General features: G+C 50.3%; 5 protein-coding genes and 1 long non-coding RNA gene across 16 annotated transcripts; 3 read left to right on the top strand and 3 right to left on the bottom strand.

The window, feature by feature from the left end:
- Positions 1–12,045: 12,045 nt before the first annotated feature.
- Positions 12,046–20,266, bottom strand: LOC116955626 (oligodendrocyte transcription factor 3-like). The gene has a single exon (XM_076053320.1). The coding sequence runs from the start codon at positions 19,235–19,237 to the stop codon at positions 18,155–18,157; it is 1,083 nt and encodes a 360-aa protein (XP_075909435.1). The 5' UTR covers positions 19,238–20,266; the 3' UTR covers positions 12,046–18,154.
- Positions 20,267–30,481: 10,215 nt separating this feature from the next.
- Positions 30,482–39,208, top strand: LOC142905985 (uncharacterized). The gene is made up of 2 exons (XR_012930015.1): positions 30,482–32,132; positions 36,984–39,208. It is a non-coding gene; the product is annotated as an uncharacterized LOC142905985 (long non-coding RNA).
- A 58,339-nt stretch (positions 39,209–97,547) lies between these two features.
- On the bottom strand, positions 97,548–163,125 carry LOC116955621 (connector enhancer of kinase suppressor of ras 2-like). Of its 4 annotated transcripts, none has more exons than XM_076053316.1 (25): positions 162,534–163,125; positions 160,564–160,727; positions 156,047–156,234; positions 153,218–153,350; positions 150,357–150,398; positions 141,586–141,705; positions 138,018–138,077; positions 135,763–135,831; positions 132,628–132,870; positions 129,317–129,447; positions 128,128–128,879; positions 127,539–127,604; positions 124,144–124,250; positions 122,496–122,530; positions 121,151–121,196; positions 112,122–112,172; positions 110,854–110,902; positions 107,405–107,571; positions 106,217–106,290; positions 104,153–104,224; positions 102,654–102,715; positions 101,204–101,295; positions 99,979–100,695; positions 98,779–98,963; positions 97,548–97,658 (listed from the first exon to the last, which is right to left on the bottom strand). In XM_076053316.1, the coding sequence occupies exons 1-24, from the start codon at positions 162,583–162,585 to the stop codon at positions 98,808–98,810; spliced, it is 3,648 nt and encodes a 1,215-aa protein (XP_075909431.1). In that variant the 5' UTR covers positions 162,586–163,125; the 3' UTR covers positions 97,548–97,658; positions 98,779–98,807. The 4 variants fall into 4 exon arrangements, with proteins under 4 accessions (XP_075909431.1, XP_075909432.1, XP_075909434.1 ...); XM_076053317.1 differs by having other exon boundaries at positions 153,269–153,350; XM_076053319.1 differs by lacking the exons at positions 150,357–150,398; positions 153,218–153,350; positions 156,047–156,234; positions 160,564–160,727; positions 162,534–163,125 and adding an exon at positions 143,226–143,309.
- A 79-nt stretch (positions 163,126–163,204) lies between these two features.
- On the top strand, positions 163,205–208,105 carry HDX (highly divergent homeobox). 3 transcript variants are annotated; one of them, XM_032976789.2, is made up of 15 exons: positions 163,205–163,505; positions 166,343–166,448; positions 173,378–173,524; positions 173,957–174,400; positions 176,621–176,784; positions 178,768–178,985; positions 182,987–183,442; positions 184,101–184,204; positions 189,100–189,162; positions 192,677–192,823; positions 193,797–194,597; positions 195,221–195,316; positions 198,482–198,571; positions 201,467–201,547; positions 202,805–208,105. In XM_032976789.2, the coding sequence occupies exons 2-15, from the start codon at positions 166,431–166,433 to the stop codon at positions 202,886–202,888; spliced, it is 2,913 nt and encodes a 970-aa protein (XP_032832680.2). In that variant the 5' UTR covers positions 163,205–163,505; positions 166,343–166,430; the 3' UTR covers positions 202,889–208,105. The 3 variants fall into 3 exon arrangements, with proteins under 3 accessions (XP_032832680.2, XP_032832681.2, XP_032832682.2); XM_032976790.2 differs by lacking the exon at positions 163,205–163,505 and adding an exon at positions 163,572–164,320; XM_032976791.2 differs by lacking the exon at positions 163,205–163,505 and adding an exon at positions 164,487–164,544.
- LOC116955624 (uncharacterized) lies at positions 207,379–231,565 on the bottom strand. 5 transcript variants are annotated; one of them, XM_032976806.2, is made up of 9 exons: positions 230,951–231,549; positions 229,441–229,755; positions 226,534–226,815; positions 224,970–225,029; positions 220,192–220,301; positions 218,398–218,526; positions 215,391–215,529; positions 211,775–211,821; positions 207,379–209,038 (listed from the first exon to the last, which is right to left on the bottom strand). In XM_032976806.2, exons 1-9 carry the CDS (start codon positions 231,012–231,014, stop codon positions 208,970–208,972), a joined length of 1,215 nt encoding a protein of 404 aa, XP_032832697.2. In that variant the 5' UTR covers positions 231,015–231,549; the 3' UTR covers positions 207,379–208,969. The 5 variants fall into 5 exon arrangements, with proteins under 5 accessions (XP_032832697.2, XP_032832692.2, XP_032832700.2 ...); XM_032976801.2 differs by lacking the exon at positions 211,775–211,821 and having other exon boundaries at positions 230,951–231,556; XM_032976809.2 differs by lacking the exons at positions 211,775–211,821; positions 230,951–231,549 and adding an exon at positions 229,876–230,088.
- Positions 228,844–286,992, top strand: LOC116955623 (guanylate-binding protein 1-like). Of its 2 annotated transcripts, XM_032976798.2 has the most exons (12): positions 228,844–229,153; positions 247,722–248,611; positions 261,592–261,719; positions 265,070–265,188; positions 269,873–270,125; positions 272,318–272,495; positions 272,649–272,809; positions 272,985–273,104; positions 273,806–274,018; positions 276,284–276,386; positions 281,910–282,013; positions 282,523–286,992. In XM_032976798.2, the coding sequence occupies exons 2-12, from the start codon at positions 248,416–248,418 to the stop codon at positions 282,694–282,696; spliced, it is 1,749 nt and encodes a 582-aa protein (XP_032832689.1). In that variant the 5' UTR covers positions 228,844–229,153; positions 247,722–248,415; the 3' UTR covers positions 282,697–286,992. The 2 variants fall into 2 exon arrangements, with proteins under 2 accessions (XP_032832689.1, XP_032832691.1); XM_032976800.2 differs by lacking the exon at positions 247,722–248,611.
- Positions 286,993–288,358: the final 1,366 nt, after the last annotated feature.

Below are 288,358 nucleotides of genomic sequence, written 5' to 3'. Positions count from 1 at the left end.
GTTAAACCCGCCACCACCCGACACAGCCAATTAGTAAGGTTCGTTACATAAACAGAACGTGCCAAATCGTTACTAGTACAGCACACCGGGCGTGTTGGAGAGTAAATCACCGACATTACAAATCGAGTACTACGTTTCGCCAGTAATTACAACCAGCATCATCAGGAGACAGCCAGATTTGTGCAGACATCCTCCTGTTTCGTTCTTAAAAAGGCACGTTTATATTTACGACACATTTAACGATTTAACAGTTTAGCGACACATTTATATTTACACGATCTTACCCCAAAAACCGCTATTGTTGATAATACTGGTCGCGAAAGTCTACGTGTTAAACTGATCATCACTATTATTTCAGAGACGAAAATCAAGCGAATAGTTTAAAAGCAATGTCCATCTTCATTAATACCAATAATTCATTTGAGACCGCTGCCGCAATGGTGTTACGAGGTCAATGACGCTGGACTTGCGATACAGCAATCGCTGGCTCGACCTCCGTGCGCGGCAATGTCTTAAACCCCACACGCCCGCCGTCGATGTCCAACCAGCGGTGCGATCGCTCACACGCCACAGCAAGGCCGTAATTATAATATATATTTGGGGGGGCACCCCCCCCCTCCCAATATTCAAACATGCTCAAAATGTCCCCCCCCCCAATATATTGCTACAAAATAGATTTCTGTTTATATGATTGTGGTTATGGTTGTTACTTTATTAATCCCTAATCCCTGCCATTACATACAATGAAACAAGAAAATGTAAACAAGAAAAAACGGAGCAATGTAAATACAATACCACTATTAGACATTATTGGTTAAAAATAAATTAAAAAGTCAATCCTATGTGTTAGTGAATTTTTTAATATTTTAGGCAGGAAATTCATTTTCAAATTTAGATTTTTTTTCTGGAAAATTTGGTCCCCCCCCCCCCCCCAATGTTTACTCCATGACTTCGGCCTTGCGCCGCAGTAAGCCTATCGGCAGATCGCGCGTGTGGAAGGGGTCAAGTGTCGGTACTCCCACCTCTACCGAGACGTCTGTGTCCAGTGTGGAAGAGCAGGCCAAGTTTGCACCCTCCTCTGGAGGGCCTCTCCGGAGATCTCAAAACAGATCTCGATCCCCGCTCTCATCGAGGCCCTATCACTGGCAGTGGCGTGAGCAGGCAATTGCAGGGCTGCGCCTTCGTCCAACACATGGGATCCCTCGCGTGAGTGTGAATCTTCGTCAATCACAAGAGGAAGGTAACATTGTAAACACTTCATCTGTTAACTAACTCGAGTGACGCTCACGAACAACTCACGTGGACTAAGCGGTAGCGAGGCAGAGGTTCATGGTTCGTATTCAGCGGCAGCCCTGATGAACACTTTGGTGGTGTGCACCGACCGTAATGATATTGCGACTTCTATACGCAGTCCCTGCGTCGGAGTGTTCTTTAAAGATTCCCCCTGAAGTCATTCGCAAGGGCAGGCCATTGTGTGTGCGCCTGTGTGCCGATGTCAGGGCTCACATTTTGCGAGATTGCAGAATTGACACCGCAAATGACTGACCCGTGGAACTCCACTGGAACCAACTTCTCATAATAAGACGCATTATTTTTTCATTGGTGCCGCCTTAGGCAAAGAGCCGCCTTAGGCAAACATTAAGGATGCCATGCTGGATAGGCGACAGGACTCTCAATATGAAAGAGCACCTAAACGGGACACTTTTTTGATTGTTATCATTTTGCCCATTTTTTTTTGTTTGTTATGTTATCAACCTATCAAGATAAATCACCATTTTCCCCAAAAGAAAATAATTTATATGATAGCAATAACAGTGGAACAATCGCCCGCTATCAATTATACATATCCATTGGATGTTGCGTATTGTTATACATATAGAATTGAAACAACTGGCTGTCGCCAACCCTTCATTCTTGAAAGGCCACGGGTTTTTCTGTTGTTGTTAGGGTTTTTTTTACTATTACGCGTGGCCTGCAGAAGAGAACGGAGAGCAACGAAAGGCGCCCTTTGTGCAACGGAGGGTCACACGTGTTGGGGACGGCACGACAACAACCACAACCCCCCTCCCCCGCCCAAAAAAAAAAAGAAGAGAGAAAAGGGGAGTGGAAAAGCGAGAAGAAAGAGCGCCCCGAATGAATGAAAGAGCGAAGCAGCAACAAAAAAAGAAAATGAAATGAATTATGACAATGGTCCCAGCGTGGAAGTCATTGCTCGTGCAGCGTCCGCTGGATGCCAATAGTTCGCCGACGATTGTCGAGAGGCGGGTTAGGGGGGTTGGGGCTTGACGGTGCGGGGAGGATTCGGGGTGTAACTGGGCTGGGGTCGGGTGAGGGGGAGCTCGCGCGCGTGGGTTTCGGGGTTGGGGGGTCTGGGTTGGGGGGGGGGTGTGTTGGACAGACATTTAAGCCGCGGTGGTTTCTAGGACAGGTCCAATCATCCGGAAGGGAAGGCTCTGGGAATAAAAGCAAGGGGGACCCCCACTCGAGAAGGTGGTGGGGGTGGGTTAGGTGGCGGGGGGGGGAGTAAGTCGGGGGGTGGGGGAGGCAGGAGAAAGGGTGCTTTATTTATTTATTCAAGATATTATGGACGTATTTGCTTACTCGGGGAAAGGTACTTTTGCAATTTATTGGGGCATTTCCGGATAATCGCCCTCCTCTCTCCCCTCCCCACTCCACCGCTGGGCTCAGGCCCCTTTGGATGGAGAGTGTGTCGACTTCCTTCGACCATTCGTGTGCTCAGGAGGGAGTGCGAGGAGACTCGCTACTTTTTATTTCATGGTCTTTAACGTCAACGTTCGTTTTGATTGCCTTCGCAAGTTTATTCTCGCGTGCAATGATTCGGTGCCCACCGTTCCGCCCTTCCCGCGCCCGTTGAGTGGCGGTGTTGTCACATTGAAACTAAATACCGTCCACGGCGTACTCGCCCACTGGCCACGGATTGCGTTTAACGCGCGGCCACTGATGGGCAGCCGCGCTGTCAGCTTGTGTCGTGAGCGTGGCAGCGATCGGTCACTTTCGTCTGTCGCCTTCGTCGTCATCTCGCGACGCAGCGTTGCCGCAGAGTCGCCGTTCCATGCTGTATTTGTGCGGTTTTAGCAAAAAAAAAGTGTGTTAAAGTCGAAGCATTCTACTGCTACATTGAGGGTTTAACAGAAAACTTCGTGCAAATGTGTTCATAAGCGATCACTGAAGAAGGAAAGAAAACGAGGAGCGATTGCTTTATTTGTCGCGATATTTACCCGCGATGCACTCGCAATCGATGCACCAGTTTCGCCGGCCCGATTGATAAACTAATTAAACAATAAGTTGCTTCCCCGCCCCCGCCGATATTTTATCGCGCAAACAAACGTTACATTGTTCCAATAAAGACAACGCTTGTCAAAGATTCATCGATGTATATATTAATATGTATTTTTATGTATATATACACAACATTTTAAAACGACTAAAGAGATCCTCGCGCGCGGCAGCTGGACGCGTCGCTGGAAAGGGGACGGCGGCGATGGAGCTGGGAGGGCGCTGGGGTTTCTGGGGGGGCTGGGGGGGGGCTGGGGGCGGCTGGGGGGGGCTGGGGGGTCTAGAATAACGGGCCACGGAGTAGTGGGGTCAGGAGACGGAACGCGTCCAGCCGAAATTGATTAATCAGCGTTGATAAAAAAAAAATATATATGTACCTTATATAAACTTAGCCAGCGGCGGTATAAGTCGTGGTTGGCACGGTGCCCCTGGGTGCGAGGGATATCATTTAAATGAGGGTATGGGGTGTGGGTGGGGCCTTCTGGCTCCGTGGGACCCGGTGCAGTTGCACCGCCTGCACACTCGACGGCCACGTCACTGAACTTGCCGCGGCCACGGAGCGCTAACGATGCATCACGCGTACACGGCTACTTAGTTGAGTTGATATCCCCTTGGCTTGCGTGACGATACATCCACACACGGATGAAGGCGCAGCTCTGCAAATTGCCTTGCTCGCTACACTGCTGGAGGGAGGTGAGAGTGTCCACGCTTTACCCCACCACACGCGCCCTGCCGATCGATAGACCCTGATGCGTCGGGTGGTGGAGGGTGCACGACACAGATTTTATTATCCCAAATGTTGTTCCACTCCACTTGAAACGCACTTTAATTTTGATGACAAAAAGAAGAATAACTTATTGCCCCTTTCCAAAATAAAGTTTTTTTTGGGTTAGATCGTGTAGATATAAATGTGTCGTTAAACCCGCCACCACGTGACAAAGCCAATTCGATTGTCACGAAAACAAAATGTGACAATTCGTTGCGAGTTCAGCACACTGGTGTGTTGGCTGTGTCGGGTGGTGGCGGGTTTACCGACACATTTGTATTTATCTGAACCCCCCCAAAAATCCTCTATTACAGATAGTTACGGTCGCGAAAGTCTACGTGTTAAATCCACTCGCTCACTCAACCATTCACCCTCTCATTAACCCACCCACTCACTCATACGTTGACTTGGAGAGTAAACCAACGACATTTACAACTCGAGTCCCGTGACGTGTCGCTGGTGATTCCAAACAACCAGCATCATCAGGCGATTAGCCAGAATTGTGAAGACGTCATCCTGATTGGCCTCCCGTTTTGCAGCCTTCGCTATGGGAGTTGCTTCACCAATCACCGAACCACGTCGGTCAATGCGAGTTTGCGAAGCGATGTCATCCGTGACCAGGACTCGAACCCATCTTGCCGGTTGCATACAAGCACTTGCCCCGACAGTCTGTTAAAACAAAAAACAAAAAGGCTATACGGGGGGATCTTTGTCTTTGGTGTCAGAGGGCGGTCGATCATCTGCTACCCGCCGCCTCAGCTGCTGTCCCTCTCCTCCAGCCACCAAAGACAAAGGTCTCCCGTATAGCCTTGAACAGACTGCTGGGCCAGGTGCGAAGGTCGGCACCGCACACGAGGCAGTGGGTCGCCGGCACCACACTCCCGGAAGGCCTTTGTCTCGCACGTGGCGATGCTTACACAACAGGTACTCATTGAAGGGTAAGTTGACCTGTATGAGAGGCCCAGGACCGGTTCAGTTAATCTTCGTGCACCTCCCGTTAGCACGATTGGCTACGTACGGTGCAAAATAAGTTCAACATCCATGGGTACGTACAAGTGTGGGTCTCTATGGGTCTCTGTGGGTCTCTGTGGGTCTTCATGGTTCTATATTAGTCTCTGCATCTCTGTTGGTCTGTACGCGTCTCTTTTTTCTAATATTAGGAGGCCATTGGGAGCTATGAACTTTTAAATATTAAAAACTAATTTCTTTAAATCTGCTTCTTGTGTTTAGTTTCTTGTCATCCCCACCCACCACCACCCACATCTGATTAGCACGGTTAGCTACGCATGGCACAAAATAAGTTCAACATACGTGCGAAATGCGTGCACATTGGCCGTGAGCAGGAATCGAACTCGGCACGTCCGGGTTTGTAGCGCAGTGCGCTCACCACTGCGCCTGCCGATCTCCTCTTCCACCTGCCACCACCACCACCAACACCACCACCCTCCCCACCCTCCCGCCCTCCCCACCCACCCACCCAGCCCCTCTTCCCAGCGGTGCCAGATTGAGTTATGACAGTCCATTTAGTGCTAAATCATCCTGAAAATGGCGAGCGGTCCTCCGGGTGCATCGCCTGCGCCGTCGCCACCACATGGGCCACAATCAGGGGGCCAGATGCGTCCGCTTAATCTGTGTTTAAGGGATGTCAATAACGCACCCGAGTCAAGCTATTATTGTTGTTGTTGTTGTTTGTTTGTCTGTTGTTGTATGAAATGTAGAGGAGGAGGAGGGTGGTGGTAGGTGGAGGAGGGGCGGGAGCGGTGGTGCAGTGGTTCGCGCACTGCGCTGGCAAACTCGGTGAGCTGAGTTCGATTCCCGCTCACGACCGATTTTGCAGCGACGATGATATGAACCGGTCCTGGGCCTCCCCTAGGTCGACTCAGCCTCAAATGAGTAGCTGTTGCGGTGTGTAAACATCGTAGCGAGGAAGACGAGGGCGGCCGATAACGATGTCTAACATCGCTAATATCTACACCTATCCTGCTGTCAACTTCATTATGGTCATGTGTCATCACGGATGATGACACAATGACTTTCATTGTATTAATTATTACCATCGAAATGCTATCTATTATCGTCATATCAATCATCAGCATAATCATTGTAATCACCATCATTATGGTAATCTCATAGGCGTCTTACTAAACACACCGTGCAGGATATCTACACACGCCTCATCTCTTACTCAAGCAATATAATTATACATGGTGGTCCATATGTATTGTAACCCCTATTTAATACTTTACAGCTGAATAATTACTTTTTAAAGTAAGGTTTACTTAAAACAGCAATGATTATGCAAAGTGTAAAAACATGTTAGGGGTCAATTATTTGGGGGGGGGGGGGAGGGTCACAACACATCTGGACCACTACCCTGTACCTGTACAATATTTGGTGATGATGATGGTGGCAGTGGTGCATAAGCGTAATTAAAGAAAAAAATAAACCTCACCACATTCATATTCTAGGTTCTTTCGGTAAAGTCACGTAGAAGGGATACAATAAAATAATAAAATATAAATCAATAACATTTTCACGACGTTTCGACTGCAAAACAAGCAATCATCATCAGGTGTGAAAACCACAGCAAGAAAATTTGAAAAAAGTGGCGTTTTTTAATATATATTGTTATTATTTTATTGTTTCCTTTCTACGTGACTTTACCGAAATAACCAAGAATATGAATCCCTGCAGTCACGAAAGCGTTCAATCAAAATCTCACCACATTCGTCAATAATATCCTGTAACCGTACAAAGAAAACGATATAATAGGCGACGTTTCAGTCAATGTCCCTTCTTCATAGCACATAAAATCCGGCTTTACGTGAACAGACAATCACCACATTTCTCGAGAGCCTTCGGGGCGTGGCTCGAAACGTCGCATTCCATACGTTTATTTCCTTTTTTTGGAGTACATATGCTTGCTTTAAAATTGATTAAGGATGCGCATGTGGGTTCAATGCTTTGGAGAAGGAGAATCTGTTTCTCGGATCGCCTTACCACCCACCCCACCGCCTCCCCGTCGACACGAGGTCAAGGTGGGTCCCATCAACCTTCGGCGCTGGAATAAAACACGCCTAGGATACGCGCGGCCACTTGCATATTCGAGATGTGCGTGCGTAACTAACAAAACAGATGACATATTTACTTTTTAAAAGCCACAAAAGTATACGCAGTCACTTTGAAAGCGCTTCCCAACGTTTGGATTGCTTTAGGATCAGCATTTTTTTAGTAAGTGATAATCTTTAAGCGATTACCGCAATTAACGGCGAAACGAGCGGTAATTAATGAAGTCGACTGCTCGCAGGCGACCACGTGCGCGCGATAGAGATGTCACGTGCAGGCGCCTCCAGCTCTCATCGGACACTGTGGTTTTAATTTGGGTTAGCTCTCAGGGTTTACCAAACTCTCCACCGCCACGCGTTTACCAGTTTACCCCCCTCCCCACCTATTCAAATACAAATTAACTCGTTCCACGCTGCACGCGCCCGATGATTGTTACACACGTCCCACGTGACGCGAGCTTCAGCAATTCACGCTGTCTGCGTGAAGGGCCGATTCGAATTGAGATAACAGCTTGTGTGTGTGTTCACGTGTTCCGTGTGTGTGTGTGTGTGGGGAGCGGTAGTGTAGCGGTTCGATTTCCGCTCACGGTGAACACCAGTGATGATTATCTGAAACGGGTCCTGGGCCTCCCATAGGTCGACTCAGTCTCAAATGAGTACCTGGTGAGATGTGTAAGCATCGCTGCTGGGGAGACAGAGGCGGTCGAGAGTGATGCTGACCACCAATCACCTCGTGTTTCGGCGTCTCGCTAACAGCACTTGCCCCAACAGTCTGTTACAGGCTACACGGGGGATCTTTGTCTTTGTTTTTGTACACGTGTTCTGATACCATTGGCCACTGATGTTAGCCGTGTCCGAGATTGGAAATCTGGTTCTCGGATGAATAGCGTAGCGCCCTAACCACTGAGCCACCTCTTAGGAAATATGAGTGATTCAATAAGAAAAATTGTAGTCGGCTGAAACGTCGAAATGTTTCTTCCCTCTCAAAAATAATAATAAAATAAGCAAACTCTGTAAGAAGCTTCGTCTTTATTCACCTGCTATGTTTGGATTTGCACAAAGCCGCACTGACCAGCGTGGTGAAGTATGGCCAAATATCCCCCCCACTTACCATCCCCGCAAATTTATTCACAATGTGATGAGAGATCACTCATTCAGCAGTGGACTGTGAAACAATGACGGTGTAGGTAACACACATCAGAGACTCGTATAGATGCACACGTACCTGGAGTTGCAACTCGGTGCAATCGTAATGCGTGCAATAGTTAATGTGTAAACTTAGATCGTGTTAACACCCTACCCGATGCTTATATTTGCCAATAACACACTCACGCAACTCTCTCTATACATACACACGTTATATTAGCGTGAAGCTGTATGAAGTTGTCTGTATCGTCTGTATTAAGTTGCCTGCAGCCGTATTACGCTGTCTGTATATGTATGAAGTTGTCTCTCTCCGTATTAAGTTGTCTATAATCCGTATTAAGTTGTCGCTATGATCCGTATTAAGTCGTCTTTCTCCGTATTAAGTCGCCAGCATCATTTCGATTTAAGTAGCTGCAATGATTAAATGTGCTCTTTGGTTCTGGAGGTAAAGTCACGTAGGTAGAAATAAAATAACATAAAATAAAATAAGATAATATAAAATGAAACAAATATTTTATTTTTCTACCTACGTGACTTTACCGAAAGAACCAAAGAGTATGGATTCCTGCAGTCACGAAAGCTTCAAATCAAGAATGATTAAATGCGTCCACTTTGTATACAATTCACGCAACGCAACAACAACAACAAAAACCCCGCTGTAAATATCCACGAATAAAATGAACGCAACAAAGTACACGGGAATCGTGGGCGTTGTATCACGAAGGGTGTGTGGCGGTGAGCATGAGCTGGTGGTGCTCGCTAGCAGAACTTGCCCCAACAGTCTGTTACAGGCAACACGGGGGAGGGGGGGGGGTCTTTGATATGTGTACACAAGTTCTCTGTGTGTGCGTGTGTGTGGAGCGGTGTTGCTGCGGTTAGCACACCGCGCTAAAAACCCGGCGGTGACCTGAGTTCGAGTCCCGCCCACGACCAACACCAGTGAACGATTATCTGAAACGGCTGCTGGTCGGCTCAGCCTCAAATGAGTACCTGTTGCGGAGAGTAAGCAGCGCGACTGGGAAGACAAAGGCGGCCGGGCGTGGTGCTGGCCACCCAACCCCTCGTGTGCCGTGTCGGCCTTCGTAGGCGCTACTCGCCAACAGCATTCGCCCCAACAGTCTGTTACAGGCGACACGGGGGGTCTTTTGTCATTTCTCTTGCACGGAGGGTTAAATTTCGTGCCCACAAAAGACGCAATCTAATCAGCCGCAATAACTTAAAATGAGATTGCAATTCTAGACCAATCAAGAATGCTGTCGGTCAAAACACCCATATGGTACTGCTACCCATGCTTATCCGCAATCATGCTAACAGTCCGCGAAATAATGAATTGAAATGTTTTTTTTATTATTCAGGGCGCAGTTGTGTTATCCCGGAACACCACATCGAGTATGCATGCATCTCCGGCTACGGATGTGGCTTTACTCCGGTCTATCAACGACAACATTCCGTGGGACACATTAAGCCGCGATTAACGTGCGATAAATTAACTACTGCCCACGCATGAATAGTATTTTATTGTTGTTGTTGTTTACGTGGCAGCGATGGTGACTGACTCGAGTGAACTCGAACGGTATTCCAGCTGTAATTTGGCAAAACAAATATATAGTCACGTTTACGCGTAGATGTATCTTGGCATTTACCCCACATACACGCGCAAAACAAAACCCCCACACATCGAACTGCTTTCTAACTTTCAATATTGACCCACAAACAATGTGACGGGGCGGCGAAGGGTCTATACGCTTTAAGATGTGCTGCTCTCCGAGTCTCGCTTTGCCCCCAACACGTGCGCGAACGTGCGATCAATTGGCCCAAGTACTTTGCCCGCGGCAGGAGTGCAACGCTAAAGGCCAGCGAGAGTAAGCGAGGGCGCGCATGTTACGGCGGTCGGATTTATATAGATTATATAGATCATGTCCCGTAGATATTCCGATCTCCGACTTCTCAGCGCTCTCCCGGGTCTAGGTAGCGCTTTTGTTGGTGACCGGACTTTGGATCGCGTGGCACCGCAAAGCGATGGGAAACGCCTTGCCACTGGAAATCAGGGCCATCGGAGTCGGTAGATTATACATATATTTAAGTCCGTATTCTTTGAATCTTTCGGTAAAGTCACGTAGAAAGGTTTGAATATTTCGGTAAAGTCACGTAGATTGGTTTACGTGACTTTACCGACCCAAAGAATATGAATTGCTGCAGTCACGAAAGGTTTGTCAAAATTTATTTAAGTCCGCTTTGAAAAACTCGCCTCTTTAAAGTGGCCTTCCCTCTTTAGTTTTGGACGGTTGGCCCTGATTCTGTTTTTGTCGTTTCACTGCTTTTCATGTATTGCGTATTGGGATCCTGTGATGGAATGCGCGTTATACATTTGAATTATTATTGCTGTTAGAGCTGCTCCGTGCGGTGTCGTGTCGCGGGATTTTTCGTGCGGAAGTTTTTTGGGAAGTCCCTGCACGTATCACGGACGCTGTCGTGTTGGCGATTTGAGTCCTGTTTAGAGTTTTGTAATGAAACTAAACAAAAAACTTGTTTTTATTCTACCAGGCTAAGGGCCACTGAGTTGTATGGCTCTTTATCGGAAGCGACCCGACTATCACAAATGATAGCTCAACGAAGTGGCTTATCGACACTCGAGACGCTTGCTGATTCTAAATGCGGCGGGGAAAATCGGAGGACCCGGAGAAAAAAAATCCACGCGACCACGGGGAGAGAGACGCGCAAACTCAAATATACATCAGGCGTCAGGGTCATGGTTGAAACCAACGACCTCCTGCATACTAGGCGAGGTAGTTCACATATTGCTACCAATCGTCTCCATGTGATTGCTCATTGGCCCGACGAATTGTCAAAACGTTGACTTGAACGTTCATACATATATATGGGTTTTTTTTACGAATACTTAAAATTCATGGATAGATCTTTTTTCATCTGGAATAATGTAATCGTGTTTTATATATATAATATATATACGAAGATTGGTGCTTTAATTGCAAGAATCTAAACTTGGAGCGACGTTCGTTGTGATTTCACAACGACCGTTCGTTTTTGGCGCAACACATTTTATATATCGTATTTTATAAATACAGTATATATGGAGGACATCGCCATATCATGTAAAAATTCTAATAAAGTTACAAAAGGAACGAGAAGATATAATAGGTTGAGCCTTGTTGCATCTTGCATGATCGAGAGATATGGATTGCTGCCGCTTCTCAAAGGAGGGTATTCTACCAGCAGTGGATTGCCCATGTCCGATTCAAAATATGATGATGATGATTATGGTTCTTGCTGTCATCATTCGATCAACTTTTGTTCAACTGTTGAATTTAACTAATTTGAATGCAATGTTGGTCAATTTGAATTCCGAGAAAGCAAAGACAAAGATCCCCCGTATAGCCTCAACAGGCTGTCGGGGGCCGAGTGCTGCGAGCGGAGCAGCGCCTTAAGACGGCCGGCACGACGCACGATCCGCGGCTTGGCCAACCACCCACGCCGTTGCCGTCATTTGCGTCTCCCAAGTCGCGATGTTCACAACGCGACACGTCATTCGCGGCTGAGCCGACCTACGGGAATAGCCCCAGGGCACAGGTTTCATTCGTTCAGACACCCGCACAGTGGCCGTCGGTGGCCGTGAGCGTGAATCGAACTCGGCTCGGGGTTTGTGGCGGGTTCCTAGCGCAGCGCGCTCACCGCAGCAAATCACCGCGAATGATTCTCCCAGCACCCCACCACTCTCCCTCCGCGCACAGACGCGCCAACACGAGGCGGGCATTCGATCGGCGACGGCTTTTATTCTCATTATATTAATCTGTAGCTTCTCGCGCAAACCAAAAAAACCCGTAAAAAACAAACGTATAAGCTCATCGCGCGCAAGCTGAAATTAAATTACGAACGCTCCCCTTGCCCGACGACGCCGCCTCCCGTGTGTCGCGGATCTCAACGGCGACAGCGCTAACACGACGACGAGCATGGAAAGGGGGGTCGGAGGGGGGACGGGGGAGTCGATCGTGGGGGGGGGGGGGTCCCGCTTCCAAAACACCATCACAACGCGCGCACGCACACTAAGATTGCAGATTCCCGCAGCCTTGATATCTGCTGATTCTGCTGATGCTGCTGATGATGCTGCACGGATCCACGCTGCTGATGCTGCTGCTGCTGCTGCACTCGTTTGCTGCTGCTGGGCAATGTTGATGCTGCCGGTGGTATGCTGCTGCTGCTGCATGGTCCGCTGCTGTTTTGGAAAGTTTCTGCTGTTCTGCTGTTGCTTCGTGGTCCGCTGCTGCTGCGCAAAGTTGCTGGTGTTATGCTGCTGCTGCTGCTCAGTCCTCTGCTGGTGTGCAATGTTGCTTGTGTTATGCTGCTGCATTGGTCCGCTACTGGTGTGCAATGTTGCTGGTGATATTCTGATGCTGCACAATCCGCTGATGTACAATGTTGCTCGTGTTATGCTGCTGGTCTGTCCGCTGATGTACAATGTTGCCCGTGTTATGCTGCTGCTGCTGGTCTGTCCGCTGATGTACAATGTTGCTCGTGTTATGCTGCTGCTGCTGGTCTGTCCGCTGATGTACAATGTTGCTGGCGTTCTGCTGATGAACAGTCCACTGCTGTTGTGCAGGCCACCTGTGCTAACAGTCGCGATCGGTGAGCACCACGAGCAACCACCAGCACCACATCAACGTCACAACTCGCACGGCGTGACATCCTGCGTCTCGCGTCCCATCTCCCACCGCTGTGTGACTGTGACCTCTGTGACCTCTGTGACCTCCGTGGGAGAGGTGAGCCACGTGCGTCAACAAGCGGGGCCGTGAGCCTCAGCGCACGAGGTCACAGGCCCCCGGATTAACGTTTATCGAAATTAAGGTCGAGGACCAATTCTATCTGTTGGGATGAATTTTTTGTGTTTGCTTGCCAGTGCAGTGTCGAGCTGATGAATGTATACGCGAATACAGGCGTTTACTCTTTTCTGGGATGAATGCAACAAGTGTGAAGATGCCCAGACACCAAATGGTCACCTTATCACACGGCAACACAAAGTCTGCATTTACCACACACACTTGAGATTATAATCGATACAAACAGACATGTCTCTGGTGCAGGCCAATCAATTTTAAGGACAGCGCAACGCACCTCCGATTAGCACGGCTGGCTAGGTACGGTGCGAAAGAAGTTCAACATACATACACCAAAGCACATTTGTTTGCGTGATTTACCACGACTACGCGTGGTCAATGCAGACTTGATGATGCTTTGTAATAATAGCGATCTGTTGGTGTCTGAACCTCTTACCACAGCCTGTGTTTATGGCAGAAAGGGTAACTTACACCTTTTGTGGAAGAAAAAAAAACATTCAATGAGCAACGAACAACGTTTGTGTCATTTGAAAAGTGATATGTGCATCGCGACTCCGCGTGAGCCGCGCGTGAGCTTCGTGTGAGCCTCGCGTGAGCCTCGCGTGAGCCTCGCGTGAGCCTCGGGTGAACCGAACCCCGCTTCATATCTCGAAGGACATAACGATAGGAACGCGCTGCCCTAACTCCGTTAGGTTTCCGCCAGCGTTGTTGTTTTCTCTCTCCTCTCTCTCTCTGCACGAAATCCATCCGACAGTGTACATCTGTATTTGTGTGTGTACGTGCGTGCGTGTGTGCGTGTGTCGACTCAACCTCAAATGAGTCCCTGGTACGATGTGTAAACATCGCCATTGGGGAGGCAAAGGCGGCCGGGCGTGGTGTTGGCCACTCACCCCCTCGTGTGCCGTGCCGGCCTTTATAGGTGCTCGCTCACAGCACTTGCCCCTACAGTTTGTTAAGGCTACACGGGGGATCTTTGTATTTGTATGTGTTAGTTTGTGTGTATATATGTGTTCGTGTGTTAGTTTGTCTGTGTGTGTTTGTGTGTGAGTTTGTCTGTGTGTGTGCTTGTGTGTCTGTGTGTGTGCTTGTGTGTCTGTGTGTGTTGTGTGTTAGTTTGTCTGTGTGTATGTATCTGTGTGTGTTTGTGTGTTAGTTTGGGTGTGTATGTGCGTGTGTTTGTGTGTGTGTGTTAGTTTGTGTGTGTGTTTGTGTGTGTTAGTTTGTGTGTGTGTTTGTGTTTGTTAGTTTGTGTGTTAGTTTGGGTGTGTATGTGTGTGTTTGTGTGTGTGTTAGTTTGTGTGTGTGTTTGTGTGTGTTGTGTGTTAGTTTGTCTGTGTGTATGTGTGTGTGTTTGTGTGTGTTAGTTTGTCTGTGTGTATGTGTTTGTGTGTGTTTGTGTGTTAGTTTGGGTGTGTATGTGTGTGTGTGTTTGTGTGTGTTGTGTGTTAGTTTGTCTGTGTGTATGTGTGTGTGTGTTAGTTTGGGTGTGTGTTTGTGTGTTTGTGTGTGTTAGTTTGTGTGTGTGTTTGTGTGTGTTAGTTTGTGTGTGTGTTTGTGTGTGTGTATGTGTGTGTTTGTGTGTGTGTGTGTTAGTTTGTGTGTGTGTTAGTTTGTGTGTGTTTGTGTTTGTGTGTGTTTGTGTGTTAGTTTGGGTGTGTGTGTATGTGTGTGTTTGTGTGTTAGTTTGGGTGTGTATGTGTGTGTGTTAGTTTGTGTGTGTGTTTGTGTGTGTGTGTGTTTGTGTGTGTGTGTGTTTGTGTGTGTGTGTGTATGGGGCAGTAGTGTAACGGTTAGCGCGCTCCACTAAGAGCCCTGCGACACAAGTTCGATTCCCGCTCACGGCCAACATCAGTGACTATTATCTGAATATCTGATACCGGTCCTCTCCCTGGGTTGACTCAGATGAGTACCTGGTGCGGTGTATCAACACTCGCTACAAAGGAGACAAAGGTGGTCGGGCGTGGTACTGGCCACCCACACTCTCTCGTACCGTGCCATCCTTCATCGGTGCTGCTCGCTAACAGCACTTGCCCCAAAAGTCTATTAAGGCTACACGGGGAATGTGTGTTTTTGTTTGTAAGTGCGTGTTTATGTCGGTATATTTTCGCGTGTGTTTATGTGTGCGTGCGTTTGCTCGTATGTTTTTTTTTCCGTACGTGTGAGTCGGTATGTGCGTTCGTCTGTGTATATGTGTGTATATGTTCAACCCGTGTTGTTTTGTGTTGGTGTGTGTGCGTATGTTTGTGCGTGTTTCCGTAATGTTAGTCTACGTGTCTACACACATATATAGACTTCTTATGTGCGTGTATATGTGTGTATATGTACGTGGTAGTGTGGCGGTAAGCGCGTTGCGCTCCAAACCCAGCGACCCGGGTTCAATTCCCGTTCACGGCCAACACCAGTGACGATTATCTTAATCGATCCTGGGCCTCCCCAAAGTCGACTCAGCCTCAAATGAGAACCTGGTGCGGTGTGTAAACATCGCCACTGGGGAGACAAAAGCGGCCGGGGGTGGTGCTGGCCACCCACCCCCTCGTGTACCGTTCCGGCCTTCAGAGGTGCTCGCTAACAGCACTTGCCCCCAAAAGTCTGTTAAAGTCGAAACGGGGGCCGATCTTTGCCTTTATTATGGTACGTGTGTCTCTTTGCGTGTCTGTATGTTTGTATATATATGTGTGTGCGTGTGCGTGACCAATTGCATTAAGCTAAGACAGTTTCGCGTGACACTCGCTGACATTACCGTGTAAACGGAGCAGTTCAATGTGACACGAAGCGGGTTAGTCGCGAGCGAGCGGGGCCAAAATGCTTCAGATACGGTCCCGAGGTTTTCGTCACGGAACTTACTTCTCCAGCAAGTCGTGTTTGTGTTATCGCTCTCTCCACTCCAATCAACGTCCGAAAGTCGTTCGCCAATTGTACTCACTTCATTGCCTTTTGAATTATTATTTGCGTTATTTATATATTGTGTAAAGTATATACAACGTGTTCCGTACAAGCCAGTGGTTGACAGGTGTCTTGAGAAAGTCCGAGCGGAGAGAACGTTGGTGGGGGGGGGAGGGATTTCTCTTCCGATTGAGAGATCACAGATCGTGTGATGGGTAGTTTGAGCGCAAAAGTCGAATGCATCGATCCATCAGTGTTCCAAAACCAAACAAAAATCTCCGTTTGGAATCCCGAGCCACGGTCAAATTAACCCCAGCCATGAGCAGTGTGTGTGTGTGTGGGGAGCGGTAGTGTGGTGGTTAGCGCTGTGCTGCGCTACGAACCTAGCGACCCGAGTTCGATTCCCGCTTACGGGACAATACTGGTGACGATTATCTGAACCGGTCCTGGGCCTCTCCTTAGGTCGACTTAGCATCAAATGAGTACCTGGTGTGATGTGTGAGCATCGCCACTAGAGAGACAAAGGCGGCCGGGCGTGGTGCTGACCACCCACCCCCTCGTGTGCCGTGCCGGCCTTCATAGGTACTACTCGCTAACAGCACTTGCCCAAACAGTCTAAGGCTATACGGGGATCTTTATATTTGCATGTGTGTGCCGGCCTTCATAGGTGCTCGCTAACAGCACTTGCCACAACAGTATTTCAAAGCTATACGGGGATCTTTGTTTTTGTGTGTACGAGTGAGTGAGTGCGAGCGAGTTTTCCACTCGGTCGATTTAGCTAAAAAAAAACATTGAATGTCAGCACTTGGGGATACAAAGGCGGAAGTGCGTGGCTTCTCTTAACACCCAGACCTGTGTACAAGGTGGTACTTACCCCCCCCCTCCCCAAACACTCATCCGATAGTTAATACAACTATGCAACTGTTATGTTCGCGTGTATGACTGTGTTCGTAGGCATACATGTGTATTTAATAATAATGATTATTAGTGTGACAATTGTCAACATTATTTAAATCCCTTTGTCAATCGACTGCTAGACGAAGGGGAAATAACCGTGGGGGGGGGGAGGTGGTGAATCGTTTGAGCGCTTCTCAGCAATCCTGCTCAGTACGAGCTCAACAACGGAAGGGGACACCGGGCCGTTTAAGAAATCACTCGCCGTGGCCAGGTGTCGAACTCACGTTGCCAGATGCATAGCGCAGGGCGCTAACCACTGCAGCAACGACGACAACAACAACGTAGCGGTGACGGCTTGTGCCATTCTAGGTGCAATACAAAGGCAAAGATTCCCCGTATAGCCTGAACAGACTGTTGGGAGCAAGTGCTGTTAGCGAGCACCTCATGAAAGTCGGCACGGCACACGAAGGCGGTGAGTGGCCAGCACCACGCCCGGCCGCCTTTGTCTCCCTCCCCCCCCCTCACCGTGGCGATATTTACACACCGCACCACGTACTCATGTGACCTAGGGGAGGTCAATGACCGGTTTGGATAATCTTCTCTGGTTGTTGGCCCTGAGCGGGTATCAAACTCGAGACGTCGGGTTCGTCGCGCAGCGCTAACCGCTGCGCCACCGCTCCCCACGCACACTCCACGCGCACACCACTGCTGCGCTCCGCGTATGTCTGTGTACGTGAGTACACAGGCGAGCAAAGTTCCGCTGCAACAAGACGACTCTCGCCTGCGAGCACCGACAAACGCGCGCGCTTGTTGTAAAAGTCACATCGCGACAGTCTATATAGACTGCACGCTGCTCCACGTGCTCAGCGTAGTTTTGCGAGCATCGTGCAGACTGTTTGCGCATCTACAGCACAAGAATCGTTCACTCCGTCTCTCTCTCTCTCTCGTCTCTCTCTCTGCGTCTCTCTTGCTATGTACATCTGACACACACACACACACGCATATAACCACCAAGATCCAGTGGGGGAGGGGGGGGGGATAAGTTAGCAACTCGCTGCTCCTGTGCTACTACCGCGACCATCTCGTCCCATCAGCCAGCGGTGGTCGATGCCCGCCCGCGTGTCACTGCGCATCTTCCGGAGCGCATTGCCTTGCACGGGGTACGGCGATGGTCGAACCAGACGAGAGCCGTGGATGCCAGGAGACTGTGGTGGCGGTGGCGGCGGCGGTGGTGGTGGTGGTGGTGCATCTCACTTAGCGTCGGTCGACAGCCGCGGCAGTACAGCGGTGGAGACGCTGATGGGGAGGTGGTGAGTCGGCAGCTGGCACATCGCGCACGGACACGGCACGGCTCCCCACTGATGGAAAGCCGCGGCAGCCGCAGCCGCTGCCGTTCCGAGCGCGACCGGAGGGCTGGAGTGCTGCTGCTGCTGCTGGGACGCTTTGCTCGCGGCGGGATGAGCGGCAGATCTCCCGACCGGCGACCCCGCGGAGTGAAGCGATGCGCCCAGCACGGCCTGGTGATGGTGTGGGTGCAGCGGGTGGTGGCTGCTGCTGCTGCTGTTGTTGTGGTGGTGATGATGGTGGTGGTGCGCGGCTAGAGACGGAGGAGCTCCGGCGGCTGCGGCCGCGGCTGCCGCCGCGTGGCCGAGCGGCGCGGCGGCTGCGGCAGCCGCGGCAGCAGCGGCTGCGCACGCGTGCGCGCTGGGGTGGAACGCCGAGTGGTGGCTGCCGTATATCTCGCCCACGAGCCTCTTCATCTCCTCGAGGGAGCTGCTCAGCATGAGGATGTAGTTTCTGGCGAGTAGCAGCGTGGCGATCTTGGAGAGCTTCCTCACCGAGGGTCCGTGCGCGTAGGGCATCACCTCTCGCAGGCCGTCCATGGCCAGGTTGAGGTCGTGCATGCGCTTGCGCTCGCGGCTGTTGATCTTGAGACGCAGCGACTGGAGGTCGTGCTCGCTCAGGTTCTTCTTGTCCTTGTGCATCTTGGCTAGGGCGGCCGCGTGGGCTCGATCCTCGCTGCTGCTGCTGCTACTGCCGCTGCTCATGAGCAGCATCGCCGCTGTTCCGGCCGCCGACGCCGCTGTCATCCCTGCAGCGCCAAGGCCGCCGCTCCCCACTCCGACTCCGACGCCGATTCCATGCATCTGCTGCAGCAGAAGCTCCCGTTCGCTGAGCGAGCCCGGGAAAGAGTCGGCCCCGCACGGGCCAGACGAGGTGGTGGAGCTGACTCGGCCGCCCAGTCCCAGCATCTGGCCCGAGGCTCGCAGGTAGACGTCCACCTCCGGGGAGGAAGCGCGACTCGACGTGAGGGAGCTCGCGTCTGAATCCATGCGGCGATGGCGAGCAGCCGGCTTCGTCTTCCGTCACCAAACGTCGCCGGAGACAGACGCGCCGGATCTCGGCAACGTTGGTGCGGCTGCTGAGACTTCTCTGCCGCTGCTGCTGCTGATGATGATACGACTGCTTGTGATGATGATGATTATGATGATGATAGTTCTTAGAATTGTATCTGCGTGGTGTGTTTTTTTTTTCGTGGCGAGGGGGGTGGGTGGGGAGGACCTTATATGCGGCGCGCAACTTTGCCAAATCGTATTGCGAATTCTCGCACGTGTCTGTCTGTGTGTGTTGTGTGTGTGTGTGAGAGAGATGTGTGGTGTGCTCGCAGTGGTGAGTATTACAATATCTCGCTATGAACACAACGCGGTCTCTTACGCTGTCGCTTCCTCTGTGTGGACTAAGCAGGTGCGTGTACATGCAGAGTGTGTGTACAGCTGCCTATCTGCGCGCGCGTGTGTGTGTGCATGTGCCTATCGTTTGTGATAAGTTAGAGAAAACCCCCTTGTCACTGACCACCACAACACACACCCTGTTACACTTCTTGCTGGTTTTGTCTTTAATTAATGAGAAGGGTCCAACACCACCCGGTCCTATATATACGCGTTTATGACCTTGCGCGTATGTAACAATGGACCGTGTGTGTATGTGTGTGCGCGCGCGTGTGTGTGTGTGCGCGCGTGGGGTGGGGTCAATCACACACGCACACACCCACCCACACGCACATGCACATCCACACACACACGCACACACCCACACACACATGCACACACACCTACACACACATGCACACATCCACACACACATGCACACCCACACACACACATGCACACACCCACACACACACACATGCACGCAGAGCGGAGCTTGGGGATAATGGTAAGGTATGAGGTGTAACGGGTGAGTGCCTGTGTGTGTGTGTCCGTGGGGAGCGGTAGTGTAGTTGGTAGCGCTACGCTGCGCTACGAACCCGGCGTCCCGAGTTCGATTCCCACTCACGGCCGACATCGCTCAGTGACGATTATCTAAACCGGTCCTGGGCCTCCCCTAGTTCGACTCAGCCTCAAATGAGTACCTGGTGCGATGCGTAAATATCCCGACTAGGAAAACAAAGGCGGCCGGACGTGGTGTTGGCCACCCAACCTCCTCGTGTACCGTACCGGCCTTCATAGGTGCTCGCTAACAGCACTTGCCCCAACAGTCTGTTAAAGGCAACACGGGGGGAGCTTTGTTTAGTCTCGTGCGCGTGTGTGGAGTCGACTTGGATGCGCGTCGTGATTCTCGCAACTGCGCCAACCTGAGTTCGAGTCCCTGAGTGCGGCTGCTGAATCACATCATCGTTCCTGTCTGTATGTTGAACGCCTTTCGGCAACCGCGTTCATCGGAGGTGGTCGTCGTGGCTGTAGTTAGGCGCCGCGGTGGCGCAATGCAATCCCTCCCTCTCGCCTGGTTCGCCGGGGGGCATGGGTTCGAATCCGGACCCTGGCAATGCCAGGGTCCGCGTGTTTCTCTCCCTCTCTCTCCCCGTGGTGGTGATGGCGGCGTGATTTGTTCTCTGGGTGCCATCGGTTTTCGCCCTCCTCCGCATCGAGAATCAACAAGCGTCGTTTCGATCATTTGGCTGCTGCTATCAATTGCACCGTGTGGTGACGACGATGATGGCGATGATGATGATGGCTATCAGCCACTGAAGATGGGCTATCATAACGTGTGGCCAGGTCGCCTCTGGTTAAACGGCTACGAGCTCAGTGGGCTTCATCCGGTAAATAAATCAAAGTAGTTACGGTTGTAGGAGATTCGTGTTCGCATGCGTTGGCAGTGATGCATTTTTAAAACGAGCTCACGTTAACATCGTCTTGTATTAAAATATATACACGCGATTCGTTAAAGCAATTCTAATTCTCGTTCCTATCATTAGCAGCAGCGAGTATCAGCATCAGCAGCAGCGGCAGCCATGATCAGTCCACTGCTGGATGAAGGCTTCCGCAAGCCGCCACCATCTATCACAATTCCCGCGCGTGTAACAATCCACCCGGGGACTTCAGGACACACACGAGAGCTGATTTCATCGCTCCGTCTCCGCTGTGGGTCGTCCCCTTGGCTGCCCCACTCCGTGACCAATGTCGACCAGCGGTCAGATAAGTTCCCTGCAGGCCGCGACGCGTCCTAACCTACAAATAGTCCCACTCGCGTTTTTATTTTCTGCCGAACGGTCGACGTTCCGTGACGTTAGAGAGAAAGTGCGAAACGCACGGAGCCTTGCGCAGAGAGACGAAGCGAGTGACGGCGCGCACGTGGGGGAGCGCACGCAGAGGAGCGGTGCGCTCTGCGATGCGCACGTGCGGGGAGCGCACGCAGGGGAGCGGTGCGCTCTTCGATGCGCGCGCGCCGTCGCTCTCGCTCCGTCTCTCGGCACAAAAGTTCTCAGCTTATTCGCTTTCGCTCGAACGCTTCCATCGCGCGCCGCGTTGGCGGCGCAACGCTGCCGGTAGATTTGCAGAATGCCGCACGGGCTGACGACGAGGATCAGTGGCACGCAAATGTCATTTTAGTTCGCGCGTTATCCGCAATGCTGCAACCACGGCGCTCGGTGATATATTTTTGTGATGATAATAATAATTTGCTTCATTAAAATAATGTATGAAACATATACTTATTCTTAGTTTTTTCGGTAAAGTCACGTTGAAGAGAAACAACAAAATAACAAAATATATATAAAACAATATATATTTTGTTATTTTGTTGTTTCTCTTCAACGTGACTTTACCGAAAAAACTAAGAATATGAATTACTGCAGTCACGAAAGCTTTAAATCAAAACATATACTTGTTAACGCGATACGATTCTGCCCACCCGAGTTGATTTCCGAAGCCACGTCTAACATCAGTGGCGGAAATAGATCCAAATCTGAGCGGTTTTGGAGGTATGCCTTGTAGGTCGACTCAGCCTTAAATGAGCACGTGTTGCGGAATGCAACATGTCCGTGGCCTGCTGGAAAGACAAAGGCGGGCGAGGATGGTGCTTGTTACACCTACTCATTCGTGCCGGGTTTTTAATAGGTGCTCGGTAACAACACTTGTCCCCAACAGTATATGCAGGCTATACGGGGGTCTTTGTATTTATTAATGGTTACATGTGTGTGCGTTCTGGTGTGTGTGTGTTAGCGTCAAAGACAAAGATTGCCCGTATAGCCTTCAACAGACTGTGTGGGCAAGTGCTGTTAGCGACAACCTATAAAGGCCGGCACGGCACACGTGGCGGTGGGTGACCAACACCACGCCCGTACGCCTTTGTCTCCCTAGTGGCGATGTTTACACACTCCACCAGGTATACTCATTTGAGGCCGAGTCGGCCTTCATAGGTGCTCGCTAACAGCACTTGCCCGGACAGTCTGTTAAGGCTATACCGGGGGATCTTTGTCTTTAGTGTGGTAGTGCATGCATTTGCGTATGGGGAGCGGTGGTGTAGCAGTTAGCGCGCTGCGCTATGAACCCGGCGACACGGATTCGATTCCCGCTCACGGCCAACACCCAGTGACGATTATCTGAACCGGTCCTGGGCCTCCCCTAGGTCGATTCATTCTGAAATGAGTACCTGGTGCGGTGTGTAAACATCGCCACTGGGGAGACAAAGGCGGTCAGGCGCGGCGCTGGCCACCCACCCCCTCGTGTACCGTTCCGGCCTTCATAGGTGCTCGCTAACAGCACTTGCCCCGACAGTCTGTTAAGGCTATACGGGGGATCTTTGTGTGTACGCGTAAGTGGTCGCTACCAGGGCTTACCCCGAAGTCTGTACGCCTATATGCGCGTGTTTGTGTGTATCAAGAGGAGCGGTGGTGCAGTGGTTATCACACAGCGCGACAAACCCGGCCCCCAGAGTTCGATTCTCGTTCACGAGAAATAACAGTGGCGAACATTTGAACGGGTCCTGGTGTATCCCCAAGGTTGACTTAGCCTAAAATAAGAACTTGCAGCGGTGTGTAAACATCAACATTGGGGAGACAAAGGCGGCCGGGAGTGATTTTGGCCACCCATCCCGCTCGTGCACCGTTCCGGCCTTCATGCGTGCTCGCTAACTGCACTTGCCCCGACAGTCTGTTCACGGCTGTATGGGGGATCTTTGTCTGTGTACGAGTGTGTTTATATGTATACGCATGTGAATGGCAGAATGATCTCCTCGATAATGTGTACGTACACACGAATAGATTCGTCTGGTTGCGCGCGGGAAGGTAATTCAATTAGAGTTAATGAGTGCAGCCGCCCTAATCGAGGACATTTCCAATGCATGGGAGAATTCACACTCAGTGTCGGATAATTAATTAGTTTTGAGAGCGGTATTGTATAAACCGGAGTGTTCGCAAACTCCAGTCTTCGCAGCACACTACCACACATCGTCTTTATACGTTCATCAATTTACTCTGCCTCCCCCCCACCCCCCTTTCGAACACAATTTAATTTGTTCCACGTTGCACGCGCCCGATGATTGTTAAACACGTCCAACTTGACGCGCAAAGCAATTAACGCCGCCGTCTGCGCTAATAGAGCCGATTCCAATTAACATTGAGATCTCAGCGTGCGCTTGTAGGTGCACGTGTTCCATGTGTGTGTGTGCACATGTTCTGCGTGCGTGTGTACACGTGTTCCACGTGTACGTGTGTGCGCACGTGTTTCGTGTGTGTGTGTGTGCGTACACGTATTCCACGTGTGTGTACTCGTGTTCCATGTGTGTGTGTACACATGTTCTGCTTGCGTGTGTACACGTGTTCCACGTGTGTGTGTGTGCGCACGTGTTTCGTGTGTGTGTGTGCGTACACGTGTTCCACGTGTGTGTACTCGTGTTCCATGTGTGTGTGTGTGCACATGTTCTGCGTGCGTGTGTACACGTGTTCCACGTGTACGTGTGTGCGCACGTGTTTCGTGTGTGTGTGTGTGTGCACGTTTTCCACGTGTATGTCTACACGTATTCCACGTGTTCTTGTGCTTCACGTGTTCCACGTGTGTGTGTACACGTGTACTGTGTAAGAGTGTGTGTGTACGTGCACACGTATTCCACGTGTGTGTGTACACGTGTACTGTGTGAGAGTGTGTGTACGTGCACACGTATTCTACGTGTGTGTGTACACGTGTACTTTGTGAGAGTGTGTGTGTACGTGCACACGTATTCCACGTGTGTGTGTACACGTGTACTGTGCGAGAGTGTGTGTGTGTACGTGCACACGTATTCCACGTGCAGCAGACACGGTTAATTGCTTGGCTCGCCACGTGGGACGTGCTTAACAATCATCGGACGCGTGCAGCGTGCGTGGATCCAGTTAATTTGTATTCGAATGGGGGAGGAGTACATTGGTAAACGCGGAAAGAGATGCGGCTTTGAGGTGTTGGGTGGTCTGCGAGAACTGGAGTTTAAGATTTCGTGGACTATTAACAGCGAATCTATGATAGGGCTAATGCGTCTGGCAGAGCAATCATTAGCACTGCTATTTAAGCAATTATAAATTGACACTAACAGACATTTAGTGGAATCAAAGTTGCGTTAAGAATAAGTTGGACTCGTTTCAAGGATGTTGCGATGACGATGGTGATAATGTTTACGATTATATAAAATCATAATAAAAATATTATGTATTGATTTATTTGCCGGAACGACTCACATTTCGTTTGAATAGAAACCATTTACAAAGACATCTGAACCAACTTACGGCGATTTTGTCAAATTCGACTGCTGGATGGATTGAGCGACCTCGCAGGGGTGTCATTTGACCATACTTCCCCACGTTGGTCCATGCGGGTTGGTGAAGAAACAACATGCAACGCGTTTATAAAACGAATCCCCAATAAAATATATATAAATATCGATTTCTATAATTCAACTCGCACTGAATATCGATAGTTTAGCAATGTTGTTGTTTGCACAATTTAATTTGCAATATAGCGTTCGTAAAAAAAAATACGGTAAGAAAATGAGACAAACTTAGCTCGTTTCGAGGCGGTATTTGTTTAGTTATTGCATTACTTTCTATCAACTCAAATTGCGTATTTTTAAAACGCCAACATTTACCAGTATAGACGATTCGAGCACACACCGTCTCGAAGGACCCACGTGTTGTTGCCTCGTCGAGTGGGAATTTAACTCATCTGTGAAAAAGGGCTTTATAGCTCATCGGGTTCCTCCAGTATAAATTAACATCCAAATTCTGCAAATACGCAGTGTGCACACACAGATTGAAACGTGTACAGATATCTATACAAGTACACACGTACACATGTGTGTACAGGATGTATGTACAAGTACAAAAACGCACATAGGTGCATCTATACAAGTGCACACACGGATATATGTATATGTTTGCACACGTGTACACACGTGTGTACGTGTGTGTGTGTGTGTGTACGTGTGTTGTGGCGTAAATGATGACTCCGAGGCAGATCTTCGTGTAGGGGCTCACGCCAGTTTTATTAAGGGCTTACGCCAGTTGTTTTATTAAAGACCTCTCTTTGCACACGACTCCGTGTACTGCACACTCACTGCCTACACTCCACACCCCAGGGGAAAGGTACTGGGGAGGTCCCTAGCACACTCGCAGGCTAGCCTAGCCTGGTGTCAATTTCCCCCTACCCCGAGGTCCCATCGCTCTCTCAGGGGAAGGGTACTGGGGAGGTCCCTAGCACACTCGCAGGCTAGCCTAGCCTGGTGCCAATTTCCCCCTACCCCGGGGTCCCATCGCTCCCTCAGGGGAAGGGTACTGGGGAGGTCCCTAGCACACCCACAGGCTACCCGAGCCTGGTGCCAATTACCCCCTACCCCGGGTCCCGACTGTGCAGTACACGTTCCCGAACTCTCCAGACGACCCTGAACCCGTGACGGGTTCCGGCTTAAATCCCCCAGGGGGACATGACGTCACCATCCGTGACGTCATAGTACCAGAGGGCGAGCGTGACATGACGTCACTAACTCCTACTCTACACGTGTATTGTCGAGGGCAAAACAACCCCCTACCTCCTCGCGGTGCCGGACGGGCAACTCTGTCGTGGACAGTGCTGTGGGGGGAGGGCCAATTCCGATTGGCTCCTCCCCTCATGACGTCTGTGACCACTACAGGGGCTAAACGGGGGCTCTGGACGGGTGCGAGGGACTGGTAACCCCTCCATCTTCAAAAATTTACCACTAAACCACATCTAAAATATCTAACTAATAAGATTGTGCCAGAGGCCCCGGGGGGACAGGCGTCTATGACGTCTCCTGGCCAAACCCCAATTGGCGGAGCCAGGAGATTGAATTTCTACCCTCGGGGCTCCTCCAGAAACAACGAAAAGCCACTTCGTGTGGCCGCGTGGAATGTTCAAATGCTCACTGTGGAGGAGAGGCTGCCACTCCTCTGTCGGGAGCTGGACCGGTACTGCCTGGATCTCTGTGGCATCCAGGAGGTCCGGTGGACCGGTTCGGGCTCCTGCCACTATGATGGGTGGACAGTCCTCTACTCGGGGCAGCAGACTGCCAAACAACAGGTTGTGGCTCTTCTTTTGAACAAAAGAATGAAGGGGGCGTGGGAGCGTGGCGGTGAGGTGTGGGAAGCTGTAAGCCCCAGGCTTACAGCTTACAGCTTCACAAGGAAACCCACCCACACAGATTCCTACTTGAAGCCTGATTCTCACCACCACCCAGCTCAAAAAATTATCTCATCAAACGTTATACCACAGGGCTCATTGCATTTCGGACCAACACCACCTGACCAGTGAATTAAAACATATACACCTGGCCCTCAAGAGAAACGGATACTCTGACCGTACCATCCGCCAAGCTGTTTCTCCCTCCATACAGAAACAACCACTTGATACTCCGTCAAAATCATCACACTACCATATATAGCAGGCGTTACTAAAAAGATCTCCAAAATTCTAAACAAACACAAGATCCTTGTCCAGTTCAATACAGTACACAAAATCCGTGACCTGATCCCATCCGTGATGGATGTCATCCCTGACTTACAGTACCCCGGAGTTTACAAATTGAGTTGTACCTGCGGTGATTGCTATATCGGGGAGACGAAACGACATATCTCTGACCGAATTTGCGAGCATAAATCAGATCTGAAACACGGCAGAACGAATTCAGCTGCTGTGGCTGATCATTGCTACAACGCTATGGGTGATCATGAGATTGTCTTCTCCGATACCAAGGTTCTCTGTAAACCTACAGCTTATCACCAGAGATTTGTCCACGAAGCCATTCAGATATACAAACACAGACATAACTTCAACCGAGAGGATGGTTTCAAATTAAGCAACCATTGGAAAGACGTTTTACATCATACCAAACGTCAACTAATTTCTAACAGAAATGTAAAGTAATGGTATACCAAGCATATTCCTTCCGAAATTTCAATTAAACCCTTTTTTCTACTCTCCCCTCACAGCACATTCTTGCCGATATTTAATTTTTCCGTTTCTATTGCACACACACAGTGACCCATCCTCCGCACCCTCTACACAACAAAAACATGCTAATCCCCCAGTTACATGCTAATTTTCTGACTTTGACACCCTGCTGTTTCAACACTTTAACACAGCTATTTTTGATATGTAAACTCCTTTGTCATGCGCCCTGCTCCTCCCACCGAGCTTAAAAGACGCTGTGAATCTTAGCAGCGGTCATTGAAGTGCTGTCGTCCCGACAGTTCTGTTCCTTCACCTGAAAAAGGCCACTTGTGTTGTGGCCGAAACGTCGTGATTTTTGTTATTTTTTTACCTACGTGACTTTACCCAATAGAACCAAAGAGTATGAGTAAGCCCCAGGCTACTTTGGGCACGCCTTCCCATCAACCGGAGGCGAGGAGTGGTGGTCATGGTTACTTATGCCCCCACTGAAGACGAACATCCGTGGAGGGATGCAGGCAAATCGATGACTCAGATGCCTTCTATGACCTCCTGTCACAAGTACTGGCTAAAGTGGCCCCTCGGGATAGAGTCATCTTGTTGGGTGACTTCAATGCCCGAGTTGGTCATGATGCTGGCACCTGGTCTGGAGTGATTGGAGGGCATGGGCCAGATCAGCTCAATAACAACGGTAGGAGGCTGCTAGATTTGTGTGCAGCCCATGGGCTTGTAATTACCAGCACGCTGTTCCGGCATCGGCGCATCCACACAACATCATGGATGCATGCCGGGTCCAAGCAAGAACATCTGCTGGACCACATAGTGACGGACCAGCGGATGCGAGCCCACGTCCTTGATACCAGGACCTACCGTGGAGCTGATCTGCCCTCTGACCATCGACTTGTCATCTGTAAGATGCGCCTGCCATTCTTCCGCTCCAGTGGTGGGTGTACACCCAGGACCCCATTCCAACCTAAAGTGGCCTGGTCTCAGTTATCTGATGAAAGTTGCAAGCGAGAATTTCATCATCGCTTGCGGCTGGCGTTGGCATCGTCCCCCACTCCTCCTGATGTCGAGGGTAAATGGGCGAGGTTTAGGACTGTCACTCATGCAGCTGCATTGGCTGCTTTGGGTACGCGGTCCAGACCTCCCCAGAGACCCTGGCTGACAGAAGAGGTGTTTCCCTTCAACGTGACTTTACCGAAAGAACCAAGAATATGAATCACTGCAGTCACGAAAGCTTTAAATCAAAAGTGTTCAGGATAGTTGAGAAAAAGCGACAGGCCCACAGTCATTGGCTACAGAATCCCACGTCAGAGAATGAGGAGGCTTACCGCAGCCTTCGCTCGGAGGTTCGGAGAGCCGTGAGGCGCTGCAAGGATGGGTGGTGGTCGCGGGTTGCTGAGGAGATGGAGTCTGCCTCAGTAGCCCGCGATCACAAAACTCTATTAAACGCCATCAAAAAAGTAACCTGCAGCACCACACATTAACATCATTAGGGGAAAAACGGTCATCCAATCTCCGACCCCCAGGAACAGATTTGCTGAGCATTTCTGTAAGGTCCTGGGGGAGGGAAAATCCCTCAGCCAGGAAAACATCGTGGCACAAAGTGGGGATGACCCTGCTGAGGCTGAGGTGCCTCAAAATATTGGAAGAAGTCACCCCCTGTGAGTGGCTGGCTGAGGTGCCATCTGTTGATGAAGTACTGAAGGCGATCCGGAGTCTGAGACCAGGAAAGGCAGGGGCAGAGATGATCTCCCAAGCGAAATGCTGAGGGAGGGTGGCGGTTGTGCACAGACTGCCCTATATGACATCATAACAACAGTCTGGACCACTGGACGGGTTCCACAGGATTGGAAGGATGCCCTGGTGGTCCCCCTCTTTAAGAAGGGCGACCGCACAGACTGTAAAACTACAGGGGCATCTCACTCCTCAGTCTACCGGGAAAGGACCTGTCAAGGATTATTCAACATCGCCTTGCCAGGCACGCTGAGGAGAGGCTTGCGGAGCCCCAATGTGGTTTCAGGAAAGGGCGGTCCTCCACAGATGCCATATTTTCTGTCCGTCTGCTACAGCATAGGTGTAGGGAATTCCAACAAGACCTACATCTCTGCTTTATTGACCTGGTCAAGGCCTATGATATCATCAGTATGCCTGGGCTCTGGGTTGTTCTTCGTGCTTTTGGAGTCCATGACCCCCTGCTCACGATCATTAAGGACCTTCATCATGGTGAGCGGGCCCTGGTAAAACTACGTGGCCGGGAGCCAGAGCCATTCCCTGTACACCTTGGGGTGCGACAGGGATGTCCTCTGGTTCCCACATTATTTAACATCTATTTTGACCACGTAGTTCGTGAAGCCTTCAATAGCTGTACCGGGGAAATCTCCATTTGGTACAGATATAATGGGAGGCTGATTGATGCCCGGGTGCTGTCAAGGGATGGCTCCCTATTGCTCAACCACGTTATGTATGCCGATGATTTGGTAATAGCTGCTCATTCAGAGGAGGAGTTGAAGACGCTGCTGCTGAGACTGGAGCGTGCCACTAAGAGATGGGGCCTTACCATCAGCCCCACCAAAACTAAGCACCTGCCTGGGTATTTTGTACCATCGAACACTCCACCCCCACAACTCCCAATCGGTGATGGGGCAGTTGTGGAGAGAGTGGAGAGTTTCCCATACCTGGGCAGTGTGCTTATTACCGGCTCCAGTTTAACAGCAGATGTCTCACTCCGAATCAGTCGAGCGGCAATATCTTTTCATCGGTTGTGTAACGCTGTGTGGAAGCTACCTGGTCTGTCGCTCCGCACTAAGCTTCAAGTCTTCTCGGCCACGGTCATTCCCTCCCTTCTCTACGCTTGCGAAACGTGGACCCCCTTAATGGAGCATCTTCGCCGGTTGGAAACATTTAGGCTGGCCTGCCTACGATCCATCCTGGGTTTAACCAGGCTGGATTGTGTGAGGAGCTCACAAATCGTTGAAAGATCTGGGCAAGGTCCCATCGGTGAGCTCCTCCAGCAGGCAAGGCTGCGTTGGCTGTTTCATGTAGCCCGTATGGCCAGCCACCGCATGCCGAAACAGCTTTTGTTCGGCCGGATCGAGGGGGCTAAACGGGCGCGGCATGGGCTAGAGAAGAGATGGAGTGATGTGGTACAGGAGGACGTGGAGCTGAGTGGACTTGCCGATGACTGGTACCAGCGGTGTCAAGATGGGCCTCTGTGGAGGAGGCTCGTGAAGGACGCTACTGGGCAGTTGGAAGCAGTCGCCCTCCAACAACAACGGATGGCGGAGGAGCGACGCTTACAACAACGAGCGGAGCGCCGGGTGACTAAAGCACAGCAGGTTGGCACAGTAGAGGGCACAGGTGGTGCATCAGTCAGTCATCTCAGTCAGTCGACCCGTGGCACCTGGGTCTGCCCCGTAACCTCCTGCCAGCGGGCGTTCGACACTTCACGTGGCCTCAAGGTGCACATGGCCTGGCACAAGCGTCGTGGTGACGTCACCGCCACTTAGTGGCGAATGGCGGTTGTTGTTGTTGTACGTGTATTTGTGTAGATATCACGAATTTCCGATTTAAAACTTTTTTTCGATGTATCATGTGGCGCACAGTTGTTTTTGTTGTTATTTCTTTAAAATTCATTACTCTCCAGTGCTTTTTTTTGCTTTCGAATATTTGATGATCCAGGTCACGAGAATCGATCCCAAATCCCTCTTAAGTTTTCGCCTGGTCAAAGAGATAAACTTACTTTCTATACAAGTCCACACAAATGCAAAGATGCCCCCCGTATAGCCTTTGAACACACTGTCAGGGCAAGTGCTGTTAGCGAGCACCACGCACTGAGTCGACCTATGGGAGGCCCCCAGGACCGGTTCATATATTCGCCACTGCTCTTGGTCGTGAGCGGGAATCGAACTCGGATGGCCGGGTTCGTAGCGCAGTGCCGCTGACAAACGCGACCCCGCTCCCCGCAATCTTACGAAATGCAAAGACAAAGATGCCCCGGGTAGCCTTGACAGGCTTGTGGTGCAGGTGCCGTTAGCGAGTAGCACATTCGAAGCCCGGCGCGGACGCCAGCACCACGCCAGGCCCGCCTACGTTTGTCCTCGAGTGGCGATGTTTACACACCGTCCCACCAGGGTTTCCCACTTGAGGCTGAGTCGACCTAGGAGAGACCCAGGACCGGTTCAGAGATTCGTCGCCGACGTTGATGTGGCTGTTATCGGGAATCGAACTCGGGGATCGCCTGGTTCGTAGCGCAGCGCGCTAACCACTGCACAGCGCTAACCCCTGCACCACCGCTCCAACCCCCCCCCCCCCCATGCGCCACGTGTGGAGTGCCACAAACTGCGCGCGTCTCGCCCGAGTTTTGTGGAGAGAGCGCGCGGTGGTGTTGGTGGTCGTGGTGGCGGTCGTGATCGTGGTGGTGATGGGGAGCGGTGGCGTGGCGGTTAGCGCGCTTCGCTACGAACCCAGCGGCGACCCGAGTTCGGTTCGCGCTCACGGCCACCAACAGCACCAGGTGACGATTATCTGAACCGGTCGGCGACCTCCCCTCGGTCGACTCAGCCTTAAATGAGCACCTCGTGTGGTGTGTAAACTCATCGGCGTTGGGGAGACAAAGGCGACCGGGCCTGGTGCTGGCCACCCAACCCCTTCGCGTGCCGTGCCGGCCTTCATAGGCGCACACTAACAGAACTTGCTCCAACAGCCTGTTCAAGGGCTATACGGGGAACCTTTGTCTTTGGTGTCACCAGGCGCGTCGACAGCTACCGACAGCATGAAGACCCCGCGTACAACGTTGCCTGCCTTGTGCGTGCGCTCGCTGCGGCGGCGGGGAATGGCAGCGTGGCCGCGTTTCGCTCGGCTTCGCGAGGACACATGTTCTCTCAGATCGCGGCTCGCGTTGCCGAGGTGGCGAATGCATCCACTCTACCGACCGGACATTGAATCTCGACGCCGTTGTTGCACCGAGGCATTCGGCTATGTGGCCGGTGGGGATGTGTAAAAATAAATCAATTAAACCCACGTGTTAATGGAAATTAGAATTCAATATTTATAAACGCGCAAAAGTAAACAGGCGCGGTGTTACCTCAAGTCCGACCGCATAGCTGCGTGTGAGTGAATTCAAACCGCGTGATATGGATGATGGACGCTTGTGTTGCGCCCGAAACGTCGTGATTTTTATTTTTATTTTAGATCTACGTGACTTTACCGAAAGAACCAAAGAGTATAGAAATATCTATCGCCGCATATACTGCGCAACGTCGCCCGAAACGAACCCGCATAAAGCGAGGGAAACCTGCGCATTACAATGACTCTCTATATTTGTTCTGCTGTGCGCTCTGCCGACCACTACGTAGACTTGCAACAGCCTACTCAAACTTCTCCAGCTGCCTCCCACAAAGCAACGGTCCAAGGACAAACGAACAACACGAGCTGGTCAAACATTCCGCTGCAGGACCCCCCCTGACAAATTTTCTCGAGACTCAGTGAGATTTTTACTCGATTATTTAAAGGATACGTATCGTAATTACTATCATCATCATCATCACAGCTTCATCACTTGTCTCCAAAAGTTCACATGATCCAACATCATTATCACCACCAAAACAAAGATCCCCGTATAGCCTCATTATCACCACGACAACCACCATCATCATCATCACTGCTCTCATCACGACCATCAAGATAATCAATCTTCTTTCATATACCGTACAGATTCATTCACCGAGCAAAGGCGCGTTCAACGCATTCGAAGCTGGGAGAGAGGGTAGCAGAGAATCAGGGAAGAAGGGAGGCAGGAAAGCCGGGATTCAGGAACGCAGCGATGCCGAGAGGAGGGAAGAAGGGAAGTAGTGAGGCATGGAGTCAGGGAACCAGGCACGCAGGAAGGTAGGAATACGAGGAAGCAGGGAAGCATGGAGGCAGTGAGGAAGGAGGCAGGGAGGTTGGAAAGCAGTGAAGCAGAGATGCGGGCGAGGGGGGGGGGGTGCAGAGAAGAGAGGGAGAGAGAGACGAAGTCTGTCCGAGATGGGCTGCACACAAAAAAATATAAACAAATGTCCATAATAATCCGGCGTGAATGGCGCATGTGTTTGGTGCCGCTGGGTAGAACAAAGATGATCTGCCTATTTATTGGCCGGTGGTAGACTTGAGAAGTGACTCGCACAGCTGTGCGCTGGGGGCCCGGCAGCTCGCCCGTGATCGCTGCCACCACGCGTTCGCGAATCGCGAACGCGCTTAGCGGGGCCCTAATCCGACTTCAAACGGCGCGGCCTCAAAGTGCTCCTCGGCGCCGAATCTTTTCCATTCGCCGCGCGCGCGCGCACACACACACAAACATACACACAGACATACACACACGCATACACACACGCGTACATGCACAAAGATCCCCCGTATAACCTTAACAGACTGTAGGGGCAAGTGCTGTTAGCGAGCACCTGTGAAGACCGGTACGGCACACGAGGGAGTGGGCGGCCAACAACACGCCCGGCCGCCTTTGTCTCCCCAGTGGCGAAGTTTACACACCGCACCAGGTACTCATTTTATGCTGAGCCGACCCAGACGAGGCTCAGGACCGGTTCGGATAATCGCCGACGGTGTTGGTGGCCGTGAGCGGGAATCGAACTCGGCTCGCCGGATTCGTAGCGCAGCGTAGCGCAAACCGCTCACGCACGCGCACGCACGCACACACACTCACACACGTGCGTACGCGTGTGTATGTGTGTGTGTCGGAGCGTCGCACCCGTTTGCCCCATTATATGAACCGATGCCACCCGAACGCAGGGTAGGGGATTTAGGGAGGGAGGGATTGGGGACGGGATGGGAGGATAGGGATGCAGGCTGCGTGGGTGGGTGGACGGAGCAGCAGAGGGAATTAATGAGGAGTAGATGGGCGCCTGAGACAAAGAGGGGGCAGAGGATGAATCTTAAAACTTTCACTGTGACGAAGCAGCAGCCATGGTCAATCCACTGCTGGATGAAGCCGCCTACCCCCCCACCCCCCCCCCCCCATCTCTCGCGAATATTTCAATGCAAAGACCCACCAAACCGGCCGAAGATCTTGTGCACGAGCTGGTCCTATCGCTCCATCTCCTCCACGGTCGAGGGACCTCGAAAACGCGTTCCATTGCGTGGTAGTTGATGAGCAGCTCCCATTAGCACGGTTGGCTAAGTACGGTGCGAAAGAAGTTCAACATACGTGCGTGCATGGCCCATAGACTCAACACTGCTCACAGACTCAACACTGTCCACTGACTCAACACTGCCCATAGACTCAACACTGCCCAAAGACTCAACACTGCCCATAAACTCAACACTGCCCATAGACTCAACACTCAACACCTCCGATTAGCACGATTGGCTACGTACGGTGCGAAAGAAGTGCAACATACTTTACGTACTCCGCAGGGACGTGCGGTCAGGGGAGGCAGAGCCTAACCTGTCAAACTCCAATGAAAATAGCTGTTACGAAAAGTAAAAAATATATATATTTATTTCCACTGATCTGTGTTATAAATGCCACTTCTGTATGATTCCAATCATTACAGAGAGATGGTAACAGGCACGCGCTTGTTGAGGGGTTGCGCAATCAGAGGGGAGGCTGAACCCGTCATCTGCCTCCTCGCCTCTCGTCTCTCCCTGCATTTGCAGCGGAGCTCCGCAAATTTGGCGATTTTGACCATGAAAATGATTGTAATCGTACAGAAATGACATAACACAGATCATTGAATTTTGTTTAACTTTTTATTGTATAATTCTTTGCTGCTTTTCGTCACAGCTATTTTCATTGGAGTGTGACAGGTGAGGCTCAGCCTCCCCTTCCGCCCCTAACCACACGTCCCTGCTACTACTCTGCGCCAGCTGTATCCCAATTCATTTCTCACCATTCTGCGTCGCGACCACAGCGTGGTGTGTTGCGCGCTTCGCGAGTGCACGCACAGGGAGAGTGGATTGACTCAATCTCATCGTGCGTTAGGGGGCGACAACATTTTCCAGCACTTTCGTGCGAAAGTCAACAACAGAGGTTGCCCGATTTTAAAGATTCGCCGACCCTGCCATGTGAACATTAATAAATGAAAGAAATTGTACCGGGTATGGCTCACTGAGCTCCGTAGTTCTTTTTAATAAGCGACCTGACTGTCACAAATCATATCTCGACGAAGTGGCTTATCAATGTGATCATTTAGAGCAGCCAAAGTACTCTAAGCATGTGATGTTGATTCTAAATGTGGAGGGAAAAACCGGAGGACCCGGAGAAAAAAATATACGCGACCTCGGGGAGAGAGACACGCAAACTCCAAATATACAGCAGGCGTCAAGGTCGAGATCGAACCCACGACCTCCTGTATACCAGGCGAGGTAGTTAACATCTCCCAGCCACCGTGATGTTGATGAGAGAGAGACACGCAAACTCCAAATATACAGCAGGCGTCAAGGTCGAGATCGAACCCACGACCTCCTGTATACCAGGCGAGGTAGTTAACATCTCCTACCCACCGTGATGTTGATGATGAGAGAGAGACACGCAAACTCCAAATATACAGCAGCAGGCGTCAGGGCCGGGATCGAACCCACGACTTCCTGTATACCAGGCGAGGTAGTTAACATCTCGCCACCGGTACAACCTTGGAGATGGAGTTCCAACCACCACGTGAGGACTGCTCACATGAGACGAGGGCCAATGGCTCACTAAGAGCCAGGGAGGCGAGCACACTGTGATGTCGAAGGTTAGGATGGTGGTGGCGGCGGTCACGCACAACCTGGGCCGCGTGCCCACAGTCACCAGGGCCCCCCCCCCCCCGCCTCAACCACTCCGTGTCCCACGCAGAGCCACGTGGAGTGGTTGCCGAGTGCCCATCGCACCGATAAGGATCTGTACAAGGGCGCGCGGCATTGTGCCACTCGCCGTGAAATACAGGGGTGGCGGGGTGGGGTTGTGGGAGGGAGCTTGTGTGCTCATTCACCGCCAGATTTTAACGACTCAATGAAGGGCGCGCATTGCGTTGCGCGCAGAAAGCCTCTTTGGCCTTGTCCAGACCACCGAGCTCGAAGGAACTGCACGTGTGCCGGGCCGTCGAATGTCGCTGAGAACGGTGGCCAGACCTCAATGAGTTGTTGCAAAGGAGCAGCAACAAAATAATAAAATACGGACAGGTGTCACGTGGCACGTGCCACTTGGAGCCAGAGAGGTAGAACTCGCTAGGTCATGTTGACCAGGTCTCACTTTTCGCTCCGGATCGGCCTTCAACGTTGAGCAGGTGACTAACACGAAGTGCTGAGACTGTTATCCTGGTTGGTTTGGTCCTGGAAATTATTATTTTTTTCGTTTGACACGTTGCGTTTGGGCTGCTTTGTCGCTTTGCAGACCTGGAGGCGATTTGTCGGGCGCGTTCGGACGTCATCTCGGTGACATCGGCTGGCAATTTATCAGCGGACAAGCACCCACAGGGAGACCACGTGCTGGTTGTCATCATCTCCCCTCTACGTGCCATGAAGAAGGGCCATTACCCGAAACGTCGCCTATCATGTATTGGTTTTCTTTCAAGGCCACAGTGATGTTATTGTACCCATGTATGTTTTATGCACGTTTAACTTCTGTCGCACCGTTCGCAGGCAACCGCGCTAATCCAAGTTGCGCGGGGGAAGGACAACAAGCTAAACACAGAAAGCAATTCTAACGAAATTCGTTTTCCACATAGATGGTTTAAAAGTGCCGCAGCTCCCAGTGGCTTCCTAATATTGGAAGGAAGAGAGCGTTCCAGACGGCCGCAGAAGCGCATCTGAAAGAGCCCAAAAGCCGTCGCTGCTGCTGCGAGGATGAGCGGAGTTCACGTGATGGTGTATGTCCCTTGATGAATGTGTTGAGTATTGTTTTCTAATAATAATTGTTATATATTTGTTAATTAATTGTGCTTGTGCACGACTTCCAAGGCCGCAGCAGCAGCATTCCCGAGTGATTTGATTTAAACTAAAATTTGAAACATTTTTTTTTATAATACCAGGTAAGGCCCACTGAGCTGTACATCTCTTTTTCAGAAGCGACCTGGCTATCTCAAATGATATCAAAACGAAGTGGCTTATCATCGTGTGGGCATTTCTAGCAGCAGCAGCAGCAGCAGCATACTCTTAACGCGTGTTTGTAAATCTGGAGGGAAAAACCTGAGGACCACGGAGAGAGAGAGAGAGAGACATGCACACTGCAAGTATACAGGCGTCAGGGTCGGGACCGCGCCCCACGACCACACGTATACCAGGCGACGGAGTTAACATCTCGCCGCCGCGGCGGCTGATGAACGCCGCGTGCGTGCAACAGCGAGGGCGATCGCCGTGCGACAAGAAGAGGAAGCGGGAGAAGAAGGAGTGGACAAAGGAATGAAAAGAGAATGAAAAATAGGGAAAAGTGGGAGAACGGTAGGATAAAGAAAAGAAGGGAAAATTAAATGAAGGAAATCATGCAAAATACCTCTTCCGGCAATAAAACAGGATTTCTTAAGATGTTCAAACAACCGAATAGACTCCCATCGCAAGGCATCAAGTCTGCAAAAAGTGGTCCCAGTGAAGAAATGACTGTCTGATTGAAAATGCTCGGTGAAATGTAATCGTTTTGCCTCCCACCTATTCCCCCCCCTCTCCTCCTACCCTACCCAAATCCAATGATTCAATATATCACCATCTCCCCCCCCCCCCCCCCCCCCAATATATAAATTTGCACTTGGACATGCATAAGCGTTCGGTCGTGTGGCTGTTGTTCCGCACCTCCGGTTAGCATGGTTGGCTACGTACGGTGCGAAAGAAGTTCAACATATATACACTGTCCAGACTCAACACTCCCCAGACTCAACACTGCACCATCGACTCAACACTACCCATAGACTCAACACTGCCCATAGACTCAAGACTGCACCATAGACTCAACACTTCCCATAGACTCAACACTGCACCATCGACTCAACACTTCGCAAGGACTCAACACTGCACCATAGACTCAACACTGCCCATAGACTCAACACTGCCCATAGACTCAACACTGCACCATCGACTCAACACTGCACCATAGACTCACCACTGCCCATAGACTCAACACTGCACCATAGACTCAACACTGCCCATAGACTCAACACTACACCATAGACTCAATACCGCACCATAGACTAAACACTGCACCATAGACTTAACACTGCACCATAGACTCAACACTGCACCATAGACTCAATACTGCACCATAGACTCAATACTGCACCATAGACTCAACACTGCACCATAGACTCAACACTACACCATAGACTCAACACTACACCATAGACTCAACATTGCACCATAGACTCAACACTGCACCATAGACTCAACACTGCACCATAGACTCAACACTACACCATAGAATCAACACTACACCATAGACTCAACATTGCACCATAGACTAAACACTGCACCATAGACTCAACACTGTCCATAGACTCAAGACTGCCCACAGACTCAACGCTACACCACTGACAACACTCAGCACCTCCGATTAGCACGGTTGGCTACGTACGATGCGATCGAAGTTCAACATACCATACATACATTAAACATGTCTCGAGAATCACATCATCTTGGTGATGCTGGTGCTGCGTTGGTTGGTTAATCGTGCACGAGCACAATGAATGGGACATTCACAGCACTCAACACACTCGACCACACCGACACCGTGGCCTTAAAATAAGTATTTAATCGGCGACGATTCTTCATAACTTCAGCTCAGCGCGCACTCGATGAGCGTATAGCCCCTCGTGTGTCAATCTACTGCTGGATGACAGCCACCCCCCCCACCCCCCCCCCCCACGATGTGTGAGTCTTGTAAGGTTGTGGACCATACTTCGCCACACTAATGTGCATGTGTGGGTAGCAGCGGTAGTGTAGCGGTTAGCGCACTGCGCTACGAACCTGGCCACCCGGGTTCGATTCCCGCTCACCGACAACACCGATGACGATTATCTGAACCGGTCCCTGGGCCTCCCCGAGGTCGACTCAGCCTCAAATGAGTACCTCGTGCGGTGTGTAAACATCGCGGCTGGGGATACAAAGGCGGTCGGACGTGGTGTTGGCCACCCACCCCCTCGTGTGCCGTGCCGGCCTTCATAGGTGCTCGTTAACAGCACTTGCCCCAACAGTCTGTTAATGCTACACGTGTGGGGGGGGGGGGGTCTTTGTTTTTCGTAATATTTTTTGGGAGCACTGCACCACGAACCGGGCCGCCCGAGTTCGATTCCCGCTAACGACCAATTTGAACCGGTCCCAGGGCCTCCCCTAGGTCCACTCAGCCTTACGAAAGAGCGCACGACGCGGTGCGCATAACATCGGCAACTGAGGTGGTGGGGTGGATGGGTGGTTGGTTGGGTGGAGGTGGAGGTGGTGGTGGTGGCACGAATTGCGGACGTGCTGGGTTGTTGACTTCGGCAGGGCACCTCTAAGACGCGTCCAGCAACAGCCCTGCGTGCCCGCCCACTGCAGCGGCACATTGTGGGTGAGTTCAATGGGGTTCTTCGAACGAACTTCACCAAAAGGTGACCAGTGTGTCCAGCCAGTGCCGGATTATCGTAGTAGCACAAGTAGCTGCAATATAATGCTACGGGCCCCGCACTTTCAAGGGCCTCGCGCTAAATGCTTTCAAGCTATCAATTTCCGGTCACGATAGTTTTAAGTCGAGATCTATCGATTCCGGTTCAGTGATTCTGCACTTGCTCTATTACAACAGTACTATACTGCCTTCAACTTTTATGAACGACCGGGTGTTTAAGGTTAGCGATTTGTCTTATTATCTGGCTGCATAGCAAATGAAAAAGTTAAATAACTTAACTATGCGAGTAAAAAAATGTGTTTGAATAATCACGTGGGGTTTTTTTTTTAATGTAGGGCCCCTTTAAAACGTATGCTACAGACCCCGCACCGGCTTAATCCGGCACTGCGTCCAGCACCCGTTCGGATATCGCTCGCTCGTCGCTCAGTGTCTGAACCAGGCGCTGTCCGCCACAAACGGGAATGGCAAACGAGGAGGGACCGCCGGGGTTTACAAACGCGAGCGGTGCGACTATCCACTGCGCCACCGCTCACGCCCGGAGTGCACGCGCGTCTTTATAAGTTTCAAAGTTGAGACTTCCCAGGAGATTTTAATTTTGGCCACCCAAGCATCCATTTACTCTCCACCACCCCCCCCCCCCCCCCCATAGTCCCGGGGTGATGGGATTTATTCTGGGAGAGAGGGACAGGGGGAGGGAGGGAAGGAGGAGAGAGGAGGCAGTGTGGGGGAAATCGGTGGTAAAAATGATCCTTTGGGGGTGTTTGTGTGTGTTGCAGTGATTGTTGGAGTGTGTGTGGTAGTGGTTGTTGGTGTGTGTTGTACTGGATGTTGGTGTGTATGTTATAGTAGTTAGTGGTGTGTGTGTGTTATAGTAGTTAGTGGTGTGTGTATGTTATAGTAGTTAGTGGTGTGTGTATGTTATAGTAGTTAGTGGTGTGTGTATGTTATAGTAGTTAGTGGTGTGTGTATGTTATAGTAGTTAGTGGTGTGTGTGTTATAGTAGTTAGTGGTGTGTGTATGTTATAGTAGTTAGTGGTGTGTGTATGTTATAGTAGTTAGTGGTGTGTGTGTTATAGTAGTTAGTGGTGTGTGTATGTTATAGTAGTTAGTGATGTGTGTATGTTGTAGTAGTTAGTGGTGTGTATGTTATAGTAGTTAGTGGTGTGTATGTTATAGTAGTTAGTGGTGTGTGTGTGTTATAGTACTTAGTGGTGTGTGTATGTTATAGTAGTTAGTGGTGTGTGTATGTTATAGTAGTTAGTGGTGTGTGTATGTTATAGTAGTTAGTGGTGTGTGTATGTTATAGTAGTTAGTGGTGTGTGTATGTTATAGAAGTTAGTGGTGTGTATGTTATAGTAGTTAGTGGTGTGTGTATGTTATAGTAGTTAGTGGTGTGTATGTTATAGCAGTTAGTGGTGTGTGTATGTTATAGAAGTTAGTGGTGTGTGTTATAGTAGTTAGTGGTGTGTATGTTATAGTAGTTAGTGGTGTGTGTATGTTATAGTAGTTAGTGGTGTGTGTATGTTATAGAAGTTAGTGGTGTGTGTGTTATAGTAGTTAGTGGTGTGTGTATGTTATAGAAGTTAGTGGTGTGTGTATTTTGCGCGTGAGTGGGTGGTTGGGAGAGATGGGGAGTGCAGTGCGTTGGTGGTGGCGGTGGTGGTGGTGTTGCTGCTGCTGCTGAGAAATAAAGAAGGGAGCGTGGTGGTGGTGGTTGTGGTGGTGGTGTTGGGGGTAGTGGTTGTGGTGGTGGTGGGGGTGTCGAAGAAGGTGGAGGAGGGGGGGGGGTGGAGGGGTGAGGGGGAGAAAGAAAGAATGGATTGAGAGCAATATATCTGTTAGAGTAGAATCGAAAGGGCTTTATGCGCGCCACACAATCCAACGCTGCCATTGAGATTTATGACGCGACCTGCTGGAATCTCTCGCGAATCCCATTCACATTCTCAGGGCGACTCGCGTAGCAGGGATCTCCCGGGGGGGGGGGGTAGGGGGGGTGGAGAGATCTCAATTCCACTTAAACAGCCACCGCCGCCACACCACGCGAGACGTTTGGCAGACCCCCCCCCCTCAGCCCCCCATTCGCCCCCCAGCCCCCCTCGACTGTAGTTCAATTCTCCACCGCCTCAGCCAACCACCTTGCCAGGAGTAAAGGATAATCCACGTCTCGCCATCGGTGACTCCGGCACTCAGCGATTCACTCCAGCGACTCGACTCGCTCCTCCGGCGGGCTGGTCAGGCATCCCCTTATCACGCTACTACCGCTACTACAGTCGACGTCAACCTCACTCGTTGACTCCTCCACCCATGTTGAGGACTCGGTCTACCAGACTGACTGCACCGTATTAAACCACCACCACTACAATACATGCCAACAGCAAGGCTCTCACTCACCCACCCGCTCAGCTACTCACCCACCCATTCACCCAGCTACTCATTTCCTTACCCACCCACCCAACTCATCCACCCTCTCACCCAGCTTCTCACTCACCCACCCGCTCACCCACCTATCCACTCACCCACCCATCCACTAGCTCACCCACTCACTAATTTACCGATACGCCCAATCAATCACTCACTCACTAACTCGACTGCAGACCCCAACACTTATCTTACCTCCCACTGCGCCCATTTAGTAAATTCCCTTCCCCTCGTCCATATTCCAAAACTATTATCAGACTGGAGGAATCCGATAAGCTAGGAAGCTCTTTTTCACTGATGTCCACAGATGTCACAATAACCTCGCTCAAATAAAGAAGTTCGTGTTGACTCTTATCGATCGCAACTTTCAAACAAATTACTAATACTTATCGTCGTTATGGAGAACATTTTATATATATCTTGGCTTAAAATATTCTCCAAACCACCGTAATTATCATGTTGTTTTGCGTATTGTATCATTTAGCGACGAACCTGTACCCGCATCTTGAAAACGAGAGGGAGGTAATCCTTGCCTCTTCCATCCGGCAGGTCGCCAGCGTTGATTCAAGCAAGCCTGGCACTGCTGATGACACACCGTGAGTCGAAACCCGACGCACACTTTTGCTTTGCGCTGAACCAATTGCTGCTGGAATGCGCGCGCTCCCAGAAGGCCGTGGGTGCAGACGACACGTGCAGCGACGCGTTTGTGTGTTCGCGTTGGAGAGGCGGACATATGAAGGTTGCCGTATTGCGTGCTTCGATGAGCACGGTTGGCAACGTACGGTGCGAAAGAAGTCCAGCGTACGTATCATTACAACTTTAGTTGTGCCGCTAGTGGCTGGCCCCTTGTCGTTTGGGTTCCACATTAAGTCCAAATCAACACATCATATTGATACCGAAAATAAAGGGTCCCATAGTTTCATCAACTTATTTTGAAATAGGGGCATGGATAGTTACAGACAAGCGCCTTCAAATTTGGCCTCATGACCTAACAATGACCCTGAACGCACCGCCCCATCTCCTAAAACCTTTTGGAAGCTAAGCTGGTGTCGAGCCCGAATATAATGAAACTCAACTATTTTATATTTTGATTTTACCAGGTAAGAAGGCCCCACTGAGCGACGCAGCTCGTTTGCAGAAGCGGCCTGGCCACAAATGATAGCTCAACGAAGTGGCTTATGATCACGTGGAAATCTAGAGCAGACACATACTCGAAACACACGTTGATTCTAAATGTGGAGGGAAACCCCGCAGACGTCAGGGTCGGGATCGAACCCACGACCTCGTGCATACCAGGCGAGGTAGTTAACATCTCCTGGCCACCGTGATGATTAGAGAGAGAGAGAGAGAGACGCAAGCTCCAAATATACAGCAGCAGACGTCAGGGTCGGAATCAAACCCACGACCCCCTGCATACCAGGCGATGTAGTTAACATCTCCTAGCCACCGTGATGATGATTAGAGAGAGAGAGAGACGCAAGCTCCAAATATACAGCAGCAGGCGTCAGGGTCGAGATCGAACCCACGACCTCCTGCATACCAGGCGAGGGAGTTAACATCTCCTAGCCACCGTGAAAAGCGCTTGGATCCACTGCTTACACACGCGGTGATCCGTCACGCTGTGCACAACGATATTCGAAAGTCATACACGTGCAGCGAGAGCATGCCGGTTGTGGGGCAGTGCGTGTTTATTTAAAAACTCAACTCAACTCAACCTTGTTTCATTTAACACGGAATAGCAGGAGGCTTTCGGCGACCAACATTATCCACAATATAGGTATTTTGATTAGATCACGTGGATATGAATGTGCCGTTAAACCGCAACTCTCACTGTCGCCTAATGATGATAGTTGTAATTTCTGGCGAAACGTCGTACTCGAATTGTAAATGTCGTGGGTTTTATTCTCCAACACACCGGTGTGCTGTACTAGTAACGAATTGGCCACGTTTTGTTTACGTGGCAACCCTCACCAATTATTGGCCATGTCGGGTGGTGGCGGGTTTAACGACACATTGATGCTCACGCGACCTAACCCAAAAGCCTCTATTATGGATCTCAATCTTACTAGCTGAGGCTCATCCAAGCTATGCAGCTCTTTTTCAGAAGCGACGTATCACAAATGATAGCCCAATGAAGTGGCTTGTAGCGTGGACATTTATAGCAGACAAAGAGAGTCTCTTCAAGTCTCACCGTTTGACCAGAATGACGTCTGAGAAGATCACCACAATTTGCGATGGCATTACGTTTCCTCGTACACATTTTAAGTGAATGCGTCGCGCTATTGTTGTTCCAACAACTGGTCACCGCTTCTTTGATGTTGTCCACAGCTGTACCATCTGGACCAGGAGCTCTCCCCACCCCGTCTCGTGCTGTGCAGCTCAGAGGTTGCTCCTTCGAGTGTGACGTCTAAAACCTCCTTCCTCCTTCCTCCTCCTCCTCCTCTTCATCTGAAAAACGCTTTGATTCCTGGGCTCCCCTTGGCACTCTCTCCTACCTCTCCCCTCTCACCTCACTCTACTCCCCTCCACGCACTCTCCTACCTCTCCCCTCTCACCTCACTCTACTCCCCTCCACTCACTCTCCTACCTCTCATCTCACTCTACTCCCCTCCACTCACTCTCCTACCTCTCATCTCACTCGACTCCCCTCCACTCACTCTCCTACCTCTCATCTCACTCCATTCCCCTCCACTCACTCTCCTACCTCTCATCTCACTCTACTCCCCTCCACTCACTCTCCTACCTCTCATCCCACTCGACTCCCCTCCACGCACTCTCCTACATCTCCCCTCTCACCGCACTCCCCTCTCCCATTCCATAGACTCTCTGCAGCAGCAACCACGGCTTTAAAGGTGGTCGCTTCCTTCTCTTGTGCTGCTCGCACTGTCTGGAAGTGACTTCCCATGACCATCTCCACTGCTCGCTTCCGGTCCTTCGTATGCAATGGTAGGTCCAATACCGACCTTCACGCGACCTTCACGCGACCTTCACACGACCTACACACTGCAGCAGGCCTAAGTCACCGCGTGGAAATCTTGCCCGCGTAGCTCAGCCAAACGATACAAAAGCGCGGCCCTGCAAGTGCATCCTAACGCCACCGCTGGCGCCTCCAGCAGAGGGTTGCTCTAGACTCTAGAGGGTGCCTTTGGTCTACTCTTCCACGCTGACCAGCAGTGGCGTGAGAGTGTCGGGAGTAAACCCACACATCTTCCCCCCACCACACGCGGACCTGCCGGCCATAGGCTGACTGCGGTGAACCTGCGAACACTGCGGAGTGGAGAGAGGGGGCCAAGGGAGAAGGTGGGGGCGAACTTAAGGAGCTGGAACCCATCGTCTGCGACTGCCGTGCCGGGAGATCGAGTCGAACCGACCGTTAGGGCGCTGCGGTGGCGCCGCTTTCGGTTCGTAGCGGCAGAGTGCGCTAACCGCTGCGCCACCGCTCCTCCGCCGAGGACCCTTTAGCGTGAAAACGAACGAAATCTCGCGGGGGGTTGGGGGGGTAAAAAAAAATATTTTTCTAATTATTTTTTATTTATTTCTTTCGCGAACGGCGGCGTCCGTCAGGAAACGCTACGGCGCATTTTAAGTGGAAACAATCAAACTGCCGCACTGGGCAATAATTGCCGTCGCCACAAAGGATGGGCGGGGGTGGTGGATGAACGACGTCGCGATTCATTTCGCTTCTCAACGGAAGCGGCTCATCGCGAGTTTGTCGCGACACTTGGGTTTCCGTGAGCAACTCCCAAACCCCCACACCCCTCCACCATCCCTCCTCCCCCTCCACCATCCCCCCCCCCCCACCTCAGCCCACATCACCCCCCCCCCCGCTGCCCCCCACACTCAGCTACTACCAACAACGCGCACATCCTTAGGACGCGTTCGTCTGTCCGTCCAGCCAGCCAGTCAGCCAGCAAAGATTTGTTGTTGTTGTTGTTGTTGTTGCAGGATAATAGTGCGCCTGATAGAGTAGCTTCACGTGGCTCATGAACAAAATGGTCATCAGAAAAGACAAACGAAGTTTTATTTCGACAGCACACACAACCCCTCCCTCCTACCCCACACATCAACGTGTAAGCGAGAACAGACTCCTGCCCGTGTGACTTTTTCTACCGAATGTGCTGTTTATGTACCGTATGTTGAACTTCTTTCGCACCGTACATCGCCAACCGTGCTAAATCGGAGGCGCCGGGCGAAGGGCACCAAACCAAAGGCAAAAAATAAGTTCGAAAGAAATGAGCTTTCGATCTAGAATTGAAAGTGCCGTAGCTCCAGTGGGCATCCCAATGTCGGAAGGAAGAGCGTTCCAGACGGCCGCAGAGGCGCATCTGGAAGCGGTGATCACCGTCTTTGCTCGATGACCATGGCCAAAAGCCGCCACTGCTGCTGCTGCTGCGATGGTGACCTGAAGAAGGCTTCGGTCCATCAGGACCAAAACCTCACGCCATAAAAACAGTTTCTTCCCATCTGCTGCTGGCCTGTTAAACAAGGCCAAGGGCTTACACTGATTTTAACATTTTATCTACATAATGACACCTTGCCGATATTAACTATGTTAACCTATTTGTATTTTTTTTATTATATCTTAAAGCTATTTTACATTCGATATGTATTCAATTTTATATACTTCAGCCCCTTGGTGTTAGTTAGACTTTTAACCCTTATTATTATAGTAAGAATTGTTTAAAACTTATTTAAGATTTTAGATTCCTATATGTTGAATGTATGCACGATCCTGCCAAAGTAAATTACGTGTCGGTGTGAACTTTCATGGCGAATAAAACCCTTTCTGATTCTGATTCTTACGTGATGATGGTTTACGTGCTCGTTGACGAGATAGTCGATGTATACAAGGTGGCCCGAAAGTCAGGACACGTAGGCTTATTTCATTTATCTGAACACTGGCCTGAAAACAGTTTAATTGTTTTTCTTAAAGTTTTTATTTCGTCGATTCTTATAGTTAATATCCATTTGACTTCTTCTTTTCAAATTACTGAATTGAGACGAAATATAATTGATGAATGTTCAACGATTACACATGTAATCTTAAGACAAAATATAATAGTCCTTAATTAATTCACTTCAAAAGTGAATTGATCCGGCCGTGGTGAAGACCACCCCCGAACCTCGTGACGCCGTATCAGCGTCAATAATTCTCGCTGCTCACAGCACTTTCCCCAACAGTCTGTTAAGCCTGTACGGGAGACCTTTGTCTTTGTACAACGCGGGGTGCGGTAGTGTAGCGGTTAGCGCGCTGCGCTACAAACCTTGCTGGCCCGAGTTCCATTCCCGCTCACGGTCACCACCAGTGACGATTATCCGAACCGATCATGGGCCTCCCCTAGGTCGACTCAGCCTCAAATTAGTCCCTGGTACGGTGTGTAAAAAGCATCGCCACTGGGGAGACAAAGGCGGTCGGGCGTGGTGCTGGCCACCCAGCCCTTCATGTTCCGTCCCGGCCTTCATACGTGCTCGCTAACAGCACTTGCCCCAACGGTCTGTCACGACTATGCGGGGGATGTTTGTTTGCATAACCCTCTTCGTGTAGGACTACCGATACATGAGATATATATATACAAATATCATTAAATAATGACTGATTTACTAAGATAGCCACGGTGAGTCTGGGCCCTGGTTTCCAGGAGGGTCCTGGTACTGCATCGGGATGTTTGTCCAACACCGGTGACATTGTAAGGTTGTTTTTAGCCATGGGAAGAAAACCCGAAGCACCCAGAGGTAAGTTATGCAGAGGGGGGATAGAATATACAGACGAGAGAGGAGCCCGAATCGGGAGTCGAACTCAGGTGCTTCGTGCTGTGAGGCCACGCGAATATCACCACTGCACTGCCTGGTGATGGTGATTGATTTACTCTGCAGCTGATATCGACAACAATGACAATACGTGGCATGTCTGCTGCTGGTGATGACAATGATGATGACAATGATGATGACAATGATGATGACAATGATGATGACAATGATGATGATAGTGATGATAGACATGATGATGATTGTGACGATGATGATGATGAAAGTGATGATAGTAATGATGATGATAGTGATGATGATGATCGTGATGATGAGAGTGATAATGACAGTGATGATGATAGTGATGATAGGCATCATGATGATGATTGTGACGATGATGATGATAGTGATGATAATGATTATCATGAAAGTGATGATAGTAATGATGATGATCGTGATGATGATAGTGATGATGACAGTGATGATGATTGTGATGATAGCCACGATGATGACGGATTGTGATGATAATGATGGTAGTGAGGATGATGAGTGTGATGGTGACAATGATACTATTGTAATGATGACAGTGACGATACCCATGACTATAATGACCACTGAGGAGGGAGGGGCTCTATCCGTAAAGTAGTGGGGGTTGGGGGGGAGGAGTTTGGGGAGGGGGGTACAGGCGGAGGGGTGAAAGTGGGGCAATGAGGAGGAGATGGTCTGGAGATGCGAGAGAGAGAAGGAGGGGGGAGGTGGGTGGGAGGGGTGGGGGTTTGTGTAGGGGAGCGCGCGGAGGGGGTGAGTGTGTGTGGGGGGCGAGGGGGGTGGGGGTGTGGGGGGTGGGGGCGGGGCTGTTATCAGAGCATCTGCCGGACGTTTTGTCAGCATCGCCGTAGAGTCCGGACGACAGCTGTAGTGAGATTAGCGCCGGCCACTCGGAGCTCCGCCTGTGCGTGGCGTCGACCGTGTGGCGTTTGGCCCAGCCTGGGTGACAGACAGCCTGGGTGAGAGAGAGAGAGACAGAGAGAGACAGAGAGAGGGAGAGAGACAGAGAGAGAGAGGGCGGGCGAATCTCAGTTGCTGCTCCACTCTTTTTTTTACAATCAGAGGAAACAAGAAGATGCTCGGTGTAGTCGGCACTTTGATTCGTTTATCATTTCGTTTTATGTCCCCCCCCCCCTTGTTTAAATTAAATATTTCACTTTTTTTAGTCGCCACTGCTGCCGCTGAATGTTGTTAATCGAGCGAGTTTGAGACGACACCTCGCTGCAGCTGGCCGCTTTGCGGAGATGTTTACTACCTCGTCTGGTGTACAAGAGGTCGTGGGTTCGATCCCGATCTTGACGCCTGCTGTATGTTTGGAGTTTGCGTGTCTCTCTCCCCGCGGTCGCGTGGACTTTTCTCGCCGGCCCCCCGATTATTTTTTTCCCCCTCCACATGTTTTGAGTCAACATCCACGCGTTTAGAGTAATCATCGCAGCCGCTATACATTTCCGGGCGATAAGCCACTTCGTTGAGCGATCATTTGCGAAAGCAAGCTCGCTTCTGAAAAATAGAGCGACGTAACTCAGTGGGGCATTAAACCTGGTAAAATAAAAACAAATTATTTATACTACCCTGGGCCCCAGTGTCCTCTACAACAGAAGCCCCTGCCGCAAGCAGCAGGTGGCGTGAGCGGGACACTGCAGGGCTGCACCTTTGTTAGAGCGTGCGGGCATAGAGAGAGAGAGAGAAATGTGTGCGGGGGAAGGACAACCATCTGAAACACACACACAAAGCCGTTCAAACAGAAATGAGTTTGTCAATCTAGGATGATGATGATGATTTAAAAGTGCATAGCTCCAGCGGGTTCCGAATGTCGGCAGGAAGAACGTTCCAGACGGCCGCAGAAGCGCGTCTGAAAGCGCCGCGCGATGCATTTGACGACGACGATGTTTGTGGACTCCACAGTGGAGCGGGTACGAGGGAAGAAGCCGACAGGAGCGGTGTTGTGACCTGGTGTGTTGAGTGCGTGAGTCGGTGAGTAAGTGGGCGAGTGAGCAGCAAGTCAATGGTCGAGGTGGGTGAGTGAGTCTATGGATTATTTGGTGGGTGAGTGAGCTGGTGGGGGAGTGAGTGTGTCGTTGTGTCCTGCAGTGTGGTGATTGAATGGGTGAGTTTGCGAGTGAGTGAGATGATCTCAACCCAGCAGTTGAAATCGCTGATAGCAGCAGCAGCAACAGTGACGGCATCAGCTTCGCCACCACCCAGCAACTTCGTAAAATATTAAGCGCGCAACGCAAAGCGAAAATTTTGTGAATGGAATCGTTTTCTCCATAGGCGCTCTTGTTATGTGGAGTATTTTCAGAGGTTTGATTCCAGGGCGGAGGTGGGGGGAGGGGCGGTGGGGGCTGTGGGGGAGGGGGGGGAGCGGGGGGGAGGGCGGTTTGTTTTGCTTTGTTTTCACTACGAGACTCCATCATATTGGGCTCACCTAATCTGCGGACAATGAGCGGCTTTACCGGCATGCGATCATCTGGGATATGGGCGATAAAGCGCTAACTTTCATTAACTCTTCCACAAAAGATGCTGTCGGCTTGGCTTGGCCAATCGGGCCTTGATGCCGGGGATTAAAGAGGCCCTATTGCGAGAGCGTGGTTTTGTGCGGTGCTGAGAGAGGGAGAGAGAGAGAGCGAGCGAGAGAGGGCGAGCGAGAGAGAGAGAGCAAAGTGTCGGGGTTCTTTAAGCGGGACCCTCTCGCTGTGCCGGGCATACAGACGGAGTGGAAGAGCAACGTGGGTCAGAGAGATTAGAGTGCAAATCGGAGCAGGCTTTATCTCAAACCCGAGCATCATCATCATCGTGCCTATCGTCATCATCATCGTCGTCGCTTTCGCTATCACAATTTGCATGAACAGGAGGGGAAATTCCACCTAAACGCACAGAAGTCTGCATCATCACAATCATCGTTGTCGTCGCTATGACTATCATTATCATGACTCTAATCATCATTATCAACATCATCGTTCAGGGCTATCATCATCACAGCTATCATCATCATGAATGTCATCATGGTCACCATCGCTAGGACTATCATCATCATGGTGACTTTCATCATCATCATCATCAAGACTATCATCACCATGACTATCATCATCATCATGGCTTTCATCGTCATCATCATCAGGACTTTCATCATCGTGACTATCATCATCATCATCCTTGGTTGTTGTTATCGTCATCCTCCATCGTTGGAGTAATATCAGCCACCACTTCACTCGCCACTGACGTTAGCCGCGACCGACAATCGAACTAATCTTGCCGGAATCAGAACGCAGTGAAGTGCTAATCACTGCGCCACCGCTCCATATTTTTTTGCGTTTTCACAGGCCTGGCACAAGAAATTATAATCAAATAATTTACCAAGCAAAGCCTCACGGAATCTATAGACTCTTATTCAGGAGGGTCAAGCATCAGTGATGTTTGGCGAATTCCATGAATCGCTCGTTTTGACAAGGGCGTCACGGTGGTGAGATGTTAACTACCTCGCCTGGTGTACAGGAGGTCGTGGGTTCGATGCCTACCCTGACTCCTGCTGTACATTTGGAGTTTGTGTGCTCTCCCCGTGGTCGCGTGGATTTATTTCCCGGTCCTCCGGATTCTCCCTCCACATTTAGAAACACGCGTTTCGAGAGTATTTGGCTGCAATGAATGTCCACGTGATGAGCTATCACTTGTACCGCTCAGTGGGCCTCACTTGGTAAAATACAAAAATGATTTGAATTAGTTTAGACCCTGACTCATCAAAAGGCAGTGATTAAACTAGTTTCGAAGCTTTTCAAATTAGATTCGAAACTTTTCAAACTAGATTCGAAGCTTTAGTAACCGCAGGAATTGCTCTTTGCTTCTGTCGGTAAAGCCACGTAGAAAGAAAATAAATGAAATAATAATAGAATACGACGTTTCGATTGCAACACAAGCAACCATCGTCAGGTACGAATGAATGAGTAAAAAAAACCCATAGTAAACTCAGAAACACAATGCAATCCAACCAGAGAGTGGGCCAACACAACAGTCAACACACCATTTGTTAAACAATCACCGATGATTGTTTAACAAGTCGCTCCGTCATCATCATCATCAATAATTGGCGTGCAAGAAAGAAGGGCCCTTTGCCCCCTTTAAAGGTCACGCACGCACAGCCATGGGTGTTGAGTTTCCTTCGTTTCGTTCTTAGATCACTGAGAGCTACGTTGGCACAACTCTCGCGTGCGGATTCACAACCTCGTCGATGGCGAACCGTTCGCGAGTCCTCACCGCGCAGCTTCCACCGACTGCTCACGAAGCCACGGGGGGTAGGGAGAGATGGGGGAGGGGGTCTCATTCTCCCGGTGATATGAATGTTCCAATAGTCATCCAAACTATACAATCAACAAGCTGTGCCAAAGCACTCTACACGTGTGTGTGTGTGTGTAGGTAGTGTAGCCGTTAGCACCCTGCGCTTCGAACCCCTTGCGACCTGAGTCCGATTCCCGCTCACACCCAGTGACGATTATCTGAAACGGGTCCTGGGCCTCCTACCCCAGGTCGACTTAACCTCCAATGAGTACCTGGTGCGGTGTGTAAACGTCATCACTGGGGAGGCAAAGGCGGCCGGCGTGGTGTTGGCCACGCATTCGCTCGTGTGCCGTGCCGGCCTTGACAGATGCTCGCTAACAGTACTTGCCCCGACAGTCCATTAAGGCTACGCGGGGGATCTTTGTATTTGTCTTGTGAAGGAGGACAAATGCCCGAAACGTCGCCTATTACACAGTTGTCATTTTAATCCGCCCCCCTCCTCCACGGACACCCCACACAGAGTGAGTGTTATCGACAAGGAACGCGTTAATCTGATTATTATTCGTCCTTATCGCCCCGCCAATGCCAACACGCAGTAGCCACCACCAAATCATTTGTCCGATAATGGAAACATCATCTGCGGCGTCTCCTCCGCCCTCGTGTGCCCCCCCCCCCCCATTGCTGCGTCGTCGTCCCCCCCCCCCACCAACTGCCCCCCCTCTTCCTCCCCCCTCCAGCTTTCAAATCCTTCACGGTTGCCGCTTTCCCTTAGCATCGGCTCTCATCTCGTCGCGCGAGTCGGACTTTGAGCAACCGGGCGTAGTGGACGGGCGGAGAGTTGCTGACCCACCGCCCCATCTGTTCCTCCTGCTCCACTTGCTCCTTCTGATCAACCGCGTCTCCCCCCCCACCCCACCCACCCACCTCCTTCAACCTCACCACCACCCATCCACCCACCTCACCACCATCCACCTCACCATCTCCTGGCAGCAGCAGCAGCAGCGACAGTTACGGACCTGGCGGTAGCGTGGATATTAACTCACAGCGGTGGCGACTCTTCAGGGTGAGCGTCTGGCTCACGGGTCACAGCGCTGAGCCGGCACCACTGCGAAAGCTGCTTCGGTTCGAATCCGGGTTGTGATTTTATTCGCCGGTGATTAAACCGGGGGGGGGGGGGGGGGGCTCTCTAACGTGGTGAGTTGATGCGGGGCTCGAGGACAAGTCACCACCGCCGACTGCACACAACAACAACAACTACAGCAACATGTTCACCCGCATGTACACCACCTCTACACCGTTCATCATGCTAAGTCGGCCAATCAAATGCTAATTTTTATGCGAATTCCTTTGTCAAGGCACCTTGTTTCCTCGCACACAGCTTAAAGGTCGCGGTCTGAGCGTGGCTGTGTTCACTCCAGCGCTGTCCTCGAGACAGTCTGGTCCCTTCACCTGATGAAGGCCGCTTGTGTTGCGGCCGAAACGTCGTGATTTTTGTTGTTTTATTTTTTACCTACGTGACTTTACCGAATAGAACCAAAGAGTATGGATCCTTGCAGTCACGAAAGCTTTAAATCTAGAATTAAAATTGCGTTGTAGAATTTTGGCCAAAGTCCAGCGATGTCAATGACACTCAGGGATCGTCCTCCCCGGCCGGTCTCTCTGCGTGCTGTGGAGAAGGTGCCATTACCCAAAAGGTCGCCTATATTAGTTGACTTTCCCTCTCTCTCTTTTGAAGGCAGTGCTGCTCACGAATGTGCCGCCGCAAATGTCCCTTTGACTGCCGTGCGACGATAAATATTTCCCGACAGTGAGGTCTACGGGAACGCACACCGCTCCTAGCGTGTCGATAACAAGAGGTCCCCTGAAGGGATCCCAGAAGTAGATCTGTGATAACCGCTTCCACGGACTCTGCTCAGACGCGCGTGATGGATGCACTGCCCTGAGATAAAAGTTTAAAATCTGGCGGCGTCGCTGCCTTCACAAGGAAAAGTAAATATTCACGTGACCTTTTTGCCAGTTATTAAAAAAATGATGAAAAATAAAAAAATAGGTTTTAACCTTGCTGGCAATAAAACAGAGGTTGTGTTAATATGATCGAACACCAAATATGCACCGATGCAAGGCATCAAGTCTGCATTAACCACACGTTGCTTGCGACAAAACATGCAAACAAACGCGCTCTGATAATAACGTATTGCATTGTCTTTGAGACTGGTTGGCCGACACCAGAGAAAGTTTAACGCGTAGGCTTTCACGACCAATGTCATCCATAATACCAGAGACAGCGTTCTCTATGGCCTCGTCTCTCCACCAGTGTTAGAGGCCGTCCATAAATGACGTCACGCGCCTAGGGGGAGGGGGGGGTGGTCAGACATTTGTGACGATGTGTGACGAGGGGGGGCGGGGGTGTTTGAGAAATGTGACGTCACATCAAAATTGCGCAACTAAAAATAAACATAGAATTGTTATAACAACACTCCTACAACATCAGAGTGCAACGCCACATTAAATACGCACTACAATGACAATAGTTTGAAGCGATTTGAAGCATGTTTTATTTTCAAAATGAAAATATGTTTTTTTTTGGGGGGGGGGTCTGACTTTTTGTGACGCCGTGTGACGAGGGAGGGGGGGGGGTCAAAAATCGTCCAAAATCGCGTGACGTCATTTAAGGACAGCCCCTTAAGCCAGAGAATGCCAAAAGGCGACCAATACAAAGACAATGCACGTGTCAGATCATTCATAGCTCGTGTCCGAGCAGTTATAACTATGGAAACTTTTTGTTCCAGCATAAAAAATTATGAAAAATAAAAATAGGTTTAACCATATCTGCTAATAAAACAACAGGCGTTCAGATGTTCAAACACCAACTAGACTTGGTACCTTACAAAAGTCTATCTAATTGGTGTTTCAACATCTAAACACCTTGTTGTTTTATTGCCAGAAAGTAAAAACACCTATTTTTTTTATTTGTTCATCAAAACGTCAATAGGAGACGTTTCGGGCAATGGCTCATCTTCATATGCATTATCCTTCTTCGTTGGTGTGCTGCCGACATCGTTGTACAGAAAATCCAAAGAGAATTTTGTTTTTCCGCTGAATGCCATTTTACGTGGAAATTAACCAAATACAGCGACCACGCATAACGAATGCCAAAGATAAATCATTGATCATCAGCATCATCAGCCACGATCAATCTACTGCTGGATGAAGGCCTTTCACCCGCGCGGCCGCCGCCATCGCCACTTCTCACAGTCCCTCGACGCAACGATCCACCCACGGCGCGCCTCCCTCCGCACGCGAGCGGCCGACGTCATAATCGGGGATGCGTTGTGACGTCACGGCGGGATGACGTCATCGCGGTAGTGGATTTAGAGATGCAGTGACGAGACGCAAAGGAAATGGACAACACGTGCATCTGTGGATTCGGACGCTTATCCCCATTATCCCCACAGCGCCAGCTGTTTTCCCACTTAATACTATTACGACGATACTAACTATATATAGATGTGTAACCCAGCCAAAAGGCCGGGCACTAAGACGTCTGAGCGCTCTACGTCGCGAGATCAATGCACGCTGGTCGTCAATAAAGGCCGCCGCAGGACTCGTAACCATGGGCCTCGTCTGGGTGACGGGGGAGGATGAAGGAGGGTGAAGGAGGAGAGTGAAGGAGGAGAGTGAACGAGGAGGGTGAACGAGGAGGAGAGTGAAGGAGGAGGGTGAAGGAGGAGGAGAGTGAAGGAGGAGAGTGAAGGAGGAGGGTGAAGGAGGAGGAGAGTGAAGGAGGAGAGTGAAGGAGGAGAGTGAAGGAGGAGGAGAGTGAAGGAGGAGAGTGAAGGAGGAGGGTGAAGGAGGAGGAGAGTGAAGGAGGAGGAGAGTGAAGGAGGGGGAGAGTGAAAGAGGAGAGTGAAGGAGGAGAGTGAAGGAGGAGGATGTAACGAATGCGTTCCCCATCACGGGTCGTTGGCTATAGGGAAAGCATCGCCCTTGCGTTTGAGTGCCAATGTGAGAGTGTGAGTGCGTTGTGCGCGCTTGCGGAGAGGTAGTGTACCTGTTAGCGCGAGGCACTACGAACCCGGCCACCCCAGTTCAACTCCTAGGTCGACTCAGCCTCAAGTGAGTACCTGCTGAGACGTGTTAACACATCGAGGTGTTGGCCACCCAACCCCTGGTTTGCTGTGCCGGCCTTCATCGGTGTTACTCGCGAACAGCACTTGCCTCAACAGTCTACTGAAGGCTATACGGTGGAGCTTTGTCTTTGTTTCGTGAGTTAGTTGCAAGGTTGCGATAGCCCAGGAGGAGGAGGCCTTGGAGCGGCTGTGTGGCCACGCTCCACCAACCCGGGTGTGGTCGCGAACAGCACTTGCCCCAACAGCCTTTCGAAGGCTATACGGGGGAGCTTTGTCTCTGTCTCACGAGCTCGTTGCAAGGGTGCGATGGTCCAGGAAGTAGGAGGAGGTTTTAGAGTCGCTGTGTGACCCCGTTTCTCATCGCGGGTGTGGTCGCGAAACAGCACTTGCCCCAAAAACCTGTCGAAGGCTATACGGGGGGCGCTTTGCCTTTGCTAGGGTGGCGAGGGCTCAGGAGGAGGGGGCTTTAGAGTCGCTGTGTGGCCCCGTTCCCCATCGCGGGTGTGGTCGCAAAACAGCACTTGCCCCAAAACCCTGTCGAAGGCTATACGGGGGAGCTTTGCCTTTGTTAGAGTCGCTGTGCCCCCCCCTGCCCCCCCCCTCGTTCCCGCCGCCCGTTTTGTCGGAGCTCCGCCCGAGTGGCGAGGCCGCTTTGTGCCGCCCTCCGTGGCCTCGCACGGAGCTCGCTTCACCTCGCGAGCCCAGCGGGGCTCACGCGGCCACAGATTACACGCTCGCCCGGCGGACCTCCCCTGAGATGTGTGCGCCTGTGTGTGTGTGGGATACGTGCGTGTGTGTGTGTACATGTGTGTGTGTACATGTGTGTGTGTGTGTGGGATACGTGCGTGTGTGGGTACGTGCATGTCTGCCTGTGTGTGTGGGTACGTGCGTACGTGCCTGTGTGTGTGTATACATGTGTGTGTGTGTACATGTGTGTGTGTGGGATACGTGCGTGTGTGTGCCTGTGTGTGTGTGTGCCTGTGTGTGTGTGTGCCTGTGTGTGTGTGTGCCTGTGTGGGCAGCGGTGGTGTAGCGGTTAGCGCGCTGCGTCACGAACCCGGCGACACCCGAGTTCCATTCCCGCTCACGGCCAACACCAAGTGACGATTATTTGAACCGGTCCTGGGCCTCCCCTAGGTCGACTCAGCCTCAAATTATTACCTGGTGCGGTGCGTTTAAAACATGGTCACTGGGGAGACAAATGCGGTCGGGCGTGGTGCTGGCCACCCACCCCCTCGTGTGCCGTTTCTGGCCTTCATAGGTACTCGCTCACAGTACTTGCCCCTACAGTCTGTTAAGTCTATATAGGGGATCTTTGTATTTGTGCGTGTGTGTGTGGGAGCGGAGGGCGTAGCGTGTTAGCGCACTGCGCTACGAACTCGTGCAAAGAAATCTTCGGGCCCCTTTTGTCGATCCACCGCTGGATGACCGCCTCCGCAACGCCGTGACGTGTCACGGGGGGATGTGCGACCATACTTCACCTCGCTGGTCAGTGCGGGTTTGGTGGAACGGGACGCTACGTGGCCCGGAGACATAACCACGTGGCCACTGACGGTCATAGTCCTGGCCGGGAGTCGAACTCAGGGACGGCCAGATTCACAGCGCGGTCCCCTATAGCCACTGTGGTCACCTACTTGATGTCTACGATAATCACCTGTCGTGCTCTATCCACTGCTGGATGAAGCCCCCCCCCCTCCACCCTCCCCCACCCACGAGACCGCCATGTACGTGCTCGTGACGCAACAACGCATCTGTGGAAAAGAGCTTCATAGCTCATCGGATTCCTCGACTACGACTAACATATCATGTGTCCTGATACAGCTCCTGCGCGTGGTCCACGTCCTCTGCCGAACGCGCTCTCTAGTTCGGCTGCCACTCCGCTGTTAGTCTCGTATCATCGGCCGTCATCGTCGTCATCATCGTCGTCATCGTCGTCATCATCGTCGTCGTCATCATCCCCTCTGTCCGAGCCAACTTTGGAATTTCTTGACGGTGAAGACGACAGCGGGAGAGCCACATGGCTCGCGATCGATCGGAAGCTCAAATCCTGGTTGCGGTGGGGGTGTTTACTCGGCCCATCATCCCCTCTGTGGGTCGGTAAAATAGTTACCAACTTGTGGGGAACTCAACAGTGGTCGTCGCATGGAATGACTCGACCCCACCATGGGAATGTGGAGTTTGACACCACTTGCTCAGGTCTGTGAACGGAAGATGAGCGTCGCGCCAAACTGCTCACCAGGTTCAGAAAAATCGATTGGTCGTGCGCAGTGCGCCGGTCGTGTTGCTGATGAACGCTCCCGTGGCGGCTACGGCGGAGGATTCTGCTCGTTCCACGGAGGCAGAGCGCGTGGGGAGCCCCTCTATTCTCGCGGCGTGACGGCGAGTTGCCAGGTAGCTGAATCCCGATGTCGAAGTCTGCTCGCCACGACGAGGGAGACAGAGACAGAGAGAGAGAGAGATCGTGTACGTCAGGGGTCCTCAACCCCGTGGCCGCGGACCGGTACCGGTCCGTGGCCTGTTAGGAACCGGGCCGCACAGCAGGAGGTGAGAGCGGTGAGTCCGCACGTGGCCCGCCCATTATTTTATTATTTACCACTTCCGTCCGCGCCTCTTTCCCGCACTGCGCACTAGTCTCAGTCACATTGCTGGTAAGCCCACGAGCTCTAACCCCTAGTAGCCACAATGAGTAAGCCCACGAGCTCTAACCCCTAGTAGCCACAATGAGTAAGCCCACAAGCTCTAACCCCTAGTAGCCACAATGAGTAAGCCCACAAGCTAACCCCTAGTAGCCACAATGAGTAAGCCCACAAGCTAACCCCTAGTAGCCACAATGAGTAAGCCCACAAGCTAACCCCTAGTAGCCACAATGAGTAAGCCCACAAGCTAACCCCTAGTAGCCACAATGAGTAAGCCCACGAGCTCTAACCCCCTAGTAGCCACAATGAGTAAGCCCACAAGCTAACCCCTAGTAGCCACAATGAGTAAGCCCACGAGCTCTAACCCCCTAGTAGCCACAATGAGTAAGCCCACAAGCTCTAACCCCCTAGTAGCCACAATGAGTAAGCCCACAAGCTCTAACCCCTAGTAGCCACAATGAGTAAGCCCACAAGCTCTAACCCCTAGTAGCCACAATGAGTAAGCCCACAAGCTCTAACCCCTAGTAGCCACAATGAGTAAGCCCACAAGCTAACCCCTAGTAGCCACAATGAGTAAGCCCACAAGCTAACCCCTAGTAGCCACAATGAGTAAGCCCACAAGCTAACCCCTAGTAGCCACAATGAGTAAGCCCACAAGCTCTAACCCCTAGTAGCCACAAGGAGTAAGCCCACAATGAGTAAGCCCACGAGCTAACCCCTAGTAGCCACAATGAGTAAGCCCACAAGCTAACCCCTAGTAGCCACAATGAGTAAGCCCACGAGCTCTAACCCCCTAGTAGCCACAATGAGTAAGCCCACAAGCTCTAACCCCTAGTAGCCACAATGAGTAAGCCCACAAGCTCTAACCCCTAGTAGCCACAATGAGTAAGCCCACAAGCTAACCCCTAGTAGCCACAATGAGTAAGCCCACAAGCTAACCCCTAGTAGCCACAATGAGTAAGCCCACAAGCTAACCCCTAGTAGCCACAATGAGTAAGCCCACAAGCTCTAACCCCTAGTAGCCACAAGGAGTAAGCCCACAATGAGTAAGCCCACGAGCTAACCCCTAGTAGCCACAATGAGTAAGCCCACAAGCTAACCCCTAGTAGCCACAATGAGTAAGCCCACGAGCTCTAACCCCCTAGTAGCCACAATGAGTAAGTCCACAAGCTAACCCCTAGTAGCCACAATGGTAAGCCCACAAGCTAACCCCTAGTAGCCACAATGAGTAAGCCCACGAGCTAACCCCTAGTAGCCACAATGAGTAAGCCCACGAGCTAACCCCTAGTAGCCACAATGAGTAAGCCCACAAGCTCTAACCCCAAGTAGCCACAATGAGTAAGCCCACAAGCTCTAACCCCTAGTAGCCACAATGAGTAAGCCCACAAGCTAACCCCTAGTAGCCACAATGAGTAAGCCCACAAGCTAACCCCTAGTAGCCACAATGAGTAAGCCCACAAGCTCTAACCCCTAGTAGCCACAATGAGTAAGCCCACAAGCTCTAACCCCTAGTAGCCACAATGAGTAAGCCCACAAGCTCTAACCCCTAGTAGCCACAATGAGTCAAAAACAAACGTCGCTGGAGAGCTTCTTTGAAAAGGGGAAAAGACCCAAAGATGAACCACCCCCACCCCCCCGGTCCGTGAAAAAAATTGTCTTCCACGAAACCGGTCCCTGGTGCCCAAAACGTTGGGGGCCGCTGGTGTACGTAGATGTGTCGCTCCAGCCCCCTCCGTTGAAGGACACAGCGGTGGTACTGCGGGTTCCGGAGCTTTGGTTGCATGGCTGGTGGTGGGGACCTCGCGCGCTTAACCTGCAACGGTGCGAGTTCAATCCCCGCTCGATGAAGCTTGGAGAGAGCAGCTGCTCATGGTCCCCCACCTCTACGTGGCATCCACCGCGAAAACCAATGACGGCAGCAGATGCGGATACCTGATGATGCACAAATGTAAAATGTAAAAAAAAAAAAACCTCTCCAGCAGCAGCGGTGCGACTGTGGCCATCCCGAGCAGAGCCGTCAGACGGCGCAGCGACGCAATGCCCCGATGCGCAAATACGAAGGAGCGAGACATCGCCGCGGCGATACAAACTTCGCCGCGGTGAGCTGGGCTTGACCACGCCAACGTGAAACTGCAGCCGTGCTGCATCGGACCGCGACGTCGCTCGACAGCTGTGACGTCATGGCGATGACGACGAAAACGACGATGACGACGGTGACGAAGGCAACCCTAGACGCAAAGCACGCGGCCGAGACGAGAATTGCTGCTGGCAGATCCGACTGCCTCGGACCGTCGGTGCAGCCACGCCGAAGTTTATCGCTTAAGTCCGCGCGCAGCTAGGAGCACTCCCCTTAAGAGTGTGCTCCTAATCTCAGCTCCTTACCTGTATAAAAGACACCTGGGAGCCAGAAATCTTTCTTATTGAGAGGGGCACAAATACTTCTTTCCTTCGTTAAAATGCAAATCAACTTATAACATTTTTGACATGCGTTTTTCTGGATTTTTTGTTGTTGTTATTCCGTCTCTCACTGTTCAAATAAACCTACCATTAAAATTATAGACTGATCATTTCTTTGTCAGTGGGCAAACGTACAAAATCAGCAGGGGATCAAATACTTTTTTTCCCTCACTGTACCTGGACTGTCCTGAAATAACAAAGGCAAAGATCCCCCGTATAGCCTTAATTGATTTTTGGGGCAAGTGCTATTAGCGAACACCTATGAAGGTTGGCACGGCACGCGTGGGTGACCAGCACCACGCCCGGCCGCCTTTGTCTCCCCAGTGGCGATGTTTATACGAACAGCGCCAGGTGCTCCTTTGAGGCTGAGTCGACGTAGGAGATGCTCAAGGCCGGTTCAGATAATCGTCACTGGTATTGGCCGTGAGAAGCAATCGAACCCGGGTTACTGGGTTCGTAGTGCAGCGCTACGAACCGAGTAAGACAAAGATCCCCCGTATAGCCTTAACAGACTACTGAGGCAAGTGCCGTTAGCAGCGAGCATTATTGAGACTGGCACGGCCGCATGCGGTGAGGGTGGGGGTGATCTTCACCACGCCCGGATTAATTAACTTTTGAAGTTAATTAAGGACTATTTTTGTATTCTTATTATTATTAAGGTTACAGGTGTAATAATTGAACGTTAATCAATTACCTTATATACATTTTCTGTATCTTGATATATACAAAAGATAAAGATCCCCCTTAAAGCCTTAACATAATGTTGGGGCAAGTGCTGTTCGCGAGCACCTATGAAGGCCGGAACAGTACACGAGGGGGTGGGTGTGCAGCACCACGCCCGACCGCCTTTGTCTCCCTAGTGGCGATGTTTACACACCGCACCAGGTACTAATTTAAGGCTGAGTCGACCTAGGGGGAGGCCAAGGACCGGTTGAGATAATCGCCACTGGTGCTGGTGGCCGTGAGCGGGAATCGAACTCGGGTCGCCGGGTTCGAAGCGCAGCGCGCTGACCGCTACACTACCGACACCCACACCCACTCACCCACACACCCACGCACAGCCGCACGCGCCTATCCATTGCCGCACGGCCCCACCGATGCACTCACCGATTTTTGGCAGTAAGTTTTTGTTTGTTGCGCTAACCGCTGGCGAACATTGGCTTGTGACGCGCTCTCCCTATTTGTTCTATTAGAGAACGCGTAATGCCCGCTCTGGACTCAGACCTCTGTGTCTCGCCATCTGCCAGCCTTCTGTCCGCTCCGCACCGCCAAGCAAATGCCAACTCGCCGTGGCTGCAGTATGCTGCCCCTGCGATTTGCATGGGGCATTACGAGCCGGCGGGGGGGGGGGGGGGGGGTGGACTGCGATGCCAACACGGGCAGTCCGGCTTCCCAGTTGGAAACTTTCTGGTTAACAACAACACAATTATAAAAATATGAGAAAGAGATGTTTGGCTTGTTGGCACGCATAGAAATTAAGCAAAACTACATCATCATCATCGTCGGTCAATCGAAGGCTTCCCCCAAACGGATACCATCTGTCACGGCACCGTGACGCAATAGACCGCCCAGCACCTCTGCGCACGAGCTAATTTCATCGCTCCATCTCCTCCGCAGGATGTCTCTGTCGGGCACATTCCGCTCTTCGGATGCCACTCTGTAACTAAATATTGTGACCATCTGACATCGTCCCTTGTAGCCGCGACCGTGCCCTGCCCAAGCCCCACTTACTCTTTCCCAACAGTTGGAACGCTGTCATTCACCTTTTTACTTGAATCCACGTGTTCCTGTTGTCTGTCTCTCTATATATGTGTTTGTATTTGTGTGTATCATTCCGACCGCGTGTAACCCGTGCTCACCCGTGCCTCGCTCTCGTGGCTGTGAACTTCACCGCGAACGCATCGGGGGGGGGGGGGGGGAGGTGTTTATTATTCATTAGAACCGGCGCTGCCCGCTCATTTGCGGAGGATACACGGCCAGGGGTGCAGGATGGGCGGGCGGGTGGGTGGCTGGGTGGGTGGGTGGCTGGGTGGCTGGGTGGGTGGCTGGGTGACTGGGTGGGTGGCTGGGTGGGTGGCTGGGTGGGTGGCTGGGTTGCTGGCTGGCTGGGTGGGTGGGTGGCTGGGTGGGTGGCTGGGTGGGTGGCTGGGTGGTTGGGTGGGTGGCTGGCTGGCTGGGTGGGTGGCTGGGTGGGTGGCTGGGTGTGGAGGCGTGACGTAAGGACGCACGAACCCGGCTCGACGCTCTGGGATGCGGGCCATGTCATCACGCAGATGTGCGCGGTGACGTCTCCCTGCACGCCAGCCGGCAAAACTTCCCCCCCCCCCCATAAATATATATATATCTCACAGCGTAGCGCTAACCGCTACACCACTTCTCTGCGATGTATCTTTGCGCACAACGTTTTTCTGCCCGCTTTTGTTTGCTAACAAACGTGTCGCTTGCCAAGTATGTCATGACGGCAGCGTAGTTTGTGCACCGCTTACAATCTTCCTGCCATGGCAACACTCGTGATATTCTACTTTTTTCATCCACCAGTTCGGCTTTCGCAGAAGCACCCCAACCTGATCTCGTCCGCCTCTCTTCAACAATCGCTGTCCCAACGCACGCGCTTCTTCCGATGTGTTCCCCGATATTCCTGCGGCCTGACGGCGAGACGTTCAGGAGCTGAATTCCAATGTCGAGGTCTGCTCGCCAAGACGAAGAGGCCCTTCAGCAGAGGGAGACAGAGAGAGCGAGCGAGAGAGATCGTGTACGTAGATGTGCCGTTCCACCCCCTCCGTAGAAGGACACAGCGGTGGTACTGTGGGTTCCGTAGGTTGGCTTGCATGGCTAAAGTCCGCCTGTGGGTTGTCTTTAATCCAGCTCTGTGCGTCTCCGTGGGCAGTGTTGGTTGCACCGGCTACTGCCTTCAACACAGAATTGCGTACGAATAACGCCCCGCTAGTCTTAAAGGGTTTCCATCGATCCGCTCCGTCCTATCTCGCCGATCGGCGCGTGCCGGCTCCGACAGACGATCAAATGGACTCCGACTTGACGATCCGCGACTCGCGGCTACTTGCTGCTCTAAACCCGCCGCGTGCACGGGTCGCGCGCAAGCTACGGCCCGGAGCGAGGCACGCTGGAACACGCTACCGGCTACATGGTAGGGGATTCATCTCTGAGCCCGAGCCTGTTCTGCAACAGACTCGGAACGGCGTTGTTCAAAATAAAAATAAATAAATAACGCGATCTAACGTAAAAAAAAACACCTGTATTATGAAGATCGCGTAAATATTTAGGCGATCTAAGCCCCCCAAAAATAGAGAACATATATTTACGCGATCTAACCCAAAAAAACAACTGTTTATGGATTATATTGTTCGCGACAGCCTACGTGTTAAATGGTGTGATGGTTGTTGTTGTTGTTTCAGAGAGCCTACTTCAACGTGTGATCAATGCCCATTCGTAAGGGACCTGACTCATATAAGAGTGCACAATAACAATAGTTCTTGCTTACCCTTACTTACAGTGGCACTGCGACATGTATTCAATGTATCTCTATGTATCTCTATGTATCTCTGTGCGTGTCTCGATGGGTTTGCGCTGGGGAGCGGTGGTGTAGCGGTCATCGCACCGCGCTGTGAATTCGAGGACCCGGGATCGATTCCCGCTCACGGCCAACACCAAGTGACGATTATCTGAATCGGTCCTGGGCCTCCCCTAGGTCGGCTCAGCCTCAAATGAGTACCCGGTGCGGTGTGTTAAACGTCGCCATTGGGGAGGCAAAGGCGGTCGGGCGTGGTGCTGGCCACCCAAACCTCCTCGTGTGCCGTTCCGTCCGGCCTTCGTGGGTGTTCGCTAACAGCACTTGCCCCTACAGTCTGTTAAGGCTATACGGGGGGTCTCTTTCTTTGTTTTCTCTGCGGTCCAAGGTGTGGGTCGCTTGGCCACGTGAGCGCTACCGTGGCGCGTCTCTCATTTGTGTTTCTTTCCCATTCGCGACGGAGCCGTGCCGTGCCGTGCCCATCGGCCTGGTGTCGATGTTCTGACGCGGTTTGGCGGTGGCACCAGGTGCCTTCGGGGAATTTCGCCTTCCAAGAAGAAGAATGAGAAGGAGAGGGAAGAGTTTTGACACCGCTCGCTCACTGCGGGCGGTGTCAAAACTGAAACGAAGGAAAGGGAAACTTTGTATATGACCAGGTAAGGCTGCCACTGAGCTGCGTGAGTTAGTTAGTGAACCCTCGTCATCCCTGGACGGGACACGAGGCCGCATTGAGCTCCCTCCGCTTCTTCCTGTCCTTGGCAACACGTTGAGCCCTCGCCCCCGAGAGAGGTCGCTGCCAACTCCCCCATTGCGGTCTCACGGCAGGTGGCCTCGGGTCTCCCAGACCTTGCTTGGGGTCGAGAGTGGGGTAATCCCTCGCCATTTGCCACAGTTACTGAGCTGTGTATCGTTATGTTTTTTTTTTGTTTTCGAGAAGCGACCCTGGCTATCACGCATAACAGCTCAACGAAAGTGGCTTGTTATTATTATTATTATCACGTGGAAAATTGATAGCGGTCAAATTTTCGATACGCGTGATGTTGATTCAAAATATGGAGGGGGGGGGGGGCTGGTGAACCGGAGGAAAATCCACGCGACCACAGAGATAGAGACACACACAAACTCTGAATATACAAGGGTCGGAGTCGATCGCAAGACCTCCTGTATACCAGGCGAGGGAGATAACATCTCGCCACCGCGGCGTATTGCCACGTACACCGCGACTGCTGTCAGCATCGTTCGTCCCAACCTCGCCTCGCCTGTCCTGTTCTGCCGCGTCCACCTCGTCGCTGTTGTCATCCTCATCATCATTGCCATCATTGTCACTATCCTTCAATGTAGCTATCATCATTGTTGGCATCATCATTGTTGTCATCATTGTAATCGTCATCCTCATTGTTATCATCATTGTTATCATTGTTGTCATCATTGTTGTCATCCTAATTGTTATCATCATCCTCATTGTTGTCATCATCAAACTGGTTGTCGTCATCATCATCATGATTATTTTCATCATCATTATCATTCTTGTCATTCTCATAATTTCCATTATCATAATCGTTGGTATCTTCATTGTCATCATCATCCTTGTCACAGGTCATGATCATCCTCATGTTCATCATCATCACAATGATCATCATTATAGTACTCACCATTGTAGTGGCAAGTGCTGTTAGCGAGTAGCCCCTATGAAGGCAGGAACGGCACACGAGAGGGTGGGTGGCCAGCACCTCGCCCGGTCGCCTTTGTCTCCCCAGTGGCGATGTTTACACATCGCACCAGGTACTAATTTTGAGGCTGAGTTGACCTAGGGGAGGTCCAGCTTCCGCGATCTGACCCTGTGACCTTGTGGGTCACTGGGCAGCCGGGCGGCGCTCTGTGCTCATAGCGCTTCTTGACTCGCCATGGTAAAGGTCAATAGTTCAAATGTCGTCTGGGGGATTCCACTCAGAACATTATCATTCCACCAGTTGTGGGATCAACCTCTCCTGGCATACGAACATGGAATTTCCACCGCTGGCCTCTGCTATTTTTTTAGTGTGCAGTAGCGCAGCCCCGATGACACTTTGTAGCCAACCCCAATTCAAACCAAAATGACTTATAATTTCTTGCCAATATTTTACAATTATTTGCTCCGTAAGCAATCATCATCATCATTACCCAGCAGTGGAATTATCATCGGCAATTATCATTCCACTGCTAAATGAATGCCTCCCCAAACAGCCACGCTTTCTCGTGGCCCTGCGAGGGAGCAGCGAGGGAGCAGCTTTGTCAATGATTACGCTGTCTGTTTAGTGGCTGTTGTGGTGAGACCGCAGACCATGGAAGCGTCTCTCGGTCCTCGCCAGAGCTACCCACCGGGCCGCGTGATCACCATCATCATGAGACTCGGTCTATCCACTGCTGGCCACATCGTCATCATCATTACTGTATGTCCTCCCGGCACCTCCGATTTTGTCCTTCCGATTAGCACGGTCGGCATCTCCGATTAGCACGGTCGGCTACGTACGGTGCGACAGAAGTTCGTCATGTACGCGCAGACATCGACATCATCATGATCACGTGCCCGATGCAGGATGATCACGTGATCGGGGTGGAAGCACAGACGCGGCGGAGAAGAATAGAAGATTGAATCACCTGGCAATGCCTCACCGCTAACTGTCACTGGCCCCTTGCTTTTCACCAGTAGACCAAGCCCTTCTCATATTTTGACCACTGCTTTTTTTTATTTACCTCGTCGTTTTGCTTCGTGTGGGCTGGAAAACCAAAGTATTCACACACGCGCGCACAGAAAAAACCCACCCTCGGCCAAACAATTACAAAAAAAATTAAACGTGGGGCGGTGTGGGGAGGTGGAGGCGAGAGGCTGGGGGGGGGGTAACAACTCAAAAGTCCGTGCGGACGTGTCTCGTAAAACCCATATTCTTTGGTTCTTTCGGTAAAGTCACGTGGATAGAAAAATAATAAGGATAAAGCGATTAAATAATAAAATAAATATCGGAATCGCCTACAGTGCTGTTGCTGCTGGCGGCAATAAAAGTTGTTTAAAAGTCAAAAACCTCTCGCGACGAAATCTCCGCAAGCCGCTAACGTCACGGCCGCATCCACGTGGCGTGCGTCGACTTCAGCTCTGTCACCGGAAGGAATGTCTGCGTCTCATCTCGTCTCCGCCCCATCCTCCTGCTCCCCCTCTTCCTACCTCTCTCGTTCCCCTACCTCCCTGCGGTCCCTCCCTGCCCTCCCTCCCCACCCTCCCTCCGTTGCCTGCCTGACTCTCAGCACGCTGTGAGACCCCAGGCTCACACTGCACGCGGCTGGGGTGAAATCGAGGGCAGCACCCGGGGCAAAGGGAGGGAATTTGCCAAAAACAAAAAAAGCGACATCAATTGATCGAGATGATGAAGAAGAGGTGTCAGAGGCGGAAGAGGCTGGCGGCTCCCCCTCTCTCTCGCAAACTCACTCTCCCTCGTCCAGAAACTCACCTTAATGGTGCAACAACAATATCAGCAATGCGTACAGCCGCTGATTTATCCACTGCTAGAAGAAGGCCCCTCCCCCCACGCGTGGCGGTGGTTGGCGATGCAGGGGGGGGGGGTGTTTGGCCATACTTCACCGGGTTCTGTGATGAGTAACGGGTAGGTGAAGGAGCTTAGTCGGGGCCGGTGCAAGTAGGGTTCGGCCTAAGTAGCATATTGAGTCCGTGCCGGCTTCATGGTGCAGTGTGCTAACCACTGCGCCACCGCTCCACACCCGTCCAGAAGAGGAAAAAAATGCAACGACGATTATGCATCAATTTGACACTCGATAATGTCATAGCCGTTTATAACCATCGTCGTCATGGGTAACCGTCATCTCTCCACTGCTGGATTGAGTTCACAAATGACAAAAGCGACGCTTAAATCTGGTCATTGCAATCAATGTATCGTAATCATCAGCCGTTGTCCATCCACTGCTGGATGAAAGTCGCAGTTGTTGAAAGTCAAAGGTCATTCGGGCCTTGCCTGGCCGTTGTCCACTCACTCTGTCTCTCTCTCTCTGAGCGCGCTCGGGGGAGGCTGCATCCAGGTGGAGCTCCGCGCTGCTCACCTGTAACAATGGGGGCCTAATCATTCAATCAATTAGGCCAAGCCTGAGAGAGGACACAATGGGGAGTTTAAACATCGCTCTTCCCCTCGTTTTGTAATGGCTTATTCCCTTTTGATTTTCTTCTTTATTTTTTGCTCACTGAGCCGCGCGAGAAAAAAATCACCTTTTCGAGCGGGCTCGTGGGCTGCACAGAAGACAACGCTAACGAGCAGCGGCGACTACAACGAACGCGCGCACAGGTGTAGCTGCGGTTAGCAGCTTCATCATCATGGCGCAGCGCATCGCGCTGGAGAGCCTCACGAGGAGGAACGGTCTCGCCGTTTTTCCGCCGTCGGAGATCGCCGTCGACTCCGTCGCCGCCGCGGTGGCCGCGTGCGTCGGCTACGCCGGCGTCGTCGCGGCCCAGCGGCAGAGCGGAGGGGTCACGGTGTACGTGGCGGAGGAGGCGATGGCGGCGCGCCTGGTGGAGACGGGGCTCACCGTGGGTGAGCTTCACCTGCGGTGCGCCCCGCTCTCTACGCCCGCCGTCAGGGTGGCGCTCTCGGGCGCGCCGCCCTTTCTGAGCAGCGCCGACATCCTGCGGGACCTCCATCGCTACGGGACGGCGGTGTCGAAGATCACGCTGCTGCCTCTACGAACGAGGGACCCTAGGTTGGCGCACGTGTTATCGCTCCAGCGCCAGGTTTTTATGGTCCTGAAGGACGACAACGTGGACCTGGACGTGAACTTCAAATATACGGTGCAGGGCCATGTGTACACGGTCCGTGCATCCACGGCTGGCAAGCGTTGTTACGTTTGTGGAGGCAAGGGCCACGCCCGGAGGAACTGCCCGAGTAGTGCAAACGGGTTTGCCGTGCCGCCTGCGACGGCACGGGTGGAGCAGCCGGAGCAGCAGCGGAAACCGCGGCTGCAGCCGGAGCAGCAGCAGCATCAGCAGCGGCAACATCGGCAGCAGCGGCAACATCAGCAGCGGCAACATCAGCAGCTGCTGCAGGGGCGGCGGGAGGATCCCGTTGCCTCGGCAGCTGGCTGCGTGGCACCGACGCTCGAGGGCGAGCACGACGGTGCCACCTGTGGGCAGCCGACAAGACGCAAGGTTACGAGCGGTCCCGCGGCAGAGGGAGGGGTCGGGCCCCCCTCGAAGCGGACGGTGGTCGCCGGCGACGACGGTGCGCCGGAGGACCGCACGGCCGCGGCGACGGAGGGCGACGGCGACGACGACGGCGGCGAACTCCGCTCGTCGGACGACGCCGCGGTGGCGGAGCGGCCAGCGAACCCGGGCTCGGCCTCGGCCGACCCGGAGTCGAGGGCCACCACCGCCACCGTCACCGCCGCCGCCGCACCTGACGGTGCCGCGGCGGCGGTGGACGCCGAGCAGCCCGCCTCCTCGCCAGACGGGGCGGGAGCTGCCAAGCCAGGGGAGAGGACCCGCCCCGAGCCGAAGGGGGAGACCCCGGCCCCGGGGGTTTCGGCGGAGGAAGAGGCCGCCGGGCCCCAGGAGGGCACGCGCGAGGACCCCGACGACGGGGAACCGGAGTCGGGGTCGGACTCTCTGTCAGAGTCGGGCGGCGGCGGCGTCGTCGTGAGCAGTGCGAGCGGCGTGGGTGGAGCGAGCCTCCCGAAAGAGTGGGGGGACGAGGGGTACGGCTCGGATAAGACCCGCAAGCAGGATTGCGATCGTTTTGTCGATTTCGATTGCGTTCACGACCCCGTTTCCGTTCTCGATTCCGGCTTCAATTTCGGTGAATGTGACTGTTCGGACAAGTTCGGGAATGGGGATCGCGTCTTGGGCGCCCTCCCAGACGTGTTCCGCTTTGCGGGAGTCGCGCAACGGCTCTGCCACGAGCCTCAAAAGTACCGCGTCAGTCGGCGGCAGTCCTCTAAACTGAGGGCTCTTGCGCAAAAGGCAAGGAGGAGGAAGAAGAAGAAGGAGGAGGAGAGAGATAAGAAAGGGAAGAGGAAGGAAGAGGAGACGAAGCGCCTCTCGTATTTAAAGCCCTCCCCGGTAGCCGCCGCCGCCGCCAAGCACCGGCTTGGTGTGTGTGGGTCGCAGGCATCGGGGAGTTAAGAGTGGCAAGGTGCGTGATGACGTCGCGCGCTCGCTCGCCCGCGCTGTCGGTGACCATCGGCGGCGCGCGGACCCGCTTCGTTTCGCTTGCAGCTGCGCTGCGAGGCGGTTGTGTTGTGGATGTCTCCATTTGGGTCGACGGTGACCACGTGCCGCCTGGCGGCGCGCGGTTCGCACTGTGATGTGTCGTCGCCTCTCTTTGGCTGCGCGCGCGATGACGCGCGCAGACCTGTTTGTCCGGCGTTTCACGCACGACCCAAACGCTGAAATCACCCCGGCGCAATTTTTTGCGGCCTAGGTCGCGGCAGCTTCATTTTTCGCACGTGTGCACTCGGCTGTGCTGGCAGGGGACTCGCCCCCCCCCCCCCCCCCCCCCCTGTGCAGCGCGTGTGTTGCGTTCTGGACCCGGGGCATTTTTTTTCCCCCCCACATCTTTTGTTATGAAGCGGGTTTGTTATTAAACCTTCCTGTGTTGGTGACGATCGGCTGTGTCGTTTGGCTGTGCGTACGATGACGCGCGCGGCGGACCTGTTTTGGTTGGTGGCTGGAGGATCGCCCGTGTCTTGTGAGCGGTGCGTGTTTCGCACCTTGCACCCGGGTTTTTCCCCGCTTCGGTTTAATTGTGGAACGGTCTTCGATGATATGTAGTACGTCTGTGTTGACTGTGATGACGGGGGGTTCGACTGTGGTTGGTGTCGCTGGCTTTGAGCGCGATGACGCGCACGGTTTTTTAAGTATTGGTTTTTGTTTATTGGCGATTCTTGCAATGGAACACCGAAACCGTCCCAGAGCATTTGCTGCTGGGCAATAAAGGTTTTTCAAAGGTCTCTCTCTCTCTGTCTTCCTGTCTCTCTCTGTCTGTCTCTCTCTGTCTCTCTCTCTCTGTCTCTCTCTCTCTGTCTCTCTGTCTTTCTCTCTGTCTCTCTCTGTCTCTCTCTGTTTCTCTGTCTCTCTCTGTCTCTCCCTCTCTGTCTTTCTCTCTGTCTCTCTCTGTCTCTCTCTATCTTTCTCTCTGTCTCTCTGTTTCTTTGTCTCTCTGTCTCTGTGTCTCTCTGCACACGAGACTAACAGCACAAGGTGGCAGTCAATGGACTTCCTCTCGGGCGCGGCGTTCCATCCCTTGACTGCCGTTCCGTCCCTCGTCTCGACCACCGGTCCCCGTGCCTTCGAGCGACGCTGGCCAGGTCCTAACACGTTAACATTACGTCGGTAGCCTACGTGTCTCGTGTGTGTGTGTGTACGCTGAACTTCTGTCGCACCGTACGTAGCCAACCGTGCTAATCGCAGGTGCGGCGGGGGGGGGGGGGGCACAACAAACTGAACACATAAAGAAGTTCTAAATCAATTCTTTTCAATCTAGAGCCGTCATACCTCCTCTATACCTTTCCTATACCTTGCACTCCTTTGCTGTTGTTGTAACTTTCTTTCCCACGCCTGGTGAACATCTGTGAAAAAGAGCTTCATAGCTTATCGGATTTTTTTTTCCAGGATAAATAAAGATTACGATTCTCAAGGAATACACGTGCTCTTTATTTTCTGTCTTTGGTTTAACTTACAAGCGCGCATTATCTCCAAGCTGCCACGGGGCGATTTTGAGTTTTTCGCTCCATCCTCTGCGCCGGCGTCGTCCAATGTGATTCGCGTGCCATGAATTGTACGGTGAACTTCTTTCGCACCGCACGTAGCCAACCGTGTTAGTCGGAGGTGCGGCTCGGGGCGGGGGATGGGAAGGATAACAAACTAAACACACGGTAAACACAGTTCTAGATAGACAAACACGTGTTGGAAAAAGTAACAGAGAATCCACGAATCCATGCCTAAGCGTGGTTCTTCTTGTTTCGGGCAGACCGTCAATGGGTGACCTCCTCCTGCTGCTGCTGCTGCTGCTGCTCATCTCACCATTGAACCACCGTTGGCCATATCTCGTGTACAGTCTTGAGATGGGAGTGGACATTCCACATTCATATTGGTCGGGGACAAGTCTGCCTTATATGACAACCACTAAGAATAGGAGTTGAACTTTACGGCAATAAAACAGGAGGCGTTAAGATGCTCAGACACCATAGAGGCATCAGGTCTGCATTAACCACACATACTTGAGGGCAACACAAAATGCAAACCAAAACAAGCTCTGATGACATACGCGTTGTGTTTGCAACTGATTGGCATACACGAGAGAACAGCCTTGTCTCTCGACCAGTGTCAGAGCAGAGAACGCCTGCAGGCGAACGGTACGAAGACAAGGCGAGCATCGGAACATTTGCAGCTCGTGTTGAGCAGATGTATCTACGGTCTCACACATAGGACAACCACTGTTGACGTCCCGGCAAAGTGGTACCTATTTTATCGACCCCCCCCCCCCGGAGGGAGGTATGATGGGTTAGGTTAAATCTTGACTTAAAAGCAGCTCTCGTGACTGCGGGAATTTATATTCTTTAGGTCTTTCGGTAAAGTCGCGTAGATAGGTTCAAGGAAAATAACAAAAAAAACTTCGACATTTCAATCGCAACGCAAGCGTCCGTCATCGGGAAGTTGAGTTAACTCTTCTCCACCCCCCCCGGACCCCAACCCATCAGGATTTCAGCTCCCAACCAATCCATGCCAGGCGAGGAGTCGCCGTGCCTCTACTGCCGCTGAGCCACCTGGCCCAGAGTGCACGCGCGCGGGATGCTCGCGCGGAGCCGATGACCGGCGCCTGTTGACCGTGACCTTTGGGGGTTACGGTTCAACACGGCACACTGTGGGGGGGGGGGGGCTTACAATCTGTGGCTCTGTCGTCCTCGTGGTGTCCCCTTGCCAGTTCGCTATATCACCGCTGGCTCCTACTCACACACACACACCCACACACCAACACACCCACACACACCCACACACCAACACACCCACACACACCCACACACCAACACACCCACACACACCAACACACCCACACACACCAACACACCCACACACACCAACACACCCACCCACACACACCAACACACCCACACACACCCACACACACCAACACACACCCACACACACACCCACACACACCCACACACACACACCCACCCACACACACTCACACCCCCACCACAATCATTCGTCTCCTGCTGGTTGTAGGGAGCAGCTTTAATCGGATTGGCAGTGCTAAAACCACCCCCCCACACACACATTTGGGGGGGGGGGGGGTACCAGCGGTACATGCGGAATAATGAGCGACCTCTCTCATCTCTCGCTCGCTCGCTCGCTAAGCTTTTATTGTCATCCCAACCCTGGCAGAGATAATGTGCAGATTGTTTGCCGCTGAGCCGGATGCCGGCATAGATGATTTGGAATTAATAATGATGCGCTTTTGTTACGCGCCGTGACGCAGCGACAACGCGCGTGGTTCGGAGGCCACTCGCGGACACGCACAAAGACAAAGGTGCATACTCATTGTTTTTTTTCGGTAAGTCACATAGAAGCCGTCCACCTGAAGACGGAAGCTTGTGTTGCCTCCGAAACGTCGTGATTTAATTTAGTTGTTTTCATTTATTTTATTTTATTGATTTTTTTTCTACCTACGTGACTTTACCGAAAAAAACAAAGAGTATGAATCCTTCAAGTCACGAAAGCTTGAAATCTAGAAAGACAAAGGTGCCCCGAATAGCATCAACAGACTGTCGTCCCTGTGGTGTCCCCCTAATGCTATACGCCCCCCCCCCCCACCCCCTTGATAGCTACCGCATGTGTCACAGACAAAGCCAGCCGAGTGGGAAAGTATCCGAGCACGTGTCGATCTATCCCTCTATCCAGGAGTGTCACCACTTCCTTCCGATATTCGGAAGCCACTGGAGCTATATGCACTTTTAAGTAATCTCGATTGAAAACTCAATTCTTTAGAACTGTCATTTGCGTTCAATTCGTTGTCCCCCCCCCCCCCCGCAACTCCGATTAGCGCGGTTGACTACGTACGGTGCGAAAGAAGTCCAACAAACTCACATAAAGTCATGTAGAATGAGAATAAAATAATAAATTTATAAAATAAAATACACAATAAAATTCTCACGACGTTTCGGCCACAACACAAGTGGCCTTCATCAGGTGAAGGGACGAGCGCTGTCCTCCAGACAGTCTCGTCCCTTCACCTGATGAAGGCCGCTTGTGTTGTGGCCGAAACGTCGTGAGAATATTATTGTGTTATTTTATTTTATAAATGTATTATTTTATTCTCATTCTACGTGACTTTACCGAAAGAACCAAAGAAGATGGATCCTTGCAGTCACGAAAGCTTTAAATCGAATTTTAAACGCACATAAACCGAGTGGAATGGCTCTTTCTCAGTAGGCTCCTGCCGCTACGTTGCGCAATTAGTTCCGAGATGTTTTTCAGCCGATGAATGAGCGGCAGAAAGCAACCTGATAAGGTGCCACAAAGACAAAGATCCACCCCCCCACACCCCACCCTATAGCTTGCATAGCCTGCAGGAGCAAGTTCTGTCAGAGAGCGCCTTCTGAAGGTGCGACACGGTACACTCACGAGCAAGCGGGAACAAAGACAAAGGTGCAATGATTCTCGGACAAGACGAACTGCAGGGGGTGCCTTCAGTTCTTGTTCACGGCGCTCCACGCAGGTAACTTTGGCCAGGGGTGACGCGCAATCGGTGATAGCGTGCAGACAGCTGATCGTCGTCCGTCGCTAACACCACCACCACCACCACCGCCACCGAACTCCATCGATCATTCATTCGTCATCGCAAGAGCGTCGCTGCTGCCGCCGTTACCATCGACCCGTCATCATTCCGCCTGCTGGACATCTGTGGGAAGAACACGGGCGCTTCGTAGCTCATCGGATTTAGTGACTTGCGAACCGTTTTGGTCTTTTTTTTTCTCTTCTCCGTATTGCACTCGCGTCGTCCCAGTTGTTGTGTATTGATTCCTGCTGCGACTCGCTGACCCGCCCCATACCGGACTTCCGTGTGATCAAGAGCTTCGTAGCTGTTCGGATTTCCTCCTCCAAGTCTAAAGAAACGTTCTGAAGCTGATCGGTTTGCGGGGGTCTCGGGCGAGTCCGTGGAGGCTCGAGGCTGCCGAGCGTCCATCGGCATTGCTCACAAGGTCTTCGTCTTCTCCCGTCGATTGCTTCGCTGCTATGAAAATGTCCAAATGATGAGGGCCAACATCGTTGAGATATCATTTGGTGGCGGCCAGGTCGCTTCTGAGAAATAAATCTCGCTACATCCATGGTAGAGGTGTGTGTTTTTGGTGGGGGCGGGGGGTTAGATGGCGTACATATGTGTCGTTAAACCCTCCGCCACCCGACACGGCCAATTAGCAAGACGTGTCACGTAACACTTCGTTGAGCTCTCATTTGTGGGCAGGTCGCTTCTGAAAAAGACCTATATAGCTCAGCGGGCTTTTGCCTGGTAGGATGGGGATGGTTTAGTTTTATTTTAGTAAGTGTCTGGGTGATTTGTTTACCTTTCGTGTACTATGCACTCCTATCGCGTTTCTGTACTGTTTGTTGTTGTAACGTTCTTACTCCGTGCCACTACTGAACATCTGTGAACAAAGAGCTTCATAGCTCATCGGATTCCTCCAGTATAGATACACATTCCGTATCAGATTATTTTCAATATTTACAGTCAGGCTGGCCAGGCCGAGATAAAAACCGCGTCGGGAGTGAGCGGAACGCAATCACCGTGATTGATGTCCCGCTCGTGTGGATGCGAGGGCACTTGCGCCGTTCCACGCCGTTGTGTCGTGGATGACCGCAGTCGCACCACTGAAGACCGACCGGGGAGAGTGCTCGCGCGCCCAAGTAGCCGAGCACTCAGCGGCACTAGGACATGGATCTCGGAGGCATCCCACTGCCGTTCAAAAACCTGTCTCTACCCCCCCCCCCCACCATCACAACCACCCCGCCCACATCCCCCGTCTCCCCCCCCACCCTAGACTCCAAACCCTCCCGTGTCCCCCCCACTCATGCTGTTGTATATGAACCTTTTCCAAAATTGATATTAACAATAATATTTGCCGTTATATATATCATATTTTTTTTTTTACAAACGAAACAAAATAATTAATAAAACCCGTAAGCCCGGCACACAAAAAACCAGGTGTCGGTCATAAACAGGCCATTAATAAATAAAGAAATAATAAAACTCTCGAGGCGAGGATGTTAGCAGCTATCTGCGAAGATCTCCAGATGAACAAGAGTTTGATGTGCCCTAAGGGAGGTCAAGCAGAGGGAAGCCCTCCCGCAAGCCAGAAATGAGGACGCCCACGGGTTAAACTATTTTTTTTTAAACAACGGTTCAAATTTAAAATGCAATAACAAGAATGAACTAAAGTTAGCGGTCCTCGCGCTCACTCCAATCAAGACCAGGCCACCAGATACATCAGTGAATTATTATCCAATAATTAATTCGCTATCAAATGATTTTCACCTTTAATACTTTTACTGTTAAAACAAAGCTTGGAGACAAAATACCGAGTCACATCAAAGGTTATCGAGAAGGAATGAGGCGAACGGGCAAACTTACGAAAGAGTTTAAACAATATCCCAAGCAACCCCGACCACCTTTGTCTCTCTCACAGCGCGGAGAAGCAGGAATTAAACCTTATCACAAGGGGCCATCTGGAAAAGCCAGCCGGATTTGATGAGGAGACACACCCCACCCCACACACGGCAACCAGACAAACAAGTTTTAAAGAAATTGCAAAATAACATTAATAATAATGTGTTAACCTTAAACGATATTCCATTATAGAACCTTACAGAACCAAGGGATATGGATTCCAACAATCTGGAAACGGACCTCTTAAACTCAGGATGAAAATTATTTTTCTTTTTAATAATTCCATCATAACATTTCGAACCTCGGTAAACCGAGAGGTGTCGGGAGGACGTAGTTACAAACACGAGTCGTGGCGAACATGGGACCAAATGGTATTTGAGAAATATAAGTCGAAAGTATAAAGAGATAGGTGCTCCCGACCACCTTTGTCTCTCCCGAAGAGCGCGAGAGAGGAATTTCACGCCAGGGCAAACAGATCGTTGTCGCAGGAGCCATCTGTACACACACACGAACTCACACACACAGACCCCGCCCCCCTTTTTCCACTGCGCAGAGAGAATTGTCTTTGAATATAACGGTCAGCCGCATTTTTCAAAGTCAGTGAAGTTAAGTCAAGAGTCAAGACAGATCAGCGAGTCAAGACGTCCACAGGACGAACAGTCGCATGGAGCGGCTGGCTCCGAGCCTCGCTGAGTAGCGAGGATCGCTGAGTCGCGATGTATCAACAAAAGTGAGTCATACAGCAGTGGAGGAAACCTGCTGTCAGCGAACCATCACGGGCGCGTTCGCGCACTTCAACAGAGAGAGCACGTGCGACTCAACTCACTCAACTGAAGAAAAAGCTTGGCCAGCCGCCAACAAAGTATCAGCGAATCAGCGCTGAGAGCGCTCGAGCATCTCCACAAAGAAAGCACGTGCAACGTGGCTCAACCAGCAGCGGAAAAGCACGAGCAGCCCCCAACAACTTCAGCAAACCAGTGACCAAGCGCGTGCGACTTGAGTCATACAGCAGTGGAGGAAACCTGCTGTCAGAGAGCCGCCAACAACCTCAACAAGCAAGAGCGTGCAACAGCTCAGCCAGCAGTGGAGAGAAACTGCTATCAGCGAACCAGCACGGGCGCGTTCGCGCATCTTCAAGGAGAAAGAGCGCAGCCAGCAACGCCAAGCAAGAGCGTGCAGCAGCTCAGCCAGCAGTGGAGAGAAACTGCTATCAGCGAACCAGCACGGGCGCGTTCGCGCATCTTCAAGGAGAGGGAGCGCGCGCCACCAGCGTGCCACCAGCACCAGCAACAGCGCGCCACCAGCGTGCCACCAGCGTGCTACAGCGCGCAACTTCGCGTCACCAGGGCTGAGAGGGAAGCGGCCCCGCACTCAACACCCATCGGCGCGACGACGGCGAGCGTCGTGCTGACTCATCCAGCCAGCGGTGGACAGAAACTGGCAGTCGTTCGTATGCCCCCCCACACTCTCCCCCCTCCTCACTCCCCCACCGCTACACAACGAACAAACAATTTTTTTTGACAAGGAAATCATCCTAGGCGTTTGCTCAACGCAAGAAATCAACAACCCTCCCATTAAACATACAAGACTCATGATAACTGCGTCAACTATTAGCTGATAACGAAAAACATCGCCACCCATTGAGTTACGTTGATGAGGCAATCAGAATTATTTCAGTCGAACGCTTTAATTGCATAATCGTTGATGAATCAATGAACGAACATCGCCGTGGTACTGTGCTGACGATTTCAAGCATAATAATTTCGCATATCAGAATGTGTTAAGGATTGGATACGAATCAAAGACCGAGTGCCGTGTTGTGTAATCATTCAAGAATACGAGTTTGCATATTATAAGGTTAAGGTTTTGATAGAATAGTTCGCATGTTTTTAATCTCTCTCTCAACAACCGATCGATTGCGTTACGCGTCGGGAATTAACCACAGGTGCCGCTATCGAGGTGAAACAACGTAATCGTGATGGTATCATGTTCACGCTGTGTTGAAATTCCAAAATCCCGAGATTGAGTTTTCATATTATCCAAAAATTAAAGTTAGCTAGAAATAAAATTGATTAAAGCAGAAGGTTTGTGTGTGATTCTTCCTGAAATTCTGCATAATATTGTTCTGCGTATGAGATCTGAATCCTGGGGACCTATCATAAGCACACTATCACCACACATAATCCATAACACACATAATTCGTAATGTTCAATCGAGAGTAATCGTATCCTTATCGATAATACGGAATTAAAGAACAGAGTCGAATCGACTCTCTCTCATTCACGCTCACAACGCCTGCGTCACTGCATACGATTAATTGCGTTATTCCAATTCATAACACAATCCTCGTCACCGAGGCTCGACCTGATAATCCATAACGACCTGCATTATCATAACCACGCCCACTCGCATAAATTAATACGATTATCTCTCGAATCAGTATAATTTATGCGCATAATTACACCAATTAACATAATTTCGGATAAATTATGCAAATTTCATTTAATTTTCATTATTTTCATCAATTTTCATAACACCTATATATACAACAATGCCCCCCACGTGAGTGGAACGAATTAGAAAAACAAACTCGGGTTCGAGAGGGAGAGAGAGTGACACTGCGAGCAGACAGCCGCGGGGACTCGATGGGTGCCGCGTCTGGCCCCAAAATCCCAACTCCACCTCCTGCTCATCCTCCTGCTCCTCCTCCTGCTCATCCTCCCGCTGCTCATCTTCCTGCTGCTCCTCCTGCTCCTCCTCCTGCTCATCCCAGCTCCACCATCGAATTGCCCAAACAACCCCCAGACTGTGGTTGGTTTAGGGAAATAGTGGCCCTCGCCTCGATTAATAAGGACCACGATTGACCAGCCTTTGATGTACGGTTTTGGTTATTTTAAGTCCACAAACAGCGGTGGTGTTGACGAGTGTGTTGAGTTGTATTTATTGGCTGTGCGTATTCACCACTAGCTCCAAGGCTGTTGCAGTAGTTGCTGATGCTGCTGCTGATGCTACTGCTGCTGATGCTGCTACTGCTGCTGACGCTGCTACTGCTGATGATGCTAATGCTTCTACTGCTGTTCCTGTTGCTACTGCTGCTGATGTTGCTGCTGCTGATGCTATTGCTGCTGATGCATCTCCTGCGGTAACAGCATCGCCAACATAGTTTGTTTCGGGTCCGGGTGGCTCAGTGGTACCTTCCCACAGATCTGTGTCCTCCAGATTTTCTGGAGTCCTCAAGTGAGCTCGTTGACACGCGACTTTTGATTCGTGCCAAATTTGTGCTGAGGCCCCACTCAGCAGCCTTCTGTATGAGTGGGAAGGGAAGCGGCAGCCACGTGGGTGAACCGGCGCTACCAACAGTTGCCCAAGCGCTGCGGTCCTCTACATATGAAGGTGTTATCGGACAATTACTGAGTGATTTGAAGCTTTCGTGACCGCAGGAATCCATACTCTTTGGTTCTCTCGGTAAAGTCACGTGGGTATAAAATAAAAATGTATACCTACGTGACAATACCGAAAGAACCAAAGAGTGTACAATTACTTAGTGTTTATAGTCGGGGGGGGGGGGACCGAAGCACCAGAGTGCGAGGGAGCAATACTCTATCCCGTACAGACGGAGCCAGGTGAGATCCACGATGTTTGGTGTACCGCCTTCTCCTGGCGAGCCAGGGTAACGGGTCGTCCTCCGAGTAGCGCCGGTTCGCTGTGTGCGGTGCCGGTATAAGTCCGACGCAGCGCGTGCGTTCGGCGCGTCGTCGACGTCCACGGGGAAAGGGAGATTCACACAAATTATTACACGAATTGATTTTTTTTTATAATTTGGCGATGCCGCCGCTGTGGCTGCCTCTTGGCAGTGGTGCTCAAGCACAGCCAATATATTTATATATATTTAAAAAAACTCAACACACTCGTCAATAACTCTGCGTGGCCTTAAAAGGGAAAGAATATCGTCCTAATAGGCGACGTTTGGAGCAATGACCCCCCTCCTACCACCACCACCAGTGATTCCCAATGTGACACGAGGCCTTCAACTAGCAGTGGATTGAGCATAGCGTATGATGATGATAATGATTGCTATGAACATTCAACACGGGACCTCCTCGTGTTATTAAGAGCCTTGCAAAAATGTAAATAAAACCACACGTCCATCCTTGCTGGGCTTTGGGTCTTTCTCGTTGCAAAGGCAACGCGTGCAAGGGCAGGTCCGGTCTGGTCAGGATGGTGAGGATGGTGGTGATGATGATGATGACACTTTGTCTGCATTATTTTTGCCTTTAAACAAGCGTGACTTTCATCCAGCAGTCGACTTCATATCGTTGAAGACCCTCGCTAAATGCAAGCCCAAAGTCTTCCTCGTTAGCACAGCAGCATGTACAAGCGGAGACACTGTTATGATGATGATGATAACACAGTGTGTCAATTTTATCTTATCCCTTCAAAACTCATTCACCGTATTCCGAACTTATTTATCTGTCAATATATATAGGACGTGCATCTTTTTGTGCATAACCTGACAATGCTTTTCCGAATAACCTCCAACTACATCATGGGACCTCCTTTGCCAGTACCAACATATGAGAATAGGTTTTCCCCTTTTCTGGCAACAAACAGGTGTTAAGATTTTGATTTAAAGCTTTCGTGACTGCAGGGATTGATATTCTTGGTTCTTTCGGTAAAGTCACGTAGAAGGGAAACAATAAATAATAAAAATATAAAACAATCACATTATCACGACGTTTAGACTGCAACACAAGCAATCATCATCAGGTGTGAAAACCACGGCAAGAAAATTTGAAAAAAGTGGCGGGTTTTTTTTTTACGTTAAAAAAGTGACGGTTTTTTTAACGTTAGCACCACGGAGAGCGATTTGGCAGTTTGTTCAGATGGACGAGTCCATCTATGTTCGGAAAAGAGGAGGGGGGAGACGAAGAGATTGGAATTCGGTCTGAAAGCCACCGTAAGCGTGAACAATCAATTAAGAACCGAAATGGTTTATCAAATCCTTCCAATGATTGCTAAGCCATAATCCATCTTCTCGGTTGAAATTGTCTCTGTGTTTGTATATATTTTTTATTATTATTTTATTGTTTAAAATTCTACGTGACTCAAACCGAAAGAACCAAGAATACAGGTGTTAAGATGTTAAAACACCAAATATATGAATCGATTGGCGGTGACCCGGGTCACCATCGTGACCCGTCGTGACCGGGGGGTGCCAAAACCTCCATAACTCTGAAACCAGAAGGGCTATCAAGAAGGGAGATGTCACTGAGCCCGATACGCACGCCAAATATGGAAATAAAAAACACACGCAAAACACCCGTAAACAAGGTGGGCTGCTGGGGTATTTGTGCGTGGCAACGGCTGTTTTATTGCTTGTTTTGAAAGTACATCGGGATGCTGGTCTGGTCATTCCCCGGCACGTTCTGCTTCTTACGGTGGGCGGTCACCCCCCCTTGTCTTTGTGAGCGAGACCACTTGGAGGCAATGGCGCACCGGGCGCTCTCTTCGTGCGGCCGGTGGTCATGGTCGTGCTGGCGGGATCGACAGCGTCGTCGTCATCATCATCGCTCCCAGCGTCGCCCTCCGGCAGGACAGGCTGGTAGTACCAGCGATGCTGCTAGAAAGAAAAAAAACCTTAAACTATGCCCGGCCCACCAATATTTTGCGGTGACCCGGGCTACCGCCAATCGATTCATATACCTTCTTAAAGGAATCAAGTACTGCACTAACCACATGTACTTTAACGTGAAAATACAAACAGACAATCCCATAATAAACGCACTGTGTTTGAAACTGATTGGCCCACACCTTGGCCTAGCAATGTGAGGCCAGAGAACGCGAATAATATCAGTTTCAAAGACAATGCATCATATATTATTACAGCACCTTTTATTTCGCATGTTCACCACAAGTACGTGTTGTTAATGCAGTAACTTTATTCCTTGCAAAATGTTTCCATTTGGCGTTTAAACATCTTAACACCACCTGTTGTATTGGAAGTATAGGGTAAAATGTATTCTTAGTTTTTCATACATTGATGCTGGCAAAAAAAAATCTGCCATAATAACAACAACAACACAAATTTCACGAGCATATATAAAATGTTAATCAAAAAATGTCCTTTAGTGCGCAAGTCATCTCGGGCAAGATTACGGCATACTTCGACTGATCAGAGCTTACAAATTGCAATTTAGCTACCGGGAACATGGAACAGGAATTGTGTGCCAGCTGCGTAGGGCACGAGGCTACCTGTCGAACGCGATTCAAAAGCTCCGTAATGGATTTTCGGGTCGAACCGCATCACCACAAACAATCGGTGCGGTGAGCCACGTCGGTCACATGCCATTGCTGTAGAACAGACTGCGTCTTAGTCGCGCGTCTAGCGTCCCCCCCCCCCCCCCACACACACACACAAAGCTACCGCAGGTGTCACAGACAGAGCATCCGTGTACGTATTGATCTATCCCTCTATCCAAGAGTGTCACCACTTCCTTCCAATATTCGGAAGCCACAGGAGCTATATGCACTTTGAAATAATCTCGATTGAAAACTTATTTCTTTAGAACTGTCATTTGCGTTCAATTCGTTGTCCTTCCGATTAGCGCGGTTGGCTACGTACGGTGCGAAAGAAGTCCAACAAACGCACATACACCGAGGGGAATGGCTCTTTCTCAGTAGGCTCCTGCCGCTACGTTGCCTATTTTGTTTCGAGATGTTTTCAGCCGCTGAATGAGCGGCAGGAAACCGGAGCACCCGGAGTGAGCGCACGCCTTGCGCGAAGCGCGGCTGCAACAACAACAACAACACAATGCCCGTACAGATGGAAACAGATGGCGATTCGTCCACGTGCTGCACCGCCGTCTCGTGGCGAAACCAGGGTACTGCACCTCCTCGACGCTCCGCTCATGGGGGAGGGAGTTTCGCAAACATCTGACTGCTGCTGCTGACTGCTACTGGCTGCTGCTGTTGGCTGCTGCTGCTGACTGCTGCTGCTGGCTACTGCTGCTGGCTACTGCTGACTGCTGATGACTGCTGCTCGCTGCTGCTGACTGCTGACTGCTGCTGCTGACTGCTGTTGACTGCTGCTGGCTGCTGCTGTTGACTGCTGCTACTGACTGCTTCTGCTGACTGCTGACTGCTACTGGCTGCTGCTGACTGCTGCTGCTGGCTACTGCTGGCTGCTGCTGCTGCTCGCTGCTGCTGTTGCTGATGCTCATTGCTGCAGGCTGCTGCTGACTGCTGCTGGTTGCTGATGCGGACTGCTGCTGCTGGCTGCTGCTGACTGCTGCTGGTTGCTGATGCTGATTGCTACTGGCTGCTGCTGACTGCTGCTACTGGCTGCTGCTGACTGCTGCTGCTGCGGCCGCCACAGTGCTGGATGATTCCAATGCGGCCCACGTGCAGCGCAGGGTGCCCGCCAACCGCTGCGTAACGTCGTCCACTCATTCGGGGTGGGGGGGGGGGGGGTGACACGGGTGGAGGGTGACACGGGTTGGGGTGACACGGGTGGGGGGTGACACGGGTGGGGGATGGCACGGTTGGGGGGTGACACGGGTGGGGGGTGACACGGGTGGGGGTGACACGGGTGGGGGGTGACACGGGTGGAGGGTGACACGGGTAGAGGGTGACACGGGTGAGAGGTGACACGGGTAGAGGGTGACACGGGTGAGAGGTGACACGGGTGGAGGGTGACACGAGTAGAGGGTGACACGGGTGAGAGGTGACACGGGTGAAGGGTGACACGGGTGGAGGGTGACACGGGTGGAGGGTGACACGGGTGAGAGGTGGCGATCGCGCGTGTGGTGGGGGGGGACGTCGCGAGAGGAAAGAGAAGAGAGGCGATGTCACCGCTCGGTTTGCCAACACTTGCCCCTCGACCTCCCGGGCACGGCTCCTCGATCCCGCGATTCGTATTCCGCGATGGATACCCACGAGCGCGGGCAGACAATGGCGAAGGGTGAAGGGGACACTCACGGTGCCATTCCTCCGGTTAAAATCTCTCCGGGACACAACAACAACATCAAACAAACAAAGGAACCAGCCAGCCAAAACAAACAGGGGGTTGGGTGGATCTTTAAGTGGACTGCGAGGAGCAAAGGGGAGAGATTTGAAGAGCAAACATCGTCGGGCGAACGTCCGTCTTACGTTGGACGAAGCGCCCCTGCGAACGCTTTAGGGCGCTTTATACATTTTAATCATGATTAATCATCATTATTAATCATGATTAATCATGAATGATTATTAACTGCTTCCCACCTCCCTCCCTTTGGTTGCCCAGTTGTTTTTTGCCGCAGCCGCCCCACGGGCGTGTGACTGTCTCAGTCGGCTCCTGCCGCCGCTACGTCGCGGGTTCTATTCGCAGAAGTTTTCAGCCGCTTGGATGAGCGGCGGATCTTACAGGAGCACCCAGAGGGAGCCCACGCCTTGCGCGCGAGGTCCGGCTGCAACAACAGCAACAACAACACCACTATCCCCGTACAGATGGGAACAGATGGCGATTCGTCCACGCGCTGCACCGGCGTGGCACGACGCCGGCCCACGGGAAATCCTCGACGCTTCGCAGGCGAGGATGAACGGGTTGGCTACGCACGGTGCGAAAGAAGTTCAACATACACGCGTGCACATTAACATCTTGAACATCTCGCTACATCCATAATAGGTGTTTTTTTTCTTATTTTGGGGGTGATATTGCGTAAATCTCAAGTGTGTCGTTAAACCCGCCGCCACCCGACACGGCCAATTAGCAAGGCGTGTCATGTAACACTTCGTTGAGATCTCATTTGTGGCCAGGTCGCTTCTAAAAAAGACCTACAGTGAGGGAAAAAAAGTATTTGATCCCCTGCTGATTTTGTACGTTTGCCCACTGACAAAGAAATGATCAGTCGATAATATTAATGATAGGTTTATTTGAACAGTGAGAGACAGAATAACAAAATCCAGAAAAACGCATGTCAAAAATGTTATACATTGATTTGCATTTTAATGAGGGAAATAAGTATTTGACCCCCTCTCAATCAGAAAGATTTCTGGCTCCCAAGTGTCTTTAATACAGGTAACGAGCTGAGATTAGGAGCACACTCTTAAAGGGAGTGCTCCTAATCTCACCTTGTTACCTGTATTAAAGACACCTGTCCACAGAATCAGATTCCAAACTCTCCACCATGGCCAAGACCAAAGAGCTCTCCAAGGATGTCAGGGACAAGATTGTAGACCTACACAAGGCTGGAATGGGCTACAAGACCATTGCCAAGCAGCTTGGTGAGAAGGTGATAACAGTTGGTGCGGGGTGGCGGCGGGGGGAGGGGCAGAGGCCACATCAAAGGAGCCGTCCGGTGCGAGTGTGTGTGCGAGTGTGTGTTATGTGTGTGTGCGAGTGTGTGTTGTGTGTGCGAGTGTGCGTTGTGTGTGTGTGTGCGAGTGTGTGTTGTGTGTGTGTGTGTTGTGTGTGCGAGTGTGTGTTGTGTGTGTGCGAGTGTGTGTCGTGTTTGTGTGCGAGTGTGTGTTGCGTGTGCGAGTGTGTGTTGTGTGTGTGTGCGCGAGTGTGTGTGCGAGTGTGTGTTGTGTGTGTGTGCGAGTGTGTGTTGTGTGTGTACTCCACCCCCACAACTCCCAATCGGTGATGGAGCAGTTGTGGAGAGAGTTTCCCATACCTGGGCAGTGTGCTTATGACTGGCTCCAGTTTAACAGCAGAGGTCTCACTCCGAATCAGTCGAGCGGCAATATCTTTTCATCGGTTGCGTAACGCTGTGTGGAAGCTACCTGGTCTGTCGCTCCGCACTAAGCTTCAGGCCTTCTCGGCCACGGTCATTCCCTCCCTTCTCTACGCTTGCGAAACGTGGACCCCCCTAATGGAACATCTTCGCCGGTTAGAAACATTTAGGCTGGCCTGCCTACGATCCATCCTGGGTTTAACCAGACTGGATTGTGTGAGGAGCTCACAAATCCTTGAAAGATCTGGGCAAGGTCCCATCGGTGAGCTCCTCCGGCAGGCATGTAGTCATGTAGCCCGCATGCCCAGCCACTGCATGCCTAAACAGCTTTTGTTCGGCCGGATTGAGGGGGCTAAGCGGGCGCGGCACGGGCTAGAGAAGAGATGGAGTGATGTGGTACAGGAGGACGTGGAGCTGAGTGGACTTGCCGATGAGTGGTACCAGCGGTGTCAAGATCGGCATCTGTGGAGGAGGCTAGTGAAGGACGCTGCTACTGGGTAGTTGGAGGCAGTCGCCCTCCAACAACAACGAAGGGCGGAGGAGCGACGCTCAGAACAACGAGCGGAGCGCCGGGTGGCTAAATCACAGCAGGTTAGCACAGTAGGGGGCACAGGTGGTGCATCAGCCAGTCATCTCAGTCAGTCGACCCGTGGCACCTGGGTCTGCCCCGTGACCTGCCAGCGGGCGTTCGCCACTTCACGCGGCCTCAGGGTGCACATAGCCTGGCACAAGCGTCGTGGTGACGTCACCGCCACTTAGTGGCGAATGGCGGTTGTTGTTGTTGTGTGTGTGTGCGAGGGTGTGTTGTGTGTGCGAGTGTGTGTTGTGTGTGTGCGAGTGTGTGTTGTGTGTGTGTGTGCGAGTGTGTGTGTGCGAGTGTGTGTTGTGTGTGTGTCGTGTGTGTGTGCGAGTGTGTGTTGTGTGTGTGTGCGAGTGTGTGTTGTGTGTGTGTGCGCGAGTGTGTGTTGTGTGTGTGCGAGTGTGTGTTGTGTGTGTGCGAGTGTGTGTTGTGTGTGTGTGCGAGTGTGTGTTGTGTGTGTGCGAGTGTGTTGTGTGCGAGTGTGTGTTGTGTGTGTGTGTGCGTGCGAGTGTGTGTGCGAGTGAGTTAGCGCGCGCACGCGTGTGTGTGTTGAGTGCTAGCTAACAGCACTTGCCCCAACAGTCTGTGAAAGGCTACACGGGGGATCTTTATCTTTGTTGGGGAGCGGTAGTGTAGCGGTTAGTGCGCTGCGCTACGAACCCGGCGGCCCGAGTTCGATTCCCGCTCACGGACACCAACACCCAGCGACGATTATCTGAACCGGTCCTGGGCCTCCCCGAGGTCGACTCAGCCTCAAATGAGTACCTGGTGCCATGTGAACAAACATCGCCACTGGAGAGACAAAGACGGCCGGGTGTGGTGGCTGCCCCCACCCCATTCCTCGTATGCCATGTCATAGTTCATAATGAGAATATTTCATTGACACGCAGTCGGAATCCGATGAGCTATAAAGCTCTTTTTTCACAGATGTCCAGTAGGGGCACGGAGTAAGAAGGTCACAACAACAAACAGAACAGAGGGCACGACAGTCGTGCAAAGCACACGAAAGTTAAACAAATCACCCAGACACTTTGGTTCTTTCGGCAAAGTCACGTAGGTATAAAATAAAATAAATCACGACGTTTCGATCGCAACACAAGCGGTAGTGATTTTTTTTAAAAAAAAAATTCTAACTAGGTGACTTTACCGAACGAACCAGAGTGTGGATTCCTGCAGTAACGAAAGCTTCAAATGAAGACTAAATCACCCAGACACTTGCCAAAATACAAAACTAAAACTCATCCCCATCCTACCAGGCAAAGTTTGCTGCTACTCGCTGACAGCACTTGCCCCCAGCACACTGTTGAAGGCTATACGGGTGATCTTTGTCTTTGTTGGTTCCACGCGTGCCAACAAAAGGTGGGATGGGGTGGGTGTGTGGGGGGGGGGGGGGCAGTGCCCCCCGCAAGCGCGATGTCAGCAAATGCTGGGGGGTTAAGTTGACCCTGGCTGATGAATTGTCACCGTGGAACGAATCGATCTTTACGGGGGGGGGGGCACGCGGGGTAGCGGGGGGGGGTAGAGCTCGCGGCGCCCTCTGTTGGCGGAGCGATGACTTCACTAGTCAATACGCCCGACTAGTCACTAGTACCAGTCACTAGTACTAGTCACTAGTACTAGTACCAGTCACTAGCACTAGTCACTAGTACTAGTCACTAGTACTAGCCTCGCCTAGTACTAGTGACCACCACCAGTCACTAGTACTAGCCTAGCCCTACTAGTCACTACTAACAGTCACTAGTACTAGCCTAGCCCTACTAGTCACTACCACTAGTCACTAGTACCTAGTACTAGTCACTAGTACTAGTGACTAGTACTAGGTACTCAGCTAGTTAGTAAGCCAGTCATTCGGTCAACTGGTCACTCAGTCAGTCTGCCGGCTGATCAGCTAGCCAGCCAGCCAGTTGATCGGTCAATCATCCGCGCCCAGGCAGTCGTTCAGCGAGTCAATGAACCTCTTGAACACCCCGTTCGCTCGCCGAGGGGGGGGGGGGGGGGTAAACGGACGAGTTTCAGTGGCATGGGCAACAGGCGCTCAGAGTCGGGGCCTCCTCCTGCTCCTCCTCGTCGTCATTCACGGCGAGGCGTCGCTCTCGCCTCTCAGCGGCCCGGGCACTCCGCGCCACAATGCCGGGGATTTTGTCGCAATGTCTCGCGGCGAGCTCGATCCAGGGCACCGGACCTTGCAGTTTAATTAACTGCGGTACAATGACGCTGTCAGATTGGGGCGAAGGGGGGTGGGTGGTGAGGGGTGGGGATCGCCCGCCTCTTGATGGGCTAATACGGGGGGGTTGGTGTGGTGGGATGGAGGTGGGGTGTGAATGGTGGTGGGGGGGGGATTACGAAATCCCCCGAGTCGCAGCGGACAATCGTTCCTGCGCGCAGAGCCTTCTGGCCACCAAAATCCGTTGGATGCCCTCGGCATTAACAGCAACAACGACAACAACAAAAACAACCCCACACTTTCACCATCGTCATCATCACCGCCGCCGTCGTCGGGCATGCTCGATCCACTGCTGACTGAACGCCTCACCGAGTCGTCACCCTCAAAAATGTCCTCTAATTCCCGTGTTTGGGGAGCATCTTCACGGCCCTCCTGTTCCATTGCCAGAAAGGTGTGAACAACATTTTTTTTTTTAAATCATACTTTGATACTAACAACACAACTTGGTCCCGTGTCGTCACCATCCGTCTCCATCTCCGCGAGCCTCCGTCCGTGCGTCGTGTGCATTGTGCGGGGATTTGTGTGACGAGTGGCGACGTTGGGTGGGAGGCGAGGGGCTGAGGGAGGCGACGGGGGGTAAGAGACAGGACGCCGAGGTGATAGAAGCCATGCGGCCGTCTGGAACGCTTCTTCCCTCCGATGTCGGGAAGCCTACTGGAAGCTGTGCACGTTTGTCAGTCATCGTTCAGTGTGGCGTCCTCTTCCCCCCGACCCCCCCGACCCACGTGGACCCCCCCCCTACTTTCGAACGAGCACGGTTGGCTACGTACGGTGCGACAGAAGCTCAACGTACACACACACACACACGAGATACGTAGGCTACCGACGTAATATTGACGTGCTAGGACCTGGCCAGCGTCGCTCCGAGGCGCGGTGGCCGGTGGTCGAGACGAGGGACGGAGCGGCAGTCAAGGGGTGGAACGCGCGCCCGAGAGGAAGTCCATTCATTGCCACCTTGTGCTGTTAGCCGTACAAACAAAGACACAGATCCCCTGTGTAGCCTTAACAGACTGTTGGGCCAATTGCTGTTAGCGAGCACCTATGAAGGCCGGTACGGCACACGAGGGGGTGGGTGGCCAACACCACGCCCGGCCGCCTTTGTACAAAAAGACATACACATACATACATATACACATACGTACACACACAACAACCGCTATTCGCCACTAAGTGGCGGTGACGGCGCTTGTGCCAGGCTGTGTACACGTTAAGACCACGTGAAGTGTCGAACGCTCGCTGGCAGGTCACAGGACAGACCCAGGTGCCATGGGTTGACTGGCTGAGATGACTGGCCGATGCACCACCTGTGCCCCGACTGTGTTTTAGTCACCCGGCGCTCCGCTCGTTGTTGTGAGCGTCGCTCCTCTGCCCTCCGTTGTTGTTGGAGGGCGACTGCCTCCAACTTGCCCAGCAGCGTCCTTCACGAGCCTCCTCCGCATACACACAAAGACCCCCTCCCCGTACAACCTGAACAGGCTGTTGGGTCAAGTGCTGTTAGCGAGCACCTATGAAGGCCATCACGGCACACGAGGGAGTGGGTGGCTTACACCACGCCCGGCCGCCTTTGTCTCCCCAGTGGCGATGTTGTACACACACATCATTTGAGGCTGAGTTGACCTAAGGGAGGCCCAAGACCGGTTCATATAATCGTCACTGCTGTTAGCCGTGAACGGAATCGAAATCGGGTGGACAGGTTCGGAGCACAGCGCGCTAACCGCTACACTACCGCTCCCCGCTCAGACAAACATCCTCCTTCCTTATGGCCTTAACAGACTTGGGGCAAGTGCTGTTAGCGAACACCATGAAGACCATCACGGCACAACGAGGGGGTGGGTGGCCGCATACACACTACGTACATACCTCCACATGGACAATTCCCACAAATAGGACATTCATATCTGCTTTGTAATTATATTTTTGGGGAGATGGAGGGGGGGGGGGGTGACTGAATTTGGGAGTTCCCGGTCCAGTTTGTACGTCCCCAGCCCCCGCCGACCCATCCTCTCGACACGCCGGCTGGCACCCCCCCGCCCCCGACATCACGACCGGCGAACCACACTGAAGGAAAACCCGAGGGTGGCACAACCTCATAGCGCCCGTAGAATCAGTCCCAGCGCCCACGTAAAAGAAAAAAAAACACACAAATTCGCCACCGCCACCACACAAGAACGTGGGTGGGCCGCGCAGTGCCATGAATTCATCTGCTTCCCAGGGGAAGAGTCTGATGTTTTGTGTCTGTGTTCATAGCCGCCGCTTGGGAACATATGTCTCACTAACCCTAATCCCAACACAAACCCTTTACACTCAGACGCCTACTTCTTGGCAGAGTTCTCCACCCCCACGCCCCACCCCCCACACAGCCCCCCCCCCGCCCCCCCCAAAAAGCGAGAGATCGTTTTAAAACTCCAATAGCTGGATTTGCCGCTGCTTAGCATCTCAATGGCACAAAACAGAAAGTAGTAGTTGCTTTTATTCAAACGTTTCTGCCGTTTTGTGTGCGGCCAAATAATCGCAAGCGAATGGGCGCAGTGCGGCCGACGGGCTGGGAGGGCCTGTGGGCTGGGAGGGCCCTTTGGGCTGGCTGTATAAAAAAAAAATAAACAAATTAAATATTCAGAGCTCCTTACATTTTACGGAGATTTCCCTTCGCGCTCGCTCGGCCGCGTTGTGCGGGATGAGCGTTGTACCTGCTCGCTTAAAATCGCGGCGTCCTTTCGATGCGCCGGTAATTTTGTTACGCCGTTTTTCCCCCAGAATCGGAATCCCATTTGCGCCCGCGCCAAACGAACCCGACAAGGCTCGCGAAAGTTCTCGCGCGTCTCACAGACGCGCCAGACGCTGCGCTCTCGGGCCTCGCGGGAGCGGCGAATCCGCGCGACCCGGCAAAACGCTAGAAAAAAAAAACACACACCCCCCCCCCCGATGTGTGTTGAAATCAAACCCCGCGCCTTCCCTGCCTACCCGAGCTGTATGGTGATGATGATGATTATTATTATTAACACGCTGTGTAAACCAGGAAAGCCTGAGGAACGGACGTTTTTTTTCAGGAGGACCTCCCAGCCAAGGTTTTTGTTGTTGCTGCTTGCAGTCTGGGGAGGAGGGGGGGGGGCGACATTTGTTATGTTTCTACACTCGTGCGTGCGTTGAACTTCTCTCGCACCGTACACGCAGCCAACCCCCTTTGCTAATCGGAGTGAGCCGGAGGAAAATCGGCGGCTATCGGCTCGGCCGTCGAACGAAGACGGCCGCGCCGTGGCACGCTTCTGCGGCCGTCTGGCACGCTCTGCCCTTCCGATATTAGGAAGCCACTGGAGCTGTGCCCTTTCACGTCATCAGCGTTGACAGCGAATTTCTTCAGAGCTGCTTTGACTTTTTTTTTTAGTTTGCTCTCCTTCCCCGCAACCTACGATTAGCACGGTTGGTTGCGTACGGTACGAAAGAAGAAGTTCAACATACATATATACAAGTGTAGATTTAAAGCTTTCGTGACTGCTAGGATCCATACTCTTTGGTTCTATTGGGTAAAGTCACGTAGGTGAAAATAAAATAACAAAAAATCACGACGTTTCGGCCACAACACAAGCGGCCTTCATCAGCTGAAGGGACGAGACTGTCTGGAGGACACTCCAGCGCTGTCCTACCAGACAGTCTCGTCCCTTCACCTGATGAAGGCCACTTGTGTTGTGGCCGAAACGTCGTGATTTTTTGTTATTTTATTTTCACCTACGTGACTTTACCCAATAGAACCAAAGAGTATATATACAAGTGGTTTGTGGTATTTTTTTTCTTACAAATTTCGACCACGACGCCATCACACAGCGGCCTCCTCTTCTGCAAATGACGTCGCATCCGATTCAAGAGCCGAATGGCTCACAGGGCTATACCAAAATAAACTGAACTGAACGTCGCGGTATCTTTAACGTCCACCGTGACGGGTATTCACCAGGACAGTCGAACGGCGAACTTCTGCAACGAGCGGCTGCTGAGCTTCGACAGGGCCGTGTCAACGCCCAAACATAAATGGCTGTGGATAGTTTCCAGTGGCGGGGTAAATCGTGGGTACTCCCAGCTCTTCCGAGACGGACGTCAGGGCCAGCGTGTAAGAGTGGGCCAAATAACGCCGGAGGGGGGGGGGGGGTACAGCTCCTTCCACTTTCACGAGTAGCTGCGTGAGCAATGTGTGTGGGGCTGCACCTTCAGCTTACAAAGTAACGGCCCTGCCTCGGCTCTAATCCACGAGTTTGCCATTGAGATTACACACGCCGATCGCACAGTTAAACCCCTTTATTCAAGGACCAGTTGAGAGCTCGCGGGCGGTGATGACGACCAAATCTTTTTTTACGAAACAGATTGTCCCCCTCACCCGCCCCCTCCCCGCAACCCCACGGGGCCGAAGCATCGAGCAGGATTCTCGTCTTCATTGGCTTCACGAGATTCATCAGCTGCTGGGGGGGGGGGGGGGGGGGGGGCGGAAACGTTTCGGAGCAACACGACATTTCATAAATAAAACCCACGGAGAGGTTCGTTACGTCACCCACCCGCGGATTTCGAAAGAACAGCGTGACATTCTGCACTCCTCCTCAAGTGGAAGACGCTTGGACCTTATTGCAGCACGATTGAGCACCTAAGGTGAGAGGGACGGCCATGCCGCAGGTCCTGCAAGGCGCTGCGTGCGTTTGTAGAGTGCACGGTGAGATTTGTCCAGTGGAAGAGAGGCGGCCGGGTGGATCGGAGGTCAGAGGTCAGAGCGCCGAGCCGCCTTTACCCGCCGGGATTCTGGGTTTGAACCCCAGGCGGTCGGCCGCGGTCGGGCGTAGCGAGCCAATGGCAGCCTTTTAGCCTGGTCACCGATGAGGGCACGAGAAATAAAATCAACCGAATAGAATTTTCGTTACAATAGTAACACTTGGTAAATGGCAGCTCTAAAAAAATGTATATACACAAATAAACCTAAATATCGGTTTGACCATCGTGTGGTGAACATTTCACTGCTCAGTGGCACAGTTGGAAGGTGCTGCCCTCTGCTGCACGGACCAGACGTCGACTTGAAGGGACATCGAGAGGTAGCTCCTTGACATCCGCTTCAGCGGGGCCCCGTTCTCGAACACGGCCCCGCGAGAGAGGTCCGAATGTTTTCTTTGTCACGTGGCGCGGTGCCGACAGCACAATTGGCGATAAAATCAATGGGGGGATTGAAAAAAAAATTGTAATAAAACATTTGCCACGACATCGTCGAGATGGATGGAGTCTTATTTTTTTTTTACGTTCTAAGAACGACTTCTTGGAGGCGGGGAACCAAGTCACCAACGCGCATCAAAAAAACCTCGGCACGCAAACAGCAAAAAAAAACATATCAGTGCAGTCTCTCCAAAGAACAAAAAAATAAACAAAACAAAAAACAACGGTACATCGTGCACGAGGCTTGAATTTATCAGTGGCGACGTCAACCTGAATACGGAAGATCCAATGGTAAATATTAATAATACAATAAAAACATTTTCAAAAGGCTTCACAGCAAACAACAGCTCGGGAGCTGTCCCCCCCACCCTTCCTTCAGCCCACAGCGGCGAGGCGACGTCGCCTTGAGACGACGTCGCCAGTCATCGTAGAGCGGCGCCGGCAGTGGTGCGTCGTCATCGTCGTCATCGTCGTCATCGTCGTCATCGTCATCATCGTCGTCGTCGTCATCATCGTCGTCATCGTTGTCAACGTCGTCGTCATCGTCGTCGTCAACGTCGTCGTCATGTCATCGTCGTCATCGTCGTCGTCATCGTCATCGTCATCATCGTCGTCGTCGTCGTCGTCATCGTCGTCAACGTCGTCGTCATCGTCGTCGTCATCGTCGTCGTCATCGTCGTCGTCATCGTCGTCGTCATCATCATCGTCATCGTCCCCCCCCCCGCCCCTCCATCCCACCGCCCAGTCCGTGATTTGAGACGGACAACGGCATCCGTCGCGCGTCGCCACGCCAGCGAGTCGCCGCGTCGAGTCCGGGAGTTCCGCCGCTCCTCGATCGTTGCTGCGGTGACGAGGCTCGAATCCGGCGGGCCGCCCCGGTTAACCGCGCGTGTGTGTGTGTGTGTGTTGACCGTACAGACCGACGCTAAAGGTCGCGCTACGTCATTCGTCGAGTGTCCCGGTCCAAATTTGGCAAATGCTTCCCCCCCCCCCCCCAACCAAAAAAAAAAGATGACACTGCAAATGACTCCACCGGGACCGCACACACGCGGCAGCAGCAGCAGCAGCAGCAGCAGCATCGCTCCGTCTCCGCTACTGCAGCCTACGTCTGTTAAACGTACGTACGTAGGTTGGACTTCTTTCACACCGTACATGGCCAACCAACCGTGCTATTGGGAGGTGCGGAAACACGGCAGCGGCCTGCTTTTGCGAGAGCCCCGCGCGGCAAACAGGGCCAGGTGTGAACACCGGACGGACTGAGTTGTTCGCGACTTTCATTTAAAAATTGAAAAAACTAAAAAAAAAGAGCTCGACCCTTTTTCCCAGCATAAAATACGGGAGGTGTTTAAGATGTCCAGACTCCAAATGGGCACATTACGGGGGGGGGCATTGTCCGTTAGTCACCTGGATGCCGCACATCCGCCGAGCCGCTTCGAGGAGAGGGTTCTATTCATACAGCACAACGCCACTTATCCGACCGCCCCTCTCTCCCCCCTCCCAGTAGAAGCTGTCCCTGCGCGGTACGACGCGTACGCACGGACAAACAAATATATACACGCACACGTGTCGCAAAAACCGCAGCATCGGACGGGAGGGCGCTCGCGGGTGGCGCTCGGCACGCGGCCGACGGGGCAGTCTAGATGTCTAGATTTCCGTCTCGGTGATGGTCCGTGAAGGCCCGGAGGAGGCAGGCTGCGTCTGGCCCTCGATGACGCGGAGCCAGTCGGCCGTCTCGGCGGGCTCCGGCGACAGGATGTGCTCCCCGTGCTGCTCCTTCCACTCGCGGAAGCCGTCGGCGCTCATCTCCGCGCCGGCGCTCAGCAGCGTCTCGATCGTGCGCAGCTCCGCCTCCCGGGCCTGCGCCGACGCCGCAGCAGGAGCAGCGGGAGCAGCGGGAGCAGCGGGAGCAGCGGGAGCAGCAGGAGCAGCGGGAGCAGCGGGAGCAGCGGGAGCAGCGGGAGCAGCGGGAGCAGCAGGAGCAGCGGGAGCAGCAGGAGCAGCAGGAGCAGCGGGAGCAGCGGGAGCAGCAGGAGCAGCGGGAGCAGCGGGAGCAGCGGGAGCAGCGGGAGCAGCGGAGCAGCGGAGCAGCGGGGCAGCGGGAGCAGCGGGGAGCAGCAGGAGCAGCGGGAGCAGCGGGAGCAGCAGGAGCAGCGGGAGCAGCAGGAGCAGCAGGAGCAGCGGGCAGCGGGAGCAGCGGGAGCAGCAGGAGCAGCAGGAGCAGCAGGAGCAGCGGGAGCAGCGGGAGCAGCGGGAGCAGCAGGAGCAGCGGGAGCAGCAGGAGCAGCGGGAGCAGCAGGAGCAGCGGGAGCAGCGGCAGCAGCGGGAGCAGCGGGAGCAGCGGGAGCAGCGGCAGCAGCGGACGCAACGACCGCCGCAGTCAATCTCAACCGCGAGCATCACCGCCACCATCACAAACGCCACCATTACCGCCACCACCGCCCACCGCCACCCACAACCACAAGCGTCAGCACCACCGCACGAGCATCAGGAACCGACACGACCACCACGACGGCCGCCGTCACCACGGCAACAATCCGAGGCGCTTTACCGGTCACAATCCGGTGCGACGCATCGGCACGCAGCAAGGACATCCGTGTGCGAACGCACCAACCTCGTCGCGCAGTGGAGGGGCTTAACGACAAACAGGGGGGCTGGCAACCAAAATAACAAAAAGAGCCATTTTTTTTCAAACAATACAATATCTCAAGAGCCGCAGTGCCCACGTGGTGAAGACGAGATGGTGCCGCAAAGTTGCCAACCGCCGACCGGCCCAACATAAAATCCGGCTCACGGCATCGGCTGGCAAAGCCCGCGATTTGATTGACGAGCAGGCACAGGACGTGGGCACGGACGTGGGCACGGGACGTGGGCACGGGACGTGGGCACGGGGGACACGGAACGCGGGGGCACAGGATGCGAGCATGAGACGCTTGATGTGGGACGCGGGCACGGGATGCGGGCCACCCCCCCCTCTGACCTGCAGCGTGCGGTGCAGCGCCTGCAGCTTCAGCAGCCTCTGGTTGATGTCGGGGTTGCGGCAGCGGCGAGTGAAGGACTGCCGCAGCTGGCTGGCGCTCCGCTCCTTGCGCTCGGCGCCGTGCGGGAAGAGTCGCGCCCGCGACAGCGAGTGGTACAGCTCATCCCAGCTGTCGTCGCCCGCCACTGGTGGGGGGCACGCGGCGGAGGGGGGGGGGGGGGGTGGATGGGGGCGGGAGGGGGGGCGGGGCGGGGGGTGGGTCGGGTAAGGCCCCACTGAACTTCGTGGAACTTTCTAGCGCTCTGTCTACGAGTGGCTCGCATTACGACATTATTGATTGAAGTTTGATTGAAAACTAGAAAACATTTCTTTTACCATTTTCATTTTAGCGGTGAAGGCCAACTGAGCTACGCAGCTCTTTTTCAGAAGCGACCTGGCTATCGCTAATGGTATCTCAAGGAAGTGCTTTATTATCACATGGAAATTTATAGTGGCCAATACTCTGAACGCGCGTTGTTGATAATAAATGTGGAGGGGAAAACCAGGGGACCCGGAGAAAGTCGACGCTACCACGGGAAGAGAGAGCATGCAAACTCGAAATATACAACAGGCGTCGGGGGGAGTTGGGGTCAAACCCACGACCTCCCGTATACCAGGCGAGGTAGCTAACATCTCCTAGCCACCGTGGCACGAGTACCGGCGGGGACCGCAGCGAGAGGGGGAGGGAGGGGGGGCCCTGGGTTCGACTCCGGTGCCGTTTTCCGCGCAGCCTCGCCGAGGAAATCCTCGAGATTCTGCTCCTGGGGCCCTGCTGCCGAGTTTTCCGCGAGGAATTTGCCACGGGCGGCGAACGAGCTACCGGCACCGGGCTACCCGCTCGTCAGCTCACGTGCGGTGGAGCACAGAGTGGGCACAACCAGCCGTTCCAATCGCAGGGCTGGGACACCCTTCATGCTGTTGTAGCTTGCCGACCCACTCGCGCTGGGCGCCTGCGAAAAAGAGCTTCGGGGAGCTTGTCGGATCCCTCCTGCAGTCTAAATAAAGATCCCGATTCTGACCGTCCATTGCCGAGCGGGTCGCGGTGAGCCTGTCACCGAGGCTATGCTCACCAGGGGGCTCCACCACCCCACCACTCCGAACCTCCTCTCGCCGTGCCACTCCATCGCGGCGCCACTCACGCCCGCCCGGGGCTCCGCTCACCTTCGTCCCCGACCGGCGACGCGCGCGCGGCGCGGCGCACGGTCGGCGTCCTCCGTCGCGCGACGCGGGAAGCCGCGACGCGAGGTCCGGCAGCGAGCCCACCCTCCGGCCTCCCCCGCCCGCCGCAGCGTCGATCTCCGGCCGCCCGCGGGCGACCCCGGCCCCGCGGCCGCCCCGGCCCGTGCCCCTGCCAGGAATTCCGGCGGGCGCCGCTCGGCCTCTCTCCGCATTCGTCGTCGTCCGTCCGCCCGGCGCCGCCTTCGGCGTCGGCTCCGCGTCGCTCGTCGACCGCACGTGGCCCTGCTGCTGCTGCTGCTGCTGCTGCTGTTGCTGCTTCCGCTTCCGCTCGTCGTCGCCGAGGCGGCCGCCGGCGTCGCCGCCGCCGCCGCCGCCGCGGTCGTTCTCCGCGGCGCCGGCCCCTACGCCGGCGAGCTCCAGTTCACAGTGGCCGCCGAAGAGCGCCTGCCAGGAGCGGCGGAGGAACGACGGCGTCGGGGAAACGGCGAGCGAGCGGCGGTCGGCGGCCGGGGAACGCAGGGACACGGCGGTGCCGGCGGTGGCGGTGGCGGTGACGTTGCCGGCTGGGGCGGCTGGCGGCGAATCCCACTGCAGCTGCTGGCAGGAGAGGCTGGGCGCCGGGGATGCTAGGGGGCACAGCCTCTCGCACGACGGGTGCCGGTACTTGAGGGGGCCCGTGGGCATATTGAGCACGGGCAGCTGTGCGGGCAAGAGGGGGGCAGTGGGGGAGGAGTGGGGCAACGTGGGGGTGGGGGGGGGGGAGGGGGCAGTACACGTTTGTGTTTTAATCGCACATTTCCGCACCTGGTTGGCTCGATGGGAATTGTCGCTCCTCCTCCCCCCCCCCCGGCCCCACACTGCAGTGAGGGAGAGGTTCCCAGCCCAGGGCTCAACGTTACAGGCATAACATAACAACCGGCGTTCACCACCAAGTGGCGGTGACGTAACCACGGCGCTTGTGCCATGGCGCGTGGTTTACTCTCCAACACACCGGGGTGCTGTACCGGTAACGAATTGGCACGTTTTGTGTTTCGTGACAAACCTTACCAATTGCCCGTGTCGGGTGGTGGCGGGTTTAACGACACGTTTATATTTACGCGTTCTAACCCAACAACCTCGATTAACGCACGCACACAGACGGACGGACAGACGGACGGAGGGACGGACGGACGGACGGACGGACGGACGTGTACGTGCGTCTACGTACTGAGGGGGCGCGCAGGACGGAGGAGGAGCTGCGGAGGGAGCCGTAGGCAGAGCCCTCCTCGGAGTCATCCTCGCTCTCGCTCACGTCCGCAGCTGTGTGCACGGGTCATTGGGAGAGGACGCGCCGGGCCATTTGGACACAGCGCAGCAACGCCATGAGAGCCTGTCCCAAGGCTCGAACCCAGGCCCTCCGAAGGCACTGGCTTCAAGCCACAAGATACACCCAGGCGCTGGATCGATGAGCCGCCATTTCAAGAGATGACCTGTCCCAGGGCTTGAACCCAGGCTATCAAAAATATTTATTTAACGTCCTGAGGGATATCCAGGTGCAGGACTCAAATTCAGGCTTGCGAAGGTGTTGGCTCCATAACCCAACCATGTAAATGACACCCTACCCCAGGGTTCGAACCAAGGATGTCAAAGGTACTTAAAGTTCAAGGTTACACCCAGGGTGTAGAGCTCCAAGCCCACGCTTGCAATGGAGCTACTGCCACGATCCAGACTTTTTTTAAGATGCCCTTTCCAGGGGGTTCAACCCAGGAACCAAGGATGCTGGTTGAATGTATCTTACACAGGCACGCCCCCCCTCCCGCAACTGATGGAGACCCTCACTGCCACCCACCCATCCACCCACCCACCCACCCACTCACTCACCCACCCACCCACTCACTCACTCACCCACCCACCCACTCACTCACTCATCCACTCACTCACTCACACACACACCCACCCACCACCCACTCACCCACCCCACCACACACCCACCCACCAATCACTCACCCACCCACCCCATCCACTCACCCACCCACCCATCCACTCACCCACCCACCCATCCACTCACCCACCCACCCATCCACTCACCCACCCACCCATCCACTCACCCACCCACCCACCCATCCACCCACCCACCCATCCACTTACCCACCCACTCACCCACCCACCCATCCACTCACCCACCCACCCATCCACCCACCCACTCACTCACTCACCCACCCACCACTCACCCCACCCACCCACCTCACCCACCCACCCACCCACTCACCCACCCACCCACCCACTCACCCACCCACCCACCACTCACCACCCACCCACCCACTCACCCACCCACCCACCCACTCACCCACCCACCCACCCACTCACCCACCCACCACCCACCACCCACCCACCCATCCACCCACCCACCCACTCACCCACCCATCCACCAACCAACCCACCCACACACCCACCCACCACCCACTCACCCACCCACCACCCACCCACTCACTCACCCACTCACCCACCCACCCACCCGACCCACTAACCCAGCCACCTACCCACCCACTCGCCCATCCACCAACCAACTCCACCCACCCACCCACCCACCACCCACCCACCCACCCACTCACTCACCCATCTCCACCCACCCTACCTCGCACCCTTCCACCCCCCCGCCCACGTGATCCCGCGCTCACCTTGGTCCTCCTTCTCCGTGGACGCGCTGGCGATGGCCACGACGCGGAGCTTCTCAATCCACCTGGGGAACGGGCACAGCGTCCGTTACTGCCGAGCCTACCGGGGCAGCGGTGCTCAGGTTGGTTGGTGTTGTAACCAAGGTGTGGGGGGCCAGAGGATAGAGTCTCATGTTGCAGGAGAGGCCTGGGTTGTCACCGAAAATGGTCACAAGGGCCGTACAAGGTTGCGCTGATCTTGGACGCGTCCGTCTGCATGTCGTGGGTGGCTCTCCGGTAGTGGGAGGACCACAATGGCTCTCGTAAAAAACAATACAAACTAAACAAAAACTGGACGAGCACGGTTGGATGCGTACGGTGCGAAAGAAGTTCAACACACTGTACATACATACACACACGGCATGATGGTCTGCTACGTACGGTGGGAAAGAGGTTCAACATACACAGCACGGTTTGCTAGGTACGCTGTGAAAGAAGTTCAACACACACAGCACGGTTTGCTACGTACTGTGCGAAAGACGTTCAACACGTACACAGCACGGTTGGCTACGTACGGTGCGAAAGACGTTCAACACGTACAAGTCGTTGCAATTTGAAGGGAACTTTAGCGGAGCGCCGCTGTTGCCGCAACAGAGGGGCAAAGGACGAGTCTGAAAATCCCTGACAGCTGCCCCCGCCGGCTTGCGTTCCGCTCATCAAATAACGACGGAAGGACAGGGGGAAGGAGCGCCACGCGTTTCGTGCGCACGCAGGATTTTTTCCCCCCCCCCGACTTGTTTCAGAAACACTCGTTTTGCAGGCACCGATGCATTGTCTGTAAAATGCTCAGGGTTAATATTTTTTCCCCTCCAAATATAGACTCGAGTGCAACCAAACGAACCCATCGTCACCAGAAGAGAGAGGGGAGAAGCTGCATGCGAAGGCATCGTCTCGAGTGGATTATCAACAATAGTGTTCCGCAACTGACAAAACATTTGACTTTTTATACATCTCAACCACTCACAACTTGCCCACCCAACGACTGACCCACTCACTCGCTCACTCGTGCATTCACTCACAAAATCGTTCATTCAGCCGTCCTCTCAACCATCCTCTCACCCATCCACAAACCCACTCACGCATCCACTCAACCATCCTTCCACCCACTCACTCACCCCTCCATCCACTGACCCACTCATCTCACCCATCCACCTGACCCACTCGCTCACCCATCCACTAAACCACTCACCCCTCCATCCACTGACTCGCTCACCCACCCACTGACCCACTAACCCACTCACCCAGACACTACATGTCGATACATTGTCTCGGGTGAGTGTCGTGCCATTACTACTGCTACTCTTCTGCAAATGGAAAAAAAACAGGGGCGTTTAACGCCACTGGGGAAGACCTCAAAGCTTTTGCCAGGGAGAGCAGCTGCTGCCGAATGGGGGCGGGGGGGGGGAGGATCCTGGGCAAATCCAGGACAGGTGGCGACCTCCAACGACTCCACCCGACTTCACCTGTACATATCCTCGGCGCTGTCGGTGGCGAAGTACAGGGGCTTGATGCTCGGGTGGGTGGCCTTGAATGCACTGCACGCACGGGGGAAGGAGCACAGTCGCGGTCAATCCGCTGCTGGACGAGGGCCTCCCTCCCTCCCTCCCCAAGCCACCGTCCACCTCTCGCGGCTCCCGCGACGGAGCAATCCGCGCGACGCGATGCAGGTGGCACCGCTCCGTCTCCGCGGGCGGACGCGCTCCATCCGGCGCGTTTCCCTCATTTACAGCTGCCGCGGGCGGCGAGATGTTAACGACCTCGCCTTGTATGCAGGAGGTCGTGGGTTCGATCCTGACCCTGACGACTGTTGTATATTTGGAGTTGGCGTGTCTCTCTCCCTCTCTCTCTCCCTGTGGCCGCGTGGATTTGCCTTTGGTTTTCCCCTCCACATGTAGAATCGACGTGCGCTTAGAGTGTTTAGCTGCTGTAAATTTACACGTGGTCAGCCACTTCGTTGCGCTATCATTCACGGCCGGGTCGTTTCTTTAAAAAAAAAAAGCTTAATTTTTACCAGCTTAAGTGGGGCCCTTAAGCTGGTAAAATGAAAAACTATTTAAAATAGCAGTCGAGTCTTGACCGCCGGTCACTTGCGCCGATTGCCGCGCCGACCGGCCGTTGCCGTGTTTTCCGTTTGTATCCAACTCCCGATCGCACCGCTCGCGCTCTCTCTCTCTCTCTCCGCTTCCTCCGGACGCGGGAAAAACCTCACGGCTATCTGATGCAGCCGCCGCTGCCGCCGCCGCCACCGCCGCCGCCGCTCGAGCTCGTCGAGTGCGGCCCCCGCGAGCGAACCCGTCGCGAAACATCGGACGGCTGCATCGGCGTTACGAGTGTAAGGTGGGGGGGGGGGGGGGGGGGCCGAGGTATCGGCGCGACGGTACGGGGCCCTCGCTTCTTACAGCGCGGGCGCCGTTCGCACTACGCCGGGTTTCCGCGGCAATGCGGATCTCCCCGTTCGGGGAAAACTTTTGCGCACAACGCGAAACGCGAGCGCCGTTACAACGTGGAGAGCGTGCGGGCCACTGCAACGCGGCCTCTGAGCGAACGACGACGAACCACTTCCTTGAGCCGCGTGGCTGAGCGGGGCGATACGGCAAATCAGCAGCGGCGTACCCCCAAAGTCTCTTGTCCCACCACCTCACCGCGCGGCGTGTCCGTCGTAGCGGCAATACATCTCATCTCAGTTGAACACGTAGTAGGCTTTCGCGACCAATATTATTAATAATAAAGGTTTTTGGGTTAGATCGCGTTTATTTATAAATGTGTCGCAACCCTCCACCACCCGACACGGCCAATCAGCAAAAAAAGTGTCACGTTGACAAAAGACAAATAATTCACTACTTTAGCCCACCGGTGTGTTGAAGAGTGAATCCACATTTACAGTTTGAGTACGACGTTTCGCTGGTAAATACATCCAGCATCATCGGGCAATTCGCCAGAATGGTAAAGCCCTCGCTTGCTCCCGGTTTTATATAGAGCAGCAGGGTGACGTGATCACTTAACTCATATCAGGTGCAGTGATTAGAGGCGGAGGGGGTATTGTAATTATATAATCGATTAGTAATCAGTCATTGGTTATGATTAGTAATGAGCTGTAGATTAGTAATTCTTTAAATCAAAATGTAATGTGTATTAGTGAATTATTTGTCTTTTGTCAACGTGACACTTTTTTTGCTGATTGGCCGTGTCGGGTGGTGGAGGGTTGCGACACATCTCATCTCGCCGAACTTGACTACATCGTTCGCGGGGAAATAGTTTCTCGCCTGACGCGGCACCTTCCGCCAACACGCTGAACGAGGACTCGCTGGAAACAACTCCACGCCCCGGACGGGACTATCGGCTGCGTGAGAAGAGCTGGGCACTGCTCGTTACACCACGGGGGCACCGGTGAGATGACACCGGCTTTGTTTTCTTTTGTGATTTTTCTCCCTGCGATTTTGGCGTTTTCCAGCGAGAAGCGCGACCGGGTCCACCCGAATTGTGCGTCGCCCGACCCCGGCGCGCGGACTCTCGCTCGGGGCACTCACAACTTCCTGCGGCTCTCCAACGCCCGGTCGACCTTGAAGCCCTGCAGGTTGATGTACCCGTCGGCCTTCAGGTCCTGCCAAGACAAGAGCGCGTGACGCGACGGCGGTTCACTCGTCACACACCGAGAGCGCTCGCCACGCGCTAACGTCGAGGGGCGTAAAACCGCCGCGCCAACTCCGGTCGCCCCCGCAGCGAGCAAAGACCCGCCCCGCCGCGTCGCGAGCGCCATCAGACGCCGTCTGGAACGCTCTTCCAATCGATGTGAGGAAGCCGACTGGGAGCTAAGCACTTCTAAATAATTCAAGATTGAAAAAACTCATTTCTGTGAAGCTGCTTGTCGTGTTTCGTTCATTGTCCCCCCACCACCACCACCCGCACCTCCGATTGACACGGTTGGCTACGCACGTCGTGCAGAAGACGTTCAACGTACGTAGCGCACAGGTACGCTAACCGCCCTCCTGCCGAGAAACGCAATCCGGGGTTTTGGTCAACAGTGGGTCAGGTGGCCTGGTTAACAACTACCTCGCCTGGTCAACAACTACCTCGTCTTGATCAACAACTACCTCGCCTGGTCAACAACTACCTCGCCTGGTCAACAACTACCTCGCTCGGTCAACAACTACCTCGCCTGGTCAACAACTACCTCGCATGGTCAACAACTACCTCGCTCGGTCAACAACTACCTCGCCTGGTCAACAACTACCTCGCCTAGTCAACAACTACCTCGCATGGTCAACAACTACCTCGCATGGTCAACAACTACCTTGCTCGGTCAACAACTACCTCGCTCGGTCAACAACTACCTCGCCTGGTCAACAACTACCTCGCTCGGTCAACAACTACCTCGCCTGGTCAACAACTACCTCGCCTGGTCAACAACTACCTCGCTCGGTCAACAACTACCTCGCCTGGTCAACAACTACCTCGCATGGTCAACGACTACCTCGCATGGTCAACGACTACCTCGCTCGGTCAACAACTACCTCGCATGGTCAACAACTACATCGCCTGGTCAACAACTACCTCGCATGGTCAACAACTACCTCGCTCCGTCAACTACCTCACCTGGTCAACAACTACCTCGCTCGATCAACAACTACCTCGCCTGGTCAACAACTACCTCGCTCGGTCAACAACTACCTCGCCTGGCACGGTTGCCCACGCGCACGGACTCGCGGGCGACTCACGTTGCGGTGCGTGTACCAGTAGACGGACGACCGCTGCAGGACGAACCAGAACCTGTTCCAGGACGGCTTGAAGAAGCTCTTGATCTGCTTTTTTTTCCACACCCAGCCCTCCAGGTCGCCCGCCCCGAGGTCCTTGCAGGAAATGCGACGCCTGCTCATCTTGGTGGCTGGCCGGTGTACATGATGACGGCAAACAGCGAACACCGCACGCGCGTGCGGGGTCAGAATTGGTCTAACGCGCGGTAGGCTGGCGAGACCAATATCCATCACGGAGGGGGTTGATTGTTTTTTTTGTGAACGAAAAGTGCCAGCCAGTTGATACTTCAGCACGGCGGCCGCGCGAGCGTCGGAGAGAAAACCCACGGCATTTACAAGCCGAGTGCCGCGACGTTTCGCCGGTGATTGCAACAACAACAACCACCTGCATCAGGCGATGTCATCACTGTGAGCCTATCAAGTGCGAAGACCAGAGGGGGGGGGGGTGGTTAATGTAATCACGTAAATTACACTGCGTCATGTTAATATGAGACGATGCGGTTCCTATTTGCCTGCTGGGTTAGTCACAGTGAACATACCTGTCAACCCATGCCGGTCACCGCGTTCTCCTACGGGGGAAATTGAGTTCAGGTCCACACGGCGTACGGCCGTTTCAATGCGGGCAAAAATTTGTTTGTGTTTCTCCCTTGTGATGGGACTTTGCAGGACGAACGTTGAGATTTATAAGGGGCACGGGGGTGACCAATCAGATCTGAATTGGGCTGCAATAATGTAGCGACTGATACGAGGTTGACAGGTATGCACAGATAATCAACACGCAAAGGATCATGTTAATGTGAGAATATGCAGTACCTATTACCGGTGGGGGTTAGTCACAGTTAACCGACACAGCGTGCATCATGTTAATCTGAACATATTGCAAAATCAGAATCTTTATTTATACTGCAGAAGGAATTCGATCCACAGATGTCCAGTATGTGCACAGGGGTCAGCAAGTTCACAACAACAACAACAACGCACAGCTCGTTATTCTTTTCTTTATAGCTAAACAAAACCAAGAAAAGGAAACAAAACCGGCCTAAACAAATATTACCGTCACGTTACTTTGCGGCCCGGGCGACCGAGACAACCTGGGACCGTGCCCCCGGTTCGACTCCCCATCTCACGGCTCGCTTGTTGGAAACAACGGGGCGGATTTTCTTCACACCGCCGCCCCCCCCCCCCCACTCCCTGCCCACACCACCCCTACCCCCGGACCCCACCGCAGCTTTCTGTCCACCCAGCAGCATCCAAGCGTGAACACCGCAGCCGGTCAATCGGCAGGTCGCGCGGGTCACTCCCACCTCGTCCAAGGACCGACCGCCTGCCCAACGTTGGGAAGAGGAACAACCTCAGCGGGGGCTTTGCCGCCAGAGCCCCCTCTGGCCGGCGGTGGCCGCGAGCCGGGGAAATTGCAGGGGCTGCGCCTTCGCCTCCTTGCGCGACGGAAGGCGCGAGCAGCCAGCTCGACGCGAAACGTTGAGCTGGCAGCTCGCGAGGGCTTGTCGACAAGCGAGGAGGAGGAGGAGGATGATGTTTTTTGCGCACAGGAAGGTGTGTTGGGGAAATGATGGGGAAGGAGGGGGCGCTACGGGGGGGTGGAGGGGGTGGTCGTGGTCATGGGGGGATGGGGAGTTGTGCTTTCTAAAAGTCGCATCCGTCGCACGCGATGTTGACCTGTCCACCGGGGCACCGTCGCTGGTGGCAGCCGAACGCTCTGAAACGCGTGACGCCGATCCTACACGTGGCGGGGAGAAACAAACCGCAGGACCCGGAGAAAAACCCACACGGCCATGGGGCGAGAGAGAGAGAACGCGCAAGCTCCACGCGGAAATGTACAGCAGCGAAACACTCCAAACGCACGTCGATCCTAAATGTGGAGGGGAAAACCGAAGGCAAATCCACACGGCCACAGGGAGAGAGAGAGAGACGCAAACTCCAAATATACAGCAGCAGCAGGCGTCAGGGTCGGGATCGAACCCACGGCCTCCTGTATACCAGGCGAGGTAGTTAACATCTCCTAGCCACCGTGATGATGATGAGAGAGAGAGAGACACGCAAACTCCAAATATACAGCAGCAGCAGGCGTCAGGGTCGGGATCGAACCCACGACCTCCTGTACACCAGGCGAGGTGGTTAACATCTCGCACACCATGGCGCCCCAATCCACCCTGGCTGTAACTCCGGCGCGTTATTTCCGAACATCGGCCACCGACCGTCCCTGCCAGCCATGATGCGCGTCCTGCCGATGTCATTCACCGACGCGTCACGCCCTCCGACCCCCTCGTTCCTCTCTCGGTCACTTGGCAACATTCTCTGCAGACCCACGGGTTTTTATCAGAGATTTGTTCACGAGGCAATTCAGATTTACGGGCGCAGACACAATTTCAACCGAGAGGATGGTTTCAAATTAAGCAACCATTGGAAATATGTTCTGAATCAAACCAAACATTAAACTAATTTTCAATAGTACAGTATATTTTTTTCAAGTAGTGGTATCGCAAACTTTCGCAGCTGCTCAAATTCCCTTTTCACACCATCAATATGTAAACTCCCCCCTCCCCCCCTCGCCGGTCTGCACATGCTCCCCCCTGTACATCGTTCATCATGCTAAGTCCGCCAATTAAATGCTAATTTTTATGCTAATTCCTTTGTCAAGGCGCTCTGCTTCCTCTCACACAGCTTAAAGGTCGCGGTCTGAGCTTGGCTGTGTTCGCTCCAGCGCTGTCCTCTGGACAGTCTGGTCCCTTCACCTGATGAAGGCCACTTGTGTTGTGGCCGAAACGTCGTGAATTTTTTTGTTGTTGTTTTTTTTACGTGACTTTACCGAATAGAACCAAAGAGTATGCAAAGCGTGCGTTAACCTCCACGCCCCTCTACCCCCACCCCGGCGCACTTCTCAAAGTGTGGACGTTCAACGCGGGCGATCAACATGGCACCTCCGATTAGCACGGTCGGCTACGTTTAGCGGCGGAGGAAGTGCAACGTACAGGGACTCCTCTACTTACGAACGTTTCCACTTACGAACTTTCAGAGATACGAACAAACCTGTCCGTATGTCAAGGTTGCCTGTTCGGACCGAGAGTCGTAAGTTCAACCGCCGTGCAATCGACGGCGGTGGTGGCATCTACATCTTCAGAACGTGAAGAACCAGTGGCATCTACATCTGCAAAATGTGAAGAACCAGTGGCATCTACATCTGCAGAACGTGAAGAACCAGTGGCGTCTACATCTACAGGAGATTATACAACTTTTAAAGCCATTAGTGCACACGCGTGCACACCGTATTTGCAATCGACAGGAGTAAAGTTGGACTTAAGCACAAATCGACTTACGAACAGACCTCTGGAACCTAACTCGTTCGTAAGTTGAGGAGTCCGTGTACATACGTACGTACATACATCCACGCTCACCTTTTCCCTTGATGTGGTTCTTGTTCCTCATGCGGACATTGTTGGCCGCCTGCGACACAACAACAAAAACAAAAAAGGTTATGAACCACGACGCGCCTTCACCGACAGCAGAGAGGTCGCGTTTTTGGCTAAAATCTACCGGGCGGTATTTTCGCAACAGCAGCAATAGCAGCAACAACAACAGCCGCAGCAACAACAATAGCAGCAACAACAACAATAGCAGCAACAACAACAATAGCAGCAACAACAATAGCAGCAACAACAACAATAGCAGCAACAACAACAATAGCAGCAACAACAACAGCCGCAGCAACGACAGCCGCAGCAACAACAATAGCAGCAACAACAATAGCAGCAACAACAACAATAGCAGCAACAACAACAGCCGCAGCAACAACAGCCGCAGCAACAACAACAGCAGCAACAATAGTAGCAACAACAACAATAGCAGCAACAACAACATTTTCACGTGGCTTTCATTGCCGTGTAATTTCAGCTCGCGCAATGTTACTCTTAACGATCACTGAAGATCCTGAATCACATTCGGTCGCATTCCAATCCGAGGCCTTGGCCGTGAATAATAATAATGACTATGACGATGATGACGATGATGACGATGATGACGACAACGATGATGATGATGAAGAACGACGATGATGACGACGATGATGATGATGATGGCGAGGACGATGACGACGATAAAGAACGACGATGATGACGACGATGATGATGATGATTATGATGACGATGTACGATGATGATGACGACGACGATGATGGCGACGATGATGGCGACGACGATGATGATGATGATGATGGCGACGATGATGAAGAACGACGATGATGACAATGATGACGACGTACGATGACGATGGTGATGACGACGTACGATGGTGATGACGACGATGATGACGATGATGGCGACGATGATGATGGCAACGACGATGATGATGGCGACGATGATGACGATGATGATGAAGAACGACGACGATGATGACGACGATGATGATGATGGCGACGATGAGGATGGTAACGATGATGACGACGATGAAGAACGATGATGATGACGATGATGGCGACGATGATGATGGCAACGATGATGATGATGACGACGATGATGACGACGATGATGAAGAACGACGGCGATGATGACGACGACGATGATGATGATGACGACGATGACGACGATGATGATGACGATGATGATAAAGAACGACGATGATGATGACGATGACCACGACGACGACTTATGGCGGCGAGGTTTCTTACAAAGGCTTCGGCGGTTCCAGAGAGAGGTCGCAGGACCGAGGGCAAGATTTCCTGCGGAAGAAAGCGCAACAACAACAACAACGATGACGATGACAAAAAGTAGACGATCTGCAATCGCAACCGACCATCGCCGCGTTGAGCCGGCACTAAGGCCAGCTGGGGGTGGGGAGAGATTACCAGCACAGCCAAACGGTAATCAGACTTTACACAGCGTTCCATCCGCGTTTGGCTGGTAATAACACAGCAGCTCTGCATTTGGCTTTGCACGTCTGTATGCTGAACTTCTATCGCACAGTACGTGGCCAGCCGTGCTAATCGGAGGTGCGGGACTGTTGCTCTGCACGCTACGAGGCGGGCTGACTGTGCTCAGCAAGGTGAGAACAACTCTCAAAGACACCAGGACAGAGGAGGAGCCTCATTTGCAAGAGTGCAGCACCCAAGCAAAGAGCCACCAGCGCCAACAACTCATACCGTGACGCAACGAGCGGAAATGTACAAACACTGCACGGGCGCGTTGCGACGCTCTGCTGCCGCATACTCACGCGAAACGGGCATGGGGCACGGCCAGACACAAGCGCTCCCCGGCGCTCGCACCCCTCTGCCGTTCCACCGAAACCTGCGGCGGCGGCGGCGACGACTCCCGAGGCGGAACGGCACATCGGCACATCGGCACACGTCGCGGGGCCCCGCACGGCGCCGCTTGCAGCGCAGCGTCAACGGGCGGCGGCAGCGGTCAGATCACCGCGACAATATCCGGCTCTCTCGCCCGCCCCCATGGTTGTGTGTATGTGTGGGTGGGTGTGTGTGTGTGTGGGTCGGCATGTGGGTGTGTGGGTGGGTGGTGTGTGGGTGGATGTGTGGGTGGGTGGTGTGTGGGTGGTGTGTGGGTGGGTGTGTGGTGTGTGGGTGGGTGTGTGTGTGGGTGGTGTGGGTGGTTTGGTGGTTGGGTGGGCGGGTGTTCCGAGCGCGTGGCTCCCCCCGCCCCACAGAGCGAGCAAACCGTGGTGGATTGCCGCGTGTGAAAGTAACGATGGCCCGGCCCACGAGCAGGGCGCGGGGAAAGCCACTGGGAGGCTGTGGCACTTGTAAATCATCCGGATTGAAAGCTCATTTCTTTAGAACTGCTTGTTGTTGTGTTTAGTTTGTTGTCCTTAACCCACCACCCGCCCCACCGCACTTCCCGATAAGCACGGTTGGCGGTGCGGAAGAAGCTCAACACATGCACGCATACAAAGCGGGGTTCGCGAGAGAGGTCACGTTTATATTTGACTTGCTTGCGTGGACGGCGCGCGTTCCCGTTTAGCCGGTCGGTCGGCCGTTACCACGCGGGGAGATTTGCGGTGGCGGTGGCCACCGCCGCCGCAGCAGCAGCAGCAGCACCAAGCGAAGACGGACGACAAAACAAAGACGTGAATTCTGCAGAGAACGAGTGGATCGAGAGTCCTTTAAAAGGGACGTCGCGCAGACTAACGGACGAGGCATGGGACCTTTCTTGCCTGTATCAAAATAAAAGAATAGGTTTGACCTTCTCTGGCAATGAAACAAATGTTCAGACGTTAAAACTCCAAACAGAAACCTGTTTCACGGAATCCTGTCTGCGTTAACCACACACGGTACTTGCGGTGAACACGCAAACAAACGAAAAACATGCTCTGATAATATATGCATTCTTTATTGATTTCAAACTTTCGTGACTGCAGGAATCCATACTTTCGGTGAAGTAAAATAAATGACGGACCCTTGTGTTGCGCCCGAAACGTCGTGGAAGCAACAAAAACAAAGATCACCCGTATAGCCTTCAACAGTGTGTTGGGGGCAAGTGCTGTCAGCGAGTAGCAGCAAACTTTGCCTGGTAGGATGGGGATTAGTTTTAGTTTTGTATTTTGGCAAGTGTCCGGGTGATTTAATCTTCATTTGAAGCTTTCGTGACTGCAGGAATCCACACTCTGGTCCGTTCGGTAAAGTCACCTAGTTATAAAAAAAATCACGACCGCTTGTGTTGCGATCGAAAGGTCGTGATTTATTTTATTTTATACCTACGTGACTTTACCGAAAGAACCAAAGAGTATGGATTCTCCGCGGTCTCTGGTGTGGACCGATCCGTTTAAAAGACAATGCACCGAATATTATCAGAGCACGTCTTTTTTTGTTTTGTTTGCATGTTCACCAAAAGTACCGTGCGTGGTCAACGCAGACAGGATTCCTTGAGAAACGTTTCACCGGTCTGGTGTTTTGACATCTTAGCACTTTGTCTTATTGCCAGATAAAGCAAAACCTATTCGTGTAACAGACGAGGTGTTTGACCGTCTTGAGAAGCGCGCGTAAAAAAAAAAACCGCAGGCGTAACGTGAAGAGGGTTACGGGTGAACGCACGTTCCGCGTTGTAGCCTACGGCAGCGGCATGGATATGAACACACGCGGATCGGGGGAAGGGGGGGGGGAATAAAACGACAGCACAAACCGTAATGTGGGAGGCAACAAGAGGGGCCGGCAGAAGAGGTTAGGGTAAGGTGTAAAGTAAGCTCCGTGTTTTTTTTGGTTGAACCGAGAAGTGAAGAGACAGAGAGAGAGAATTTGGATTTGCCAAGTGGTGACGACGGTGACGCTGAGCGATCATTTGTGGCCAGGTCGCGGCGGAAAAAAAAAAGAGCGCCACAGCTCCGTGAGGCCTTCGCGTCGTAGAATGTTTGGTTTTTTTTAAACTAGAAAAATAGTTAGGGTGGTTGAAGGTAGGGAAGCGAGCTGCAGATTCACGCCGTCCGCGGTTGCCAGTGGTGGGAGAGAGGGGGGTAGGAGGGACGTGGGACTACGCGCAAACGGAGGCCCCTCGACAGCGGAGAGGTCACACGGCCTTGCGCCGCAGGCTGTGTACAAACGGCGATGGCACAGAGCGCGCCGACCCGAGTTCGATCGCCGCTGAAGCGGTCCCGTGCCTCCCCTAGGTTGGCTCGGCCGTAGTGCAGCTAACCGCTATGCTCCCGCTCCCCACATGAAAGCAAAGACAAAGGTCCCCCGCATAGCCCTAACAGAGTGTTGGGGTAAGTGACATTAGCGAGCTCCTTTGAAAGCTGGAACGGTGCACGATGGGGGTGGGTGGCCAGCACCATGCCCGGCCGCCTTTGTCTCTCTAGTGGCGAGGAGGCCCGAGGACCGTTTCAGATAATCGTCACTGGTGCTGGCCGTGAGCTGGAATGGAACTCGGGTCGCCGGGTTGGTAGCGCGGCGCGATAACCGCTACACTACCGCTCCCCACACACACACAGACACACACACACACAATCACACACAGACACACACACAGACACACACACAGACACACACACACACCCACAATCACACACACAATCACAAAACAAAGATCCCCCATATAGCCTTAACAGACTGTAGGGGCAAGTGCTGTTAGCGAGCACCTATGAAGGCCGGAACGGTACACGAGGGGGTGGGTGGCCAGCACCACGCCCGACCGTCTTTGTCTCCCTAGTGGCAATGTTTACACACCGCACCAGGTACTCATTTGAGGCTGAGTCGACCTAGGGGAGGCCCGGGACCGGTTCAGATAATCGTCACTGGTGTTGGCCATGAGCGGGAATCGAACCCAGGTCGCCAGGTTCATAGCGCAGCGCGCTAACCGCTACACTATCGCTCCCCACACAAACACAATCACACACAGACACACACACAATCACACACACAGACACAATCACACACAAAGACACACACAGCAAAGGTCACGGCCTGGCCTCCTTCCTCTTTGGAGTGGGGTGACAACCCCCCCCCCCCCCCAAGGAGAACCCCCAAAGGTGCACTGCGGGAGAGCTTCCTGCCATTCTGTGAGCCCTGGGGTTTTCGTGTTGCTCAATGGCCTTCCTTTTACTGCAGAGCACTGCCAGAGTTCAAAGTTCAGTCCGGCCGGCGGCTCCGGGGGAGGAGGCGGCCAAGGGGAGTGGTGGGGGCCGATGTGGGTGATCGCCCCTTGCCCCCCCAACTTCAAAACCCCCCCACAAATTGCACAGCGGAACCCCTCGACGGTATTTGGTTCCACGAAACCGAGTATAGCAAATGCACGTGAAAGGCTTAATGCGTTCGGATAGCATCGACAGTTACCCTTTTTCACCCGAAAAAACGTACTTAATAATATATTATTAAATAAAGATAACAACAACATTATAAACACGTAATATTAAAAGAAACGCGATTAATCGATGCGTTAGTTCATATTTACCGTACCTACAACAGCCCGTCTTTAACAGGGGAATGGTCGGTAAGAGAACACATTAGACTCTATGGAGGCACTACACGACTATACACTACACTATACACTACACTATGCACTACACTATACACATTGTGCTTCGTGGAGGCCCACTGTTAAGCGATTATTCGTTAACAGGTGTGGTCGTTAAGAGGCGTTCTACTGTATGCCTTATTAATATACTGAATATTTTGTTGCTGTAACTAACGTAGGGCTTTATTTTGAAAGTCTGAAATGTTGGGTTCACCGCCCTGCCCGCACCATCCCTTGGGAGGTGCATGGATCCCGTCGTTCCTGGCCCGGCCGTCACGGCCGCCCCGGGTCACGCCCCGCGCCCTCTGCGATCGCATCTGTCCGGGGCCCGCTCCCGTTCTAACGGCCGGCGAGCGGCTGGGTCCGCCACCTTTCCCCGCAAACCAAACCCCAGACATAGCTCTGCTCCAGCCTAGGCCTATCGACACAGTGCAGTTTACCGCGATAAAGTCCAACGCTATAAACCACCAGGTCCCAGTTACAGCTCGATTCCTGCTGCTGCCACCGGAACACCGATAACTCCACCGATTGCCGGACTGGACCGACCCGGTTAACCCCGGGCAGGTGGCAACTGTGGGCTACGACCAAGATAAAGTTCTCCCCCGTGCAGCCTTAACAGACTCTTGGGGAAAGTGCCGTTAGCGAGCAGCACCTACGAAGGCCGGCACGGCACACGAGGGCAGTGGGATGACCAAGCACCACGCCCGTCCGCCTTTGTCTCCCTCGTGGCTACGTTTACACACGCCACAACAAGTGCTCATTCGATGGCGATGGCAGGCAACGTTTACGCGGCCATTACGCGCGAAAAACCGCACAGGCGTAGCGCTGCACGTGAACGCTCACGCAGCGCGCCTTGGACTCGGAAGCCCGAGTTCGATTCCTGGCCACGATTAACGTCGGTGGCGAGCGATATCTGGACCAGGCCGGCCCCCATCCCCAACCCGCCCACCCACCACTTCCCCTTCCTTCAACAACCAACAGCGCCCAATGTGGTGAAGTATGGTCAGACAAACACCACAACCGATGCGGCACGGGGGGGGGGGCATGCCTTCATCCAGCAGTGGATCAATAAAGGGAGCGTTCATTGCGAACGCTCTTTAATTGTAACGATTATGGACCCAAACAAAAATTGGGCGTGTTTATTTATTTATTTTGTTCATCCGGGGGGCGGGGCCCGCATTGAGCTCGAGCTCTTAGGCAACGGTGACCCCGGTGGCGGGGGGTGGGGGGGTTGGGGAGGGGTGGAGGGGGTTGAAGGAGGACGCAGAGCTATGAAATATTGAAAAACGATAAAATTACGGCGAAACTACTTCAAGAGGAAACATGCATTGCAGCAGCTCCCGAGTGCAGCGCGGGTCCCCGCTTTCACGACGTCACGTACGAATGTTGAACTTCTTTCGCACCATACATAGCCAGCCGTGCGAATGCGTTCCTGGAAATCCCGTCGTTGTACAAATCGGACCATCGGCCGTATCGAACAGGGTGTAAATAGGCAAACATCCACGCAAACACTCGAAAAATAGCAAAAACGCTCCACCCCAAGTCACGTCGTAAATCGATCCACGGCGGCATGATAGCAAACGTCATAAAACGTGTGTCGTCGTAAGCTGGAGACTGCCTGCACTTATCCTAAACATCCGTTCAGTCAGCAGCATCGCACGGGAAATGAAACTGGCGAAAACAAACGGAGGAGGAGGGGGGGGGAGGCACCAGCGCCACACGACGACAACAACAGCCGCCATTCGCCACTAAGTAGCGGTGATGCCACCACGGCGGTTGTGCCAGGCCAGGTGCACTTTGAGGCCACATCAATTGTTCAAGGCTCACTGCTGATAAGGTCACGGGACAGACCCAGCAGGTGCCATGGGTTGACTAAGATGACTGGCAGACGCACCAGCTGTGCCCCCTACTGTGCCAACTTGCCGCATGTTAGCCGCCCTGCGCTCGGCTCGTTGTTGTGAGCGTCGCTCCTCTACCCACCGCTGTTGTTAAAGGCCGACTGTCTCCAACTGCTCAGGAGCGTCCTTCATGAGCCTCCTCCAAAGAGGTCCGATTTTGACACCGCCGGTACCGGCCATCGGAAAGTCCACTCAGCTCCGCATCCTCCCGTACAACCTCAGTCCATCTCTTCTCTAGCCTGTGCCGCACCCATTTAGCACCCTCGATCCAGCTCAACAGAAGCTGCTGGGGTATGCGGTGGTTGGGCATGTGGGGGCTACATGAGCCAGCCAACGCAGCGCCACACAGACACGCACGCACCTGGCCGGGTCGGGCGGTCGCGAAAGGCAACACAAACCTGGCTGCCGAAGACGTGATGTTCGCGGAGGCTGTACATTCTGAACCCGAGTCGACTTCTTATTCTTCAACCAAGGCAACGACGACGACGATGACGATGACGACGTCGCGTTCGCACCCCCGGCCGCGGAGCCTCGTCACGAGATCGCGGACCGGGTGACCGCGCTCGCCGCTCGCCCACGACGGGCCGGGGAACGTTGCAGCGGAGGTCGAGCGTTTGCTCACAAGCCCCTGGGGCTCGCCGCGGTACATCGTAGTGGTGGGGGGGGGGGGGGGTAAGGTGTGGCAGCTTCCCTACCCTGGGAGTTCTCTCGCTCGGTGGTCAAGAGGTGGACTTTGCCCGGTCGTTGGGCTGCGGTGATATTTTCGTCAGACAGGTATTTGGCCCCCGGCTTTCAATCGAATAGCTACGCACGAGGCCTCCTGAACTCTGGACGCCGCTGGCTGATATGTGTCTCTGCACCTTGCCGCCGCAATAAACGCCCCGGGGACAACACCCGGTCTGCGGGTCTCACAGCGCTCTTTTACAGCCGAGCCCTGCAGTTCCACGCCCACCCTCCCCCACACACCACAACCCCCACACCTCCTGCATCCTCTCTTTGTAATGCCAACACGGCTATCAGGTGTGCTGCCTCGCGGTGTCTGGAGGGTGGGAGGTACCACTGTGTCGGGTGTCACGGTGGCTAGGAGATGTTAGCTAGCTCGCCTGGTATGCAGGAGGTCGTGGGTTCGATCACGACCCTGACGCATGCTGCTGTATATTGTGAGTTTGCGTGTCTCTCTCTCTCTAATCGTCCACATCACGGTGGCTAGGCGAGGTTAACTAGCTCGCCTGGTCTACAGGAGGTCGTGGGTTCGATCACGACCCTGACGCATGGTGCTGTATATTGGGAGTCTGTGTGTCTCTCTCTCTCATCATCAACATCACGGTGGCTAGGAGATGTTAACTAGCTCGCCTGGTATGCAGGAGGTCGTGGGTTCGATCACGACCCTGACGCATGCTGCTGTATATTGGGAGTTTGCGTGTCTCTCTCTGCCCGTGGTAGCGTGGGTTTTTCTCCGGGTCCTCCGGTTTTTTTCCCTCCACACTTAGGTACACGCGTTTTAGAGTATTTGGCTGCTGTACATTTCCACTCGATGATAAGCCACTTTAATTGGGCTATCATTTGTGGCCAGCTGGCTTTAACAAAAAAAAAACAGCTATATCGTTTTTTTTACAGCGGTAGTCTACAAGTGTTTACTTGCACATAATGTGACCAATAAAAGAGTTATATGAGCAATATACAGTGATCCGTTTATAGATATCCCACTGCTCCTCTGACTCTCTCAGCAAGGGGGAGGGTGACAGCGAGCGTTGTTAAAGCGATCGCTCCGCGTCTCTACGGGATCCAGATTCTTCTAAATGGACTGGAGGGGTGAATCCGATGAGCAACGAAGCTCTTTTTCCCACGTGTCCAAGAGTATGGGCGGATCTCACAGAGCAGCAGAGAAAGGGGAAGGTGGTAGGTGGGTGGCGGCATCGGTGGCGATTTAAGGACCAGTGTCTCTCACACGCGCTCACAAAGACAAAGACCCCCCCCCCCCCCGTCTAGCCTCAACAGATTGTTTGGGGCAAGTGCCGTAAGCGAGTAGCAGCACCTATGAAGGCCGGTACGGCACACGAGGGGATAGGTGGCCAGCACCACGGCCGGCCGCCTTTACCTCCCCTAATGGCGATGTTTACTACACACCGCACCAGGTACTCATTTGAGGTTGAGTCCGCCTAGGGGAAGCCCAGGGGAAGCCCGGGACCGGTTCAGATAATCGCCGCCGTTGCGTTGGCCGCGAGCGGGAACCGAGGTCGCGTGGCCGGGTTCCTAGCGCAGCGTAGCGCTGATCGTGACGCTAACGCTCTGCTGACGCGCACGCTCTCACAAACACGCACACACACAAACACGCACACACACAAACACGCACACACACAAACACGCACACACACAAACACGCACACACACAAACACGCACACACACAAACACGCACACACACAAACACGCACACACACAAACACGCACACACACAAACAGGCACACACACAAACACGCACACACACAAACACGCACACACACAAACACGCACACACACAAACACGCACACACACAAACACGCACACACACAAACACGCACACACACAAACACGCACACACACAAACACGCTCACACACAAACACGCTCACACACAAACGCGCGCACACGAAAAAAGGGAAAAGATTGGCCCAATGGTGTCGCGCAAGCCAACGGAGAGGCAACCGCGGCGAACGCCGCTAGCACGGTGCGGCGTACCGCTGAGCCGTCTGCCAGCCAGTTTCCACCAAAGGAAATACGTGCATTTTATTTCACAAACGAAAAAGTGCGTCATCATTACTTCTTATTTTCGATCACACTCCTTCACGAAAGATTGGCCCGACTCACCGCTGCCGCCGGTGTCTTCGATGTTCTATCCGCGTTTTGCCGTGACCTGTAAAACAAACAAACAAACGAAGACAAGCCGCTATTCAGGTTGTTCGAGCCAAGACAGGAAGCCATCAAGCCTTTATGTTTGCCATGCGTGCGAGTGCGCGCGTTGTGTGCGTGGTGTAGCGGTTAGCGCTCACGGCCAACTGGTGTTGGCCGTGAGCGGTGGTGTAGCGGTTAGCGTGCTGTGCCGCGCCACAAACCCGGCGAGCCGAATTCCATTCCCGCTCACGGCCAACACCAGTGGCTATTGCATGAACCGGACCTGGGCCTCCTCCCAGGTAGACTTGACCTCAAAATGAGAATTTGGTACGGTGTGTAAACGTCGCCACTCGGGAAGGAGGCCAGGCCACGCCGGCCTTCGTGAGTGAGACCATCACCTCGTCATAGTGTGGGCCACTACGGTGGCGAGATGAATAAGAAGGTGCTCGCTAACAGCACTTGCCCCGAAAGTATGTTGAGGCTATACGGGGGGGGGGGGATCTTTGTCTTTGTTGGGAAGGGGCTTTGGGGGCAAACTCACACGAGCCATGTCAAGGCAGCGCATTCGCTCGCAACGAGTAGCACCCAACAGCAGTTCCCCCTAAGTATAAAAAGCACGGTACTGTAAAATAATAACAAATGTAATCATAAAGGGATCTATTTTATTCTGCAAAAAAATGTGGGTTTTACAGTAATTCGACACCCCATCGGTTCTCGTTTCCTCCCCGGCCAAGAATGCGGGAACTTCCACGTTGCCGTCGCCACCGCCGCACAGACAGCGATGACGACTCCACCACCACCACCACCACCACCGCACACTCGTCGCAGAAACCGCAAAGGAAAGGCCACGCGCTTGGCCACAGCCGTTGAGTGCGACACGACAACGAGCTCCATCCCATCCCCTGTGGAGTTTGCGGTGTCTCTCTCTCTCTCTCTCTCCCCCCCACCGTGGTCGCGTGGATTTTTCTCCGGGTCCTGCGTTTTTTGTTTTTCCCCTCCCACGTTTAGAATCGACGCCGCGCGTTTAGGGAGTAATTTTGCCTGCTACAGATGTCCACGCGATAAGCCACTTCTCGTCGGGCTGTCACTCGCGACAGCCAGGTCCGCTCCTGAGCTCAATGGGCCTTACCTGGTCAAATAAAACATTGCTTGAGTTTAGTGTATTGTTGGTAGCTACCACGTGTCATGTAAACGTGAATGGGGGCAATCTACGGAGAAAGGAAAAGCAATGTTTGATGTCTGTCCTCCGCACCTCCGATTGCTACAATGCGGTACACACACACGGGATGTCTGGCACGATGGCATCATGTGGTTTACTCACACTGAACGATAGTTGTCAGCTCCGGCATTTTCATCCTGCCACACACGAAACAGGAAACATTGCATTTAAAAAAATATAATTATATATTTTTTATGTACAGTTTCTCAACCACGGGTGCATTAACAACCATTTACGGCGTTCGGCCAGGAATGTCACGAAAAAAATTGCACACGAACGACGCATTCACGCAAGCACCCGATGCTCCGTTTAGAAGTTTAAAAATGAAATATGTTTTGAATTAGATAATTTAATTTCTTCATTAAAAGCTTATATCATTTTACATCTGAAATACTTAATTGAAAACGACATTTCGTGTGAATTTCCTCTCGTCGTTAAGTAGATGGCATTGCTGGGGGTTTGGTTCGATGCGGACTTTCACCCGCCCCTCTATAGCCCCGCCAAGCATTGGTTGGCTGGTTGGTCCCGGTCACGTGACGCACTTCAACCAATCTGTGCCGCGTTAGTCACAGAATGACAGAATCACAGACCTGGGTGTTTATATATTAGGATATATATATACAAATAAAACGATACTATTTTATTTCGCAAGAGTCGGCCGATGTGTGCCGGCCACCACCGATTTTTCAAGTTTGAAGAACCCCACCGCAAGTCACTCAATCGCAAGCGACATGGTAATTGTCGCCCCACGTCCCCAGTGCAAAAAAGACTTGGCAGAACCCTGCTGAAAAAAGAGTCTACGAGGCTCACTGTGGCCTTCTTGGGTAAACGAGCTGAATAATAATCCTAGTGATAGGGTAAACAAGCCCAACAATAGTGATAGATAGGCACGAAGGCCCAAAACCAGCAACAAACGGCACGATAAAAGCTTGTGAAAGATAAGAGTGATTGCGCGTTTCTTGAATCGAATGAAGGTTAGTATTATGATTACTTTAAGAATCTTGACTTAAAGCTTTCGTGACTGCAGGAATTCATATGCTTTGGGTCTTTCGGTAAAGCCACGTAGATAGAAAAAAAAAATATCACAACGTTTCGATCGCAACACCTGATGACGATTGCTTCTGTTGCGATCGAAACGTCGTGATATTTTTATTATTTTTCTATCTACGTGGCTTTACCGAAAGACTCAAAGAATACTTTAAGAATAATAAGCGCTCCAGCGGAAAGAGATGACGACAGCGATGGGAAGAGGGAATTGAAAAGTGGAGCAGTGGAACAAGAGAATAATCAGAGAGAGAGAGAAGTGTTTAAAATTTTCAAATACAAGGTGCAAACCTCCCCATGGCACCAGCTGTACACTCCAGAACAAATAGCAACAACCGCCGCTCACCACTAAGTGGCGGTGACATCACCACGTCGCTTGTGCAATGCTTGTGGTGCATGCACATACAAGCAGAGGCATTTGTCAATCCACTGCTGGATGAGGACCTCCCCACGCCTTACGGCTCGTGGGGATGAACTCGAAAACTAATTTCGAAACACTCATTTCTGTAGAACTGCTTTTTGCGTTTCGTTCATTGTCCTTCCCCTCCGGCATCTCCGATTCGCACGGCTGGCCACGTGCGGCGCAGAAGAAGAAGCCAAACGTACGTACGTGCGCACGTGACCAAACATCGCCACGCCGGTCAGTGCGGCGTCGGTGAAAAACCCACGACTGTCAAGTTTTGGATTCGGTCCTGAAAGTACCCACCGCCGCTCCTCGCCCTTCAGGGCCGACGGACGCCTCCGACGCTAGGCCCGGGGCGACCGCACCGTGGCGTTCCGCCGGCCCGGGTGGTCTCGTTCCGTCTGAAGCTCCTGGCATCAGAAGGCATCAAGCGCTGTCAGTGCGCGCTGGGGCATTACGTCATCGGCGAGATCTCCCCCCCGTCTTAGTTTAAATTCACACCGCGCCTTCGCCGAGGCTAACTGAGCTGGGCTGGGGGGCGGAGGTGCAGACGGTGGCGCGGTTTGCAGATGCTCCCCCCTGCCCCCCAGTGAATTCCACGTTGCACGACCACCAAAGGCCGGCCGTGACTTAATGTTCAACGTTCCGGAAGAAGCGACGCCCCGCAGACAGCTACGGATGCAGACGAATTTTTTGCCCTTCCATTTAACCTGAAAGTATTTGAAACAATAACAACAGTTATAACATGTAGGCTTTCGCCGACCAATGTCATTCATGATGGGTTCACAGTGATGACGTAGTCCTGCTCTATTTAAAAGCGGAAGCAGATGGATGGCTTCACTATTCTGACAAATTGCCCGATGATGCTGGATGTAATTACCAGCAAAACGTCGTATTACTCAAATTGTAAATGTTGTGGATTTACTCTCCAACACACCGGTGGGCTGTAGTAGTAACTAATCGGCGCGTTGTTTACGTGACAAACCTTACTGGCCGTGTCGGATGGTGGAGGGTTACGACACATTTATACTTACCCGATCTAACCTAAAAACCTTCATTATGAAAAATAGTTATCATAATAATACTAATAATGGCAACTTACAGCCCTTTTTATTTAAAGCTTTTGTGACTGCAGGGATTCATATTCTTGGTTCTTTCGGTAAAGTCACGTAGAAGGGACACAATAAAATAATTAAAATATAAAATAATAAAATTCTCACGACGTTTCGACTGCAACACAAGCAATCATCATCAGGCGTGAAAACCACAGCAAGAACATTTGAAAAAAGTGGCGTTTTTTTTTACGTTAGCACCACGGAGAGCGATTTGGCAGTTTGTTCAGATGGACAAGTCTATCTATGTTCGGAAAACAGGAGGGGGGAGACGAAAATAATGGATGCGGTCTGAAAGCCACCGTAATCGTGAACAATCAATTAAGACCCGAAATGGTTTATCAAATCCTTCCAATGATTGCTAAGCCAGAATCCATCTTCTCGGTTGAAATTGTCTCTGTGTTTTGTATATGTGGATAGCCTCATGAACGAATCTTTCATGGTAGCCAGATGGCGTGCAAAGAACCTCTGTCTTGGAAAAGTCAATGTCATGTGAGCCTACTGAATTATAACAGTGATCTGCCACGGCCGAGGTGTTGGTCCTACCGTATTTTAGGTCTGCTTTGTGTTCACGAATGCGGTCCGAGACATGGCGTTTGGTTTCTCCAATGTAACTACTACCACAGAGGCAACTTAGTTTGTAGACGCCAGGGTACTGTATGTCCGGAATCACATCTTTTACAGACGGAACCAGATGACGGATTTTATGTAATGTGTTGAATCGGTCATGGATCTTGTGTTTATTCAAGATTTTGGAGATCTTTTTTGTGATCCCCGCAATGTAGGGTAAAGTGATGGTTTTGAAAGGCTCCTCAAGAGGGTCCTTCTTCATGGTTGGAGTGATAGCTTTGCGGATTGTGTAGTCGGAGTAACCATTAGCTTTAAGAGCTTGGTGTACGTGCTTGAGTTCACTGGCTATGTGTTCCTGGTCGGATATGCATTGGGCTCTATGGTGCAGAGTCTTGATGAGGGAATTCTTCTGGGATGGATGGTGGTGGGAATCCGGTCTCAGGTAAGCATCCGTATGGGTAGCTTTCCTGTAGACAGAGTGGCTCATTGAACCATCAGGTCACTTTTTTATTAGGACATCCAAAAAAGGTAGCTTGCCATCTTTTTCGACTTCCATGGTAAATCTGATGGCTTGGTGTATGGAATTGATGTGGTCGAGGAATTGGTCTAGAGCAGGCCGGCCATGTGGCCAGATGACAAAAGTGTCATCCACGTACCTCTTCCATAAGGTTGGGCGCAGAGTGGCAGTCTGGATGGCGTCAGTCTCAAATTTCTCCATGAAAATGTTGGTTACAACCGGAGATAGGGGGAGTCCATTGGGGTGCCCTCAGTTTGCTTGCAGAAAGTTCCATTCCAAGTGAAGTATGTATTGGTTAAGCAGTGTCTCACCAGGGGGGGTACCTCAGTATATTTCGTCCTTGATGAACCACGTCTTCAATGATTGCGATGGTGTCAGGCACAGGAGCTTTGGTGAATAAGGAAACCATATCAAAACTGACAAGTAGGTCATCTGGGGACAGGAAAATACCCATGATTGTCGATACCAGGCGAGTAGAATTTTGTACCGCAGAGGTGGTTTTTCCAGTGAAAGGCCGCAGGATTTCAGACAGAAAACGAGCCAGTTTGTAGGTGGGGGAGTTGATAGTAGAGATGATGGAAGAAGGGATGTATCTACTTAATCTATTTTTGGTAAGCTGTATAATTTCAACCGAGAAGATGGATTCTGGCTTAGCAATCATTGGAAAGATTTGATAAACCATTTCGGGTCTTAATTGATTGTTCACGCTTAAGGTGGCTTTCAGACCGCATCCATTATTTTCGTCTTCCCCCTCCTATTTTCCGAACATAGATGGACTTGTCCATCTGAACAAACTGCCAAATCGCTCTCCGTGGTGCTAACGTTAAAAAAACGCCACTTTTTTCAAATTTTCTTGCTGTGGTTTTCACACCTGATTATGATTGCTTGTGTTGCAGTCGAAACGTCGTGAGAATTTTATTGTTTTATATTTTTATTATTTTATTGTTTCCCTTCTACGTGACTTTACCGAAAGAACCTTAGAATATTTACAGCCCTTTGTCAATGAACTGCTGGATGAATGCCCTCTGTGTGTCGTGTCAGTCGTGGAGATGGTTTGTCCGTACTGTAAGCTTTGTCAAGCGCCTTGATAAATTAGTTAAGATTAAACTAAACGCTATTTTTTTCATTTTATCAGGTAAAGCCCAACTGAGCTGTATAGCTCTTTTTCAGAAGCAACCTGGCCACAAGCGATAACCCAATGAAGTGGCTTATCATAATTTGAAAATTTATAGCAGCCAAAAATACTCTAAACGCACGTTGATTCTTAATGTGGGGGGGAAAAACCGGAGGAACCGGAGAAAAATCAACACGACCACGGGGAAAACATGCAAACTCCAAATATACAGCAGGCATCGTCAGGGTTGGGATACCCCCCACGATCTCCTGTATACCAGCCGAGGTAGCTAACATCTCGGCATGCTATTCCTTTGCTCTGCATGTACCATGGTCTTGGAGAGTGGGTGCTGCTGCTGGTGCGACCACTCTGTCAGAAGACGTACCTTCATGTTTGAGAATGTTCTCTGGCATCCTGAAGTCAGCTGGCAGTGACTGGTGGTGGCTGAGGCCTGAATAGACACGGGGACACGCGTTTTAGATTGCATCTCTGATAAACTGTACCTCGCTCGACATGGAAATTGATTTTATTCCAAGTGGTATGTTTCCCAAAGCCATTTCAGCCTGCGTAGTCCACATTGCAACCAGAAGCTCCAAAATTATTGTCGAATAATACAGTTCACTCGCGATTGCATGGGCTGCCTTGTTTACGCTAGCTTGCCCAGGAATGCTTCATTTAAACTTTATTATCTCAGCTGGTTAGGCCCAATGAGCTAGGCAGCTCTTGCACAAGGGCTAATCGAGCCTCATGTCTCAGTTTCAGGAGGGTCCTCGCAAGTTGTCACAGTAGGGCAGCGATCATCGCCAATTAGATAATTCAAGAAAACACCGTCGTTCACCATCATACACCATCGTTCTACCGAACCATCATTCACCATCGTTCACCGTACCAGTTCACAAAACCACCATTCGCCACCATTCACCACCATTCACCAGCCTTCACCAGCCTTCACCATTCACCGCCGTTCACTGTACCGTGATCACGGGCACTACCGCCACCGCCGCCGCCTCCGCAGCCGACGCCCCCTCCCCGGTCTCCATCCCGGGCCCCGGTAGACGCTCCGTCCGGCGCAGCGCCGCGGCTAAACGAGCGACTCCGGCCGCGCTTGTGCCGGCACCGCTTTCGGTCGGCCCTCGGCGGACTTGGCGGGTGAGCAGGAACCCCCGCGGTGGCGGTGGCGGTGACGGTGGGGGTGAGGTTGGCGGTGGGGGAGAGGGTGGTGGTGGGGATGACAGTGACGGTGGCGGTGGGGGTGGCGGTGGCGGTGGCAGTGTTGGTGGAGGTGGCAGCAACAGTGGCGGTGGCAGTGACGGTGGCGGTGGGGGTGGCGGTGGCGGTGGGGATGGCAGCGACGATGGCGGTGGGGGTGGCGGTGGGGATGGCAGCGACGATGGCGGTGGGGGTGGCGGTGGGGGTGACGGTGGGGATGGCAGCGACGATGGCGGTGGAGATAGGAGTGACGATGGCGGTGGGGGTGGTGGTGGGGATGGCTGCGACGATGGCGGTGGGGATGGCTGCGACGATGGCGGTGGGGGTGGCGGTGACGGTGGGGATGGGGGTGACGGTGGGGATGGCAGCGACGATGGCGGTGGGGATAGCAGTGACGATGGCGGTGGGGGTGGCGGTAGCGGTGGGGATGGCTGCGACGATGGCGGTCACTGCCACGTTGCCGTCCCGCACTGCCATCTCCACCCGTGGGTCTCCGTCTCCGTCAGCGCCATTGCTCCTGCGCCCGCCATTCGTAACTGGGCTCAGATCATTGATTCACTATAAAACTATAAAGTATTTTTCATTGTACCAGGTCCCACTGAGCTATAGAGCTTTTTTTTCAGAAGCAACATGGCTATCGCAAATGGAAGTTCAACGACAGTGGCTTATCATCATCGTCGCGTGCAAATTTACAGCAGCAGCTGCAAAATAGCCTTAACGAGTGACGCTGATTCTAAACGTGGGAGGGGAAAAACCCGGAGAAAAATCCACGTGACCACGGGGGAGAGACATGCAAGCTCCGAATATATACGGCAAGCGTTGCTAAGTTTTACTACAGGCAAATGGCCCGCATTTGAACCCACAAACTCTAAGCGTCTGTTTAACTATTCATTTTAAAACCGTTCCCAAACGCACTTTTTACTTGGTTGCCGCAGGGGAGGCGCTCGCACTTACGAGCACGGAGGGAGACGCGGCAGCGGCGGCGGGAGAGCGGCCACGGGTGTGGCGTCGCCGTCCCGCCCCCCTCCGCCCCCCACCTCGGGCTGCGCGTGGTGAGCGGGATCGACCACGACCTTCACCTTGGCCTGCGGGGACACAGCAACGTGGCAGCGGACACACGCCAGCCGGGGCCGGCCGGCCGACAAGCGACACGCTCGTGATCCACAATTTTACTCGAGGGCTTCCGCGACCAATGTTGTTCACGCTAAGTTTTTTTGTTTTTGGGGGGGGGTGTGTGTCGTAAACCAACCTCCACCCGACAAGGCGAATTAGCGCAGGTTTTTGTCACGTGAACAGAACGTGAAAATTTCGCCACCCGTGTGTCTGTGACCTGTGCTTGTCGCGCGACAGTCGGCGTCGAGATCGTGGGTCGGCTGTGTCGGGTGGAGGTGCGTTTACGGCACGTTATTGTTCATGCGATCTGACCCAAGCAGCCCAAGACAAAAAAAAACAAAACATCGTGGACAAGAAAACACAGCGCGGTGCTGAGGTGGCCGGGTGGCTGAGGTCAGAGCTCTGGGAGCCGGCACCGCTGAGATCCTGGGTTCGAATCCAGGCCTCAGCCAGCAAACTGCGATTACACCGGGTTCTCAAGCATAGCATGCTGATGGTCTCAGCCCAGACACCAGCAACTTACATAGATTCACACAGAAACCATTGGACTTACCTGGAGACCCACAGACTTACAGAGACCCCTCTAATTACATAGACTGCGTCGCGACTAAAGAGCGCTCCCAAGTGTAGCGGTTTCCTTGCACTCAATAAAAACCGCAGCTAAATTAATTAAAACATCAGTTTGACCGCCGCTCGTGTGATGATCAACGACTCCCGACGGCAGACCAGGGGTGTAAATTGCCTCGACTTTGCGTCGCAGAGGGCACTTGAAGAGGGCATCTCAGAGCTTGCTCCGCGTTGTCCGCTTCCGCGAGCCGTTCCCGTCTCACACGGAGTGTCGCGCCGCTCCGACAGCGCCACAGGCGGACTTCATCGTCACGTGGACGCGCGGCAACGATGAGCACAGAGGAATTTTTTAATATATATTAAAAACACAAAAATTTAAGGTTTAAGAAGGGGCGACTTATTTAAAGAGGTTAACGGTGGCGCCGTGGTTGGGTGGCCCTGTCTAGGCGCGTGGACTCGTGCTATCGCTTATTTATAAACAACGGCTCACATGGTACGAGAAAGCAGGATCGCTGAACGTATACAGGAGTGTAAAAACAACGCACACATCCCAGCCCACCCCAGCCCCCATTCCTTCCTTACAGGGGTGTGTGCATCTCGTTCCGATCTCCCTTCCCATCTGTTGGTGGAAAATACACACGTCGTAAATCATACCAACCCTGAAAAACGTAACGCACTCAAGACGAGAGCAAGTACTTGCACATCCGTATTCATTTTTTTACCAAGCGGGTGCAGTTGAAATATTATGAATGGGAAGTGAGCAATTGCTTCCTCCTTATATTTGCCAACATAAAGCAGCCACCCCCCTTTTTTCACGACAATTATTCTCCCCCAAATTTTATCCAAACCAGCACTTATCGGCGATCACGTCAACGACAAAAAAAAAAGATTATCCCATCGCGACACCCTCCAAGGGCAGCGCGCTCGTTTCGTGTTACAGAATGGCCCACGGGGTAAGCGGATACCACAAAGCTACTTCTGAGATCCAGTCCAGTGACCTCTGGTCCACATAGGAGAGAGCAGCGAGTACCTTCCGGCCTGCTCGGCCACCGAGAGTCAAGTTCACCGCATGACAGTAAAAACGATATATTTCATAATTGAAATTAAGGCAAACTAAGCAGAGAACACCATTTATACGTAGGCTTTCACGACCGATATTATCCATTAGAGGTTTTTGGGTTGGAACACGTTAATATAAAGGTGTCGTTAAACCCGCCACCACCACCACCACCCGACACAGCCAATCAGTAAGGTTTGTCACGTAAACGAAGCGTGCCAATTAGTTACTTGTACAGGACACCGGTGTGTTGGAGAGTGGACCCCAACATTTACAAATGACACAATTATACTTACACTCCCTGAACTTCTTTCACACTGCACGTCGCCAACCGTGCTAATTGGAGGTGCGGGGGAAGGACAACAAACTTAACACCGCTGCTGCGATCACGTGCCGTGGCTCTCCCTTGTTAATGAGCTGGGGAAACTGGCTACACGGGAGAGTCATCCGTGCAACAAGTCTAAACTTAAACACAAAACCGGGACGAAACTGTTAACACGCTGCATTTAGAAACGATGGTTTTTAATCACCTGGAGTCGAACCCAGGATCCAGGCAGTGCCAGATCATGTGATCTGACCTCTGACCCACCCAGCCACTTCAGAAAGACTGTACACGCAGACACCCACACAGCGGGTAGTGGAAATGTCTAAGTCGTGACATGGAAAGAAACGAGTGGCCTTGATGGTTATTTGTCTACGTGGTCCACTGGATGTTCGGGTATAGTTGGTCTATCATCATCGTCGTCACCATTGTTATTACCATCATTATCACCATCGTTAGCTCCATCATTATTATCGTCACCATCATCGTGATTATCTTCATCATCATCACTACCATCATCATCATCGATGTCCCAAGGTTTTAATCCGCGCCCCGGGAGATGCCGTTGTCTCAATCCTCCTCAATCCACTCTAGCAGCTCCACAGATGTCGTCGCTTTATTGTCACCGGACCTCTGAGCCACAACAACAGCGATCCTCCAGTCAACGGCTGAAATGTCTGCGCCATAAACCGCTAGGACTGTCGCACTGACGCACGTCTTTGCCTGACCACCGGACACTGGCCTTTGTCTTTTCGACGATACGAGCACGGGGATCGGCTTGCATCGTGTCAACAACCTTCTGCGTGTGGCTGTCCGGAATGGGTGGGTCACGGTGGCCCTTGGAAAACAAAAACAAAAAAAACCCTAAAAACCGGACTAGCACGGTTGGCTACGTACGGCGCAAAAAGAAGTTCAGCATAAATGCTTGCATATGTCAAAACGTGTGTGGTTAATGCAGACTTCATGACTTGTTCTCGGCGACTGGTCACGTGTATCATTGTTCATCATCTTAACACTGACAGAAAAGGGCCCCATAGAGATGCCGCTTATCAACTACTCCACACGCGTAAAGAATAAGGAGACGACTCCATCCCCACCACCACCACCACCACCCCCACCCAATCCATCGACAGAATGCACGCAGCCACCCCCACGGCGCACGAAGACACACACCCCACATCAACGAGCGGGAACAACGGTACGTGCATGGCGATCCAACGGCTTTTGTCTTCTGATCCTCTGGCCCTTGTGTGGACACGCCGCCGGGTCGGAGGTCACGGCGGCGGGGGCGGCCGGGTCGGAGGTCGCGTGCTGTTGATCGGCGGTGGCGGTTGCCGGTTGCGGCGGTTGCGGCTCGCCGGCGAAGGGAGGGTGAGTCTTGAGGGTGACCTCCACGCCACTCGGGTCCTGCTTCAAGACCCTCACCACGTTCTGCATCTCCCAGCCGACCTGCGTCACACCACGAGGCCAGGATAGTACGATTCGGTCATCGATTTTTTTTTTCTTTCGAGTTGATGTCACGTAATGATCCGACCTACAATTTGATTTTTTTGGGGTCCGATCCAGCGCAACAATCTAACCCTTTACCATTCCGGCGACGTACTGACGTGTGCACGTCAACGGTTTTTTCTTCCCGTTCCGTTCCGATGACGTATAAGCTTCTCAACGCTTTCGCTTTTCCCTCCCGCTATACGAAATTTTTTTAATAATAACAAGAAAAAGAACCGTGCTGTGCTTAGTTTGTTTGTCCTTGCCCGCACCTCCGATTAACACGGTTGGCTACGTATGGTGCAAAAGAAGTTCAACATACATATGAGTATGTGTCTCTATGGGTTTCTGTGGGTCTATATGAGTCTCTGCATCTCTGTGGGTCTGTATGGGTCTCTTCCTTCCGATATTAGGAAGACACTGGAGGTCTGCACTTTTGAATCATCTAGATTGAAAACTCATTTCTGTAGAATTTATTTCTAACAGCTTTCTGGCTACGTACGGAGCCACATAAGTTTCAACGTGCTGTACCCACACTGGGGCCGTAGGGAAACAGACAGAGAACCTCGAAGCGGATCGCCATGTACCGACCGCGGGAGGCGTTTTCGGCGCGGCTAGTGCCGGGTGCCGCCCTGCGGGTGGAGTCAGAGGGCTACCTCTCGGGGAGCGCTCGGTAATAATCACCGAGCCACCGTGGCTCGGTGCGGCCGCGGTGACCGCGTCAGCGTCAGTTATCTAACAGACAGGCCAAACAATGAGGGTGAAGTCTGAAGCAGTCCAGAGTGCGGCGCCCCCCCCCCCCCCACACACCCCAACCCCCCACCCACCTCCTCACCCACCTCAACATCACAAATCCGCAGGCAGGGGATTAATAATGGGGCGAAGGTTGTAGATCCCACCACCTCGCGCTCACCCAATCGGGACAAGCCGAGCGCAAAGGGAATTTTATACGGGGGGGCAGGGGGGGGGGGGGCGGGGTAAAGGGGGGGCGGCCGACTTCACCGTCGGCGTCGTGAACACGGCAGGATAAATAAACAACGGGCGTCACATTTATATTTCCGAAGCGCTGCGAGTAGACGTCACGTAGCGTCGCAATCGGCGTTCAAAAAGCGGAGCGATCAGTCGGGCCGATGCCGTCGCCATGCCGGGCCGGCTTGAATGTTTGGCACCCCCCACCCCGGGCCCCCCCCCTCTCTGCGTTCGCTTGCCTCGACGGCCTACCGGTCACAGCCAGCCGAAACCGAACCGGCGTGGAAGAGTAGACCAAGTACCCTCTAGAGGGGCTCCATATGGAGCCTCCTCTACATAGATATAATGACCCCAAATTATGGATATTACCCAATAAGGGATATTACCCAATATAATGACCCTAAATAAGGGATATTGCCCAATAAGGGATATTAACCAATATAATGACCATAAATAAGGGATATCACCCAATAAGGGATATTACCCAATATAATGACCCTAAATAAGGGATATTACCCAATAAGGGATATTACCCAATATAATGACCCTAAATAAGGGATATTACCCAATAAGGGATATTACCCAATATAATGACCCTAAATAAGGGATATTACCCAATAAGGGCTATTACCCAATATAATGACCCTAAATAAGGGATATCACCCAATAAGGGATATTACCCAATATAATGACCCTAAATAAGGGATATTACCCAATAAATTTTGATTTAAAGCTTTCGTGACTGCAGTAATTCATATTCTTAGTTCTTTCGGTAAAGTCACGTTGAAGGGAAACAATAAAATAATAAAATATATATAAAACAATAAAAATTCTCACGACGTTTCGACCATAACACAAACGGTCGTCATCAGGTGTGTCGGTTTGCATAAATTTATTTATTTTCAAACGGTGTATTTATTTATTTATTTGAAAAAACGTTTGCGCCACGCGCAGCGATTTGGCAGTTTATTAAGAAGGACTAGTCCATCTATGTTCTGAAAAGAGGAGGGGGGAGACGAAAAATTTAATGTATGCTGTCTGAAAGCCACTGTAAGCGTGAACAATCAATTAAGACCTGAAATGGTTTATCAAATCTTTCCAATGATTGCTAAGCCAGAATCCATCTTCTCGGTTGAAATTGTCTCTGTGCTTGTATATGTGGATAGCCTCATGAACGAATCTCTCATGGCCATCTGGCTATCATGAGTGTTCCCCGAGCCCTACCTTACCCCTAGTCACCGCCCCTAACACCTTTGTCCCTGCAACTTCAATATACTCTCATCTACGCTCAGCCTAGCAACCCACCGACCCTATCGAACCGTGCGCTCACTTCATACCAAACCCATCTACCTTCACGCGCCACGCCCGTTCTTACCAGCCTCATCCACCATCACGCTCCACCCATTCCTCCTTCAACCCCCCCCTCCACCTGCCCGTCGCCTCCTTCCCCTGCTGCCCACGTCTCAATCCTTCTCCAAACCCGACCGCTAAACGGCCGTGCTATCCCACCCGCCGTCCTTCACCTTACTTTTGCCATTTCGTACCGCGGTCGGCAAGCATCGTCAAGCGCCTTGGCGAAAGGCGCTTAAAAAAAAATAGAAGAGGATTGTTCGTCAAGAACTGCTGATGGTTTCAGCGTGATGCCCCGAGTGCTCTTCATACACCTGCTTCTGTCGCGAGGCCTCCTGACCGCGTCGCACGGCCTGCCCCGACACTTTTTCACGTCGCTGCGGGAGGACCTTTGGTTGCCGTATCGTCACCGTGCCGTTCGAATATTATCACCGCGGCAACCCCCCCCCCCCCCCCCCCACCTACCGATCACGATCGTCGTGGTGACGCGAACGCGAGGAGCGGGAAGTTTGGCGTGCGTGGTTACTCACTCACCACCGTCTGCCGGTCGACCGCGATTAATTCATCGCCGTCGTGAATGTCGCCGGAGAGGTCGGCTGGGGACTGGGCACAGGGGCAAGGTGTGGGAGAGGAACAGCGCAGAGAGACGAGTTCATTCTTGATTTGAAGCTTTCGCGACTGCAGGAATCCATACTCTTTGGTTCTTTCGGTAAAGTCACGTAAGGTAGAAATAAAATAATGGATCACGACGTCTCGATCGCGACGCAAGCAATAGTCACCAGGCGGGACAACCACGGCAAGAAACAACTGCTGAAGTAGTCGAGAGATCTGCCGTGGCACGAGTCAATTCTGGCAGTTTGCCCGATGAAGCCGGCCGTGATCACCGCCAGCGTGACGTCACGGTACTCTGAACTGTGAATGTTGCGGTTTTACTCTCCAACACACAACCGGTGCGCTCAAGTAACCGACTGGCACGTCTCGCTTACGCGACGAGCCTCACAAGCTGGGCTGCGTCGGGTCGGCGGCGGGTTTAACGACAAGTTCATATTCACGCGATCGAACCTGAAAAGAAGAAGAAAAAAAAAACCCTTTACCGTCGTTAATATCGGTCGTGAAAGCCCACTACTGCGACGTGCTAAACTGAACATTAGCGGCTCTCCCGTATGGAGCGGCGGGCGCGCAAACGGACGACGACGAGCGTACACGCAGACACACTCCTCGTGATGAACAACCATTTGTTTTCTCGGCCATGAGAGTCGCAGCGGAGGCCTGCGGCCCTCCCAAACAGGACACACGACACACCGCGGGCGGGTGGGCGGGCGGGCGGGCGGGCGGGCGGGCGGGCGGGCGTACTCGCGCGCGACGAATTATTGCACGCGGGATGCACACAACGCGGAGCGGCTGCGCGTAGCACGACAAATTATACGCAGGGCGTACGCCGCACACGTGCGCAACACAGGCACACACCAAATCATATACGGGACATACGCAACACGGAGCAACATACATAGCGCAACAAATTATAGACAGAACATACACAGCAAAGAGCAACGTACGTAACACCACATAACACAAGACACGCAGGACATACAGTACACAGCACTGCGCAACAAAATACAATTAATCCCGTGTAGCCTATTCACAGACTGTCGGGCAAGTGCTGTTAGCGACCACCTTTGAAGGCCGGCACAACACGTGAAGGGGTTGGTGACCAGCGCCACGCCCTGCCGCCTTTGTCTCCCCAGTGGTGATGTTCACACGCCGCACCAGGTAATCATTTGAGGCTGACCTAGGGGAGGCCCAGGCCCGGTTCAGATAATCGCCACTGGGTGTTGGCCGTGAGCGGGAATTGAACTCGGGTCGCCAAGGTTCTCAGCGCAGCGTAGCGCTAACCGCTGCACCACCGCTCCCCAGGCAGAGCCATTCGCGGAACAAACCGTGAGCCTGCGAAAGAGAGAGCTTCACATCGCATCGATATTTCTCCGGGCCAAATAAAGAGCCGTGGAAACCCCAAGGCAATCGGAGGTGGGCAAAGTCCAGACGAGTGTTGACAAAGAGCGTGGACTTCTAGACAATGACGAGGGTCAGAGTCTGCAGCGTGGTACCAACGAGGGCACCACGAACCACAACGCTCCCAGACAGGTTCCTAAAATGGTCAGCGGGGGAAGGGCTTCCCAAAGTTCAGGTGAATCTTGATGCTAAAAAAGAAATGCTCAAAATCTGGCCCAGAGGTGCACGATTCGAACGTTTAATTGTGTGTGTGTGCGCGTGAGTGTATGAGCGCATGTCTGTGCGTGGTCTACGAGTGTATGTTTTGGTGTTCGTGTGTGTGTGTGCATGCGTTTATGAGCGAGTGTATGGGTCCATAAATGTGTGCTCGTGTGTATGAGCTTTAATCTTTGTTTGCGTGAGTGTATGAGTGTATTTATGTGTGTGTGGGCGTGTACGAGTGAGTGAGTGCGCGTATGAGTGTGTCGGGAGTGGCAGTGAAGTGGTTAGCATGCTGCTCGATGAACCCAGCAACCCCTCAGTACAATGCCCGCTCAAGGCCAAAACCGGTGACGGTTATCTGAACCGGTCCTGGGCCTTCCCTAGGTCGACTCGGCCTCAAATGAACACCCTGCTGCGGTGTGTAAACATCGGCGCTCGGGAGATAAAGGTGGTGCTGGCCACCCACCAGCGTCGAGTGCCACGCCGGCCTTCGTAGGCGCCACTCGCGAACAGCGCCTGTCCCAACACGCCTGCTAAGGCGAGCGCGCGTGTGTCGTCGGCTGTTTTTGTCTACTCACATTCTCCACCACCCCCGTGACCACGTGCATGCCTTCCGGGGTTGTTTTCAGGTAGAGGCCCTGGGAGGGGACAGAACAGGGTGAGCAACCACGGTGGGCGAATGCTGGCACCGAGCCGCGGTTGTTGTCGACAAAACGTAAACCGGTGGCAATTTTAAAATGAAAAACTCAACTTAACTATCGACTCAGCCTAAACCATTGGCTCTTTATCAGAGGTGACGTGGCCACACATGATAGCTCATCGAAGTGGCTGATATCACCACCATCATCACCACACGTGGAGATTTATAGGAAGCAGCGGCCGAATAATCTAAATGCCGCGTGGCGTTTATAAGTGTCGAGGAGGGGGATGGCAAAACCGGAAAGAGGGAACAACGGGAGAACAATCCACGCGAGTGAACCACCGCGGGACAGACAGAGAGAGAGAGAGAGACGCGTGACAACGTTAGTCGCTGAGCACAGTCGCCCAGAGTCCCAGGCACACGTCAAGGGGCCGGCGACAAAGCGGCACTGTTCCTAAAGTGCGCGACGGATAAAGAGTGGGACACACGAATCCCGTGAACTGAGCAGCAAGGTTATTATTGAACGCCGACACAGGCAGGGGTTGGGTATGGGTACACGATGACGACGACGACGACGATGGGGAAGATACAGTGACCTCCGCGTAAAGGTCACCCACGGTACGGGGCAGGCGGGGCCGCGCTGCCGATTATAGAGCGGCTGGCGGACACCCGACACGCTCCGCTCGCATTGCCACCGACGTCGACACGGCCGCAAGCCCCGGACAGCCTCGCCGGCCCGCCAGGAAGAGCAAACCCGGGCGTGAATGCGCTTGCTCGTGCTGCAGCGGCTTACGAGCGCCAACAACAAAAACAACGACAGCAACAATAATAACAACGTCCAATTCATAAGGTGCCACAAAATCCATGCAGCGAGTCGTCAATACAAAAGTTGGGAAGCGGTGGGGGGGGGGGGGTGTGGGGATGAGGGGGGGAGGGTACGCGGGTGTGGGGGGGGGCAGTAAAGCACGAGAAGCGTCACTCGCGTGCCGTTCCGCGTGGCCACGTCTTCAGCTCAGCAGCTGCCGCCCGAGGGCCGCTGTGGACCGACCGCTCTCGTTGCGTACGAACCCGCGGGCAGCTCGCTCCGCCCGCGGGCAGCTCGCTCCGCCCGCGGGCAGCTCGCTCTGCCCGCGGGCAGCTCGCTCCGCCCGCGGGCAGCTCGCTCCGCCCGCGGGCAGCTCGCTCCGCCCGCGGGCAGCTCGCTCCGCCCGCGGGCAGCTCGCTCCGCCCGCGGGCAGCTCGCTCCGCCCGCGGGCAGCTCGCTCCGCCCGCGGGCAGCTCGCTCCGCCCGCGGGCAGCTCGCTCCGCCCGCGGGCAGCTCGCTCCGCCCGTGGGCAGCTCGCTCCGCGCGCGCCACGTTCTTCCGCACCAGCGTCGGGATCAGATTGTTTTTTTGTAACGTCGCCCGTGCGTGACGCTCCCGTGCGTGACGCTCCCGTGTGTGTGGCCCGTGTTTGTGACGCTCCCGTGTGTGTGGCACCGTCTGGGTCCGGTGATCGTTGATGAGGAGTGCTGCAGCGGCTTGGTTCCTGCTGGCAGCGGGGATGTGGGAATTGCCACACGGGGACCGCCCTACCCCCAAAAATGTTACTGTCAAACAAACTCACCAGGCTTTGTTCAAACTTTAAAAACCTACGATTGAAACGTGGTACGGTGCCAACAAACCAATGGCACGCCGCTGGTCATGCCACGCCACTGCGGCATGGGGAAAATAACTTGTCGCTTTCCGTCGGTGTAGAAATAATAACAAATATTAAACAATCGCTCACGATGGACTCTGCTGACGAGACACTGTCACGTTGAAACCGGTCCAGAGGTGTTGCTTGTCCGTGGATCAATGCTGCCAAAATTACGTACTCCCAGAAGGCCGTGGGGCTGTCACGGGTAGTGTAAGAAATACCGTCATGTTTTTTTACACGGCGAGACGGATATATATACGAAGGACACATGCATTTGTCAGATTATCTGTTTTATCGCTCTTGTCACGATCATGGCCGGATTAAGTTTGATGAGAGCCTGGGGGCTGTTGTAATATTGGGGGGAGGGGGGCCTCTTTGTACATTCAATTCCTTCCCTTGACTGTGTCACCACCGATGCACAATATCATAAACTCCATCGTTAGTCGCCTGATTTTACGATCTAACCCAAAAAAAAAACCTCCATTGTGGATAATATTGGTCGCGAAGGCCTACTACTGTATTTCAGTTCTAGTTTTTAAATGTGCTATATGAATTCTCCCTCTGTGGGAGCCCCGTGTCCTTTCTGAAAGACGTTGGCAAATCATCGCCTTTCTTCCATTCAGCTCTGTCCATGACATTTACTCAGAACTCGCCGTTAGATACTCTTCCAAGTTGCATGCAACAGTGGCTACGAGATGTTAACTACCTCGCCTGATATGGAGGAGGTCGTGGGTTCGATTCCGTCCCAGTGACCTGTCTATTTAGAGTTTTCATGTCTCTCTCCCTGTGGTCAAGTGGATTTTTTCTCCGGGACCTCCGGTTTTTCTCTCCACATTTAGAATTGAGATGCGTTTAGAGTATTTGGCTGCTATACGTTTCCACATAATAAGCCACTTCATTGAGCTATCATTTGTGGCCAGGTCGTTTCTTAAAGATATATAGTTTAGTGGGCCTTACCTGGTAAAAGAAAAAAAAAACGTTTAGTTTAGTTTCATCTTCCTCGACTTCTTGCTGTACCTCCGATTAGCACGGTTGACTACGCACATATACGAGCTTGACATACAAGCTCAATCAAAATCAAAACAAACATGACTCTATTGTTATTCCTACCCACCAGTCCACGTGGCCACCGCGCCACCCGTACAGCCGCTGGTACCTTTGCCCGCAGGCGCCGAGCGCCGGCTCCGTGAAGCGCACGAGCGGCGCCCGGGCTCACGGGACGGCCTCCGTGTCCACCCACCGAACGACGTCCCTAGTCATCGCTCGAAGTCACGCCAAGCACCCCCCCCACCCTCTCTTTGGACCCATGCGCTTGGCCCTCAACGTCGCGAGTTCAACCCAACCGCCGATTGATGAAGCTTGGAGAGCGCCGAATGGAGTTCAAGAGAACTCGCAAGCGAGCACCGACATTGTTGTGAAAGACCCAACGCAGAAGCAAACTGGGGTTTGATCTTCCACAAAGGAGCTCATGGTCCATCCCTAAAACCGCATGCGCCGCACAAACCACGGCAGATGCAGATACCCGATGCGCACGTGAAAAATAAAAAATAAACTCTCAAGTAGTGGTGCGACCGCGGTCATCCGGGAAGAGACCGGTACAACGGCGGAGACATCACGACGATACACTACTCCGCTTACTCCTGACGCGGCTATCCGGCTTGACCACCTCACCGTCCCGCTTAACCTACTCCGTGCCCCAACGGCGGTGAAGGGGTGGCGGAGGAGGAGGGGGGTTGGAATGAGATGAACTCTGGGCGATTGGCGGACGGCGTGCGAGCGTGAAACGGGACGACGCACGGCGACCGGTCGGCCCCGGTTGGCAATTACCAGGCCCTCCTCGGGGCTTCGCACGTCCAGCCTGGCGGCGACGAGCTGGGCTCCCCTCTGCAGGTCGCGGTGCGATGACTGCAGGATCGTCTTCTCGCAAACCTGCTGCAGCCTGGAGCCCTGCGGACAGGACGCACAATGCACACGGAGGACACGTGCGTGTGCGTGCGCGCGTGTGTGTGTGTGTAAGCGGGCCTAGTCGTTGTTCTGAGAAACCCAAAAACGTCAAACTAAACTGTTGACTATTTATTTTCTGGATATTTTTTTTTTATTTGACCAGGTTAGGTAAGGGGCCACTGGATAGCTGCTTTTGTTTTTCCAAGTGACCTGGGCACGAGTGACATGCCCAAATTAAGCGGCTTATCACATGGAAACTTACAGTAGCCAATCTGTGCGGGTTGCGCGGGGCCGCTTGAGAATACTTCGCGCCCCGAAGATGGGCGGCGCAGACGTAAACATCGAAGTACGGCACAACAATGTACTCCCAAGTTGCCCGCAGCATAGCCCCGCAGCAGCCTATAACACCCGATTATGCGTGGTGATAACACTTTTTTAAAAGCCACGAACCTCGACCTGTCACCTCGTCACTCGACACGGTTGTTTAACCCACAAACACCCTCACAGTCACCAACACAACTCACGAAACAATCGTCAATAATAGAGCGCGCGCGTGTGTGTGTGTGTGACGCAGTGTAGTGGGGGAGCGGTGGTGCAGTGGTTAGCGCGCCGCTGCGCTACGAACCCGGACGATCCGAGTTGGATTCCCCGCTCACGGCCACCAACACCGGTGACGATTAACCTGAACCGGTCTTGCGCCTCGCCTAGGTCGAATCAGCCTCAAACGAGTGCAGTACCTGGTGCGGGTGTGTGCCAACATCGCCACTCGGAAGACAAAGGCGGCCGGGCGTGCTGCTGGCCACCAAACCCCATCGTGTGCCGTGCCGGCCTTCATAGGCGCTCGCTAACTGCACTTGGACGCAACAGCCTGTTAAGGCTACACGGCGGTGACGTGAGGGGGGGGGGTTGTTGAATCCTTGTCTTTGTAACAGCGTGTGCGTGACATTAGCAGCGCGACGTTTCGGGCAACGGCCCTGCTTCCACGGTACGCGAGTATGAACCTACCCTTAAGCAAGCGTCATCCGCCGCGGCACGGAGGCGTTGGGCTCAAGCGCGAGCGCCTTCTCGTCTCGTGAGAGAGACGGCGCGACTTGCTTGACTACTGCCCAGGGGTCGTCATTCGCTCCGCGTTGCCCTGGCGCTAGCGAACAGTGCGCACACCGCACCCAGCCCTCCCGACCCATTCATAGTCGTATCAAACGAGTTTGTCCACTCTTCCCTTTTCCCACTGGCGCCATCCAACTCCCCCGTCTCGTCTTAATAACAACAGCGGGAGAGCGAGTGAAAATCCCTCTCGCGTTCACCGCATCACACCAGCACCACCAAACCACCAGACGCATTTGCTAAAACAGTACGCCGGCAAGTTTTACATTTCATGGGGGAAGGAAAACTGCAACAATAACAACAAACGAGAATGTCCTTTAGCTTAATTCACGAATGACCCACACACAGACACACCGATCTGCGTGTGTGTTGTGGTGTTGAACCGCCGCCACCACCCGGTTACAAACGAAAAGCCCTACCGTATCATTTGCCGATCTGGAGTGGCACGGCGTGGTGCTGGTGGTGGGTGGGGGAGAGCTGGCTCACAAAAAGCACGCGTGGAATGCATGCACACCCCTGCCTCTGCGCACTGTCTGCTACTTTAATGGCAATGGGCCAATTTTTCACTTGGAAAGCACGGAATGGATCGTGTTACGGGAACCGGTGCTACAATAATTAGTATTACCACTCCAACATGAACGCCACGCACAATCTTGTTTATTTTTCTCACAAGAGGGACCACGCTTCCGTTGGGATGTCTGACCAACACGTCGTACGGCTGGGCTGGCGAAGATGCAGAAGGCCACGACTACAATTCCCCAATTCGGGTGGGTACAAGCCCAGATAGTCGCGCCAGGAGTAAGCGGAGTCGTTAGTCGGCGCTGCGATGATGTCTCCTCCTTCGAATTTGTGGATCGGCGAATTGCGTCGTTGCACGGTGTTACGGGTCTGTTCTAGATAACCACAGTCGCACCGCTACTCCTGGAAAAAAAATACATTTCAGGTTATCCGCATCTGCTGCTGCTATGGTTTGTGCGGTGGACGCGGTTTAGGGGTGGACCATGAGCATCTGCATGGGAGATCAAAGCCCCGGGGGTTCTTGTGCGTTCGGGACTTTCACAGCGATGTGTTTGTTCGAGAGTTCTCTAAGAACTCCACTCAGTTCTTCGGCCTTCGTCGGGGTTGGGTTGAACTCGCGTCGTTCGAGGTGAAGCCCGTGGGTCCCCCCCAAAAAAGGGGCCTTGGCGTGACTTCAAGCGACGACCAGGGACGTTGGCGCTTTGTGGATCGGGGGCATCGCGTCCGTCATACGTCGTACGCTCTTGTTCTGTATTATCACAGTCGCGACCGGATAATTTTTTTCCTTTTTAATATCCATTTGTGGAATGTGGTAGCAGCCTTCGCGCGTAACCCATCCTGTCAAGTGAGAAAATCGCCAAGGATGTCACCAACGGGGCGACCGATCATCGATCGTCGATCTATCCCGCGGTCTTCAAAGGCGGGGGGAAAGAAAACAAACACATCAACGTCATCGATGATGTGTTTCAAGCGACAGTCAAACACGTGCACGCAAAGAACACCAGCGCCGTTGAGAAGCGTTTCACAACAACACCCCCCCCCCTCCACCATCAGCGGTTCCTGAAGAACTGCTTTCTCTAAGGTCACCGTCAAAATGACGTCGAGCAAATGCGACTCGCAGGCGGACCACAATGCAGTTCATCGGGAACTTTTTAATGTTCTTCTTTTGCACGACGCGCAACGACACGAGTGCTTTTGTGTTTACGGTTTTTTTTTGCGTGGCCGTTTGAGACTTGCGGTCTTCTCCCGTGATGAGTTCTCTAAACAGTCACCGACATGGTCAATGGCACTGCGCACGGTTTTTAGCAGAACCATGAGGATTCCCGTGCAGCACAAGGGGGGGGGGGGGTGGAGGCGAAAATACTCGAGACACTACGCACTGGGGGTGAGGAATCAAACCGAGGTGCTCCTTGCCGTGAGGCACCGCTGCACGCCACCACCATTGGCCGTCCACACTGTTGTTTCTCTCTCGGAGGAGGAGGACTAAAACAGCTGTGTGTCAAACTGGCGGCGTGTGAAAATGGCCTTGAATGGAAGGCGGTTAACACGCACATAGGCAACCGCTTCCAATTTCATGGCTTTTTAAGCACACAAGGTGACACCATCGTGATCATCATCGTGATCATCATCGTCGTCGTCTGCAGGCATGAACAATCCACTGGCGGATGAAGTCTTCCTCCAATCCAATCTTGTATCTGCGCACAAGCTGATTTCATTGCTCCGTCTCCACGGTGATCACCCTCTTTGAGCACGTGTGGCTTCGCTGTTGGCTGCCACGATCATTAATTAGCCTGGACCCCAAGTCCACCGACTTTGAGTCCACGTGATGCCTCTAACTCGACGATGTTATCTCCCTCGCCTGGTATGCAGGAGGTCGTGGGTTCGATCCCGACCCTGACACCTGCTGCTGTATATTTGGAGTTTGCGTGTCTCTCTTTCTCATCATCATCATCACGGTGGCTATGAGATGTTAACTACCTCGCTTGGTGTACAGGAGGTCGCGGGTTCGATCCCGACCCTGACACCTGCTGCTGTATATTTGGAGTTTGCGTGTCTCTCTCTCTCTCCCCATGGTCACGTGGATTTTTCTTCCAGGTCCTCTGGTTTTTCCCCTCCACATTTATAAGTGTATTTGACTGCTGCAATAAATGTCCAAATGATGATAAGCCACACTTTGATGAGCTATAATTTGTGGCCAGGTCCCTTCTGAAAAAGAGCTGTAGAGCTCGGTGGGCTTTATCTGGTAAAATAGAAATAGTATTAAAAAAAATTGCATGTTCTCCAATTCACGTTGCTCTCTCCGTTCCTCGACGACTTTTTTTCCCGAGCGTGCCTTACTTTGTTGCTGCTTTGGACGCTTTTCATCTTTTGTTCCACGTGTTCGCATAGCCTATATATAGAGAGATATACTGTGTTCGCGATTTAGTAATGGCCATTTAAAGTTTTTCGATGAATCGGTAACCTTTATTTTGAGTGCTCGGTGCGACACTGGGTCCACCTTTCAAGCAGAGCCGGCGGGAAATGAAAGGTCAAAGTGGTTTGCAGCTCAAACAAGACTGGTGGTCAGTGATGGAAATTCCACATTGCATTGGTGAGGGCGGTGAGGGCAGCACGACGCTATGCACATGGCGAGCAGAGTTCAATTCCCGGTCACGGCCAACAGTGGCGGATGATATCTGAACCGATTCTAGGCTAGCCCATCCCCCCCCCCCCCAACCCTTCACTAACCCTGCACTGACCAGCGCGGTGAAGTATGACCAAACAATACCCATGACTTGCACGGCACGGGGAGGCCTTCATCCAGCAGTGGATGGCCAAAGGGCTGAGTGCTCAGAATTTCGCACTCTGAAGGGCGATCTGAGCAGTGGGTGGTGCTACATGAGCAGTGTGGGTGGGGCTGAGCAGAGGGTGGGGCTACTGAGCAGTGGATGGGGTTACCTAAGCAGTGGGCGGGGTAACCTGAGCAGTGGGCGGGGGGGATACATGAACAGATGGCAGGATTACCTGAGCAGTGGGTGGGGCTACCTGAGCAGTGGACGGGGCTACTGACCAGTGGGCGGGGCTACTGAGCAGCGGCCAGAGCTACTAAGCAGCGGGCGGAGCGACTGAGCAGTGGGTGGGGCATCCGTCATAAAAGAGCCAATCACTGTGGGGGCCAGTGGTTGAGTGGGCGTGGTTATCAAAAAGTGGGCAGGGCTGAGGGAGGGAGGGGCTGTGTTCCGGGTTGAACCTCCAAGACATTTGGGAGCTGTGCACTTCTATGCGAATTCTTTGCACAGCCGTTAAATACATTTTGACATAAAAGGCGCTTAAGAGAAGGCATCGGCGTCTGTCTGTGCTGCAAGTTCAAGCGGCAAAGTGATTCCTATTGGTTTACTACGCCAGCTGAACAAACATCAACAGTAATACATGGGATGTCTGGGCAAATGAAACATCGCTCAGTTAGCAATGATGCACAGTATGTACTGTGTGTTGAACTTCTTTCGTACCCTACGTAGCCAACCGTGCTCATCGGAGGTGAGGGAAATGATATTAGCTGTGGCCTAAAATAAAAGTCAGGCCACTGGGTGCACAGCGCGATGCAATAACCACTGCACCACCCCTTCTACACCAACCTATAATATCCCAAATGTGATATACGTTTACAGGAACCTTTTTTTTGTCAGTATCAAATTGATGAAATCATAAGAATAGGCTTTACCCTTCCTGGTCGCGTGTAAATATATCTGCTCAACCGGAGCTAGGAACGTTTTTCATATTTGAATTTCCTTTGTACGGTTTGTCGCCTTTTTGCGTTCTCTGGTCTAACACTGGTGGCGAGACGAGACCATAGGGAAGGCCACTCTCTCTGGTGGTAGGCCAATCATTGTCAAAGACAACGCATCAATTATCGGAGCACGTTTGCATGTTTTGCCGCAAGTATGTGTGTGGTTAACGCAGACTTGATGCCTTGCAATAGGTGTCTGTTTGGTGTTTGAACATCTGAACACCTCCTATCTTATTGCTAGTAAGGGTGAAAAAACATTTCTTATCGTTTCATCATCATGATATGTTATATTTTTGTTATTTACTTTTTTTATTTTACTCCTGTCAGATTCCTTTGCTCAGATCACTAAATGAAAGCCGTTTCATTAACACCGCGTCTACGCTGCTTTGCCCTGTGCTTGCGTTCTGCCGTTGAGATGTCTTTAACGTACGTTGTTTCGTCAATATTTTCGCGTTACACCATCCCAGCTTCTCCTTTGGAAAGGAAAGATTCTTGCAGGTCCCAATGGCCTCGCGCGCGTGCCGACAATAGAACGATTCAACCGACCGCGGAACTCCTCTTGTGCCGAGCACTGGCGATGGCAAAGACTCCGCCGCAGCGTTTTGTACTCCTCCGTGCATTAACACTTGCCAACGCAAGTCCCCTGAACCCCTTAGTTTTTAATCTGGTGGCAGGTGTGCGGTGAGTCATCACCGAATGGAACCAAAGCCTCCCCCCCCCCCCGCCGAACCCGTCCCCCGTGTCGCTCGACGTACGTCGCCGTCGCCGTCGCACGTCGTCGGCCTCTCGGGGCTCGAGGACGACGCGTCCATCGGGGATTTAGCGGTGGCTCTTGAGGCCGCCGAGGAGTCCAATTCTGGATCCGCAGGGTACCGAGGGCACGCGGCCCCACGCGGGAGCGGAATCCGCAGTGCCGGGCGAATCCGCTTCGGCAGCGAGACACCGGGTCTCGAAGTGTGGCCCGCCGCCCCGCTACATCCACGGTCGTTGTCGTCGGCCTTTTAAGGAGACTCGAAATTAACGAGCTGAATGGCTCGTTAAGCTCGAGTGCCCGTGAATCGGCGTGAAGGCACAATGGATTGATGCACAGCGGAGAATAATAAAAAATATACCCCGCAGCAAGTCTGCTGCATTCCTTTGTGCACAACTGCCACAACCACTCCGTTCACTTTTGCGCGATAAATACATACGCGCCGTTTCCAATGTAGCAGGCCGCGCGTTGCAATGGCACAATTCAAACTGCGAATGATAATCTAAACTAAACAATTTTTATTTTACAAAGTAAGGCCCACTGAGCTGTATAGATCTTTTACAGAAGCGACCTGGCCATCACAAATGATAGCTCGGTGGAGGTGGCTTATCATCATGTGGACATTTATAGCGGCCACATACTCTTAACTCGTGTCGATTTTTAAATGTGGAGGGAAAAACCGGAGGACCCAGAGAAAAATCCACGCGACCACAGGGAGAGAGACACGCAAGATCCAAATATACAGGCGTCAGGGTCTGGATCGAACCCACGACCTCCTGCATACAAAGCGAGGGAGTTAACATCCCGCCACCGCCGTGCCCAATACCTCTCAGATACGCCGAGAGGTATCTAGGTGGATATCTATGCCCACCACAAAATACCCCCCCCCCCCGCCTCCCGGCCACCGCTGTGTAGCTTTAACAAACTGTTAGGGCAAGTGCTGTTAGCAAGCACCTATGAAAACCAGCGTGGCACACGAGGGGGTAGGTGGCCAGCTCCACGCCCAGTCACCTTTGTCTCCCGAGTGGCGCACCAGGTACTCGTTTGAGGCCGAGCCGACCTAGGAGAGAGGCCCAGGACCGGTTCAGATAATCGTCACTGGGTGTTGGTGGCGGCCGTGAGCGGGAATCGAACCCGGGTCGTCCGGTTCATAGCGCAGCGGCGGTAACCGCTTCGCCACGGCTCCCCGTAACGCACACAAACACGCGCAGACACACACGTGCGCAATGGCTTGTGTCAGCTGAAAAACCTCCTATTACTCAAAAGCCAATCTGTTTAGTCAATACCCGGTGCATAAAGCAACTGCACGGGGCGACGCTGCAGCGTGGGATGGCCGGTATTGATGCAGCCCGGCTGAGATAAATAAAGGCTCAGTGCGTAGCCGCAGGCAATCATTTCACTCGGCCGTGACCAACAATGTTGTGGCCCGTGCGACTCCTACCCGCTGTGCCTCTTTACCGACGATGAGACAAGCGACGGCGTGCCGATAGATCATCCGAACCGGCGCCGCTGCAGCCTTCAGCCATGGCCACAGAGTACCGGCAGGCCCCTGCCAGAACGTTGACTTTAAACTATTTTATAACTAAACAATTTTTTTTATATTCTTGGTTCTTTCGGTAAAGTCACGTTGATAGAAAATAAAAAAAATAAAACATTTAAAGTTGAAAATAATATTTGTATTTTCTATCTACGTGACTTTACCAAAAAAAACCAAGGATACGAATTCCTGCAGTCACGAAATTTTTAAGTCAAAACTATTTTTTGTTTTTATTTATCCAGAAGAGGGCCCACACTGAGCTACGTAGCTCTTTTTCAGAAGCGACCCTGGCTATTGCAAACGATGGCTCAACAAAGTGGCTCATCATCATCATCATCGTGGCCAAATACTCTAAACGTGCGACGGAGATTCTGAATGTGGAGGGGAAAACCGGAGGACCCAGAGAATAATCCACGTGACCACAGGGAGAGAGACATGCAAAACTCAAAATATATAGGCATCAGGGTTGGGATCGAACCCACGACCTCCTGTATACCTGCCGAGGTAGTTAACATTTCACCAGCATGGCGGCACCGTTGCATTGAGCCTTCGGGTTTGCCATCTGTCCCACTGTAGTCCAAACTCAGATTGTATTTCTCCGTCGGCACGAGGGCAGTTATCGTACCTGTGCGGTACGTTACATTTATTTCACGCAATATGTAGCAAAAAGTGCTAATCGGAGGTGCGAGGAAAGAACAACAAAGTAAACACAAAAAAGCAGTTCTAAAGAAATTAGTTTTCAATCTAGATTTAAAAGTACAGAGCTCCAGTGGATGGTTAGCCAAAAGCCGCTGCGAGGATGACCGGAGTTTGTTTGATAAGTTTTTGTTCCTTGACGAGATCAGCAAGGTATTGTGGTTCATTTGTGGCTTTCGTTGGGACAGGATTCTTCAGGAAATCGTAGAGAAAAATAAGAAAAAAAATCTCGTTCAACGCACGGCAGTGTGACGCTGTTTGGTCCAGAACAAGGCACTCACCACGTGTAAAATCTTCTCTTCGATTTCTTCAATCGTGCAGTTCTGCACACAAAACGAGAGGCAGGTAATGTTGGTTTCCGAAACGACATCAACTTATCGGGGAAGGGGAGGCTACGGAGTGGAAGGAGCTTTTCCCCCGAATTGATGCGACCACGCGTTTCACTTTGACAGAACCGGCTCAGAGGTCACGTGCTCGCAGATTTAACTGAAGCGCCGCGTTCATTAGTAGCCAGCCGCCGCCCGACCTAGCGACATAGCTTTTTGGGTTTAGTTTGTTGTCTTTCCCCCGCACCTCCGATTAGCACGGTTGACTACGTACGGTGCGAAAGAGTTTCAACAACATAAATACCTCGCGCATCAGTGGTGCCAATAAAATTAGTACCACTTTGGGCGGAAGTCAGCGCTGATTGTTGCTTGGATAGACCTGTCCCCACCATGGGAATGTGGAATTACCATCAACCGGATCAGCGGGGCTGTTAATGGGAGACGAGCACCAATGGCTCAGTGCTCAAGTGCGCGGGAAATCACTTTTGACTTTGACCGTGCACCCTGGATGTAATTTTTAGAAAGACATGCTGTACCAATAAATAAATAGACACCTCCGGCGTTTTAAAATCTTAATTTCACTAACGGGTCCCGTTTTACTTTCAATCAGCGGATGTGTTGCCGCTCATTCAGTGACCTTAATTATCCGCGCCCGCTATAGCCAGCGCGGGCGAGTGAATCACGCTTTCCCCGTGTGTGTCAAGAGGCACTCGGAGATAAGTGCAGGCCGTGCATTCATTATCATTGATGAGCGTCGGTGGCTGCCCAGGCAAGTCTCTGTGTTAATTCATCGTGACACCATCTGGCCAAAAAAGTACATATGCAAATAAATAATAATAATACTGGCAGCATCTCAAAAAATATACGCTCACACACAAAGATCCCCCGCCCACCCGGACATGTGGGGCAAGTGCTGTTAGCGAGCACCTATGCAGGCCAGCACGGCGCACGAGGGGGTGGGTGGCCAGCACCACGCCCGGCCGCCTTTTTCTCCATAGTGGCGATATTTACAAACCACACCAGGTATTCATTTGAGGCCGAGTCGGCCAAAGGAAGGCCTAGGACGGATTCAAGATAATTGTCAGAGGTGTTGGCCATGAGCGGTAAACCAACTCGGATCGCCGGGTGTGTGGCACAGCGACGCTAACCGCTGCGCCGCCTCTCCCAGGTAGCTTCAACCCAGCATAATGCGGCGAATGAAAATATGTTGTTCAAACACACGGGCGCGCAGACGCGCCTGCTCATACGCACGCACGCACCCACGCACAAAACAAAACACAAGAAACGGCAGCTACCTCGGCGGTTGCTGTTTAATAACTCCCGCATTGAATTTTGATCGCGAGCCCAACGGACGGTTCGGAGTAATGCACTGGGCCTCTGCGACGGAGCGCAAGGTGGGGGGGGTGGGGGTGGGTCATCGTTTTGAATCTCGTTATAAAACAAAGCGACTTGTTCCCCGTCGCCTCTATCAAACCACGCTTCCGTAATTAGCGGTGGGAATTTGAAATGCGACGTTTCAACTGAAGCTGCGGTTGGAATTCATAATGCACAGTGGAGGGTCGTGGGGGGGGGGGACGTGCGTTTGTTTATGCTGCTGCATTTCACCCGCTATTTATTTCTATTCAGGGCTCTTGACGATCGTGTGATGAAATCAATTGGCTGAGAAATGTAAACTACAAAAGGCTATAAACTATTTTTATTCTACCACGTAAGGGCCACTGAGTTAATATAGTTCTTTGTCAGATGTGACCTGTCTACAAAGGATCGCTCAACAAAGTGGCTTATCGCATGGAAATTTACAGTGGCAGCCAAATACCGATTCTCAGTGTGGAAGAAAAACCGGAAGAGCCCGAGAAAAACGCACGAGAGAGACATGCAAACACCAAATATACAGCAGCAGCAGGCGTCATGGTCAGGATCGAACCCACGACCTCCTGTACACTGGGCGAGGTAGTTAACATCTCGCCACCGTGTCGCCCCATGTACAAGATGTGGTGTCACACGTGAGGAGACCGTGACGCCCGGCTTTTTGTGGCGATCCTTTAACAAAAATAAAAAATCTTAGCATTTATTTTTTTTAATCCAAAACTCATCTCCTATGTTTTACTTTCACTTCCTACCGCACTGCAGAAAATATTTATGAGGAAATATATCCTTCGACAGCGGCGTGCAACCTCCCGCTCTCGCACAAAAACACGCTGTCATGGAATATTTTATGTCCGCGCAAGATATAAATGGAGTGGGTGGGGGGAGGGTGACCGACTTAACGGCTCCCGCGAGGAGGGAGGATTTATTGATAATTCACCCCGAACGCCACAGCGCGAGAATGGAAGGATGGGCTAGGAACGTGGAGGCAGACTCACCGTGACCTTTGGAACGGTGACGCAGCGAGAACGCTGAATATTAAACTGGAACGCAATCCACAACAAAGCCATCATGCTTAACTGCAAGGGAAACTCACCCACTAACTCACCCACCCACTCACTCACCAGGCTGCAGGTGACAACAACACACTCACCCACTAGCTCGCTTGCTAACTCACCACACTGCAGGTCACAAACAACACACTCACTCGTTCACCCACCGAATCACCACACTGCAGGTCACAAGCAACACATTCACTCGCTCACCCACCCACTCATCACACTACAGGTGACACCACTTATCTTTCTGCTTTCACCCTCGCACCACTCCACTATGAAATTCCACTTCCATCATCACCCCCACCATCGTCTCTTTGCCCAGCCGCCACCCTCCACCCCAAAGCTCATGTGATTCAAGAAACGCATCACCGCATGCACTCTTCTCTACTCCACCTTCAATGGTGCCGTTTGTTGCTGGCCGCCGGGCGTTTTGGAAGCGCTGACCTGGCGTGTGACCTTGGAGAGCTGCAGGCAGAGCTGCACGACGGCGTTGTGCGCTGCCGCAAACTCCTCGGCCTCAGGAAACCTGCGGAGACACGGGCGGGTCGCAAGGTTCAACATACACACATGCGCCACTGATGTTAGCCGTGGCCGCGAATCGAAACTCAGGTCGTCGGGTTCGTAGTGCAATGGCTGTGCCACCGCTGCATCCCACAATGCACCGGGACCGATTACATCGAACGGCACGGTTCCTGCTCAGAGCGATCACGCCAAACAAAGCCGCGACGCGCTTTTCGCAGATTGAAAGTGCTAATTTTTTTTCATTTTTTGCAACGCTATAATAACCAACCCACGCCGCCATCCCTTCATGATCACTCAGACGGGTATGAGCGCGTGAATCGCGTAATACCTCTCTCAGTCGCTATACGAACCACAGGCAGAGGCCATTTAACGAAAATTCGGATGCAATTTATCAAAAAATGTAAGGATTAATTGCGACGCACCAAGTGATAATGGAAATCGGCAAAAAAACACGCTTCGACTCTTTGAGATGAGACCCTGGCGTCGTTGTGTTTGGAAGAAGGGCCCGTCGACTCCCGGAGACTGGCAATCTTTGCGTCGAAAAAAAAAAAAACACGTGCTGCCGGATCGCTCGGCGAAATGAACGCGCCCGCGCACGAGGAACTGCAATCGTAGGGGCTCGGGGGTTGTGACAATGTGAAGGATGGAGCTGCACAAACGGTACGAGAACGATGTCAACGCTGACCGAGGGCAGGTTTCCCCTCGCTCTGCGCGGGTTCGGTTTGTGCGATTGTCGCCCCGATTGTATGCGGCGAACCGATTTCTAATCCAAAATTCGCTCAACCGTGCGGTTTTAATTCACTCGCATGCGGCGGATGTGCGGTCGGACGGGGGACAACATTGTGCGCGTACTGTGATGTGCGCACTAGGGGAGGCCCAGGACCGGTTCAGATAATCATCACTGGTGTTGTCCATGATCGGGATTCGAACTCGGGTCGCCGGGTTTCCTAGTGCAGCGCGCTAACCGCTACACTACCGCTCCCCACTACACAAAGACACATGCACACAGATACATACAGCTAAGGAAGACCGAGATACAGCATTGTGTGTGTACTGTGTGCGTTACTCGGCAGGAAGACGTCACCTTGTGCGGTGCATTGTGGGTTGGGTGACTGTGCGCTCCATGATGCTGAGCGGGTTCGCCTTGTACGCCCCTGTTTTATGGAAGGTATCTACACCTCCGACTACCGCGCAGAACGAGGGAAACTAAGTGCAAAAATATTTTCAGGAATCTAAAGTTCTTAATGATGGGTAATAACGCTACGCACGCTCAACACATTATCTAATCATGCATATTTGTATAGTAAAAGGACATTTATATGTATTTTTATGCTTGATTACCCAGCAAAGTCTCACACAGTCATTTGGAGTGTAATTTTCCAGCATTGGAATGTTTTGGCCAACAACCCCCATCGAGTTGACTGTAATTGCATTAAAAAAAATTGGCCTCCGCTTGCAAATCCTGCACCAAACTCGCCAAGATTACTCACCTCTGCCGCCCCATGGGAGGGTTAGGGTGTGGGGTTAATCATTCTGCACTGTCATTAAACGAGCAGAGCTCTTATTTATTTACTTATTATATCCGTCCCTCCAGTCAGCCAGCCAAACTCAAAAAAATAATAATAAACTGGATAGAAAAATATTTATTTGCACCCAAATGAATAGGAATGTTTATTTAGGCTGGAGGAATCCGATGAGCTGCGAAGCTCTTGCTCGAAGACGTCCGGTCGGCGGTCACTGATCACGTGGTGGTGCTGCTGCCCACGGACTTAACGGAAACGGCTCGCGTGGCTGCCAGAGTGGTGGCGGCGGTCGTTGTTGTCGTTGTTGTCGTTGTTGTTGTCGTTGTTATTGTCGTTGTTGTCATTGTTGTTGTCATCGTTGTCGTCGTTGTTGTCGAGGCGACTCCACAAGCCGCCCGCAATGCCCGTGGGCACACCGCACCGCCAACGACGGGGCAACGGAATTTAAATTTCACAGCGGTTGTTCCGCGCGAGCCCAGATGTCGAGGATTTAAGCTGCCTTACCCACCACTTGATGCTGCTACGGCCGCGCAATAATGGTTCAGTGCCACACACACACCAGAGTCGCAATCCAGAGCTCACTGGTTCGACTCCATCTCCCGACGCCACACGATTGTGCAATCCCCCCCCCCCCCCGTCCACCGAGCAGCGAAATGGTGGGTTAAAGTGTGGGCATTCCCACTTCTTCAAAGGACACCTGAGCCGGCGTGGAAGCGTAGGCCAAATTCCCTCGAGAGGGGCTCTCCCTCTTGAGCAGGCGCTTCTCCTAGCATTGGCACGAGCCAAGAACTTGCAGGGCTGTGCCCTTACCCCCCCCCTCCCCCCTGAAAAAAAAAAAGACCGGGCAGGGGAGGGCGGATCATGCAGAGGCCCACAGCCGGGCCTATAGCTCCATCACTGGGCGAGGTCACGGGGTCACTGCTTCGCTGGACCTCTCGGCTTCTGCAGGAGGGATGCAATGCGCAAATGGGTTGCAGCGTGCAGGGGAGTGGAGCGTGCAGGGAATTGCAGCATGCGGGGGGGGGGGGGGGGTGGGTGGGTGACGTCGTGAGGTGTCTTCCGCGAATCCTTTGGCAGGCCCGGACCGCATGACAGAGCTGTCCAAGGCTCCCGCCGCCATGCGCGCCACGCACCCCAGCTGCCTCCCCCACCGCGCGTCAAGACCGCCGCCACTCGCCTGTCGAGCCACGAGAGGAGAGCCTTGGCCACGGCGATGAGCTGCAGCACGGCGGCGAGCAGCTCCGACGAGGCGGGCCCGGCGTCGTCTCTGCGCTGACGGCGACCCACGACGGCCTGCAGGTCGTGCGCGGCGGCGATAAGCTTGCGAGCGAACGCCGACACGCTGTCCGTCTCCAGGCCGTAGTGCTGCGTCGCGACAAACAGCACAGCGTCCGCGGGGTGTTACCGCCCTCGCCTGGTACGCAGGAGGTCGTGGGGTACGATCGCGACCCTGGCGATGCCTGCCGTGTTTTCTCTCAGGAAAAACGAGCGTCACGGTCTCACATGCGACGCCACATCTCGTACATTGGGCGCCACGGTGGCGCGATGTTAACGACCTCGCCTGGTGTACAGGAGGTCGTGGGTTCGATCCTGACCCTGACGCTTATATAATTGGAGTTCGCATGTTCTCCCCGTGGCAACGTGGATTTTTCTCCGGGTCCTCCGGTTTTTCCCCTTCACATTTAGAATTGACATCATGCGTTTAGAGTATATAAATTCCCACGATGATGATGAGCCACATTGTTGAGCTATCAAGTCGCTTCTACATCGGTCAGTAGGCCTTACCTGGTAAAAATTAAAATAGTTTGTTTTTGTTTGTTTTGGCCAAGCAGCAGCGGCCCATTCACAGGTTGTTGCAGGGGGTTCACGGTTCGAAGCCCGCGGCCACCCTGGTTAATGCCACGGGGAAGCATGAACCGTAAAGTAGGGCGCCGCGTCCCTTTTCCAGTGGACGTCGACGATTCCCGTGACGTCGTTCGAAAAAGTAGGCCGCGCGTCCAAGTTTATCTTTAAAAAAAAAAGAGAGAAAATAAAACTGCGAAGAAATATATCCGCCGATCGCTCAGCTGGATTCCTAGCAAAAAAGCGGCAAACTCGCCCCCGACGGCCGACTGCACCCCATCTGTGCAACACGGCGCCTTCGCCGAAACCTCACGTGGGCAAGAACGGCGCAGGTATGAGATTAACTTCACGATTCACGAGTAAGATGTGTTGTCCTTCCCGCGCACCTCCGACGGGCACGGTTGGCTACGTACGGTGCGAAAGAATTTCAACATACGCACACACACATACCCACGCTCCCCTCCACCTGAGACGGCCAATTAATAAAATTGTCACGTGAGGAACGAACCTGCTGCTGCGCCAGCACAGGCGGTGGTGTTGGGAGAACAGCGCATTCCTCTTCACCGCATTTCACTTTCGCTACCGACACAATAAAAAAATCCATGCCGAATCGTAACATTGGTCACGAAAGACGTGCTTGTTAAATTCGCACAATTAACTCAACTGTCATTGCTCTCGTACCTACGCACGTATGAATGTACGTTGAACTTCTTTCGCACCGTACGTAGCCAACCGTGCTAATCGGAGGGGGGGGGGGGGGTCCGCTTCAAATCCAAGTTCCTCAAGAAGCTCCCAGCACGTGGTGCGAAACGTCGTACGTCCTTCCGAACAACACTCGGCACAACCTCCCACGGGCAATCGGAGAGAGCCGTACGCCATTATTTTAAGACGCGTGATAGACACACGCACGCGAGAGTATTTTTACACTGCAAATTATATTTTTCAAGTGAAAACGTGTTCGTGGAGGCATTGCTGTGCTTCACACCTACGCATCACACCAACCGCACAGACGTCGCCACCGCCAACGCCGGCGTCGTCACCGCAGCTCGCGAAACCCATTTAAAACGTCAACGCGCTAAAGCACACCTCACTTCCCACCTGAACGCAACACCTGCCTCTCCATGACGTCAACATTCTTGAAATAATGAAGCCACCCGCGAGCAAACACGGAGCGATGGCATCGGCTCGGCGCGCAGCAGCTGCCGGGCGGACCGCCGCGGGGATCGCGAGAGAGATGGCGGCAGCGCTTGGTCAGAACCCTCGTCCAGCAGTCGATCGATCACGCCCGAGGTCGGCCTAAGGAATCCGTGCCATCGGCTTCGTATGACGAGGGGATTTTGTTCATAATCTCAGGGTGATGCGCCATCTCCCCTGTGCGGTCATTAGTCACCAAGCCGAGACCGTCAACTCACCACACCTGAGAACTTCAACCCCGTTATCATAATGACGCTTGTACGCGTCGATACACGAGCGAGTGCACATCCAGGACTTGAGAACACGTTGCACAAATATCACCCCACTCATCCGTACGGACTGACGGGCAAGTGCTGTTAGCAAGCACCGCGTTAATACCACCGTAACAAATAAAGGAGTGGTGTGATTAGCTTACATTTCCCTATACTTTTCACTCCTATCGTGTTTTTGCATTGTTATTTGTTGTAACTTTCCGACCTGTCCCTACTGGGATCCCAATGCGCAATGCATGAAAAGCAGGAAACAAAAACAGAACCAGGGCAACCGACCAAACTATAGAGGCAAGGTCACTTTAAAGAGACGGGGTTTCCAAAGCAGACTTAAATCTATCTACCGACTCCGATTTCCCGATTTCAAGTGGCGAGGCGTTCCATAGCTTGGGTGCCACACGAACAAAAGCACCCATCGCCAAGAGAGCGCAACTTAGACCCTGGGAGTGCTGAGCAGTTGGAGATCAGAAGATCTTAAGGACCTTAATGGAATATACAAATGCATTAGTTCATGCAAGTAATGTGGGGTGAGCCCTTTTAAAGCCTTATAGGTTAATAGCAGTATCTTAAAATCCACTCGGAATTCGATTGGTAGCCAATGAAGGGATAAGAGGACTGCTGTAATGTGCTCATGGAATGGTGTACGTGTAAGCACTCTAGAAGCCGCATTCTGAACAAGCTGGAGTCTGCCCAGTACTCTGCTCTGTGAAAAAGAGCTTCATAGCTCATCGGACTCCTCCAGTAACGAACAAAGATTCCAATAAAGACTCCGACAGTGACCGGAGTAAGGCCAATTAACTCGCACGATGCTACACAACCCCGCGACTCAAAAGCCAGGATCTCACAACGGTGCCAAGCACAGCGCTCCGACCTCTGACCCACCGGGCGACCTTTGCCTTGCCAGATCTGATGGCTGCTAGGCACGCAGCGAGGCACAACCGAACAAGGGGAGGCCCAAGTCAGTGTCACATTGCACTGGCAACTGGTGCTGCGCACTAACTAGGGGTAGGGGTGCTCAGCGCCACTGTGGTTTTATGAAAACCGCCCCCCCCCCCTCTCTAAAACCGCGTGTAAAGATGTGGCTACGATATTAACCCATTAAGCACAGAAGAATATAGATTATTTTTGTTGCCGAGTCTCCGTTTTTTTCGTTATTCTCCTTTCAACAAGGAGGCAACATAAATGCCGACTGTGCCCGGTGACGGAACCGTTCGATACACAGTGGCGCATGAAAGGCAGGCTCAGTACTGAGTCAGCAGCCAGCAATTTAGCATAACTCTAGCAGCAGTAGAACTCTCCTCTTTATCTGTGGGCACGGGGGTGGTGGGGGGCAAACTTGGCTGATCCCGTCGGTAATCGACGCAGGATTCACCGGGAACCGTTCACTCCGAGGGCACCCTCAGCTGCTGTGCCTTTGCACTACGGCTAAGAGTGTAACCCGGCTCGCTGGGATGCTAATGGTGGTGGTGTTGTTCACGACACGCCATACTTCACCGCTCCCCGCACGTGGAAGTGACCTCCCGCACCGTGCGCTGAGCGCTATTTTAATATTTGCTGATGATCGCAATGAAAGTGCAAATTGGGCAGCGGGACACTGCACGCTTCCGCTCGTTTACGACCAAAAGCTGAAAACTGCTCGCGAGCTTTCGAAAGTTTGTAATGTATTTTACCCGACACGTTAATGTCTTGAATAATTCACAGCCAATGTATCATCCCCTTCGAGTGGTTCCCAGGATGATTAATCTCGGAGTAGGGCAATGCTGCAGTGGCTCGTGCAATGCACCATGAACCCAGCGAGCCTAAATGTGATCCGCGGCTTTCACTAACATCCAGAGAGGTATACTGGATGTGGTGTGCCACGTACGTAAATGTTTTCTGGGTCGCCAGACAGACCAGGATGAAGCTTAGCAACGGGGTGTCAGCACAGGCGGCTGGGAGCATTGGCTGGGCAAGAGCGAGCAGAGAGCCATGGTAAGGAGAGAAGAAGAGAGTCAAGGAGAGGAGAATGTAAAGAGTCATGGAGAAGGAAGGAGAGAGATAAGGGGAGAGAGAGTGGAGAGAGCCATGGTGAAGAGAGTGAAGAGCCAAGGAGAGGAGAGTGGAGAGAACTATGGAGAGGAGAGAGGGGAGAACCACGGAGAGCAGAGTGGAGAGAGCCAAGGGGATGAGAGAGAGCGGAGAGAGAGCCATGGAGAGGAGAATGGAGAAAGCCATGGAGAGAGCCAATGGGAGGAGAGAGAGCGGATAGAGAGCCATGGAGAGCCGAGAGCCACGGAGAGAGCCGAGGGGAGAGAGAGCCGAGGAGGGAGAGCCGAGGAAAGAGAGCGGAGAGAGATCCGTGGAGAGGAGTGGAGAGAGCCGAGGGGAGAGAGAGTGCGTCTCGTCGCACCAGGGAGTGAAGCAAGCCGGTCGCGTGCAGCAGCAGCTCCTGGTGGCCCAGGCGCCCGACGCCCATCACCTCGAGCTGCTCGGCGCTCATGGCCAGCAGGGCCGCGCCGTCCACACGGTGCTCCAGGAAGGCCGGCGCGTACTGCTGCAGGCCCGCCTCCAAGCCTGCGCCACTCGCAACATTCATTCCGATAGTCATTAATTCGTGTAATTATCTGCCCAGTGGCGAAGTTTGTATTATTATTGTTGTTGTTCCAACATTTGTGTTTACCAAAGAAGAGTCCACCGTGTAGTAAACAAAACATATTAAATAGATCAGCAGACATTGTCTCCTTCATATGTGTCCGCACGTAAAATAAAAAAGTAGAATTTTTTTAATTGTTTTTAAGGACATTTAAAAGTATTCTTTACACAACCCATCGTCTCTACGCCCTTATGGGATCGGTTTTGACACACAGTGTCCCATCAGCAGAGTCCATTGTGCGTGATTTGAACCAATGCCCGTGGACTGCCGGATATTAAAGGCAAGGACCGCTCCATTTAAGGCACGAGTCCGAGTTAACGACGTAAAGTGATTATTGTGAATTGAGTCACCAGCTCCACAACCACTTCCCCCAGCCCTGGAGGCCCGCAATGCCGTGGGAAGCTTTCCGTGGAACTGAAATCGGACGCCCCAGCCCTGGAGGCCCGAAATGTCGTGGGAAGCGTTCCGTGGAACTGAAATTGCACGCGGGCCTAGGTGGGCACATCACGCAAGCGATGGAACCATCGGACGCACGGAACTCCCCGCCAACACAGTGGTGGTGGTGACCCTACAGTAGGTAGTACAGCAAGTTGGGTTGCGATCTGTTCGTGCGGATGCCTTTTGAGTGATTGTTCATGGCCTGTGTGGGTTTGTGCCAACCATGACAATTCGCGTATGATTGTGCTTTTATTCGAATGTACCAGGTCTATCTATGCCCTCGTGTCATTTTTGTCATAATCCTCCTGTGCCACCCCAGGTAGCGGCAGTGGTTATCGCACTGCGCTAGTTTCAATTCCCGCTCACGACCGACGACAGTGACGAATATTCTAAGCGTTACCGGCCCTCTCCGAGATGAGTGCCTTGTGCGTTGTGTATAAACACTTCAGCGCTGGGGAGACAAAGGCGGCCAGGCGTGGTGCCGGTCACCCACTCCCTCGTGTTCCATGCCGGCCTTCACTGGTGCTCGCTAACAGCACTTGTCACAACAGTCTGTTTCGGCGATACGAGGTGACCTTTGTATTTTATGCCACCCACACCCTGTCCTCACAGTCACCTTGTTCTCACAGCCCGTGCCCCCTCCAGACTCATGTATGGATGGCATCTTGAGGATGCCAAGAGCAATGGCAATACGCGTGTCTCAAAGGAGGGGATGATGGGTGGATGGTGGGATCACTTGGAGAGGCCTTCATCTAACAGTGTATCGATCGTGGCGGCTGGCGATAGACGAATGGGTGACTGAACGAATTAAATTCACCGCGAATGCAGTGAAAGACGATGGCTGGGGCAATGAACGATGACCAGATGAATGAAAAGTTGAATGTGATACCATGGGGGAATGGTGCATGTGCGTGAATTCATTGATTGCTGCGAGTGAATGTACTAATACATTAATGAATGAAAAATTAATGCATCAACTGAACGGGTGAATGTTCGCACTTGTGAATGACTTCATAACTTTCATTGATTTGTGAATGTACTGTTTACTGCAGTTGTTTTCATTGAAAGAAAAATAAAACATTCGTAAACCGAGGCATGAATAAATTCACGAGCAAATTAACGTTTCGACATCGCAATCAATTAACAGCAAATAACTTAATGAATGTGCTAATGTATAAATGAGCGGGCTACTTCATGAATGGGTGTTGAGTAAATGTGATTGGAGGTGATGGATGGGAGGGAGGGGGGGTGAATAAACGAACGAGTGAGCGCGAATTATTTAATCTCACCTTGAATCCACAGCACCACTTGCTCCATTGTCCATCTCGAGACGGGCTCCATTGTCTCCAAGATGTTAATTTGAGAAATAAAATATTCGATTGCAATGAGCCCCAATGAATGTGATCTGCATCCAGCCCTGCACAGGCGTCGCGCGTCCTCATCGCACCGACCAAAAACGAACGGAGCAACATTTAAAATGCACACAAGCAGGGCAGACTATGGGGCAATCCATAGCGATGGCAGGGGCAAGCCAAGCAATCGAGAGGGCTTGTAGCTGGAGCGCGAGTGCCAACCCCAAACCCACGCCCGATGCGAGTAACAATCACGTCGCCAAGAATGACAACATCATTGCAACATCACCACCACCACCATCACCGCCACCACCATCAGTCGAAAATAAACGTGGAGCAGCTCAGCCACACGAACCGGAATGAGCGCGGCGTTCATTATTAATTTAACTACCGCACACACACACGCGCGCGCAAGCAAGAAGGGCACGGCGATTTATTTACTTATTTATTGAGTCACTTCACTCGCTCGCAACACTCCCCCCCCCCCACCAGTCGCGGGTTGGTGGTGAGTTGACGGGGGTGGGGACTAAATACGAAACGCGTTTCGCGCGGCCCCTCGCCGCTCGCCGTCGCGATCCAAGCAACCCCCCACCCCTCAACCCCCCCTCACCCCCCCCCCCAAGTGGCCATGACGTCACGATCATGATCTCCCTCCGCGAGATCGGGGGGGGCTCCGCCGCGCCCTTTCGCCGCCCCCACCCCCCCGTCACCGCGCCGACAAATCTCCCGCTGATTTCGCGTTGATTTCTTGATCTTCTTTTTCGTTCCGTTTCACCGCGAGATTTTTTTGTTTTGTTTTGCCTCCCCCCCCTCCGGCTTGGACCACTTTTGGCGCCGACCGCGCGCGGGGTCGAAGCGTCCGCGGTTCGAGCGGGCAATCAGAGAAATCCCCGCGCGTGATTGCGACAGGTACCGCTGGGTGGCGCGGGTTTGGACGGGCCCCATTGTACGCACACCACCACCACCACACACAACACGACACCAACCACCATCGCTGCTCCCCTCAGACCGCCGTGAAAATCCGAAATAATCTCGCCGCGTTTTTGCGAGTAAATCTCGGGGGTTTCTTTTAAGGAGGCGGCGGCGGCGGTGATGTTAACGCGTTAACTTTTGTCGTGGCGCTGTTCGCCTGTGGTTGGGGAAATATATATATTTTTTAAAAGCCGTGTTTTTCTTGCGTTCCTGATAGGGTCCTTAATGATGCAGGCTCTTTGCAACGCCGTAATAAATTATGCTAATAAGCTTTCTCACACAAAGCATCATTAACATAAAATATTATCCCGCGTGAAACGGTTTTTTTTCCCGGGCTTGCGATTTTTTTATAACGCGATTTGTTACGGGGTGGGGTTTTTTTTCTTCTTCTTCTCCTTCTCCCTACGTCTGCGAGATTTCGCGCCGACCCCAAACAAAAAAAAATCGCCTCGGGAGATTGCGTTTCGTCTCGGAAGCACGACGGCGGAGAAATCGGTGGTGGCTGCTGCTGCGGACGTGGGCAACGAAAAGCCTGGATAGTGCTCGGGATGGGTGACCGGCCCTGTGTATTCACCAGGCGCTGTAGGATGTCGCGATGCTGTTTTCGCAACAGAGGGCGACACAGGGAACTCTATTGTACTGTACTTATCTACCCTCACCTCCTTCTACCCCATGTCAATCCGCCTTAACAAAACGTCTATGCTGTCCCGCATTCATCAACCAACCCCGCGCTGACGAACACCGTGGGCCAAGTACGATCCAATAAACCCCGCGAACTGCGCGGTTTGTGAGGCGCTTATCCGGTAGTTGATTGACTGCAGGGGATGGGGGGGGGGTGAAAGTCTTTGTTTTTGAACGTTCGTGTACGTACTGGGGGGGGGGGGGGTAGCAACAGCAGTACGTGTAGCCGGGGGGGGTGTGGGAGTGGGGGGCACGTCTCCCTGGTGAACGCTTATGAATGAAGGTTGGACCCCAGGTAAACACCATGTCCTGTTCTCCTGACCCGGAGAACGTGTACAGGCTTTTTTGTCGGTCGACTGCTGGATGATGTCCCGCCCACGCCGTGTGTTAGGTTGTGGGCGCGTGTTTCAGCGTGTAACCGTACTTTAAACCACGTTGGTCTGTGCGGGGGTCTTTTTGTGTGTGTGTGTGATGGCGGTCCGGTGTAGGCAACAGACGTGGGAGCATAGTACAGTGGAATGTTGCAACCAACAGCGCATGGCTTGTGTGTGTGGTGACCCAACTATGTACCATCCCGGTACAAAATACCGCTCTGCCTCTGAGAACTGACGAGATCGGATGCACTTCTGGTGATTTGATAATGTTTGGTGATTTGACAGTACTGTATGGAACTCGATATGCCTCACTGATGATGCCAAACAAACGTTAAGATCAATATACTGGTGACTAGGATTGCCCGTGGTTGTGTTATCCACGAGCAGATTATCCTGCTTGGACACCTTGCTTGGGATTTAAAACAAATCCGTGCTCAATGTAATTAGGAGCTGCTCCTTACTCATCGAGGGTCAGTGGCTAGCTACGTGATCACAAACATGCCTGCAAGTAAACCGATTACTTTTGGATCAGAATCTCGTATTTTATCCGGGAGAAATGCGGATGGGCTTTGAAGCTCCCTTTTGAGCAATAACAGCATGATGCACGCCATGCCTTCAACCCCATTCAACATAGGTAAACAATGGGTGTTGTAAAAAATAATAAGAGGATTTACCCTTTCTGGCAATAAAACAGGTGTTTAGATGTTCAAACACCAAACAGAAACCGTTGCAAGGAATCGTGTCTGCATCAAGCACACGTACTTGTGGTGAACATACATGATCTGATGATTTCCATTGTCTTTGAAACTGATTGGCCTATACACCAGACAGACACATGTTTTATTTCCAGAAAGGATAAAGCCTATTATTCTGTCATACTGGCAAAACGCTCCCAACGTGTGTTGTAGCCTCATTTATTTATGTTTTGCATTTTTTTGTATCTGGGCCACCACCCAATATCTCGGATAATCTAGAGTCGACGAATACAATTGGTTCTCTGCCAGTCAGCAGCTGGGCATGTCTTACCGAAAACACTTATTTTTTTTATTTAAAGCTTTCGTGACTGCAGGTATTCACGTAGAAGGGAAACAAAATAATATTGTTTCCCTTCTACGTGACTTTACCGAAAGAACCAAGAATACTAAAATTTGTATAAAGACCCACGGTTCTGTTCATCTGTGTGGTTGAGAATTCATATAAAAGTAACTATTACGAGGTAAAACTCACTGATTAACTGTTTTTATTTGGGGGGGGGGAGGGAATGATTCAAATCGCCCTCAATGCACCGTTCTGGTCAGATCTCGGAGGCCAAGCAGGGCTAACAAAGCCTCATTAGACGCCGTATGGCAGACTTTGTGGGAATGCCAGGTACGGTAGCCCTGAACTGAGGTGGGAAGAATAAGGCAGTACAGTAATTGGTTGAATATGTGCAGAGCTTTGAGCATTATTCCATTATATGTGTGGGCTACCTTGGAGTACCTCGATTTCTTTCCACACAAAGCCAGACACAATGCAAAACCCTCCTAAAGAATAGTCTTAAGCATTGGGCAGGTTTTCCTGAACATATGAAGGGCTTTTTTTTTACTGTGTTAAATACTGTGTGCTGCTTAATTTCTAACTCGGCTGTTTGCTGTTTCAATTACCATATCACGCAAATGTTTCTTGTGTGTTTTTTACGAGGTTATACACCTCTTTGCGCGTGTTTCCGTTCACATCCAGTTCAAGACGCTGCTGGGAACAGTGCCGCATTGCGATCCCGGCCATCAGCAATTTTTCATGAGGACACGATAAGGAACATCTTCCCACAATGAACTCCAAATGGATGGTGTGTATGCAAGAATTGTTTTGTGACTTAAATTGCTGCCATTGCACTGTCGTAAATGTTTATGTCAAGGCCATGTGCTAGTTATGTTCCAACCCACGGCCTTTCTTTCCACTCGTGGGTGTGTGTTGGGCCCTTAGTTTAATTATCAGCCTCCATAATTTGGATAATTTTATCTGCAGTGACAGTGCAGGATGACGTGCGCCCAGCCACCCATCCTGTGCGACGTAAGTCCGTGGTGTTTTATAAACGCAATTTGTTTTATTTAATCGCATAATTGGCTTAATTGCACTCTCTTGACAATTATCATGACGCTGGCATGACCGTTGTTTGCAAAGTGGGCCCATGTAGCCGGATCTGTGACGGCCATTTCGTGTGAAAACAAACGAGGACACGGCATCAGATACAATATTGGCATGTGCTTCTGGCCACTACAGAAGCAGAAAATGCCAGCTTCAGACTTCCCTTTTTCAACCAGTTTCACCAGCGAGCTCTAACAACTTGCGACCTGCACCCCGTGTCTCAACTCCTCGAGGAAGGTGTGCAAGGTGTTTACAGCCTGCTGTCGAACATAGCATAACAAAGGCTGGTTTTGTGTGCTTGTGAGCGCACAGCAGCATGTTTTATCACCATTTCATACCTTTGAAAGATACGTTTAAGCTTTCCCATACGGAGATACTTTTCATGAAAATAGCATTGTATGTACTTAAAGTTTCATGAAACACAGGTTGATTTCCAGTACATGTAAATAATTGTTACATAGGTCCCATGGAATAACTGTGGAACCCACATACACATATCCAAGCATCACATATCCACTCTGACCAAGTAACCACCCACGCCCAGTGCAGTATTTGTGTACTGCACAATTGTCATGTTCAATAGAACTTCACAGATCTGATCTTTTCATTATCCGTCTATACCTCAGTCCCCAGTGTGTCGGACATGCGACGTTGTACTGTACTTACATAGGCCCGTCATATTTATGTATTTTACATGTAATAAAATAGGGCCCATAGACAAACATGACCCTGATCCCATTTCATTTCAAATGTTTATTGGGTTTTGTGACCTTGCTTTCCTGTTGCAACCTGCATACAAAAATATGTGAACAATATAGTAATTCAGACTGGCTAATTACATTTCTCCCACTGATTTTAACATGTCGCTTGGCTATGCGAGTCCTGGACACCGCCAACTAAGAATCTTCATTAAATTAATGCAGTATGCTAAGTAGTTAATTAATATTCACATGGAGCACATGACATTATGTATACATTTATTTTATATTTGTTGAAACGAACCTGGATCCTGTGTTTAAGATTTTGGAAATATTTTTGGTAACGCCTGCTATGTATGGCAAAGTGATGGTTTTGGTTGGATCCTCAGAAGGTTGTCTCCCCATGGCAGTACACAAAATCCGTGATTTAATCCCATCTGTAAAGGATGAGATTCCTGACATGCAATACCCTGGTGTCTACAAACTGAGTTGTGGTTGAGGTAGCAGTTACATTGGGGAAACGAAACGACATGTTTCGGACCGCGTTCATGAACACAAGGCAGATCTAAAACAATACCTCTGCCATTGCCGATCATTGTGGGCTCACACGAAATAGATTTTTCCAAGACGGAGGTACTCTGCATACCTACCGGCTACCTTCAGAGATTTATTCATGAAGCCATCCAGATATATAAACGCAGACACAACTTCAACCGATAGGATGGGTACAAGCTGAGCAATCATTGGAAGGACGTTATTAACCAGGTAAAGTATTAACTGACTGATGTTTCCATCCTACTATGTCAGCTGTTATTTCATGCTAATCTCTCACATTAACATAGCCACTTCCGTGCCCTCGTCGAGGAGGCCGCTCTCCTCCTTTTCTACAGTGACATGCTAATTTCTCACATTAACATCATGCTAATCTCTCACATTAACATAGCCACTTCCGTGCCCTCGTCCAGGAGGCCGCTCTCCTCCTATCTTACAGTTACATGCTAATTTTTCACGTTAACATCACTAGCCCCGGCCACTTCTTTATGATCCTTGGGCTACACCCATTTCAAACCTTTTAAAACAGTCTGCCACAGCAGCAGACCATGCTTTCCCACCTGATGACGGACGCTTGTATTGCGCCCGAAACGTGATTTATTTTATTGTGTTATACCTGCATGACTTTACCGAAAGAACCAAAGAGTATGGATTCCTGCAGTCACGAAAACTTCAAATCATCATTGAAACTCGTCTGTAGTTAGCTTTTGACCTTTAGTGACTCAAAATAATTAGCTAAACATCCCAAGTGGGACCTTGAAATATACACCTGAGATTCAGTGAGGCTTCCCTGGGTACACATTAGACATATATACTTGTTTAAACTATGGAAACATATACAGGTTTCCCTAACTTTATGCGGGTTCGGTTTGTGCGATTTCAAGCTGTATATGCGGCAAACATTTCTGCCCAAAATTCGCTATACAGGCAGTCCCCCGGGTTACGAAATGATTAGATTCCCAAGGAAAATCCGTTACCCGAATTTTCCGTATGTCAAAAACTGAACAATTTTCTCCCAAAATCAAGAAAAAAATCCCATAGCTGGAAATAGTTGTGCCTCCTCTACCCGATTACGAGTTATCTTTCTCTGCGTACTATATCGCACTGCCGTCCGTTTTCTATCGGTACCTCTATCGTATCGCTGTACATACGCTCTGCACTTCCTATGAATCTTTAATTTCATCGAATATCTAACCTAACTCTACCCATAATTAAACTAATGGAACATATACTGTATCCAATTGTTTATGAATAACACGAAACATTTTAATATAAATTGTTAACAGAAAGTTGTCGCTTCTGAATGTTTTGTTTACTGTGCATTAGGCTAGGCCTAGACTTTAGCCTTTACACCTCGCTCTGCGGTATTCATCCGCAACCTCACCGCGCTGCACTACTTCCGCTTACGTAACTAATGCAAATAGTTCCGCACATTGACTTTTTTTACATGATTTATGGGAGTACTTCCGTAAGGTCAGATTTCCATAAGTCATGTCTGCCGCAACCCGGGGATTGTCTGTATATGGTTTGAATTCACTCTTTTGTGGCTATGCGGTCAGATGTAGTACAACCTGGTGCGTACAGTATGCGCTACTCGGCAGGCAGTTTTTTTTATTGGAACGCATCTACCGGGGAAGCTTGTTGTCAAAATTAGTTGTTAGTTGCCTTTCTTTAAAATTTAATGAACAAGTTAACATGTCTACTAAATTACCACTTGAATTTCCGCCATTTTAGAGATTAAAAACCAGCCCACACTCTACTCCCTTAAAACCTCTCGTCTGACCACCTTGATAATAAAGACCACTGAATATAGAAAACATATCAAACGTATAAACAATGGGGAGCTATTAATAATCAACAGCCATCTTTTGAGTGTTTTATAAAGACGCCTCTTGGGCTATTTTTTTTTATTTATGCTCTTTAATGCAATAATTAGTGTATAAATGCAAAGTTATTGACGATGTCTAATAGGTGGACCGTTTATTGCGATGCATAGTTACGCGTCAATTGTGTGTTTTGTTCACCACTCCTGGGGATTGTTATGCAACCACCATTATGCAGGATTTACCGTTTTGTTTTACAGTTTGCGAGAGCGCTTTACAACTTCACATTTGTAAATGAAACACCACTTGATTTATTCATTTTTGTTTAATTAAATTCTACGAGCAACCACAGTGGCCTTTGCCCCGTAGGGTTTTCTCAAAGCCTGCTTTGGGGGGGGGAGGGGGGCGGTTTTTCACAACGCCCTGTTTTAGCAGGGAGTCACTGTGGTCAAAAATGTGAATGAACATGGCAGGGCTTGGATTATTACCACAATTAATTTTCTATCTTAGAAACAAGGGTCCATATACATCAGAATCCACACTTCTCATTACAGATCCACCCACCACTGTCTTCACAATCAAGATATTTGAGAAAGCCCGCCATGCGATTACAGAAACACCCACCAGACCATCGACAACAGTGAACTCCGGAAATTCAAACATCTTTTGAAATAATCTATCTCCAGAAGTCAACTGAAACCATTCATATAACCGTACGCAAGAAACCCTCGATTATCCGCGTGCAGTTTATCCGATTTGCGGATTAACCGTGCAGCTGAGATTTTGACATAAATTAATAAGTTCATAGATTTTCCCTTAATCCCAATTTAATGATGTAAAACAGTTACATATTGTTATTCTTGGAAATATTTATCACTGGTCACCTTTTAAACCGAACAAATGTGTGCCCTGGTTGATCTGAAATCGATAGTGTGGTAGTTGCATATCTTCACAACAGTGGGGGGAGTTTGATTGATTTTAATTGGGGTGGCTCTGCTATCACCCACTTAGTGGGAGGTCTTCTGCATGGTAGCAGGAAGGTGTGTTTTCTTCAACTTGATTTATACATATATTCATAGTTTTTGGCAAAGAGATTTGCGAAAAATTGTAATATTTTTTGGATTATCCGCTATTTTGAACGATCCCCGGATAATGGAGTCTACTTTAGAAATTTTCTAAAGATCCTCACTTTTTCTGTGGTGTGTTTCTGAGCTTGGTGGCACGCGTCTAATTTTCAAGGCAGAGTTGGTGGATCGCGCTGTCAAACTCTTAATCCTGCTGGGCTGTAAGGTGGCCTGCAGAGAGCAGCACAGCAACTGGGTTTATTAACCTGTCTGTGCGGATATTGGAGCATTATCGCCTCGTGTGTGTGGGTTTTCTCTCGATGTTCTGGTTCCTTCCCACATAGAATTGGTCATACATTCAGGAGGATCCTCCTGAAAAACATATTTTTGATACTCAGCCTTTTGCGGATATAGTGAAACCTTGGATTGCGAGCATAATTCGTTCCGGAAACGTGCTCGTAATACAAAACACTCGTATATCAAAGCGAATTTCCCCATAAGAAATAATGGAAACTCAGATGATTCGTTCCACAACCCAAAAATACTGTATTCATATAAAATTAATTAATACAAAATACCTTTTTATATTTGTATTTAAATTAAATATAAAGTAATCAAATTTATTAATTACATTTAATCGTGGCTGGTGTGAGGGAAACGAGAGGGAGAGGAGGAGGAGGGTTATTGTGTAGGACGACTTTCACTTACAGTACAGTTACTAAAGAACAGTTACTACATCTTCTTTGGTTCTTTCGGTAAAGTCACGTAGAATGAGAATAAAATAATAAATTGATAAAATAAAATAACACAATAAAATTCTCCAGACAGTCTCGTCCCTTCACCTGATGAAGGCCGCTTGTGTTGTGGCCGAAACGTCGTGATAATTTTATTGTGTTATTTTATTTTATCAATTTATTATTTTGTTCTCATTCTACGTGACTTTACCGAAAGAACCAAAGAAGATGAATCCTTGCAGTCACGAAAGCTTTAAATCGAAATTTAACAGTTACTACACTTGGACACAAAATTAAAAAAATGCTTTACGCACACACACGTGGTCACAACAGTATACTATAGTAAACAGTATATGCTCGCACGGATGTTGACTATACTAGTGAGGCACGCCGACTGAGACCGAGCATGGGCGATGATTACTCACAATCCCGCAGCGAGAGAGAGAGGAACCATTGGCTCAGTTGTGATCACATGACGCTCGGCAGACAAAGCGTATACTGTACACGTACTGCTCGTATTGCAAGACATCGCTCGTTTATCAAATAAACATTTATTTTAAAAAATTGCTCGTCTTGCAAAACACTTGCAGACCAATTTACTCGCAATCCATTGTATTTATTGTTGAGATCTTTGCAAGTTCCTGGCATTTACCACCTGTATGTCCCGTTGAAGAGCACCATATCCTAGCAACCCATGGAAGCAGGTCTCCCATCATGGGGTCTGGTGTGTGGACTTTTCACTTTGCCAGTGTGACTGGTTTTAAAGTGACAAGGTGAAGTGTTTAATTAAAAACTATTTTTACTGGTAAATGCCGGGTGGGACGTGTGAACTGATTACGCAGCAATTGTGTACCTGAGTTATACATGGTAATGCATTGTGAAATGTTAGGGATGTCAACACTGCTTGTGCGCTACTGTCTGTGTTTTTTTCAAAAGGGGCTGGTATGTTTGACAGTTATTCATTTTACACTACCATTTTGGCAGCTTGGGATTTTGAGATTCTAGTTAAGTAATTGTATCTTACAGTCATTTACTAGTCTCTTTACTTTAACTGAAGCCTGCCATACACTGTAACTGAGTCTAGCCTATTGTTTAGACAATTATTTGTTATAATATTATAAAAAAATCTTGCCTCGTGTTTCCTGGCTGGCTGCTGACTGGGCTCCTCTCTACTCCAACAACAACTTAGTGCCACCAAAGCCAGTTGGGTAACTGGCTAAACCTGCTTTTACTGTGTAACAAATCAATATTTAATTAAATTGAAACGGCGGAAGAAGTTCAGAAGACGTAGAATAGAGCGCAAGACAGAAGAAGTGGGAGGAGTGCATACAGAAGACTGACACGGTGCATTTAAAAATGTTATATTTTTTTCTATTTGTGCTATTTATGTTATTTTTATCGCTGGAATATTCTTAAAATCCTAGAGAATATACCAAAAAAAATTCAGATTCAAATGCACGATCTCAGCAGGGATGGCTCAGTGAGTCAACTGGTCGCTTGTTATTATTTTATTTTTAAACAGTAATTTCAACTACCTCTGTGATTCCGATGAGTAGTCATTAAAGCTTGACCCACATGTGACAAGTCTGCTCTGGATTGCAAGAGCTCTGTTCTTCCATCGAAGGTTTCACGGAGTGAAGTTTAATTGAAGCCCGTTGTGACCGATTTCCTGCCGGCGCCGCCAATGGAAAAATGCCGCCTCGGTGAAGATTATTACCAGTGAATTGTGTGTCCGTGTTGCCGTGTTTGGGTCTCGCAGATGTACAGGAGGTCCGTGATCTCACCGGAACAGCACCAGATTCTGCAGCACTTTTACGACGTCGGGATGACCAACCAGAGTGTGCAGTGCTTTGGTCTCATCATGGACTGCTCACAGCAGACGGGTCTCGACTACAACGTCGTTCGGGTAAAAACGCCAAGGCCCCCCCCCCCCCCACCACAGTGAATCCCCATGTCATTCTCCTGTCAGCAGTTGCTGTGGCAGCTGGGTCACATGTAGTAGGGTTGATGCGATATGGCGATGCTAGGCTCTTATCATACGATATAATAAACCACTAGAATTCTATCATCTGTTTTGGCGAACGTTATGATACTGTGGTTTTTGTAAACAAATTACTTTTAGAATCAATACAAATTCTACGTAGGTAAACAATAAAACATGTACCTAAATTACACGTGTTTTGGCACTATTTGATTTTGTGTATGTAGGTCATCCTTGTCCCCCACATCATCTAGAGTGGACTGTAAGTGCAATTTGTTTTTTTTGGGGGGTTTCACGTTTCCCTAACCGACAATGGACACGGTAATTGACCGGTGCTTACTCATTCCAATGTCCCAGGCTTGGATCGGCAACAAGAGGAGAAAGCTGATGCAAGAAGCCGTGAAGGGAATGAAGGCGGAAGAGCAGCTGCATTCAGAGCACCACCAGCACCAGACGCTGCACCACCAGCACCAGCCCGCTCACCACCCGCCTCCGCTGGGCAGGGCCGTCGTGAAGACAGAGCCCTCGCTTTCCCCCGTGCCGGCCGGCTTGGCACTGGCATCGTCGCCGATGCAGCTGCCGCAGTCGAGGCAGCAGCATTTGCCGCAGGGCTCGCCGCTGGTCCGCATCCTGCCAAAAACGCCAATGTCTCAGCTTTCCCAGAGCTGCCAGTCCAAGCTGCTGTCGGTGGCCACGCCGCGGATGGGAGGCACCAGCCCTGGGATGGCGATGCCGGGCGGAGTGGCGGACCGCGGGAGCTTCCACGTGGGGCACATGCAGCGAATGGTGTCGCACGGCCAGGTGAGGGAGCTTTGGAGGGGGTGTGTGTACGTGTCAGAGTTATACGGCGAGGTGTGTGCGTCTGTGAGCATAACGTTCCTTCATATTTATGTGCGATATCACAGGAGGAAGCCAAAACTACACTGTTTTCTTGAAATACTGAGATAAGTCATGGGTAGGGTGTCGTCTGATTATTTCCACAAAGACCATATTTAGCCCATTGTGGGGTTTGTTTAACCATACTTATCATGTAGGCTTTCACGACCAATATCCATAATACAGGGGTTTTTTTCAGGTTTTAGTCACGACTTGGCATTTTCTGTTTACGTGACAAACCTTACTAATTGTCTGTGTCGGGTGGTGGTGGGTTTAACGACATATTTACGCGATCTAACCCAAAAAAAAACTATTATGGATCATACCTATCACCCAGGTCGGTAAGGCTTGGTTGAAGCAAGATAGCATTCAGTACAACATTTAATTTTGCTGCAGTGCCATCTGCTGCTCATTGCATATACCTTGATCAGCCATGCGTGTGCATGGTGGCCACTTTTGCGAACACTTTTTAGGCTCCATCCTGCTTGGTATTTGGACGAAATTGGGTGCATTCCAGGTGATGTTTCTGTTTCATTATTTTAAATCAGTTTTAAACGGGGCAGTACCCACGGTAAACTAGTTTAGGAGGCCACATGCTCGGGCATACGCATAGCACAGGCTCTGCCAACATTCGTTACTGTTCAAACCGTGGATGTGTGTTGAAAATTCCATCTGCCTAGTCGCATATGCCCATTAGTCACGTGTGTGCCCACCACCCTCACAGGCCTTACGTAGTGTCGACTCTCTGGCATTTGTTTCTTTATTCAAGTACAGATTTCATCTGGCTTTGAGGGAGCTTTATGACAAATACACTTTCGAAGTAGTGATGATATCTGCTCTTCAATCCATGACTGTCCTGCCTGCCAGGCTTTGTTGCATTGCCATGCTTGTTCTTCAAATGCACGTTCGTGTGCAGGCGAGCTGGGAAATAAATAAAAATCTGGCTGTAAGCAAGTCTCACAATAATGTTTTCTTTTCAGAAAGGTAGGTCACTGCTGATGCTATGTTAAAAGTGCGCCAAGATAATTTTTGCCTTATATCGAGCAAATGTTCTTATATTTCACATATATGCAATATTGTATATTATTTAACTTGCGTGCATGGTTAGAAAATGCACATGAAAATCGTATAAAATTTAGCTTCTTTGTATTAGCCTCAATACTGCATGGTATAATTCAGATATACTTTTCATTATATGTCCTTGACCCTATTCGTCTATTCCCTATTAGTAGACATGAAACGATGCATTGATTAAAATAGCTTGTGCTCCTCGACCATTGTGTTTTGGTTTGTATTAATATATGCAAATTGACAAATGTTATGCGAATTTTTATTATTGGCTCATGGTCAGAATGTACGGACAGAAGTGTATAGACTATGGATTGGAAACCAAAATATCGCAATGCATGTGAATATGGGACGGTGGTCCTTAATAAATAACAAAAAACACCGTGAAGCAGTCCTTAAACGGACGCATGCGGCTCGTGCAGCAGGGTGCCGACCTCCTCGTATAGACCCAACAGTGCAAGACGAGAGAGAGAACAAACAAGACTGGCCCTTCAGAAAAGATCGAACAAAAGCCAGACGGATGGTACAGATGAGACGTAACAAACTAGAGACTTTACAAACGTGCGCGTCACGAATGGTGAAGAAAGAAAAGACGGTACAAACAAGACTGTGCAATGATATCGTGACCCTGAATTGTGACAATTGAATCATTGTTGTCAGGAGGTGGGGGTAAATATTGTTAACATACCTAATGACTATAGAAATAGGTTTTACCCTTTTAACTGGCACAAAAACTGACACCTTTGTTCAAGGCATCATGTTTGCAATAACCACAACACAAGCAGTCAAAATGCAAACAAAAGAGACAACTCTGATAATAATATGCACTGTCCTTGAATTTGATTGGTCCACACCCGAGAGACGGCTTTTCTTAGAGCCTAGTCTCCACTGGTGTTGGACCAGAAGACGCCAAAAGGCGTACAACTCAAAAACAGCGCACTATCAGAGTATTGAGGGCTCGGGGTAAGCATTTACATTATGAGACCTACATTATGAGACCTAATGACTGGTGTTTTTTCTCAGTTTGTCAGTGATGTGTACCAAAAATTCCTCTTGTGAATGTTCAATTCTTTTCAGGGCAGTGGCAGTGGACAGATATGCCGAAGTGGAAAGGTTGAGGTCCCTTTGCCAAGTCGTCCAAGCAAAGTGTATCCCAGTGGGTTTCTGGACCACACCAATTCCCAACGGGTCAAGTTTCCTGGCGTACAGCCAAAGGTGGAGCAGCTGGCTGAGAGCGTAAGGTGAGTGCTGTTTGTTGTCACATCTGTTAAAGTAAACCTTTCATGAATTTGTGCGATCAAATAATTGGGCCTTTGTCGGTGTGTGGGGGGGAGTGTGTGTGTGTGCGTGCAGTTGTACTTTAAAGTACAGGGAGCGGTAATGTTGTGGTTAATGGACTGTGCTATAAACCCAGCTACCAGAGTTGAATTCCTGCTCAGTCGATGCTAGTGACGATTATCTGATTCGATCCTGGGCCTCTCCTAGGTTAACTCGGCCTCAAATATGTACCTGGTGCAGTGTGTAAACATTGCCACCAGGGAGACGAAGGCGGCCAAGCTTGGTGCTCTCCACACATCCCCTCGTTTGTTGTGTCATCCTTCATAGGTGCTCACTCACAGCACTTACCCCCAAAGTCTATTAAAGCTATATAGCATTTTTTTTTTGCACTATAAAGCATGAAGGGAGAGGTGGTTAGCACACTGCCCTGCAAACATGACGACCTGGGTTGAATTCCAGCCCACAGAGAACTTTTGTCTTATTTTAAAAATATATTTGAACTGATCCTGGCCCACCCTAGGTCGATTCAGCCTGAAATGAGTATCTGTTGTGGTGGAACATCACTACTGAGGGAGACAAAGCCAGCCAGGTTTGGTATTGACCACTCCACCTCCTTGTGTGCCATGTTGGCCTCAATAGGTGCTTGCTACCAACAGTCTATAAGGATATACAAGAGTAAAGTCACGTCGGTATAACAAAATACTCCCCCTACCCTACACCCCCCTCTCTATCTCTCCTCCCTGGCTCCTAACCCCTCTCTTACCTACATAGCCTCTTGTCACAGCAGCCCTTTTGCCCACTTCAGCAATGTGTTTCTTGCTGTGGTTGTCCCACCTGATGACGGACGCTTGTGTTGCGCCCGAAACGTTGTGATTTAATTTATTTTATTTTCTACCTACGTGACTTTACCGAAAGAACCAAAGAGTATGGATCCCTGCAGTCACGAAAACTTCAAATCTAGATTGATATACAAGAGATAATTGCCTTTGATGAAGTAGAGTATAAAGTTCCTTACTGTTTGCAGAGGCAGTCATTTCATACTCTAATGGGATTATGAGGATATGAATGCCTGCCTTTAGTCGTCTTGCGATTGCATTGTTGCACCACGACCTTACATTTGACACAGCCGCTGTCTCGGGACCTTGGGTGCAATTAAGATCCCGGCTATTATCTTGAGTGGCAGGCGTTACACCAATCAATTATATAGAAATAAATATTAAAGCATTGCAAGTGTAATGGGCACGTTAATGTCATGCAAATGTCTTAGAGAGACCTCAGTTATTAATGTTAGCCTTTGGCCAACAGGGGCACTTACCCCTTTCTTAAAGTGTAGCGGTGACTCAATACATCTACTTCTCTGCATAGAACATTTACCCTGACACTGATATGTAATTTTAAAAATTATCCTGCGGAGTCAAAGTGCCCGCTGAATGATTATTAAGAGTGCCGTAATCAGTCTTGGGGCAACAGCACTTGCTCCAAGAGTATGCAAGAGGCTATACGGGGGATCTTTGACATTGGTGGATTATTACATTGTGGGATCGTGAGAGGTGGCAGCTCGGGGGGGTGAAACCTTCATCCAGCAGTGGTTAGGGGGGCTGTTCCAGGGTGAGGAAACATTGAAGAATTGAAATGATAGAGCAACACCAAAGCACAGCCCAGGGAAAAGTGTAGCCAGGGCCCAGCACCAATAACCCTGAACCCCCAGGCGCAGCCAGAGCAGCCAGGGCACATCCAACGAGTCACAGGACATCTACGGGGGGCCAGGGGCCCTTCAACAACGAGTCGCATGACAGAGGAGTCTCGGTGGGGGTCGGTGTTTGTGACTCGTGTTCATAGCTCCTGTTCATAGCTCCTGTAGCCCACTTATAATGCTTTGAGGTTTGATTTAGATGTCACCGTTGCGGTTTCAAACCCACGTCGTATTGCTGCCGCTGCCTGGACAGTTCGCCGAGGCAGTGGGGTGCCGAGCTGCTGGGCGGCCGGAACAGCGGCCCGCGCGAGCCCAGTCAGCCCAAGCTGCCCGGCGCCGCGTCCTTCGGTCCGTACGACCTGGAGATCCAGAACGTCGTGTCGCTGGGCGCCGGGCCCTCCACCAGCAAAGCGGCCTCTTCCTACTACAAACAAGCGGCGCAGACCAAGCCATCAGCTAACTCAGCCTCTGGTGAGTGGGAAAGGGCTCTTGTAGGTAATGACACAAGTATACTTGTTTCCCCGTCCTCAATAACAGGCTAATTCAGGGGTGGGGTGCCCCGGTATAGCAGTTTTAGTCACGAAACCCCAGTCATATCTGTAAAAAATACGTTGTCCCATATACAGGAAAATATTGAGGGCTCAAAAATTAATATGATTATAAAGCAAATAACGTACAATGCTAATGTGAGTAAAAAAATGTGAGCACTTGGTCTGGAGGTGTAGTGAAGCATTTGCTGTGCAGTAGTTACTGAATTGGCCATATTCATCATATGGTTGCCTATAAAATGGTAACTCAAACTGGAGCCAAAGGGACTACTCTATCAAATATGCAAACGCATTTTTTCCCTGACAGATGATCAGGTCTGCCCTGCTCTTAATTTTTTTTTATTATTCTAAAGACAAACGCATTTCGGAAGGCGTTATGTAGTCCGTGCGCATGTGTGATTTTATAAACAACAAAACCCGTTATGGATTTTAGAAATTTGTTCACAGAAGGCTCTTTATAAACATGGTTGAAAATTAGTATTACTAGGTTGGCAATATTTATTGAGAGCGTAACAGACAATAATATTCGGATGAGGTTGTGAGCCGGTACAGGCTTGTTCAACAGCAAGCGTGCCTCTACAAGACCACATAGCCACGTGAGACTGGCTGTTTTCACACGGTGGAGTCCCTTCGGATTTAGTTATATCACAGATAAATCCTCTTTGGAGCTTAGCACATGGGAAATTTGTCGTGTTTTTTTATTGGATGAAAGTACATTTCAAAATAAACACAACCACCGTGTTAGAAGGGATATCATAGTTTTAACTTTAAAAAATGTAATCAAGAATTATACATAAAATGTCACTATCATTCCTGTTACTACATTTTTTGTAAACGTATTCCTTGCAACTAGAGAATCTGTTGCTTTGCAGTGGAAAATAGGAGTAATAAAATGGCAAGATAAAATATATTGTGATGTTTTTTATATTCTCTAGGATTCATAGAATATTCTGTCAAAATAATTACATTAATATGAGCACACTGAAAAGTTACAGAATTTGAAATAATCCATGTCATTCTTTTGTATTTGTTGCTCACACTTTTTCGATGTCACGATATTATTGCATGTCTTCCAAACGTCTTCCACCGTTTCAACTCAATGTTTATTTGTTACACTTAAAAGCCCATGTACCCAGTTACCCTGCTAGTTGTGGTGGCAACGGGTCACAGCCACTAACAATAGCGTTCGTGTTGGGGTGGAAAAGTAGTCCAGCCAGCAGCCAGCCAGAAAACTTGAGTTATAGATTATTTTTAAAAGCAGTATGATTACGTATAAAATAGCAAACGTGCTATTTAATCTTTACGTTTTAAATATAATGCATTTTGATACCTTTGTATGTACAGCCCTATGCTAATTTTAAAGTCTTACTTGCAGGATTCGGGTCTCCACACTCCATGCAGGATGCGGGGTGTTGTTTGACTATACTTCACCACGCTGATAAATTGCAGGCTGGTGAAAGCGGGGAGCATAGATGTGGTAGTGTATAAGTACAAAACAAATGTGGAATTTTGTGCACTGCCCTCTGCTGCCCACCACGTAGCCATGCAGTCGTGCGCTCACTCATCCAAACACTAAAGGCTCAAACCAGCTTTGCTGCCATGTGCTGATGAGATTGGGGCATGTTATGTGATTTGGTCATAAGCCACGCTTTATTAATGCAAATGCAACTCTTATTCTTGGTTTTTTCGGTAAAGTCACGTAGAAGGGAAACAATAAAGTCACGTAGAAGGGAAACAATAAGTATTTTCTTGTTGTGGTTTTCACACCTGATGATGATTGCTTGTGTTGCAGTCGAAACATCGTAATAATTTTATTGTTTTATATTTTATTATTTTATTTTTTCCCTTCTACGTGACTTTACCGAAAGAACCAAGAATATGAATCCCTGCAGTCACGAAAGCTTTAAATCAAAACTCAAATGCAACTCATTGAATTTGAACTAAAGCCTTTTGTAAACTAAAGCTGGACACTCAATGCAATAATATTATGTGTCTATGATTCTACCCTCGATTATTCCTACAGGAATCGCAATGATTCCATGCGAAATTCCCACACTCAGATTTTTGTATGTGCACGAGGGAGCGTCTTTTGCGAGTGCATTGACGAGGAAGCGTACGTTGTTGAGTGCATGAAAATGGGCCACCGTTGTGCCCATCACGTGCACAGCTGAATAATTTTAATCTAACAATGAACATAGTTTAATGAATGGAATGCACATTAGTTTGTGCTTGCTGAAACAGAAATGTAAAGGATGCAGTTACACGTAGATGCGTTATGGAATACCATTTGTTATGCCCGGTTGCGCTTTATCTTGCGTGCGGTTTGCAATTCCCTTTGCTCAGTCAGTGTTAGCAGCTGAGGGCGTAACAGGTTTCATTCCTGTTACTCTGTGCCCCCCCCCCACCATACCGTTCCCATTCTGCTGTAATGTGTGCTGATGCGATCTTTATGGAGGGCGATATTGGCACTAAAATAAAGATGGATTGATGGATTATGGTAATGGATTGATTATAATTATAATTAATCCATGTTTATTTTACGTGCCAATAATAATTATCGGTGCTACCATGTCCTGGAGAATGGCCCAGCAGAGGGCAGCAGTGAGTTGATAAACTTAAAGTTAAACAGACTCCGTGACCAAAAAGTCTAATGACTCTATGCACTTTAAATGATTCGAGTTGGTTTAAATTGACCATTTTTATTTAAAAAAACATTTAAAAATCAAGACACCTCCTTGAGGTGCGGTATAATGTTCCATTTTTTAGAAAATAGTTTAACCTCGACTTACTTTTGAGGGTTTTAGTCAAAATGGTTAACTAAATCGGTTTTATTTACCTGCACTCAAAAGCTCTCATTGCGTTCGCCACCAGCGGATGTGAAAAGTAAAATGATTAACAGGTGACTGTAAATTATAGTAACGTTACGGTATATTATTCAGGAAAGCCTCGCGGAGTCTCAAAACTTCTTTTTTTTGTCCGGGGCCGACATTGTTGAAGTTTGTTTGGCCCATTCCATTGTAATCGGTCTGAGATAGACGCAACTCTCCGTAGACAACCCATAGTGGGTACAAAGAGTTAACGTCCCAGAGTTCACAATGGTGGGTTCACGGACCAACTGAGAATCCCTTGGCCTCCTTGCAGTCGGTCCAGAAGATTTGGCAATGTCTTCTAGATGCGTGATCCGCAAACCCTTGCCTCCAAAGTCCAGGATTTCGCCATCATTAGCCATGTATTTTTTTTATAAAGCACAATTATCACTCGTCGGTGATATGTATCAAATGTGACCTAATAGATCAAATAACTTAAATATTTAATACATTCATTAACTTCAATTAACTTAAAGTCTCGTTAAGGCCATTACTCATCAAGTGGCACGTAGCAAGCACATATAAATATAACTTTTTTTTTAAATTAAACTCTTCAACGTAGCAATATTTGAAGCACATATCACGAAAAATCGATTTTTGCAAAGTTTTGTAGATACAATGGAAAAGGCTGCATGCCCAGATCTGCCCGCTATGGGCCACGAAAATGACCGCATCTGCTCACTATCACGTCCTGTTGTTCATCAGTTATCACTTTTTGGTGATTATTTTTTGGAATCAATTATCGATTCCAAAGTCATGGAATTGATAATCGAATTTGGTTAAATGTCAGCAAGGATTGAACCGATTGGCAGCACATGAGAACATTTAAATCACACGGCGTGTGACAGCCATAATAAGGCAGCAGTGGCACGGCTTGCCAGTCAGTGCATGGTACATTCAAACAGACAAAAACACACACCTGGACGTACATTTTTATTGTTGGACATTTCAGTAAACTATGCGCTGGAAAAAAAAAATCAATATTTAGCAGGGTTTTTTTTTTGCGCATGCGATTATCGATAACGCTCTAAAAGAAATTAACAACCCTGATCCCAAGGCAATGGCAACAGCTTCTCCATCGCCATGGAGACCGGCGACTTGGATGAGTACTCGCGAGAGGAGGAGATGGCCCAATCCGGCTGCCAGCTTCAGGAGAGTTTCATGGAGTACATCGACCTGGAGGAGGATGAGGAGGAGGATGAGGAGGGGGACGCCGGGGCGCAGGAGGACGCCGCCGACAAGCGCAACGGCAACGACGCGGGCGACGATGCCAAGATGGAGCCAGGGGACGGTGGCGCCGGCGGCGGCGGCGGTGGCGGCGCCGTTGGCGGCGGCGGCGGCGGCGGTGGTGGTGGTGGTGGTGGTGCCGCCGAGACGGGCGACGCGGGCCCGCGCGTGCAGCCCTTCTCCCCCTCGCAGGACCGCGTGGTGCGCGCGGCCAAGTCCCTCGTGTGCCTCTCGGAGTCCGTGAGCCGCATCGGCTCCCCCTCCGTGCACGCCGCCAAGAGTGACGGTGAGGACGCGCGTGCGTCGGTGGCGCTCGCCGTTGTCGATGACAACGATTGTTCCTTTTGTATTTGTGTACGTTGAACTTATTTCACACCGTACATAGCCGGCTTTGCTAATCGGAGGTGCAGGGGAAGGACAACAATCTAAACACAAAAAAAACATTTCTAAATTAATGAGTTTCACATCAAAAGCCTCCGCCACCTTGCATGAGATGCAGCGGCATTTGCATACTAGGTAAATAGCATTTGGAGTGCCGCAATGAAGAGCTGTTATCTCACTCCCCTGGCATACAAGAGGCTGTGGGTTTGGTCCCGACCCTGACTCCTGTTGTGTATTTGGAGTTTGCTTGTATCTATCTATCTCTCTCTCTCCCTGTGGTTGCGTGCATTTTTTACAGCTCCTCCAGTTTTTCCCTTCACATTTAGAAACATGCGTTTTGGTTAATTGGCTGCTATACATTTTCACAAGATCATCCACTTTTGTTGAGCTATCATATGTGGCCAGGTCGCTTCTGAAAAGGCTATGAAGCTCAGTGGGCTTTACCTAGTAAAATAAAAAATATATATTTAAGTATTAAAAAATCCTAATTGTACTGCATTGTGACGGTATAATGCTTGAGTGCCTCACAGTGAATGCCCAAATTGTGTGCGGCTGTCTTGCAGGTGTTGCCGTGTCCGGAAGTACGCCGCACCAGCCCGTGTCGCCTATTACCTCGTTCACTCAAGGATTCCTCCCCATTGGAACACAGAGCCCAGGACAGCACCAGGTACCAGAACGCCAGCAAAGCTTAGGCTAATTCTGGAGTGTACACGTAAGGATTGAATGTCCTTGGGAAAATTTTCTGGGTGGTGGATTAACCGTGCTTGTGAACAATAATACTGTTGATCATCGATTATCCGGCGCGCGATTATCCGGCTTCCAACATTATCCGGCGATCCCGGGCCGATCCTGCGAAGCCGGAAAAAACGCTCCCAAGGCCTGTACCAGTCAGGCGATTGTGATAATTTTTTTTTACCTATGCTTCATTTTAGTGTCAAATATTACATACAATACATTATACTCGATATAACAACTTAATTAAAATACTGCACGTATATACATGTTTCATCACGAATAACTACAGTGATAAAAAATGTAATATACAGTGCAATCCGGCGAAAAGTGCGTGTTAAGGCTGCATCAGTCAGGCGATTGTCAAACGATATTGAAACAAGAGCGTAGTACGTACATCACCCCATGCAGTTTTCGAGATTGGAGTGGTAAGTACGGTACAGTAAAAGCAATAACATTTTAGAGTAGGATATTTATTCTTGTCTATTTATATGTTTATTCATGCCAATTTTATATAGTAAACGGATTTAAAAAAAACATGTAACACCTCAAAAGATAATGTTATGCAAGAATGTGCAAAAATAAGCTTTTAAATAATGATGTGATTATCCGGCGAGTTTGAAAAATCCGGCGCCCCCATTCCGCTGAAGCCGCCGGATAATCGATGATCTACTGTAATATCTTTCCGCAGTTCAGTCACTCATTACCCACGTGACTGCAAATATGTCGGCAAGTAAACCGATCACTTTAAGAAGCAAATAAAAACAGATTATGCGGTCTCTATCTGGACCCCTGCTCTGCATAGATAAACAATACGTTTTTACAGTCCAATCTACATACGGTTTTTCATTAACTTCCCACACCCCAACAAGTACCCCAGACAATCGAGAGCTGGCCTCCTATGTTAATGTTTAAAATGAGTTCCACATTTTGGAAAAATCAACAGTGCTGTGGGCGTATTCCCTCCCCACCACTTTCCACTATAGGAATGTGGAATCTCCGCTCACAGCTGTAGACAGGAGATGGAGGCTGACGCAAGCTGACAGGAGGAGGATGAGACCACTTTGAATTATCCCCCCATCTCATTTTCTCTAGAGTATATATGACGGTGGCGCTAACGCCGACGTCACGTGATGATGTTTTCATTCAAAACACGCGCAGCTAGTGGCGCGCCACCTTGTGGTGGAGAGCAACAACAACACAACTACATCTTAAGTCACTTTAGTTTGACTTGTTTACATAGCTGTCAACCCATACGGTTTACCCGTATTCGTGTGCAAGGAAATTGGGTTTTCAGGTCCATATGACGTACAGCCATTTAAATACAGGAAAAAAACAATTTTGGTCTATTTGTGTTTCTTGCTTGTGATGGGACTGAGATTTATAAGGTCACCAAAAAGGTCTGAATTGGTCTATGTGGAATCTCCGCTCACAGGGGTTTACAGATACGTATTTACCCATGTGAGAGCACACTTTTGAAATTAAGCTTGCTTTGTTGCATGTCAATCGAACCCAGATGTAAAATTTATTGTGGCCTGGCAGGACCCACGGCTTTTATTGACAGGTGTTTCTTCTGGGTGACCACCAGATAATGCACAGAGTGAATACATTCAGGCTGGTCACCTGCCCTACTGTACTTTTAAGGAGTGGACAGGGCTGGACTGACCTCACTTTGGCCCATGAAAGAGACTCGTGTGCAGTGGCTATTCTTTGAACATATATATTATTTTTTTTAATTGTGGAGAGCACGTGCAGAAACTGTGTTCTTCCGACCGATTGCCAATGTGGTCTCTGCTGATTATTTAGGGAGCATGCAGAGACCACATTTCCAAAGGGAGGGATTAAAGATCCCTCCCTTAACTCCATCCTTTCCCTACTCAAAGTCTAGTCCTTCCAGGAGGAAGTCTAGTCCTTCCAGGAGGAAGGACTAGACTTTGATTGACCAACTGCTCTGACTAGACATGTTTTTGAACTGTCTCGAGTGATGTATATAACCTGTAAGGTACATATTTATGGACACGTATATCTCTCTGGTCTGTCCTTGAAGTGACGTTGGTTGAGCGGTACAGCAGGGAGGGGATGGTTTGTAGGCTAGAGAATGTGCTCCACACAGCCTCGTGGTTACCCAGAGAATATATCCATTGGTGATTACTGGGAACTGCCAAGGTCTACGAAATTCCAGCCAATATGATTCACAATTGATTGTTGGGTTAGGCCACGTAATTGTCTGCAAAAATCGTATCTAATTGCTAAATTTTATGATAATTCTTCATTTCACCGGTGAGTTGAAACAATAATAATTGGCGAAATAGGCACGTGTACACGTGACGGCTAATTTTATTTTAGCTATATCATCTAGTGGGAGGGTCTTAACGACACAAAATAGGCCAGATCATTGCATGGCATCACCAAAAAATCGATTATAAATCATTTTAGTAATGCATTGAATTAATAAAATTATATTTTTCAGGGGGTTTCTTCTGCAGTTATTGGTGACCAGGTTGTGAACTACTCCCAATGTTCGGGAATGCAGTTTCATCGCGAGCGGTGGAACTATAGAGCTGAACTCGGGGTCTTAAAGGTGCCAGTGCAGTGCTCGGACACGATATTTCCCCCTCTCTTTTAGACCACTCGGCCTCCTCTAACTTAGATTTTTGGCTCCCAATGTCAGGTGGAGCCAATGTACAGTTTGGTTTCACCTATTTTCGGAATTCTGCAATAGGTGTGCACACGCTGTGATTTATTTGCTTATTTACGGGCCCGGTATTGTACTTTTTGTACTCTCTTAAATGTTTACTTTTGTTGATATATATTTTAGGGAAAAGCGGAAACATTACCTAGTCTAAAAAGATAAGCGGTTTTTTTTGTATTGTGCAGTTGTACGGCAAACACCAGACATTTTGCCATTCGTGAGTTAAAAATTGTTTAGGTGCAGATTACACTTGTGGAGGAAGTGGCAATACAGCAGCAGAAGAACAAAAAAACTTTTACTCAAACCAGACGTTTTTCCTTGTTGGTAAATCTGTAGACAAGCGGCAAACAAGGGGTTACTGTCTCAGAACAGTATTGAGACACGCTAAGGAACTTTAGCTTCCTGCTGTTGAGAAAGATAACTTGTTTATTTTTATTCCCAAGGGGGTCACAACTTTATATTTGTGTTTGTTCTCATTTCACTTCATTATTTTGCAATCTCGGTGACAAAGCAAATGCCATTAAACCGGGCACAGTGACTGAATCTGGCCACTCATTTTAGACTGAGTCCACCGAGTGGAGGCACTCCACCAAATGCCCGTGGCCAAACGCCTTGGAGGGCAAGGGTTGGTAGATGATGGAGAGATTTCTACAACTCTCAAATCCACCGGGCTGTAAGGTGGCAGGAGACGTGAGTGTAGAAAATGGGATGTGACCCCATCATTTGCATGGACTCTTTAGTATTATCCTCAATTCTGCATGAGGGCCTACCCACACTGTGCGGGTTATGGGAGTTATCACCATACTTCACCATGCTGGTCATTCCGGGTTGATAAATGCAACGTAGCCCCATGGTAGACGATAACAACTGTTGTGCATAGCAGTGGCCTATCCAAGCACTATCTGGGCTCAACCCTGCGTAGCTTGCGAGATCTGAGCAGACTTGGGCACATTGCGGGTGATTTGGTCAAAAGCCGAATCCCATAACTTACGTGGTTGGTTTTCCCCTGGCTACTTTGCTTTCTTTCCTTGTAACAAGATACATCTTAAATAGACCAAACATCATAATGCAGGATCTTCCCAATTAAAATCCTTGAGAGTCATTGAGAGCACATTGGATTGCTTTTACAAAAGCTGAACTTGAATCATGAAAAGCAGCATGGAAATGTGCCTAAAGAAGAAAGGAGTTGATAAGTGTGCACTACCTACTGTGACCCATGGATCATAAATTTAATTATAGAAAGGCAAAGAAAGTGCAGAAGTTGCATGAAATATATTGAGAGACAGAAAGAGCAACACCTGGATTGGAGAATGTACGCGGGTTATAGACATAATTAGAAAAGTGAATTTGGCTTGGGCAGGACGCATCGCCAGACTAGATGGTCGAGACTAATGATGGCATGGCAGGCAAAGGATGGAAGATGCCTTAGGAAGACTCCCACCGTGGAGATGGAGTCGTGAAATCAGTTAATGTGCAGGAGCTAGTATAATTTATCTTTGTTCACCTGTGTTAATGCCCATTCGGCTAAAAATCTTTTTCAAGGGTGACCTTGGGAGGGAGGGAAGAGGAGACTTGCGGAGGCCTTCATCCAGCAGTGAATTTACCATGACTGGTGATGTAATGGTAGCATATGTTACAGTGGATAGAGCAATATAAAGTCATTAGTACAAATCCTGGTTGGAGGTCGACTAAGTATATGATCCCTGCACGGTTGATACAATCTTCTTCTTTCGTATGGCTAATGTAGAGCAATAACTACAAATTATTGTTACAATGATTACTATAAGATAATTCAGCAGTTATCGTTTTTTTGTAATCAATTACCCCCAGCATAGGAATGTATAATTTCTGACACTAGCTAAGGAATGTGGACAGCAGATGAGCATTGTGTGAAAAACCACTTTGACCAAAGGGTGCATTGTTATATAACACGCATGACACGGATTTTTTAAGTGAAAAAAGCACTGTACTCTTGGCTGATCATAATGACATCCTTGATAATAAAAAATACCACGCCTTGAGATCCAGTCACTTGTAGATGCTATATCAATCAAAATTGTGGTGTGCACTTGTAGATGCTATATCAATCAAAATTGTGTTGTAATTGTCTTGAATGAAAGTTTGACTTGTTTCAACAGCCATACCTGCTGAATGTTGGCTTGGGTGGAATGCCCTATCTGTCACCTGGAAGAAAGAGAGTGGTAAGGATACATTGTGCAGCTTGCCACAATCTCTACATCACTGCACCTGCACGTTATTTGTATGTCATGGGCTAGGAACATTTATAAACGTGTGTTTAGATTATTTAGCTGCTATACATTTTCACATGATAAGCCACTTCATTGGGTTATCACTTGTGGCCAGATCGCTTCTGAAAAAGAGCTATATTGCTCGGTTGGCCTTACCTCTTAAAGTAAAAATAGTTATTTAACATTAGTGGGGGTGTAATAAGCCTTTTGAATCCCTTTGGCGAGCAATCGCACATTAGCGCACACGTTAGCATTTTCCAAATTTTTATGCAAAATATACTCGTGGCTGACCTTTGCAGGTGACGGCTGAGCATTCGAAATGTAGAAACACAGTGCTGTGGGCAGCTTTACATATTCTCCTCTTGTACCCGATGTGTGCAGCCGAGCTAATTTCAGTGATGGATAAATATCATGTGTGGGCCGTTCCGAATCAATGGTGCTCTTATGAAACGAGGACTCAGGCCGCATTTGGCCCACGATTCCCCATAGATTCCACCCACCCTCCCCTCCTGACCGTACGTGTTCATCTGGTGCACTGATTGGATCGTATGCAGGCCATTTCACGCAACAAGTGACACAGAGGGCTTCGGGCTGAGCCTGATACCCATTGTTCTGCAATGGCATTAGAGTGCACGGTTTAAGTCGCCCTGTCAAAATACATTTTCATCCCCGTTACAGGGTTCCGAAGGTGAGGCAGTTAAGCTGAGCTCGCTAAGCCCGCAACGGCTTTCTAATGGGATTAGCATCGCACAGCGGGTCGGTCCTATCTGCTCTAGCCCATGCATGGCGGGGGATTACAGGCATAATGACATCAAACATAAATCTTCCGTTATAGCGGTAGTTGTGTTCTTTATCGGCGCAGCTTAGGTTTTTTTATGCACTTGTATTTAATGTAAAATTGAGGTGTCCGCTGAACGCCGTGGATGGCAGTGACTATGGAGAACGATTGTAATGCATCGGCTTGCATGTTGGTTTGGTGGACCTCACAGAGATGGAACCATCATTTGAATGAGATTGCCTCTTGCAGGGTCAAGATGGGGCGTGGGGGGTCTCTGTAAGAGGTAGTATAATAAGTAGGTTGCTGACCTATCTCCTTGGTCCTTGAACATAATACCCTCATGTGGGTTTTCTCCGATTTTCCCTCTCACCTAAATATGTCTAACAAAAGATACACATCGGCCAAACATGCCTTTGCAGGATCCTCCCAAAAGATTTTTTTTTGTTTAACTTTTTGATGCTTTTTTTATCAAGGCCAAGAAACAATGTATTTATTCTGCTCAAGTCTAATCTCTAGACTATCCTATTCTGCTATGTCTATGACTGGCTGTCTCTCTTTGACTTGTCAAAGACAGAAAATATCCTCTTCTCCTTTTCTTATGACTGGCTGTCTCTTTCTACAACCTGTCATCATTGCCACATTTTCCACATTGCCATTTCTTTTGGCACCTCACACCTTGCTCTCTGAAAATAACTTCGAAAACATGTTCCTTCTTTTGCAAGCCCTCGTGATGCATGTCCTCCTTCTGGTGGAGCGTCTAGACCACTGGCGTGGCGTAGCGTGGTTGGCATGGGCCCTGGTACGAGGTGGGGGGTGGGGGGGTGGCACTCAAATTTCCTCCTCCTATGTAGCCTGGTTCCCTGGCTCTTCCGGCTGGTGGGCCCTGCTGTAGTCGTACCGTCTACTCGCTCGATAGCTACACCACTGATTTATTTAGACTGTTCATAATGTGTACCGGTTTCATGCCTAAAATATCCAGCACTTTTGGAGGCAATGGGGTTGGTAGGTGGTCGGGAGATGGCAGTGCAAGCAAACCGGTTCCTGACCTGGCTGTGCCAACTCTTCTTGTATGCGTGGGTTGCCTCTGGGTACCCTCGTGTAGCCCCGTTCTGAAAACACCCATCAAAATGAAATTGGCCAAACCTGTGAATAACCCAACCATTAATGGATTATCCGTTGTAATTTACATGCGTACATTAACCACCCCCCTCTGGTCTTCACACCTGATTGGATCACAAGTGATAACATCTCATTTATCCCTCTAATTAAGACTGAAACAAGAGGATTTCTCCACAACTCTGGCAGTCGCCTGATGCTAGTTGTTATTACTGGCGAAACATCGTACTCGAATTGTAAATGTTGTGAGTTTGCTCTCCAACACACCGGTGTGCTATACTAGTCAAGAATTGCCATGTTTTGTTTACGTGACAAACCTTACTAATTGGCTGTGTCGGGTTGTGGTCGGTTTAACGACAGACACATTTATATTTACGCGATCTAACCAAAAAAACGCTTTTGGCCAAACCTCCCAATGCAATATTTGCCTGAAAGAGGTTCTTAATACTTACTGCGGCTTTCAGATATCAATAAATGCCTGAACCATGTGGATGAAAACTTTGCCAGTCACAGAGAGCACTGGGAAAACACCATGGTGGTTGTGATGGAAATATTCATCAACAAAGTGTCTTTGTGTGTTTTTTTTAATTTTCTTCACTGAGTTGAATGAAAATTATCAAGCGCGATAATGATTGGCTATCGACATTAGACTGAATTATCACTCAAAGTCTAAAAAATGCAGATGCAGACCTAAGATAAATTTGTAATGTTAGTAGAGACTGCAGTAGACTGAGGAAGGCCAAATATGTTTATTGGCTAGACTTGTGTAGAGAAAGAAATACTGAGTTGCTGACTTGAGAATATTGTGTTGGGGTGAAATTGTTTTCCCCTCACACCCAACATTTAATAACTATGAGTGGACTATAGTTTTGATTGGTTTCGTCCACTGGATTGAGAGATGATGACATGAAATCCATGGAAGTGACTAGACTAACAGAAAACGCTGAACAAATGTACGCTTTATCATACACTTTTGTGGAAGGCCACGTAATTATCTGCTCAAATTTCAGTCAAAAGTCCCTCCACCGCCTGACATAACAGCCGAACAAATTTCACTGTCTCGTGCACAAGCAGTTCACGCTGCAATTATAATCATAACATTAGTCTTTAATTTATAAAGTTCCTTCATGGCATGTCACCTCAAAATGCTGTGTATAGAAACACAAGTAAAAGTAAACAATAAACATGTAAACAACTACAATCATTGTTTCAGCTAACTGCTACATTGGAGTACAATTCTCGCACCCAAATTTAAATGGGAGCCATTATTTTATATTACCTACTTTACAAAAAAAATTGACAGGTAAGGCCCACTGGACTCCATAGCTCTTTTTCCGAAGCGACATGACCACAAGTGGCTTATGTGGAAATTTATAGCAGCCAAATAATCTAAACGCACGTTTCTACATGTGGAGGGAAAAACCAGAGGACCTGGAGAAAAATCCACGTAACCACGGAGGGAGAACACACAAACTCCAAATATACAGGCTTCGGGGTTGGGATAGAACCAACGACCTGTATGCCAGGCGAGGTAGTTAACATCTCGTCACCACGGCGCCCCTTTTTATCCAGATGCAGGACCGCACGCAGTTCAGCCCCCGAGACCTGGTGATGCTGAAACGCTACTGGGATAATGGTATGACCAGCCTGGGCACTGTGTGCCGTGAGAAGATCGAGTCTGTGGCCAACGAACTCAACATAGACTTTGAGATCGTCAAGGTGAGACCGCTGGAGCTTTACCTAACGGTGCATCGGACAATTAAAATGGAGTGCAGTTTTGAATCGCGTGCCATCCCCCACGTTATTATGTTTTCATACAAAGTCTATCCATGTGAAGTCCGCCGTTTTCAGCGCTCGGGAGGCGGAGCGGTTTCGCAGTGATTTAAAACGCCATCTCTTATCAACCTGTTGACCTGAGTTTAATCCTGGGCCATGGCTCAACCAGTGGCAAGTGATATATCTGAACTTAGTCCTGGCTCCCCCACTTTCACTAACCCGCACTGACCGGCATGGTGAAGTATGGTCAAACAATCCCCCATGACCGATTACACCGTGGGGTGGCCTTTGTCCAGCAGTGGAATGACAAACTTCTGTAAAAAAAAATTTGTCGAGTTGTACACGTACTAATGAATGAATCGTTAATGAATTAATCATTGCCTACGGTGAACACTTCCCGTAGGCCCCCAGTTTCGTCACATCTCGGAAAATATTTTTTGTTGATTTCATTAAATTCGTTTGTCTCGTAAATCCCTCGAGATTGAACGTATCTTTGGCAATGGTGTCAATTGCCACATAGCAAGCACGTATTTACACGCGTAAGATACCAACATTTTAATGCTAAGCAGGTTGCAGCCTTGTGTTAGTGCTTGGGTGCGTGACCACCATGCACAAACAGGCTGCTATGGGGCTATGTATTCGTTGGCAGAGAGCAGTACAACACAATCACACCGTACTTATATGCTCACACAACCAATGCGGTGATCAAGCATGGTCAAATAACCCCCATGACGCACGGCGTGGGAGGCCCTCATCCAGCAGTGGATTGGCACAGGGGCTGTACTTGTACTCGTGCAATGCATCAATCACCCCAATGCGGGATCCTTATTTGAAAGTAGTGGTGTCGCTCAGTCGGCAATCTCCTCCTGTGCGCGTAACATTGCCATTATTGAGTCAACTAATTCCCTGTTTACAGAACTGGATAGGAAACCAGCGGCGAAGGTGCAGGCAGCAAGGCATGGAGCCACCTCAGCCCCGCGGCGGCCCTCCTGACTTCCCCAGGGACCCCAAGGAGAACCAGGGGTCCCATCACCACCTCACTGAGATCGCCTCGCAGTACCTGGGCCGAGGGATGCAGGACATCTCCTTGGATGGCCACGGCCAGCAGGACTGCGATATCGCGCAGAGCCCCGGGAGCCACGATGGCAGCTGCTACGACATTGACAGCAACGGGATTGCGAGCGGCCTGCGGGGTCACGACGACGGCGAGAACGACGAGGACGGCTGCCTGATCGGCGAACTGGAAGACGCCGACTCGGCGGACAGCATGGACGCGCAGCACCTGGAGCACACACAGGGCGAGATGATGTACGATGCCGGGCCCAAGGACGGAAGCCGCCGCCGCCGCCGCCGCGGCCGCCACCTCGACAACGAGAGCTGCGGCTCGTCCGAGGACAAGGAGGCGTCGTCGCCGGGAGGGCGCGCCTCCGCCGATGGAAACCACCTCCCCGGCGACGCGTACGAAATTCCCGGGGAGGAGCAGAACAGCGACGGGTACCAGGATCAGGAGGGCGCCGCGTCCCCGGAGCAGGCGGGCGACAGCGACGACGCGCGGAGTCGATGCCAAGAGGAGGACGATTACTCCTCGCAGAAGACGTCGATGATCGAGGAGCTGCAGGGTGAGGTGCAGAGACAGAGGGAGGAGAACTTGTTCCTCCGAAGGCTTCTGGCGGACGTGGCGTCGCACGTCCAGGATGAAGACTGGCAGGGGCTACAGGTAATGACTGCCAGGTGTCTATCTACTGCTGTATGGTCGCTATCGGGGGCACAGTTTGAGCTAAACAAGCACACTGAGCGAGTTCAAAGGCAATAAAATGGAGAATTGGAAAAAATCTGAGAAATATGTATCAGATTAGGTGCCTTCTTTCTTGCGTTATAATTTTACTTCAGAGCTCTGCCATGTAGTTGTAGGCAAGGTATTCATAATGTTGGAAAAACATCCAAATTAAAATAAATCTGTATTGATAAAATAGTGTTCCATGACAGTAAAATGAAGCTTATTGAGAGATCATTTTGATATTGAAATATGTTAACTTACATTTTCTTCTGCAGGTTACTAAAATCGATAGTATTTACTTGCAAATTAACACACATTCGTAAACCTTGCGATACACATTAAGTACGTAAAGTGCTGAGTCGTGACGCATTGTTTACACAAAACTTCAGTGTGTGCAGTATTCATAACGTAGAGAAAATGCTGCTTCTGGTCGTGTTTCCCTGTCCGAATAGCACAGTTGGCGACGTTCAGCATACAGTACACATACACACGTACGTGTTTACATTGCACGCAAGCTGTGCCGGACGACACTCGGTTCTTGACTACAGCTCTGTTCCCTACAGAACCTGGTCGCGTCGCTGCCCGAGCACACGACATTCACCGAGGGAGAGGAGAATTCTGGCAGTGAGCACCCGCCAACTGGAAAAGCAGCTTGCGAGGTACCCGTTTCACTTGGTGACGCTGCGTTGGCAGCGGTGCACGGGCATGCAAAGGACTCGACGCATGCGTCAATAATAACGACGGTGTATGGTCTCAAAAGGAAAAATGTGCAATGTGCGACATTGCTGGAAATGGCCCTGGATAGTGAGGTCAGAGAGGACTGGGTCGGAGTTGGGGAGATTGCACTTCACCAAGAATGAAATGTAGAATATGTTTGCTGGTGACAAGTTTATTTAATTGATATATGTTAATGCCTAATAGTTCTCTACATGGGTGGAGCAGTCAATGGGTGAAGTTCATTACAACGGTAATCATCGAAACTTAAACTAAACTATTTTTAGTCTAGCAGGTAAGGCTCACTGAGCTATATAGCTCCTTTTTTTAGAAGCGACCAGGCTATCATAAATGATAGCTCAACGAAGTGGATTATCATAATCTGGAAATTTAGAACAGCCAAATACTCTAAACGCGTGTTTCTAAATGTGGAGGGAAAAACCGGAGGACTCGGGATTTAACCCATGACCTGTGTACCAGGCGAGGTAGTTAACATCTCGCCAATGTGGTGCCCCAATAATGCTAGTAGCAATAGAAGAGTGATAGGAAGTGAGCGAGTGACTGGTGTGAATTGGCGAGTGGTGGATCATCAATCCCCCTCACTGCTGCTTTACTCTAAATTCTGTCACGTGCGGTGAGGTAGCAGGTTAGGTCCTCCATCCCAGACATGACAGCAGGATTATTTCAACTTCAATGAAATCTGTGCTTTTTAGCAAAGTAATGTATGTATGTTGAACTTCTTTTGCACCGTATATAGCCAATCGCGCTAATCGGAGGTAATAATTGTTTGGCGTTAGAGGCATTGGCATAGGAAAAAAGACAAAGTTTCTCCGATGCCTCCTAAGCCAGATTAATAACAAAGCTATTGCATGACAGCTCACCATAGGGACATAATGAGTTTTGTATGTATGTTGAACTTCTTTTTCACCGTACATAGCCAACCCATGCTAATTGGAGGTGCGGGGAAGTACAACACACCAAGCTAGTTTTACTATATTTACCAAAATGTGGTTTAAGTAAAAAGTACTTATTTTGTTTATTTTTGCATGAAAATAAAAAAATATAACTATACAATTCCCATATTCATGGTTCTTTCGGTAAAGTAAATAATAAATAAATAATATTGACAATCAATTTATCACGACGTTTCGACTGCAACACAAGCAATCATCATCAGGTGTGAAAACCACAGCAAGAAAATTTTTATTGTTGTAGATTTTTATTATTTTATTGTTTCCCTTCTACGTGACTTTACCGAAAGAACCAAGAATATGAATCCCTGCAGTCACGAAAGCTTTACATCAAAATATACAATTCCCCTTTAATGGGAGACGCAACCCAAACAAAAAAACTGTAGGTCTCTTATCTTGGCCCTCTAATGTGTTTGCGGTGTATTCGTGTGTTGTTCCATGCCATCTTTACTTTGTTCCACATACTGTGTGAACTTTCAGCTTCTTCAGTTCCCAGATATGAAATACAACCACACAGACCGACACAGTAACGCTTATCTTGATCGTTTAAATGTTCCCCCAGTGTGTTTGGGAACCTCGGTGCGGTCATCAGGACATTGTGCGTTACATTTTTAAAAGAACAACCATTTTCCACCCCCGGTCGGGCTTGCAGCGTTTTTTTTATTAGACTCGCCCAGGGTTGAGGTATAGAGTTGCCGCCGCTAAATGGCGATATTCTGATCCATTGTATGATAATAAAAAAACACCGGTCATGTCGCCCTCTACGCAAACTTACTGTCGCATTATTTCTCATTTTTTTTTTATCTCCCGTGACCTGACAATATGAATGAAATAAACAACTCAATGTGTTCTTCTTTGGTTCTTTCGGTAAAGTCACGTAGAATGAGAATAAAATAATAAATTGATAAAATAAAATAACACAATAAAATTCTCACGACGTTTCGGCCACAACACAAGCGGCCTTCATTGTGTTGTGGCCGAAACGTCGTGAGAATTTTATTGTGTTATTTTATTTCATCAATTTATTATTTTATTCTCATTCTACGTGACTTTGCCGAAAGAACCAAAGAAGATTAATCCTTGCAGTCACGAAAGCTTTAAATCGAAATTTAACTCAATATGTTACCTAGGCTGGGGCATCCTGCGGTGTCCAACATGAGTTTGAAGCTTCGTTGATTTTTGGGTTAGGCCACGTCGTGATCTGTCATCTGGCCGAATTTGTGTTGTTAAGACCCTTCACCACCCGACATAGCCAAACTAATTACATTCTCTAATGTACCAGCGTTTAGTGCGCCAATTATTTTTGTTTTAGCTCACTCGCCGGTAGAGTTAAAGTACAATTGTCATGTCAAATTTAGCAATTGAACAAGACGTATTGCTTCCAACTGCTGCATCCATCTTCAGGAAAATCCAGGAAGTCAGAATGACAAAATTACACAAAGTTAGAATGTTGATTGCGTTGCTTAACTTCAAATATCTTTTTTTTACACGGATCTTAATATTTGCTGCAAAAACCTACGTGATGAGTTTGATGCTTTACCAATGAGAGAGCATTTAAAGTTACGATCAAGAGCACTGGTGACATAAGCGAGGCGTCACTCTTGTATTTTAGAAAAAATGTTTGTTCATATTCTTTGGGTCTTTCGGTAAAGTCACGTAGATAGGTCGAAAGAAAATAACAAACAGCTACGACGTTTCGATCACAACACAAGCGATCGTCATCAGTGTTGTGATCGAAACATTATAGTTTTTTGTTATTTTCTTTCAACCTATCTACGTGACTTTACCGAAGGACCCAAAGAATATGAATTCCTGCAGTCACGAAAGCTTTAAGTCAAGATTTAATGGTTTTGTTCGTTCATTAACACTTAATACGTTATTGTTCTTGGAATCGTCATTTCGTGGAGCTGACAGGAACTGCTCGAACAAGTCGGGGGGGGGGGGGGGGGTAAACAAACAAGAAACGATACAACAGATGAGATTGTCGCATTGAATCGCCATATCAAAATCTTGACAATTAACCAAAATTGCTGGGCCGGGTGAATTGTCTCATTGTGTGTGGGTGCACTGTTAGCTGTAAGACCCCCCCCCCCCACGTTTTCACCCGTGTTCACCCATGTGACCGCGCCTTTTTTGCAGAACCTTGTCGCTTCGCTCTCCGAGGAATTGTGCTTCGACCAGGGGGACGCCCCTGAGCAGTCCCCACCTCCGAGTGAAGAGGCTTACGAGGTACGTGCGAGCTCTTGGAAGGAAGCGGTTTCCCCCCCACCCTCCCCCCCTCCAGTGTACGTCAAACGGTGGTGATGGTGTAACCGGCAGCCCTCTCAACTTCCTTGCGCACAAGCTGCAGTGGAGTGTATGCTTTTATTTTTTGCGTCTCATGAAAAAAAAAAAAGGCCTTTCGTAACGCTGTGTACAATTCTGTTACTTGCGTAATGAGTCATTTCAGAGACACTATTTATGAGGCAACAACGTTTATTCTACACTTATCCAACACCGTTACACACGGGACTAATTACACCTATCTCTCACGCTTGTTACACATGGGACCACAATACACCTATCTGTCTCGCATACGGGATAACTATAATCGGGTCAGAGCAGCCAACATGTTGTCTGGCCCACGTTGTCGAAGACGTAGCACTTGGGTTCCACTTCACCTGCAGACATCCCCGATATTCGATCGGAGCTTCCCTTTTATTCTTCTCGGCACGGCCTGGCTCCACCCTCGGCCACGCCCTCCTCTGGAATATTCCCGAAGGTTCCAGGCTACGTTACACCTGTTCCCTCTCTGGCTCCGCCCTTAACCACGCCCCCTTCGGGAACTCTAGACGTTTTTCAGCTACTCTTCCCGTGTCCCCCTCGTTCACCTTTGGCCCACATTCCTCACCCCGGTCCATCACGTGCTTAACCCGGTGCCAGGGTGACTCGTTCTCACATGCCTCCTACCGCCAGCCGCCCCCACCACACTCCCTCAGTGACCGACTCTGTGGCCATTACCTGCGGCGCTGGCGGAGGCTGCTATCCCCTACACCAGGGGTCACCAAACTTTTTTTCACAGCGGGCCGGATAAATATTTCTGGAGCGTCGGACCTGTGTTGACAGCTGGAAAATCTGCGGGCGGGAAAGATGCGTGTTTGTGTGTGTTGCCATGGAAACCATGGTAACGTCAGAGCGTAGGCGGAGCTACCACGAGCCGCGGAAGTACTTGGGATGGCGCGAAATAAGCAAACAAACAAGAAAATCTAGATACAATAATTTAAAATTTAAAATAGTACATTTAAGGAACATAGCAGTCAGGAGGTCTCCTCACGCGTGAAGATCTCCTAGTATTCTAAACATATTTTAATTGTATCACAACGTCTCGTGTTCAATACGTTTTATCAACCAAATTCAAGTACCGTCGGCGGGCCTGACGGACTGACGTCGCGGTCCGGATTCGGCCCGCGGGCCGTAGTTTGGTGACCCCTGCCCTACACTGTCGGTAGGATTCATCTGGCTCCCTTCTACTCACACCCAGTACCATGCCACAAGTGACCCACTGCATGATACTGCACGGTGTGTTAGCCTCTGCGCCCATTTCTACGGTACTTGGCGCTATGCGCCGTAGTGACCCATTTAACATCACTGTACTTTGCACAGTTTTTTTTGGACTGGAGGAGTGGGAAACCACGGACAAAGGCTGCGAGGCCGTTAGAACCGGTGCCGGCAATAGCCCAAGCTCTGTGGTCTGCCAGTACAGGACGACGCTTGACACACGCAATCCCAGTTGATTCACTGGTGGGTGATTCTCAAATCTGGCACGTAAGGACCACGACACGGCACGCAAGGGCTTACTCTTGCAAAAGACGTCACGGTATTTTTTTAATGTTCCGTGTGAGTCAGGTGGTTCGTATTATTACGGTCTATAGACTCGCAGTAATAACCAGGGAGGCCGCTGGATTTGTATCTTTAACCTCCACAACAAAATATAACATCTCTCCACCGTGGGTCTCGCGGTGGCGAGATGTTATCTGCCTAGCCTTGGACGCAGGAAGTCGTGGGTGTGATCCCAACCTTTGATGCCTGTATATTTGGTGTTGGCGTATTCTCCCCGTGGTCCTCTGGTTTTTCCCTCCACATTTAGAAACATGCATTTAGATTAGTTGGCTGCTATAACTTTCCACATGATAAGCCACTTTTTGATCTATCATTTGTTGCCACGTCACCTTTAAAAATGAGCTATATATCTCAGTGGGCTTTACTTGGTAAAATAAACAAAATGTTTTAATGGTTATATATGTTTTAAAATAAACGATCGCGCTACAGCTAGGCCACGTCGACCGCCCCAAAAGGTCGCGCGTTCGATCAGACGACGCAACGGTTGAAACAACGGCGCAAGTTTCTTACATATCCCAAACCTCTGTCCACCCAACAGTATAAACGAGTGCAACCACAGTCAATTGGTAGGTGCTTGTGGTGGAGTAAAATGTGGGTACTCCCCTCTTCGTAGGCCAAAGCTGCCTCCAGAGGGCCTCTGTACAGCTTTAAAAAAAAACGTTCATAATTGCCTCTGTAAATTGCATAAGCGCTATATATTGTACATCTTCAATGTTTTTGAGACTTATAAGCACGGCTTTGGTCGAGTAATGAAAACCTGATGTGGCGATCAATATCATATCCTAAAAAATGATATTCCATTAGCCCTTATCCCCACCACATGTATATATGGAAAGTTGTCATTGGCTAAAGGCCGCCAATATGAGTATCAACCGTTGTTTGTTTGTGCATGGAGACACAAAGTTGGGTCCAATTCGTCCGATTTTCGGCAGAGCAAGGCGTCAACGTCTCGATTGCAGTAATGCAAACCGTGAAGGTGATGCCTATCAGCCATTCAGTTAACACGTGAAATTGGCTCGAGTAATTTACTTGAACATGAGTACTCGTAAGGTATGTTTTGGAGGAAGACCTTTAACATGCCTGCTCGGGCGAACAAAATTTTTGCGATAAAATTTCGTCCCAAAAATCATGCCTATTGATCCCATGAGACGCACGGAAACTACTTTAGGACGCTTGCAATTCGTGTCTCTGTTGCACCGTGCTTAAGTTGCACGCTTTGTATGACTCTAGCGTCACTCTTCACAGCACCTGGATGCTTCGCTGTCCGAAAAGGAAGATGCGTCTTTTGTGAGTGAGCAACCGCTCCCTGATGATGCAGCTGAAAAGGTACCTCGTCTGGTCGTGTCCGTGTTCACACGGTGCCAACACACCAAACTGTTGTCACTGCACCGATGAGCTTGGATCAATTCAAGAATAGACTCGTGGGTTTTTAACGCTGTCCAGCTCGGGGTTCGAAAACGTTTTCCATCGGCTGCGTTTGCCTTGTCTGTTTGTGACACGGAGGCAACGGTAATGATTGTAATTGCCCAATGTGAATACAACTTCAGTACACAGCTGTTTCGCTATTGGTGACTCGTCCCTGAGAAAACCTGGAAAAGTTCTTTATGGGTTGCCCGGCAGAGCTGCTAAACTACAGACTTACTCCTTCCTGCTTGCTTGGCAGAGCACTCATCTTTTCATTGCTAAATGAATACTTCTGAGAACAACACCTCATGGGGAAATAATATAATCATTGCGTGTTATTTTCCATGTTCCTTATTTCAGATGCCTACAAGCAAAGCATGTTTCATGAGGAAATAGGCTTACACAGAGAAAAATTATTTATTTACGTTGTATTCTCACGGGTTTTTTTGTGTGTGTACAGTAATTGGTTCTGGCTCGGCACGGCAAATAACCAGCGGGGAAACAAATCCGTGTATCTGTGAGGACCCCCATGCTGGTTCGGATATGCCAGTGCCAAAAGGGGTATTTCATGTAGGTGTGCATAATGTCCATATATATATAAAAAAGGCAAATTTGTGATTATGTGTGTCTGTTCAAAATGTTTAGCGTACTTCCCAACATGCAACAAACTTGAAATTTGCCATGTGGGTACTTTCCAGACTGTACACCATGCAATAATTATAAAAAATACACTTTATTTTTTTTTTGGGGGGGGGGGGGAGCTTAATAATGCATATATTTTTTGCACGGCAAGTGAGCTGTGATGTCAAATCTGTCACGTGACCCGCGCATTTTGGAAGCGTAACGCATTGCAGTGTCGTGGTTAGCGCGCCGCGCTACGAACCCGGCGACCCGAGTTCGATTCCCGCTCACGGCCACCATCGGTGACGATTATTTTAACCGGTCCTGGGCCTCCCCTAGCTCGACTCGGCATCAAACGAGTTACTGCTCTGCTGTGTGAACATCGCCACTGGGGAGACAAAGGCGGCGGGCGTGGTGAATCCAAGTCCCGGGCGAAGCCGGGTAGTACAGCTAGTGTTGCATAAATGCTATGCACGATTGACGGTGCCTTGCTCTTGCACTTGTGAAACAATTAATATTGCATTCGTGTGTGGGTGTCTTTTGTCTGTCTCCCTTCAGGAATCTCAAGACCTGTGTCTCAATAATCGCAGCTCTCTAGCTGCAGGTGGAATGTCTGTGGCCGAAGCTGAGCTTGGAACATGAGAGTCTGTGCTTTAACGTCGAAGCGTTGCTATAAATTATGAAAAGTGCTCATAACCATTCAGCCTTTCAGTTTTAATTGTTAAACTGGTAAACTCTGAAAAAGTATTATTTAAACGTGTTATTATTGTGTACACTATTTATTTTGTTAAAGTTTTGAGGTAGATCTATGAGATTTTGTAACTTGTAAGTTATAATGTTAGTCTTATTACTGCAGTGCCCCATATCTAGCATAAGTATGTTTTATACAGAACGTGTGACTACATGCGCTGCAGTATCTGAAGATGCAAGTCCTATTCTCCTGCATTTTCACCCCAGATTAGCACGGTTGGATACGTACGGTGCGTAATAAGTTCTACATAATGCTCATTTTTGGTAATTTCACAATGCAATGCAAGTCGTTTTTATAAAGCATCTATCCAGGTACGATTTTATTTCAAGATGCTTACGAATTCCTATAATGCCACCACAAACACAATTTCCCCAGTGAAATTATGCCCTTTTTAAACTCTGTAGGTGTAAATGAGAGATGCAACAAGTTATCCTCTCCACCCTTCAAAAAATTGTCACAATTCGATTTCATTCATTTACGTTTGTCATTTGTGTTTACAGCAAGGGTGGGCAACCTTTTCCTTGCTGAATGCCAAATCGGGCGTTCAAAAATTCCGTCGGGCTGCCACTTTGTTAACACGCAGCTCGCTCGTGTACACGAGGGCCCTTCCTTGCCAGTGAGTGACCGAAGTGACTCGGCGCGTTACATAATTAGATTTAACGATATTCCCTAAGGTGGTGCTTGCGGAGATATGAATCGTGGGGGCCATTTCGAAGTGGGTAAGCATTGTGTGGCAGCCGGTCGTGTGAAAAAAAAAAAAAATTGCAGGCCATAGGTTCCTGACCCCTAGTTTTTAGAATGGTGTTAATTCAAAGTATTGTAGTTTGAATCGTAAGCCGCGGATTCTCGCACACAATTCTACGCATGTACGGTGAAGTGTTGCATCCTTTGTTAATGCGTTATTTAGGTTGGATATGCGGTGGTTGGCGCACACTGCACGATCAACCTGGCAACACGAGTTCTATTCGATTTCCCGTCATGGTTTGCATCAGTGGCGAGTGACATCTGAACTGCTTCTGACCTGGACTTCACTAACCAAACATTGACCAGCGTGGGGAGTAGGGGTGTTTCAGATATTGCTTATTTTTTTAATTTAAGAACAATGATCAATTTGCTTTGGATGCCTGGATCCGTGCACATTGTGTACTCGCATTAAATGTCTTCGTGGTAACAATGGTGACCATCACAATGTCAAGTGACACCTATTTGGTGGGAAAGCACGAAGCTGGTAATGTCACTTCCGATTTTCAGATCAATCAAAAAAACTGTTTGGGATCCATCTGACATTTCACATCCAGGCTGATTTTTCTAATTTTATTTTGGGATTAGTTTGAACATCGAAAACACCTTCCCTGTGTGGAGAGGCCTTCATCCAGCAGTGGTTTGACAAAGGACTGTACGCATGCACATGCGTACACTTTTCCCCCATGCGAGAGTGAGATTTAAGCATCTTCGCCACAAAGCCACAGAACCAGAGTAACTCGCACCAAAGTCTGTCTCGTGCATTTATTTACGAGCCTGTGGCACTATTCACGAGGGTAGGTACCGTTGTTAACAGCACGCATCTCCGATTGGTTACCCAAGGTCTATCTTGCAAATTAAATAATGCGGCTCAATGGGCCATGAGCTCTTTAACGGACATCGAATTTTAATTCAATGAATTTGTAATTAACATTTTTGGCACTCGGATAAATGGTTTAACACGTAGACTTCCGCGACCAATATCTATAATACTTTGGTGGGGGGTTTGATCGTGTAATATGTGTGGTTGGCTCTCGAACACCGGTGTGCTGTACAAGAAACGAATTGGCATGTTCTGTCTACATGACAAACCTTACTCATTGGCTGTGCCGGGTGGTGGCGGGTTGGACGATACATTTATGCGATCTAACCCAAAAAAAAACCTGTATTATAGATAAATAGTGTTTAAATTTTCAAACATTGAGCTGTATTGAACAGTCGTGTGTGTCCTCGTGTGTACGTGTGTGTAAATAGCTGTCGATATATTTACGTACTTGTTAGCGCTCACCATGTACCATGTGATAGTGGTATTGTTTGAATAGTATTCTTAGGCTAGGTACTGGTAAACAAGCAGAAGGGCACGCGCGCGTGCGCACGCTGCTGGCTCATTGGCAGTCCATAGGTTGACGGGTTTCGCGCCCCCTGAATGATGAACCAACTTGCCATTCGTGCACAGAAATGTGAAATGTCACACCCCATTACGAACGTTTTTGCTCGAAGTGATTTCATTTACATTTGAGTCGTACAGTCAGTATTGATTTCTTGCATTCTTCGCCCAAGTTGAACTTTGGCTGAGCATTGAGGAAAAACAAGCTCCGATTTAAAGCTTTCGTGACTGCAAGGATTCATCTTCTTTGGTTCTTTCGGTAAAGTCACGTAGAATGAGAATAAAATAATAAATTGATAAAATAACAATAATATTTTGATTTAAAGCTTTCGTGACTGCAGTAATTCATATTCTTAGTTTTTTCGGTAAAGTCACGTTAAAGAGAAACAACAAAATAACAAAATATATATAAAACAATAAAAAATTCTCACGACGTTTCAACCATAACTCAAACGGTCATCATCAGGTGTGTCGGTTTGCATAAATTTATTTTTTAAACGGCACATTTATTTATTTATAAAAAAACGTTGGCGTCACGCGCAGCGATTGGCAGTTTGCCCAGGACTAGTCCATCTATTTTTTTTTTAAAAGAGGAGGGGGGAGACGAAATTTTTTATAATGTATGCTGTCTGAAAGCCACTGTAAGCGTGAACAATCAATCAAGAACTGAAATGATTTATCAAATCTTTCCAATGATTGCTAAGATAGAATCCATCTTCTCGGTTGAAATTGTCTCTGTGCTTGTATATGTGGATAGCCTCATGAACGAATCTCTCATAGAAGCCAGATGGCTTACAAAGAACCTCCGTCTTGGAAAAGTCAATGGCATGTGAGCCTACTGAATTAGAACAATGATCTGCTACGGCCGAGGTGTTGGTCCTACCGTGTTTAAGGTCTGCTTTATGTTCACGAATGCGGTCCGAGACATGGCGTTTGGTTTCTCCAATGTAACTACTACCACAGAGGCAACTTAGTTTGTAGACACCAGGGTATTGTATGTCCGGAATCACATCTTTTACAGACGGAACCAGATCAACACATTACATAAACTGCCAATCGCTGCGCGTGACGCCAACGTTTTTTATAAATAAATAAATGTGCCGTTTTAAAAATAAATTTATGCAAACCGACACACCTGATGATGACCGTTTGAGTTATGGTCGAAACGTCGTGAGAATTTTTTATTGTTTTATATATATTTTGTTGTTTCTCTTCAACGTGACTTTACCGAAAAAACTAAGAATAACAATAATATTCTCACGACGTTTCGGCCACAACACAAGCGGCCTTCATCAGGTGAAGGGACGAGACTGTCTGGAGGACAGCGCTGGAGTGAAAAAGCCACGCTCAGATCGCGACCTTTAAGCTGTGTGAGAAGAAACAAAGCGCCTTGACAAAGGAATTAGCATAGAATTTAGCATTGAAATGGCTGAGTGATTAGCTTGTGACTGGTCACAGAAATGGCTATGTTAAAGTTAAAGCATACACATCCGCAGAGGCACCCCTTGACAAAGGAATTAGCATAGAATTTAGCATTGAAATAGCTAAGTTAAAGCATACACATCCGCAGAGGCACCCCTTGACAAAGGAATTAGCATAGAGTTTAGCATTTAAATCGCTGAGTGATTAGCTTGTAACTGGTCACAGAAATAGCTATGTTAAAGTCAGAGCATACACATTCACAGGCACCTAGCACAAATCAAACAGGAGAATTTAGCATTGAAAAAATTCCTGTTTGATTTGTACTAGGTGCCTCTGTGAATGTGTATGCTCTGACTTTAACATAGCTATTTCTGTGACCAGTTACAAGCTAATCACTCAGCTCTCTGACTTTAACATAGCTATTTCTGTGACCAGTTACAAGCTAATCACTCAGCTATTTCAATGCTAAATTCTATGCTAATTCCTTTGTCAAGGGGTGCCTCTGCAGATGTGTATGCTTTAACTTTAACATAGCCATTTCTGTGACCAGTCACAAGCTAATCACTCAGCCATTTCAATGCTAAATTCTATGCTAATTCCTTTGTCAAGGCGCTTTGTTTCTTCTCACACAGCTTAAAGGTCGCGATCTGAGCGTGGCTCTTTCACTCCAGCGCTGTCCTCCAGACAGTCTCGTCCCTTCACCTGATGAAGGCCGCTTGTGTTGTGGCCGAAACGTCGTGAGAATATTATTGTGTTATTTTATTTTATCAATTTGTTATTTTCTCATTCTACGTGACTTTACCGAAAGAACCAAAGAAGAGAACAACAAGCTTTTATGAGGGACAGTGTTTATTTGTACCCGTTGTGTTCACGTAGTTTCTTATCATTGAAACACAATTACAATACGGTTAACTCCCGATTATCCGTGGGTTGATTATCGAGATTGTGATTTGACCTTGCTTGCGGGAAGAAAAAAATGGAATAACTTTGCGCGCGGGCTCGTGGACATTACCGGCTCCTCGCTCATTGCGACTAATTCAGTGACCACAAACATGTTAGCAAAGTAAACAGGTTACTTTAAGAAGCAATAAACACGCGACACACTGCACCTTCATCCCATTCAACGTAGGTATAATTGTGTTTTATGACCTACTTTCCATATGCATTTTGCATTATCCATGTATTGGGTGGGGCCTCTTCCCCAATTACCCCAAATAATCGAAGAGTTGACGAATACAAGAATGGCTGTGCTTAATATGCATCGCGTCGGTTGTATACATTTCATATTGCGTCAAGCTGCCAAAACGAAAGGCCTTTATGCTAAGCATCCTAAAAAACACGTAACGAGTAGACATAACACTAAAATATATAGCCGGAAAGTACAATGAGTGTGATGGAAGTCAAATCAGATTTTTTTGTATGTTTCTGTAACATCGGCATGCTTTTATGAAATAAACATTTCCACTCGCTCAAGCATGGATCGTAGAAGCCACTATGCAGCGCGTTGTCACGTTAACTACTCAAAAATAAACATTCAACATTTGTGTTGTGAACCTGTGCGGTGTGTGTGCCTGGACATTCATTCGCAGACACAACTGTTAAAGTGAAGGAAGCAAGCCACAATGCACCGCAAAGTTCTGCGTAAACTCCCATTTGCAGAATTTTATTGATGATATTGTAAATTAATATTGAAAATATTATTGAGCACCCAGATAATATTGTAAATTGCCTTGTAAGTAAATGGACCCTTTGTGCAGTGTTCATGTAAAGACATCACCAGGCATTCCCATAACATTTGTAAGCTCGGCAAGAGTTTTGAGCTGGGAAATAGCTTGGATTTGGGTGACCACGCATGAAACCGATGCCATTGGTGGGTTGTGGGCAGTCAAGGGGCCACTAAAACATGTTTTCGAAATCTCTCGTGCGCTCACCTTCACCAACCCGCAATGACCAGCGGCAAGCATGCCCACTGCCTGCCCAGTGTGAGGAGACCCTCATCGAGCAGTGAATTGACCGATGGGCTATACATGTACATTCAGAGCACCCGTTGCACAGCGTGCGACAGTTAAGCCATCATTTTGTTATTTCTGTGGTGTTTTATACGGTGAAGGATGGGTTTTGTTCAAGGATATGGACAACATCGCGAATGATCGTGTGTGATTGATAAGTGGGTGATCGAGGTGATGGTTTTATTAACCTCATCATCTTTAGAAGCCTCGTTATTTTTTTACAATTACTCGCAACGATAATTTCTTAGCCCGTCACGTGGGCACATGTTTAACAATCATCGGGCGCGCTCGTGCGGCGTGGCACGAGTTAATTTGGAGTGGTGGAGAAAACTCGTGAACGCGGAAAGACGGAGCGTGGTGGGTGGACAGACGTGGCCATGCCCACCACCAACCATCTCCCCCCAGCTCCGTTTTCAATATATGGCAACCTCTGCGTAGTGGACGTTGGGTGGCGAATGAGCCACTGTCGTCTCTTGTGGCATCTGAACCAGGAACAAACAACGACAACAACGCACGGCAAGAGACACGCACAGCTTCAACATCACGGCGAGCGAGTTAACAACCCCCCCCCCCCCAATAAAAACAACCAAATTCTCTGGAGGTGGCTCTGAGGTCGGAGCACAGCCTGGGTTCTAATCTATGTTTCGGTCCACCTGTGATGAAAGATTGGGTTGTTCAAGGTGTTGTGAGTTGGTGGTTTCAGCCAAGGCCATCGCCATGGGGTCAACATTGGGGGGGACCAAATCTACCAGGGGGTCCGGGGTCCCCCCCCCCCCCAGAAAAAAAAATCTAAATTTTAAAAACGAATTTCCTGCCTAAAATATAAAAAAATTCACTAACACATAGGATGGACTTTTATTTATTTTTAACCAATAATGTCTAAGAGTGGTATTGTATTACATTGCTCTGTTTTTTCTTGTTTACCTTTTCTTGTTTCATTGTATGTAATGACAAAGATTAGGGATTAATAAAGTAACAACCATAACCAGAATCATATAAATTTTGATTTAAAGCTTTCGTGACTGCAGTAATTCTAATAAAATATATATTGTATTATTTTATTGTTTCCCTTCAACGTGACTTTACCGAAAGAGCTAAGAATACACAATCATATAAACAGAAATCTATTTTATAGCAATATATTGGGGGGGACATTTTGAGCATACAGTATTTGAATATTGGGGGGGATGTGTCCCCCCCCCCCCGAATATATTATAATTAAGGCCTTGGTTTCAGCCACAAAAAAACTTACGTTACATTTGGTTCCATAATTAAATTGGTTCAATTCCATCTCGGAGAAATTTCCGCCTGAGGACGACCGCTTGTGTTGCGATCGAAACGTGATTTATTTTCTGCCTACGTGACTTTACCGAAAGAACCAAAGAGTATGGATTCCTGCAGTCACGAAAGCTTCAAATCAAGATTAGAACTAAACTATGTTTTATCTTACCATTTAAAGCTGACTGAGCTATTACCTTCTTATTCAGAAGCGACAGCCACGCATGATAACTCGACCATCTATGGGACCTTTTTGGCAATATCAAAGTATGAAAAATAAGAATAGGTTTTACCCTTTCTGGCAATAAAACTACAGAGAATATTGATAAGTACAACTGTTTATTTTGTCTTATATTTTAATTAAAGTGTTATACTTACCTGTGATATAGTAATGAACGGTACCATTTTTGCAAAAACGTAATAAGTGCGTGTACGTTACTTCACGGTGAGTCAATTCTCCACCAAATGGAGCACTTTTACTGGGTGGTAACCTCTGGATTGCAAGTGCTGTACAGTGTGTGTTCACCATTATACCACCGCAGCATCCTCTGATGAAGTAAAGTAGGAAAAATAAATAGTACGTTTACACATTTCCCCAAAACTAACTCATTTAAAGAAGGCATGTGTATATAGGAAAACGCGCATGCAGTCAATGTTTAAACTAATTTTTAACAAACGTTCAACGCTCAACAGAATGAATTACAAAAAATAATGCCATCTGCTTGTGTCGACGGTATTTGTACATTTTGCTCAAGCCTTTATTCCCTGCGTATATGGGGAAAGGTTGTACCAACAGAAAGGGTGAAATCAGCTGCATCCTCACCAACCCACAGTGACCCGTGTGGTGAAGTATGGTTAAATAACTTCCCATCCAGCAGCCGATTGACAAACGGCGTGCCGATAGCTGACACCGCAAGAGATCATTACTCGCAACGTAGAAGCTTACTCGCAATGTAGTGAACCCGACAAGATAAATAAAACTATGAAACGATATTTTAGAAGATGTATTTTGTTGTTACCAGGTAAGGCCCACTGAGCAATGTAGCTCTTTTAACAGAAGCGACCTGGCTTTCACGAATGATTGCCCACCGAAGTGGCTGATCGTGTGGACATGTATTGCGGCCAAAGACTCTTAAACGGGTGATGTTGATTTCTAAATGTGGAAAGAAAAAACCCGGAGCACCCGGGAAAGGAAAAAAAACAAATCCACTCGACCACGGGGAGAGAGACACGCAAACTCCAAATAATACACCAGCAGGCGTCATGGCCGGGATCGAACCCACGACCTCTTGCATACCAGGCGAGGTAGTTAACATCTCTTAGCCACCGTGATGATGATCAGAGAGAGAGACACGCAAACTCCAAATAATACAGCAGCAGGCGTCATGGCCGGGATCGAACCCACGACCTCTTGCATACCAGGCGAGGTAGTTAACATCTCTTAGCCACCGTGATGATGATCAGAGAGAGAGACACGCAAACTCCAAATAGTACAGCAGCAGGCGTCATGGCCGGGATCGAACCCACGAACTCTTGCCTACCCGGCGAGGTAGTTAACATCTCTTAGCCACCGTGATGATGATGATGAGAGAGACACGCAAACTCCAAATAATACAGCAGCAAGCGTCATGGCCGGGATCGAACCCACGACCTCTTGCATACCAGGCGAGGTAGTTAACATCTCTTAGCCACCGTGATGATGATGATGATCAGAGAGAGAGACACGAAAACTCCAAATAGTACAGCAGCAGGCGTCATGGCCGGGATCGAACCCACGACCTCTTGCATACCAGGCGAGGTAGTTAACATCTCGCCAGCGTGGCACCCCTAAGGGGGGGGGCATAATATTCATAAGGGGGGGGGGGGCTGGGGAGCATGTTTAGCCCGCTACAGCCCCCCTAATGCTTACGAGACTGTTTACAATTGGCGTAATTGCTTACCTCACTAGCTGCTGATTTATAGGGGACGCTGTAAGTTACATCAAAATCTGGAAATGAAAATGAGACGTTTCAGGTTATAGTTCATTCTTGTTCGTGTCGTTTAAAAGCAATGCTCGTGCGTGGAGGTGTGAGGTTTGTTTTTTGGCCCACCCCTCCCTTTAAAACCAAAATGTAACAGCGTATAATTCGCATACATTGAAAACACATCTTACACGCCCAATTGTATGCACGTATCCCCTTTAAAATGAACGTGTATTTAGTGCATTTTTTTTACGGGGCATTAGTCTCTTTTATATATACTTAGCACTTAGGGATTGGACATTGAAGAGAAAAAAAACATCAAAATACTGAACACTCGATATTTGCGATGAAGACATCGACGTGACCGCTAAAAGATCGGAACGAAAACATCGCCGCTGTTTCAACTTGCGATCTGATTATTTATGTGTTCACTATTTGCGGGAAAGAGCAATGGAACATTTTAAGAGCGATGTTTATCATCGAATAAAAAATTAATTGATGCGGATTTTGTGTGTGTGTGTGTGTAAAAGACTGGTGTTGCACGTAACACAACACTCTTGCCCCACTCTCCAGTATATATATATGTGTGTGGTCAAACAGAATCATTAATACACATGTTATTAAAAAAATATAAAATAGAATGTCACAAGGCTGTCGTAGAATGATCAACACTCAACCGCAAATCCAAATTGTACGATTATAAATGAGTCCGATATTTTACTGATGTACACAGTGTTGTGCAAACATACATATAATTACATTTATATGTCACTTTTCATTATGGATCTCAAAGCGCTGTACAGGACACAGCAGCAGCAGCAGACACTCAGAGTAAACATAAATGTTATATATGATAGAGGTGTTTTGGGTTAGATCGCGTAAATTTATAAACGTGTTGTTAAACCCGCCACCAGCCAACTAGTAAGGGTTGTCACGTAAACAGAACGTGGCCAATGCGTCACTAGTACAGCACACCCGTTGTGTGTTGGAGAGCCAAGACACATTTACAATCTGAGTGGGTGGTGGCGGGTTTAACGACACATTTATATATTTAAGCGATCTAACCCAAAACAACTCTATTATGGATGATATTGGTCGCGAAAGCCCACGAGTTAAAATAAATATTACATATATTTGAAGAATCGTTTACTAAAATGTGCCCACTTTCGCCAGATTTCGGAAGCTAAAGAGGGTTGAGTCTGGGATAGTTTCGATTTAAAGCTTTCGTGACTGCAAGGATTCATCTTCTTTGGTTATTTCGGTAAAGTCACGTAGAATGAGAATAAAGTAATAAATTGATCTGGGATAGTTGCTTGCATTGATGACCAACCCACTCGCTCTGCTTTTTGCGAATGAAAGGGGTCGCGTGTAAAAAATATATATTAATCCCAATATGCCCCTAGGTTGTCCGTCGTTAATGGGTATAATGTCATTGTCACTCCTATTATCCGCGATTTGTAGTTGTTGCTGCGCATAAGTCGAGAGGCAAATTCATCATACGATCCGCAGGTTAACTTCAATGTTTGCCGCCGATGGATAAGTGTACATTACAAATAATCCTGCGCTGCGGATAACAGGATTACTATATTTGTCTTAATATTTTACTATTTTAATTCTATTTTTTTGTTTCATCACTGAGCTATACCGATATTTTTTCAGAAACGACCTGGCCACAAATGACAGCTCACCGGAGTGGCTTATCGTGGGGAAATGTACAAGCAGCCAAATACTGTAAACGCGTGTTGTTAACGGATGTGGAGGGAAAAACCTGAGTGCCCGGAGAAAAATCCACGCGAGCACGGGGAGAACACACAAGCTCCGATTATACAGTGGGCATCAGGGTCGAGATCGTACCCACGACCTCCTGTACACCTGGCGAGGTAGTTAACATTTCGCCACCACGACTGCAAGTAAGAGGAGTCCCTGTGCATGAAGTTAAAATTAATTTCCGGCTTAAATGAGCATTGAGCGGTGCAACATGTCCCGTTTACAGAGCTGATCCAGCGGCGGGAATTCCACATTCCTATGGTGGGAGGAGAGTCTCCCCATAACCAACTATACGTTGATACTCCCATTAACGACTGCAGAGAGAGAATGGGCCGAGTCAACCCCCCATCTGGACTTGAACTCATGTCCTTTCAATTGTGAGGTGTTTTTTTTCTACCGCTGAGCTTCCTGACACATTGTTTTAGTAAAATCTGAAATTCATTTTTTTTTCGATGCAAAAAGTAAGTTCCTTATCTAGCAACAAGCCGCGCAGGTCCTGAAGGGCTTTCCGGTAGCAAAGAGGAAATTGATCGCTTGATTCGGAACACTCTACATTTGTGAACATTTTTTAGTTTTCTATCTCTGCATGCACATATATGTGCAAAATAATGTTTTACGTGTTCCATGTTTTAGAACTGAGAACATTTTCAAAAAATAGATCTTTAGATATGTTATATATGTGTATAAACAGGCGGTTGTCACATCTGATGGGACAGCTGCATCCTCACCAACCCACAGTGACCCGTGTGGTGAAGTATGGTTAAATAACTTCCCATCCAGCAGCCGATTGACAAAGGGCTTGCCGATAGCTGACACCGAAATGAATCATTGCTCGTTACGTAGAAGCTTACTCGCAATGTAGTTAACCTGACAAGGCAAATTAACAGCCTTACTGGCAATGTGGTAAGCTGTACTGGTATTGCTGAGATATTCTCTCATAACTCTCACTGGAATTTGAGAGCTTTGTTCATATTGTAGACCAGTGGTTCTTCACCTTTATTGCAGCCTTGTACCCCTTTAGTTCTCAATCATTGAAAAACATGTACAGTATAATGTTTGTAACATGTACAGTATAATGTTTGTAACATGTACAGTATAATGTTTGTAACTACCAGAACCAGATTCACGCACTGAGGGGGGCGTAGCCTCACTGAGTGAGGCAGATGTGATAGCTGCCTCCCCTGGTGCTTTTTCATTGCAGTTTCATGACGAGACCAGCGAGCCTAAATATCTTTATACACGTACATGAAATAAGTTACCTGGAGTATGGAAGGCGAGGACATGAAATGAAGGGGTCTAAAAACATTACATTGGTGACATACTGAGATAGTAACAGGCACGCGCTTATTGCCCGTGCTCCATCCATTTACTGAGGGGTTGCGCAATCAGAGGGGAGGCTGAGCTCGTCGCTGCCTCACCTCTCGTCTCTCCCTGTATTTGCAGCGGAGCTCCGGAAATTTGGCGATTTTGACCATAAAAATGTTGGAATCGTACAGAAATGACATTTATAACACAGATTTTATTTGATTATTCTTTTTTTTTACTTTCCTTAACATCTATTTTCATTGGAGTATGACAGGTGAAGCTCTGCCTCCCCTGACCGCACGTCCCTGGTAGCTACGTAGGTTTGGTGGAACAAAGTTGCACCTACGTGCCCATGCTCAATTCGTGTTTCGATTATTTACCTTCCAAAAGAAATCTGCCCATGTCTCGCACGCCTCCCCCCCCCCCAGAAAGGGCATCTGGCACCCATCCGGGCGTGCGTGCATCCCAGGCTAAGAAGAAGAACCACTGTTGTAGATAGAGAGAGACAGAGAGAGGGCGTTACCATTGATTGTGACGTCTGCGCATGTCAGCGCAGCTTCCGGTTGCGCCGCCCTGACAGTGTCGTAAACAATCGGAGGGACGTCCGCCGAACTCCTGGCGCAGTCCGCGCCGTTTGTGTTCGAGCGCTGATTTTTGCTCCTCTGTTGGAAAACAACACGTTGGTGGCGGCGTTAATAGGCATACACGTTGGGCTTAATTTAAGAAGAAGAAGCAGCCGAAACATATTTCCCCCCCGCCCCCTCCTTGCATTTGCTAATCAGACATCAATATATTTTCGCTAAAACAAAAAAATGCGTGTGTCAAATGCACACTCGCCAGCGCATAAACGTGGCTCCATATAAGGCTGCAATATTTCTGGGAGGCACCTCTCCCTCCGTTGGCCCCGCCTGCTTTCGCATGGCCACGCCCACTCACCCACCAGTGCCGCCTAGCGCACGTTGACTCCACCCACTACTAAAAGGTCAACTCCATCCACCACTCGGGTAACCTCGCCCCACTGCCCGTATCGTGGGGGTCAAAGAGCACGGTCAGAACGTTTGTTTTTAAATATAGAAGCACGATATGCTGATTTCGCTAAATCTTCTGGTCACGGCAGTGAATGTGTAAATTTAGAGCCAGGTTCGTGTGGTGGTGGTGGCAATTTCATTTTTGTGAAATGCTTTGTGAAAAAAATGCATTTGCCTAAGTCATCAACAGTGGGGTAATTTCCAGTGAAATGTGTTCCGACTGATTGGTCAAGATTTGCATCTGGCCCTTACAATAGCCAACTCAATTTATACATATGTAGTGGAGTAGGAAGGTGCGTAGCACAAACAGCATGATTACACGATCATACAGACAGTACGGGTTATCTTGGGTCAGTCTGTAGTGAAGGCAAATACAGTGCAGGTTACGTTGGGGCAATTAAGCTGGGGTAGCCGTGGACGGCTGTGATTGGTTGGTGCTGTTGCCGGGGCTGGAGAGGCGTCTGGAAGTCTGGCGAGAAACAGGTGACGGTCACGTGGAGTGCCTTTGGGACGCGGGTTAATTAATTGGGGGTGTAATGAGAGCGGGTATAAGAGCGGGAGTCGGAGTCAACAGAGGGGAGTTGAGTTGAAGGGAGTTGAGCTTGGAGATGGGTTGAAGTTGGAGAGCTTGGGAGAGTTGGAGTGAAGAGTTGAAGAGTGGAGTTGTCGAGTGCAAAGACGCTGTGTGTGAAGTCGCTGTGTGCGGAGTCGCTGTGTGCGAAGACGCTGTGTGCGAAGACGCTGTGTGTGAAGACGCTGTGTGCGGAGTTGCTGAGTGCGGAGTCGCTGAGTGCGGAGTCGCTGAGTGAGGAAGTTGAAGGTGGAGAGAGCATAGTGACGGTAATAGCGGAGAGCAGAGACGAAGTAGTTAGCAGTGGAGTGAGCATAGCGACGGTGATAGCGGAGAGCGGAGACGAAGAAGTTAGCGGCGGAGTAAGCGAAGTAATCGTGTGGAGTGGAGAGACAAAGGTGGCGAGCGAGTCGAGTGAAGCACGGCGAGCGAGCCGTGGCGACCAGGATACTGTGGAATGTGGAGGACATGCTGAGAGTTGTAAATAAAGCAGTGTTCGAAGAAAGACAACCGTTGTCCGAGTGAAATCGAACACTACACATATATAAGTGATATAGAATATAGCGCTATATTGTTGAGGTTTTAGAGTTACAGTAAAGGTGTATGACTTTACCGAAAGAACCAAGAGTATGGATCTTTGCAGTCACGAAAACTTCAAATCTAGAATAATGGTATACTATAAAATTAAATATTTGTTGGAATGCACATGTTATTTATCTGCAGCCGGGTTATCTGTATTGCGAATTATTTGCGATCATTCAGGCGTTCATGCTCCTTGGCGTTTGGTCAAGGAGCTTAAACCATCACGGGAACTTCGGTCATCCTGGCAGCAGCGGCTTTTGGCTCAGCCGTCGAACAAAGGCGGCGGTCACCGCATCATTGTGTTGCGCTTTCAGATGCGCTTCTGCGGCCGTCTGGAATGCTCTCCCTTCCGATATTCGGATGCCACTGGGAGCTATGAGCTTTTAAATCATCATCAAGATTGATAAATTCATTTCTTTAGAACTGCTTCTTGTTGTTTAGTTTGTTGTCCAGGACCCCGCACCTCCAATGAGCATGGTTTACCTACGTACCATGTGAAAGAAGTTCAACACTCGAGTGCGCGAGTTGGTTTAATTGAAATATATATTATTGGTAGCTCGCTTTTCAGGGGGTCGGTTTATGAATGCCCACGTGACCACACAACGTCGGCAAAGAAATGGATAACGTTTAAGAGACAAAAACGCAGATGACCCATTGTACATTTTCACATTATACTATGTAAATAAAAATAGTAATACTATGTATATTTCAATACCTTAAATTACAGAGTTTTGTTTTAATAATTCATGAATGATTTCTCTTGGCCACTCCTTCCCTTCATTGTCCTGGATAATTATGGGGTGACTAGTCATTTTTGAGTATGCAGTTTTGGCTGATAAGGTTTGATTGCTAATAAAAATAGCAGCAAGCTTTGAATATTATTCAAATGTCAGCTTTCTCGTGTTTAAGTAATTATTAGTGTTTATAGTGTATACAGTGTACAGTTAGTCTTATGGTACACCACATGGTGAATGCTGCCAATATGGAATTCATTAATACACTGGACTTTGTGTCTGGAAAGCGCTGGTTCAATTCGATCTCCCGGGGCGGCATTTGAAAGAACCGTCGAGTATCTTAACCCCCCCCCTCCCCAGTTCTGTCCATATAGCACAGGGGTCGACAACCGAGATAACAAGCAGAGGCATCTTCGTTTCGAATTCGGTAACAAAAACTCAACTATTTCAAGAGCCGCAATGCAGACGTGAATCACGTGTCACGAAGCAGTCCCTTGAAGAGCCGCGTGCGGCTCTGGAGCGGCACGTTGCCTACCCCCTGATCTAGCTATTACTAATGGCTCCACCACATCTGCAATGGGCCTATGTGACGCAATAGAGTGTGGGTACTGATACCTCCAGATCTTTCTGCTTCGGCTCTGGTTCCGATGATGGATCGATAGACTCGTAAATAGCCGGAGGCACTTTCACCGACTTGTAGGCATGGTTCCCTTTGTTCGAGGTTGAGTCCGGTTTGTTGCCGCGCTGTTGTTTAAACACGAAGTGTTAATACGCATACACATTGGGCCACATTTAAATATCGTCAATCAACCTTAATCGCATTTAGCCCCGTGTTTATTGATATATAAATCAGCGTCTATTTATAAAAAATGGGCCTCAATCCACTAGATATCTGTGAAAAAGAGCTTTATAGCTAATCGGATTCCTCCAGTTATAAATAAAGATCCTGATTCAATCGTGATGGGTCATCATCAGCCCTGCCCACTTTCACAAAACCATGCCCACTCAACCACTACCCCCTCCATCTACAGGGAGTGGCCACGTCCACTGCCCAGGTAGCCCCGCCCACTATTCTGGTAGCCCCGCCCAGGTCGCTTCTGAAAAATTGTTCTATAGATCAGTGGGCCTTACCTGGCAATACGATAAAAAACACTTTCTGAATACAATGTTAGAATGCGGTTTTCCACGCCATACAGATTTAAGGTAAAGTCGAAGGTGGTGCCCTGACATATCTTTGCTCACGCCACTGTTGTGGAAAGAGCGTCTACGAGAGGGAGTTCGAGACATGCTGCCCTTCATTTTGAAAGAGGTGGAAATACACACACAACACCCCCACCACACGTTAACCGCCAATCGACTAACTGCGATTTTTACCATTTTGTACTTCAGTGTTGATAGAGGTGAGGAATTTATGACATTTGCGAATTTGTTATGCCGGGACATGTTTAAATGACGACCTCGGGATTGTAATTATCGTGTGCTAACCATGACACGATGGCAGTCATGTCTCGCCTATCAACACCCGGCAGTTGAAAATTAAGTTCATATCTCAGTGGGCTTTACCTGGTAAGATAAACTAAAATATGCTATTTGTATATCTTTTTATTGGTTTGTTTATATTTCCTATACTTTTCACTCCTATAGCGTTTTTGCATTGTCTGTTGTTGTAACGTTCTGTCCCCGTGCCCCTCCTGGACATCTGTGAAAAAGAGCTTCATAGCTCATCGGATTCCTCCTGCAGTATAAATAAATATTTTTAAGTGGCCTATGGACCACAAAGTGGAGGGTGGCACTTTCCCACCCATTCTGCATATGATAGTAATGCCCACGATGACGGTCAAATCGACTTTTTTAAATCTCAGAGATGGAATTTTACCAATATAATTATGGAACTAAATGTACCGTAACAGCTTTTTGTGTGGCTGAAATCATCAACTCACAACACCTTGAGAACCCAATTTTAATCACAGGTGGACCGAAACCTGGATTAGAACCGAGTCTCTGTGCTCCGACCTCAGAGCCACCTCCAAAGAACTGGGTTTTTGTTTACGTTGCTCGCTATGATGTTGAAGCTGGGCACGTCACTTGCCGTACATTGTTGTTGTTGTCGATGTTGTTGTTGCTGTTCAGATGGCAAAAGAGGAGGCTGCCAAAGAATTACTTTGTAGCTCATCGGATTCCTCCTGCCAGTATAAATAAAGATTCTGAATGGCAGTTTTCTGCGCGGCGGAGTCACGTGTGAGCATTCCCACAACGAACCAAGAGTGGGGTCAAAATACCCTTGAACGGTTCTCTCGAGCAACCTCTAGACAGTGGCGTGAGTATTGCAGGACCCTCTCTCAACCTTCAGCTTCATCGCAATACGTCCACGTGAGCGTGAGTGGCTTTGCGAATGAACGAGACACTGACCCTGATCTTCCATTGCTTCCGGGCGAAGCAGACAGCCCCGCACGCGATCGCTGTGCACACGACCACCGACACGGCGATGTACACCGGGGTGAGGTTCACCCCGGATGGTCCTGCAAAGAGGGGCAGATCTTAACTCGAGCTGTGTGTGTGTGTGTGCTGCGCCTGTGAAAGCTGTGAAAGTCAGCACCACAGCACCTGCGACACTGGTACAGCGCTTCGGCAAACGCGTGAATTGGGGTCCAAATGCGTTGTAGGTTTTGGGACCGATTCACTCACTTAGGACACTTGGCATTCGCGCTGTTTCTTATCGTGCAAGACATCAAGAAGGCAACTATGTTACTCAGACTATTACACGGCTTGGTCAGTAAAGGGGAGAGACGTTCATGTGTGGTTTAACTCATTAGGTGACTTAGATAAATACAAAATATTTTAGACCGTGATGCCAGCGCAAGCGGCTCGACTCGTTTTCAGACAAGCGCCAAGGCATCTTTCACGCTCAGGGTGAAATGGACAGCGCGTGTATTGATGGACGATACACCCCCAGTATTAAACCAGTGCGGCCACCCGTACCAAACGTGCTCCCACTCGGCCGCATCGCCGCCCATTACTTGCTGGTGAATGTTACCCTTGCCTGTAGTTTTTAAATGAACATTTCGGAATGTCTCCATCATCATGAGTGGCCAGTATGTGAAGGCGTCAAATCTGGCCCATTGTGTGCAATATGGGTTGAACTGATAGTGCGGTGGTTATCACACTGCGCCATGAACCCAGTTCCTTTGGCTCCGATTCATGGCCAAAGCGAACATCAACGCTGTCCCCTTTATCAATGCGCACTGACCAGCATCGTAACGTGTGGTGAAACAGCCCCGATAACGACATGGGCTAGAGAGTTCTCATATTCTAGATTTGAAGCTTTCGTGACTGCAATGATTCATACTCTTTGTTTGTTTTTTTCGGTAAAGTCACGTAGGTAAAATAAAATAAATGAAAACAGTCGTTTTCATTCATTTGTTGTTTTCATTTATTTTATTTTACCTACGTGACTTTACCGAAAAAAACAAAGAGTATAGTTCTCATATTATTTAACTCTCGTTGTCAGTGTCTGTAGCTTCGATTCATATCATAGCAGATATTATGACGTTGTCTTGTGGATGCATGAGTATTTTGATTTTACTTATTAAATCTAGTTCTTCGAAAGGACAGCAACCCGCTCTTACTGGCCACCAATTCATTAATTTGACTCCACTCCTTCAACAATTATCCATAGACATGCATTATCCACTCTGCTTTGTCCAGCGTAGCGTCCTTACAGCAATAAGCTTGTTTTAATCTTTGGTTCTTTCGGTAAAGTCACGTCCATCATCGGGTGAGTTGTCCCACTTTACAGAAAGAACCAAAAAGTATGGATCCCTATGGTCATGAAAACTTCAAATCTAGATTGTTTTAATCTATCAGTGAGCTTGTTGCAACATTGCTCTCCTTTTGCTCATATGTGTCCCGACTTCACAACTCTCACTTTATTCAGTTCTTCAATGATTTCCTGCAGTGGTGGACGGAGTTTTTGCGGGGGGCATGACGGGGGGAGGCGGGGGTGGGTAACGCCTTAAATGCGATGGCAAAATGCCATCTCAAAAGAAATGAAGCCTTTGGGTTGACTAGACTGCTTCTTCTGGGTGTTTAAATGACTTATCATCATGAGATTGCGGTGAGTTCGTGAGATTGTGTTAAGATGATCGTGAGATTGTGGTGAGAATTTGGTGAGATTGCGGTAAGAGGCGGGGGTGGGTAACGCCCCCCCCCGCCCAAACTGGACATATTTATTAATTTAATTTTAAGTAATTCATTATATACACTCGCGATTCATAATGAATCGTGCAGAGAGGGCGAATGCTGGCAATTCCACTGACACAAAGAGGACGCGCGTGGATCGGAGCACCAACACGTTTACGGACGTCGTCGTGACTTATGATGGAATTTTTTGCTGCCAGTGGACACGACTGACGACACATCGGTCACCGTGGTACTGCGAGGTCAATGCACCAGAGGATGGGGGCCGATGAGATCAGCTCGTGCGTGAGGTGAGACGAATTGTGGCATCTTTGGGGCCTTGGGGCAGTAATGATAACGTGGGAAGGCCCTTCATCCAGCAGTGGATACTTTGAACAAGGCTGATAATGATGTTTTTCCTTTGCGCTGTTTCTTACCATTCAGACACCGTGGATGAGACTATTTCGACGCATAATAGTTTTAAATATCACAATAATAATTAATCATAATAATCAACACACGTCACGGTCTAAGTCCTGTTGCAGTGCTGCTTCTGGCATATGCAGCCTACAGCCCATGTCTGGAGACGTCGGAGAATGATCTTGAAGGCAACACTTTTATTCACAATACACGGCAATACAGCCCCGGCTCACTCAGGGCAATGGCCCTTCTATACCCACTGCCTGGGGAGGTGCTGTCTCCGGGCTAACGTGCTCTAACACGGGACAACTACTCTGGGTCCTCCGGCTGTGGGTGCCTAGGGGAGGCTACTCTAACCCGACCACTGACCCGCTCGGACCCGGGCCTCACAAGGACGTCGGGCCGGGGGTTCCCAGGGTCTCACCACTGAGCCACACAGAGTCCCGGCCCTTACAAGGGCAACGTGGCCGTAGGCGCCCCCGAACAACCACATACTCTATACATACTCTATACATACTCTATACATACTCTACACTTACTCTATACTCTATACATACTCTATACATACTCTATACATACTCTATACATACTCTACACTTACTCTATACTCTATACATACTCTATACATACTCTATACATACTCTACACTTACTCTATACTCTATACATACTCTATACATACTCTATACTGGCTCTATATTGGCTCAAGAATTATAGTTAAGAACCATCTGAGCATTGATTACGGTCACTTTTTGTTTTTAAGGGGGGGGGGGGGGGTAGTGTACAATATCGGCGGACCAATTTGTCAGAGCACCGGGTTGTGATGAAACCGGGAAGACGAGTGGCACATTTCAACCACGGCTAACATCAGCGGCGAGCGACGTCCCAACCGGGACCGTCACGAACCCGCGCTGATCTCCGCGGCGAAGTCTACTCAAGCGACCACCACGTTGACGTGGAATACAGAGGCCTTTGTCCAGCAGTCGGATCAAGGGTTTTAATATTATACAGCACGGCGTTCAAATTTCGATTTAAAGCTTTCGTGACTGCAAGGATTCATCTTCTTTGGTTCTTTCGGTCAAGTCACGTAGAATGAGAATAAAATAATAAATTAATAAAATAAAATAACAATAAAATTCTCACGACGTTTCGGCCACTTGTGTTGTGGCCGAAACGTCGTGAGAATTTTATTGTGTTATTTTATGAATGTATTGTTTTGTTCTCATTCTACGTGACTTTACCGAAGAAGAGCACGGCGTTTGTTTTACGCGTAATGTATTCCTACGTTTTCTTCGTCACTGTCAATGTGCTCGATCCATTTGCCATATCCAATACAGTAATATCAAAACGTTGTGGGGATGCTGTTAGCACGAATGACGCCCCTATATAAAATGAAAGTAGGATTATCATCATGAAGCCTGAGATGGACACTGATGAGTACAATGGAGCAGACACTGAACACTAGGCAACGACGAGGCGAGTGCTGGGAATTTCATTGAGACACAGTGGAAACGTGCGGATCGCATAAAAAAATTCCGAGACCTCGTCGTGATTTAAGGTCGAAGGACTGATTGCCAATGGACAAAATCGACGAAAGGGGTCACCCATCATTGACCGTACCTAATAAGATTATCCAGCACGGAGGTGGAACTATAAGGTTAGCTAATGTGTGATACGAGATGGATTGTGGCATCTCGAGTCCTCGGTAGATATATGTAAGTCCTTTTTTGAAAACCCATCTCTTTAAATTGGCCTTCCCTCTTTAGTTCCGGCGGTTGCCCTTATTCGGTTTTTGTATCCTGCTTCTCATGCATTGTGTAGCATCGGAAATATATAGCACACACCGCCGTATACTTACCTGTAGTTGCGGGCACGGGTCTATAGGGGGTGCCACCCTGGGTTAGAGAGAGAAAGAGAGAGCCGGACCGTTGGGAGGCCCAGTTCTCCCCCTGACCCCAGGCGAGGGGTTATTCTAGAGTCCCCTGGAAAGTTCTAGAAAGGGGGCGGTACCGGGGGCGGAGAGTCCCCGAGGGGTGTCTAAAAGACGGACCCCAGGACGGCTCGAGGCAGTGCTCTGAAGATGAAGACAGAAGGCCAGCCAGGCTAGGACCCTGGGATCCCAGGACCCGACGTCCTTTTAAGGGCCGGGGCTGAGCACGGTCGAGACCCGCACCTTGGCTGGGTCGGGTCAGCGTAGCCTCCCCGAGGTCACCCTTAGCCGGAGGACTCAGAGCCCGCAGCCCCAGTGATAGGGCACGTCAGCCCGGAGGTCATTCCTCCCCAGGTAGTGGGAGTAAAAGGGGGCTTTCTGTTTGAGATTCAAATAAACCGTGTTGCCTCTAAAGACTATGTCTCCAGTCTCCGTGGAACCCACTACAATTGCACATTTGGATCCTTATATGGAATGCGCATTATACATTTGAATTATTATTGGGAAAGTAACGACAATTTGGGAAGACATTCATCCAGCAATGGATATAACACGATTAATGATGATCATGATGATATTCCTCTGGGTATTTCTTTTTCAAACACCATACTATTATGAATACTAAAATGTGTAAAGTTTACTCATTAAAGGCATAGAATCACCTGCGTTTGCTGTAGTCGTGGGGGAAGCGAGAGTTGACGTTGTGGCGGCGGGTGGATGATCTATTGCATAATACATTTTAAATGTCATGTTGAAACATGTCATGATCTTAATCCAGTTGTGGCACTCGCCTTGGTTTGTGCAGTGTGCAGTGCATGTCTTCTACTTTGGTGGAAGCGCTACGGCTTAGCAACGATCTGAACACTTCTTGAAAACCGGAACGATTTAAAGGGCGGTGTGACAATGGCGGTACGATGGATAGAACACTGGGCAATGAACCGCGTAGCCCAAGTTCCTTTGCCAGCCATACATAAGATCAGGGATAAGCAATTTCTCAGTCAGCCGTGGGCCTCTCTGCTTCAAGACCCACACTAACCAGCGTGGTGAAGTATGATCAAACTTTACCCACGATCACACGGTGCGCGGTGGCCTTCATCCAGCAGCAGATTGGCAAAGGTCTGAATTGTTTTGTTGTTCGTGTTGTAGTAATTGTGCTTCACATAAATCTCTTGGAGCGCTATTGTTTAAACAATTTCAACACAGGTTGCATCGATAAGTTTAAAGGTGCAGGTGAGTGTCAGGTGAGTGTCAGGTGAGTGTCAGGTGAGTGTAGCGTGCTTCGTGGTACATTGAGGGGTTGGCGATGGACAAAGGTATTTGCTACATTATTTGGGTATTATGACTTTTTGTTCATAGATTCGAGTTTAAATTGCCTTGGGTGTTGAAGTGGGTGAGGCTGGATTCCATTGCCTATTGGATGTAAGCGCCTCCTCTCGCACAATTGGTTCATGTATGTCGACGTCGTAAATCCAGCTAATGACAATTTGCCCTCATGAGTAGGTTTGCAGTTTCAACAACGTTCACGATGTGACAATTATAATGATATAGTGTCTTGTAACTTTGTAAATATATTTAACATTTTATTGCATTTTTCATGCCTGTCTCGACTTCCGGCACGGATGAGATTTACTTCGTGACGTGAATGATCCCCAACTGCAGTTCACTAAACACAAGCCGGCCACAAGTCTTTTCATGCCAACTTTACAATCTATCATCTCTACGACTCACGTACTTTGTATTCCGCGCAAAATAAATAACATTTATTCCGAACACTATAAATTATTTACGTTACAAAAAAAGTTCCACGAAGCAGAATGATAAATGAATAGCTTATTTACAATTGCAGACAATTGAGACACAATAACCACGACGTAACGATATTTTTGCAACACAATATAATTAATGTGTATCTCCTACTGTATAATGGATCGTATTATCTCCATATGGTGGAAACCATGACCGTAAGCATGCACTCACAATTGTGTCAGTTGGGGCATTTGCGTGACGTTTGACATTTTTGAGTCTTGGTTCCACCAAAGGCGATGGCTAGCACGTTTGTGTTTCACTTGCGAAGAAGTGTAACAGGAAACTTGTGGATTTACACTCCGCTATGATTTTTTAAATATTATTGCTGAAGTCTGAAAAGCGTAGAAAAACGTTTCGGAATCATTCGTAACCTAAAGCTGTGTCCACGTGTCGTAATGTAGCTTCATTTTCATGCATTACCTCGTATTATGTTGACTTTCGTCTCGTAGAAATCCTTGACATTCTTCAGCTCACACAGGTAAAATCCTGCATCTTTCTTCTGGAGATTGTGAATGAGAAGTGATTTGTTATCATCGATGGAGTGTTTTCTTCCACTGACGGTGTTGACGGAGTAGTATGGTTGTCTTGGTAGAGCAAAGTGCCATTCAACGCTTCCAATGATTCTGCTTTCAGATTTGCCTCGGCAGGGAATCGAGATCTTTTCACCAACTTTAGCACCGATATTGTTGTTCGTCTTAACATCTGCAGACATACATAAGCACATTTCACCAACATTGCTTTAATAATCAAACTCCGAGTGTCCCTTTGTCTCAGGCGCCCAAATGTCTGCGAAGCTCAACTCAGACACTTGGTGGGCCGGCAGCCCCTCCATCAGCCCCGCCCACTTTTCAAGAGCCATGCCTACTCACCCACTAGCCCCACCCACACAGTGATTGACCCTTTCTGATATTGGCCACACTCTCTTCTCCACCTCCACCCACTGCTCACGTAGCCCTGCCCACTACTCACGCCGTCCGGCCCACACTCCAAATAGCCCCACCCAGTGCCCAGGTGGCAAGATGTTAACTCCCTCGCCTAGTATACAGGAGGTCGTGAGTTCGATCACAACCTTGATGTCTGCATATTTGGAGTGTGTCTCTCTCCCCGTGGTGGCGTGAAATTTTCTCCGGGTCCTCCGGTTTTTTTCCTACAGTGTTTGGAATCAGCAGGCCTTTAGAGAATTTGTCTGCTGTGAATTTAGGCATGATAATCCACTTTGTTGACCTATAAATGTACATTTTTTAAAAATAAAAGTTTCATTTCGTGACGTGTGCTGACAAAGTCCACTTACTGTCCTTAACAGTTTGAACAACATCACTAACCAGTGTATGTTCTCGAATCTATGCGTTCTCCCTTCCGTCTTTAAAAGTAAATCCAAGTGTATACATCTCTCAGTGCTTTTTTGTGCACTCTTCAGCTTCTGTTCCACTTGTTTTTTTCATGACCATGTTTACAACCCACATGTCACAATAGGTGGTACACACTGATTTAAACCCTTGTTCTGGAGTCACAACAGCATTCACAAGTTCCTTAATTTTCAAAATTAAATAGGTAAAAAAACTCGATCTGATGTTTTCGTGACTCCAATGATCCATACTCTTTGGTTCTTTCGGTAAAGTCACGTAAGCATAAAATAAAATTAAAAATAAATTACATCACGATGTTCCGGGCGCAACACAACTGCCCGTCATCAGGTGGAAACAACCCCAGCAATAAACAAATTGCTGAAATGGGCAAAAGGAGGCTGCTTGTGACACGAGGCTATATATACGTAAGAGGGGGGGAGGAGCCAGGGAGGAGAGATAGTGGGGGTGGGGGTGTGGGGTAGGGGGCGTGGCGAAGTGCAAGTTCCAACCCGAGCTCGAGTACGACAAAATGCCGGGTCTGGGAAGTGAGCGGGACTGGAGGGTAGGAGGCTGAAGAAACTGGTGATGCGGATATGAAGGCAAACTATAAAGCAGTTAAGGTTTTACCTGGTTAATAACATCCTTCCAATGATTACTCAATTTGTACCCATCTTGTCGGTTGAAGTTATGTCTATGTTTATATATCTGGATGGCTTCATGAACAAACCTTTGATAGTAGCCCGAAGGCTTGCATAGCAACTTGGTATTGGAAAAAAAACGATATCATGAGAGCCCAAAGCGTTATAGCAATGGTCAGCCACTGCGGAGGTATTAGTTCTGCCTTGTGCTCGCGAACACGGTCCGACATATGCCGTGTTCACGAGCACAAGGCAGATCTGAAACACGGCAGGATTAATACCTCCGCCGTGGCTGACCATTGCTATAACGCTGTGGGCTCTCAGGATATCGTTTTTTCCGAGACAAAGTTGCTCTGCAAACCTTCGGGCTACTATCAAAGGTTTGTTCATGAAGCCATCCAGATATATAAACATAGACATAACTTCAACCGACAAGATGGGTACAAATTGAGAAATCATTGGAAGGATGTTATTAAAAAGGTAAAACCTTATCTGATTTATAGTTTGCCTTCATATCCGCATCGCCAGTTTCTTCAGCCTCCAACCCTCCATTCCCGCTCACTTCCCAGCCCGGCATTGTGTCGAGCTCGGGCCTGGGTTGGACTTCGCACTTCTCATTGTGTTGTACTCGGGCTCAGGTTGGAGCTTGCACTTCGCCACTCCCCCCATCCCACACCCCCACCCCCTCTATCTCTCCTCCCTGGCTCCTCCCCCCCCCTCTTACATATATTTAACCTCGTTGTCACAAGCAGCCTCCTTTTGCCTATTTCAGCAATTTGTTTATTGCTGGGGTTGTTTCCTCCTGATGACGGGCACTTGTGTCGCGCCCGAAACGTCGTGATGTTGTTTATTTTAATTTGATTTTATACCTACGTGACTGTACCGAAAGAACCAAAGAGTAGGTAAAACAACATTCAACATGCCAAAGCCCTTCAGTGCAGAGGACATGCACATGGCGTTTGGCAGGAAACTCCCGACAAGCTATGCTGGTGATGCCAAATGACGTCACAAGTCTCGCCCATCACTTCCCGTCCAGCGGCACACATTTGGACACAGGTGAGATATTTTTTCTCTCTCCAAACTTTTACTGTTTTCTGATTAGTCGAGTATTCGAAATGATAATCGGTAGAGTAATCGACTCCTTCAACAATCGTATATCTTAGCATTACTAAGTTGTATTGATTACAGCGTATGTGCCATTGAACCTGCATCAGTTAAATAGATTAACAAAGAAAACTTTAATTAGATAAATAAATTAAATGTGTCGTGACTTTTGGTCAGTTTCATGTCTCTTCGCATATTGTGTTAAGTGGGCGTGTTAAATTGCATAATCCGTAACTTACCTTTGATTAGGAGAATAGATATATCAGAATACATGTTATGAGAGTCTTGATTTTTACATGACCATTCACATCTGTACCATCTCTTTCCTTCCCACTCAGGATTTTGAATGGTCAGGGAAGCGTTTTTGTTGTCAATGTATTTGGTCTTGCCAGTGTTTTTTTCATTAAAATGTCCAAAGTCTTCAAATACACCATTAATGTCTATATTCCATCGATCAACGATAACAGGTCCATGGCATTCTGTCCGACAGGGCAGCAGGATAGTTTGATGATACATCGCTTTGGCATCATCTACGTATTTTGGGTCGGCATTGCCTGCAAAGCGTGACAAAACTCAATATCATTCATATGTTGCTAAGAAACACATCCAATGTTGCATCAGGATAAATAATAACATGTAAATATGTTTGAAAAAAATCTGATAAACTTTGTTACCATCTTTATTTGTATTTCTGTTGTTAAAATAACGGGGGTGCTGCTGCGGTGAGCTGGTTAGCGCCCGGACTTGCGATCCAAAGGTTGCCAGTTCTATCCCCTGGCATGACAGAACAATGGGCACTTTCCTCACTTCCGCCTGCCTCTGTCCACCCCTAAATCTGAACCAGATTATTTTGTTAATACCCCAGGATGATTCCGATGAGCAATACAGCTCTTTTTCACAGATGTCCAGTAGGGGCCACAGGGTCAGAAAGTAACAACAACAAACAATACAAAAAACACGACAAGAGTATAAAGTATAGGAAATGTAAGCACAAGCATTAACTTAAAGCTGTCGCTGGAAGATAGGATTTCAGATATCAGTTGGCAGAGAGCATCGGGTAGCACCTCCACTGATGGATTATCGGAGACTATCTGGCTGTCCGATGGCTCAGCCTGCCCCTAGGCACCTTGCGATGAGAGAGTTGGTGGCGTTGCAAACTGGCGAGCGTCATTGGATATCTTCTCTCGAGATGCATTCATCAGGACAAAACAAAGTTCCCCCCACTGATAATTTTCGCCCGTACTTGACATCTGCCCTTTTTTTCACTATACTATTTAATACGATAAAATATATCATTGCTATCCCGATTGCGCAATCGGTGTTGTGCCATGAGAAGAATCCATTCGAATGTCTCGCAAGGGAGTGCCACCTCTTCCCGCTGGAGAACGATCCACAGAAAGGGAGTTCACAGAGTTACCTCTGAGATTCCTCCAAGTGACCTGGTTCACGTAGTCGACCCGTAGTACCTTCCCACCCACTCCTTGTATTAGTAATTGTCCTCACCAGCCAGGAACACCTATTTTTTTATTCTCAGCGCTGAAATTAATCGAATTAAGTGCAGGCACGGGTGACTGATCTTAGACCATCGACTCGCTACACTTGAGAACCCGGTGTAATAACGGGCAGCAGCGCGGATTTAGAACCCCAGGAACTCCGAGGTGCAGACCATGCGCTCTGTGATCTGTAAACCCGTGGCCACCTCGGAGCTGTGCGTGAAAAGAAAGTGCCCAGTCAGCGGGAGTTACTCACTCACGACAGCAGCCCACAGAGCGACGAGACAGGCGGCACGTGACCAACAGCACGACCCGGCCATGCCCAGGGAGACCGCTCTCGACAGCCTCTTCTCCAACTGCTCAACCCTCACTTCCTCGTGTGCCGTTTTATGCCAAAATTCGGCCTTCCAACTTCCCCATCTTGGCGTTGAGCGGAAAGTTTTTCGCTTGGGTGTTCGTCTTTTGCGGTTCCCTCTTCGACGTGTTTTCCACGTGTGGTCTGAACCTGACGCCTACGACCGCGAGGTGCTATGCGCTTGCGCTGCCAGAAAATAAAGCGCTCATTATCTCGTTGATGGGAGCACAGATCGTCGCAAATCGAGATTTGGGGACCTTAAAATGGAAAAATTACGGATTTTAAGGTTTTTTCCTGAAGGTCTTTAATTATACATCGACAGTATTTTATCACAGTGTTACATGCAAATGTACTACATTTATTAATTATGAGTTTCTCACAGTGTTACATGCAGATGTACTACATTTCTTATTTATGAGTTTAACAATGCTTCCCTTTTGTGTTTAACCAAAACGCATTTCTTAGCACTGACCGCATGGACATTTAAATCCGTTACATTATTGTGTTGCAACTTACGAACCTGCCGACTTCCTAACGTAACCCCGTTCGTGAGTCGTGGACTGCCCGTATCAGCAGCCATCGCCCCCTCCTGGCAGACTCTAGGCCAAGCTCTTGCGCGTGAGATGACTTTCCGGTGTCCTGAATATCCACCTCGTTAAACACAATAAACTTTATCTTAAAATGTAGATTTAAATCTGATTTATTTATTTTATTCAATAACCTATTCGTAAATGTCCCGACGGTAATATTCTTGAGATATTCAATTTCACTTGGCCTGTTTGAAATAAACTAAAAATAAACTTCATATTATTTTTTTACCAGGTAATGCTCACCTAGGTAAATAGCTCTTTTTATGATGCGACCATGTGGACATTCATAGCTGCCAAATAATCTGCCCCAAGTGGAATCCAGGAGGTCGTGGGTTCGAACCCGACCTTGATGCCTGTATATGTGTAGTTTGATCTTGATTTGAAGCTGTGAAGACATGAGGGAGGAGTGGGCGGGGCTGGAAGTGGGGAGGCTCTGTGTGATGACGTGAAGAGGAAGTGGGCGGGGCTAGAAGTGGGAGGCTACGTGTGAAAACCCGAGGGGGAAGTGGGCGGGGCTAGACATGGGAGGCTGCGTGTGAAAACCGGAGGGGGAAATGGGCGGGGTTAGAAGTGGGAGGCTGCGTGTGAAGACATGAGGGGGAAGTGGGCGGGGCTAGAAGTGGGAGGCTGCGTGTGAAGACGTGAGGGGGAAGTGGGCGGGGCTGAAAGTAGACGGATGCGTGTGAATACACGAGGGAAGTGGGCGGGGATAGAAGTGGGAGGCTGCGTGTGAAGACCGGAGAGGGAAGTGGGCGGGGCTAGAAGTGGGAGGCTGCGTGTGAAGACATGAGGGGGAAGTGGGCGGGGCTAGAAGTGGGAGTCTGCGTGTGAAGACGTGAGGTAAAAGTGGGCGGGGCTGAAAGTAGACGGCTGCGTGTGAATACATGAGGGAGGTGGGCGGAGATAGAAGTGGGAGGCTGCGTGTGAAGACATGAGGGGGAAGTGGGCGGGGCTAGAAGTGGGAGTCTGCGTGTGAAGACGTGAGGTAAAAGTGGGCGGGGCTGAAAGTAGACGGATGCGTGTGAATACACGAGGGAAGTGGGCGGGGATAGAAGTGGGAGGCTGCGTGTGAAGACCGGAGAGGGAAGTGGGCGGGGCTAGAAGTGGGAGGCTGCGTGTGAAGACCGGAGGAGGAAGTGGGCGGGGCTAGAATTGGGAGGCTGCTTGTGAAGACATGATGAGGAAGTGGGCGGGGCTAGAAGTGGAAGGCTGCGTGTGAAGACACGAGGGGAAAGTAGGCGGGGCTAGAAGTGGGAGGCTGCTTGTGAAGACATGATGAGGAAGTGGGCGGGGCTATAGTTTGCATGTTCTCTCTTTCGCCGTGGTCGTGTAGATTTTCCTCCGGGTCCTCCAATTGTGCCCCTCCACATTTATATTCAACATTCGTTTATAATACGTGGCTGCTATACATTTCCACGTGATAAGCCACTTAATTGAGCTATCGTTTGTGGCCAGGTCGCATCTGAAAAAGAGCTACATAGCTCAGTGGGACCTTACCTGTTAAAATAAAATAAAATAGTTCATAGTTTGTAGATTTTAGCGACTCTTGATGTCCATCTGCTTGCGTATTTACACTCTATCCACGTGGTAATAGCTGCACGCGTTTAACTGTTGTCATTTTCGCGGATCGGTATCTCTCTTCTTCATTGCTCCATCCGCTACCACGACTGAGAGCTTGTGGTGAATGCTGCTGAGACTACACTTTGATTACCAAGGAACACAAACTCAACACACTTGTCAATTGGAATAATAATATGACGAGTTTTATTGTTTTCACTCCGGAAAGAATTCCCGTTGCATATCCGATTAGCGTGTTTGGCTACGTACAGTGTGACAGAAGTTCAACATATTTCCACCTATATTAAGATAAATATTACATTCAAAACGATGACATTTGTCATTAATACTACCTGGCTATTGAAAAATATATGAAGCGAATATTTTAGATGGTGACCCTGAGGGGCTCCGCTCTGCAAAATAGGATCTGTAACTGAAAATGCTGCAAATGTTACTTATGATGATGACAATGGGCCATAGCTCAAAACATGCGCTTCTTATGGTAATTTTTAATATAGGGTAAAGCACAGCCTGATATAACACGTGAGATGCGTTCGCAGGCTGAACAAAGACTGTGGCGCGTGGTGGGTAGCATCTAGAAAGCATCCAGCAGTATCCTGCCTTGTAGTGCGATGCTATGACGAAGCAGCCATACCAACGTGCATTCCTACTGCCGCTGGGACGTAGTTCTGTTCACTCCATCGCGTTGTGTCTGACCGGCGTTGTGAAAAACACGCGTTACAGCACGCGTAGGGAGTTACCAATGAACGCGACATCTGAGTATTCCTCTTCACGTTCCATTTCCGGTGGACGGATGGTCTCGTAGAGAGTGGGCAGAATTGTCAGCGACGTGTAGGTGCGGTCCGCATTGTCTGTGGCAGAGTCTGCCCTGTTGCTCCTCTGTTGGTTAAACACACGGAGAGTTATACGCACAAACACACAATTTTGTACCGATTGTAATATTTCAAAAATGACTAAAAGGCAGCAGTTAAGCCAATTTACCCCACGTTTGTTAATCATATACCAACATGTTGTTGTCATCTTTCAAATTATTGAGCAAATGTGCACTCTCACCAATCTGTGTGAATTCAATCTCTTGTTAATTAAAGGGGGGCTCAATCGGAACACTTGGTGAGTTGGCAGCCACTCAACATCTCCCCCACGTTGATTCTACAGCGATGCTCACAGGGGACGCGGTCCCACACACATTTCTCGTAGCATGAACCCTGGTTTAAATGTTTTATTGATATCATAATTTTAACAAAAGCTTCAGAATACCGGGACAGTTTATTTATCCTATATTTATATATGTATGGTTAATATGCCCGCGGTATAGCCGGACTTTTTTAATCAATGAGAGGGAATGTCTCCATCAACAACCACGTGGCAAGCAGCCCAGATGATGATCTTTGGCCTCTCCGTCAAGGTGTGACTCTGCCTCATTGTGTGCAACACGTGAGTGAACTGGTGACGCCATCCAGACTGCCACTCTACGCCCGACCTTATGGAAGAGGTATGTGGATGACACTTTTGTCATCTGGCCACATGGCCGGCCTGCTCTAGACCAATTCCTCGACCACATCAATTCCATACACCCAGCCATCAGATTTACCATGGAAGTCGAAAAAGATGGCAAGCTACCCTTTTTGGATGTCCTAATTAAAAGGAGACCTGATGGTTCAATGAGCCACTCTGTCTACAGGAAAGCTACCCATACGGATGCTTACTTAAAACCGATTCCCACCACCATCCATCCCAGAAGAATTCCCTCATCAAGACTCTATACCATAGAGCCCAATGCATCTCCGACCAGGAACACATTGCCAGTGAACTCAAGCACGTACATCAAGCTCTCAAGGCTAATGGTTACTCCGACTACACAATCCGCAAAGCCATCACTCCAACCATGAAGAAGGATCCTCTTGAGGTGCCATTCAAAACCATCACCTTACCCTACATTGCGGGGGTCACAAAACAAATCTCCAAAATCCTGAATAAACACAAGATCCAGGTCCGATTCAACACAGTACATAAAATCCGTGATCTGGTTCCGTCGGTAAAAGATGTGGTTCCAGACATACAGTACCCGGGCGTCTACAAACTAAGTTGCCTCTGTGGTAGCAGCTACATTGGAGAAACCAAACAACATATCTCGGACCGCATCCATAAACATAAAGCAGACTTGAAACACGGTAGGACGAAAACCTCAGCCGTGGCAGATCACTGTTATAATTCAGTGGGCTCACATGACATTGACTTCTCCAAGACAGAGGTTCTCTGCAAGCCATCCGGCTACCATGAGAGATTCGTTCATGAGGCCATCCACATATACAAACACAGAGACAATTTCAACCGAGAAGATGGATTCTGACTTAGTAACCATTGGAAAGACGTCATAAACCATTTCGGTTCTAGATTGATTGTATTTTACGGTGACTGTCAGACCGCAGTCCATTCGCTGGCACTGCCTCTTAATACCTTTCACACGACGGTCAATGGTATGGTTTATAGCATGTTGTATAATAATAAATAGTATAACATTGTAATGTTTAACATACTTAATAAGGCAATATATAGTATCGTAATTGTGTAGTGAATATACAGCAGTGTGGTATACAGTAGGGTTGGTAGAATAATATATAGTGTAATATTACAAGTCTAATATTTTATAGTCTAAAGTATAGGGTCGTGTATAGTAAGGCATTATATAATTAAAGGGTGGGGTTTGTCTATGGTAGTGTATATTATGGTGTATAGTCGTGTAATTTAGAAAAAAGTTTAGTTGGAGGCATATCAATATAATGCATAATGTTAGAGCTTGCATTGGGCTGTGTATACGATATTATACAATGTAGTTTAGATTGGAAGGTATAATATTGTAATGTATAGTAGTCTAGTTTATAACATAGTTGTAACGCAACACAGGACAGAGCAGCGCATCGTGGCTGTTCCTCCCCCCTCCTCCGTTCCGAGCATAGATGGACTCGTCCGTCTGAACAAAGCTCGTCGCTTTCCGTGGTGCTAACGTTGAAAAGAAAAAAGAAACCGCCACTTTTTCCGACATAGTTACATGCTAATCCCTCACACTAACATTATGCTAATCTCCCAGTTACATGCTAATTTCTGACTTTAACATCCTGCTAATCCAACACATTAACACAGCTACTTCAATGCTAAATTATTCTGTTGATATGTAAACTCCTTCGTCAAGGCGCTCTGCTCCTCCCACCCAGCTTAAAAGACGCTGCCAAGCTTGGCGGTGTTCACTGAAGCGCTGTCTTCCCGACAGTTCTGTTTCTTCACCTGAGGAAGGCTACTTGTGTTGTGGCCGAAACGTCGTGAGAATTTTATTTCATTATGTTTTATTTTTATTATTTTATTTCCATTCTACGTGACCTTGCCGAAAGAATCAAGAAGATGGTGGCGCATTGGTTAGCGATCTCTGCTCGTAACCCAGCGAGCCGAGTTTGATTCCTGGCCGTGACTCACATCATTGACCAGTGATATGTCAGTCGGTCCTAGGGCTGTCTTCTTTATCAAACCGCATTGACCTGAACGGGGAAGTATGGTTAAGCATCCTAAATAATGACACCACCTCGGGAATTCTAATATCCATAGATTTCCTTTGATGAAGAACATTGAGCAGGCAATGAAAACAAACGCGAAAAAAGCTTGCTGGGAATTGCACGGAGACAGAGTGGGAACGTGCCGATCATGGAACAAACACGATTCGGAGACATCGTGGCGATTTAACGTCGAAGGACTGATTCCCAGTGGTCAAGAAGTGATTGCAGAGTGGTCGACACAGCACTGACCATAGAACGGAGTTGGCTCGATCAGGTTAGCTCGTGTGTGAGACGAGATGTTAATGTGAGAAGGCTTCCATCTAGCAATGGATAGAACATGGTTGATTTTGATGGGTATGTCCATTCCAACATCACGGTTAACACGATTTGAATGCGACAATGTATAAAGTTCATTCTTTATATAACACATTCTCCTGCGGAGGGAGCTGGTAGGAACGTTGGGTTGCTCGGTCAATGGCCAGGGTCAATGGGCGGCACCACGTGGTGTATTCCGCAAATATGCCCGACTGTGAGGGCGGGCACAAGTCGGCGTGATTAGGTTAAACGTTGAGTTTTATAAGGGCACCACGGGGTGACCAGCCCCTCCCCACCCATCCTCACCCCTCCCACCCCCCACCCAGCCCCACCCTCCCCACCCAGCCCCTCCCCACCCTCCCCACCCAGCTCCTCCCCACCCTCCCCACCTAGCCCCTCCCCACCCTCCCCTCCCCACCCAGCCCCACCCTCCCACCCAGCACCTCCCCACCCTCCCTTCCCCACCCAGCCCCTCCCTCCCCACCCAGCCCCTCCCCACCCTCCCCTCTCAACCCACCCCTCCCATTTTTGGATGCACGATGGACGGACAGACACAATAATCCCCTGTGGAGGTTCCTACCAGTATAAATATAGAATTACCTTCATTTGTTGTTGTGGGTGAAGAAAGACTTGGCTCTGTGGTGCAGAAGGATGGGCGATGTTGCATAATAATTTTAAAGGTCCATTATTACACCATGGCTCACACTATTTGAATGCCAAAATGTATAACGTTCAATCGTTAAATACATACATTTCGTATGTTTGTCGAACGTATTTCACACCGTACGTAGCCAACCGTGCTCATTGGAGGTGCGGGAGAAGGACAACAAACTGAACACAGCCGTTCTAAAGATGTAAAAGAGCATAGTTTTGGAGGTCATATTAAAACTTGTCACGATAATAATCCAGTTGCGACGCTGCTACACACAGAATCATTACATTCATCGCGAGCACGATGAATTAATTATATTTAAAAAAACATTTTTCAAAGCAGCATTATAAATGGATAGCTAATTTATAAGTGTGATCGTCGATAGTTATTGAAAAAGTATATTTTTTAAATTAAGATTGATGAAAAAATATCAACGACAAACATGATATGAATATATTTTGCAAACCGAACTTCAAGTATTGTGGATCTCATATTTTACGATGTATCGTGACAGCCGTGATCGTACGCATATTGTCTGATTGTGTTGGCTCATAATACAAATGTTTTAAAATAAATTACACTCTCTTTGTTACGCTATATATTTGTTGCTATTATCAAACTAAGCGAGGTGCCACTGGTGAGCTGATTAGCACACGGGACTGCTGATCCAGAGGTTGTCAGTTCTATCCCCTTTCGTGACGGTTAGAACAATGGGCACGTTGCTCACTGCCCCCCGGCTTCTGCCCACACCGAAATGTTGTCGTTTCATTCATGCTTGAGGAATCCTATGAGCTATAAAGCTCTTTGTCACAGAAGTCCAGTGGTGGTCCGCGAGGTCAGTAAGTTACAACAGCAACAAACAATGCGGACGCACGACAGGAGTGAAAAGTGTTGGAAAGGTAAGCACAGGCTTTTACTTAAAGCTGTTGCCTGCAGATCGGACTGCAGATATCAGTGGGTAGAGGGAATCGGGAAGCAACTCCACTGATGGATTATCGGGCAATATCTATCTGTCCGATTGCTCAGCCTGCCCCTAGGCACCTTGCGACGAGTGAATGAGAGAGTTGGTGGTGTCCTCTCAAGATGCGTTCATCATCATAACAAGGTTCTCAGCACCGATCATTTTCGCCCGTGCTTCACATCTGCCTTTTTTTTTTCAATATAAATGTATCTAAATATATCATCGTTATCCAAATTGCGCTATCGGTGTTATGTCATGAGAAGTATCCAATCGAATGTGCCATCCCTTCTTGTTAGAGAACGGTCCACAGAAAATGAGTTCACAGAACTACCCCTGAGATTCTGGTTCACGTAGTCGACCGTAGTACATTCTCACTCATTCCTAGTATGAGTAATTGTCCTCAACTGCCAGTAACACCAATTTTTTAAAATTCGCAGAGGCTGGATTTCATCTAATTAAGTGCAGTTATGGGTAACCGAGCTGAAACCATCAACTAACTACGCTTGAGAAGCCGATGTAATCAAGGGCAGCACCGTGGATTTAGAACCGCAGAGCTGTAAACCCGTGGCCACCTCGGAGCTGTGCGTGAAAAGAAAGTGCCCAGTCAGCGGGAGTTACTCACTCACGACAGCAGTCCACAGAGCGACGAGACAGGTGGCACGTGACCAACAGCACGACCCGGCCATGCCCAGGCAGACCGCTCTCGACAGCCTCTTCTCCAACTGCTCAACCCTCACTTCCTCGTGTGCCGTTTTATGCCAAAATTCGGCCCTTCAACTTCCCCATCTTGGCGTTGCGCGGAGATATTTTAGCTTATAATAATACATTTTATTTGTGAGCGCTTTTTTGAATACTCAAAGACACATTACATAAAATTATAAAAGCAGCAAAAACTACATCAAATGGTTAAAACACATCAAACTTAGCTAAACATTAAAAGCAATTTTAAAAAGGTGAGTTTTAGTCAATGATTTGAACGCTGGAAGGTCGGTGCAGTCACGGATTTTTTTTGGGAGAGAGTTCCAAAGTGAGGGGGCAGCTATAGAGAAGGCTCTGTCGCCCCAGGTTCGACGCTTGGTCCTGAGAGGTGGAGTCAGGAGGTTGGCGTCAGATGAGCGAGGGCTACGGGATGGGTTGTGGCGGTGGAGCAGGTCAGTGAGGTAGGAAGGGGCCTGGTTATGAAGGGACTTTATGTGTGAGGAGGAGGATTTTGAATTGAATTCGTTGTGGGACCGGGAGCCAATGGAGGTTCTGGAGGACAGGGGTCACCGGTGCGGGTGTGAGTGAGCAGACGAGCAGCAGAGTTCTGGATGTACTGAAGTTTATTTAATGTTTTGGTTGAGGTGCCGTATAGGATGCTGTTGCAGTAATCGATTCTGGAGGCGATGAAGGCGTGGGTGAGGGTTTCTGCAGCGGAGTAAGAGAGTGTGGGGGCGAAGTCTGGAGATGTTTTTGAGGTGAAAAAGGCAGTTCTGGTGATTTGTTTTATGTGGTGCTCGTCTTTTGCGGTTCCCTCCTCGACGTCTTTTCCACGTGTGGTCTGATCCTGAAGCCTACGACAGCGAGATGCGGTGCGCTAGGGCAGGCATAAAATACAGAACTCTCCTCATCTTCTTATTAGTAGCAGGGTTTTAATGTGCTAGGTTAGTGGCTGTGTATGGGCTTTGGTCCTATTCTTTTTATGAACGTCCGACGTTATGGGATGCTGTTGGTGTGAATGACGCTATCTCAAAATGAGTGTATTATTATTGTTACTGTTAATGAGTGCACAGAATGTCACAAATCCGACCGCCACATATCCACCCTCGCTAATTCACCGACTAGACCCAGGACAGTAACACCTCGACAAACGCGCGGCGGATGGGGGTAGAGGGTCACATTCCTGAGTAATTCACTGTTGGGGAAAACCCACGATGGATGAATGATCGACTTCATGGGGAAAATAGGGTTGCGTTCCTGGGTCCGAAACTATCACCACCTCCCTCTTTGTTTAACTAATTCTACATGATTTTCCCATAATTGATATCACGTAAAAATACAACTATAAAAATGTTTAAAAACCTATTTTTATTTTACCAGTTACGGCCCCACTGAGCTTTGTAGCTGTTTTTCACGAGCGACCTGGTCACAAACGATAGCTCAACAAATTGGCTTATCATGCGGAAACGCGGCCAAATACTCTAGACACACGTTGCTAAATGTGGAGGGAAGAAACCGGAGGACCCGGAGGAAAATCCACACGACCACAAGAATAGAGAAATGCCAACTCCGAATATACAGCAGCAGGCGTCAGGGTCGGGATCGAACCCACGTCCTCCTGTATACCAGGCGAGGTAGTTAACATCTCCTAGCCACCGTGATGATGATGATGATGATGGGAGAGAGAGATGCAAACTCCAAATATACAGCAGGCATCAGAATCGGAATGGAACCCACGACCTCCTGTATACCAGGCGAGGTAGTTAACATCTCTTAGCCACCGTGATGATAATGATGGGAGAGAGAGAGAGAGAGACACGCAAACTCCAAATATACAGCAGGCATCGGGATCGGAATGGAACCCACGACCTCCTGTATACCAGGCGAGGTAGTTAACATCTCGCCACCGCGGCACCCAACTTGCCCCGTGATTCACATAAGCGGGCCTTTGGATGGTGGAATCCGTGGAAACCACGTGGGCTTCTGCCCCGGACCTCCCAAAACCTCTGAGCGGCGCTGACCTTTACATTGGGGGAAGGAAGGTGAGATGGGCAGAGGGGCCCAGGGGAAGGGGACGCATGGTCGGCATGCGGCCTTGACCTCGGAATACTCAGAGGAAGGAGTTATCACTCAGCTACCCACTCAGCTGGGCGACCTAAGTTCAATCCCACGGCCATGGTGAAAAACAGCGCTGAGTGATTTACTGCCTTCCACTGTTCCCCTTCACCAAGCCGCGCTGACAGCCGCGGTGAAGTATGGTCAAACAACCCCCCCCCCACCCCCCCATGACTGACAGGCCGGGTTGCCTTTATCGAGCGGTGGCTTGACAACTGAAAACGATGCGAAGTTATTTTTCAAAAGATGTCTGGCCTTTTATTTTCAGATGAACCGATTTTCCTTTTTCGCGGCTACGCAAACGCTCGCTCAAGAAATTGCTGACAGAAGGGGGCCTTCCAATAAGCAGGCTCTAGAAAGGGAGCACCTTTCGTAAAGGGTGCTTGTCCTACTCTTCAGCACCAGGAAAACGTCTCGAAAAGAGGCAGGAGCACCCCACACTGTACCCCACCATCGCAAGCAACCTGCCAACAGACCGTGGCGACGATGCCAGTAGGGCCGCAAGACGCCTCTGCGGTGGAATATTGGCGACTGGAGATGATCGGGGATGGTGAGAGGGTCTCAGACAGATGAAGTCCCTGGTTGGCCTCTGTCTGAAACGTGCAGAGCAAACTTTACCATTTGTTATCACCTACGACCGACATTTCCAACTGCAGAGGCATCTTGTGATGCCAAGTACAACGAGAATGGAGGGAGGGGGGCATAAACCAACATTGAATTCGGTTGCCTGCTCTGAGCGAGATATTTCTTGTAGAAAAAAAAAACTCGGAATGAATCGGGGAGCACTGCGTGCAAATACTTTCGTGTTGAAGTGGTGTATTAGTATTATTGCCATCAGCATTATTACGCAACCGACAATGTCCCAGCAAGACGATCCTGGGAGAACCAGGATAGGGGTGGCAACCCCATACCTGTTGAAATTCACATGAAGGATCGATCCACGTGGTGGCAGCAAAGCCCATGTAGTGAGCGAGCCACAGTTGTTCTTAACCACTGCATCCTTGCACCCCGTTGGTTCTCAAAGGTAAAACAAAGTTTCATGTCAATACATACATAGGCTTGATGAAACAAAGTAAGTTGGACTCACGTGCCCCGTGCTTAATTTGTCCTTTCGATTATTTTATTTTTACATTAACGCGATCTAACCCCAAAACCCCCCTCTATTACGGATGATATTGGTCGCGAAAGCCTCCTTAGCTTATCGCTTCTTCTTTCGGAAGCGACCCGGCCACAAATGATAGCTCAACTCAGTGGCCTAGCGTGTGGAAATCCTACAGCAGACAAATAATCTAAACCAGTGGCTATTGACCTTTACTGCAGTCTTGCACCCCTTTGGTTCTCGATGATAAAAATAAATATATATCATACACAATGAATACATACAGTGAGGGAAAAAAAGTATTTGATCCCCTGCTGATTTTGTACGTTTGCCCACTGACAAAGAAATGATCAGTCTATAATTTTAATGGTAGGTTTATTTGAACAGTGAGAGACAGAAAAACAACAACAAAATCCAGAAAAACGCATGTCAAAAATGTTATAAATTGATTTGCATTTTAATGAGGTAAATAAGTATTTGACCCCTCTGCAAAACATGACTTAGTACTTGGTGGCAAACCCTTGTTGGCAATCACAGAGGTCAGACGTTTCTTGTAGTTGGCTACCAGGTTTGCACACATCTCAGGAGGGATTTTGTCCCACTCCTCTTTGCAGATCTTCTCCAAGTCATAAAGGTTTCGAGGCTGACGTTTGGCAACTCGAATCTTCAGCTCCCTCCACAGATTTTCTATGGGATTAAGGTCTGGAGACTGGCTAGGCCACTCCAGGACCTTAATGTGCTTCTTCTTGAGCCACTCTTTTGTTGCCTTGGCCGTGTGTTTTGGTTCATTGTCATGCTGGAATACCCATCCACGACCCATTTTCAATGCCCTGGCTGAGGGAAAGAGGTTCTCACCCAATATTTGACGGTACATGGCCCCGTCCATCGTCCCTTTGATGCGGTGAAGTTGTCCTGTCCCCTTAGCAGAAAACCACCCCCAAAGCATAATGTTTCCAACTCCATGTTTGACGGTGGGGATGGTGTTCTTGGGGTCATAGGCAGCATTCCTCCTCCTCCAAACACGGCGAGTTGAGATGATGCCAAAGAGCTCCATTTTGGTCTCATCTGACCACAACACTTTCACCCAGTTGTCCTCTGAATCATTCAGATGTTCATTGGCAAACTTCAGACGGGCATGTATATGTGCTTTCTTGAGCAGGGGGACCTTGCGGGCGCTGCAGGATTTCAGTCCTTCACGCCGTTTTGTGTTACCAATTGTTTTCTTGGTGACTATGGTCCCAGCTGCCTTGAGATCATTGACAAGATCCTCCCGTGTAGTTCTGGGCTGATTCCTCACCATTCTCATGATCATTGCAACTTCACGAGATGAGATCTTGCATGGAGCCCCAGGCTGAGGGAGATTGACAGTTCTTTTGTGTTTCTTCCATTTGCGAATAATCGCACCAACTGTTGCCACCTTCTCACCAAGCTGCTTGGCAATGGTCTTGTAACCCATTCCAGCCTTGTGTAGGTCTACAATCTTGTCCCTGACATCCTTGGAGAGCTCTTTGGTCTTGGCCATGGTGGAGAGTTTGGAATCTGATTGATTGATTGCTTCTGTGGACAGGTGTCTTTTATACAGGTGTAGTGGGTTCCAGGACACGGAGACGGCAGAATAGAAGCAGCACTATTTATTTGAACCTTAACAAGGGTTACACTAGAAGGGGTAGCGGCCCCTCCACCCGTATAACTCAGGAACACACCCCAGGCTCTCTAGCCTAAGCTCTAGGCTCCCAGTTCCTCCTGGTAGGGCTCTAAGGGAGGCTATCAGATCCGGCCTTGGTTAGGCACAGATCTCGGCACCCCGCCGACCAGACCGGCCCTTAGAAGGACTCTGACTCTGGGGCTCTGGGGCCGCATCACTGGCTTGCTGTGCCGGCCCTGAAAAGGGCAGCGGTCACAGGAGTTCCAGGGTCTCACCTAGCTGGCCTTCTTTTTTCACTGGTTGCTTCAGCCTCGGGCCCCACACTCTGCCCCGAGCTCCCTGGCTCCCCGCACTTTATACCCACTGGAGCCTTAGCGGACGTTGTTGTAGCCACCAAGGTGTGGGTGGACCACACCTTCCCGTGCCATGTGTTTATTCCCCATAGCACCCCTACATCGGTAACAAGCTGAGATTAGGAGCATTCCCTTTAAGAGTGTGCTCATAATCTCAGCTCGTTACCTGTATAAAAGACACCTGGGAGCCAGAAATCTTTCTGATTGAGAGGGGGTCAAATACTTATTTCCCTCATTAAAATGCAAATCATTTTATAACATTTTTGACATGCGTTTTTCTGGATTTTTTTGTTGTTTTTCTGTCTCTCACTATTCAAATAAACCTACCATTAAAATTATAGACTGATCATTTCTTTGTCAGTGGGCAAACGTACAAAATCAGCAGGGGATCAAATACTTTTTTCCCTCACTGTAGGGCTTGATGAAACAAAGTAGTTGTATTCTTGGTTCTTTCGGTAAAGTCACGAAAGAACCAAGAATATGAATCCCTGCAGTCACGAAAGCTTTAAATCAAAAGTAGTTGTACTTACGTGCCCCGAGCTGAATTTGTGTTTCGATGATCTACCTTCTAAAAAACTGTGTCCATGTCTCGCACCCCCAGAAAGGGCATCTCGCACCCCCAAGGGAGTGTGTGTGCACCCCCGGGTTAAGAAATGTGTCCATGTCTAGCACCCCCAAGGGAGTGTGTGTGCACCCCCAGGTTAAGAAATGTGTCCATGTCTAGCACCCCCAGCGGTGTGTGTGCACCCCCAGGTTAAGAAATGTGTCCATGTCTCGCACCCCCAGGGGAGTGTGTGCACCCCCAGGTTTAAGAAATGTGTCCATGGCTCGCACCCCCAAGGGAGTGTGTGTGCACCCCCAGGTTAAGAAGCACTGCTAGTCTAGCGTATGGCAAGTTTGTGGGACTCACGCGTCCAATTTTAAGTCTGTGAGCCATGCGATGGCTTTGGGAGTCGCGCGACCAATACTGCTCATATTCTTGGTTTTTTCGGTAAAGTCACGTAGAACGGAATCGATAAAATAATACAAATATAAAACAATATATTTTTTATTATTTTATTGTTTCCCTTCTACGTTACTTTACCGAAATAACCAAGAATATTAATCCCTGCAGTCACGAAAGCTTTGGAATCAAAATTTAATACTGCTCAGTCCGTCGGAGAGCCAGGCTTAGGGTGCAGTTGGTTCGCGATATGGTGGCTCCATTGTCTGGTTCGGGTTGCCGCAGTCACACTGTGTGGGTTGTAAGAATAGGTTTTACCCTTTCTGTCAATAAAACAGGAGGTGTTATGATGTTTTAACACCTTTTGCAAGGAATCAAGTTCTGCATTAACCACACACGGTGCATGTGGGGAACATGCAAACAAAACATCCTCTGATAATAATAATATATGCATTGTCTTTGGAACGTATTGGCCTACGTTAAAGAGACAGTCTTCTTTATGGGATAGCCTCACCAGTCTAAGACCAGAGAAAGCCAAAAGTCGAACAGTACAAAGCAAAAAAAGGTCCCATGACATGTGTGGGTTGTTTGTAATTCTCCACTTGTGTAGGGAGGAGGCATGTGTGTGCGCGGCAGTCACCAGTTTCCCTATTTATCCGAATCGTTTCAAGGAGCCACCGTAGTTTTCTAGGCAGAGCAAAGCTGTGTGGGGCAGTGGCGGGGTGGTCGATGAATCTCCACGAGCCACGGTGCCAGGCGTTGATGTTCAGCAACGCGCGGGCGCTGCACAGCAGCAGCAGCAGCAGCTTTCACTCACAAGCAGGCCAGCAGCTTGTATCAGCGGCGTAAAGTTCCAAGTTACTTTTATTTAGGTTTTTTTTTTTTTTAACCAAGTATCAACTTGGTAACGCTGAGCACAGGTCTCTTGTCACGTTCACGTGTGAGAGCATGTTAGGCGCGGTGTGTTTATTGATTTGTTTGTTTATTTAAATTAAGCAAGCAAGTAAGCATAATTGGACCACCGTGTGGTTTGTTTTTGCGCACGCATGTCAATAAATTTATCAATTACTACCGGTTCAATCATTCCATACATTCCCACCTGTTCAATCAATTCATCAATTCCAACCGATTCAATCAAATCATCAATTCCCACAGGTTCAATCAATTAATAATTTCCCACAGGTTATATCAATTAATCAATTCCCATCGTTCAATAAATTAATTAATTCCCACCGATTCAATAAATCTATCCATTCCCACACATTCAATAAATGCATCAATTCCCACAGGTTCAATAAATTCATAAATTCCCACAGGTTCAATCAATTAATCAATTCCAACAGGTTCAATCAATTAATCAATTCCCATCAGTTCAATCAGCTCATCAATTCCTACCGGTTCAATCAAATCATCAATTCCCACAGGTTCAATATATTCATCAATTCCCACAGGTTCAATCAATTCATCAATTCCAACAGGTTCAATTAATTAATAAATTCCCACCTGTTCAATCAATTCATCAATTCCCACAGGTTCAATACAATTAATCAATTCCCGCCAGTTCAATCAATTCATCAATTCCCAAGGTTCAGTAAATTAATCAATTCCCACAGGTGCAATTAATTAATCAATTCCCACCAGTTCAATTCCCACGGTTCAATAAATTAATCAATTCCCACCGGTTCAATAAATTCATCAATTCCCACCGGTTCATTCAAATACTCAATTCCCACAGGTTCAAACAATTAATCAATTGTCACAGATTCAATCAATTCATAAATTCCCCCTGGAGAGGGTCACCGGTCCCAGCCTTTGGGAAACGCGGAAAATCGATCCTTAAAATGGTTATCGGTTCAACCGGCTTTTGTTGAACAACCTTACACCAGACAAAGATCCCCCTGTATAGCATTAAAAGACTGTTGGGGCAAATGCTGTTAGCGAGCACCTATGAAGACCGGCACAAAACACGAGTGCTAGGCCCATGACCGGTTCAGATAATCGTCACTGGGTATTGGCCGTGAGCGGGAATCGACCTCGGGTCGTTGATTTCGTGGCGCAGCGCTAACAGCTACACCACCGCTCGTCACTAGCCAAGAGTGATATGCGGGTGCGCGCACACACACACACTAAACAACAACAACAACACTTGCTCCGGCGTGTGTGTCTGTGCGTGTCAGGGCGGCATTCGAAATCGACACCCGCGGTGGCATCGAGCCACCAAAAGCACACCACCGACACGAGCGACCCTCTGAGCCCACCCCATCGCTGCACAGCGAGAGACAGAAAGAGAGAGATACAAAAAAAAATCGATGGCCACACATTTGTGGCCTCTGTGACCCCGCATGGCACAGTGGGGACGGAGGAGTTAGTGGGGGGGAGGGGCGGGGTTTGGTGTAGCGGCCTCTGTGATGATCAACGCAAGAAAGGGGCCGTCCTTGAGGGGTGGCCAGGCAGGCGGTATCGGGGTTACCGCGCTGCTATAATAGTGAGCGCCGTGCCACCGTCCCGCGCTCATCACCCGTGCCAAGCTCATCATCACCCCGTGTCACTGTCATCAACCCGTGTCACGCTCATCACCCGTGCCACCCTCATCATCACCCCGTGCCACCCTCATCATCAACCCGTGTCACTGTCATCAACCCGTGTCACCCTCATAACCCGTGTCACGCTCATCACCCGTGCCACCCTCATCATCACCCCGTGCCACCCTCATCATCACCCCGTGCCACGCTCATCACCCCGTGCCACCCTCCTCAACCGCGCCACGCTCATCAAACCGTGCCATCCTCATCATCACCCGTGCAAACCCTCATCACCCGCCGTGCCAGGCTCATCAACCCGTGCCACCGCGTCCGTTCTGTGGGGAGCGGCATGGAGGTCGCCGAGCGAGGCCTGGAGGCGCCCCTGCCGCTGCTGCTCAGCGACTCGAGTGGCCACTTCTACGTAGTGCCCGAGACGGCACGCATCGTGGCCGCCATCGACAAGCCCGTGGTGGTCGTGGCCGTGGTGGGGAAGATCCGCACGGGCAAGTCGTTCCTCATGAACCGCCTCGCCGGGTCCAACTCAGGTGCGTGCCCTGCAGGGTCGCCACTCTCGCCATGCACACTCCCCCACCCCCCCCTGCCCACCCGTCTCCTGTCGTTTTCGGCATCGGCAGAACGAGAAAAAAAAATGTAATTTGCAAGCAATGCGATTTCTGTTGTTGTTATTGACTTCAATTTCATACCGATTGTGCCATCATCGGTGTCGTCACGTGAGTACGAAAGAGCCCACTCGAAGCCCGCACAGGGCATGGCAGGGCGACCCTCTGTGTTCGAGATTTGGCCCAGAGCTACTTCTGGCGTTGATTCTCGTGATGCCAGGCTCTCCCGCACTGCAGCTGAAGGCAACGTCCGGCGCGTGACAGTGGTGCAATGCGATACTGAAAGAAAAAAAAATCCATACATTGCGATACAGATGTACTTCATTCTAGCGGACACAAACCTCAGACGCGTGGGCTGAGACATCTCTGCCCTCAACGAATTCAACACAGGAAGCGACCATAAGCTGGTGCGATGCGAGTCGCAACTTCCAACACAGCCACGGAGAGACAGAGAGAGAGAGAGAAGGGCTCAACTAATTGCGGGCAAAAACAGGAAAAGTTAATCTGAATTAACCTCCGAACAATATTTGAGCTGGAAGGCTCAAATATTAATTGTTGTAGATTAACACCAGGTCCTCCCGTTTCAGTAGCAAATAACCGAAAGCTTACTGGGATCGTTGGAATCTCGCCTGCCTCTGAAGATATTTCCCTGGCGCGCGCGCAAAAATAAATCGTGCGGGAGTTTTGCGATGGGATGGTGTAGAGTTTGGAAGGTAAAAGACACTGAAGCGAAGCAAACCGGTACCGGTTGCGGCGTTTTTTTGGTTTTTGCTGCTGCTGCGTGTCTGTTTCTGCAAAAGCTCTGCCGCATTTCACGGCCACATTCTCCCAGCGCTTGTGAAAGAGCTGGGGGCCGGCCAAAATAGCTTTCTAAAGAGGGCCACGCCACATAAATCACGCGCGGTCGGCGCATAATTGGGAGTCGCTTGCTCCGCTTTGCCACCGTCGCAAGCACGTGCGCGCGGACCGCTCTCGCTCGCTCGCTCTCGCCAGCCCGTCCGTCCGCTCCCCTTTCCTCCTCCTCCTCTGCCCCCGAAACCCGGCGCAGTAGCAGCAGCCGCCGCCGTCACGGTCACGACGTGATTTACCGTGTCGCCCACACCCTCGGGCGCCGTGAACGTCTTGCGGTGCCACCTTACCGGGTTACGCTGGGGGAGGGATGTGAGGGTGGGGGGTTGTTAGGGTGCGGGTTGTCTTACGTGGAAACTGGACACCCGTTCCGCTTTCCACGCGGACGATAGTCCAGCTTTGGTTGCACAACACCTGAAGTCGAACGTCTGCCGGCGAAACGCGGAGTTCAAACAAAATTGTCAACTTTTATTTTGGACTGGCGTTTTCAACACCCCTCCTCCTCCACTCCTCCTCTCCTCCCGATCGAGATGATGGTGGCAGGGTTTAACGACGCATTCATGTTGACGCGATCTAACCCAAAAAAGCCCTCTCATGAATGATATCGCTCGCGAAAGCCTGCCGTGCATTAAATAAACCAAATCATTCGGAATGTTTACCCGCGTGACGCGACAATTGTGGTTTCATTGGCTCTGTTGGGTCGTGGAGGGTTATACATAAATAACAATTGATATAATACCCGCACCTCCGATTAGCACGGTTGGCTACGTACGGTGCGACATAAGTTCAACATATATACATAAACTAATTACGAATCACGGAAATGATTAGCTGCACCTTTATGAGCATTGCGGCATGCGTTAGGGCTAATTTTCTCTTTATAGCCCGAGCTGACGCCAGTGATGGAAGTTCCACATTCATCAGGCGTGTAAGAGAATATATGCAAAGGCCAAACCACTGTTGACTTGTTCGCAAAGTCCTTATTGTATAAGCTCCACCCACTCTACCCATGTGCCTATCTGGCCTTAACCGCTCATAGATTATTGGCTTCATACGACAGACATTGGATATACGCACACCCGTTGTGTGTGTGTGTGTCAGTGTGTATGTGTGTACGGTTGACAGCGGTGGTGTAGTGGTTATCGCGTTGCGCTATGAACCCGGCGACCCTAGTTCGATTCCCGCTCACGGCCAACACCAGTGACAATTATCTAAATCGGCCCTGGGTCTCCCCTAGGTCGACTCAGCAGCCTCAAATGAGTACTGGGTGCGATGTGTAAATATCGTCACTGGGGAAACAAAGGCGGCCGGGGGTAGTGCTGGCCACCCACCCCGTCGGGTGACGTGTCGGCCTCCAAAGTTGCTAACTGACAGCACTTGCCCCAACATTCTGTTAAGGCTATACGGGGGATCTTTGTCTTTGGGACGCAGCAAGTCAGCGTGCTGCCCTACGAGCCCGGCGACTTGAGTTCGATTCCCGCTCACGACCAACAACAGTAGCAAATATCTGGGCCTTCCCTTGGTCGACTCAGCCTGAAGTGATGGGTAAACTGGGGAGACAAAGGTGGCAAGGGGCGTGGTGCTGGCCACCCATCCCCATCATAGGTGCTACTCGAGAACAGCAACTTGGCCCAACCGTCTGTAAGGCTATACGAGGGGGTGGGGGGGGGTGATGTTTGTTTCTGGATAGTTCCCATGGAAATCGCGTAACGTATGAATGTAGAAGTTCCCAGTGTTGAACCTTATTAGCCCTCCACCAGCAGCAGCAGTAGCAGCGGCAACAGCAGCTCCACGTGCGCTCACTGCCCCACGTTGCCCCTGAGCGGTGACATCCCAGTAATAGGACCCCCTTCTGAGAAGTGCCGGGTGCCTGTTTTTTCGGAGAAGCGCCCGCTCTGTGCGGCACGTTGTCGCATACCGGCCACGTTTACCACCCATCGTCATCACCACCACTGATTGACTCTGTGTGTACCCACTTACGCTGCTTGAAGGAGGTCAGACTCAGCACTACCCATAGACTCAACACTGCCCATAGACTCAACACTGCCCATAGACTCAACACTGTCCACAGACTCAACATTGCCCACAGACTCAACACTGCACATCGACTCAACACTGCCCACAGACTCAACACTGCCCATAGACTCAACATTGCCCACAGACTCAACACTGCCCATAGACTCAACACTGTCCGCAGATTCAACATTGCCCACAGACTCAACACTGCCCATCGACTCAACACTGCCCACAGACTCAACACTGCCCCTAGACTCAACACTGCCCAGACTCAACAATGTCCACTGACTCAACACTGCCCATATACTCAACACTGCTCATAGACTCAACACTGCCCACAGACTCAACACAGCCCACAGATTCAACACTGCCCACAGACTCAACACTGCCCATAGACTCAACACTGCTCATAGACTCAACACTACCCACAGACTCAACACTACCCATAGACTCAACACTGTCCACTGACTCAACACTGCCCATACACTCAACACTGCTCATAGACTCAACACTGCCCACAGACTCAACACTGCCCATAGACTCAACACTGCCCATAGACTCAACACTGCCCATAGACTCAACACTGCCCACAGACTCAACACTGTCCACTGACTCAACACTGCCCATAGACTCAACACTGCTCAAAGAATCAACACTGCCCACAGACTCAACACTGCCCACAGACTCAACACTGCCCACAGACTCAACACTGCTCATAGACTCAACACTACCCACAGACTCAACACTTCCCATAGACTTAACACTGTCCACTGACTCAACACTGCCCATAGACTCAACACTGCCCATAGACTCAACACTGCCCATAGACTCAACACTGCCCATAGACTCAACACTGCCCATAGACTCAACACTGCCCATAGACTCAACACTGCCCATAGACTCAACACTGCCCATAGACTCAACACTGCCCATAGACTCAACACTGCCCACAGACTCAACACTGCCCATAGACTCAACACTGCCCAAAGACTCAACACTGCCCATAGATTCAACACTGTCCACTGACTCAACACTGCCCATAGACTCAACACTGCTCATAGACTCAACACTGCCCACAGACTCAACACTGCCCACAGACTCAACACTGCCCACAGACTCAACACTGCCCACAGACTCAACACTGCTCATAGACTCAACACTACCCACAGACTCAACACTACCCATAGACTCAACACTGTCCACTGACTCAACACTGCCCATAGACTCAACACTGCCCATAGACTCAACACTGCCCATAGACTCAACACTGCCCATAGACTCAACACTGCCCATAGACGTAACACTGCCCATAGACTCAACACTGCCCATAGACTTAACACTGTCCACTGACTCAACACTGCCCATAGACTCAACACTGCTCATAGACTCAACACTGCCCACAGACTCAACACTGCCCATAGACTCAACACTGCCCATAGACTCAACACTGCCCACAGACTCAACACTGCCCATAGACTCAACACTGCCCAAAGACTCAACACTGCCCATAGATTCAACACTGTCCACTGACTCAACACTGCCCATAGACTCAACACTGCTCATAGACTCAACACTGCCCACAGACTCAACACTGCCCACAGACTCAACACTGCCCACAGACTCAACACTGCCCACAGACTCAACACTGCTCATAGACTCAACACTACCCACAGACTCAACACTACCCATAGACTCAACACTGTCCACTGACTCAACACTGCCCATAGACTCAACACTGCCCATAGACTCAACACTGCCCACAGACTCAACACTGCCCACAGACTCAACACTGCTCATAGACTCAACACTACCCACAGACTCAACACTACCCATAGACTCAACACTGTCCACTGACTCAACACTGCCCATAGACTCAACACTGCCCATAGACTCAACACTGCCCATAGACTCAACACTGCCCATAGACTCAACACTGCCCATAGACGTAACACTGCCCATAGACTCAACACTGCCCATAGACTTAACACTGTCCACTGACTCAACACTGCCCATAGACTCAACACTGCCCATAGACTCAACACTGCTCATAGACTCAACACTGCCCATAGACTCAACACTGCCCATAGACTTAACACTGCCCATAGACTCAACACTGCCCATAGACTCAACACTGCCCACAGACTCAACACTGTCCACTGACTCAACACTGCCCATAGACTCAACACTGCTCATAGACTCACCACTGCCCACAGACTGAACACTGCCCATAGACTTAACACTGCCCATAGACTCAACACTGCCCATAGACTCAACACTGCCCACAGACTCAACACTGTCCACTGACTCAACACTGCCCATAGACTCAACACTGCTCATAGACTCAACACTGCCCACAGACTGAACACTGCCCATAGACTCACCACTGCTCATAGACTCAACACTACCCACAGACTCAACACTACCCATAGACTCAACACTGTCCACTGACTCAACACTGCCCATAGACTCAACACTACCCACAGACTCAACACTGCCCATAGACTCAACACTGTCCACTGACTCAACACTGCCCATAGACTCAACACTGCCCATAGACTCAACACTGCTCATAGACTCAACACTGTCCACTGACTCAACACTGCCCATAGACTCAACACTGCTCATAGACTCAACACTGCCCACAGACTGAACACTGCCCATAGACTCACCACTGCTCATAGACTCAACACTACCCACAGACTCAATACTACCCATAGACTCAACACTGTCCACTGACTCAACACTGCCCATAGACTCAACACTGCCCATAGACTCAACACTGCCCACAGACTCAACACTGCCCATAGACTCAACACTGCCCATAGACTCAACACTGCCCATAGACTCAACACTGTCCACTGACTCAACACTGCCCATAGACTCAACACTGCTCATAGACTCAACACTGCCCACAGACTCAACACTGCCCACAGACTCAACACTGCCCACAGACTCAACACTGCCCACAGACTCAACACTGCTCATAGACTCAACACTGTCCACTGACTCAACACTGCCCATAGACTCAACACTGCCCATAGACTTAACACTGCCAATAGACTCACCACTGCCCATAGACTCAACACTGCCCACAGACTCAACACTGTCCACTGACTCAACACTGCCCATAGACTCAACACTGCTCATAGACTCAACACTGCCCACAGACTGAACACTGCCCATAGACTCACCACTGCTCATAGACTCAACACTACCCACAGACTCAACACTACCCATAGACTCAACACAACCCATAGACTCAACACTGCTCATAGACTCAACACTGCCCATAGACTCAACACTGCCCATAGACTTAACACTGCTCATAGACTCAACACTGCCCATAGACTCAACACTGCCCACAGACTCAACACTGTCCACTGACTCAACACTGCCCATAGACTCAACACTGCTCATAGACTCAACACTGCCCACAGACTGAACACTGCCCATAGACTCACCACTGCTCATAGACTCAACACTACCCACAGACTCAACACTACCCATAGACTCAACACTGTCCACTGACTCAACACTGCCCATAGACTCAACACTACCCACAGACTCAACACTGCCCATAGACTCAACACTGTCCACTGACTCAACACTGCCCATAGACTCAACACTGCCCATAGACTCAACACTGCTCATAGACTCAACACCGCCCACAGACTGAACACTGCCCATAGACTCAACACTGCTCATAGACTCAACACTACCCACAGACTCAACACTACCCATAGACTCAACACTGTCCACTGACTCAACACTGCCCATAGACTCAACACTACCCACAGACTCAACACTGCCCATAGACTCAACACTGTCCACTGACTCAACACTGCCCATAGACTCAACACTGCCCATAGACTCAACACTGCTCATAGACTCAACACTGCCCATAGACTCAACACTGCCCATAGACTTAACACTGCCCATAGACTCAACACTGCCCATAGACTCAACACTGCCCACAGAATCAACACTGTCCACTGACTCAACACTGCCTATAGACTCACCACTGCTCATAGACTCAACACTACCCACAGACTCAACACTACCCATAGACTCAACACTGTCCACTGACTCAACACTGCCCATAGACTCAACACTGCTCATAGACTCAACACTGCCCACAGACTGAACACTGCCCATAGACTCACCACTGCTCATAGACTCAACACTACCCACAGACTCAATACTACCCATAGACTCAACACTGTCCACTGACTCAACACTGCCCATAGACTCAACACTGCCCATAGACTCAACACTGCCCACAGACTCAACACTGCCCATAGACTCAACACTGCCCATAGACTCAACACTGCCCATAGACTCAACACTGTCCACTGACTCAACACTGCCCATAGACTCAACACTGCTCAGATTTGGCAGTTTATTTAGGACTAGTCCATCTATATTCTGAAAAGAGGAGGGGGGAGACGAATTTTGTTTTTTAATGTATGCTGTCTGAAAACCACTGTAAGCGTGAACAAGCAATTAAGATCTGAAATGGTTTATCAAATCTTTCCAATGATTGCTAAGATAGAATCCATCTTCTCGGTTGAAATTTTCTCTGTGGTTGTATATGTGGATAGCCTCATGAACGAATCTCTCATGGTAGCCAGATGGCTTACAAAGAACCTCTGTCTTGGAAAAGTCAATGGCATGTGAGCCTACTGAATTATAACAATGATCTTCCACGGCCAAGGTGTTGGTCCTACCGTGTTTAAGGTCTGCTTTGTGTTCACGAATGCGGTCCGAGACATGGCGTTTGGTTTCTCCAATGTAACTACTACCACAGAGGCAACTTAGTTTGTAGACACCAGGGTATTGTATGTCCGGAATCACATCTTTTACAGACGGAACCAGATCACGGATTTTATGTAATGTGTTGAAACGGACCTGGATCTTGTGTTTATTCAAGATTTTGGAGATCTTTTTTGTGATCCCCGCAATGTAGGGTAAAGTGATGGTTTTGAAAGGCTCCTCAAGAGGGTCCTTCTTCATGGTTTGAGTGATAGCTTTGCGGATTGTATAGTCGGAGTAACCATTAATCTTAAGAGCTTGGTGTACGTGCTTGAGTTCACTGCCTATGTGTTCCTGGTCGGATATGCATTGGGCTCTATGATACAGAGTCTTGATGAGAGAATTCTTCTGTGATGGATGGTGGTGGGAATCCGGTTTCAGATAAGCATCCGTATAGGTAGCTTTCCTGTAGACAGAGTGGCTCATTGAACCATCGGGTCTCTTTTTAATTAGGACATCCAAAAAAGGTAGCTTGCCATCTATTTCGACTTCCATGGTAAATCTGATGGCTGGGTGTATGGAATTGATGTGGTCGAAGAATTGGTCTAGAGCAGGCCGGCCATGTGGCCAGATGACAAAAGTGTCATCCACATACCTCTTCCATAAGGTTGGGCGCAGAGTGGCAGTCTGGATGGCGTCAGTCTCAAATTTCTCCATGAAAATGTTAGCTATAACCGGAGATAGGGGGGAGCCCATTGGGGTGCCCTCAGTTTGTTTGTAGAAAGTTCCATTCCAAGTGAAGTATGTATTGGTTAAACAGTGTCTCACCAGGGGGGGTACCTCAGTGTTTAGTCCTTGATGAACCAAGTCTTCAATGATTGCAATGGTGTCAGGTACAGGAACCTTGGTGAATAAGGAAACTACATCAAAACTGACAAGCAGGTCGTCTGGGGACAGGGAAATACCCTTGATTGTCGATACCAGGTGAGTAGAATTTTGTACCGCAGAGGTGGTTTTTCCAGTGAAAGGACGCAGGATTTCAGACAAAAAAACGAGCCAGTTTGTAGGTGGGGGAGTTGATAGTAGAGACGATGGGACGAAGGGGTGTATCTACTTTATGTATTTTTGGTAAGCCGTATAATCTTGGTGGCCTGGCAGCAGAAGGTTTCAACGAAAACTGTTTAGATTGATCAATTAATGCGGTTGAATCAGAAATTATTTTGTTGGTTTGTGTGACGAGGCTGTTGGTGGGATCTCTTTTTATTTTTGTATAACTACCATCGTCGAGTAATTCTTAAATTTTGTTGTTGTTTTCTATTTTATCCATGATGACAGTAGCATTGCCCTTGTCAGCTGAGAGGACTACAATATCATCCCTCTTTTTTAATTTATATAATTCAAAACGCTCATCTTTGCTGAGGTTGCTAGCTGGCATCTTATAAATAAATAAATACACCGTTTAAAAATAAATGTATGCAAACCAACACACCTGAAGACGACCGTTTGTGTTATGGTCGAAACGTCGTGAGAATTTTTATTCTTTAATATATATTTTATTAGTTTGTTGTTTCCCTTCAACGTGACTTTACCGAAAGAACTAAGAATATGAATTACTGCAGTCACGAAAGCTTTAAATCAAAATTTTACTACCCATAGACTCAACACTGCCCATAGACTCAACACTGTCCACTGACTCAACACTGCCCATAGGCTCAACACTGCCCACAGACTCAACACGGCCCACAGACTCAACGGTCATCCGATTATCGTTATTTTTTAGAACTAACGATTTTATGCTGCATTCAGATCGACGTGCGTTCACAACAGTGGTTCATCTTAACCTGGGGTGCACGCTGCACTCCCTGGGGGTGCGCGATGCCCTTTCTCGTGGTGCAAGACATGGCCAGGTTGTTTCAGAAGGTACATTATCGAGAGACAAATTAAGCTCGTGGCACGTAAGTACAACTACTTTCTTTCATCGAGCCCTATGTATTCATTGTGTGTAATATTTTTTTTCAACGATCGAGAACCAAAGGCGTGCAAGACTGCGGTAAAGTTTAAGAGCCACCGGTTTAGAGTATTTGTCTGCTGTAGGATTTCCACACGATAGGCCACTGAGTTGAGCTATCATTTGCGGCCGGGTCGCTTCTGAAAGAAGAAGCGATAAGCTAAGAAGGCTTTTGCGACCAATATCATCCATAATAGAGGGGGGCGGGGGGGGGGGGTTTGGGTTAGATCACGTTCATGTAAATGTGTCGTTAAACCCGCCACCACAGGACACATCCAATTAGTAAGGTTTGTCACGTAAACAGAACGTGACAATTCATTGCTAGTCACATAATCACTCACAGTCACATAGTCACTTTAATATATTTTTCTTGTTCATGTTTTAGTTTTGTTGCGGTTGCTCCCGATTCAAGAGCCGAATGGCTCACAGGGCTATACCAAATAAATGAACTATGGAACTATGGAACTACTAGTACAGCAGCACCGGTGTGTTGTAAATGGTGTGTATTTGCTCTCCAACACACTAGTAACGAATTGCCACGTCCTGTTTATATGACAAACCTTACTAATTGGTTGTGTCGGTTGCTGGTGGGTTTAACGGCACATTCATATTTACGCGATCTAACCCAACAAACTTATATTATGGATCAGTTGGCTTTACCTGCTAAGATAACAAAAACAACTGTTTAGTTTTATTCGTATAATTTTTTAACAGTGATTTGTTTACCCTTTCCTATACATTTTGCACTCCTCTCTTGGATGTGTTTGTCTTGTGTTTGTTGTTGTCACCTTCTGAGCCCAAACCACTACTGGACATCTGTGATAAATAGCTTAATAGCTTATCGGAGATTCCTCTGGTATAAATACATATTCTGATTCTGTACAAAGCGGCAGGTCAGGCCATGTACGAGAGGAAGCTCCGGGCGGTGATTGGGATCTGTGCTCAGCCTTTATTGGTCATCCCCTCTTCGGGAGACAGTAGAAAGATCCCTGGGTTTGATCTCCCACGAAGCTGTGCATGCTCTACATCTAAACCGCATCCACTGCACAAACCATTGCAGCAGCAGATCCGGATACCTGGTGATGCACGTATGGAAATTAAAAACTCTCCAGTAATAGTGGTGCGACTGTGGTCCTCCAGAATAAGACCGCACGACAGGCAACGACGCAATGCTACGGTCCACAAACATGAAGAGAGAGACATCACAGCGAAGATACACCCCACTTAGTGTACTCATAACGCGGTTGTCTGGCTTGACCCACCTGAATGTGAAATTGCAGTTGTTGCTGTGCATCTTCATCAGCCAATATCAATTACCGTACTGAACCGTGCTTATATGCTCCAATGTCTATGCCGTCCGCCTCCACCAACCGATAGTTGACCACCGGTGGGGTGAGGTGTGCACAAATTTGACCCCATGACCTGCACGGCGTGGGCAGGTCCTCACCTCATCAATTAGCATAAACCATCACCACACGAACTCCAGTCAAGGAACAGAACACACCACGTGAACTCCAGTCAAAGAACAGAACACACCACGTGAACTGCAGTCAAGGAACAGAACACACCACCCGAACTCCAGTCAAGGAACAGAACACACCACGCGAACTGCAGTCAAGGAACAGAACACACCACGCGAACTGCAGTCAAGGAACAGAACACACCACACGAACAGCAGTCTAGGAACAGAACACATCACGCGAACTGCAGTCAAGGAGCAGAACACATCACGCGAATTCCAGTCAAGGAACAGAACACACCACGCGAACTCCAGTCAAGGAACAGAACACACCACGTGAACTCCAATCAAGGAACAGAACACACCACACGAACTGCAGTCAAGGAACAGAACACACCACGCGAACTCCAGTCAAGGAACAGAACACATCACGCGAACTCCAGTCAAGGAACAGAACACACGACTGGAACTCCAGTCAAGGAACAGAACACACCACTGGAACTCCAGTCAAGGAACAGAACACACCACGCGAACTGCAGTCAAGGAACAGAACACACCACGCGAACTCCAGTCAAGGAACAGAACACACCACGCGAACTGCAGTCAAGGAACAGAACACACCACGCGAACTCCAGTCAAGGAACAGAACACATCATGTGAACTGCAGTCAAGGAACAGAACACACCACGCGAACTGCAGGAATCCTCGCAGCAGCGGCTTTTGGCGAACCATCGAAGAAAGATTGTCAACCGCATCACGCGCTTTCAGATGCGCTTCTGCGACCGTCTGGAACGCTCTTCCTTCCCATATGAGGAAGCCACTTTGAGCAATGCACTTTAAAATAATCATCTAGATTGACAAACTAATTTATTTTACAAATGCTTTTGTGTTTAGTCTGTTCTCCTCCCCCCGCACCTCCGGTTAGCACGGTTGGCGACGTACGGTGCGAAAGAAGTTCAAAAATACACACGTACACAACGTGCTTTCACGTGTAAGACTCGTCTTCCCGTGCGTGTGGTGAGCTCTCCGCCTATATAAGTCACTCTCACCCCGCGTGTGTGCTCGTGTGTGTGTGTGACATCTGTATCATAGCAGTCAGCGCGCTGCGCTACGAACCCAGCAGGTACCCGAGTTCGATTCCCGCTGACGGCCACCACCAGTGGTGACGATTATCTGAACCAGTCCTGGGCCTCCCCTAGGTCGAGTCAGCCTGAATTGAGCACCTGGTGCGGTGTGTAAAACATTGCCATTGGGGAGACAAAGGCGGTAAGGCGTGGTGCTGGCCACCCACCCCCTGCCGCGCCTGTGCCGGCCTTCATAGGTGCTGCTCGCTAACAACACTCGCCCCAACAGTCTGTTACAGGCTACACGGGGAGGTCTTTGTCTCTGCGAAGTAACATTGTAGGGTGCGGTGGTGCAGTGGTCAGCGGGCTGCCGTTCTAACTAGGCGACCTGAGTTCGATTCCCGCTCACCACCAACAACAGTGGCGAATATCTGAACTGGTTCAGGGCCTCCCCTCGGTCGACTCAGCCTGAAGAGATGTGTAAACATCGCCACGGGTGAGTCAAAGGCGGCCCGGCTTGGTGCTGGCCACCCACCCACCCCCTCATGCGCCCTGCCGGCCTTCATATTGTACTGCTCGTTAACAGCACTTGCTCCAACAGTCTGTTAAAGCTTCACGGTGTGGAGATATTTTTTTTGCCCCGTCAGCCGCACCTCCGATTGGCATGGTTGGCTAACGTACGGCGCGAAAGAAATTCTACGTATGGCACGTACATACATCGCATTTTTATTTGTGTGGGTGGTGGTTGGTCATGCAGGCTTCATGCTGGGCAGCACCATCAAGTCGCACACCAAGGGCATCTGGATCTGGCCACGCCCGCACCCGCTGGACAAGAAGAGGCATCTGCTGCTGCTGGACACTGAGGGCCTCGGCGAGGTCAACCAGGTGAGGACGGACATCGCCCCGCCCCCACTCCCGCCCCGACCCCGCCCCCACCCCCAAGTGCACGCGCGCGCCCCCTCTCGGGGAGACGTCGCTGAGACGCAGGGTGGGGGGGTGCCGGAACTCCCCCCCCCCCGCCCGCTCCTCTGGCTGTACAGCTCAGTGGGCCTTACCTGGGGTAAAATAATAATTATACAAATAGTTGATTGCGGTTTTTTTTATTGTTGTAATTGCATAACAGATTGGTTTTTGGTTTAGATCGCGTAAATATTATTGTGCTCATCTTCTTTGGTTCTTTCGGTAAAGTCACGTAGAATGAGAATACAATAATAATGTAGCTCTGTCGTCCCGACAGGTTTGTTCATTTCACCTGAAGAAGGTCACTTGTGTTGTGGCCGAAACGTCGTGAGAATTTTATTGTTTTATTGTATTATTGTATTCTCATTCTACGTGACTTTACCGAAAGAACCAAAGAAGATGAATCCTTGCAGTCACGAAAGCTTTAAATCGAAATATTATTGTGCTGTTAAACCCGCCACCATTCGACGCAACCAATTAGTGAGGTTTGTCACGTAACACAAAACGTGCCAATTCGTTATTAGGGGCCGTCCATAAATGACGTCACGAGATTTTGGACGATTTTTTTACCCCCCCGCCGTCGTCACACGGCGTCACAAAAAGTCAGACCCCCCCCCCTCAAATATGACGTCACAAAGCTCTGCCTCCCCCCCAAAAAAAATGAAACATGCTTCAAATCGCTTTAAACTATTGTCATTGTAGTGCGTATTTAATGTGGCGCTGACACTCTGATGTTGTAGGAGAAAACATTTATTAATAAGTATATTTAGTGTTGTCTATATTTATTTAAAGTTGCGCATTTTAATGTGACGTCACATTTCTCAAACCCCTCCCCCCTCCCCTCGTCACACATCGTCACAAATGTCTGACCCCCCCCCCCTCCCAGGTGCGTGACGTCATTTATGGACGGCCCCTTAGTTCAGCACCCCCGTTGTGTGTTGGAGAGTAAAACCCACAACAACATTTACAAATCGACTACCGTGACCTTTCGCCGGTAATTACAACCAGCATGATCAGGCGACCTAACCCAAAAACCTATTTTATGGATATTAGTGGTCGCGAAAGCCTATTACGTGTTGAACTGTACGAACGTGATCATTAGCGATTGAGCTTCACCTCTTAGAAACATCGCAAGTTCTCCGTGTCATCGCAGCACGGTCACCCAAAGGTTCATGGGTGAGAGTTGGCCATCTGTGAAACTGCTGGACATCTGGGGAGGGAAAGAGCTTTGTCGCTCATCGGATTCTGAATTGAGAGACTGCTTTAGAGCCATTCTTAAGGCCCAAGACCGGTCTTGAGAAACCAAGGCTGGGTGAAACTGGGTTCTCAGGCGTTGTGACCGCATACAAAAATCACATCAAATCCAAACTCTGCTCTGTTGCCTTTGTAATTTGTTGTGCTTCCCCCACACCCCCGATTAGCACGGTTGGTTACGTATGGCGCGAAAGCAGTTTAACATACAAACTACTATACACTGTCCAGACCCAACACTGCCCATAGACTCAACACTACCCATACACTCAACACTGCCCATACACTCAACACTACCCATAGACTCAATACTGCCCAGAGACTCAACACTGCCCATAGACTCAACACTATCCAGACTCAACATCTGCCCATAGACTCAACACTACCCATACACTCAACACTACCCATAGACTCAACACTGTCCAGAGACTCAACACTGCCCATAGACTCAATACTGTCCAGACTCAACATCTGCCCATAGACTCAACACTACCCATACACTCAACACTGCCCATAGACTCAACACTGCCCAGAGACTCAACACTGCCCATAGACTCAACACTACCCATACACTCAACACTGCCCATAGATTCAACACTACCCATAGACTCAAGACTGTCCAGAGACTCAACACTGCCCAAAGACTCAACACTGCACATAGACTCAACAACACTCAGTACCTCCGATTAGCACGATTGGCTACGTACGGCGCGGAAGAAGTTCAACGTACGTACATGCAGTACATACGGTGCATACAAAACTCGGTTTATTGCCGTTTAACGTGACTAAATGTCAGCGCTGAGACTTAAAAAAGTCACTTTGATTGACACTTGACGAACAATCTTCACGAGGGATTAAAAGGTGTGCCCCCAGCGCAACTACGTCGCTTGAAGTCGCTGCAGAAATAGCTGCGTGCTATCATGTTCGGGGTCTTCTTCCTCCTCCTCCTCGTACGGCCGATGTCGATGTAGAGCAACAGCTTTAGTTTTACCACGAGCTGGTTGAGCCACATGATTGCGGTCGGAGTCGCAGGGTGGTGCATCGTCATCGTGATCGCCATCGTCGTCGCTGCGATGATCCCCTCCTCCAAGTCTCCCGTTATATTCCACGCTTCTGCTCCGAGTGACCACAGTCGCATTCCAGAGATGCAAAATCAATCAATAATGAAAAGCCATCTAAATGCTTTACCACGGGACCCTTTTTTTTGCTAGCATCAAAGAATGAATAATAAGAATAGGTGTTACCCATTCTGGCAATGAAACAGGTGGTAATATGTTCAGTTTCAGCTTTTCAGTTTCATTAATGAGGTATAACCCCGTGAGCCAAGCGGCTCTTGACTCGGGTGCAACTGCAACAAACCAAAACATGAACAAGAAACATCATAAAGTGACTCCACGCAACAGAAAAATCCACCAAATAGATACCTTTTGCAAAGAATCAAGTCTGAATGAACCACACACGGTGCTGGTGGTGAACATGCAAACAAAACATCCTTTGATAATACATGCATTATCTTTGAAAGCAATTGGCCTACACGAGAGACGTCTTTATGGCCTAGTCTCACCAGTGTCAGACCACAGAACGCCAAAAGTGCCAGTGTCCTTTACATAATTTACGCAGTGCATCGCGCACGGTTTATTATCTGCTTACCGCAGTTGAGTGTCCTTGTCACTTGACACGACAGAGCACTTTAGAGGATGCGATAAAAAAAAATAGTTTTCTCGGCAGTTCGAACCGCACCGACAGCCAACGACGGGGAGTGTCCCGCCGCGCCGCTGCTGCTCAACTTGAGAAATTCGCGCTTTTATAATTCTTAGAAGTGATGCGATGCGGTGGGTGAGGTGGGGGGGGGGGTTGGTGGGTCACATCATCTCGATGCGTGACCGCTGACAAGCGCCGCTGACGGGAATGGCAGCTGAGCGCACCGCGGCTTCGGAGCGGTCGCTCTGATGCATCGGTCGGTGGTGCCGTCAAGCGTTTGCCTCGGTGTCGGTGACAGCGGCGGTGACGGCTCTATTGTGCAGGAAGGGGACACGGACAACGACCACGACACGTGGCTCTTCGTCATGACCGTGCTGCTCAGCTCCATGCTCGTGTACAACACCACGGGGATCCTGAGCAGGGACGGCTTGGAGCACCTGCGGTATCCTTTACACTGAGCGGGAGGGGGCGCGGGGGGAGGGGGGGGGTGTGTGTGGAGGAGAGGTCGACGACCTTCGCCGATCAAAAATAGTGGCCACCCCGGCAGGGCCTTCGGGCACTCCCCTGTGGGTGTCGGAGGGTCCGGGTGCCTGGCCTCCCGCGGTGTCGCCTCGGTGTGTGTGTGTGTGTCTGTCTGTGTTGGACGTGTGGTTGTGCAGAGCGGTAGTGTAGCGGTTAACGCACTGCGCTACGAACCTGGCGACGAGAGTTAGATTCCCGCTCACGGCCAACACTAGTGACGATTATTTGAACCGGTCCTGGGTCTCCACTAGGTCGACTCAGGCTACTCAATTGAGTACCTGGTGCGATGTGTAAACATCGCCACCAGGGAGACAAAGGCGGTCATGTGTGGTGTTGGCCACCCACCCCCTCGTGTGCCTTGTCGGTCTTCATAAGTGCCACTTGCCCCAACAGTCTGTTGAGGCTATACAGGGGATCTGTAGTACGTGCGGTGCGTCCAGTGCGTGCGAGAGGGAAGATTCCTCTGGCACCGCAGTGTGGGTGTCCGAGGGCCAGGGTGCTTGACCTCACGTGGTGTGGCCACGGTGTGCGTGTCTGTGTGGTACTCGTGGTACGTGAGGTCCGTGCCAAAGGGAAGATTCCTCCTGATGTGGCCAAAAAAAGCTCGTGTTGGGGTCGGACGCACATGCCCAGGATAGGTGAGGGCCGGTTGTCGAGACGGGGCATTGGAGTGGTCTCCACGGGTCTGGCGATCAGGGGGAAGAGGAGACCTAAGGGCCGATGTTGAGGGACTTGTCATGGCAGGTGTTGGAGATCACGTGTCCGACTGTGCAGAATTTGTGGGATCTGGCGGAGGGTTGACGACGTTGGTCGTGAACCCAACTACTCCCCAAAATGATCCAAACCGCCCTATCACCCAGCCACCCGACCACCCAACCACCCAATCTCACACCCACCCAAACACGCAGGCGCATAGACACATTCTTCATTCGCGTTCGAGCGTGGTTTGTGTTTACCAAGCGTTTAGACTAATTGGCTGCTGCTGTACACTTCCACACGACGATAAGCCACTTCGTTGAGCTATCACTTGCGATAGCCAGGTCGCTTCTGAAAAATAGCAATATAGGCTCAGTGGGTCATATCTGAAAAAAAAATGAGAGGATATATATCACACCTCCCGCGGCCTCTGTCAAATTTAATTCGAACGATGCCCCTAAATCCTCTGGCTGGCTCCAGCAGCCGAATGCCAGCAACGCGGTCAAAGCCAAGTCAAGCACACACGACCCCCCTACCCCCCCACCGCCTCCTCTCCCCCCTCCCCGCCCCTGCTTGTCCGAGTGCTCGAGGTGGAACGATCTCCCCTGTCCACCGGCGAGTGGAGAGGGCAAAACATCGGGAACGTATCGGCTGGACCTGCCGACGGTGGGCTGCACTTGCGACGGGTGTTGGGGTAACGCCGCAGCTTTGCCCAGTGGCGTCTCGGGGTGGTTTGCCCTTGGCCGCTCCGATGTTCAAATTCTTCCCACTCCCTCCTAGGGCCCCTTAACGGCCCGCGCACTCGATAAGCCACGCCGCCGGCCGGTGCTGCCGTGCCCTCGTCTGCTTGCGATGCACCGCTGCGTAGCACGGGTGGCTACGCAGCGGTGCGAAGGCAGTTCAACATACGCGCGTACGCACGGAAGCATCCGGAAGGAGGTTGGTCTCCTGCGTTTCGACGTCCGTTCCTTCCACAATGTTTGGTGGTGGACAGCAGCAGCATCATGTGCGAGTTTCTTTCACCGTAACTCAAGTGTCGGGACCAATGGGAAATATTCAGTGTTCAAGCCTGAGTGCCACTAATGGAGCCAGGTACTCCTCGTCTCTGTGTGTGAGCCACCAACCCGTGCGCGCTCACGTCTCGTCTGCGCCGCGCGTCTTTTCGCGATGGTGTTGAGTGGGGGAGCGTGTGAGTGGCGGGTAGTGTGTGTGCACGTATGTGTCTGGGGTGCGGTAGCGCAGTGGTTAGCGCACTGCGTTCCAAACCTGGCCACCCCGGGTTCGATTCCCGCTCACGTTCGACACCGGTGACGATTATCTGAACCGGTCCTGGGCCTCCCCTAGGTCGACTCAGCCGCAAATGAGTAACTGGTGTGTAAACAAAACAAAAAAACGCCACCCACTGGGGAAACAAAGGCGGTCGGGCGTGATCGTTGTCACCCACCCCCTTCACGTGCCGTGCCGGCCCTCCTAGGCCGCTACTCGCTAACGGCACTTGCCTCAACAGTCTGCTAAGGCTATACGGGGGGGAGGGATACCTTTGTCTTTGTGTGTGCGTCACACGATCCCCAAAGAGAGAGAGCTGTCCCCGGTGTGGGTGGTGCAAGCTGTGCCTCGTGGTTGACGGGTCACCGTCTCCCCCAAGGTGCACGCTGCCCCCACCGCCCCACCATCATCATCCATCATCATCATCGCGTGTCCCGACTCCGCGTAACTGCAGTTGCAGACCAATGTTTGGCAAGACGGACCGGTGATCTTCTACGATGTGACATCTAGGATTCAAACATTCCGACTCCTGGGGGGGGGGGGGGGGTGGATGAATCCTGTGCTCTATAGATCCGCTTAAAAATCTTTCCACGGATTTAGAGATTCGTGTTTTTTTTTAATCTCTATCACATGTTACGGGGCTACATATTCCTACCTCACCGACACGCGTACAAGTACATACAGATACACGCACGCGTGTATTTAGGTTGCAACCCAACCAGGTTCTCCCAGATAAAACCGCATGTAAAGTCAATTCACGCGACTCTCACAGGAAGCAAGCGCATCAAGCCCGTGGCGAAGAACGCCACTCGAGAAGGTGACATGGCAGAGCCTTTTCTGAGGTCTCCTTCCGCCCGTTGCCCCGTAGACACACTCGTTGGTGCCGCTCATTCTCGCTCACGCAGCCAATGGAGGCGTCCGTCGCGTGACACACGCAGGGTTCACGCCCGGCACGGAACTCGTATAAGACCGAGTCACGTGACGAATCGCGATACGATTGTTTAATCGGCCATCGTGGCCATTGGCTTTAAGCCTCCCCTTGGAGCCCAACAATGCTGCAAGGTCTTCCCGGGACACCACGAGCAGCCACGCCGTTGAGACCCCTTGACATTTTAAAAGTACGGCCCCTTCTCCGATAGCTTCGGGTGTCCGGATTTTTCGCATCCATGGAGGGGGTGGGGGCGAAAGGGGGGCGGAGGGAGGCGGAGGGAGGGGGGTTGACTTGTGACCCGCTACGGTCAATTATCATCACGAGCATTCCTGCCAGGCGCACCGCGGGCGACAATGACCCATGTGGCGCGGTCGTGTCACCAGCTAAGCTACGTGTGGATTTTACAACCCCCACCAACCCCCCCCACCCCCCCCCCCCCACTCTTTAATCTTGTGGCCGCCGCTGAGTTATGGCCTCCTAAATACGGGTGTTTGGCAAGAGGACAGCGACCTTCATTTAAACAAAACAAGAACCAACATGCCCAGGGGAAGAGCTCACCGCCAGAGGGGAGAGGGCTGCCAGTCCGGGTGCCAGGCGTCGTGTGTGTTTGTCGTGTCTATATGGGGAGCGGCGACGTGATGGGGGATCGGTGGTGTGGCGGTCTTCGGCAAAGCCATCATCGTTCTCTGCTGAGGACAGCGTGGAGTTAATATTAAATTGGGCACAATTCGAAACGAACGCACACGCACAGCCCCGTGGCTCGTGGCTCGTGGCAATGCATCCACGCTGTGTCCTGGGATGTCCCACGACGTGTGTGCTGTGCTACGAACACGGCAACCCGAGCTCCGATTCACGCTCGCGGCCAACGCCAGTGACTATTATTCGAACCGGTCCTGGGTCTGGCCCTAGGTCGACTAAATCTCAACTGAGCACCCGGCGCGGCGTGTAAACATCGCCACCGGAGAGACAAAGGCGGTCGGGCATGGTGTTGGCCACCCACCCATAGATGCGCGCTAGTAGCACTTGTTTGTATGTTCGCACGTGTGAATCGCCCATCACCAAGGGGGGAAATCACCACGGTGGCGTTTTGTCAAGATGTAGATCTGGCCCTTGACCGTGATTTGACCCAGCGTCATGAGTTGATGTTCAACGTTACGGAGATAATCTTAAAAGATTCTCTGACAACCATCCCTTTTGCTTGAGAAGGCACAACCGGGGACACATGGTGAGCTGGCAGCTCCTCCGCTAGCCCCGCCCACGCAGGTAGCCCCACCCACTGCTCAGGTAAACCTGCCCACTAACGGGGTAGCCCCGCCTACTACTCAGGTAGCCCCACCTACTACTCAGGTAGCCCCGCCTACCACTCATGGAGACCCGCCCACTAACGAGATAGCCCCGCCCATCACTCAGCCAGCCCCTTCCGCTACCAAGATATCCCCATCCCACTCCTCAGGTAGCTCCACCGCATCAACGTGAGTTGGACACGATGCCAGACAGCGTTGAGGCGGTGACAACATCGTGATGTTTCCAAATACTTCGGACCACCAGGGAGAAACGTTTGTTGGAACCACCAGACACTGTCCCGGCCAACACCAGGACGTTTGGTATCTTGACGTGTTGATGATGGATGATCGATGATGATGATGATGTAATTTTAGTTTAAAATGTGGCCGTTTCCCTTAACCACGCGTGTGCCATCACCACGACGCAGATTCGTGCTCAACCTCACGGACCACCTGCGTACGGACGCGCGGCAGAACGCCCACGAGCCTGGCTCGGACTTCGGCAGCTACTTCCCCTCGCTGGTGCTATGCCTGCGAGACTTCACCATGAAGCTTGAGGTGAACGGCGAGGCGTGCACTTCGGACGACTACATGGAGCACTTCCTGAAGATGCGCGTCGACCCTCAGGAGGACGGCCAGGAGGTGAACGCGCAGAGGCAGCTGCTTTGCCAGTACTTCAAGGTGGGTGCCAGTAAACAAACAACAGAACCGGGCCAAGACGAACTAACTGTCCACTTCACTTTATTGTTTTTTTTTTTACGTTTTATTTCAGAAGCGACCTGGCTTTCACAAATGATGGTGCAACAATGTGGCTTATCATCGTCGTGTGGAAATATAGAGCGCAGCCAATTACTCTAAGCGCGTAATGTTGATTCCAAATGTGGAGGGGAAAATGTCGGGAAAAAAATCCACGCGACCATGCAAACTCCAAATATACAGCAGCAGGCGTCAGAGTCGGGATCGAACCCACGACCTCCTGCATACCTGGAGAGGTACTTAACATCCCGCCACCGTGGGTGGGGCAGGCCTTCCCTGCGCCAGCCCCGCCCACTTTTACGTGGCCACGCCCACTCAAACACGAACCCCGCTCACAGAGTGCGCGGCCTCCTCGCTCTGATGCTTGGCCCTAACTCCTGGTCACAAACCCCATCTAATCCTCAATCAATCCCACCCACCGCACAGGTAGTCCTTCGCTTTTCCAGTACACGATCATTGGTCGAGCATGAGGCCAGCAAATGCTAAACTGCAGACAATATCCACATGCTCGCAAATTCATCACAACAACAATTAGTAGCTAAATACTGAGAACACGGAATCGTACCTGCTTTTCAGCTGCCCGTGCTTAAACCGCGATCTCGAGTGTAGGCGAGCTAATGATCTCAGCACTGCCCATAGGACAATGACGGTGAGACCTTCCCACAAATCCGACCGCTCAGTTATTTTTATCGACCTGAGAGCGACGCCGGATGATTCCGTGAATTCACCTCCGAATTTTTGGGCGGCCGCTAAACTCATCGCTACCTTCCTCCCTTCACCGTCGCTAGCGGAGTACGCTAACCACAGCCATGCCACGCGACCCACTGCCGATGAGGCCCCGTTACCACGGCGGGGGGGGGGGCGAACACTGTATTTTTTTATTGACCGCTCATTGTTAATTTTAGACGTCCAAATTAAAAGTGTCGCCCGCCATAAATTATTGTAAACACGGCGTCGCTGTTAGCGCTGCCAAGAGCAGCCAAGGTTTGGGCTGTCGGCGACATTGATTCATCTCTCTCCCTCTCCCCTACTCATCGCCCCGTCGCACCCAGCTCACGGGTGGTGATTTCTTTCCAAGGCTTTTTTTGCCACCGGTTGGGCCCATCCTGCGCCTCTGGCCGTTTGTCGTAGGGGGCTTTAACCCGCTCGTTGGTTGTGTAATTGTGCTGAAAGGTGTTTTGGGGGGGGAGGGGGTGGAGGTGGGGGGTGGAGGGGGGCCCTCGCGTAGTGTCCTCTGGCGGGCAAGCGCGCTCAGGCGAGCAGCTCAAATTGGGGGCTCGAGAGGTGGCGTAAAAAAAAGGCAAACACTTTACGCGGACGACTGCGTCGCACGTGCTCGATTTAGCACGCGGTTGGCTACGTAAAAAGTTCAGCGTATGCGTGTGCATGCGTAACAACTCAACTCGTGTCGTGGTGTTTTGTTTTAGTAGACCGAAACAGCTTGCGATATTAATTTGCTGGGATTAGCGACACGCGTCGAATATGTGTAGCGATAAAAAAAATACCTTGTAATTATTACCACAATGATGTATTGTTCCCCTTGGATTTAAAGCAGTTGCGTTGATCTGGTGTGTGCAGGGCGATAATAATTGGCGAATGCGAGAAGTGATATCCTACATTTTATAGCTCGAGTTGGTCTGGGTCAGAGGTGTAGCCCTGGCTAGGGCTGGAAGCAAAATCATGAATTTATTTATCCTAATTTATCTGTAGCTCTAGTCCAGTTTAGCCTAGCGTTTGTATATATCTCTAGCCCGGTATAGATTCATGTTTGGCTAAATCGTTAGCCCGTTTTAGCCGTGAATTTTACTAAATCTCTGTCCCGGTTTATAGTCATGTTTGGCTATAACTCTAGCCCGGTTTAGACTCGTGTTCGGCTCTGTTTCTAGCCCGGTTTAGCATGGCATTTGGATTTATCTCTATCCCGGTTTAGACTCGTGTTCGGCTCTATCTCTAGCCCGGTTTAGCCTGGCATTTGGATTTATCTCTATCTCGGGTTTGCAGAGAATTTGGCTAAATCTCTGACCCAATTTAGCCTAATGCGGCAACTGACACCGCATGACATCACTTGCCGTGCCCCTCCCGCGCCCCTCCCACCCCACCCTCCCACTCTCGCACAGGAGCGCAAGTGCTTCATGTTCCCTAAGCCCACGGACCTGCGGAGCCTCCTCAACCTGCAGAAGCTGCCGGATGACAAGCTGGATGAGCTGTTCATGGAGACGGCCAACTCCTTCACGGCATACACCATCGACACGGCGCGCCTCAAGCACATCAACGGCGCCGTCTTCTCTGGCCTGGGTGAGCGTGATGTCACCGATTCGGCAGCTCGGGTTTCGTCGAATTTTCGGGGGTTCTGCCTCCTCGTGCCAAGTGTCTCGTCTCCCTTTTCCATACCTCATCTCCCGTGTCTCATCTCCTATCTCCCGTGCACCCGGCTCCGCGTGCGCTCAGCGCTGGTGCGGCTGGTGGAGGAGTACGTGGGTGCCGAGCGCCGCGGCGCCGTGCCGTGCATTGAGAGTGCCCTGCGCGCCGTTCTCACCACCACCAACCGTGAGGCCAAGCAGGCCGCCATGACGCTCTACACTGCCAGGATGGCCCATGCCAACCTCGAGGTGCGTGCATGGGGCTTAGAACCCCCCCCTCCCACTTCCCCCTCCCTGCTCGCCGGTGTGGAAGAGTAGGCCAACACGAACCCCCTCCTGGAGGAGCTCTCCCTGTAGCACGCGGCGGAGGCAGTGGCTCGAGGGAGTAATCACAGGGCTGCGCCTCTTGCCTTGTCTCCTGCAGCTGCCGCTGCCTATGCAGCTCATCAACGGGTATCACCAGGAGGCAGTGGAGCCTGCGGTGTGGCTCTACCACGAGCTTACCATGCTGGACCGTGACCACCTGCAGGAGAAGGAGCTGCTGGTGAGACGAGCTTCATCTCCTTTGATCCACCGTTCCTCCGCTCATTCATCCGCTCGTTCTTCGTCCATCCATCTGTTCATTCGACTGTTCCTTTGTTTGTCCGTTCACATGTCCATCAATTAATTCACTCAAGTCTTTCTTTTCTCTTTGGTTGAGCCAGACAGTGTTGTCACCTGTTCTGGCTTTTTCAGGATCGTCCCCTTGTTGAGGAGGCAGCTGCTGCCCTCTGTAAATCTCTAACTCTTCCCGGGACATTACGAGTCCCGGGATTTTGGTTATGTAATAATGCACAGCTCTATCCACACAGCACACCGCACCTGAGCTACATCACCACTCGCTCATTCCCTTCGTTCACCATCTACGGCAAAGTGTCCACCTCCCTGCCACCCTCCCCCACTCTCCTCCCTACCTACCTACTTCGCATCCCTATTTTCCTCCATCCCCTCCCTACCTTTCCCCTCCTCCCCTACCTCCCTCCTTCCCTTGCTACCTCCCTCCACCCCTCCCTTCCCACCTCCATCCCCTCCCTCCCTCCCTCCATCACCTCCCTACGCTCCCTACCTCTCTCCTTCCCTTGCTACCTCCCTCCACCCCTCCCGTTCCTCACTCCCTCCCTCTCCTCCTACCTTCCTTCTCTTTCCTCCCTTTACCTCCCCCCTATCCTCCATAACCCTCCACCCCCGCACCCCCCACCCCATCAGGTGGAGCTTACGAGGGAGTACGCGAGGCTGATCACGCGGAACAGCGAGGTGTCGTGGCAGCGCTGTGAGCGCCGGCTGCTGCAGCTCTACCAGCCTATCAGGGAGAAGGTGGACCGGCAGGAGCTGCACAAGCCTGGTGGCTACCGCAAGTTCCGAGCCCTCGTCGACAAGGTGCACGACGACTACTACGAGGTGCAGACGCGCGAAGAGGAGGTGAGGCCCCCCCTGACGATAGTCGCTTCACTGTCACCGCCGCTCATCCACCTGCGGCAAGGAGTCTATCGGAAGCCCCTTCTGGCTGCAAGGCCTTTAACGGAGATCTCGTCCGGTGGCAAGGCCTCTAGCAGAGGTCTCGTCTGATGGCAAGGCCTCTGGTGGAGGTCCCTTCTGGAGGCAAGGACTGCGGTGGAGGTCTCTTCTGGCCACAAGGCCTCTAGCGGAGGTCTCTTCTGGCCACAAGGCCTCTAGCGGAGGTCTCTTCTGGCCACAAGGCCTCTAGCAGAGGTCTCTTCTGGCCGCAAGGCCTCTAGCGGAGGTCTCTTCTGGCGGTCTCTTCTGGCCGCAAGGCCTCTAGCGGAGGTCTCTTCTGGCCACACGGCCTCTAGCAGAGGTCTCTTCTGGCCACAAGGCCTCTAGCGGAGGTCTCTTCTGGCCACAAGGCCTCTAGCGGAGGTCTCTTCTGGCTGTAAGGCCTCTAGTGGAGGTCTCTTCTAGCCACAAGGCCTCTAGCGGAGGTCTCTTCTGGCCACAAGGCCTCTAGTGGAGGTCTCTTCTGGCTACAAGGCCTCTAGCGGAGGTCTCTTCTGTCCACAAGGCCTCTAGCGGAGGTCTCTTCTGGCGGTCTCTTCTGGCCACAAGGCCTCTAGTGGAGGTCTCTTCTGGCAGCAAGGCCTCTAGCGGAGGTCTCTTCTGGCCACAAGGCCTCTAGCGGAGGTCTCTTCTGGCCGCAAGGCCTCTAGCGGAGGTCTCTTCTGGCCGCAAGGCCTCTAGTGGAGGTCTCTTTTGGCCACAAGGCCTCTAGTGGAGGTCTCTTCTGGCCGCAAGGCCTCTAGCGGAGGTCTCTTCTGGCCACAAGGCCTCTAGCAGAGGTCTCTTCTGGCCACAAGGCCTCTAGCGGAGGTCTCTTCTGGCCACAAGGCCTCTAGCGGAGGTCTCTTCTGGCCACAAGGCCTCTAGCAGAGGTCTCTTCTGGCGGCAAGGCCTCTAGCAGAGGTCTCTTCTGGCCACAAGGCCTCTAGCGGAGGTCTCTTCTGGCCACAAGGCCTCTAGCAGAGGTCTCTTCTGGCGGCAAGGCCTCTAGCAGAGGTCTCTTCTGGCCACAAGGCCTCTAGCGGAGGTCTCTTCTGGCTACAAGGCCTCTAGCGGAGGTCTCTTCTGTCCACAAGGCCTCTAGCGGAGGTCTCTTCTGGCCACAAGGCCTCTAGCAGAGGTCTCTTCTGTCCACAAGGCCTTTAGCGGAGGTCTCTTCTGGCGGTCTCTTCTTGCCTCAAGGCCTCTAGTGGAGGTCTCTTCTGGCCACAAGGCCTCTAGCGGAGGTCTCTTCTGGCCGCAAGGCCTCTAGTGGAGGTCTCTTCTGGCCGCAAGGCCTCTAGCGGTGGTCTCTTCTGGCCGCAAGGCCTCTAGCAGAGGTCTCTTCTGGCAGTCTCTTCTGGCCACAAGGCCTCTAGTGGAGGTCTCTTCTGGCTACATGGCCTCTGGTGCAGGTCTCTTCTGGCTACAAGGCCTCTAGTGGAGGTCTCTTCTGGCAACAAGGCCTCTAGTGGAGGCCTCTGCTGGCCACAAAGCCTCTAGCGGAGGTCTCTTCTGGCCACAAGGCCTCTAGCGGAGGTCTCTTCTGGCCACAAGGCCTCTAGCGGAGGTCTCTTCTGGCCACAAGGCCTCTAGCAGAGGTCTCTTCTGGCCACAAGGCCTCTAGCAGAGGTCTCTTCTGGCCACAAGGCTTCTAGCAGAGGTCTCTTCTGGCCACAAGGCCTCTAGTGGAGGTCTCTTCTGGCCACAAGGCCTCTAGCGCAGGTCTCTTCTGAATGCAAGGCCTCTAGTGGAGGCCTCTGCTGGCAGCCCCTTTTACCAAACAGTGGTGTGAGCGAGCCAGAAATGGCTCGCTCATACCACTGTTAACCTTTGGAGGTGTGAATACGCCGTCAGAGGTTAACTGCTGCCGCGTCACGTGAACACACCGCACCATAGATGAACCACATGAGCCGTCGACGGCTCGTGGAGGAAAAGTTTGTAGCTAACTCTATTTTTTTTTGCCAATTACTCTCTCGCAATCGCGATGTGAGCTGAATCACTAAAACTTCACTTGGCGACCCCGTCGACGTTAAATGGAGGTTGACGGGGGGGGAATAAAAACATTTGAATTGGGTTCTCAAATGTTCAAATGGGATGCGGAGGCCGTCGTTCATTAGAGCAATGCCTCTCCATTTTATTTTTCGATGCATCCTGCTCGTTTCAATTTTTTTTTTACTTTTTACACAGCTGGAAAATGTCTACAAGCTGTTCATGGACCGCAGAGACATGGACGGGAAAGTCATACTCAGGGCCGACAGGAACGTCACCGACGCGGAGAAAAACGAGATCGGTGAGAGTTCGTCTTTCTTCCTTTTTGTTTTACAATTTTTTCCGACAACAACAACAAACAACAAACAAAGGCAGGTGCTCGAGGAGGCGTTGAAAGCGCGACGCCCCGACAGGAGAGCCTCAGCACCTCGACGCATGACGCATCGTCGCGATCGGGCGGGCGACAAAAATTGAGGTGAAGCGAATAGATAACGAGCCAGACGAGAGGCTCCGATTACGACTCTCATTGTGACATGGGTCCAACGGGGGCGGGGCGGGGGGCAGGGAGGTGGGGAGTGGGGCTGTGGCTTGAGATGGCTCCTGCAAAGGGACACCCAACTTGTCCGCCGTCCAGCCCGGGAGCGAAATGCTCCACCGCGGATCGGATTTCCGCACCGGTGGAGCTCGCACACACACACATACATACACACTCACATACACACACACATACACACACACATACACTCACACACACACATACACTCACACACATACACACACACATACACTCACACACTCACACACACTCACACACACTCACACACACACTCACACACATACACACACACTCACTCACACACTCACACACACTCTCACACACACTCACACGCACATACTCACACACGTGCTCCCACACACGGACACACACATACACACACGTGCACACGCACACACTCACACACGCGCTCCCACACACGCATACACACATACACACACGTGCACGCACACACACTCACACACGCGCTCCCACACACGCACACCCGCATACACATGATCCCCATGTAGCCTTAACAGAATATAGGGGCAAGTGCTGTTAGGGACAACTTATGAATCCCGGCACGGTGCCCGAGGGGGTGGTGTGGCCAGCGCCAGGCCCGGCCGCCTTTGTCTCCCGCGTGGCAATGTTTTACAAATCACGCCAGGTACTCATTTGAGGCCGAGTCGACTTAGAAGAGGACCCAGGATCGGTTTCGTGTGAAGAGATAATGCCGAACCCCAGGATCTCAGCAATGCCAGCCCAGCCACCTCTGAAACCAGGAGTGCATTATTTTCTGAGATGTGGCTGCGATGACCAAGGGGGAAGAAGCTCCTGGCTGGGAGCGTCTGGGTGGCACATGGGCTTAGGTCTTCGGGCGTAAGAGAGTCAAGGAGGGGTTGGGGGGGGGGGTACGTGACTCGCTGACTCGGGGTCGCCTTAACACTGAGCCAGAGACTCCAGCACAGCTGAGCAGCTCGGGAGATCAAATCCTGCTCACAGCCGGCCCAAGGCTAACTCGGGTACACAAGTGTAGCGAGATTTTAATAGCCTCGTCCCCGTAACCAATTAATCCATCGTATTAGGTTGTTCTTTTTTTATTCGTTATCTTTGGCCAATTCCATCACTGAGAATTAGAAATGTTGCTTTTTTTAAATTTAAATCTGGCGCTCTCGAGGTGGGGGAGGGGTGTGTGGGGGGCGGCCCTGGGCAGCTGCGGGCTGCCTCGTGTCTTGATGAGTCGGCGCGGAGGTAATGATCGCCTGGGTTAATTTTAGCACGGAGCGGCGTAAGTGAATCCCGACCGTCGTTACGCTCGCTCATACCTGACCACGTGTCCCGGTCATCCAGACCCACCCCCCCCCCCCCCCCCAACTTCACCACCCTCCCTCTTTCTCTCTTTATCTTATTGACATTTTCAGATTATTATTTTGTCCTCCCAATGCAAAGTCGGCCCATAATTTTCACCGTGGTCGATATCATTAGTGTACCGCTTTTCTGCGTTCGTCACAACGGGAAAGACTCGCACCGCTCTCCCCCCCACCCACCCACCATAGGAATGTAGAATTTCCACCACTGGCTTCAGGGCTAAAAGTGGAATATGAGTAACTGTCTCGTCTACGCTCATATGAGCAAGAGATCGCTTTCACACTTTGTAATTAATCCCAATCCGCGCTACAGGCGCCGCGTAATGACATGAACAATCCATTTGGATCGCACAAATCAGAGCAGCTCCGCGTGTTCTGGAGCGAACCAGTGAAGCGGATATCAGAGAGTAACCTCTGAGATCCATTCCAGGTTCAAAACACCTCTGGGCCACACAGCATGCAGTAGAGTAATGTTAAATCGCGTGACACTCAAACTGACGTTTTAAGTCTCGACAGCTGGAAGTTAGAGAAACTTAAGTGTAAACGCTGATTTTACGTGGTGCTTTTACTTGTTTAATTTTGAATGTGAATTCATTGGTGACCGGGCTGAGACCATCAACTCACTGCACACTTGAGACGCACGCCAGTTCAATCACATGCAGTGGCTGGACTCTGATCCCAGGATCTCAGCGGTGCCGGCTCAGCGTCTCTCGGCCACCTGGGCCACCTTCCCCAATTCAGAATCATAATATGCATTTATTTACGCCGGAGGAATCCGACGAGCAACAAAGCTCGTTCCTTCTCATCCGCACCAACGTCCTCTCCTTGCTCATACGAGACTCGTCTTCATTGGCTGCGAACCATAAGCGGAGCGGTGGGCGTTCCACGATTCTATGCCGGGAGCCAGAGAGGTGTTAGGTGCTTCCCACGACACCGTGCGCATTTTGTTGGGAGGGATTGTTGTTGCCGAGTCAAAAAACCCCATCCGACGATTTGAGCTTGTAGGTAAAGGGGCAGAAAGTGCAGCCTCGCAATCGCCTCTCTAAACCAACCCTGGTCTGCAAACTGAATACTCCAGACACGCAGCGCAAAACCGGCCGCACGCGAAAATGAAATTCGTCTTTTAATATTAAAGGTCGCTTTCATTCTTATCTCTTAAGCCCCTCTCCGCCGGAACATGATTGATGTAACGGGCGGTGACATTGAACAAAGTTGGGGGGGGGGGCGTGTTTGACTGCAGCGACAAAGCTGGCAGGGGACAATGTCGCTCACGGCCTGATGATGGGAGCCAGAGATTTTTAAAATTTTATTTTGCCTGGTCTGTCCGGGGAAATATTTCCATGCCCGGCACACCACGTCCAACATGTACGCCTCTCGCTATGGCTGTGACTACTTATCAACGTGCTTACACCAGTCTACCAACGGCCAAGAGCGTGAGATAAATGTTGAAGTACAGCCCTGAAATCCCCGCCACTGCTGGCGGGGAGGGCCTCCACTGGAAGGAGCTGTCGACGAGGCTCCTCTGTAGGGAATGTTTGGCCTACTCTTCCACGTGGTGCCAGACGTCTCGGAGGAATAGGTGCGAGTACTCACGGTTCACCCCACGACGACGACCTTGCCGATAGACTCATAGCGCCGTTCCCATTCGCGCTGCTGCTGCTGCTGCGGACGGAGGAGCGGCCGATGGAGATTTAAGAACGCTGCGCGCGGTTGTTTCAGCTGCCACGCGGGGACGTCCAGTGCGGAACTGGCGACCTCTGCGCTAAGCATCACCAACCACGGCAAACCGAGAGGAATATTCAGCAATGAATGAAGCCCTGGACGGAAGAGGGAGAGGACAAGATGAAATAAGTTGGGGGAAAAATGGACTGCTCAGCGGAATGTGTTTCCAATTATTATTATTACAAGGCTGGAATCTGTTCTAACTTTGGGATATTTTTTTTTAAATATCTCGGCTGAATCTTACCTCTCCGAAGCTAATGAGCAAATCTTTGGACGAGCTCTTGGACCAATCTTAAATGGATCCACGGCTCGTTAGCAAGTACCGCAGACTAATTAGTAAAAAAAGGGCCCCCTGGCAATGACATTTAATTACCCATCGCCCATCGAAAATACCCACAGGCATAAAACCACGAAAGATACCCACGGAAATAACTCCCCCCCCCCCCCCAACGAAAAAAGAAACATATCTTTTTTTAAATACAGTGCTGTTTAATGTATTGTATCACAGATAAGGGGAATTGTCGTGATAATAACAATGCATTTTATTTTTAATTGACGCAGGAAATCCCCGTTGAGTCCCAGGACTCTGCTGAGGGGAGTTAAGTCGTGGGCCGTTTGGGCCATTAGGAAATCCATAATCGATTGTTTTAGTTTTTTGTGGTTAGATCGCACGAATATAAATGTTGTCGTTAAACACGCCCACCACCAGAACCCGACGAATCCGATTAGTTAAGGTTCGTCATGGAAAGAAAACGTGCCAAATTCGTTACTCGTTCAGCACCAACCGGCGTGTGTGTGTGTGTGTTGGAGACTGGTTTTGTGGTAATTAATTGAAGGCGGAGGGGTTACCAGCCCCTGGCACCCGTCCAAAGACCCCATTAGGCCACTGTGGTGGTCACAGACGCCACGAGGTGAGAGGCCAATCGTAATTGGCCCTCCCCCACAGCACTGTCCACGACAGCGTTGCCCATCCGGCATCATCAGGCGACAGCCAGAGTAGGAGAAAACCCCACGCACGCCGAGGGAGGAGGGCACGCTCATGACTCGCGCGCAGATTCGCGCGTGAACACGCGCGGGCCTTTTGCGAGTCCGCGGCCGGATCGAGTGCCCTCTCAATATTCCGCCGCGCTGGTCAGCGTGACGTTGGGAAGCCGTAGATGTGGGAGAATAGCCTATAACTAATTTGTTTTATTTTTATTTTACCAGGTAAGACCCACTAGGCTATAAAGCTATTTTTCAGATGCGACCTGGCTATCACCAATGATAGCTCAACAAAGTGGCTTATCACGTGAAACATTTTATAGCGGCCAAATACTCTAAACGGGCGACGTCGATTCTAAATGTGAAAGAGAAAAACTGGAGGGCCCAGGGGAAAAATACAGGCGACCGCGGGGAGAGAGTGAGACACAAACTCCAAATATGCAACGTGCTTTAGGGTCGGGATCGAACCCACGAAATCCTGCATACCAGGGGAGGTAGTTAACATCTCGCCACCGCGGCGCCCGCAGAACAGGACCTAACATCAATATATACAGTGCACTTCCGTCTGCGGCTCACAGTGCGGCCCACAGCTTGGCCCTACAGCATGGGCCACAATGTGGCCCAAAGAGTGGCCCACAGTGTGGCCCTACAGCGTGGCCCTACAGCATGGGCCTACAGCGTAGCCCACAGCGTGGCCCTACAGCGTGGCCCACAGTGTGGCCCTACAGCGCGGCCCACAGCTTGGCCCTACAGCGTGGCCCTACAGCGTGGCCCAAAGTGTGGCCCTACAGTGTGGCCCTACAGCATGGGCCTACAGCGTGGCCCACAGCGTGGCCCTACAACGTGGCCCACAGTGTGGCCCACAGCGTGGCCCACAGCTTGGCCCAAAGCGTGGCCCAAAGCGTGGCCACAGGGTGGCCCTACAGCATGGGCCTACAGCGTGGCCCACAGCGTGGCCCTACAGCGTGGCCCTACAGCATGGGCCTACAGCGTGGCCCTACAGCGTGGCCCACAGTGTGGCCACAGGGTGGCCCTACAGTGGTCTATAACACCACACCGTGGTCGCCCATCCAAAGCGCTATCCAGTTTCGCTCCCTTGCTTAGCTTCCGAGGATCTGTCGAGATCGGCCGCATTGCTGGTCTCAGGCCACTGTGCTGACTCTGTCGCGTGCGGCTCTCTACCATTGTCGTGGTTGTCGTTTGCGTTTTGGTTTGGCAGTGAGCGACGAGAGGAGCAAGCGCCAGGAACGGGATCAGAGGGCGACTGCAGAGCGGAACGTTCAGAATGAGATCAAGATGCAGGCCATCAAGAACGAGACCCAGGTGCCTCCTTCGTTCTGCCACCCCCGCTCACCCCCCCCCCCCCCCACACACACACACCAACCACCCTTACATTTCATCATCATCAGCAGCAGTGATCGATCCGCTGCTGGATGGAGGCCGCTCCGAGCCGTCGCCATCTCTCTCACGATCCCCATGATGAGCCTCGCGCCTGCACGCGAGCCGGTCTAGCCGTTCCATCTCCCTCGTGGCACGTCGCCTCTGATGCGGCTGCATTTCTCGGCTGCCACCCTGTAGCCCACAGCGTGGCACTACCGTGGTCCTATAACACCGCACGGCGGTCGCCCTGATCCAAAACACAACCCGGTTCCACTCACTGCTTAGCCACGGATATCCGTCGAGATCGGCCGCATGGTCAGGACCGAAATCACAGCCTCCTTGCATTCTGGGCGAGGGAGATAACATCTCACCACCGCCCTAAGTGCGCCGTTTCCGCGAACAACAACAATAATAACAACAATGAACGTCCGCGCGCGTGGCGAGTCCTGCAGGTGGCCGAAGAGGCGTTCGTGAGGAAGAGCCACGCCGTCGAGCAGCTGATAGCGCAGGATCTGGAGGAGGAGCGCCGGCAGCACAGCCGCATGCTCAGAAAGTTCATCCACGAGTTGGAGCCGCTGCTGGAGGAGGCCCTCAACATGTTCCTGCTGCAGCTGCTGTCGCCCTGATGGGGTGGCGGGTCGGGAGGTGTGGCCACGCCGCGGCGGGGTGGGGCGACAGCGGTGGTGATGGCACGGCTTGGAGAAATGAGCAGCTGCACGGCCTGGGGGCTGACACATCCACACTCTTCAACGCATTGCGTCCGTTAACTTTTTTTTTAACGTCACGTTGCGCGCAAAATTATTGTAGCCATTTTATTGTTCGCGGTTACGACGACGCCCGTCCGTCCACCGCCGCCGTTGTGGGTCGGTTCTTGGCGCCACCGGAATTTCAATTCCATCTCCCGATGGCGCGGGGATTAGAAACGATGGGGTAAGGGGGTGGGATCAGCGAGTTCCTTATACAGATGCCCTCTCCTCTGCCCACCCCAGCGGTGTGAATGGGTACGCTACGGTGCGGTGGGTTTAAGCGTGGGTAACTGTCGCCTCTGACCAGCATGGCAAAGTAGGCCAATTGCCCCCTCTGGGCCACACAGCAGAGGGCACCGCTATGCCGCCTTCTCTGCCACATGAGAGCAACGTTTGCGAGATGACGATCGAACCGATATATTTCATTATCCGAGATGAAATTCAGACAAATTAAGTGCGGAACCCGATTATAAAGTGATGGCGGTTTTTTTTGGTCACGTATTTTTTTTTTTATTCAAGGTTCCAGTCATTGACGATCGGGCTGAGACCAATCCCCTCGATTGCCCCCCTTTCGAGAACCCAGTTTGAAACACGGGTCGGCCGAAAAACCCAGCGACCCGAACCGCCCAGGGCCTCTCCGTGGTGGCACCAACCCGGTACCCTCTCTGACCTCTGACCTCCGAGCCACGCACGGGGGAAGGTGAAAGTGGGCAATCAGCCCTTGCAACTCAGCGTGGCTGGCGTCGTGTTATCATCATCATCATTATTATTATTTTGGCTCGTGAAACATCGTACCGGATGCACGGGTGTTTTTTTTTCTGTGTGTGTTGTTGTTGTTGTTTGTTGTGGCGCAATAGTTATTTGACAGCGTGTATCGTATTTATTCCTGCAGTGTGCCGTGTCCGCTTTGAATCCCGGCTGCGGCTGCTGCTGCTGCTGCACCCCGTGACCGAATGTTGGGTTGGAGAGGAGGAACGAGGCGGCGTTGTTGGGAGACCACGGAATGATCGCGCGGGTGTTTTTGTTTTGTTGTTGCGACGATGTGAAGGGCAATCAACCGAGAACGGCAAGCGAAGGAGTTCATTAGCATCATCGCCGTCGTAGTAGTAATGAAAATTATTGTGTTAGCATTTACAGGACGTTGCTTTGGTTCCACCACGGTGGCGAGATGGTCGATACCTCGCCCGGTATACAGGAGGGTCATGGGTTCAATCCCCATCTGGACGCCGGTATATTTAGAGTTTGCGCATCTCTCTCCGCCCGTGGTCGCGTGGATTTTTATCCGGATCCTTCGGGTTTCCCCTCCACATTTAGAATCGGCAGGCGTTTAGCGTATTTTTTGGCTGATATACATTTCCGAGTGATAAGTCACTTCGTTGAGCTATCATTTGCGATACCAGCCTTACCTGATAAAATAACAAAAAAATATTGTGAAGAGTCTGCATCTCAAAGCAGCGCCTTCCATCACATCTCAATTGAATAATTCAAAGGGCACCCCCCCCCCCACACCGTGGCAGCTGTCTCTGTGCAGCACAAGGTGACTCAGCATCTGGCCCTGCCAAGTAGCCATTAGTCGTGCCAGTAGGGCGTCGATTGCTTCCGCTGCTGCTGCTACTGCCGTGTTTATTCCCCCGCTGAGCAATTTAGCGGAGTAATTTTTCCCAACTTGGTACGAGTGAACTCGGAGGGCAGGGAAGATGATGATGATGATAATTCATCATTTGGAGCTGCACAACGCCGTGCACCCACACGATGTTCCCTCGCTCTCGAATGCTGAGAGAAAGAACGACTTGAAGAGAGAGGGCGACTCAGAAAGAGAGAGAGAGAGTGAGAGGATGACTCGGTGAGAAAGGATGATTCAGAGAGGACGACTCAGAGAGAGAGAGGACGACTCGTTAAGGATGACCCAGAGAGATAGACGACTCATAGAGAGGGAGAGGATGACTCAGACAGCACGACTCGGAGAGGATGACTCAGACAGACAGAGGACGACTCCGAGAGAGCGGACGACTCAGAGAGAGGGGACGACTCAGAGAGAGGGAGAGAGAGGACGACTTGGAGGCGCCAGGAGGAGAAACCGAGGATGAGCGATAAGGCAGCAGCAGCAGCAGTCACGCGGTGATGACGAGGAGCCGGCTCTACCAACACTTGCCCAAGCTCTGCGGTCCTCTATATATTAAAATGTTTTCAGCCAACGAATGAGTGCGTTTACATTTGATGGTCATGGTCACACACTTTGTTATCTTGTCAATCAAATAAGAAAACATACCCCGGTGGTGCACTCGCTGCGTTTTCAACGCCGGCGACTGAGTATCGAATTCCTGGCCCTTGGTTCGCACAGGTCCCAAGTGGCATCATGAACGTGGCGTGACAACTTTTATTTGGTTGTCTTTGTCAGGTGGCTAGGAGATGTTAACTACCTCGCCTGGTATACAGGAGGTCGTTGGTTTCGATCCAGACTCTGACGCCTGCTGCTGCTGCTGTATATTTGGAGGTTGCGTGCCTCCCTCTCCTTCCCCGTCGATTTGTTTTTGTTCCCGACAACTCCGGGTTTTTCTCCCTCCACATTGAGAGTCGGCATCACTTCGTTGAGAATATTTGGCCGCTGTAAATTTCCACACGATAAGCCGCTTGGTTGAGCTATCACTTGTGATAGCCAGCTCGCTTCTGAAAAAAGAGCTACATTGTAGCTCAGTGGTGGTCTTTACCTGGTCAAATAAAACGTAGTTTTGTTTGTTTCGGTGGTGGATGGTTACGTAAAAACGAAATACACGCCTTCTACACGACTGTCTAACCCAAAATAACTAAATTATGAGTCACGATATCTGTGTTCTAGATTCGACGAATAACGACAGCAGGACTGACTCGTGCCTGAGATCAGCAAGGCACGTTCAAAAGCCAAGTCGAAACAAAAAAAAAGTAATGCCCGCGGAGCAATGACGTCATGCCATGACGTCATGCTACGACGCAATGACGCAATGACGCAATCCCCCACCACCATGTGACTGCCCAACAACGTGCACTGGTTTGTCTCACGGTCGCACCCTAGAGGCTATCACGTATCACGCCTTCCTCTCGCCCTAATCCACCACATCATCGTTACGCTCACGGTCGCGAACATTTAACGCTGTAGGCGGCGCGCTCCTTCATCGCAAAAATTTTGAAAACAAATCTCACGGTGGTTGCCAAGGGGGACCCCCCCCCCACCCAAACTCGTAGCTTTTGCCACCAGAAGGGTGGGTGTGTGGTGGGCAAGGCACCAGCAGGCCAATGCAAGTGTAGTATCAACGATCCAGAGACAGAGGCTCGAGGGAGGCACTTTCTTCATGAACAATTTTCACGGTCTCGTCCCCACACTCTCCACGGTAGCTCAGCCTAGCCTGTACACAACACTAACCGTCTAACACTGACGGCGCTGACTGAGCAAGCCAACTGCTCTCCTTCACAGAGCAATATCTAGCGGAGACATTTAGCGACGACGGCGACGAGGCGACAGCGACGACGAGACGAGTCCACTCCCAGCACCGGCAGCCCCGAGCTCCCCGGCTCTCGGCTACTTTTATGCTCCCAGCGCGGCCCTGGCTCCGCCCCTGACCGCGCCTCCCTTCTCGAACCCGCTAGCAGGTTCCAGGGGCCTCCAGATGGGGTCCTCCGTGACCCTTACCCTCGTTCCTCCCCTCTGCCCACACACCGAGCACACCCTCACCCGCGTGTGTGCTGTCTGTCCACCACATTTGCCGCTGCTGTCCACCAGCCGGCGCTATGACACTACACCCAGATGAGAGCCCTTTCACCCAGATGAGAGGGCTCTCATCTGGGTGAGAGAGCCCTCTCCGGGGGTAGCGCGAGAGGTTTAACGCTCAGCTGGTCAGTGCAGGTTAAAATAACACCGTGATTGAGATGCAACCTTAAGATAACGTTTGTGAACGAAAAAAAATGCGCATATATCATTTCATCCAAGCTGTTATTCTACGTGCAAGTCACCGAATTCAACAATGTAATACGACGAAGGTGGAATCTTTGGATAATATGAAGAAGATGAAAAAATAATCATCGACAGCCCTTTCTCAATCCACTGCTGGATGAAGGCCTTCCTCACACTGTGTCACCCGTAGAGGGGTTGTTTTGACCATACTTCACCACGCTGGTCCGTGCTGCTTCGTGAAGGAAGTGGGATGGTGGAACCAAAAATAACCCACGCACAGATATCACACGCGCACTGATGTCACTCCCACTAGGATTTGAACCACACATTGATATCACTGCCACTAGGATATCACTGCCACTAGGATATCACTCCCCCACTAGGATACCACTCCCATGAGGATATCACTCCCACTAGGATATCACCCACACTAGGATATCACTCCCACTAGGATATCACTCCCACTAGGATATCACTCCCCCCCCCACCCTAGGATATCTCCCCCACTAGGCTATCACTCCCACTAGGATATCTCCCCTACTAGGATATCACTCCTCCCCTAGGATATCTCCCCCACAAGGATATCACTCCCCAACTAGGATATCACTCCCACTAGGATATTACTCCCACTAGGATACCACTCCCACTAGGCTATCACTCCCCCACTAGGATATCTCCCCCACTAGGATATCACTCCCACTAGGATATCACTCCCACTAGGATATCACTCCCACTAGGATATCTCCCCCACTAGGATATCTCCCCCACTAGGATATCACTCCCCCACTAGGATACCACTCCCATGAGGATATCACTCCCACTAGGATATCACTCCCACTAGGATATCTCCCCCATTAGGATATCACTCCCATGAGGATATCTCCCCCACTAGGATATCACTCCCACTAGGATATCACTCCCACTAGGATATCACTCCCCCACTAGGATACCACTCCCACTACGATATCACTCCCTCTAGGATACCACTCCCACTAGGATATCACTCCCACTAGGATATCACTCCCCCACTAGGATATCTCCCCCATTAGGATATCACTCCCCCACTAGGATACCACTCCCACTACGATATCACTCCCACTAGGATACCACTCCCACTAGGATATCACTCCCACTAGGATATCACTCCCACTAGGATATCACTCCCACTAGGATATCACTCCCCCACTAGGATATCTCCCCCACTAGGATATCTCACCCACAAGGATATCACTCCCACTAGAATATCACTCCCACTAGGATATCTCCCTCACAAGGATATCACTCCCACTAGGATATCACTCCCACTAGAATATCACTCCCCTTAGGATATCACTCCCACTAGGATATCACTCCCATTAGGATATGACTCCCCCACTAGGATATCACTCCAATTAGGATATCACTCCCATTAGGATATCACTCCCACTAGGATATCACTCCCACTAGGATATCTCCCTCACAAGGATATCACTCCCACTAGGATATCACTCCCACTAGGATATCTCCCTCACAAGGATATCACTCTCCCACTAGGATATCACTCCCATTAGGATATCATTTCCCCACTAGGATATCACTCCCACTAGGATATCTCCCCCACAAGGATATCACTCCCCC

This window comes from Petromyzon marinus, chromosome 60, assembly GCF_048934315.1.
Source record: "Petromyzon marinus isolate PM22_M1 ecotype Great Lakes invasive population chromosome 60, UKy_Petmar_22M1.pri1.0, whole genome shotgun sequence".
NCBI classification, from domain to species: domain Eukaryota; kingdom Metazoa; phylum Chordata; class Hyperoartia; order Petromyzontiformes; family Petromyzontidae; genus Petromyzon; species Petromyzon marinus.
This window is presented reverse-complemented; position numbering and strand designations above follow the sequence as displayed.

Bases quoted from the DNA above. Each gene is read 5' to 3' on its own strand.
- LOC116955626 (XM_076053320.1), bottom strand. From the start codon at position 19,237: ATGGATTCAGACGCGAGCTCCCTCACGTCGAGTCGCGCTTCCTCCCCG.
- LOC116955621 (XM_076053316.1), bottom strand. From the start codon at position 162,585: ATGGAGCCCGTCTCGAGATGGACAATGGAGCAAGTGGTGCTGTGGATT. The intron at 153,351-156,046 runs GCGAGTGGCGGC...GTGTCTCCGCAG, and splicing joins CTCCTCTCGTGGCTCGACAG to GTTTCCTGAGGCCGAGGAGT. The intron at 138,078-141,585 runs GTAATTGCCAAC...GTCCCCTCCCAG, and splicing joins GAAGCCCCGAGGAGGGCCTG to GGCCTCTACCTGAAAACAAC.
- HDX (XM_032976789.2), top strand. The intron at 176,785-178,767 runs GTGAGTGCTGTT...CTGCCTGGACAG, and splicing joins CAGCTGGCTGAGAGCGTAAG to TTCGCCGAGGCAGTGGGGTG. The intron at 192,824-193,796 runs GTGAGACCGCTG...CCCTGTTTACAG, and splicing joins TAGACTTTGAGATCGTCAAG to AACTGGATAGGAAACCAGCG.
- LOC116955624 (XM_032976801.2), bottom strand. From the start codon at position 231,014: ATGGCCGGGTCGTGCTGTTGGTCACGTGCCGCCTGTCTCGTCGCTCTG. The intron at 225,030-226,533 runs GTAATGCATGAA...ATTATGCAATAG, and splicing joins GAAAGTCAACATAATACGAG to ATCATCCACCCGCCGCCACA. The intron at 220,302-224,969 runs GTGATTCTATGC...CCCTCTTTGCAG, and splicing joins CACGACTACAGCAAACGCAG to GACCATCCGGGGTGAACCTC.
- LOC116955623 (XM_032976798.2), top strand. From the start codon at position 248,416: ATGGAGGTCGCCGAGCGAGGCCTGGAGGCGCCCCTGCCGCTGCTGCTC. The intron at 261,720-265,069 runs GTGAGGACGGAC...TCTATTGTGCAG, and splicing joins GCCTCGGCGAGGTCAACCAG to GAAGGGGACACGGACAACGA. The intron at 270,126-272,317 runs GTGGGTGCCAGT...ACTCTCGCACAG, and splicing joins TGCTTTGCCAGTACTTCAAG to GAGCGCAAGTGCTTCATGTT.